Source organism: Melanotaenia boesemani, chromosome 24 (genome assembly GCF_017639745.1).
Source record: "Melanotaenia boesemani isolate fMelBoe1 chromosome 24, fMelBoe1.pri, whole genome shotgun sequence".
Lineage (NCBI taxonomy): Eukaryota > Metazoa > Chordata > Actinopteri > Atheriniformes > Melanotaeniidae > Melanotaenia > Melanotaenia boesemani.
This window is the reverse complement of record NC_055705.1, coordinates 20,294,435-20,536,511: the sequence shown is the minus strand read 5'-3', so window position 1 is coordinate 20,536,511 and position 242,077 is coordinate 20,294,435. Positions and strand designations below refer to the sequence as shown.

At 38.3% G+C, this 242,077-nt stretch overlaps 1 protein-coding gene across 1 annotated transcript; it reads right to left on the bottom strand.

Moving 5' to 3' along the window:
- Window positions 1-84,599: 84,599 nt before the first annotated feature.
- Window positions 84,600-240,910, bottom strand: LOC121635446 (gamma-aminobutyric acid receptor subunit gamma-3-like). Its single transcript, XM_041978582.1, has 10 exons — window positions 240,729-240,910; window positions 240,167-240,321; window positions 188,941-189,008; window positions 141,714-141,805; window positions 141,220-141,351; window positions 135,503-135,585; window positions 123,494-123,631; window positions 112,120-112,272; window positions 90,891-91,087; window positions 84,600-85,874 (listed from the first exon to the last, which is right to left on the bottom strand). Exons 1-10 carry the CDS (start codon window positions 240,782-240,784, stop codon window positions 85,593-85,595), a joined length of 1,356 nt encoding a protein of 451 aa, XP_041834516.1. The 5' UTR covers window positions 240,785-240,910; the 3' UTR covers window positions 84,600-85,592.
- Between the last annotated feature and the right edge of the window lie 1,167 nt (window positions 240,911-242,077).

Genomic DNA, 242,077 nt, shown 5'->3' with positions numbered 1-242,077 from the left:
CAGGACTGGATGTCCCAGCAAGTTCTTCAGACCATGTAAAGCTCACAAATACTGTAAAACACCCACAAGATCAATCTCAGACTTTTCAGGCTTCTGTTAGGATGTTAAATGTTAAAGTTCATGACAGTATAAGTAGAAAAAGACTGAACAAGCATAGCTTGTTTGGGAGGGTTTTAGGAGAAAGTCTCTTCTTTCTAAAAACAACATGGCAGCACAGTTTAGATTGGCAAAGTTTAATCTGAACAAACCACAAGACTTCTGGAACAGGGCCGTTAGGAGAGACCAGACCAAAGTGGAGATGTCTGGTCAGAATGTAAAGCACATTAGCACAAATACCAACTGTGAAGCACGGCGGTAGAGTTCAGGGGATTTGGGCTTGTTCTGTAGCTACAGGACCTGGACACCTTGCTGTTACTGAGTAGACAATGAAAGCCTCAGGATACTAAAATGTTCTCGGTCAAACTTGAGGTTTCTGACAGCTAAAACTTGGTTGAACCTGCAGAATAATGATCTCAAACACAACAGATCTATAACAGAAGGTGGTTCTACAAGCTTTTGAATCATTGCTCTAGTTACTTTTTTGCACACTGTTTCTGGGTTTTTGGCTCAGTTTTTGGTATGTAATGTGTTGTTATTCATCTACTGTTGGGGGTGTTTCCTCCATCACACCCTTCCAACAATCCTGTGCGGGTCAGGGCACAACTTTACAGTACATATCGGTATGCTTTTGTTAGGGAAATTTACATTTTGGTAATTTTTACATAAATTTATCATCATATTAATGCTAAGGTTAAGTTTAATCTAAAAGTAGTGCCAGACAGATCAAACTTATATGTTTATGAAGACTCTGCAGAACCCAGCCTGACTCCAGGTGAAAGTTAGGCTTTTGTCCATCTCCGGCTGCAGTCTTACTGAGGTAAAAGTTTGTTTTTGACTACTTCTAACTGTTTTCATGCATACACGTGCTCAGCACTAGCAGGTTTTGGCTGAGACCTTGAACAGAGTAAAAACTCTTGGAGGGCAAATAAAGGGAAAACAACTTCTGGTACTCTGTTGAAACAGTTTTTTCCTGCTGCAGCATAATAAATTACATAAAAGACAGCTGGGGTTTTATGGACTTACATCTCACTGATGGCTTTATGAAGAATTCCCTTAACACCTTTCTATAAGTTCATGAGCCTGAAGTAGAGCTGCATGCAAACTTGTCCACCAAGTGGCACTGCCGTCCCCAAAACTATCTCCATACATGAGAGGCCTGCGACCCTTTTCTTGGAAAACATAGATAAATAAATAAACTATTTTTCTCCTCATTGCTCTTCTTTGGTGGGTCTAAATCAGGGTGTGACAGACTGGAAATATAATTCAAATCAGAGTTGGCCCATCTAGGAATCTGAATTTGGTCTACTTATGCATTTGATAGGCAGGGGATATAACCGGATACATAAACAGGCATGCTTTCATTTCACGTTGTGAGGGTTGTGCAGTGTAGCATTAAATAGGCCACCGACACAAAACGGGGGCCAAATAAATCCCCCTGACATTTCCACAGACGGATACACAAATGTTTATTTTTTGATGGGCAAGGCGCGGAAACAAATGGTAAATAAAATCTTTTTTTTTTTTTTTTGTCAGGCAGAATGGGGAAAGACCTTACTTTAGCTTTAGTGTTTCTGGCACTGGGATTAAAAAAGAAAAAAGAATCAGGGACTGATAGATGCAAAAGATCCAGCAGCTTTCAGGCTGTATTACAGGATTTCACGGTTAGAAAATGATTTTTACTACTTCTTTCTGTTCAGTTAATATGTCTAACCATTTATTATTCTGTCCCTCATGGTCAGAGATAAGAAAAGCTCAATAAACCATCTGCACTTTATCATATCTGCTGTGCATCTTCATCAGAAATCATTTCACATAGGATTGTGGAGTTACTTTAAAGCTTTTCTTAAGCAGTAGCTTTACACGATGTTGGGGTTAAGACCCAAATCGCTGCTGCTTGGGGGCTCGTGTCGTAGTACCTTGCTAGAGCATTTTATACTCTCCTCACATCACGTTCATCTCCTTCATCATCTCCTTCATCATATTCTTGCAAAATGTGTGAGCACATTGAAAATTCCCTATTTACAAACCCTTACTCCTTCCTTCTCAGGCATTTGTAGCCATTTTCTCTACTCTTCTTTTACTTGGTGATCATTTCAGCTATGTTCGGGCTAGTGGCATAAAATGTTGGAATAACTCATATTTTTAGTCAAATTTTTTAAATCCAGTGTCGTCTTCTCTCAGGTCTTTTATTCTGTCTTCATGTGTTTTGCACCCTCTGGTGACTTTCATGTCCTGAAATGTCCAAGCACAAAAACTGCTCACTACCAACTGTGCTTTTAGCTCTTCAAATACCAGCTTGAGTATTTGACTTATTAATTACCAAAAACACAAAAATATCAGGGGGATGAGTCTTTGGTGTTGATTAGAGTCTTGGATATTTTAAAGATTGGCAAGAACATTTATTTGATTGCATTTATGTTTTTATGGAGTTTCAGATACTCCCTTTCTGGATCTTTGTGGCAAAAAATGTACATATGCAAAAAAACTGCTACAAAATTATCATACATCAATATTCTTTATTTTTTTTTACTTTTAGAAACCACTTGAACCCCTTCAGATCATTTTCATTATTTGAATAATTATTTATTAATTAAACAAATATACAAAACATGAATTATTTTTGATAAAATAAATATTACAGGGATGGGGCTTTGGTGGGAATTAGAGAGGTCGAATGTAGTTCTTTTGTCAGATGAAAGAGCTTTTTGCATAAATGCATAAATATTTTACATCTAGATGTGTAATATGCTTTATTTATGAGTGTCAAAATTCCTTCCTTCTAACTTCCTGCATGAGACACTTCTTTCCTCAGTTTCATTCTTGCTGTTTTGTTCAGTTCAGAGAAATATCAAAGAGAAGGTAAAGAACTGGGATCAGTCCAAGCTGAAATGTAAGATTCAGAACTGCAAAGTTTATTCTCAACCTTACAAACAGCAGAGTGGAAAAATTGAAGTCACCTGACCTGACGCACCTGTCTTTCAAACAAGGTGTCCGTAAAGGGTGGAGCTTGACATTGGTCGAAAGAATTATCACTTTCTGTGTGACTTGGATATAAAAACTAAGCAGGAACAGCTCCATGGATAAATACACAGTGGACAATTTGTTGTTTAAAGCCACATGCCAAGAAGAAAGACCAGAAACTGCTTGATGTCCATCATTCTCATCCTGTTTCTGTGTCGCGTTCTTGGTTATAATTCAAGGAAGGCATGATCTGATGATGCTCTCTATTCAGTTTAAACCCCTCCTACCAGATGAGAGTATTGTTGGCTGTGGAACCACGGCAGAGATCAGGGTTTACTGAACCAAACAATGCCATCATGAGCTGGACACCTTGGTGAAAAATGGCTTTAGGGACCAATTTGATTGGGAACCTCCTGATTTTTGTGTGCAAATAATATTTTATTAACAGGAAAAGATCCGGAGATGAGTGTGTGAGCAGGTCCATCTCTATAGACATTGGTACGACTCTTCAAAACCCAGGAGTGGCCAATTATCAAACATTTAAAGAAGAAAGAAAAACTGATTGATGATTTGTTGTAGTGCTAAATCTGTAGAGTAGGGATTGTATTTTCTCATTAGCATCACCTACTGCAGGAAGTCAAATGGGCTTAAAGCCGGTTAACGGTTACAGCAGGTGTCAAACCCTGGGATACGGTGTTGAGCTGATGTCACTTTGCTTTCTCAGCAGGTTGAACACAATAGTGACTTTATGTGAAAAGTAATTCCAAGATTTTACCAGACATGAGTGTCTGACTTATTATAAGCAACATGATTTTAGCTGAAGTGGAGATTTTTGCATTGTTGGCCTTAACGCAGAAGTAATCACCCTGTAGTATCTTACTACAAGGTTGCACATCCTCTTCTATCAAATCCTCTGTAGTAAATTTCTACAAATAGTTTTTTTTTTATAAAAATTTTGTTGAAACTTCTCAGATTGCTTAGTTTCTGCTTTTGTGCAGTTATGTTGACATGGAATCTATACAAGTTTTATTTTTCTGACACCCTGTCTGGCTTTTCTGCTCTATAAAAACTAATAAAACTTGAATTAGAAAACAGAGCAGGTACATATTTTTAGAGGAGCTAAGAGCCACTTTTGAAAGGATGCACATCTGTGAAGCACTGTTTGGAGGTCAGCATGGAAGCATCATGTAAACATGGTCAAGATGACTTGTTGAAGTTAAAACTGAGCATCAGGATGAGAAAGAAATTAGATATAAGTGATGCTGTATTTCAGAAACTGCTGATCTACTGGGTTTTTCACAACCAACCACCTCTAGGGTTTCCAGAGAATGGTCTGGAAAAGAGAAAATATCCAGTGAGCTGCAGTTGTCTGGACCAAATTGTATTGTTGACGTCAGAGGTCTGAGGAGGATGGACAGACTAGCTGGCAATGATGGCAACAGGAAGTCAAATCAGCACTGGTTACAGAACAGCATCTGAGCACACAACACGTCCAACCTTAAAGAGGATGGGCTACAGCAGCAGAAGACCACACCAGGTGCCTCCTGTCGGCTAAGAACAGGAAAGTGTTTCAATTAGAGTTATAACTGTAATTCCTGGAACAAAACCTGCATTACTGTCCAACTTAATCCTTTCAAAAGGACAGAGAAAAGAAATAATTCCCTCACTCACACTGTGTGAAAGCACTGCTTTCAGGGCCATTGTAGGATAATTAGAGACCTTAAGTGGTTCAAAAATCTTTTGAATTCTTCCAATTAAAGGCCACCTCCAGTAACTGAAGTCAAAGGCATACATTGTACCACATTCGACTTGAATAGTCAGTCATGTTCTCAATGACACCCAAGAGAGCTCAGAGGGGAAAATTGCTTTAAGCACTTACCGATGCCTGAAAACCGTGAGGAGAGCTCCTTTTTCTTTAAGACACAAAACAACCTGAAAGAGAATCCGAGCAGTGATTACCAGCTGCTTGTTTACCACTAATTAGCTTAGTAACCACAGCACAAACATACTGAGGTAAGCTTTACAGGCTCCAAGCTACTTGTCCAATTACTGAGCAAGAGAGCCCGTTGTAGCCAGGACTATTCTCAGTGAGCATCTGCAGCATTACTTACTGTTTTAAAGTACTCATTTTCATATTCATTTGATTTCCTCATGTGGAATGTTATTCTGTTGAAATTGGACTTCCTTTCAGGGACACCAGGCCAAGACAAGAAAACAGGAAAACTGTGTAGTTAATGTTTCAGATGTGTTGATGTTTCAGCTTCAAAGTCAGGTGTACAGCCAAAAAACACGCACATTTGTAAAATTAAGCTCAAAATAAACCAGCTTGCCCTGTGATGTCCCTCCAATTAGAGAATTCTCAACATCTATTTCAGTCTGTTTATTCTTCCTGGCCCTTTTATAATTCATTGCATGCAGTTAGAGAACACTATGTACCTAAATATTTATGCTGATCAGTGGAATCCTTTCAATTAAACTGTGTTCTCATGGTTTGTTTTTCACAATTGTTGCAGATGTGTGAGTACAGGTAGTATTCATATCGGCCATAATATTAAAACCAAGGACAACTTAGCGATAATCTCACAGAGTTGTTCCTGTCTCCAACTCCCCAAATCCCAACCCGACAGAGCATCAGCAGATCCTGCTACCCACAGGACCCAAAGGATCTTTCTGTTTCAGCACTGCCAAATTCAGGGATCCTTAATCCTGGTCCTCTGGGGTGGGTGTCCTGCAGGTTTTAGAAGTTTCCCTGCTGCAACACCGGACTCAAATCGATGAGTAATCAGCAGACTTGTGCAAAGGTTGACATCAAGCTCTGCATGAGTCTGAGTCTAAATGAGGTGTGTTGCAAATAGTGGCCAAGTCTACGCTAGTGGTTACAGAGGTGGGCTTGGGTCTGGAGAACCTGGATTCGACTCCCCGGTGTACCAACAGAGTTGAGCCATTGTGGACCCCTGTGCAAAGCAATTACCTCCTCCCACCTGCTCCCTGGGCACCAAAACATGGCAGCTCATTGCTCTCTAGTACATCTAGAGATGGGTTTAATGGAGAACTGAATTTCCCAATCTGGATTAATTAAGTAAAAATTATGATTAATAGTAGTAGATGTGCTCACCATAACTCATCCTTACCCCTCTCTCGCAGCATATGGAGCAGGATGGGTGCTGAGAAACACTGAGGGGTGGGGGGATTTGGTAATGTTTTTCTGGATCTGTTCACCTTCATTTTCAAGACCGAGCACAAGGAAAAGTCACCAGTCTGGGCTCTTTTTTGTGTGGCAGCCTAGACAGCCGCCTATATGACCAATGTCAAGGGTCAGCTCTGACCACTTTTATGCAAAAATATAGTGAATATTCATAAATTAAGACTTCACAATACGTTTTGTTCCATTATTGAAATGCTAATATGCTTGTCCAACATATGTAAAGCAGACACAAGTTATAATGCAGTTATTTGTTTGCTCATCATCATAATGAATACACAAGGCCAGTCCCTTGCAGCAGTGATGGTCATTGAACCTTGAAATTATATTAAAAATAAACTCTTGTTAGTTCAGGCATCTTGGTTAATCGCTTGGTGCTACACTGATCATTTGCCATCTGTACTTTTTTTCTCTGCATGGCATCATCCCTCTCTTCTTCATTTTTTTCTTTTTTTTTTTTTAGCAAAATGCCATCATTTAACTGCTTCCAAATCCGTGGATCCTGCCGTGCACTGGGTATTCTGCTGTGATCAGAGATCACAGCACATTTGGTGAACTTCAGTGTGTTTTCTAATAAGATCTTTTCCTGTGAGAAATATGTTTTGGCCATGGAAACTCATATTTATGGAATTCATTTTACAGTTAATAAAGCACTTTAATTAACATTCCTCATTTTATGTTTCAGCAGCAACATTTTCCAGCAATTAAAACTGCCACAAATCAGAGTTAATGGGAGCACAAATTGTCAGTATGGTCTGTCTCTTTAATTGTTTGACAGCCTGTCTTCACAAAATGAAAAGCACTTTAACACACTTAAAGAAAAATAAAAGTAATTTGGCTTTTAGTGTTATTACTGAAAAAAATAACCTGAATACAACAAATGAAACTCTGACTCTTTAGCCGATCACACAGCAGTTCACATGCTTACTTTTTAATCTTGACATGTAATCTTTAATCATAGACACAAGATTGTTATGATTGTTCCGATACTTGCTTTTCTACTACTTTTGTTACCAGAAAAAGTTGGCGCATTAGAGAACTCAGACTGGATATAGTTACTGAATTTGAAGAGTGTGAAGGAAATACTAAACTAACTAAACGACGGTGACAAGTTTGCTGTTTGTATCCCAAAAAGAGTCCAAGCACTACCTAAAGCTGGGTACACACACACACAAGGATTTATTTAAAAAAAAGAGATTTTTTATTTTTTAAAGCCCCCACACATGAAGATAAAAAATGTGACATTGAACATATTTGGTTGACTGTATGTGGTGTGTTTTCATAATCTCAACACAGAACATCACACACACAACAATTCTGTCCCACAGCTGGTCTAGAATCTAGTCGTCCAAGCTGGAAATCTCACACGATCAAACATGATCTAACAAAAACAAAAAAGAAGAACCATAGCAACAACTGGAAAATGCAACACGCAGCATGAAACAGGACATACATGATGAAGGAATGATGGTGGTCTTGAGACTATTGTTAACAAAAAAAATCCTGAACTCAAAGACTTTAGGAAAATGCCTAGAGACAGCGACTTTATATCCTTCCTTGCTCCCTAGTCAGCTCGCTCTCTGCTTGGCTACATTTCGTTCCACGTCACAATCCACAGGGTCACGACTTTCCCCACACATGACGATTTTTTGTCATAAATACAAAAAACCATTTTAATACCTGCGATTGTTGGGTATGGCTCGTTTCAGAGCCGATTAGCAGGACAATTCACTCTTAACACACCCCAGACCACATGATAATCTTATAAGACTTAAGATAATCAGACGTTTGCCGTCCTCGATCGGGAAAGAGAAAAATCAGGACAAAAACAACCCAGTAAACTTTATGTGTGTACCCTGCTTTAGTTTTTTTGACTTTTTTGGCACTTAGCAAAAAATTAATTGGCGTATTACCACCACCTTATATGAGGTGTGGACCAGAATGATGCAGTCTGAGTTACCAAAACATTAATTTTCTCTCCTACATCTTCCCAATCCCTGTCATGTTGCTATGCCCATTCCGCTCATCCACTGCCCCTACTGGTTGCCAGCATATTGCAGCTTGTGAACGTGTAGCATTAATTAGCAATGATAAACAAATATAATTAAAAGCAAGTATATTTTTGGCCTAAATGGATGTAATGCCTTAAAACCGTGCCAACGTAAATGACGCATGGTGATGTGGGCAATCCTTGAAATGGATATATCTATTGATGAAAGTAAAGTGCTTAAAGATGCTCTACAGCTGTTTCCTTATTACAATTATCAATACAACTTCAGGAAGAAATATTTAATCCCCCCCCCCCCCAAAAAAATTGTCTTTGGGGAAAAAATCCATCCCCATCATACAGATACTGTGGCACAGAGCTGCTGGTCCCAACCACGGTTTATTTAGGAATAGGCGGTTGTGTCTGTGAAATAGCATGTTAAGATATCATCAGGCAATCAGGTCTGCACATTGAAATGATGCCTGTCCTCTACGGTGCTGTGGCTTTTCACATATGCTACTGCAGCAGGCAAACACCATATGGTGATACTGCCCAGTATCCACTAGATTTTTGCAAATATTTGTGCTCTGCTATGCATTTATTGATGATAAATTAAAAATAATGACCCTAATTAGGGGCTGTCTAACAGAAAAATGAAAAAAAAAGAGTTCATAAACAAGAATGATAATAACAGACTGATAGGAGTTAGAATAAAAAGCAAGAGACTACTCCAAACTTTTCAGCAATTTCAGCCAGGAATCATTTCATGAAGAGAACAAAGGGATTAACCACAGAGAATAAAAGAGCTGCCAATGCAGAACTGCTGAAGGTTAAGGTGAATAAAGTAAAATACAGAAATTTATTTTCAAACTATATATAACACGAGCCTGAGGTTTTTGGGCAGTTTGGTAAGAACTGCAGCTTTGTGTCACCACACATCATAAAACATTGTAAATGAACTCAAACAAGGTTGAACACTGAGACTGTGATCCCTGAGACGAAATCTCTGCAACTGTAGATTTAAACCCAATACCTCAGATATCTTGTATAATGTTAGTGTGCAACCTTTGCTTTCATCAATTTACAATAACAGAATTTATTCATGTAGTTGTAGTTGTATTTTTTTATCCAAGCACAAGGTCGGTGCATAAATAGTAGTGAGCAGTTAAAAAAGTCGGCGAAAATGAGTAATCTTATGTGTAATGATTAATGTTTGCCTGATAAAATTACAATACTCATAGGGTGGTGTTGAGCCATTTTTTCATTAAAAGTAGTGTTTAAATGTTTCTTTTCTTTTTCTTTTCAGTGCAAATACACCTGCTAAGCTGTTGCCAGTCATAGACAATGGTTAAAACATACACAGAACTGGAGTCATACCACAAGAACAGGAGGCAACTACCACAATGTAAGAGAGGCCAAGCCAGTAGACTACAGTAACATGGAGCAATGGCATTACATTATTTCCTGCATCTTTTAAACTGATGTTAGCCCAGACAGTGGAACTAAACCTTCATTAATTCTCCCTTTCTGTATGTAAATATGAACATTCACGTCAAACGTTACTGCCCACCGGTGTTGTGCCTGAATGAGTTTATTCAGGAGGGAGAAATCTTGCTTTTTTGTGTAAACTTTGCCAGCCGGGTGTCAAGAAGCAGCTCCAGACATCAGCAACCTCAACAGTAAACCTGAAACAGCAGATTGAAATAAAGCACTCAGCTAGTCTTCCAAGGTATATGAACTAAATGTCACTAAAAACAATTTAAAGACTTGGCAATGGCAGGCGAAAGCAGATCCTCTACCAGCCAGAACTAAATAACAGCGTCCAGCAGCAGCAGCTCCGTTGTCTTCATCTCCAGCCGCAGCTGGAAAACCTTCTGCAGTTTTTTGTTGCAGACCTGCAGCTTTTAAGGAAAGAGGAGCCCTCAGCTTTCATAAACTTGACAAATGGTAAATGGCCTGTACTTATATAGCACTTTTATCCAAAGTGCTTTACATGTACGTCACATTCACACACTGATGGTGGAAGCTACTATGCAAGGCGCTCAACCATGACCCATCAGGAGCAATTAGGGGTTCGGTGTCTTGCTCAGGGACACCTTGGGCTGCAGGACAACCACTCTACCCACTGAGCCATGCCGCCCCCAAGACATCTGGGGTGTGTCCCAATCCGCGCACTTCTATACTTCGAACACTACATTTAAGTGCTTAGTGCGCTGACACAGAAACTTCAGTAAAAACTCAGTGCACTGAAAGTACCTGGATGCTGCCCTAAACTCGGCCAAAAATCTAGTGCGAAACGATGGACACTACACGCACTAAACGGATGCCATCTTGCTGACGTAGCGGAAGGGGAGGGACTTTCAACCAGTTTTCCAGAGCTGAATAATGGCAGCCACCGACTCAGCGGTACCGATGCAGGCGGAGGCTGTTTTCTACTGTTGTAAGTATGAAGTTATTTGATCATAATTCTAATATAAACTGCAGCATGTTTCTTATCTCGTCTATCCCTGATGACAGTTATGGATCTGATCATTTGTTGGAGGCTACAGTAGAGTTAGCAACGTGAATGTTAGCAGTTTAATAGCCGATTTCGTGGATGTAGATGGGTTGTAAGTGTTAAAAATGATTAATACTATAGGTTCTGTATGTTTATTCATGATTGTTGAACCTCCAGATTAAGCACTGCGGGGTCTCTGGCGTAAAAGAAATGGTCCTTGATCTGAAAACTGATTAGGAAACACCGCTGGCTTAGAGAACCGGCCCGTTTCCATGGTACTGCTGACTAAGTCGTAGCTGATTGTACATCACTTTAGATAAGCGTCTGCAAAGTACCCATAAAGTACATATATATATATAATAATGTTTGCTTTTATATAACATGCCATTGTGTGTTCACCGTAGGTCACTGTGGCATCAAACTACAGAGCCAGCAGTGGCACTGAGGCATTTACCACCTGCGGGCTAGGACGCTGCTGTGGAGAAGAGGAGGCAGCAAGAGAGAAATGTTTTAATAAAAAGTTTAAATAAAATGTTTTCTGCATCCCTGTTTTAGCGTCTTCATTACTGCATTTCATATTTTAAATGATTTCTAGCATAATCGGTTTCCTGTTCCCAGACATGAACGGTATCAGTGTAAACACCAATGAAAACACATGTATAATGTAACATACTTTAATTCAGTGAAGGTATCTTTGCATATTTAAAAGCTGTTTTATTAGTGTTTTAAATTGCACTTTATGCTAACAAGTATGGGGGAGACATGCAAAGACACATGAACGTGTGCTGATGGTTTCTATTGTTATCAACTGAGATAGATTAATACAGTGGAGGCCACGGTTTTTCGTTTCACAAATGAGGCCTTTTAAAAGGCATTTAATAGCATAAAAGCATGATGACATGCAAACACATATGTTAACGTGATTTTGGATTTCGGAAGAACTTGGATGGATTGTCCTAAAAAAGTATATTAACGGAGTGGCGCTACTATTAGGCAGCATGTAGGAGGGTCATATAAAATAAATAAACATACGTTCTAATTCATGTGCCGCCCAAGGAGGATCCTGCGCTGAATGCGACAAAGTTTACAGGTGGGGTTAAGTAAGGAGTAAACAAAGTAAAATCAAGAGTTGGAAATTCATTTTGTAAATTAAGGCAGCAGAAGTATCACCGTCAAAAGCTGGAACGTCTCTACCGGTAAGTGCAAAACGTTAGTGCTAAATTTGGATCAGCACTTACCCACGGTAGTGTGCACTACAGAAGATAGTGCTTCGTGCGCACTACACACTACCTTCCAGTGCACTCATGTAGGTGCGCAGTTTTAAACACACTACTGGTCTTGCATGTTTTTTTTTGTTGAGTTTTTTGCTTTTTCATTTGGGCTGAATTCTGCACTTTTTGGACCCAAGTTCTAAAACTTTTTATTGGACAAACAAGTCAGAAAAATACATTTACAAAAAATTGAAAAGTGACTTATTAAAAAGTTAAATAATGTTTAAATGTTTTGCACTTTGAGGTACATCCTTTGTTTCCTACCTCAGCCTGGTACCTCAGATCGTTTGATAATTCCTCATTCAAGCAAGTTTTTGCTGTTGTTTTTATACTGTAGGAGTGAAAGCTGCAGCTTGCTACAAGCGTGGACTGAATGGGTGGCAACAACAGGAAAATGCCAGTAATCTGAGGGTAATAACTCGCAGCAACATATTGGGAAAAAAGAACTATGAACTAGTTTATTTTTAGTAAAAAAAAAATGAATTATGAACTACAAACTGAACCAGTTCATTTTAAAATGTGTGAACTGAACTTTGAACTAGCTCATATACAAATTGCACTTTCCCAACACTGCTGCCCACCTACTATCATGTGCCCTTTATGTTGGCATGGTTGTTAGGCAATACATCCACTAGAGGGCCGTTCAGCGTTCTATTCTATTCTATTCTATTCTATTCTATTCTATTCTATTCTACAGTCATTTAGCAGACGCTTTTCTGCAAAGCAACTTACATCTGGGAGTAAGAACAAGAAGAGCGAATAACAGCGGAGTTACATGAGCTCTTTTCAGCTGGCTGAAGACCAGACGTGCTGCTGCGTTCTGGATCTGAAGATTTTACTGAGGCCAGCCAGTAAGGAGTTGCAGTAGTCAATGTGTGAAATGACCAGAGCCTGGACCAGGAGCTGTGCTGTGTGTTCTGTCAGGTAAGGTCTGATCCTCCTGATCCTCCTGAGAGCAAATCAGCAAGACTGGGCACCCAAGGTAAGATGGTCCTTAAAGGTCATGATATCAAGATTCCTGGTAGAAGAGGCACAAGCATGATAGAGTCAAGCTGCACGCTTATATGTGACGGTAAGGAAGTATTGGCTGGACAGACAATAAGCTCGGTCTTGGACAGATTTAGCTGAAGGTGACGATCCTTCATCCATGCGGACATATCAGCAAGGCATGCTGATATTCACATTGAGACGGTTGTGTCATCAGGTGGGATGAAAAGGAAAAGCTGAGTGTCATCTGCATAGCAGTGATAGGAGAAACCATGAGAGCTAATGACTGCACCGAGTGAGGAGGTGTATAGTGAAAAGAGAAGAGGGCCAAGTGAGTTTCCTCACCAAGAGAGTTTACTGCTCTGTTCTGACATCAGTTTCAAACAACAGCAAACGTGGTGACAGTGGAAAAGATCATGAATAAGTTCATTCTCAGAAAGAGAAAGAGAAACAAGTATATGGGATGCTACTGTCAATAAATGTCTTTCTGTAAAGAAAATGCAACCTGTGATCACTCTTGCAGCTCTGAGTGCAGCACCCACATTACTAATTACAGTGTATCTGGTGTTGTCTTCTCATCAATGTTAACCAAAACTAGAGCCAATAAATTCACTTCTACTGCAGAGCTTTTTCACATGGGACCGAATGCAAATTAAAGTATTTTTCCAATTAGTTTTCTCACTGGCCAAATGTTAGCTGGTGTTAGCAGGTATTTTTTAACCATTGTAAGGAGCATTATAATTATGCAACACTGAAAGAATAAGATTGCAGCCACTGCAGCTTCTTAAAGCTTCAAATTTCTTTCTTGAGTATTTGCAATGTTAAGTACTTTCTTTTACTGTTTATCCACCAAAGCATTGTTTGTGGTCATGGCTTTAAATAGCTTGCTACTTCAGTCTACTGCTAATTTCATTGCTGAAATAAGTGTGAAGGTTTGTGCTATCATTATTTTTGCACCTCTTTCTATGCTGCTAATTAGCGTACAAGCTTGTGTGAAACAGACACTTTTGCAACTCTGCTGTTTATTATAGAGTTGACATCCAGGTTGCATCCTGGCATTTAAAGCCTGCCTCTGCAGTATCCTCCCAACCTCTGTACACGAAGTCTCTACTTACAGCACTCCTTTGATTTATATTAAAGATACAGCGGGTGTTGCTCAAGAGATTTGGCTCTGTGGCCTCAGCAGATGTAGCCAAGCCCCAAATGAGCCAAACCAGCCTTAATCTTGATTTAACCCTGGCACTCAATTTCACTATCATCTGATTTTGGGAGCCAGGTGATGATGAGTAGCTCGGTCTTGTTGCTCTGTTGCAGGACAATGGCAGCAGCTGAGGTGACCTCGGGCATGGAAGAAAGTGTTTATAAAAAGTTCAAGAGATGGGAAATACATGCAGGAGCTAAAGTGTTTAAGTTACAAAGATGTGCATGCATGTCATGTAACATTACATTGTATCTCAGTGTGGGCTCCTGCTCTCTTTCTCATGCTATTAGATAAACCTCCACAACATTGAAAACACTGTTGCATCACAGAATGGAGGCTCTAGTACAAGATCCACTTTTTTAAATAAGTGGAATACTTTCAATTAAAGCATTAGAACTGCCTGAGTGGGATTTATGGTACCAAGCTTCATCAATGTGTGTGCAGATGTGTATACGCTTCAGGAAGGATTAAAGCCCTGTAGCACCGTTTTAATCTCAGATACAGATTATCATTTGGGTTTTCTATGAAAGGACTCACTATACTGTCTCACACAATGTCAGAATCAACAGCATCTTTCTTCTTTGCCCTTATCTTAAATTTGAGATGAAAGAAAACAATCCTTTTCAAATTTCTCAGATATTACCCCATGGATTATTTTTTTTTACCACACACCGACAGAGCAAAGATATCATCTACTTCAACTCTTCAACCCTTATTAACACGTTAATGTTCACACACTCTTGAAGTAACTCCAGGGGGAATTTTCACACGTTCACACGCTCACAGTGGGAAGCTTTACAGCATCACCAATGACGTGCTTGTTAAACCTTAAAGAGGTTTTGATTAATCTGTATTGTATTTAAATATAGTTGTGTAGTAATTGCTTTTTCTTTTTCTGTGTAACACTCATCCAACAATTTTACCGTTGCTAAAGGTATGCCAACCTTTCCAAAATATGCAGACATTTTTTTCCCTCTATTTTGACAGGAATCCGCCACCATTCCAGACCATTAATCTTCACAGAATCCTACATTTCAAGCCAGGGTTGCTGTCTATTTCCTGACCTCTTACAGAGATTTGCTGGTTGGATGGAAATGTACTCTACAGGCTTTCAGTGCTGGCTGGCTTGTTGGCTGTCATTGCATCTGAAGGAAGCTTAGCAAAACGATGTGTTTGCTGAGCTATATTTCCTGATTTTTTCTTTCTACTCTACATGCTATAAGCATTAACGTAATTCTACTGAAATAATTCTACTGGTTGGGTGGGTTTTATTTAATGTATATATTTAGTTGTAAATTAATGTGGGTGGCTTTTAGAATGAGAAATGACATAATGAATTATTGACCAGACGTGCTGCATGGCCAACATAATAAATTTTTGCTGTTCGTCACTCTGATCCAGAATTAAATATCTGCTTTTCCATTAGAGCTCCAGTGTGTAGGATTTATGGGGACCTGCTGGCAGAAATACAATATGATATTCATAATTATGAGAAAAGAAGTGGTCATTCCTGAGTGAGCCAGAACAAGTCAGAACAGACAGAACAAGTCATCTTTTATGGTGCCTGAAAAACGGTGTCACCATACTGGTGCAACTGAAAGAATTTGAACACACCAAAGCTGAAGTACAACAGAAAACGTATGCAAGTATTGCAGGGGGTTTGGGTACACTTTTGGGGTACTAGCCACATGTTTAGCTGTGTTGCTCATTTCACAAATACATGATATGTATCAGGCTTTCCAGATATGTTTCCATAATATGTTTACACTGCAACAAATAGCAAAATTTGACCTGCTCTCATTAATAAAGGCCTAATTATTGCATGCCAAGTCATATTGTGCTTTCAGTCCACATTTTTTTTGCAGTTTGTTGTTATTTTTTTTCCTTATTCCCCTGAGATCATGTTGAAAAATGAAGATAATGGGCTGAAAAATTAGCTTCTTGTGTTGTAGCTTCTATCATTAGCACATTTCGTTCATTTAGTACCATGTGTAGCGCTCTATATAATGAATAAAAGTTGTACTTCAATTATCAAACAGTACAAAATAGATATAATTACAGCCCAATTCAAAATCTTGAAGTTGCTAAGATTCCTGTTAAACAAAAACTTATGTATAACTGCTAGCATGCTAGTGTGTAAAAATAAGTTGCCAAATATTGCAAATGTTACACAGGCTAACAAGCAAGCTAGCATGAGTTTCATGATCATGTTAACCGTGTATTTTTAAAACCATAAAATCTAGGATTAATTGGGATATTGTACCAATGACTAATGTTTATTGCACTTTTATTAGTCTTTTACTGGGTTTTTTGGGAAATTCAACCTGTTCTCATTAAAAAAAAAGGCCAACATTATTGCATGCCAAGCTATATCGTGTTATTAGTTCACTGCAGTTTGTTGTTGTTTCTACTCATTTCCATGAGATCATGTTCAAAACATCAAACTAACAAACTGCAAAACAAGTTTTTTGTATGCTAGCTTCTTTTGAACCAAAATATTTATCTCTTTTATTTGGTTAATTGAATATTCAATGTGAATGTAAAAGGTGGTATTAATATGTTTATGCTAGCATCATGCCCTTAAGCACATTTGACTCGAATGCACTGGCCGCATGAGCAAATACTGCTTAATATTCCATCCAAGTTCCTTCAATCACTTTGTCATTCAAACAGGTTATTTATTACTGACTCAATGAGTCAGTTTTGACTCAGTCTTTTTTTAAAAGTCTTCTAAAGCATTTATCCATCAAAACCTACAGTTTAATCTGCTCACAAATCACTGAAAACTAATTTTAACCTTCTTAGGTAGTCTAGGGCATGCCTCCATACTGGGAGCGTAAATGCACTCAGTAGCTGTGTCCCAATTCAGGGTCTGCACACTTCGAAGTGCGCAGACTACGTAGGCTACAGAGTGTCCTCCGTAGTCTACACACTTCGAAGTCTGCTTAACGTTCGTGAAATGGGACAGCCTACCTAGTCTACAAGAATTTCCCATAGCAACAACACAGGACGTTTAATCACTTAAACCTCAGAAATTACTCGTAGGAAACGTCAGTAGACGCTGAACACGGAGCGGCAACACCGACAGTTAAAAAAAAAAAAACGGTTTGAGGCTCTGTTGTTTTCCAGCCGGTACACACTTAATTAACCCCTTAAAAGTATCTGAATATCAAATATTACCGAATTTTAATGTCACCATTTAACAAACATGCTTTAAATGTACTTTGTTTTGTAACGTTTATACTAAAGTGTAGTTAAAAAAACGAACTTTTTTTAAAATAAAACTTTATTTAAACTTAATAAGACTCTTGTGAGGTTGCTGATTCGCCACCGTCCTGTGCGCAATGAATTGTGGGAGAAAAGAGGCCGCGAAGGATGCATCACCAGCAGCCTTCGTTTGAGGCCAAACGAAGTGCGGATTCGAAGGGTGGATTCGGAGGGTCCTTCAAATTCTGTGAATTGGGACAGTACTTCGCGCACCGCGATGACGTATGTGGCCGACGAATCCGCACTTCGAAGTGTGCAGACCCTGAATTGGGACACAGCTAGTGGGTTGCTTTAGCCTTTATATGTGTCCATGAGTGCACATGGCAAGTAGTAATCTGTCAGTGATCATCACTGTCAGCTACGACACTTTTCAATCCCTCTGGGATCAGACATTCATGTATGCACACTCCCAAAAGCACAAAGGATGAGCGACACAGCTTATTGAGATGCAGAAACAACCAGGGGATTACCAAGGGTTACAATTATATCAGCCATGTTTATGTTTTTATATCTAAGTGGGGAGTTTAAGCTGACTGCAAACCCATCCATGGGATTTCTGTCAAAACTGAGCTTATAGTTTTAAGGTTATGGAGTAGGTTATGGCTTGGGTAGGGGTTAGACATTCAGTGGTGGTAGTTGAGGTGCAGGGGACAGAGGGATGCAAGGGAAGCAAATAGGTGTGTGTATGAATCAATCTTTGTCTTTATGAGATGAGCAATGAATGCATTGGCAAAAAATGTAAAAATATGGAGTTAATTTTGTTTACTCACTCCTTTTACTCCCATTGCATATGAGTGTGTAGGATAGTCTGACCTGTTAGTGTAATGTGTGTTCTCCTGACCCGCCTCTTACCATCCATCATGATATTTACTGCATGGCTCTACAGATAAACACCTGATGAGATGAAATATTGATTTTCCCTGCCATACTCTTTCTGCTTCTCACACACACATACACACATCTACTCTCACTCAATAAACTGTAACCTCACAGCCTCTGTGTCGTAGCCTCTGTGTACTTAAGAGTCATGAAGGATGCGGTTAAAATGATTTGTGCATGGAAGCTGCTTTAATCTATCACTGGTTTGTGCCTGTTCTCCATATTTCATGTAGAGCAAACCGGAAGAATTGGACTTTAGGTTTTTACTTAAAGATTGTACTGTAGTTGGGGAACAACAGAGTCTGTCTTGACCATGTGATTGTAGCCTTGTGTATCCTATGGGAGAATAGACAGCCAGCAGGGCTACTGCTGCAGGCCATTTGGTCTATCTAAGACCCAGCAAGCTTCACATTTCCTTTGTGTGCATGCAATTTACATGCTCCCGTCCCACTTTTCTGTCTGTGGCATTCAGAGCATAAGGCGGTGCAGCTGGAGTCTGGAGACAGTCCAGTTGACTGACATTCGGTTGATATCTGCTGTTTGCTGATGACACCTTCCTGGCTTTAGTGATCCGTAAATGCTGATGTGCATTGGAGCACTTTGCTGGCTGAACGTGATGTGGATCAGCACCTCTGAGGTCCCTGTTTAGTCTCTGAGAACTGTGCCAGTAGTTCAGCTGTCTGGGGGTGTAACTCATATTGGATCAGCTTAACTCTTCGGGGAAAACAATTCTGGCTTGTCCTACTAGCCTTCTGTTGCATTTACATATTTTCATAGTTGAATGGATTTTACAAACAGTGACTATTCCTGAAAGAAAAGCTTTTAGTTCCTTTTTTATTTTTAACATACCTTATAATTTGTATGTCATTATTTTACTGAAATATCTTGACACTTATTTAGAGGGTTAATACATTTATCTGACATTCTTGATCAGGACCTATGTATCAGTTTTCAACACAGTGAGTGGCCTGTTATTTTCTGACATATTGGAAACTGCTTCAGGTTTTCAGTGTCCTTCTGCATATCCTTGATTTTGCCTGTTAAAACAACTCTCCATTGGTCTATTATCTATACCTGCTTAGTCCAATGCAGGGTCGTGAGGGGGGCTGGAGCCTATCCCAGCGGCTACCAGGCGAGGGGCAGGGTCGTGCTTGGACAGCTGGAACTGCCTTCATCCCCGTCTCACATCCTTAACTGATCCAGAAGCAGCCAATCTGGTAACAAACATCTATCAGACAGTTCCACATCATCTATATTCTTGCCTCCGTTCATTTACATTTAATTAAAAGTACATTGTGCTTTAAATGCCAAACAGTTGTGGACGGTGGCCATGACTTACGAGCATAAACAACTTTCTGCCGCTCCACACACGTCGACACATCTCCAATTTTCATGAAGTTGTTTGAAAATCCGGCAGAAAGTTTATTGCAGATATTTGAGTGTATGGATTGCATGCTGTGAGCAACACTAATGAAAACGAATATGTTTATGAATGATGCATAACTGTTGGATTTACAGGTTGTTGTTCTCTCTGCTGTTGAAGCTAAACTATGTAGTGTTTACTTATTTAACCACTGCCAGCTCATTTCCAACTCCCAACTGAAAGCCTAAAAACCATGTAATAGCAAAGCACCATGGATATGAATTAGAGGAAACTGGATTCCACCTTAAACAAACTTTACAGAATTTAGCCAAGAATTCAATCTCAACTGGTAAAATGTGTTTCTGTGAAGCATATTTTAATTTAATGCTTTTGTTTGTGTCAATTTCAACAGATTTTTTTTAAAAAAAAAGATCAATCAAATAAAACAATCATATTTAAAACGTCTTTGGCCTTCCCTGTGACCACCCCATTTCTATTTATATAGCCTGTCAAGTTTATTAGCATGGGTACTGAGGTAAATCCCTTTCTTCTTGCTTTCTTCTTGTTTTATTTAAATTATTTTAATTGATGTGCCCTTTCATACTCGCTTTGCTCTGTAAAACACTTTGGGATGCTTTTATGTATTTCATAAAGTGCTATATAAATTAAATATATGGAAAACATTAAATATAAATCTATGTTTTCTGAATTCTGTATATGTGGATGACCAGTGTGTGAAATATGGACATACATGGAAAGAGTGGGGTTTGAGGGTTTGGTGGGTAACCCTACTTTCAGCCTGAAAAACAAATCATCACTTCAACTGCATTAACTGTATAACCAAAACAGAAATCCAGAACTTGGACTTTCAAAAGAAACTTAACCACCTTTGTAAGAAAACAAAGCAGACAATCATCAGGAGCACCTATAAGAAGACAAACTGGGAAAACTTGAACGTGAACAACACAGCATTCACAATAAGAGTGCAAAAACATAAATATGGTTATTTGTATTAAATCTACACAACAACACAGTGACTGTACAAGCATGCACATTAATGAGTGCAAATGCAGAATTAAGGGAAAAGGACTTGACAATAATTCAATTTCATATATATTACAATATACTTTAATTCAATAATGGTGATATGAGTTTTGAACACAATTCCGATATTTCGATATACATACAGTATATGATTACAGCAACCCTTGAATCTGTCATTGTGGGCTCTTAACCAACGCTCACAATGGACTCACCCCATCTCTGATCCAGATCCTTATCTCCATAACCGGCTCATTCAGGTCTGTCTTTCTACTGACCTTTGTATATATGTGTATTTCAATAAAGAGGGGTCACGCTGCCCACGTCTCAGCTGAGTCTCGAGTTACAGTGATACAAGTTTTGGCCATATCGCCCAGCCCTAAAAGGGAATGAGATATGTTAAGTAATAAGAATCATACAAATACAGAATCAGAAGAAGACAAAGAGGGGGCCCCAAGGCCCGCCCAACTAGCTGCCACCACAGAACATGAAACCCAACCGGTGCACCACATGGATGAAAATATGCCCACCCAGAGGACGGCAGAGGCAGAATATTATTAAATTTATTGCACAAGGTGGGGATACTGTCAGGATGAATGGCAGAAGCTTTCCATCACTGGAAACTAAGTTATAGGTTTTCATTTTATTTGATCAAATATCAACCAAAATTAAACATATTTCCCTTAGTTTAAGCTAAACTGCGGCATTACTGTACTGTTTCATACATCTACTATGTAAAGATAGTTTTCTAAGCTACTGAGGGATTTATTAAACCAGAGTGGAACATCTGTGTCATTGTAGGCTTTAAATACCATGACACTTTATGAGTTAACATGCTATGATGTAAACTGATACCAAACCTAGTGTGATGAGTCAAGAAATAGATATTTATGTTTCCATTATAGCAGATCAGTGGCCTGAGTAACCCTGCTCAAAATGATCCAAAGAGCTGCAGCAGACTGCAAAACATAACTGTTTCTCTCTAGAAAATATTATGTTTGTTTATCTTGTAGGGACAGAAAATGCAATCTTACTCAGATACACTTATGTCTCAGATGTGTGTGTGTCTGAGGAAGATATGTGTGTGCTATGACAGCCAAGATATATACTCATTTCTTACCACATGCTGCTTATATGACACATCTCACCCCTCATCTCATGCTGTGTCCTCAGATCGCAGAATTCTGGAAATGTGAGAATGACTAATTCAGCTGTCTAAATACTTTCATTCATAGCTCCTCACACACTTGGCAAACAAAAGGCTGCACACACCTACAGCTTTTTACTGCTGTTACCTTAACATTTAGTCAGAGCACCACAAATTGTCTTGCTCTTTAAAGACCCCATGAAATCAGCCTATTTTCTTCACTTTCTCACATTCTGTCACATGCTGACTGTAAAATGAGATGCTACAAATTCAATGCTTTTAGTTTGTGAAAGAATAGTAAAAGCTAGCCAAACTTTTATTGAAAAGAAATACTCTCTTGGATTCATGTTATTACATGAAGTTTTTCTGTAGTTATTACAACAAAGTGCAGCACGGAGGCGTCATTTTTATAGTGGATGGTTAGCAGGAGGCATGTGGTGCTCCTGGAAGGGTGCGGCTGGATAGCTTTTGGGCTCAAATGATCCTAGGTCCTACTCTCAACTTGTATTTGGGAGGCCAGTGACTGCTGTGGCTGGCAGGCCACTGTCCCTAGCTTCCTGGGGCTATCATTACGGTCTTCCTCCATCTCTTTCTAGATGGGCGCATGGTCGTCAATGTAGTTGGCTGCCTTGGTTCCATACTGCATGGTTGCTGTCCAGGGCTTGGGGCTCTTGGTCTGCTTCTGATCTTTGGAGGGGTTGTGGATGCATTTGCATGTTTCCTAAACACAACTCACTGCTTAAATCTTGGAGTGCATTCACACTGGGACTGTTTGGTCTACTTTAAACAAACCCTCGTCCGCTACCACAGTTAGTTTTGAGTAGTGTGAATGTTCATTTGTATGCTGATGAGGACAAACAAGGTGAACCACTTGACTGTTTGTTTAGGTGCAAATCCCAACCAGCCCACCACAAGGATGACCAAGCTTGCCATAAAACAGCAGAGGAAGGGCCCAGCCAGAGCACCCCATTGCCATGAAGCACAGACCCCAGTGGGCCAGGGACTGGCCACTCAAAGGCAGGCAGAGTGCAAGGCCCCACAAGCCCTTATTTACACTAGAGGTCCCATGTTCTTTTAACTTATTCATAAATAATTTCTGCCTGATCAACAATGGGATTTTGTTTGGGAGGAGGACAGTCTTTGGGGCAAAGCTGATTGCGTACATTGGTTATGCTTGGGTACAATGGTAGTGAAAGGACATGTACCCAGAATGAGCATCTTTTGATATTGGTCAGTTTGGGTCATATATTTTTGCAAACCCAAATGGGTTTCCTAATTGGGTCACCATCGAGGTAGGATATAGGAGCCTACTTCGTGTTAACAAATAGATGGGTAGTTGAAATCAGGCCCTTGTCGATCCAATGAACTAATGGACAAGATGAGGCCCAAAATTAAGAGCATTGGACCCCCGGAGGCAGAAATGGTCCTACATCACAGGAGGCCATAACAGTTCTGAAGTAGCTACCTGATTACTAATAGCACTCACTAATTAATGATTACTAATAGCACTCACAAGCCGGTGGTGGAACATGAGAAGGCTATGAGTATTCATTCTACCTGGGCAGTAATTTTGATCACCCACTGGTGCATGCTTCCTCTGCTAGCCATAAACATGTATATGCTAGCATCAGAATTGGAGAAGCTGTTGACTAGCATGTTAAAGCTTGTTACATACTCCGCATGAAGCAAGAAGTTTGTTCTTGTTCTCGAGGCCGCAAAAAGAAAAAAGGTCATATTGGTCTGATCAGTGCATACTCCACAAGAAGCTTCGCTTGTGACGGGGCGGGGATAACTGTTACGGCGAGATGTTTGTGTTTTTATGTGCAATGAACAGCTGACTGGGTTATTTCATCTTTAACGAGAACCTTGGCCCATGGGCGGGTGGGGTTGTGTACACGGTGGTGTCCGTGTCTTTAAGGCCCACGTGCGCTTTCTTACCACCTCGATCAGCTGTTCTTTAAAACTATCCGTTCAACCTCACATCAGGGGAAATGCAGAAGCCATAACTTTACTCTTCATTCCTTTCTGCGTAACCACGCCCACCTCAAATGTCCGACCAATCACACAATACTTCTCACAGCCCCATGATAAAAAAGTTCAGCTCTTGAGAACTGTCCCCATTCATGTCTGCAAGAGCAAAGTTATGTAAATTTATTCTCATGGCCTCAAGAACAAGATAAAAGTTCTAGCATCTCGTGGAGTATGTAACAGCCTTAAAGCTAGTGACCCACTGGATTGAATACTACCTCTGCTACCTTTAGCATTGGAAGAGCTAAAGACTAGCATGCCTAGTCTGGTGACCCATTACACAACCCTGGCTCCAACAAGGGTTAAAGCTGAATGTAATCTTTAAGTTTGTTATCATATCTTAAGCTTTCTTCAGTTTGAGAGAGATAAAGGGGAAAAGTTTGCTATACAACATTTGAAAAGAGTTCAAAATTTAGCAAACTTGGGGGTATAATATACTCGTGTGCAGAGATTCCTGCAAACATAAGGCCTTCATAGAAATCAACAGAAGAAAATATTTCTAGCTATGTGTGTCTTGTCTTTTTCACTTCCCCCCAATTGGTCTTCTACCTCTCTTGAAATTGTTTCATCTGAGTCATGGTGAGGTTTAAAAATGGACCCAAATATAGGCATATAGCAGACACTGGTAAATAAGTAAATTATGACTAGAGTACTGCCACATTAGGGACATGGAAAGACAGTTTATAAAGCTTTATTGATCGTGATGAAATGTATTGCATGAGTTGGAGAAAAATAACCATACACTTCATAGAGTAGGTATGTGTAGGAAAAGGTAGGCACATAGAAGAAGGATCCACTGGATGGCAGTAATGCTGGCATAAGCTGGTTGCCAGCCATTAAAAACTCCACAGAAGAAGAAGCTAAGCCCATGAAGGTGGTTTGACTGAGAAGAAAGAACAGGTGTAATGAGTTGCAAGATGATTACAAACAGGGGGATTTTGTGCACGTTGAAAAGGCTACCATGAAAAAAAAAAAACCCAAAAGCAAAGTCCTGAATGATGAAATAGGTAAAGTAACTAATGTGAAGGCTGTGATTTAAAATCATGAAACTTCTTATACACTCTGTTCCTGGGTAAATATATTGTTTAAATGGGTGTGTATAAGCTTGGAGAGGAGGATGTTTGGGTTGTGTGGCCTCTAAGGTCTTGCTTTGACACCAATATGGCAGACTGTTACTCTGTAATGAGCTGAGAAATGGCAGCTCACTTCGTGACTCCCTGGTTACTAAAGTATAACAGGCCTCATGCTATTTTTGACAAGAACTGACAATACATGTCCCTTATGTTCAGGCAGGAAAGGAGAGGACAACCGCATAACTGGATGGCAGCAGGTCAGTCCACATGCTCATAGCTCTGGTGAGTGTTTTCTCAGATGTTGCACCTGTAAATAGTTAATTTCCAAACAGATGTTTCAGGCAGTACAGTCGCCTGCTGTTTACTGACTTAATCAATTAGTATCGATATGACTTGTAAGCATGTTTCATGTTTATGGAACTATATGCACTTTACATTCATGCGAACATTTGTGATTATGTTTCTATCTGTTCATGACCAGTCTTAAACTTTATAAATAGAGCATCAGATTAGTAATAAATCATATATTTAACATTTATTTAACAAAAACAAGTCAAAGATTGAGAAGCATTGTGTGAAAAACTAAATGCACCCTATGATTCAGAAGCTTGTAGAACCACCTTTAGAAGTAACAGCTTTTGTAGGTTTGGTACTGTGTTGGGATCATTGCCATGTTGAATGACCCGGTTTTAGCCAAGTTTTTATTCTCTAGAATACTTTGGTAATATTTTTCAAGAAGTCTTATTTGATCAGATGCAGCATTGCAATTCTAAACTCGGTTGCTATGTTATTTTTGAAAAGAGGCGTACTTCTGCAACCTTTCCAAAAGAGATGTGCTTTTCCTGTGTCTTTCTAATTTGAACTGTCATGAACTTTAAAACTGAACATGCTAACTGAAGCCTTGATAGTCTTAGATGTATCTTTTGCATTTTTCAGTTTCTCTGAGCGCTGCACAGTCTGACCCTAGGGTGAACTTGAGAATGATCTTAATGTAGAGTGATGAAAATGGTCTTGTAACCCTTCTCAGATACATGAGCAGCAACAATTGCCTATAAGCATTGTTGATGTCTTTCCTCTTTGACATTGTGTTAACACACATTTGAGCCCTTCAAAACATAAGTAATGGGGTGTACTTTGTTTTTAATGACTGAATATGAACCCTGTTACTATTACTACCTATAAGGAGATCATATATAATTATTTCTTAACATATTCCAAACCCACTGAAAAATCTATGTAATACCTTTTTTAAACTGCACAAGTTTGAAGTAAAAGCTGATATCTGTTTAAATTCACCCATTTTTAACATTTACTTTCCATGGTTTGGCCTGTTTATTTATGAATGTGGAAAGAATTATTTCTACACAAAAAAAAAAAAAAAAAAAAAAACTTTCCCAGGGAAGTTGAAGCTGGCAGCAATGATTCTGCTTAGTGTTGCACACCGGCTATATTAGCAGCTCTTGGCGAATGGTGGGATCTGGTGGGCGAATGAAATGCAACAGCTGATGTTTTCATGATGCAATCCAAGCAGAAAGTGGGTAAGCACATCATCAGCAGCTCAACAGTCTCTTTTATTTAGCTGTTATTTACTCAGCAGTTGAGCCTTTGGGCACGCATGCATGACTTCACAGCACAGTCGGGGAGCGCAGTGCTGTACATGTGATCTGCATCGACGTAGGCAGCTCAAACCTGTCAACTCCTGTAGATGGTTGTTTCTACACTGAGTAAAATAACCCTGAACAAAAAACTTTAATTTAAAAAGTAGCACTGAAATTTGATTATTTGTAGTCAGTGCTAGCTGAACTCATTTTCATTCAGTTTTGTCTATTGCTAACAAACTAAAGATGCACCACTTCCTATGAAAGAAACGTTTTTTTTTTTTTTTTAACACCTACCAGTCCAATTGCAGAGTATTTAGAACTGGTTTTTATTAACCAGATATAGACAAAGATATAGTAAGATCAAGACAATGGCCTAAGAAGAATAAAAACATTTCTATAAGTATTCATTTTGCATAAGATGCATAACTACCTTGTTTGTATTTTTGGCTTCTGACCTAACTGATTTGGACTAATATAATCAGTGTTGCATTATTTTTATTTCTTCAATATGCTTTGTGGACTTGAAGACTTTCGCCTATGTCCCTTGGGGGATCCTGTGGGTAGTACTTCAGGAGTTTGGAGTTCTGGACCCTTTGATAATGGCCATTCAGTTTTTGTATGACCACAACACCAGCAATAAGTCGGATCCATTTCCAGTGACTCCACCAGGGCTGCCCTTTGACACCAACTCTGTTTAGAATTTTTGTGGACAAAATTTCTAGTTGTGGTTAGGGTGTTGAAGGGGCCCAATTTGATGGGCTCAGGATTGGGTCTCTGCTTTTTGCAGATGATGTGGTTCTGTTTGCTTCATCTGGCAGTGATCGCTCACTGGAGTAGTTCATCACAGTGTGTCCTCGGACATGGAGGATCAGCACCTTCAAATCCAAGACCATGGTCCTCAGCTGTCAAAGGGTGGTGAAAAAATTAGCTGGGAGATCAGCATGTGGATCGATGTGGGATCCACAGTGATTTCGTGGTGAAAGGTGATGCTCTTGGTTTACCGGTTGATCCACGTTCCCACCCTCACCAATGGTCATCAGCTGTGGATAGCGACAGAAAAAAATGCAATTGCAGATACAAGCGACTGAAATGAGTTCCCTCCACAGGGTATCTGAAGATAGGGTATGAAGCTCAGTCATCCAGGAGGGGATCAGGGTAGAGTTGTTCCTCCACATTGAGAAGAGTGAGATGAAATGGCTTGGTTAGGATGCCTCCTGGATGCCTCCTTGGTGAGGTGTTCAGGGAAGGTCCCACTGGGAGGAGGCACTGAGGACAATCCAGGACATGCTAGAGGGACTACTATGCCCCCGGACAAGCTAGAAGTGGCCAAGGAGAGGGAAGTCCCTGTCTAAGCTGCTGCTCTTGCACCCCAGCCTCAGATAAATGGTAGAAGATGAATGGATGAGGAAAAAAAAGTGACTCATCAATATAGTTTACACAAAATACAATATTGTCTATCCCAGGGGTGTCTGAAGTTGGTCCCTGAGGGTCACGGACCTGCAGGTTTTAGACATTTCCTGCTGCAAATGGGTAAAACATCTAAAACCTTGACTCTGAACCTCGAAGATAACAGGAAGTAAGTAGCATTTATTAGTTTGCTTCCTTCTGTGGAAGAAATGCTCATTTTACGCATGTTCGTTTTTTAGCTGTTTATTGGGTTAATGGTACTGATACTTGGGTAGAATGTAACATTCATTTTCATCGTTCACATATTTTTACTTGGATGACAAAAACTACCTAAGAAATCAAGAGAAAATGAGTCCAAAGAATGACAGTTTAAACCAGTAGGGCATTTAGCGAGTGCATTTACTGACTGCCAGGTCATTTAAAATCCTTTACCAGTCGATTAAATGTTGGATTTAGTTAATTATAGGATTTAATAAAATCCAATTATGCTTTTAGCTAAAAATACATAAATAAATGTATAACTACATAAATCCGAACTGGTGTTCTTTTGAAATATTCTGTGTCAGCACAGCAAAAAAGTACAAAAACCAGCTTTAGCTAAGTCAGCAGGCTTACACTGGAAACTAAATTAATTGGCAAGTGCACTCCCCATGCATCAAAGCAGCATATGACAAGAACATGGAGTGCACCCAGTCATTGTGCCATAGCCCAAATGTTTTCAAATGCCATTTTGATTTGCATACTTCCTCCTGCCAAAATGAATGAGCAATTAAAGCATGTTTCACTCAAGGAAGACGGGCAGCGCTTGGCAAAATTCTCTCATTGTGGCTCAGCCCTTAGAAAATAAGCAATTAACACCTGCTTTCCTGCCCTTGCTCATCACTGCTGGCTTAGTAATTATTTTCAAACCTAACACCGTTGTGTTAAATCCTAAAATACAAGCATGAATTTGCACATGTGCCTGCTACTCTAATTCCAATTTATTTATTTTTTGGTTATACATGCACCAAGAAGTTGGATAAAGAAGGGGAGCTTCTTTTCCCCCCTCATGCTCTGACACAGTTTAATAGGACAACACAAAATAGAGTTTAGTCTTTATAGTCTTGCACAACACACACACATGCACAGTGTTTGAAGGCCTTTCAGCTATTCTTGCTTCTTCCATTACTGAGAAACAACATGGTGCATTTCCTGATGGACTACACTTTTAGTGGCAAGAAGGTATGTGCCGGCTTAGTTTAAGAAGTTTAGGGAAGGATCACACAGAACTGCGAGTCTGGACTGTCTGGGTGTAGAAACTATTAGAATCAGAAATTACAGTGTCTGAATATAATGGATTCTTCTCCATAATACTCTCTGATGTAGACCCTTTTGTGTTGTCTTGTGGTAAGAAAAATACGGAAAATTGTTTAGGAAAATAAAGAGGGAGAATCATGCCATCTTCCAGAGGAGCTGCTGGATAGATGACACAGAGCAGCAGGAAATATGTTTAGTTGTAATTTGTGGATAGTTCTTATTTTCACCCCTGAAATGTCTGAGAAACTGGCTGTTATTCTGTCTTCCGTTTGTGTTATGAATTTTTCAGCTTGGAATTTGTTTTTCTCTACATCAGATAATAAAATGTGGTGTGAAGCCTGGAGAAATTGTCAGTTGTGAGCCTTGAGAGTTGGCAGCCTTGAAGTCATCATACTCTTACAGCAGAGTTTCCTCCCGGTAAATTAAAAATATTTAATGATGAATGTAGATCAGACAATTACAAAGACAACTCGAAGTGTAAGCAGTTAAAGATGGGGCCCACGCCACCAAGACACTGCTGCTTAGAAGCCGCTTTTTCAATGAACAATGAACTTGTGCTAGTTTGATGCTGACGCTAGAGTCAGGGCTTAGCTGGTTCTACTCTGATCCTTCCAAAGAACCTGTTCTGTTTTCCACAGATGGAGCCAAGTCGGTGCTGCATCATTACATCATCTAAAATGTCTAACCATAACACATCTAATGTCAAAGGTACGGGTAATTTCCCCAGTAGTAATGCCATAAAACCACTACGCTGACCAGGTTCAGTGGCATTCTGAGCTTCCATCATGGAATCATCCACCATGGGCAGGAGGATGGACTCAACTATGGTGGAGTTCAAGGTGCTGCTTGTTTGGTTGTTGGCTGGTCCTTTCAGCTTTAATTTGTTACCTGGTTGGAGCTACGTTTGTAGCCAGCTGCAGTTTTCTCCCTCTGTAGCTGCTCAAAGATGGCCTTTGTCCAATTGGCCCCGTCCAATTTATTTTGGATTTTAGCATACAACCATAATGCCAAGAAACTCTGGGTCTCCTCAATTTTATTTTATAATCCACTGCTTTGCTGCTTTAAAGATGTTGGTGTATGTTTCAACATTCTTATGTGGGCCAGGAAACCCATCCCCAACTGTTGATGCAAGCTACGTGAAGCAGTTCTTCCCTTGTAGTTTGGTGGTGGAAAGTCAAGAGCCGGTGCTTAGTCAAGCCCTGACTCCGAACCAGCACTGAAACAAGTTTGGTTGAAAAGGAGCAATAAAATTCTGGGACTTGGACTCAAGTCACACTTGAGTTGCATTTCCAGTAGTTTGAAACTTAACTCTGACTCACAGTTTGAGACTTGTTTTTTTAAGTTTTTTGTAATCTTTGTCGATCTCCTGTTGTCATTTCCCCAGACATGACACTGACGTAAAGTCAAACACAGTCCGCATGCATCAGTCAAAACAATTGCAGCAACGGTGAACACATCTGTGTAGCACTGTGTGACTTTTGACTATTAAAAACTTCATAAAAGGACAAAGAAAAAGGCAGCAAACTACAATATCTGTTGTATAAAAAATCCAGGACGCTGGGTCTACAACATCCATCTTTAAAATGCACCTGGAGAGGTTAGTCACTGTTGTGTTATTTTTAAGAGGTGGGTACATGCATTGTGTGTGTGTGTGTGAGAGAGAGAGATTATGATCAGGTGTGTTTCAAAATTGTTTTTATGCAGAGCAATTTGTGCTACTTTTTGTATGAAAAGTGCTTTATAAAGTTTGATTTAATATGAAAGCTTAATGTTAGCATCTGTAAGCACCAAGCTTAGTGCATAAATGTTACCTTCTTACTACCTTTGCACTAAACTGTTAACTCCATCAGTTTGGCTCCACTGGATGTGTTCAGAGGAGGAATTATACATTTACTGAACATTTTCTATAAACTGCTGACTTTGCCGTGGTGACATTAAACTGGGACCAAACTGGGATCAGACCTACTGTAAAAGACATACTATTATGGGATCAGTTTATGAGAAAGGTAGGGTACAGCTGTCACAGAAGACATTTAAAATAAGTTTGATGTCAAGCTTTGTGCAAGTCTAATTATCCATTGATTTGAGTCAGGTGTGTTGCAGCAGGAAAACCTCTAAAACCTGCAGGACACTGGCCCTTGATTACCAGGATTGAGGATTCCTGTTTTAGATGTTTCATTGCTGCAGCACACCTGAGTCAAATTGTCAATGAGGCATTAAAAGGCTTGTGCAGAACTTAATTACAAGCTGTTGGTGAAATGTTTTACTTAGCAGGGAAATGTCAAAAACCTGCTGGACAGTTTGTAATCCCTGCACCAGTTTGCCCCCCTCTACATTTAAAAAAAAAAAAAGCTATGAACTGCAGTATTTTTTTTTATTTGTTTGCTGCTCCAGATGGATTTTGTACACATCAAAACTCTTATGTTAAGAACATATTTACTAATCTAAGTAATTTTCTATGTTCATCTAGAACTTTTCCAAATTAAGTAAAGTGAATTTTCAGTAGGGGAGGGACAGAGTACTTGTCAGCTTAAGCTAAAGATCAGTGCTGTTTAGGTTTAGGAATGGGAACTGAAAGCCGGTTCTTGTAGAGTAGTAGTTCAATTTCTTGGAATTGCTAATCTGCCTGCCTAACGATTAAGCTTATTGGTTCTGATGCATTTGTGTGATGTCATGAACACGCTCCATATTTTGGCTCCTAACATAGCCAAGATGGTGTCGAGGCAGAAGCGCTCCAAAGTATGGCTGTATTTAACAAAAAGAGACAATACTAGAGCAAGTTACAACACGTTCAGAGCTTTGATCACAACAGAAGGGGGGACATGCCTCAGAAGCAGTGTTTGTGATACGCTGCTTAGTGATGGCAGTGCTTCTCCAGCGAGAGCTTACAGCATCTTCTGCCTTAAATGTCACAGGTAACGTAAATCTCCTATAGGTCCTGTTGGTTGTAATAATGTTAGAGCCATACTGTATGAATAATATCCATCTCGTATAACATTTAGTTGATGAGTACTGCCAGAGTAAGGCTGGTTCAGAGGCAGGTTCTCACATCTTTAGCTACCTCTTTTATCGAGGCAGGGAAGAGTAAAATGACAGAGGTGAAAATAAATATCACCAAGCAGTTACTAGAAATATGGTGGTAGGTTTGCACCCTTTTGCTACGGTGGAAGCCCTTGAAGTTTAGGATAATTTGCTGCATATTGTCTGCAATGGCTCAAATGAAAATTGGAATTGTAATCAAATTTTTTTAACCATTACAGCTCTGTTTTATTTATTCACATGACATTTTCTATGGGGACGTGACAAAGACTCAACTCAAAATACAACCCCATCCCTAGTGCTGTTACAAAATGCTGGTAGATAAAGGGTGAGTTTGGTTTTTAAATTCCTTGGCTATTATGATTCAGTCCTCTAAGCAGACCAGACAGCAGATGTCACATTTGAAATTACTCGTTACAACCAAAAGTGTAAAACTTGACTCGTGAACACAGGTGTGTTGCAGCAGGGAAACGTATAAAACCTGTAGGACATTGACCCAAGAGGTCTGGAGTGTGATCCCTGGTGGTCTTGTGAGATAATATCAGTGATAACCTTTCCAGTTCCAGCAAATCGGCACCAATTGTAGCTAAAAACGGTGTGCAGCCTATTGAAGATAGTCACAACACAAGCAAATTTCAATATTAATGGAACCTGCAAACTTTAGGTCTCAATACTGATGATAAATGTCATTAGAAGAACTACAATATGCATTCACAAATGTTATTACAAGAGTCTCCATCTTCAGTTTTCTGTAACATTTGCCTAAAGATATCCTGTATGTGCACATTACCTTACATTGCATGTATGGCGGGTGTTGAGGCACCTTGCTTAGGGGCCCAGAGTGGTTAATCTCCAGCACAATGAAGCTCTTGGCACACTTGGGAGTTCAACCCAGCACCCAAGCCCACCTCTGTAACTACAAGACCAGTGGTTTCCAACCTGTTTTCCCCGAGGACCGCTTCATGCACCTACCAAAAAGCTGTGGACCTTTTATCATTAAAAGGTCCACAGCTAATTTTTAATTAGAACTGAGCAAACGAGATGCAAGTTAAGTGGAGATGTAGAGTGTGGAAAGGTGCTGTGTACATTCAGATGGATGTTGGATGGCTGTTTTGTCCCCTGCTTCATGCTAAGCTAGCTTAGCTAAGCTCACCACCCACTGGCTATACATAAATTTCTGCTTTGCAAGTCTTTTAATTTAGAACCGTCCTATCACATTTTCTGTTAGGTCACATCAGGTGTGGACATTTTTTGACATTCCTTGATTTCTTTTATTCTGATCGCATGTTTTGCAGGTCTGGGTGAAGCATCTCTCCATCGCACACTACATCTCTCAGAACATGGGGTATTGTTGCTAGGTTCATTCTTTTTGAATAGCAGTATAGTAAGAATCACCAGCAATCATCTTCCAGTTAAGAAACACAGGATATGCTGGGGCTAGCTGTGTTGAAGGAAGTGAACTTCAGTCAAAAGCTGTCTTGTAACATTTAGTCTTTAGCTGTAGTTTAAATAAAACAAAATAAATAAATAAATAAAAAAAAAAAAAAAAACTTGTGCATACATGCAGCATCTGCAGTCTTTGGTGGATTACTGACACGAAAGTTGTTTTTTCAGTCGGTTAAACAACATTCTTTAACACAGCAGACTAATGTGAGGGAATGAAAGTTTCAACAGCAACATGGAAACTGGCTCAGCCATTAAGTGAACTCTGACTTCAGTGCACCACTTTTTTTTTTTTTTTTGTGGGTGTGTGATGTTTTGGGCAGCAAGCTCCAGTTTCTATATAAAAAGATTACCTCTCCTCTTTACTTTTCCTCCACAGGAGCGTAAACAGATGGTTAAAGGAGGGCGAAGGAAAGGAAAAAGAGGAAAGGGGAATTATCCTGGACTTTATTGCAAGACATTGTGTAGTTAAAATAGTTTGACACTGAATATTCAGTGAATATTCATATACAGGAAGATAGACAAAGAAAAAAAGAGAAGCCTTCCTTTTTGTACCCAAGTAAAGCTTAGGAAAATACCGCAAAGCCTTTCAGAGGAGACATGATTTATTTAAACCAGTTTACATGGGGGAGCAATGTCACGCAGTTCTCCACTCTTAAATTCTTCTTTTCCTTTTAAAAGTGGGGATACTCCCTCCATAAAATAAAGACTTAAAGGTACTACTTTTTATATCTGTCCTCCTCTGCTGCTGGAACGTCTCTGCCTGCCAGAGGATAAGTAATGTTTAACCAACATGCCAAGAGGGAGGAAAAGAACGGAGGAAGCCACACAAACGAACTGAATCTACATCAGTTTTAGCTTCACACCTGGTTATATTTTTCTCCAAGACCTTTTATTGATGATGGGGAAGTCCGACCACTGTGCAAAGCCGCCGTTAGCACATCCCAAAGATTCTCAGTGGGGTTTAGGTCTGGACTCTGTGGTGGCCAATCCATGTGTAGTAATGAGACGTAAATCTGACCAACTGCAGCAGCCCCAGATCATAGACTTGCCCCACAGGCTTGAACAGTAGGCACTGGGCATGATGGCTGTATCACTTCATCTATCTCTCTCTGGAACAAGGTAAATATGGACACATCAGACCACATGACCCTCTTCCATTGCTTCAGAGCCTTTTTCTCTGGCTAGCCTCACTGATAAGTGGTTTTCTTATAGCTACACAGCTGTTTAGTCTCAATCCCTTGAGTTCTCTTCACGTTGTTCATGTGAAATTGTTCTTTCTGTCTATTAAACACAGCCCTGAGTTTTTATTTATTTTTTTATTTTGATCACTGATCATTTAGGACAGGGGTGTCAAACTCCGGCCCTCGAGGACCGGTATCCTGCAGGTTTTTATCCTGTTAGATCAGGGAAACAATGAAAACCTGCAGGATACCGGCCCTTGAGGGCCGGAGTTTGACACCCCCGGTGTAAGTACTCTGTTAGCTTGAGGTAATCTTAGCTCATTCTTCTGTACTAAACCACATCAACTCTGGGATGTTTGCAATGTTTTCACTGGCATAATGTCAAAATATTGACTTGATCTTTACAAAAATGACCAACTTTAATTTTCTTGAGTTATTCCCTGAAGATCTATTTCTCTACAGGCGTGATATACCATATTATTCCTATCAATTATAATAGTTAATAGGCACAAACCATGATACTAACACTGTCATGTTTCACTAATATAATTTTTTTTATTTTTAACCTGGAACACAGTCTTTAAATAAACCAGTTGGTTACTGGCACAGAATCAGTCATTCTTATTTTGAGAGTATACAAGATCTTCCTTCTTGCAGCCCAAACATGTGCAGCATTGTTTTGCCAGTTTTTTCCTGATACTCGACTTATCATTATGCTGAGTCAAGATGAAAGAGGGTTACTTAAAAGTAAAGCCTGGGTTCCAGTGTGATCTTGCAGACTACTTACTTTGCTCTTGAAGTAATCAGGAGACTACGTCTGGTCCCAAAATTCTTTGATGGCGGTGGTCTGTGAGGCTGTTAAATGCATCACGGCTTTCTTCTTCTTTGTTCCCCTTTGCTCCCCGCACGTCAGCTATATTGTGTAAGACTGCCTCAGCAGTTTCCATGTGGTACTTGCATCTACAAGCTCTTTGAAAACAGACTGAAATTTGTGCATAAATGACACAGAAGACTAACAGATTTCTCTCCGTATGCGTTGGGTGTAGAGCATAAATGAGATGTCCATGAATTTCTGGTTTTAGTGTGTTTGATATTGTAATTCCCTGCACCACATCTGATTGTCATCACACTTTTTTTGCTGGTGAAATTAGGAGACTAAAATACGAATCAGTTCCTGTTTTTTGTAACTTCATGGGAGTACAGTTCTACATTCCTAGAATGTAGAAGAATTCCACTTCTTACCTGATGCCGATTTACTTGTCTCCCTTGGTGCCTTTTGTTCGCATGTTATGGAAGTTATTTCCCACATGGATAAAACATCTGCAGTGAAACCATTAGGGTTTGGTGTCAGTCCTTGGAGCAGGCAAAGGTACCAATTTCTCTCCTGTCAGCTTCAATTGAACAGATTGCACTGCGTGAAACTGCATAGGCACAGTGAAGATAGTTGTTTCCTTTAGGGGTTTGACTTTTACTGTTCAATACCACTTTCTATTCATGTTATTATTGTGTTTGCTATTGTAATCTCTAACTCCACATAAATGTAAAGTCTGTCATGACCTAAAAAAGCAGCTAAATTTAAGAAAGATTAGTCAAAGGAGAAATGACAAGAACAGTAAACAGGCAGGTAATGATACTTTCAGAGGAATAATGACCTACTGGTAATGCACAACATGCTGTGTTATAGGCAGATTTCCACGGCAGTATGCCCACAAAGAGCAAATAGACAAAAGCATAAACACAAACAATAAGCTTTCCCAGTGATTAGCTTTTTTCCTTTGTATCAGTGCCACTTTGAGGCTAAGCCTGATTGCACCTCTGCATGATAAATGCTTCTGTCTAAACTGTGCTTTCCTTTACTGCTCTGGCCGTGCTTACTGTTTTCCTGAATCAGCCAGCTGTGGCTGAAACTGCAGACAATATCCTCACCAAGCAGGTATTGTTTTGTTTTTAATGAAGCTCCTGTAACTGAAATGGTTATGTTACTTGTTTATATGATAGTCTGAAATGAGCTAATCTTGATTCCTGAAGCTGAAGCCACAGATGCATCACAACCATATGCTTGATGGGGCATTTTAGTATTTAATCCTAGTGTTTTTGGTTTCTGTTAGCCAGCTATTTATTTAGTATTGCTTCTCTGTAACATAGTATTCAGAAACGGCTACTATCAAATCTGGAGGCTATGCTTCCAGGATCAAGCAGTCCAAATAACAGTAACATGGGCTACAGTCTTCGGCTTGATCGTTTGATTAGGCTCAAATGCAACTCCAACTTCAGCCAGTCCAATTTATTAGGGCACATGGTTTCTACAATGACATAATCAGTGACTTGGATATGGTTGTTGGTGGTTCAACTCCATTTTCCCACAGGCCACAGCATGAGGCTAATTTAAGAGGAGGCTTGCAGTATCTAAGGCTAAACACAAAACCTCTGTCCACATAAGCGTTTATAAGAAAACCAGTGATGTTGGTGTGGAGTTGTGTGTTACTGGATTGTTTTATGCAGTGTAGTTTAACTGGTTCTCAAACTGGGGGGCACAAGAATTTCAGGGCATTGCCAGATAATTGTAAAAAATCTATAGCGTACGTTTATCAAATAAATTTAGGATTTATACCAGGGCTGTCACAATTAAGCCATTATTAGACATGTTTTAAATTGACACCTTAATTATTTAGCACAGTAACATATAAACAACAAAGTTAGTGGAAATGCTGCATTAAGAATCTAAATATGACAGTTTTGCCATGCGAGAAGGAGATTGTGGGCATGTAGGTGCGTTAAAGTGTTGAACCACCAGAAACCACTTTATCCCCATTTATGAAAATAAGTTTTCCAGCTTCACATTTGGAGGATGCTTCAAGATCACAGTTAATCACAAAGTCAGTGTGTAGGGGTTGCGGACACCATATGTTATATTGGGGGGTGAGGTTTAAAAAGTTTGAGAACCACTGCTGTATAAGTTGATCTGATGCCTCCATTCTTAAATGTAGTTGGAATGTAATGCTGAAAATATTTTTGCTTTTAAACCTTGTGTATGCAACCATTTGCGCTTTATACATAATCATTCACGTTTGCTTGTTACCCAAGGTTTCCACTTATTTTTGCATGTCTCCAGTTTAGCTTCTAAAGTAGTTCCCAGCTACTGTGACAAGGACTTTTGTTACTGTGCACCTTATGTCTGGTGAAATCGGTCCCAACATTGCCTCTAGTGGTTACTAATATTTTGCAGCTCACAAACATGTTAATTTCTGTGACAATGCACCAATGACACTTCAAACAGATGCTCAATCCATGAGACAGCTATGATAATTGCATGTATGTATAATTAACATGTACATGCAATATTTTAGGCCTAATTGTGGATGCAAACACAAGTCCTGTAAGCAAGGTTTTCCCCAGCACTCTTGGCTAAGTTTACTGTTGCCATAGAAACAAATAGTGACACAGTCTACCATTGCAATTCAAAACCCTAGTTTTCCAGTCCGTATAGTGAATAAAAATCTTCATTCACAGCATTTTCAGGTATTTGTAGTTTTAGTACCCAAAAAAGAACCAGATAAAAGTAAAACAATACATTGCATAGTTTAAGGTTATGACAAATTAAAATTAAATTATCACATCCATATCACACAGTGAAATACTTTGTACACCTGCTCCAGACGCTTAAACACAACAGAAGAAAAACAAAAACAGGATCAGATGTGCAAATTAAATCATAAATATGAATATAAATGTGTAAGTGCCAATTTGCTGTTGAGGATGTGAATGACCTGAGGAAAGAAGCTCTTCCTCATCTTCTCTGTATGAGCCTTCAGGCAACGGTAACATCTCCCTGAAGGCAGCAGGGTAAACAGTCTATGGCAGGGGTAACTGGGTTCTTTGAGGGTTATGGTGGCTCTAGTTCTGTAGTGTTAGTAAATGTCCTGCAGTAGGTGGAGGGTGGTTTTGATGATTCACTCAGCTGTGTGGACCACCCTCCTGATGTTATATGTTAATGTTTTACCTTGTTTCTGCTGTTCCAATGTGGCCAGATGACATACTGAAGGTTACTTTTTTTTAAAAAACAAAAACATAAAGCCACACGTCACAAGATTTTTATATATTAGAGCAACACTACTGAACTTTGGTCAGTTTCTCGTACTTTTTTACCCTGAACAAAGGCTAATCCAGCATCTGGCTTCCATCCTATCTCTTCAGTGGAAAAAAAAAAACCTATCTAAAAATGTTCTCTTTCCTTATATCGTCCTCTGTCACATTCTCTCTTTTTTTCCCTCACCTGTTTTTGGGTTTCTTTGCAGAGTCAGCCATGGTGCACGTAAAAAACAGTCTGTTGATATCCAGTTACTGGCATGTGACGCGATGTAGTGAAGCAAAGCACAAATGTCACATGATGCTCCTGCCTGGGAAAAAATAAGTTGTGAAGTGCGGTTCACACCTTATTTTACATTGCCCCAGGACACAGCAGGGCAATATCAACTCCAGGAATGTACATATTGAATATCAAGTGTACCATCAAAATGAGTCAGAAGCACAGTGTTTCTAGGTTGGAATCTTGTGTATTGCTGCTTTAAGAATGTCAAGTGTAGAATCTTGTCCATGACCCATCAGTGTGGTTTTGGGCTAGGAGTTTAGCACACTCCCATATAGTCTCTTCACAATAGGTAAAGCTGTATGACCTTAAGACTAACCAAGGATAAGACACTTGCTTTTGCTGCAGAAGGCTGGCATTGTTGGACACACAATGACGATCACATCTCAGACTCATGGAAACCGTCTTGTGCTGTTTTAAGAGTAGCATAGAACTTTAACTTAGTTTTTTGCCATTGTCACTTTTATTTTGGAGGACGGTGACATTTAAAGAATTAAGTTCAATCAAATTTCTTTGGGCCTAATTTTAAGATGACCTGTTGGTACCAGACGTCCCATGGTTGGGACATGAATATATATTTTACTCAGTCTTCCAAGTACCTAAACATTGTACACCATTGAAAAGCTAAGATTCTTGATTTGACTGATTTTATATAATTCCACGCTACAATCATGAATGTAAATTTTATAAACATGTATTTCAGACCAGTTGCAATTAAAATTTATCTTTAAAGCCATACTGTACTCCAGTAGCAGATGATACTGCAATAAAAATGGTTGTTACATCAGCAAGGTTCCAATAAAAGTAGCCTAGCAAAGTAGATGGTCTACAACATGGGTGCCCAAGTCCGGTCCTCGAGATCTACCATCCTGCAACTTTTAGATGCAACCCTTCTTCAACACACCTGAATCAAATGACTGGCTCGTTACCAGGCCTCTGCAGAGCTGAATGACATGCAGATGACATCTGATTCAAGTGTATTGGAGAATGGTTGCATCTAAAAGTTGCAGGATGGTAGATCTCGAGGACCGAACGTGGGCACCCCTGGTCTACAACAAGTCTTTTACCCATAAAAACCTGTTTTAGGTGAACATTGCAGGATTTTAATTGGTTAAAGCTCAGTCAGACTGTTTTACAACTTGGTTGACAGCATGTAGCTAAATCTTGTAGACAATTTGTGGATCTTTGATTGCTTTGTAACATATTCTGGAACACAATGTTGGGGATTTTTCTTCTCTTGCAGTGACAAGTAACAGAATTGGCACACTAAGTAGAAAATTGTCTCTTGATGGTCTAGCCTTATCAAGCCTCTCACAAAGCATTTCAGTGCTGTTTTATTATTCATTCCTTTTTTTTCAAGCAAGCCTGTGTGATTAAATTTTTTTGCTCTCACAACCTGCTGGTCTTACTAACCCATCAATAGCTGAAACAACTTGAGGTCTATTTTAATTTTATCTAAAGGTAGACAGTTGTCGTTTTTGGAAAGCAGTAAATACTTAATTTGTCTCAGTGACAACGATTTCCACATCTGTGGCCTATACCCACTTTATCCCTTTCCAGGTTTTAAGGGACTGGAGCCTATTCCAACTTTCATTATGCAGGATGTGGGATGGACAGATGGCTAGTCCATCACCTGGCTAACAAAGAGAAACGCTGAATTTAAAATCCCCAATTATCACCAGGCATGTATTTGGAAACTCTACACAAAATGACCCCAGCTGAGGTTCAGACCATTAATCCTTGCATTGTCAGGAGATGCTACTAATCCACAGCATCATCATGACACCACTGAATTATTTTATAAAGTATGTGTTAAAAATCATTAGATATTTGCTTGTTCCAGAAGTCAACTAATCTGCCCTCCAACACAAAACAGCAAAAGTCTGTACGAGACACAGTGCTGCTCCCAGAGGCAATGAGTCAAAGTGAGTTTGAAAAGCAATTATAAGCCATCAGCGGAAAACACTTTTTTACCTACTAAGTAGTTTAGTTCCTTGTCTTATTTATTCCCAGTTGTTTTTTGAATGTTTCTAACGAACACACAATTCCTGTTTTTAATTACTGGAAAAAGTTCTGACAGTGCCATTATCTTCCTGTTTTTTATTACATTTTTTCATGTTAGAAATTCACAATGGGAATAAAAAAATTACTTCTTTCTCTTTTTTTTGGGTCAATATTTCTGTGCTAAAGGGGTAATCAAGATGGCTGAAGCACATTTATCTGTCAACTTGTGATGAGCACTTCAGAAAGATAACACATTTTATCTGTCAGTGACTAGATTTGAAAGTGCAGGGGTGGAAGCTGAGCTGTGTGAGAGCTTTTTACTGCTTGCTGAAAAGCAGTGGAGGTGTTGAAAGTTGTATAAGGGGAAAAACAAAATGCTATATTATACCTTTTTTGTTTTCTTAACATGGTCACCATCGAAGGATTGATGAGGTTTTCAAAAATAATTCCCCCAAGCAGGGGAGTTGCTGTGTTTAGACATGCTTTCCCTCAGGCTATCTACATCAGCAGGCTGCCTCTGTTAGCTGTCAGTCCTTATCTCTGTCTTTCTTTCCTTCCTGTTCTCTCCATCTCAGCACAGCCTCCCTCTAATGTCTCTCTGTCCCTTATCTCCCGCTAAGACTTTTTCCCCCCTCTCTACCATCGCCCTCGCAATCCTTCCGTCTCCCTTGCTACTCTCTTCCGCTCTATTTCAGTCTAGTCTGTCTATCTCCTGTTTCTCAGCTTCCTACTTTAACCCCAATCTTCCCACATCCCCCCCCATTTCTTTCTGAAAGTCCTGCAAACACACATGTACAGTATGCGTCTCCAATATGTCATCTGTCAGGAAATTTCGATCCAGCTCCAAACCAGTTTCAGATCCAGATTTAAATCTTCCAGTTCTCGAGATATAATACAAAATCTTTCATTTCTATGTAAATGACTTGGCACTTGTAGGTAGGTAATGAAAAATCACGCTGCCACCGCCAATCAAATCTAAAAGTGGCTTCACTTGTATTTTTGATGTTTAAAGGAAATAATTTTAATTTAGAAATATCTTTTAGGTCTCTGTACACTTGGATATTTTCCATATTTTATTCCATAAAAGGGAAACCATTTCTCAGACATGAAAACGATAACTACTCATCTGAACTTAATGCATTTCATTGTCATGCTGATGTAATCTTGTGCTAATAGAAATCAAGACATGCAGATCAAACCTAATTAAATTTAATTTAAAACATAACTTTCATAAAGTAACACAAAGTGCTTCCCACCACTTTTTTGAAAGTTAACACATGCCATCACACACAAGTTTAATACAGAATCATTTGGGGAAACATACACTAAGCACACATAAAGCCCATCTCCATTCTAAACGGACTAAACAGATTGTCTTTAACACTGTCTATTAAAAAAAAACAAAAAAAACGACTAAATGTCTTGGCATTGATTAACCAGGTGAGGAAACAATATCCTAGGGATCCGTTCACACCAAGAGCATCCCCACCCATCAGCACAGAAACTGCCCAGATCAAAGCGGACAGGAGTCCAGACCACAACCGTAAGGCAGCAGTGCAGGGCTTTGGTGATCACCATGGCAACAACACCATAGTAAGAGCAGGCCTGGCTTCCAATGTGGAGGAACCCCGTAAGGAAACAAAAACAAATTACCTTACGTCAACAGCTGAAACAATGTATAAAAATACATGACTTTACATAGACCATCCACCTTATTTGGCTTTGCGCTGCCATGGAAAAGACAGAACAGAAAGTGGATGAACATGCAATTTGTGATGTAACAACGCTAAGGGTTGTACAGTGAAGGCTGTAGAACAGGTGCTGTATGGATTTGCTGTTGGGGGATTTACTGGATGTAAACAATGAAAATTGAGGCAGTAGGTAAGTTTTCAAAAAGGTCAAAAAGGTAGTCAGTTTTTGGTTTTTGTTAAAATTACAGCACAAATTCAATAACTCTGGTATTCAAAGCCCTTGAATCAGGGATGGTTAATATTTGGCCTCATCAGTAGATTAACACTGTAATCAATAAACTCTACATAATAATCACCCCGACAGCAAACCCACATGACCGTACAGCACAAAATAAAATAAAATTTTAAAAAATCACAATCAAAACCATCCAATGTGGAAAAACTCACAGGGTATCAAGAGAAGTCCTTTACCACAAAGCCATACTACAAAAAATACAAAGAAAAAAATCTTTAAAGGGATCCTGGAGGAGCCCCCAAATATGTTTCAGTCCCTGAACAAAGTAAGGCTCAAAATAAAGGAACGATAACACATGAGACCACCAGGCAGCAAAGTTCAAAAATAACTTTCATGTAACCAAAAATAAGGGAGAAGAGATCACCGGCCAAAAGAAACGAGACTGAAGCAGATCACAGACCAGCCAAGCTGGGCCATAGGATCTCGACCGCTTCCCTAACCTGAAGACCAAAACTAAGAAACCAAAACCAAAAGTAGGACTACTGGCAACACCCAACTCAAAACCAAACACAGCTGCAGCAGTGCTGGCATTTTTGGTGGCAGCCAGGACACTGCCCTCTCTTAGCTTAATACTCCCACTGGAGTTCCTCCAGCCAATCATTGAAGAGGAAAGAAAACAGGTTAATATTGCACACACAAAAAGAACACCCTGACTGACAGAGAAACATACATTTTAAGTGAACTTTTGATATTGAAACTGTTATACATTGTTAGGGGTTTTTGTTTACTTAGCCCCAATGTCCTGCTGCCTTACTGCTCGGCCCCTGACACTGACATAGAATTAACTTTATGGAACTCTTTTTTTTTTGTGACAAAAGGACCAACAAATGGGCATAAATTCTCACGGCTGGCAGTTCTAAAGTGTTGTGAGACCACATTTATAATAGATGACATGAATAGTAAACTGTGATATTGTTGAAAGAATCCTAAGGTACAGTTTTAATGCAGTGTTGCCCTGCTTTCTCACATGTGCTTCTGACTTTTTCATGTCCACAAAGCCAAAGCTGTGAACATCTGACAGGATGTAGCTTGAATATAAAGAGCCAACATTTTCTAAAAAATTAGTTCAATGCCTTGTGAAAATGTATTTTCTGAAAGACATTAAGTGATCTCTTCCCCTCTATTTTCAGAGGGTTGGGTAAAAATGTCAAACGGCTGAAGTCCTGCGATGTTAGAATTTACTATTTTATTCAAGTATTTAACACCATAGTACCAAAGTACTTGTAGATGGGTTGTATTGAACTAAGTGGGCCAGATCATCAGTGAGCTATATCAGTGGTGAGCATCATTTAACATTGATTCTAAAAAACATTGCAGGTTTTATTGGATTAACCCATTCACTATCTAGTGCATCCTCAGTTCAAAGATGGATTGTGAAGCTACAGTTTGCAATGCACTTTAGCTTTAATTCAAGGTTCATGGACTTTTTGAGGTTGAACCTGAGTGAAGAAAGTTGTATCCTCATGAGGATCCAAACTATCCATAAAGAAATGCCCTTAGTCAAATGCAATCTTTCTTATTCTCTCCCTGGGTGGTAGTCAATTCTATTATCAAACCAAGAAATACAAGATAATAATGATGAAAAGGGATGAGGTATACTTCAAATTAAGCTCCCAGGTCCTGTGAGAATCATCATCCTTTAGAGATGCTCAATCTTTTTAGCTCCCCTTGAGAGGTAAAACCACAGAGGCCTTGATTTAAGAGAAAATAGGGCCATTTTTGGCCTGAATATTATTCAGTGTAGTGATTAGAATAATCAGCACCTCTGAATTTGAACCCTTTGAGCCCTGTGCTTATTTTTTAGATCTTTGTTTGAAAATTGTATTAATATGTATGTCTTCAACCACAGTTTACTTTTGAATACTTTTGGAGTCAGTTTTTTTTTCATATGAATAAATATGTGTGTTGCAGGTGAAGATTAAATGCAGATGAAGCATGAAATTTTCTTTGCAAAGTTTGAGTTGTCTATAGAAAAAAACAAGGATGAAAATTAAAGTCCATTTGCAGCTGTAGCTTTTAAGATGTTGTAACATGGTTTATTGTAAAAAAAAAAATACGAAACCTGACACATTTTTATTGTAACTAAAACGTGACGTATGCAAAGTATATTGCTGCAACCTGTAAACATTGGGGCGTGATAGTTTATGAATTATGATTAGTTATTTTTAAGCAGAAATATTTATTTTAAAGGATTCATCGTTGTACTGATTTATTGTGGAACAGTTATGACTGAGACAGTGGCTGTGTCCGAACGTGCACCCTATTCCCTACATAGTGCCCTATATAGGGGTCACGCCATTTTGTAGGAATGTCTGAATGTCTAGAGAGAAAAAAGTAGGGCACTCAAAATTACCCACAATGCATCCTGAAAAGTAGTGAGCATTGGTGGTTACTAGAGGGTCAAAATAGACCACAATGCATATATTTCAATAATAGTTACATTTTTCAAGCATATTTACAGGGACAAACTTATTCTACTGAAACTATTTACACGTCTTCTTTGAAATGTTTTTTTTTTTTTTTTTTACATATTTGAATTGCTATTTGACTTCAGAATATAACAAGAAGGAATAAAACAAGAAAAAAAGTTTAATAATCATGATCCAAAAGAGCCTGATCTCTAAACATCCTTGATGACCCTTCTGCGCAGAGCCAGTATGGTCTCCACAACTCTGTGGACAAAGTCGCAGACCGTGGATCTGGGCATGTCAAAGGGCCCAGACCACAACACGGTATGATGTGTCACTTGCCAGCCAGAAGAGAAACACCAGTGTGTCCAGGTGTTTCCCTCAGCCATGGTGATCTGTGGCCCAAAGCTGCTCAATCAGGCCCGAGGTAGTATCGCGGTTCAGGCGGAAGTCAGGGCAGAGGTCAGTGATCATCAAAATACATTGTCAGGAGGGGGACGTTTTTGAGGGGGTCCCAAGTTGCGGGATCCCTTCAACCCCTGCGACTGCCTGCCCTACTAGATTTTAATCACAACCTAGACACCAATATACATTTAGGGCCTCGTGGGGATGGGCACACGGGCTGTGGGTGAGCAGACAGGAGCCACTGAGGTTGCCCTTCCCTCATCACCTCCCGTTGTGACCTCTCTCTCCCCGATTTTATTTACACTTTAGACACTACCGTGTTTAACGCCACTTCAAAAACTACACTACACAGATAGAACACAATCACACACACTGAGGGAGCCCTGAGGGGAATGGATGGGTTTTGGGTGAGTGAGTGGGTAAGGGTTGGGGCAGAGTGGGGTTTTGGGGGTAGTAAAGGGGGAGTGGGGCTGGTGGTTAGGAGGGTAGAGGGGGAGGGGGGGACCTACGTACATGTCCTTATCCCTTGGGTACCTAGCCTTGGTGTTGGGTTGCCGTGGCCCACAGTGGTTTTGTCTGGGGCGGTCAGGTTGCGTCTGGTTCCTGCGCGGGGCTCTGCCAGGGAGGGCCTTTGGATCTGTGGGGTGCCTGCCCTCCGTGTGGCCCACACCGCAGTGCCCAGTGCCTGCTGGTCCTGCTCACCATTGCCCTGGGCTGCTCGGTGCCCCTGCCCCGTTGTGCCGGGGGGGGTTCCGGTATGGGGTCCCCTCTGCTCTGGGCTGAGTGGGACAGCTGTTCTCTCTGCTTTGGCTGTCCTGGCATCTGTACTCTGTGGACCTGCCAGGCCTTTGGGGCCTCAGGCTCCCTCCGTCTCCCCCTGATGCTTTGGGGTGCGGCGTGGTCATGGCTCCCTTGCAAGCACACGTTTCAGCCTTGTTGCATGGTCACACATGGTTGTTCATGTTCACATGTGCATGCTCAGAAACGTGCTTGTCTCTCCATCCGCTTCCAGATAGATAGACACATCTCTCTGCGGGCATGTTTGATGACTGTTGACCTTTTTAAATCATCATTATCCTATTTATGTATCATGTAGTACTGTGGTAGTTTATATTTTTTTTCTGAATACTGATGTGATTTAGGCAGCCTAGACAACTTTTAGTTCCACATTTCAATTCTGTCCTTTTTTTCTTTTTCTCTCTTCCTCTTTCTTCCTGTCAGGTTCGGCACTGACATATTAAGACTAAAGAAAATAAGATTATAATAAAAATGATAAAAATATTCCAAACATCAAGGGCAGCCATTTATATAACATGTCTCCCTTGGTAGAGCAAATCTGTCCGGCAAAATGTGGCACACAGACCACTGGGCTGTATGTTAGGATGCTGGACAGGACAGGATAAGAAAAAAAAAAAAAGGGAATTTGCTCTGTTTTGGAGCCAGCCCCTAGCAGATGAGGGGTGAAGTGCAATTTTTTGCACTTCTGCAAAGGCTTCATATTTCACCACCGGAGGTTGCCGCTTGGGCTCAGTGCGCAAAATTGAGCCCGAGCGGCACCTCTTCCAGACCTGATGTGTAACCAGACGGTTACGCAGAGGTACTCCCCTGTGATTGGTCATTTTGGGATCATCACGAACATCAAGGTAGTTGAATGGCTTTCTCTAAATGTATTTTTTCATTGTGTCTGCTAAGGCCAATTTAAATTGGCTGATGTAAGTGGCTGAAAGGTAGATTTGCATGGATTCTGTGGCTTGCTCAGGTTTTCAGCTGCCATTGATGTTTGTAAATCAGATCACCCAATGGATTTGTGGACCAATAAAGCATTTATTGGCAGCTCTTTTTGTTATCAATCATTTAAAAGAGTTCTTTAGTCTAAGTAATTGATGCTCTTCTGTGATAACTTGTTATATTTTTTACATTGGTTGAATTGAAGAAAGCAATTCAGATCTCACCTCAAATTTTAGAAAAGGACGTGTTTTATAGATAAAACGATTGGTCATTTGATAAACTCTCATTGGTAATGATAATCAGTTTTTTCAGCCTCACATTAGAAAACCCTTATTCCACAGCTATCAACATTGTGCTTATCTAAGTTCTTTTGATATCCACTCATCTGCATATCATCTGGGCTTATCTTAGATTAACTCTATGGGTCTTTTGGTGTGTCTTTATAGATCTGCAGAGCTTTTGTTTCTGACAGAAACAAGCTGGCAAAAAGGCTCCAGAATTCCTGTTTGTAATAGGTAACAGGAAAGAAAATAAAAATGAAAAATAGTCGATAAGGCAATTAGGGAGTCTTCACCTATTTTTAAAGCTAGATGTGAAAACAGATTTGTTCCTGTATATTTAGGCCACTCTCCATCTTACATCCTGTCATACTTGTATATGAAAATAGGTTAATATTATCCTGAAACTTTTGCTTGGATATTGTTTATAATATTTCTCTCAGACCCTAAAGTTGGATAACTTTGTATGACATTATGAAGCCTTTCAGACCATACTGGCTCAGAGACTGTAACAGTGTTTAGCCTTAGTATTGTTAAAGCAGGCAAGCGGCAACTGGAATTATGGATTGCATGAATTATAAATCAAGGACTCTGATGGAAGCCTGTTCTTTGTTTGCCACAGCTTTGGGCAGGTTGTGTAAAGGTGAACAATTCAGAATCTCATATAAAGAAAGAATGTCACTAATAAAATTGATCAAAAATGTAGTTTTTCCTGTACATTAAGAAAATGCATTGTAGTAAATGTGCTTTTAAGTATACACACATACATATATACATACTACGCACTCAGAATTTGAGGTAATAGACAAGGATAAAATGAGGACTGATTGTGATGTAACATGAAAGAGACTTGAAATATTTTGATTTGCTTTTTTCCCATCATTGGAATGATTTCTTAAAGTACTAGTGATAAATCTTTTGGGAGAATATAAGGGTGTATTTACACCAGGATAGTCCACTAGACTCAGTCTGACTGGGGACTCATTTGGGGGATGTCTTGTTTTTCGGAACCAAGACTGCATTCATGCCATACTGCTGAAACGAATTGGACCTTTTAAAAACGTGTACTCTGCCAGAGTACTGGAGGACAAGACTAGACACACAGCAAAGAAGAAATCTCATTCTATTGGTTAATGCAGTGCATATTCAGTTTCTAGGACTAGGATTATAATCAAAAAGGCTGGTGTGAATGTGTCCTAAAAGATACGGCTAGCATCAGAGCTTTCTGTGCATCCCTATGTAAGTGTGTAACACTAGCTAACCTCCAGACATCAATTTTCTGTACCTTCTTATTCCAATGCAGGGTCACAGAGGTCTGGGTCCCAGCAGCTACTAGGCTACTAGGTAAAAGGCAAGGTACACCCTGGACAGGAAATCAGTCAGTCACAGTAGCGAATGTTAGCTCTGAATTGGAATCCAGTTACTTGCTTTAAATGCATCCTTTTCTAGCAAGAATGAAATGAGAAAGAAAGGAGACTTGGGTCAACATCAGTGAAATTTTGGATTTATTGACTTGAATTTATTTAAATTTTTTTCTTTAATACAATTCAACTCATTTTATTGTTGATATTTCTATTAGCCAACTTTCATGTACAACATATTTATATAGTGTATCAACTTTGACAGATATAGTAGTGTTTTATTTATTTAAATTAAAGTTTTTCAGTAATTTGTTGAAATATTTGAAGAACTAAGACAATTTCACACACAATCACCAAACATTGCAATAATAATAATAAGGAATTATTTGAAAATAATAGTGGGGGTGTGGTAGCCTAGTGGTTAACAGCAGTGAACTTGGGGCTGAATTACGTGGGTCTAAGACCCCTTAAACTTTTACCTAAGTACTGAAACATGGCAGCACACACTCAAGGGAATCTAGAGTTGGGTCAAATGCAGAGAAAAATCTGCTAGCTAGACAGACAGATAGCTGCTGAGCTAGCTATCATCATATCCTCTTACTAGCTTAAAGTAATATGGCCTGCACTGAGTTTGCCAAATTAAGTTAATAACTTGGACAGACCATTTTGTGGTAGATGCAGTTTCACATAGCAATTTCCTCAATGTTAAAAAAATACTTTACAAGAAGGGATAAGGTGAGTCGAGTCCTGTAAATGTTCACAAGACTGCAGTGATAAATTTTTTTTAGATCTTGTGGAGATAAAGTTCTGCTCGTGATTTTGATATCCAAATGTCCACCAGCGCCCTAAGTGCAGGTACAAATGGTCATTACTCCTTGATTTCAGGAAGAAAATGAGCAACTTACTTCTGCAAACAAAGAGGTAGTACCAAGGGGAAGAACTGAGAATGGGTCTGAATAATCTGTGTTTAAGAGCGAGCTAAAGACTCAGCTGTTTATGGAACATTTCCGCACTTAGCTTAACTCTTCTACTCATTGGAATGAGTTAGAAAGATTTGTCCAGCACTTTAGCACAACTCAGTACTGAATAAGCTGCTGCGTGCCCTTGCGCCCAGATGATACTGTATAATGAAATCGTGATCTTGTAATTTAGCAAAGGACTTTTGTAGGGAGAACAAAAAAATAATAAAGCACTGCCTCTAGCACTACATGACCTGTGTCCAACTAAACTCACAGCAGTCTGACTACCACTTAATTATGATGTCCCATCTTGTTTGATTTCTTGCTTGTGTTCTTACTCTCAGATGTAAGCCGCTTTGGAGAAAAAGGCCTGCTAAATGACTGTAGAATAGAATAACTGTGGCTTAGTTCAGTGGGCAGGGAGTTGCATTAAATGAAGTATTTAAAGAAAAAGCCTAGTGGGATCCAATGCAAGGAGGCAAGCATTGGGAAACTGTGTTGCAGCGTTTTCAGTCATTTGCAGATGGAGGGAAACCTGGCTATGAAATGATTTTAATGCATTAAATGTAAAAGTTAGAAGGCAAAATTATGCATACTTTAGCAAACTGATGTTACAGACAGTTGTATAAAACTTATAAACTTATAAAACTTGTCTATCATTTTATTAAGTTCTTTTAATTCATAAATCATAACTATGTACTGTGATCATCCAGACCCATACAGGTTTACCTCTATCATTAAGGAAAAGAAAGATGTGTCTACACCTTTTTATTTATTTTTTAACATCAGCTGGATACTGATGAGCTACACTTGTTTTCACTGTGAATTACCTAACAAGAGTAGGTAATGTCTGATTTGTAAGGATAGATTTATTTAACGTCATGTTTTTATTCTTTTTCTTTTTGATCCGGTTGTTAAAGAAAACCCATGAAGGTTTTCAACACAAGCATTTAACTTGAAAATTCTAAACATGGTGCCAACAGATCTGTGATTGAGTGCAGATTGTCACGGTAAGAAAAGTAATGACAGTTATGACTAGTGTCTCAGTCTGTCATTAATTACAAAGCACCTTTTCTGACAATAAATAACTAACCTACTAGAAATGGTATTTTTCTGCTGTCGAGAAATTGTGCAAGTCTTTGACAAATTTTCTAAGTACAGCAACACTTTCACCCTTTCCTCACTCATCACGTTGTGCAGAGAGTGTGAAGGTGGTAGTTAAGCTGTCATTGGCTAGAGAGCTATGCTAGCTGTAGCAACAGTTTCTCTGTCAACATCTAAAATGAATTAAACTAGAGAATATTTGTGCATTTGTTTTTATTCAAGCTGTCATTGTCAAAAAAATGAAAAATAAATACTACAAGCCCGTGCCAATGCTGGTAACTGCAGAAGAGCTGCTCTGTAAAGAAACAGATTTAACTATTTAAAAAGTGGTTTATAGTTTGAAGTCCACATTGTTGTCAGAAGATGAAATGGAGACTTTACTCTTGCTCGTGTTGCTGTCTCAGTATCGGCAGGTATCAGCTTCAAAATCAAATATGTAATGTCGGCCATTCCACCGATGTAATTAACCAATACAATAACAGGCGAACATAATCCAAGTCTGTTTGAAGTAAGATGGAAAGCACATATCTTGTTTTGTTTAAAAACAGCTGTCATATTTCAATTTGACATGTTACATATCGGATGTCGGCCAAAGATCCAATATCATGCATCCCCAATTTTTATATAAAAAGATGTTTGTGGTCATTGCTGGTGTTTTTGACTTTACACGAAATGTTCACTATTCAGGTATTATAACTGCTGTTTTTTTTTTTAACAAAAGAAAACCATGCTTGGCTTCTTCCTCTCTGCTTTCATTCCTCATTTACAGCGAAACATATAGATGCTACAATACATAGATATTACCAACACCTTCTGGACCTGGTAAAGAAATTAAGTTAGAAGGTGTACAATTCTAATGCCTTAGAAAATGTGGAACAGGTGCTTGTAATCTGCCATCAGAGCTATGGTTGTGCATAAATGCTTGGAATCTATAGCGCACCACCAACAGAGGACAGTCTGTAACATCGGAGGAGGCAATCTGTTTGCAAGGTAAAGCTTTACAGCAAACTATGTGTTTTGCCATAAAAATGAAAAGCTAAGTTGAGATATGACAAGTTTGTCAGCTGTTCATGTCAGTTGAAACATTAAAATAGAGATGTATTTACTTTTTGTATCCTTTAAGTATGTACAAAAAAATGGAAGTGCACTACTTACTAGCTGGTTTAAGGAGCACACAACTGTTTGCAGCCAAAGCTCTCGCTAGAAGCTAGCTCAAGCTAACTTAAGTGAGCAACTACTTAACATGCAGTAGAAAGATCTTGTAGGTAGGTACATAAGGCCCTAAACAAACACGCTGGGTCTTGGCCTTGAAACTCCAGTCTGTCTCTTTACAACCAGTGAAACTGGCTCCTATGCTGCCTCTACCAGGTGCCCTCATATTGCAGCTTGTAATACTTCATTAACACTACACTATGTGTAGTCCTAATTTCTGAGGAAGTGCTCAAATGACACTTTAAATACAAAATATACAGCCACAATAAACACATGTAGACATAATTAAAAGCAAGTACAATCTTAGCCTTAGGTGGCTGCTCCCTTGAATTAGGCTGCCTAGCATCCACAGCTAGGTGACCTAGCTGTTAGTTCCTGGGTCTCTTGGTAGCTTGAAAGTGGTGCATATCTAAAATTAAGGGATTTGAAGAAAATTAATTTATTGCTGTAGGGTAGCTGGAGCCTATTCCAGCAATTAGCAGACAAGAGGCAGGGTACACCCTGGACAGGTCGCCAGTCCATCGCAGGGCTAACACAGAGACAACAAACCACTCATGCTCACACTCACTCCACACGGGGAGAATATGCACAGGCTTGCACAATGGTGTGGTTAGCAACACAGCTTCACAGCATCAAGGTCACTGGTTCGAACCTCAGCTGGGGTAAAGTTTGAACAAGGGCCTTTGTGTTTGGATTGCATGTTCCCCTCATGTAAGGTGAGTTCTCCCTAGGTACTCTGGCTTCTTACCACCATCCAAAGACATGCATGTTAGGTTGATTGGTTACTTTAAATTCTCCCTTGGTGTTAGTGTGAGTGATTGTCTCTCTGTGTTGGCACTGGGATAGACTCAAACTACCCTGCAACTCTGAACTAGAATAAGCCAAATGAATGATTAAATAATTCATTACCATTATACTTTCACTTGCATGCAACTTTACATAACTTAGTTACTCTCTCTGGTTAAAATATGTTATATAAGTTACCATTACTTTAGCTGTTGTGGCAAAGTATTCCTTATTTACTAAAGAAGGACCACAGCAGATTAACTGCTTGCATGGGGTTTAAGAAACTGGAGTAGGTTTTCTGTTATAATAGATTATCACACTAAAAATAATAAAAAAAAAAACATGGAAAATGTGTGTCATGATCCCTTGCAGAGATAATTTTTCACCAAGATAGTCTAATTTGCAAGTATTCATTGAATTTTTGCAAACTGCAGTTGTAGCACTGGGAATGGAAGCCAAACACCCTTCCAGATCCCAGCAGAAAGTTTTGACCTTTGCCATATGTCATCTCTTTCATCTCCCATCGTGTCAGGCACCATCAGAATGCAATGAGTATTAAAATATTCAATATTCAAACAATCTCCTTCGAGTAATCATTCATCTGCTTTGGAATATAAAGTAGGTAAAAAGGAATTCCTTGCTGTTTAAATTTTCATTTTCATTATTTATTTCTTAAGTCACCACTGCACATTTTAATAGATTGCTGTTTGTCAAGTACAGTATAACCAATTTCAGCCTGTGCTCTTTTTTTCTACATGCCCTCGCCTCATTCAATTTTAATTACAGAATTTATAGTACACTCTGTCCCTCATCAGCCTGTTTACAGCTGCAGTTTTTCGATGTTGCACTGAAGACGTGTTGGAAATTACAGCACAGGGAATAAACGGTATTTGTCACGTAATTTGAAAGGTTTAACATCAGAATATAACACCAGGTGTGTTTCAGTCAGCCATGCAGTAAATATGCATGCAGCATCCACATTATGGGAAACTCTTAAATCAGTTGCATGATGGATGTGAAGCCTGTCTGTGCAGAAGCTAAAGCTTTTGATTGATGTAGCATGCCAGCGAGGTTAAAGCTGGATGTTGACGAGGTGTGTCAACAACACTGAGTTTTGTTGTCATTAAATAGAAAGGACGACTCTGCATCCCAGGCAGGAGTGACTGAGCAGTTTGTCATTTAAGGTGGAAAAAAACTGGAATTTGAAACACTTTTTCCCATCCCCTTACTTTCTCTTCAGAGTCCTTTTAACATGTAACAATGGGGTCATTAGCTGCTACTGATGACGGTGGTCAACCTTGAAGCATAGCATGCACAATGTAAGGCCCACCCTTCTCCCTAAATCACCCACTCATTTGCCTTTTTCCTGTTATCACAAGTCTTTGCAGAACAACTCTTCAGTCAAAGGATTTTCCCGTGATGCAGGTGCACACTTGGCCAGCAGTAGGTTTATGTCACTCCTGGACCACTGAACTGGATCTCATTATCATGGCTTTATGTAAATAAGAGGAAGTTTCTGCTTCTAATAGCTCTTCCAAATTTGCCAAAGGCAGATTTTTTTCCCCTCCTCTATTCAACTGAGAATATTTAAAATTGCCAGGTTGAACAGTACAAATAGCCACACGTATAAAATTAAACTTCCTGTCACTCTGGAAAATTCAGCCAGAAACACCAGTGTAAGGCCAAATTAAATTAAATTGAGAACTGTTCAACTGTCAGGTGTTAATTTTTTTTTTTCTACAAAAAGTCACACTTGCTACCGGAGCAAATGATCTATAAACACAAAAACCATGGTAACGCCTTACCCTAAAGCATTTTTTGTAAAATGCATAGCAATTGTGAGGGGGGATGCATGAATCAAAAAATCTGAATCACAATAGTATGCTCCATTTTTTTATTTTTTTTTAGTTTGTTTTTTCATAACTTTTTTGTCTCAAACTCTTTAGACCCATTTATGTTCTACGCAAAAGACTGATACAGATCATTTTGTTTATCTTTTGTGTCCTTTATGTGTGTAATTCAGTCAGTTTTGGAGACCTTGCAGGCATGTTTCAACAGGTAGTACAACCGGGAACCACGGGGGCATCGTTGAGCAGTATAGCCAACGAGCAACCTGCAAAAGGAACAAAGTAGAACAAGCCGTGACTTGTTTAATGGTGCTGCCTCTGTATGCCCCTTTCTAGAATGTACATTATTATCTCCTCAGTCGTTGCCATGTTTGTCTGAAACTGACATCACAACATGAAGGGAAACGCTGAACTCCTCACTCCCCTCTGGTGGATGCAATGTCTAATAACTATGTCAACGTAAGAGATACATGAAAGTATATGTGTAAGGATTGTCGCTCTGGCATTATTAGAAGACCTTTCAAATGAGCCAGAGGAGAAAGTAATTTATTTTCCTGGGAAAATAAACTCTGGATACGAAAAAAAAAAAATGAGAAAAACACAAAGGGTAATAAAATGACATGAGGGAAAGCAGCTTCTTATGTTTATTTGAGAAAAGGTGAGCAGCGCCTGAACTAACACACGGCTCGAGCTGATGTCGTCAGCATGTGTCTAAGAGTGAAGGTAATATGTTAGGATTCATTTAGGGTCAACACAGATTAATTACTATCAAAAATTTATCAAAGTTATTAATGACAATCATTTGATTTTTATGGACCTTGGGATTTAAAAAAGTTAAACTCTGTATTGATATTTTAGTCCTTTCCCAAAGACCAGTCATGACACATTTAGTATCAACAGCTTCTTTATAATTCAGAATAATGAAGATTCTGTCATTACATTACTTAAAATACTGAATGCACCAGTCCCTCCAAAACTGTGATGCTGATAACATTTGATCTACTATAAATTTACTCACATGAAACAGCAGTGAATACTCTAACATTTATGTAATACTGGATGAATAAGGCTGAGTCTCATTATTATTATTATAACCACTACTGTTGGTATATTTGAGTCCAATTTAATATCTTAAAAAAATATCTGACCTTGAAAAAGGGCTGCCTTATAACTATTACTGAATTATTTAGTTCAATTCATGAGAAACATTTATCAAGTCCACAGACGGGCCTACCAACATAGTTTTTACATAGAGCTCGAATTTATTGCTACACCTCTAAAACTGAGCCATTTCTTTGCTAATGCTTTCATTGCTACATCAGTTAGGTTGTGGTGCAGGTGCAAATTATATTTTTGCATGCAAATTAATAAACAGGGGATGTCCGCATCCAATCATGGCCCAAACTTAATGTTGGCTCCAAAATTAGCACATACTAGTGCACCCACCCCCATCACCACCCTTAGGACTTCGGTCTGAGATTGCAGGTTTACTTATGGTTCCTACAGTTTCCAAAAGTAGAAGGGGAATCAGAACCTTTATTTATTAACCCTCTGTCTTGTTTAGGAGACAGACACCCTCTCCCTTTATGAAACTATGCAAATTAGCTTTTCACCTTGATAAAGCTCAAAGTTTCAGGTAACTCCATCACCTTCATTTTAGTTATATTGCCGAAGACGTAGACTGGTGGGGGAGCATCCCACGTTGCACGTTACATCTATTTCTCTTTACCATTAGCTCTCTATGCAGCTTGACTCCTGTTGTTTCAAACAGATCTCCTCAGATCACCAGCTGCAATAAAGAGCTATAAATTCATGATAGAAAAAGGAGCTCTTGTATGGTTTTCACTTGTATTTTGACCAAATTTGTTCCATAAAGTTTGAGGCTTCAGAAAATGTTAAACTTGTGAAAAGGAGCAGAATTTGGTTTACAGTTACTATAACTTACAGTGGTGCTCTTAATAAAATATTGCAGCCTTCAGTGCAATCATTTTTATTTCATTATACCCAAAATGTTCATCTCTGGGCTGTGTGCTCCATTTCCCTTTTCTCATACCGTACCCCCCCCACCCCCTCCAAATCCTTCTCTTTCCAATTAACACTGGTTAGGAGTCTCAATTTAACACTGATATACTGTATGTACTTATACCCTTGGGATACAACCACCCACACAAGCCTGTGCCATCAGCCAATTTTCAGGAACACATAAATGCAATCTGAGAAAATTTATACCCTGCTGTCCTTGTGCGTTTATTTCCACTTCTAAGATCTGCTGCAGCTTAGAGAAATGACTTGTCATTTCTGGCAAGATTTCACTGAAGGTGTGATTCTTACATCTCTGATCAGACGCATACACTCCCTTGTTCCAGTCACCCAGCACTGACAAAATAAATAGCTGCACTGCAGTGCAGTTCTCCTGGAAATGACATGCAGCTAACAAGATTCCACCTCAAAGTGCGCCATCTGGAGCTCCGCAGCTTGACTTGACAACTGATTATCAGCTGAAAGAGCTCAAAAAGGGGCATGTGCCTGCATGCATGCACGCACGTTGGCTTTTTCACCTTTCATGCATGCACATATGTTTGCCTGCAGCTACCAAACGAAGTTGGTTTTGATATAAGTTATATTTTAATTAAATTTTCTTTAGAGGCTTACCACCTGCTGCAGCACCATATGCAGCATCCAAACACAAACACACAAGCTTGTTCAGAAGGTGGGTTAATGTGGATCTCATGGTGAGACGTATTTTGATTGAGAAGCTTTTAACATTCATACTGAAGCCAGGGCAGAAACAGTAGGAAGAGAAGAAAAGGGTGAATACCCATCTGATTGGGTTATAAATACTCTCAATGGGGTCTCTGCCTCATAAAGATTATCTGTAGCACGCAGAGCGCAGAAGCAAACACTGTATGTTTGTAGCACTGGAGCGGGGGTGTTGAGTACATGTGGATGTGTATGTGTGCAAAATGGTGATGGAGAGAAATACAGAACGGCTGATGTGCATTCAGAAAAATTCCATCCGGAGTGTCTTCTGTCTTCTGCTTGCAGGGCTGAAGCCTCAATATTTTATTTGACTGGAGCAAGCTCAAAAGAAGACATGCAAAAAAAAAAAAAAAAGGCTCCAGCTTCTAAACGAGTTGGTGTGTCTAAAGGTTCTCCACTTCACATGATTGCACCCTTCACACGTTTTTGTAAAATGTAAAATCCATATAATTTTGAATGGGTCCCTTTCATGTTAACATTAGGAGGGGATTCAGAAAAGGTTGCATATAGCATCTAGTTAGGATGCCTCGGGCTTCCTCCTGATTGGAGGTAGTTTTTCTTTAATGTTGGTAGAAACAAGTGCCATGATTTCTAAAATCCTACAACACCATTTGCATGCCTAGACGGATACCTTGGGATCCCCGGATAAGCTGGTCAGGAAAAGGGAAGTCTGGGCTTCCCTGCATAGGCTGCTGGCATTGTGATCTGAGCTTGGATTAGTGGTAGAAGCTGGATGGGTGGATAAAAGATATAACCTTGTCAGAAACGTGTCTGAAATTTGTATTGCATCACATCAGCAATGTCTACAAAACAATACACACATTAAAATTGCACACATTTACCACCAGAAACCTCACACATAATACACACACAAAATAACAGAACTATACAGGTATGCAATACACACAATCTGCAATGCACACGTGTTGCTCACAGTATCAGAAAAGCAAAATATGTGTAAAAGTTCGTTTTACTATGTTTAGTTTCAGTATCTTGATGTAAAAGAGTGTTTCTGTCTAACTTTATTGAATTTGGAACCTTGTATCTTTAGCTAGATGGTAAGAGTTTGTGTTTGGAGGCTTTGTTCTTGGCCAGTCTCGGCATATTTCGATGACTAGATATCTCAGAGTATGTTTAATGGTCGTCCTTTAAATGTGACCTTACCAAACAACGTGGGTTTCACATGGGAATTTCCTAGTTTCACATGTTTCACATTTGATTATGAGGGTTTCATGTGGGAATTTACATACAGTAGGTGTCATCTGATTGAGTTTCACATGGGAATTTTTTCTTAAAAGGAAATTTTCATGGATTTTTCATGTGATTATATGGGTTTCACATGGGATCTTTTTTTTTTATTGAAATTTACATGGATTTCACATGTGGTTACATGGGTTTCGCATGGGAATTTATTAGTTTCACATATGTTTTACATGTGATTATATGGGTTTCACATGGGATCTTTTTTTTTTATTGAAATTTACATGGATTTCACATGTGGTTACATGGGTTTCGCATGGGAATTTATTAGTTTCACATATGTTTTACATGTGATTATATGGGTTTCACATGGGATCTTTTTTTTTTATTGAAATTTACATGGATTACACATGTGGTTACATGGGTTTCGCATGGGAATTTACTAGTTTCACATATGTTTTACATGTGATTGTGTGGGTTTCATGTGGGAATTTACATAGAGGTCATATGTGATTATATATGTTTCACATGGGAACTTTTTCTTTTAATAGACATTTACATGTGTTTCACATGTCATTCCATGTTTTCTGTGGGAATTTGAATAGTTTTGTTTGTGATTTATATAGGTTTTGCACTGGAATTTACATGAACTTGGCACGTGATTATACAGGTTTCACGCTATTATGAAAATGTTCCAGAACCATGTTTTCATGTGCAAAATAGGTGTTTCACATATGTTTCACATGTGCAAAAGCACATGTGAAACATATGTGAACCCTAGCTTTTCTCTAAGCAATGTTGGTAGAAACAAGTACCATCATTCCTAAAATCCTACAACACCATTTGCAAAAGGTGGATAGTCTAATGTCCTCAATATGGAAGGCAATGATGTGTAGATTTTCAACATAACAAATTCAACATATTTCCAAATTTCTACTTAAATATACTGTTAAGTTGGCAGGCTAATGAAAGTTTGTTAATTAAGAGAGAAAAATATTAATTTAAAGGGCACAAGTTCAAAGAAATGTAAAATTAACAATGGACCGCGGGGCTGATTCAGGAGTCAGCTGTCTGAATGGCACGTACAAGGTGTATATGTAATGACGAGCCAAGGAAGTCTTTTAGCCACAATGGAAAGCCCTTCATGCCCTTTGAGAGGTCCATTTTCTTCTTCGTCGATTTTGTCTTCATCCCTGTGAGCAGTATCTTTTCAGAGCACATACCATTGAGAGACACAAGTTCAAAAGGTATACCTTGCTTCACATACACCTCTTCCTTCAATGAATGAGCTTTCTGCAGTGAGTGCGAGGGAAAGGGCTTATTCCCCTAAAGGCCCTGATAGTAATGGAGTATGAGGGTATTTCTTCAGTCTCTGGGCACTCTGTTAAATAAAAAACTGACCCCATTCCAAAGCTTCTTTCTTTCTAAATTTCAAAATGTGAGCGTACTTTAAAAGACATCTTATCACACAGGACTGAACATGGAGCACCAAATTTTAAAAAAGTGCCTTAACATAAAGTCAGTAGGTGAGAATCTAGACACATTTCACTTGAAGCCACCTTCAGTCAGAGCTGCTGCTTCTCCACTGATCATCGAGCCTCTGCAGTGTATTTTTCTGAGCTTTTTCCTCTGGCATTTGACCTCATCCTTGCCTGATTTCAGTTAGATCACTTTGAAAGGTAGCAGAGGAGTTTCAGTTTACTTTGTTACATGCAAATCAACCTCTTATCACTGCAGAATAAAATGGCCATTCCACCTGAATAGTTAATGTAAAATTTCTGTGAAAACATAGCAGAGACTGTAGATGATTCACAGCAGAGGTCAGGTAGAAAGACTTAAAACATTGTGGATTCTTTTTTCTTCTTTTTCTCTTTGCTGCCAACCTTTTTTTCATCCATTAAAACGCCCACTGGACCAACTTGTAATGTTTCTTCAAGGTCTGCTTTATCTGTCATATTAAACTAAATGTGGAACTGGGAGAGAGAAAGCTCAGAAGAAATGTTTTTTTTTCCTATAAAATGTATAAAAGGAGGGAACAGATGAAAGGTCAAACTAAAATGGACATAATCTTTTGGATTTATGACTGTGCTCATTTTTATCCTGCCTCACATGCCCAAATGCAAGTGTATGCAGCATGTAATGTACTTCTGTATGTTCTACCATGTTTTTGATCATAATGCATCCTTTATATGGCCTCATCAGCTGCCTGATTAGGTGATAGTATCTGTCTAAACTGTTAATATTTTATAAAAACATGTAAAAGTAATAAAACCACCAAATGTGCCTGCAAAGTTAAATGGCAAAAAGAAGAAAAAAAAAAACACTTATAAAACCTGATGTGGCTCATCCTTTAGTGAAGTATGTGTCTAAATAGCAGTGATTAATGCCAACACAGAAGAATCCTGAGTACAGAAATTATTTTAAAAAAAATCTGACTTTGCTTTTTACAAAATATGCATTTTTTTATTTTTTTTACTACTGATGGACAACAATTTTTAATTACTTTTTCTTTTCTTCTGATCATATATGCAAAATGATTCAAAAGTAGTGTTTTGCTAACTTAAATAAAAAATGTCTTTTATATCAAGGATCACCAAATCTTGACCATTTGGGCCAGTGTCCTGCAGGTTTTCAATGTGTCCTTACTCCAACACACCTGACTCAAATTAAATAGATAGTAACTTTTGTTATAAAAACGCATTTCTAAAAACAATTTAGTCGTTTTTTTTACCAGTAGTATTCTCTTTACATAGCAGTTAAAGTATTTCCTGTAAATCTCAACCTAAATATGATAAAATCAAATATAAATGACAATGATGAAAATTTCAGGATTTATTCGTTAAAGTAACAAGTCAGCAGAATTAATTTAAAGCTGTTTGAAGCTGCCTTCTAAACGCAGAAGGAACAAGTGTGGGAATGGAGGGACGGCCTGGGGGTCATGGGCCCCCCAAAAAATCTGAAAGCCGCCCCTGACAATAGCAAAGAAAAAATGATGCAATGGGGTAGATGGCTCACTGTATATTAAGCTCATGTTTTTACATGATATATTATCAGTTATAAAGACAATAATAAAAGAAAACAAATGGCTATAAAATATCATTTTGCTTGTCACTAATAACAGCTCCAGTACTCCCAGTATTCAGCCTCTGGAGTGTGCACGCCTGGTGGTGGCAGCTGGTGTGCATGATGACTTTGACTCATGTTCCCCTTCACCAGATCCAGAAAGGCTAACAGAGCTGTCACAGATGTTTAGATAACACCTGCTCATTTTTCTTCATTGCCCACCTGTAATAACTCTGCTGGTCAGCAGATTTCCCCAGAGCTGTGGTGACGTGCAAATAATGAAGCAGGAGATCTGAGGATATGCTATCATAATGGAGAGAATACAAGCATTTGTGAATAGTCGCACATTCCGTCTTCCAGCATATTGGACTTCTTTGTGAAATGTAGTAGCACTTGTAACACTGTTGACATGCTAGCACACAATGCTAACCAGAAAGAAAACAGGACTAATCGTTTTTAATCCAAGGCAAGGCAAATTTATTTGTATAGCACATTTCATCTAGAAGGCAGTTCAAAGTGCTTTATATAAAACGTTAAAAGCTTTACAGCGGGGTGCAAGAAGCAATAACAAGTGCATTAAAAACAAAATAAAATTAAATTAAAAATAACAAAGGGCCTAGCACAAAATATAGTTCCAGTGTGGGGACTTTAACAGTTGTTCTGATAAAAAAAAGTTAATAGAAAAGTTTTTAACCCTCATTTAAAACTGCTGAGAGTTTCAGCAGACTTGCAGTTTTATGGGAGTTTGTTCCACATGTGAGGAGAATAAAAGCTCAATGGTGCTCTTCCATGTTTAGTTTGGACTCTGGGAACAGAAAGTAGACCAGACCCTGATGACCTGAGGGATCTGGTTGGTTCATGACGAACCAGAAGATCCTGAATGCATTTTGACTATCTTGCTCTTTTGTTTAGGGGGGGTGGGGGTGGGTCCAAAGTTTCAACGACAGGAAGTTTGAGATTCAGAGGGCTACTTAAACGCTTGATTAGACAAGTGTCTTCAGGGACAAATGTCAGTTCAGTTACAAAATACTTTTGGGAAAGACCACCATGATGCCAGCCAATGACACAATGACCCCTTTCCACTGTTTGATGTTCAGCTGGGGACAGTCTGCATTGTTTCATTTCCACAGGCAAAATTTGAGAAGGGTGTCCGAATATTGGATTGAACACACTTTTTGATATTTTTGCTATAATTCAAGGAAGGGGTCACGTTGCTATGACATAACACTATTACATAGCTGATTCATCTATACCTGCTTGCTTATATCCCACCAACCACATAAAGGTAGAGGTAGAGTTCAGGGTTTATGGAACCAAACCATCCCATCCCAAGCCAGACGCATTGGTGGAAACGGGGCTGGAACTGATTTCTGGGGAAGATGTATGAAATTAGCATTTCATGAAATAGAAGTCTACTGGAGCCAGAGATGTTTTGGAGCTTATATTAAGCTGGTGTTGACAGTGTTTCTATGTCAAGGCACTTTCACCTCGGCTTCACACCTGACATTCAGTAACTTCACCCACATTTTTTTCTATAGTTTGATTTTATTACAACACATATCTACAATAATTCTTGCTAGACCAGGTCTCGAATTACACCAGGCCTTTTTGGGGGAGCCTTATTTTCGTGAATGCTCTTTAACTTTGCACATCATGTGCATGCACATATTTTTTAGTTCACATAGTGCAGTCAAAAATTTGGTTGCTATAAAAAAAAAAAAAAAACTGCTAGTACTGTATGCAGCTTTTTTTCAACTGGGAAACGGGAATGGAGAGTTCTTTAAGAACCACAGAAAGAAGCATAACAAGTGTTGTATGGATGCTCACACAACAAAAAGACAATGTTGCTGTCCATGGTGATGAAGGAAACAGCACCGATCACCATTTAAATTAAAGAAACATTCAAAGTTAATAAATGAATGCTATTCTTTTTACGAAACATCAGGGACCTTATTGAAAATTTAAGTCTAACCTAAGCTAAACTAGAGCCGACATACATGCAGGGGATTTGACGGATGCACTCGCACACTTTAGTTAAGAATTGGGAAAATTTATGCTACAATTAGTCTGGGCGCATGTCTTCCAACCAGAATGTAGGTGGATTGAGTCCAGGCTTCCACTGACTACATGTCAAAGTGTCCTTGGGCAAGACACTGTGAATGGGTGATTGTGACAGGTAGTGTAAAGCGCAGTGGTTAAACTGATTGGAAAAGTGCTATATAAGTAGAAACCCTTATACCATTTACCATTACCAGAGTTAGACTCAAATGTAGTGCCATGAATTTTGGGAAAACGCATTTCTGGTTTACCTTCATCCCCCATAGGGGCTGAACCCTTTTGGCTAGCTGAGCAATGGTTATGTAAGACCATGTGAGGCTATTGCAGTTAAATTCCTCAGTGATGTGACTTTCTTTAGCTTTTTGGCTCAAGGTGTTAAATGCAGAAGCTACATTAATAAATGAATGCACTAAAATCCTATGTATGCTACCTTTTCAGCTTGCCTATGCAGATATAAAGCAACCAGTGAACATTGCCAAGCATTTAGCAGTTGGGGAGTCAGACATTTTACCAGGAGTTGGTAGAGACCAAAACAGAGCTAACAGCACTGTGAATATTAAACAATACCATGAATTCTCACATTGGTCTGTTCTTCCTGAAGTTGTAAATTGGCAACTTTTTCAACAAATTTCTGTTCGGATTATCTGCATAGAGAAGCACAGATATATTTTTAATGAATCATAAAAACTGTTTTGGTCAGATTTCCCTTTAAGTGCCATTTGTTACTGTGGGCACTGTGGCAATGGCAGGTTGCAGCTATAATGAAGTCATCAGATGTAGGCATGGGGAGATGAAGCCCCCCCCCCCCCCAACCCAGTCATGTGTTATTTCACTGCTAAGTTGTAAACATTTCTGCAAACGGTTGAATTTCAGACAAACCTGGCCAACAAACATATTTCCCTTGAGTTTCCATTAATAAAAACTACATATGAGGCCCAAATGTTTGGTGGGTTGTGATTTACCAGGGATATGTGAATGCAGAAGCTTTCACTTCACTGTTGAGTTTGCAATTATAATAAAACTGACACACTCAGCTCTCATTTTTAAACTCTAGCAAATGTCATATTGCTTTATTTAGATACATAAGGCTTACTGATCCCAGAATCACAAACACAAGAACTCTCCATGTGATAGATGTATTGAACTGCCTCTTAATTAAACTCACATTAAAGTGACGTCTTTCTCGTTGACCTTCACATTTACCTTCAAATAACAATTAAATATTCTCTGCCCGCTATAACCAGTTTGAGTCTTTGAAAGAACAATTTTCTGCATATGTAACCCTCAGGCTTTTGCCACCCAACAATCCAGCTTTGATGTATTTTTCTCTTTTCTTTCCCCTTCAAGACTATTTTAGTACCAGCCAGTGTAAATGATTCATGATAAATAGAGCAAGAACCTGTACCCATACAGAGCAGTTAAATAATGACAGTATTTCTGATACTACCATTTAAATCAATTCCTCAAAACCATCTAATTTTCTGACCACCATTCATTCATCAGCTGGTTGTAGACAAGATTTTTAGCACCTATTATTGCTATAAATGAGTTTATTGACAAAATGTTTTAAGTCAATTAAATGGTTGGGTGTTTCATTAACAGTTGGAGATGCTCCTCTTTGTGATTTTGTGTCCAAATGATGCCAACAGCATGTTTGCAGTACCAGTACAATTAAAGGAATAATTGTGCAAACAGTAAAAGTTTTATTGTTAATATTACAGACCGTTTGCAGGGCAGAAGCTATGATTTCAGCCCCACCTCCACCAAGGGATCCAACTTGGACCAGGTGGTTTCCACAGGCAAAAACTGGATAGGATGCCAGATTTGTCCAAGTATTTTGGGACCCTTTGGGGATCTTACCAATCCGAACCTAAAGGGTGGAGCTTTACACCTTGCAATCCCATCGATTTGTTGAAAGAATAATCACTTTCTGTGTTAGTGGGCAATAAGAGAGAAGTGAGGCTTCCACTGTGCTTTTAAAAGCCACATTCCAAAAAAAAACAAAACAAAAAAAACACTGCTGAATGTCCACCATTATCCTCTTTTTTCTGTTTTTTTTTTTTTCATAGCAGCACCTTCCTTGAATTCTAAGATGTCAAGCTATCACACAGCTGAAGCTTCTGTTGCTATCAGCTTATATGGGCCTACCAGGTAAGGGTACAGTTGTCTATAGAAACACAACAAAGATCAGGGTTTACTGTACCAAACCACACTAAACTATCCCGTCTTGGTTCAGACCTCTTGGTGTAAATAAGGCTTTAAGGCCCATTGATGCTTTATGCTAAAGATGAAGAAGTGAATTCTGAACTTCCCTCTAGTGCAGAGGTCATTAACAAGCGGACCGCGGTAAGTGTAGTTGCTTATTTGGGCTTGTCCTGCTATGAAACCCCTCTGATTCTCTGACAGCTGTCCACAATATTGGATATTATGTTAGACTATAAGAGGGGTGATCCAGCTCAACTGGTCAACAACAGGATAAGATGGCTTACATTTTGTCTAATTTATTACTATTTTTTGTTTTGGTTGTTGCACTGACTATTGTTGATTTACTGAAATGCAAAAACTACATTTTACTAGGCCTAGCTGGACCCCCATTGTCATAATTCTGGCTCCCCAGGTTGGGAAGCACTGCTTCAGTGGATAAACTACCTTACAACCACACCAACGATAAAGATGTGAAAGTATGAGGACAAGCGATGATGTTTGAAATGGACACATCGTTTTTACATACAGTATGTAAAGGGAGCATGAAATAGCCTTTAGAGGTAGTACACCTAAAACTCTTCTGAACTTGCACTGCTACAGGCAGCGGGACATATTTGACATCACTGAACAAAATCTTACTTATATTTATGTGACGTCACATTGGCTGCATTAGTTGTGTATAACTTGTTTGCAGTGGGGAATTTATGCATTACCTGAGGCTGCACTCTCAGGACCGCAGTATGAAGGCCCTTAATGTTTAATGAAATGACATGGAAAAAGCTGAAAATGTGAATATGTGACACTCAAAGTTCCAAAGTGATGTTGAAAATTGTTGAGGTGTCTTGAGGCTCGTATCCTTTGAAAAGGTTTTTCTGAGCTTAGTAAATTTTTCAAATGATGCTGTTTTTGTTAGACTTGCTTTTTCAGCTCTGTTCAGTTTTAGATTTTTCTAGGTCCATTAAATGTTTTAAGCAGCCTCAGTACATCTAATTCAGATAAACCTAAGTAATTTTGGAATAGTTTTGTTTTCTTTAGCTCAAGACTACATAGTCAGTTTTTAATATCTACTTAGTTTATGTCTCAAAAATTCTTCTTTCAAGCCATGATTGAGTAATAGTAACAACCCTACCCTGAACATTTACACTTTTTTTTTTTTTTTTTTCTTTTGCAGAAACCGCATATTGGTGTGTGAAGTGAACTGACTCTTGATATTTGAAAAAGACTTTTACTTGTGTTGTTTTTGGCTGAACCTGTTGTCCAAATTGTGAAACTGTTTGAAGTTAGCTCAGGTTTTTTTTCTATGAAGACATAAATAAAGGTAGAGCAAGCTGAAATATTAAAAATAAATAAATAAATAAATAAATAAAAGGCTAAGAAAAGTGGTTTGCGTACTTTTTTTTTTGGAAAAAATCATGCTGAATCAAAACATAGCAGTGATCACTCCATTAAAAACATCCCAATGGCTTTACTTCTATTGGTTAGGGTTGTAGTCTGTTATCTTCTGCTTGATTGCAACTAAATTAAAGCTTGTGGAAGATAAATGTTTCTTCTTTAATTTAAGATTGCAGTATTCAAGCAAGAAGCTGACAAAGAGCTAATTAAACTAATTTAAAGTGACACTATGTGTTCCTGGAATTGTTGTTTCCCAGGCTGAGAAACCAGCATTTCGTTCCACATGCCTGCAACTCAACAAACTGGCTGCTTTGAAGGCACACTCTGGTTGATTTATCGAAGAAATGCAAAAGGACATGATTGGAGGAAGTTAGGTAAGTGACAGTAAGAAAGAACACCAGACTGACTTTTGCTGGCTGGAGAGAGCTCAGAGAAGAGATGGGATGTAAGATGGATGCTTAGCCTTTGTTAGGGGTCCCTCTCTGGAAAGCTAATGTTTTTGCTTCATTCACAGGATGACAAGCAATCTTTTTGATGAAGAAGACAGATAAGCTTGCTGCTAATAATTTAGGCCAGTGGTTTTCAAACTTTTTAATCCACGACCCCAAGAAAGGATGCACTGGTGTTTGCAACTCCCACGAGACGACATAATTGTGATTGTGTGATGTATCAACTAGGCCATGTTGCAGCCATCCTCTGAATGTAAGCGTGGAAAACTGTCAGAATCATCATAAATCAGGAGGATAAAGTGTTTTTTGTTGGTTTACTGCTCTGATAAACACCTACATGCCCAACATCAGTTTCTGTCACGGAGATTATGTCATATTCAGATTTTTAATGTGGCATGTTTATGAGTTAACGTGTTAAAAATTTAAGATGCTAATTTCAAAGATTTGTCTCTTCATAATGATTTATTTTGACAGCCCTGGTAAAAATCCAAAAGTCAATAGATAAATTGAAGCTATTTATTTTTCAAAATTATCTGGTGACTCCCTGAAATGATCTCATAACCCCATTTGACCTCTAGTTTGAAAACCACTGATCTAGGCCATGATTGTTTAAAACAGCCGGTTGCAGCTTCACATCAAATACACGCAGCACTGACGCTATAAAAACACAAAAAAATGAGTACTTGCAGGAACAGAAACAATGCAGGATACCTTATGAAAGGTCTGAATCCTAACAGCTGTCACCGATACAAACACAAAGAAGTTTCAAGCTTCCAATCTTTTACACGCTTTCTTTAGCGTCGCTGTATAGAAGGTAATCTGAAGCAGTTTGAAATATCGGGTGAGCTGATGGGTTTTTCTCTCCAATTTAAAGCTCAAGACGCCGGATAACAGATAAGACTTTGCAATCACACAGCTCAACTTTTTATTTCATATGTAAAGCATGAATTTTCATTTGAACTTACAAATACTAGCAAAAATATCTCAGGTTGTTTAACCACAATTTCATGTACTGAAGTATGTAAGTGGCAGCATTAGGATATTTGTTACTCTCTGAAATAGGACTCGTATGAGTGTAGCTGTTTTTATTTTTATTCTTTTCTATCTGGGTTACATTTGCACAATAACAACACTATGTCGTAACACTTTTGTTTAGAGAATAATCATGGCTTGCCTACAATTATTTCATTTCACAAATGCACCGTTGCCTTAATGCATACCATGTTATTGGTTGCCTTGGTGACCCATCAACGAGAATACATTTCAGATAATGCTTTGATTTTTAGTCTTGCAATGCACAAAGGAATACAGAACCTTCAAATCACAGCTTATTGAAACTTGGCTGTTCCATATATAATGGTCTAAAAAGGCAGATCACAGCTTGTTATGCAGAGTACACTAAAGCTAAGCAGGTCTTAATACAGAAATCTGTACAGCTTCTTCCTCATTGCAGCTGATGAGTGCATGTTTGAGCTCTGCTTTTACCACTGATTAAGATGCAATCACAATCCAGCATTGAGTGAATGTAAGGATATTTTCCCTCAACGTAACGGCAAAACAAATTTATAATTGACCTCATGTTCATCATAAATCATCTGCAAAAGCACAAATTTAAAATCATTGATCATGCTTTTAAAGAACAGCAGAAACCTTGTACTGATCAAATAAACATTACTCAACTTTCTTGAGTTGCCTGTTCTTGGGGGTTAAGTTGACTGAGCAAACAGGAGATTTGGCTTTGATTTCGCTGCACATCCTTACCTAAACCATTGAGTCTTGTGACTATTTTTAGGCATCTGCTTGAAAATTGCATTTGAAAGGATTTGAATAGTTTGTTTTACTGAGGATACGCTTGATCCATTGCAGATCACAAAGGCGTAAAGTATGCAAAGCTGTTTATTGCATCTAGAAAACCCCAGGGTTCATGCCAGGCTTTTATTTGCAGACTATTCATTGGCTTTTATTAAAATGCAGCCCTTTATCATAAAGAAGAGACTCTTTTCATTTTACACTCCCAGATCAGCTTTTAATGTTGACCTTAAACTTTCTCAGGTCCTTCTTAATGGTCTAATGTACAGTGAATCTGGGTCAAACTCTAGGTCCGCTCCTTTTTAGTCACATGGGTGATGACCCGGAGAGAAGTGATGATGAGAGGGGGAGAAGGAGTTTGCTGCTTAAATTGAGAGCAAAGTGTTTTTGTTGGTGGAAAGAGGGTTTTACCAAAACAAAAGGGCATGGATCCTTTGGAGCAAAGCTGATAATAAAATAATAAAGTTAATAATAATCATTATTTAACATGCATTTGTTTCAGGCAGTAGTCTGTAAAGTGCAACAGGGTTCATCGGAGGTCTCTTAAACGAGGACGATGCAGTATAAAGAAGCTGGATTGGAACATTAGCTAATGCTTAGAGCAGCTGAATAGAATGATAACATAGGCATAAGTTGTTTGAGTAATCATTTTAATGCACGGCTACCTACTGAACTTAAATTTAGGCTACACATCTACATGATCACTTTCTAAGTTTATCTGCAAACACACACTGATTTGTTGAATGTATATGAATGTTTGTGTTTATAAGGGTATAAATGTGTACATTATTATTATTATTATGACTATTGGTACCCCCATCCCTTGGGGGTGTGGTGCTTTGGAGCTATTTGGGATGTGCTGTGAGTCCCTGGCTGCTGTCATTTTGGGCTCTTGGCTTGGAGGGGCCTGGATTGTCCTGCCATGGGAGGAGTCCTGGGAAACGGGATGTTTCCTTTTTACTGGCGGTGCAACTCTTTACACCCCCCCTCCCCTGCACATGCATTTACATCCACACACTTAGAGGTTTGGGGAGCATGCACATTGCACGGGGTGTGGCGGCAGGGGCCTCTGGCTGCAGCCTTCCTTTGCCTCCTTCATCTGGACTCATTGCTGTTCCTACGGTGGGGTGTCTCAGTTCGGTTCTCTGTGGTGGCTGCTGGTTGCCCAGGGCTTGGAGCCCTCTAGGTCTGCCTCTGATCCTGGAAGGTGGTGCGGTTGAATTTGCATGATCAATCAACACAACTCACCCCTAATGTTCAATACACACACCTATGTACACACCCCTACACACAGACACATACAAACCTGCAGAAACACACACATGTTGCTGTTCATGGTTTTTACAGTTTTTCTTGCCCTTATAGATCATCTGTGACTTTAGGATGTTAACTGCTTCTTTCCAGGTGGAGCAGCTGTTCGGTTTCTTTGTTTAGGTTGAATTTGCACTTGTTGTGGTTTGTTTTTTATGTTTTTCTGATGATTCCTGGTTTATTTTCCTTGCTTTACTATTATACTGTTTCATGTTTTTTGTGTTTGGTGTTTACGGTCATGTTTAGTCCTGTGTTACTTTTTGGTTTCTGCTCATTAGTTCACCTGGTCTGATTAGTTCATTCACCTCACCTGTGCCTCATTAATCCTTCAGTGTATTTAAACCATTTGTTTAAGTTCCTCCCTGGCCAGTCCATTGTTTGTTGCTTCTGTTCCCACAGATGTTTCATACATGTCACTTTTTTTTGCCTCCATAGTCTTTTGAGTTTAGTTTATTAAAACCTTTTACTTACACCAGTCTGCCTCCTGCCTCTTCAAGGCTGCGCATGGGTCCTCATGCCCACCACATCTTGACACTTTTGTTATGTTTTTCTATCTTTTCTCTTCCCATTTCTTCTCTATCCACCATTTTCCTTCTGTTTCTCTAGTCTGGTCCAGCATTTCTAAGCAAGAACATTTTAAAATAATTATAAAGAATAACATTTAAGATTCAAGGCCCGTATCCAAAAGGGTACTCTTGGCAGAGTAAATTTGTTCAGCACAATAAAGCCTGGTGCACATAACGATTTTTTTAATCTTATGAGATTTTTTATTGGTTCAAGACCTCACACGTGAAGATAAAAAAATCAGGCATTTAACAGTTTGATCATAATGTGTGTTGTATGCTCCGATAATCTAATCACAGAACAACACACACATAATGATGCTGTCCTGCAACTGATCGACAATCTAGTCCTCGGAGCAGAAGAACCATAGCAACAACTGGAAAACACAGCAGCCAGCATGGAAGAGGTATGGTGGTGCTAACAGAAAAAGCCAGAACTGAAAAAAATAACAGACTGGAAACAGCGTGAACATGGACTTTTTTTACTTCCTTGTTCCCCAGCCAGCTCGCTCTCTGATTCGCTACATTCCGTGCCACATCACCATCCACACAGTGGCAATTCAAGAGTCTTCCGCTTTCCTCACACACATGAAGATATCGGGTCGTAAATATTGAACATGTTTAATATTTCCAATTCTCGGTCACACTCATTTCGGAGTGGATTATTGGGACAAATCTGATCATAACACACCTCAGACCAAATGATAATTGTATAGAATTATCTTATAAGACTCAAGATAATCAGGTTTGCCGTCCTTGGTTGGGAAGAGGTAAAATCGGGACAAAAACAGCCTGATAATTTTTGTGTGCACCCAGACCATCTGCTGTCATGAAGATGAACAGGACCTATTCTTCGGTTTTGAGTCTGATCATGGTCCTGCTTTGAATGAATTTTCTGGGCTCTTTCAATGTTTCTAAGTCTATTTTATGCACTTTTTTATTGTTTATTTATTGAAAGTCTCCTAATTCTGACCTGAAAAATATTGTTAGGATCTGCTCAAAGATCATTGTAGTCAAACAGAGATTTGAGTTAACTCTGGGGATCTCAGGTAAAAGGGGTCAGCACTATTAACCAACCCCATCACTGCGGATAAGTTTGTACTAATGCTTTCTATTCCCTGCTCCCTTTAAGGTGTCATCACCTGGTCTTTTCAGGCATCCACTGTCCTCTAAGTGTCTTTAAATATTTTTTTTGAAAACTTATTAAATAAAAAAAAATTAAACATTAAGCTTATTCTGATCCTTCGCTCATACCACAACTTTGTCTTGTGAAAGTTCATGCAAGCTTCATGCAAGCATTTATGCACTGATTGGCTGCAGGGAGGACAGGGTTAGAAGGGGGGCTGGCCCAGTGCATGCTCAGTGCGTTCGACAAAACATCAACAGCAGACTGAGCAGCAGCTTACAGAGTTCAGCCATTTATGTTTGAACCAGACTCCGAGCCTGAGAGAGAAGATACCAAGATGGTGGAAGAAGCATGTTTACAACAAAAATGTTTCCAAAAGTTTATGTGGCAGAGCACTTCACCCCACTTATAAAATAGAAAACACAAGGCTCATTTGTACATTGCAGGGGGTTAAACATTTAGGCTCATCCCTTAGCATTAACATTAGCATTAGCTTAGCATTAGCTGCATCAGCAGTAAAGCATGATTTTATAATTTTATATCATTCCATGACTAAACCATGACTTTAGGCGTGGAAGAGGGGCTGGGTTATTCAAATAGCCTCCTGCGATGATGGAATCCCAGGAGCAAATTAAAATCATGCGTTTGCGAGAGTTGTGAGAGTTGTTGGGGGTTCTGCTGTGAACAAAGGGCCCAGATGGAAAAACTCGACCGTCTTCAAAAGAGAGGCTTTCGGGGAAGTTACAGTCCAACACCAATATGCATGTTTTACCTTGAAAAAGTGCAACGTCCAGGTGATGACTCTTTTAAGTCTCTTTTTCCTTTAACCTCAAGGCTAATGAATTCTAACAGCAGTAATTTAATTAAGGGATATTTAACGGTAACTTTTATCCATTTTCTTTATAATTTTATTAATGGTTTTTAGATTTTTTTTTTTTTTTTTGAATTCTGGTCTTTTGAACCTTTACTGTCAGGACTGATATTTGTATATCATAGAATAATGCAGCTTTAGCTCTAAACCTCTATTAAATAATGTTACAATATGTGAAGATTATCTCTGCAAAGGCCAAGTCTGATTGAGTGAAGCTAAACTAAATTAGAGGTTTAGTGCTAGCAGTTCTGTCAAAGATGCATTAAAATAGTATGTTAGGAATACATGGTGTAAGGTTTGAATGTTCTTCTAAGAACAAATATTAGTTTTACTTTGGATGGAAAATTCGGTACAACTCTACAAAGCGTCTTGGAAGATTAATAAGACCTTTGTTTGCTATTGTAAATCCTGTTAAACTCTCAGAAAATTAAAGCCTGTAGTTGAGAAAAGAATGAACAATTAAGACAAAATGAGATTAAAAGACAACGTAGATTTATTATAGCACAATCATCTCAAATTAAAGGGTATTTATTTTTTTAAGTTGAGCTGTGTGATGTACCAAAGCAGTCAAGACAAGCACTTTGAAGCAGTTATAACATCTCAGCTGAAAGTGGTACTCTAAAATCATAGACACCTTTTAGAATTTTGTTTTTACAAAGGTAATTCAAAGGCTTCAGTTAAATGTCAAATGTTCTAAAAATGTGACCATTACAGTGGGAGAAACTGATTAAAACCCTTTAAAGACATCTTTCTCAACAACCACAGGATACCGAATTTTGTGATGCCTTAAAGATTTTAAAGCTTAGGGCCCCAAGATCACTGTATCCAGTTTTGACCTTAAACCTTGTCCTTAAGATCTTAAGATTCCTCCTGATTCTCAGGTTTTTTTTATTTTTTTATATTCTACGCTATAGATGGTGAACTTTAAAGTCTTTAATTTTAAGCTGATAAACCTTTTATTCCACAATTTTTGACTTGTCTCGGATTGGTGAATCTTTTTCCATCTGAGACTCTGCCTCTCTGAAACGTTCCTTTTATACCCAGTCATGTTACTGATCTGTTGCCAATTAACACAATTAGTTGTCAAAAGCTCCTCTAGTTGTTTTTATTTATTTTCTTATTAATACCAATCATAGACTGTATATAAAAGATGGACGGAGCCTCTGTGACGTCACTCATAGGTTGCTGAAAAGCAAAAGTTGGCTGGTTTCTACTATCGCCATCTTGGCAGAGTCACACCTGCCGAAAATACAAAAATGGGCAAAGTGGCGGACCTGAGAGAGGGACTGTGAAGGTAGGGGTGGATGATTGACATCTATCAAACTCCAAGCTGCCTGTGGCTAAGAGCTAACTGAGTCAACTCTGATCTAACATGAGCTAAGGTAGGTGGGCTAAAGCTAAGGTGCGCCGTTAGCCGGCTAAAAACTACATTTGTGCTACACTCTCACTTCTTGCTGCAGATATTGGATACATGTCATTTAAAAGGACACGCCCCTGGGGTTGCACATGGATCACTAGAACAATCTGATCATGGAAACAAACATGATGACATGTTTCCTGATAAATCTAGGTTCTAAAACAACCAAATGTTTAAGCAAATAAAAAAGGGTATATAAAATACTATTTTCACAATCTATTAGGTGGTGCAGTGATGCAGTACTTTTAAATATTTATATTTCTGCAATGCACAGAAAGTTTCCCATAAAAGTTTTAAAGAATTTTAAATGATCCCTACTAGCAAAACATGGATAAAATGGATAGAATTTTAAAATGGAAAAGGAGAGTTTTAACTCTGCAGCTCCATGCAGTAGTATTGCAGTTCCAAAAATTCCAAGGAATTAACAGATGGAACTGTTGGAAGTAGCAGAGCTTATTTCATTTTAAATTTAAACATTTTGTTCTCATAAATGATTTATTACTTCACCACTGTAAAATATTGAGCAGCTATTATTTATCTCCAAATAACTTCAGGTTTTAATAAATCTTCTGTACAAATTACAACCCAGTCTAGTGAAAAATGAGCAATTAGTGAGGCTTAGAAAGAGATGCATAAATTATTGAATTCAACACCATGAGCCATACTTAAAAAAATAAGACACCCAAAAGAGAAAAAAGTCTGATTTTCTTTTTGCCTAAACTGCATAGACACACCATTAAAATTCCACATACACATTCAGCGAAGTGCATACAACTTTGCAGGTTCAATTCTAACATAAATATATACACTCAGCAATGAGGCAGAAATGCATGCTTTGCTGTACGTTTATGCACACACACGTATGCACTGAAACACTATAGGTTTTCTCAAAGAGGATGTCAGCTCTAATTTCATGCATAGCCGTCGCTCAATAGCATGAGCAAGTTCATCAAATAGACCGGTTTTCTGCTGCATAAGGGTTTCCCCCCCACATCTGATGCCATCTTAGCCCCCCACCCTGCTTTTTCCCTTGCGTAGGTGGCAAGCGATTCTTCCTGTGTGAGGGCGGCAAAGCTTCACACCGTAACATCTACCCTGCCGACTCCTCTTGTTTGTCTCTCACACTCTCTCGCTTGAACTCTCTTCATGCGCTTGCTTTAAACTAGGTCACCATAGTGAGGAGAAAAGCAATGATGTGCTCATGCATCTGTCACTGGATATTAGCCGCATCATGGTTATTAGGCAGGCAGACTGCTGGGGGACATCTGTAAATCATCCTATTGTGTATGAATAGCTTAATTTCTTAACTTTTCTAGGAGAACATTGAATTACAGGTCGTTTGGACTAATGAAACCAATGAATTTGAAATGGAATAATATTTTTTTGCTTGTAAATTCTGAACTAAGTCATTTTAAGGTTAAATGTTACTTTCTTTGCTTATATTAAATGAAGCAGTTTTGGATAATTTACACACTTAATTATCTCTTTATACTTCTAAATGCTCCTTTATTATGATAAAATGTCTTATTCTGCTAGAAATCATTGGAAAATGGCCAATTGTAGCCATAAAGGTATGTACCTATTCTAATCATTTCTAAATGGTGTGTTAAAACAAGGCATGATGGAAAGGTATCCTCTCAAGGAGTATCTGTGGTTTTTATGGACCCCTTTGAATCAGATTAAGAGGGGTGGTTTAACACTTTTAATAATCTGATCATGAGGAAAAGTTTTACCATATACTTAAATCTGACTGTGCATCTTGATATGAAATCCGTCCGTCCATCCAGCTGGTCCACCTAGGTTTGATCGCAGTGTCCGCAGGAAAGCCCAGACTTTTCCTTCGTTACTTCTTCCAACTCGTCCAGGAAAATCCTAAGGTATTCCGAGGCCAGCCAAAATACATAATCTTGGTTCTTCCCTGGCACCTCCTCGCAGTGAGATATGCTAGAACTCCTCACCAGGAAGGTGTCCAGGAATCTCCCTAAAACTCAATATTTTTCAGGCTTCAAATGTAGAATGTGAAAATCTTGATCCTCCCTCCATTTCGTTAGGTTTCTTTCAAGAAGCAAATTTCTTATTTTACAGTGGCCCAAGGAATGGTTTGTTAGACTTTCTAAAGGTCTTTCACTGTTTCTCTTTAGAAATGAGCTTTTTTTTTTTTTTCTCTCATTTTCAAATCCAGACCTGGCCTTTTCAGGGGAGTGTGATTTTTGTTTGTTAAACCTCTTAACTTTTACCTGTGAAGAATTCCAATAAAAAAATGCCCCCAACTCCAAGGATGAACCAGCATTGTATTGCCACATAAGACAACACCTTGTTAAAAAGTCACATTCATTCGCATTTCTTCATTTTTATCTATGAAAAACACCAAAGATAACACAGTTTAACTGACATAAAATAGTATTTTTTTCCCCAACAAGTTGATTTTAAAAGAACTGTTAGCTTAAAAATGTGGAATATATCAACATGGTGTGCAGAGCATCCTTGAAGATGATGCCTCATTTTGCTCCTCTTGGATCACCAAGCTTCCCACCCCATCTCTACAGGAGAGCACAGACACTCCATGAAATAAATTTATTGTATCTGCTTCTATCCACAATCTTGTGCTTTTGGTCACTACCTACAGCTTGTGAACATAATTGAGGGTAGGATAGTAGATCAATCAGTAAATCAAGTCCTTCCTCTAACAGCTCAGCTCCTTTTTCACCACAACAGAATGACACAGAGTGCTCGTCACTGCCGATGCTGCACCAATCCGCCTGTTGACTTATCTTTCCTTTACTTGTGAACAAAACCTTGAAATACCTTTTTGTGAGATACTTATTTTCCATTTGGGACAGGATTTCATTCTTGACTCGGAGAGGACACCCTTTGTGTGAGAATAATCAGAATGAGTCCATTTAAACATAGCTAGCACCCTCATCATCAAGACAGTGACCACTTTGCTTTTAAAACATCCAATGAGATTATGAGTGCTTAATACTATGACACAAGTTTTTCAAGCTGGCTCGTTGGAGGGCAGTGTCCAATGACTCCTCTCCTCTGAATGATTGATCTGCTGTCCAGTTAAATGGTACAGAACATCAGGTGTGCTGGGTTGTATGGTAAAATATATAAAGTATAGTAAAAGATGAATGTGCTTATCTTAGGCCAGTGGTTCCCAACCTTTTTTCCTTGGGGACCCCCTTCATGCCATGGACCCTTTGCTCCTACCTGTGCTGAAACAATGTTTGGTTTTAGGCTTTTAAACGTGAGATTCTCATCATTTATAAGGTGTTCTGGTTGAGTCCTGTTCTTTGATAAAGCCAAAGTTAAATGAACCATACACAGCCTTACTTGTATACATATAGACGAGGACAGTTTGTGGACATTAATCAGAACGGCTCTAATGTTCAAAGCCTCGGGGACCCCCTGTGCTCAGGTTGGGAACCACTGTAGGCAATAACATAAACAGTGATCATGTATAGCAGTTTCAGTTTTGATTGTAATGTAGCGGTTACTTTTGGTTTAAAAAAAATCCCATTTTGATGTGGTTTAGTGGAAATATAATTTCAACATGGACGAAAAACTAACAAAAACATACACGAATTAATACCTTCATTATGAGCTTGCTTACTTCTTCCAAGCACAGAAACTATGTTCATGATTCAAGTTCATTTGAGTTTCCATGTCGATCAGGGTTGTCAAAGTCCGGTCCTCGAGGGCCGGTATCCTGCAGGTTTTCATTGTTTCCCTGATCTATTACACCTGACTAAAATTAATTGGTTATTATGAAGACGTTGACAAGAAGCTGTTGGATCCACTGGATTTTTGGGTGTGTTGGAGCAAAGAAATGACTAAAACCTGCAAGTTGACGGCCCTTGAGGACCGGAGTTTGACACCGCTGATGTAGATCTTCATTTGTGTGGGTAGTATAAGATGTCTAGTGCTGTTTTGACTTTTTTAAGGTTCTGTGTGAAATCTAATGAACAAATTGGGGAAAAGAAAATCTCATAGCAAACTTGTCGCCTTAAAGCGTCCAACAAGGGGATGTCTTTGGCCATTTTCACATCTAATCATTCACTAGACTATTGTAAAAACTGTAAAAGACCTTTAGAAAAGAAGAAACTCTTCTTGGCTTTTTGAAAGAAACTTCAAGTAATAGAGGACCAAGCCTTTCATTGAGTCAAGACTTAATGAAATTTGGAGTTACTAAAATAAATTGAATTTAAGATGTTTTGAATTTAAGTGTCAAACCCAAAGTTAATTGCACTTGTAGCATAAATTTGCAATTAGTTTGAGCTCATTAATTTATTTATTCATAATCTTAATTGTATTGTAGCCCCTTAACTTATAGTAAAACACAGAATATCACAATAACCTGTAGGATAATGGTGTTCTTTTCTTTCTGGATTGCTAAAAAAGTCAATTACTTGGTAGTCTCATTTCAACACAATGGAGGTGTTCTGTTAGCATGAGTCAGCAGAAAATGAGCTTCACAGTAGCACTTGACCAAAACGTTATTTATTTATATAAGCAGTATACCACACACTATAAAACTGATGCCTATTTTCACTCCAGATCCTGTTTTCATAAAAGATTTCCCCTCGGAGGGCTGATCCAAGATCAGAGCGGCTTGTTTTTATTTTTAGTCTTATTTCTTTACAGCCCCACCCTACAGAGATTCCTCTCAATTATAGCAAAATTGCTTTGCGGAGGGAAAAAAAAGAGTAATGTGTGACACCCCTGTGTGACCGGTTCTTTGCCTTTCACTCGAGTTGTTTTAATGGGGGCAGTAAGGTTGCCGGCGGAGCTTCTTATATGACTTTATTAAGCTCTCTGGTTCTGATCTTGGATTAGGACTCCGATTCCAAAGAGGCTTTACAAATACAGGTCCCAGTCAACTGAAACACACAGGTGATTTTCATCAAGACGTAGAAAATAGTGATTTTTGTTTTATTGAAGTATCTCAACAGACTAAGACACTTATAAAGTGTAGTAGAAATATCAGAGGTGAGGAGAGTTTACTGCGGTGTTGGCCAAGCTCTGATCAATTCAGTCAGTTGTAAATGGATAAATTCATAGATATACACACTGAAAACTAGTCTCACTGTCTAATGAGCTAATCTGTAAATCAGCAGAATAAGTAACAGCCGTTCTGCTGTTCCTCTAGCATCACTCCAGGCCATTTTAAATGTAATTACAAACTTCTGGACAGGACACAAATGGGTCTGGAGGCTTTATGAATATGTAAGACCCCTAAATATAAACTCATTTAAGCTGCTTGAACTGACTGAACTGGAACCAGATTGACTCCGGGCTTGCTACTGGCCTAACATACATTCCATAACTGTATGAAAATAGAAACATTAATTAGATACATCTTACATAAAAGCTTTTCTCTGAACATACAAATACCAGGGAAAAAGTGTAGATCTGTGTGTGCATGTTTGCATGCGTCTGTTTGAGGGCAGAAAAAAGGGGGCTGATTGTTCTACAAAGCCGAACGACTGCAAAGAACACCATAGAACAGTAAACAAAACCCAAATGCTTCAAATACAGTCCTTTCCCCTCCATTTTTTTCTCTTTTTGTTATTTTTTCCTCGACATGTGTCTGCACGCCTCCACATATGGCATCAATTTTACATGTTTGAGGAGGGGATGGGGGACTCCATCAAGAGTCATCAACAAGAATCCTGTTTCATTCATTTTTTAACACTGCTCTGCACGCTGTGTGTGGAATATCACAATATACAGGACCTATTTCACAGCACCTGTGATCATTGCCAGTTGGGTGCAGCACTATGTGCCTTAAGGTCCTGCATATATGACAATGCATCTGCAATTCCTTTCATTTTTCATAAAGAAAAAAAATGACTAAACAGAGGCTTTCATGAAGGGTCTAATTTTAAAAACTGTATGACATGACTAATGCAAAGAACATGGGACACAAACAGAATATGGATGTTTTTATGTGCTTTAGGATTCAAGCAGCTATTTTTATTTCTGCAGCTCATTTAGTCCTTCCACTCCAATTTCCATCAGACTTGTATTCCAATGTGTTCTTGCCACGACACAATTTAGTGTTTAACCTTCATGATCTGATGTGTAATGATGGTATTAATTTATTTGGGGTTATTCAAAGTTTGACATTTTGGGGAAATACTTTCTCTTAAGAGTTCCATGAGAAAGCATCAAGCTTTGTGCTAAATGTTAAACTATATAAACTTCTTCTCCAAAACGGATGTTTTGTCAAAGCTGCCGACGTCTCTAAGGTGCTCATGAGGGTGTTGGTGCTTATGGGCGCCAAGAGCAAATACTCGGATGAAAAGCTCCTGTTTTTCTGTTTGGAAGTGTAAAATAGTCCTCATAGGGACACAGGAAGTGTTGCGGTGGTTTAAGTTACAGGACTTCTGCCCTGGAGACCAGGAAATGAGTCCCTGGCGAGTCCCACATGAGACCTTTTGTTCTTTTAATTGGTTTTGTACTAAATATTCTTTCCATTTTTATTCTGAACAGGGTTTCCATTTACTAGCAAAGCACATCTGAAGCAAACTTAGCCAGACTGGTGCCATTGGCTTCTCTGCTTATTATTGCTTTCGGCACTTTTTTTATCCACATGAATAAAACTGAGAAATCACTTTGGGAATTACTTTTGTCTTTGGGAATACATTGGATATTCTATTTGGGAAGATGCTGGTCAGTCATATGAGTTTGTTTGCTGACTCAGACCAGGAATGACTGGAAAGTCATGTTAATGGTTACCAGATTTGACATGATTTCAAAGGATTGTCAAAATGGCTAAAAAAAACATCTCAAATGTGAAGTTTTTAACGAATTTGTAGGAACGTTTTGAATTTAAACTATTCTTATTTACATACTTTAAATTGGCATCTTTTAAAAATATAAATGGAAAAATCCCAATGGATATCCATCCATCTTCTCTGACTTATGAGGTCTGGTTGTGGAGGCAGCTTAAGCAGGGAAGCCTAGTCTTCCCTCTCTCCAACCACTTCTTCCAGCTCATCCCACGATGTTCTGAGGCCAGCCAAGGAATGTAGTCCCTCCAGCATTTCCTGCATCGTATCTGGGGCCTTATCCTGGTGAGATGTGTCCGAAACACCTTAACAAGGAGGCTTCAAGGACTCATCCTAACTAGATGCCCAAACCACTTCATCTGGCTCCTCTCATTGTGGAGGAGCAGCAGCTCTACTCTGAGCCTCTTCTCAAACTCATTTTGAAGGGTTTTACCTGCTGTCTTGTACTTTCAGTCAGTCCCCCACAGCTCATGCCCATAGGGGAGGGTAGGAACGTAGATCGACGGGTAAATCGAGAGCTTTGCCTTTTGGCTCAGCTTCACAACAGACCGATGCAGTCTGCTTCACTGCAGTCACCGCACTGATTGGCTTGTCGATTTAAATCCACACTCGTTAACAAGATACCAAGAAACTTGAACTCTTCCACTTGGTGCAGGAGCTCATTCCCAACCCAAAGAGGACATTCCACCCTTTCCCGGCTGGAGTCCATGGCCTCAGATTGGGAAGTGATGATCCTCATCCCAGCCACTTCGCACTCAGTGGTGAACTGTTCCATCGATGGTAGTAGATCATAACCTGATGAAGCAAATGGCACCACATCATCTCCAAAAAGCAGAGATGCAATCCCGAGTCCACCAAAACTGGAAGCGTAAGGATTTTTTCCTTTGTCCTGGATCTTTTGCTTTTTCTCTGAGGTCTAATTAATTGGATAGATTAAGGAAATTAAGTCACTCCTTCCTTACAGTCCATGACAGGGTGGTCACTGTGTTCAGGGCCGTTTGCAGAGAGGTCAAACCAGGAGGTACACTTCACAATCGTAGCAATTTTCATCAATACTGGGGCTACTTATACACTGCAACTCCTGTATGAGAAACAACTATTTCTGCATTATGACTTAAAGGTAAGAGATTTGCAAGTTACAGTGGAGATTAAAAGACTGAAATTGAAAGGTTTAAATAAAATGGCTGAAATATTTAGCACTGCAAACTCTATACTAAAGGTTTTGTTGTTTCCAAGTTGCCAAAAATGTACTGTGGCTTGGTACATAACCATTATAAAGCAGGGAAACTTTGAAGTCCTAGCAGATAGATGTTTTTTTTTCTGTTTGTAGCTTCCACTTTTAGAGATCAAAGTAGCATCAATCTTCTCAACCAATTCTTCAGAAAGCAGTACTATAAATTCTTGTGAGGCGGATTGCTTAAAATAATGTAGCATGAATTATTTGTATTTGCTTTTTTTATCAATGTGTTCACATCAAAAAGAGTAAAACTCACTTATTCAGGATTTATTTATCTTTACACAGCAGAGGGGATTTATTGGAATGAGACTTCTTGCTTGCTTTTGTTATATTATTTTGTTGCAATCAAAAGATAAAACTAAATAAAACTTAAAGACCTAGAAAGAATGTTCATGTGGTTTTAAACGTGTGTAGTGTTGGGAGATGAATCAAAATGCAGAATAGTGGTAATCCTCATTATTTTGACAAGAAAATTTATAATCGTGACATCCTGATTTACAAGCTACCTGGCAAATTCTCGGATGACAATTTCCCGTTTAGTCATGCTGGATGTGACTGAGTCACTTAAGCTGTGAAGGAGAGGAAATTTATGGGATTACCTGTCAGTCATAACCAAAAAGCTGCATCCACAATGTTTGCATTTTTTTTATAACCACATTAGTCTAGTTTTGTTAACATATTGGCTATTCATTAATATTGCACACAATCTCTAAATCTCTGGGAAGAAAAGTTTTTTTCCTTTGAAAAAGCAAAAGGCAAAAGTGAGGGAAGCAATGAAAAATAGATAAGCCCCAAATAAAGTCCTGTGTCTCTGAAGATAAGGAATCTGGAGACCACTTGAGAATTTAAGGTAGATAAATTTCCCAGAATTTTAAGAATTTAACATTGGTGAAAGCCTGGGTTAACCCATAAAAGATAATATATATATTTAAATATTCTCTTTTAAAAATTATTTGAATGGATAAAACTATGTAAAATGAGATGTTCTCAGGGAGAAACAGGCACTATTCTAAAAGTTCTTATTCATGTCCTGAAACATACACAATTTTCCTGGTGATGATTTGCATGTTTAGTATGCAGATTAATATTTATTCAGTTGTAGATTTGTTATGTAAGAATGTGACCTGGCATTCTTTAAAAAAAAAAAAAAATCTTGGCTCTTACTGTGAACTTCATTGTCTGGTCATAAAGCATAATGAACAAAACCTCACTGACTCAAACAAGATTTTAGCAGACAACCACTGTTCCTGACTCTAACCCATAATAAACAATTAACAACTGATGTGTGTGTGGTTGACTAGCTCTGAAAGCACAATTCTAATAAGAACAAGAAAACATTACTATTTAGAAAAGAAAACTAATCCTAGGGTACAACTAAAACTAATGTGCTAGAAAATTAATAGTGAGTGTTAGTTTTAAACATCTCAAGTTGTGAGAACTGTGATCCGGGTTTGTTTCACCAAAGAATAAACAGCTCGGCATGCTGCGTTGTGATGGGTGAGGTAATAAAGATAATGGAGGGAACTCAGAAGCTGCGTCCTTTGATGCCGCACCCTTTCTGAAGAAGGCACTGTGGGTGCTTCGCTATCTCGATGACCAAGATTCAGCTTTGCAACCCTGTCCCTGAATGTCTCTGAAGTCAGTTTGGCATTGAGTCATAAAAGGGACCTATCCACTTAAGTTAACGCTGGCGGCTTTTTATTCCACTACTGGGTGTTTTAGTCTCTGTGAAGGACCACTTCTCAAAATGCTGTGGCCTTCACATTCACTCCAGAAGTGGCATGTCCATGAATATTCCCACAAACCTGATCCATCTCATTTCCTCCACTATGCTTAGTTGAGACCTCAAGTCACCAGCCGCAATGCAAAATGGTGAGAGCTGTTTTGACGGGGCCCACAGATCACAGTCCGGGTGGACTAGAGGTAGAGGTAGCTGACCCAGTAGACGATGTTGAAGAGCAAAAAGGATGTGGGGAAGAATACCCGAGAGTAGGAATCCAACTCGCGGATATTGACGTGGATCCGTCCTTTCCTCCAACCGCCGTCTTTACACTCCTCAAAGCAGCAGAAGAAACTCTTGCAGTCTTTCCCGTCCAAGCACTCATACAGGCAGTTGTCATCATAGTCATGCCAAAACAGGGAGTTACCAATTGGCATCATGGGCCGAGGGGTGCGGCTCATATTGAACGATGAATAGGCCTGAAAGATGGAGAAAGACAGATTTGTTTAGTTTATAACAATGCCTTTATTGAATGGTAATTATCCAATTACAACTTTCCAGTCATAGCTGTTAATGGAAAGTCTGGATTTCTCTATCATCTTTGAACATTTTTCTGAATTTAATGATTGATCAAACTATAAATGTGTTGATATACTTTCCTACAAACCATTTGAGTTTATTCCTACATGAGAATGCTAACTTTGTTTTATCAGTTTATATAGTTTAATCCTGAATTAGGTAATGTAAGTATGTATTTGTTGCATTTCACAACTTTAAACTTGAAAATACTAAATTCTGCAGCATATTAATTGAATCTGCACATGTGCCGGTTGTTTGACCTTTATTTTTCCAGGTAAAATATTTAGAACTATTTCTCCTTTGCAAACATGACCAGACTCAGAGGTCCAAAAAAAAAAATTAACAGAGTGATAGTGTCTAGTTAGAGAGCAGTGTTTGATGCCATTTTGTAGACAATTTCACCATACTGTAGTTCAGAATTGGAAGTATTCTCATCCTCACGAGGGTGTGTTTGGCAGAGCGAATAAATGAAGCTTTATTGTGGAACAGCAAAGCTAATCTAGCTTTGACTTTTGTCTGAAGGTTGTTGTGTGTTGAAAATGAGTTTAATCAAACAAGATACTGGGATATTTGTAAATTTTAACATAATCCAAGGCAAACCCATCAACGCATAAGATTGTGGCCATACTGCAGGCCTCATTCGTCGAATTAAAGGGTTGCGCATTTGGTCGTTTTAGTTCTAAGGGAAAGATGGAGATTGTGAAAACACAGAAAATACCGAGGTAAGGTTGCAAAATGTAATAAAAAATAACCTAGTTAATATAAGATTGTATCATCAGCGTAGAGATGCCAGCACCTTTGGCAACATCAATAAAGAAGTTGGAAAAAAAATATGTGGGATCAGGATAGGGCCCTTTGGAGATGATGAGTGGTTTAGACAAGAGAATTCTAGTCTTCAGCTGTTGGACAAGGTTACCAAGATGGCTGGCTAACCAATAGAAGCAGATGGTAGACTGATGCTAGAGCAAGGGTGCCCAAGCCCAGTCCTCAAAAGCCACTGTTCTGCAACTTTTAAATGCATTCCTTCTCCAATCCACCTGAATAAAATGAATGGCTCATTATCAGGACTATGTAGAGCTGAATGACATGGTAATGAAGGAATTGCGCCATTTGATTCAGGTGTGTTGAAGGGATACATCTAAAAGTTGCAGGATAGTAGGACTGAACTTGGGCATCCCTGTGCTAGAGTCTACATAGATGATCATTATCAACTAAGTTGAGGCTTTAGCAAGGTCAATACAGGCAGCTATGCAGATCTGTTGTCTGTACATCGTTGTGATAATGTCATCAAGGACATTCATGGTGGCTGTGATACACCTATGTCCAGCCTGGAAAGCAGATTGCAAGTCAAACAAAATGTAATTTGAAGAAAAAAAGGAATGGCATAGTTGCTTGTGCAGGAAAAGAAATTCTAAGCAACAGTACCTAAAGAGTTGGGGGTCAATTACATGGCAGAAGCAAATGGAACAAATTCTGAAAGCAAGTAAACTCAACCAGTTGTGTTGCATTATGTTCAGTTGAAGGATAAAAGCAAAACAAGTTACATTTGGTTTTGCTTTATTTACATAAGATATAAAATATGAATATGAAGCTTTCACGGTGTTGCATGCTAGGATTTAGGGATTTAGGGGCACTATAATGTAAGAAATGCTTTTCCATGACTTCTGCCTCCTGCCAGATTAGTTATAGTTTGGTTCGGCTAAAAACAAACAATTTTAATAAAGAATGGATAAGATGAAAAAGTTGTGCAATGGATTGAGTGGTAGCGCAGATTGTCCAATTGACCATGGAGTCCAATCTCACTCCTCCAATCATCGTTGTGTTGTTGTGTCTTTGGGTAAGATGCTTCACCTTCCAGTGTCGGCATCGCTAGTGTATGAATGTGTATTGATGTTTATGTGGTGGTTGGAGAGGCCATGTCAGCCTGCCCCAGGGGCTACACATGTAGCTTACCCTCACCAAGTATGGGTGAGGAGTGGATAAATGATCGATCTAATGTAAGCACTTCATATTCTGTTAGCAGTAAAAGCACATTATTATTATTACTACTACTACATGTGATGCTTCTGAGGGAGGCTACAGGAAGCAGACATATGGGGACATTTTTTCTGAACAGCCTCACCAAAAGAAACTAAGTTTAATAGATCGGCACATCTATTGCATGTATTTTTCAATGCTTTCAATTCCTGGAAAAACTCCATCAGATTTGACTATTAATGTGCACAACAAAAAGAACCTCACATATTATAAGATGCCTACAACTGCTACTTTTTCCACTGGAAAAATATGGGTTCTGTGATGATAATAAAATTTATACCGAATGAATAACATGCAAACTTAAGTGGCAAAGTTAGTGAAACACAAGATTAAAGTTGCTGCCAAAACCATGGACAGGACTGTAAAACAACTGCCCACTAAATGTATAGATATACATATTTTTGTCTCAATTTTGTAGGTAATGTGGATTGGCTGAATGGACACACAGCCATCTTCATTTGTCCGGTTCTAGGTTGGAAAATGAAGCAAAAAAAAAAAAAAAAAAGTGAAACAAACCTTAATGAAGCAATATGATTTTAAAACCTAAGTGTAAAATAATTTTTGGAGAAAGTTAATTGAAGGTCAGACTTGCTAAATCTAAATTCAGAAAGCTTAAAAGCTCCTGGCCAAGTTAATCATGTGACTTTCTCCCTGATGTTTATAAAACATGTGAGACAACCTAATTGGTGTGTATTTCCCAGTCGCCCTCTCTTCTGTCGTCGGTAGTGAGAATTGACTCAGTAGGCGTTATAGAGGAGCTGCAAGGATGCCTGCAAGGATGGACACAAAGCTTCTTCTGACAAACAAACTTGGCCAAAATACAGCCTGGAACGCAGAGGAGGGCACAGAATATAGCACAGTTTAATTGTTGAACCATAGCTGTAAGTCTCTCTGGCCCTAGGACACTGTCAGCAGAACTCCCCTACACGTAGAGGAAGTAATGAATAGAAAGGAAATGTGAACAAAGGGAAATGACAGCAGCAGTGACTGACTCGGTTTTAGTGGATGTGTGCCGCTGCCATTACAGCACTCGCAGCAGCATTAGGCTCTTGCAGAAGGGCAATGGCATGAAAAATGTTTTTAGCTGCATGTATGTGCCTATTGACATGGTAGGCTACTGTGAAGACATTTTGTGCTGTACATATAAGGTAACTGTTGGTATCATATGGATAAAATCAATATTGAATGATGTCTTTTACTAGCTTGTTCAGACATCTTAAGTGATAAAAGGTCAGAAAACAGTCAACAGAGTTAGCTGCTCTCGACACTCACACCCTCTTCCCACAACTTTATTCTTTGTTTTTCCAAAATACAAATACAAATTTATGCCATATGTTTTTCCAGTTCAATGGGACCAATCATCTGGATGCCCAGGAGTCTTGATGACCCCTCTGAGGTTGCGAAGGCATCCATCAATGTAGTCTGAGATAGTTGTTGTTCAGATCATTAAATACGTGCTAACCAGTTGTCTGATGCACATGGACAAAACCATTTAAAGTAAGATTAAGGTCGCACAGTCTCTGCGTAACCACCCTAGCCTCGGCTTTGCAGAGGCTCGACAAACACCTCTTCCAGACCTGATGTGCACCCACGCTACGCAGACGGTTATGCAGAGGCACTCCCCTGTGATTGGTTGGTTTGGGATCACGTCTTGCCAGATATCTGGATCTCCTTGCTGAATTTGTGTGGTAACCACAGTTTTTAAAAACAATAACCAGTGGATCAAGTTGATGAGAGGCTGATCGAATTATTTTGTCGTTTTCTTCCACAAGCTAATAAAGACACTGAACCATACTGGACACCATTGTTGTTTTAAAACAGACAATACCTACCGAATTGAAGTAACTATTAAAAGAACTCTGACCTGGTGAGTTTACCGGCCAATACCATCCCTGCTGCCACCTTCGGATTAGAAGGAGAAACTGCAACACAACACCAAAATGACGCGTGCCCTCTACCCTCAAGTGCGAGAGCAAACTCGCCAACATCAGCTACGCCGAGGCCGACCACACTCCGCAAGCATAAATCCACCTTAACAGCACATGAGAGATTTTGAGATTCGGTTGCGACGGTTTTGGGATAGTTCCACAAATACATAGTGTGTTTAAATGCTGGTGGAAAGCTGGGTCATCTCAATTTTAGCCCTTAAAGCTCAACTAAATTGCCAGCCTCTCTTCATGCTATCTTTTATATTGACAAAAGTTTCTCAGGAACAGTAGTGTGCAACTCTGTGCGGTAAATAGTGAAAAATATCTAACTCTTTAAATCTCTCGATCTGTGGAAGTTTTCCAGACATTTATAGCCTGTTCAGGAGGTTTACAATCCAGCTGCAAAATGTCGTGTTAATTCAGATAACACACGATAATTATCACTACTAGGTTGCTAAGAGACCTCTATTCTGACATAAAATTTAAAACGGAACTGCTTCCTTTCAAACTTAAAGAGTAATCAGAGAGCTTCAGTTGATGGAAATGTTAAATCAGAAGCAGCCAAAGATCAACGCGTGAGCAGAAAGTTCTTTGTGTGTCTAAAAAAAATAATGCTTCTCTATGGCTGGAATAAGGCCCAGAAGTTGTTTTTGATACACAGTGGTGCTAAAAACCAGGTAAAAAGCATAAGTAACAATAAAAGAAGAAAAAAGTGTAAATATGTAAATAGTTTCTGAGATCACCTCAAGCAGATGCTAGTTCCGTAACCTGACCATGGAGATGCATTGCTGCATTGCATTGAATGAAAGGCTCTAATGAGACATGCTTTACAAGCTGTTTTTAGGCTTCTTTGCACAAAGACTCTTGATTTGAGAAGAAGTGGATAAAGTGCAAATGCAGAGCTAATATACAGTTTAAACCCTACTAAATACACAATTTCCACAGGCTTACCATTCTGTGCATCTTGGGTGGAGGTCTGCGTATACTATAGGAGTAGTAGTTGAGCATGGCATATTCAATCATGGCAGCAAAGACGAACAGGAAGCAGACGGTGACAAACAGGTCCATGGCCGTCACGTAGGACACCCTTGGTAGTGAGTTTCTGGCCACTGTACTCAGGGTGGTCATGGTCAACACTGTGGTGATACCTGGAAGGAATAGGAATAGAAGGAAAAGAGTGACAGTTTACAAAAAGAAAATAAAAATAAATAAAATAATTAAAAAAAAAACAAGTCATAGCACGACCTCTGGCTTGATTGATCCTACCCCAGTGGCTCATTTTCAAATTTTTGTCCTTAATGGCGATGACAGTGGGAATGGAGACTGGGATGTTGATGATGATGACTTTTTTTTTTTTTTTTTTTTTTGTATTGTTAATATTGCATACTATTAGTATGATTTCACTGATTTAATTATGAGGTAAATGAGTTTATTGTTATTATTTGTGTTATTTAGGCTATTGACAAGCTGACAAATCAGGACTAGAGCTGCTTCTGTGTAAGAAAATCGTTTAGTTAATAAAACTGATAAAGCTGTACAATGTTTGAGCCTTTCTAGTGAAAGTGCAGCATTTCGTGCTTTGAACCTCAACATCTGTCATGAGATTATGTTAAATGAATTCATCCGTACAGTTTTCCTTCCAGCATCGGCTGTAAATGGACTCTGCATCAACCCTACAATTATGTGAAAATGAGAAATATTGCTCTCCTTTTTGTGGATACACAAATTGAACCAAGTCCTACCTTGTTCAGTGATTACTGGAAATGCACAAAATTTAAAATGTTTTTACCTCATTGAAATGGTATAATTACAACTATCTTAATCTGAACTAATTGTCATTTAATTATATAATATAACATTACGCTGCATGAAAACAAAACAAAATAATTACTGTCATCAGAGCTGTTGTGGAGAAAAACAAATGCTTGGGGTGTAATGCAAACTAAAAAGAAAATGTCAGGTAACTTTTTTAAAGACCTTATCAGGTGTAGGAATTTATCATTTTTATTTCTTGAATCTTGGATTAAAAAAGAAAAAAAGAAAAACCTTTTATTTTCATCTGAAGAATTAAGATAAAAATTGTGATCAAAAAGTTTTTTTCTTGTATGAATAAATGTGTGTGTATATATATATATATATATATATATATATATATATATATCCAACTCAAACCTTTAGAAATAATCCTGCCAGTTTTTCTTTTCTTCCTTATAGACTCATTCTTCACTCTTCTGCTTGATCCCCAGCAGTTTAGTCCCTATAATGGTTGTTTTCTTCTCTCCCTCCAGCATCAGGGAGACCTTTTTCCTACTCTGAGCAAGTAAAACCAAGCACTCTAGATTTTTAAAGTGTTTCTAAATTCCTTTTTGGCTCCTTTTTTTGCTTGAAATTCTTCACTTGCACAACTGTTCATTTTGTACCAGAAACTCTTTCTCTTTATAGCTGAATTTCCTCCTGCTGTGTTGTACTCTCTGAATTAACTGTCACTTGTTCTGCAGGCTTCTGGTTTTTAGGTCATCACACTGTTTCTGCTTCACTATCTTGTTGGCCTCCTTCAGTTGCATACCTAGAAACCTGTTGGCACCAGCAAAAGCTTGACAAAGCTGACGTTTGAGCTCATGAGTGTTGTTTAAGATTTGATCTCATTACTGTGACCATTACGTAGCTGTTCTCTGAGAACTTCAGTTGCTTGCTCAGCATTATGTTACATTCACTGACCCGTTAATTTGCGTGCTCCAAGGTTTTATTGGTAGTGGTTTTGCAAATACTGCAATAAGTCTTTTTCAATCTTTTGCAAAGTACTACATGTGGTTGTTTAAAGGCAAAAGAAAGGGAAAGGTGGGAACTACAGGAGAGACACCACCTCCTCGTGCTCACAGGCAGGTCGTAGAGTATGGCTTACAGCTGACTGCCGCATTTGCAGCTCCAGGATTCATTTCCTCACTTCACTGGGGTGTTTGATAGTTTTACATATGAATTCAGATGTTTGTTCCATGAAAAGACTGAAGACTGTCAGCAATTACTCTCCAATATTTAACCCTTTGAGCTCTATGCCTATTTTTTAAGCCTATATTTCAAAAACCCATAATGAAATGTGTATTTCCATCAAATGGTAGAACAATATTTTAACGTTGTGTCTGCAAATGTCAGCTGAGTAAAAAAGAAGCAGAACAAAATGATTTGCTTTGAGTTTGGTGCCATCTCAACATAGAAAGTTTTTAAAGATTAAAATTTGAAGTAATTTTCAGCTTTGTCTCCACAGAGCTGAGGTCTTGTGGTCAAAATTAGTTCATAATGATTCCTTAATTCACCAAATTTTAACACTGCCATTAAAACCTTTTGAGAGATTTTTCCTATTTATAGTATATCTAAAGTTATTGGTGAACTGGTAAAGAATTTAAGATGCACATTCTGCTATAATACATCATATGTGTTTTATGACAATTATACTTTAAGATATGTTTCGCAAGTTTAAATTTACATTAAAGATTTACCTTGCATTTTTTTTTATGTCTTTAAAGATAATTAAGTGAACTGAGAAACACTTTTTCTTTAAAGGGAATACTAATTTTTCTGGAGGATAGTGGCTGCTGGCAGTAATGATCTCGTTAGAGCAGTACTACTGAACTTGGACAGGTTTTTACATTGAGGCGACCCTAACGACTAATCCAGCATCCTGTCTCTTCTCTGAGCTCTTTCCAGCCAGTAAAAGTCAGTCCAATGTTGACTCATGTCTCATCTCTTGCTCTGTCGTGTTCTTTATTTTCCTCTTTCTTCCCAGTAATGTCCTCTTGTTTTTTTGGTTTTTTTTTTTAAGGATGAATCAGCCATAGTGCATGTTCAAATTAGACAGCGTGTTGGTATCCAGTCGTTAGTGTGTAACCTGGTGCCGTAATGCAAAGTGCTGCTGTAAAGCTATGCATCGTCCAGGAAAAAAAGTTGTGAAGTACAGTTTATCAGCCTCTGGATGCTCCATGCCAACAGAGGCTCCAGGAATGTACATCATAAATGTCAGTATGCCATCAAGAGTCACAAACATATGTTTAGGGTAAGAAAGTTACACAAGTGTTGGGAATCTGGTACCATCCCGGAATTCTGGTGTGTGGCAATTGGTGCTGGGAGGGAATTAAAAAAAAAAAAAAAAAAAAAAAAAGGAAAAGTAGAATACATGCGCGCAAATAAAATAGCTAACTGCTGAATGGATACCTGTTGCTCTCAACCAGCCATCATTTAAGAGCCCACTCCTAATTGGTTTACTAGTGACATTTATGGCAAGCCTTATGGGAGCTGGTGCAAAGAATTTAAAGAACCGGATTCCTGTTTCTGCACATCATGCTTTTGAAAACTGGTATTCACTACAAAATGTTTTGTCATGCCATGAGTTGGACACAGTTCATAAAACAGCTGTACGAGCTTTACATATGACTGTTTGCTAGAGGCCACAGTCACTTCGGACATACCATCATCCATGGGCGTCGCACACATTTCCATGGTGGGAGGCCTCTAGACCCACCCTTATTTTGCTGTTTTTATTTTTTTTAAACGTCTGCACAAATGTTGCTGCTCCAGTTGCAACCTCCTCTCCTCCTCCTCCCTTTCCTGATGCTCCTTGACTCATGACAGGACTGTCAGTGATCAGCTGATTGGCTTTTCTTTCCCTGTGGGTCTCTCTTGTTGTTGATTGTTCAGCTCATGCTAAGGAGGAGGAAACTAGCAGGATGTTGATGCAAAACAGTTTCAATTAGATGGCCTTTTATTTGCATTTGTTTTTTTTTATTTTTTTATTATTAGCTGAGGTTTGCTGGTGACACAGCTATAAAATCTGCTGGTCATAATACAGCAGATGGATCAGGTTCAGATATCTAGTGAGTGTCAAGAGGATGTCTTCTCCAAATCAGTGGTGCTGTGCAGATGTTGGATAGGCAGGTTTACCTTTTAGGAGCCATGAATGTGGTGAAGGGAATCAATATCTAAATCCAAATTTTTATTTATTGTGTTACTGCTGCCATGTTAACCAGGCCAAGCTCCTACAAAAGTCATTGTGGTCATTAGTCAATCTTTCTATTGGTGGTTGGCCTCAGAAACTGCTCTATAGCCAGCATTTTTGGCCATGCTTGGCCCTGGACCACAACATGCCCAAGGTATGCAACAGTGGCATGAGCAAGCTCAGACTTTACCAAGTTTAATGTCAGCTGCGCCACAGCCTAATGTTGTTTGCATATCTTTAACCAGAACTCCCATGTAAAAGAGATTTATAATCTCAATGGGATTTTTTCTGGTTAAAAAAAAAAAAAAAGAGAAAAATTAAACAAGTCTTGATGAGATGAAAAAATGTATCACTTTATTAGAAGATGATAGGAAAGGTTGGACCTTCGAAGGGATTCTTGGCAGAAAGAAAATGGATCTGATAAGTGCATTTATTTGTTTATCAAATGAAACTTTATCAAAAATTACTCAAGTTTTTTACAGATGGTGTTTTGTTGGTTTCCGCAGGTTCCATGTTGATACTTTAATTTGCACAGAGGTTTGGGAGCCAAAAAAACATTACTTTTACAGTTTTATCCTGGTTTAACTTTATGAAATATTATACCAGTGATTTAACCTCCTTTTAATAGTCCAATAAAACTTTCAAAGGAGCTGAGGTGTTGTGCTTGAGGGGAACATAAATTTGAGAATAATCTGCATAACCGTGAAAAGAGACTACATAGTTTTTAAAAGTAACAGCCTAGAGGAAGCATAACAAGAAGAGGACAAGTGAGCTCCACTCATGATAGAAGAATTCCCTTATCCTGATTAAAAAAAAAAAAAAATACCTCTGTCATTTAAGTAAGATTTAAACTGTTATAAAGCAGCTGGATAGCACAGTTGGAAGGGCATCTGTTTCCAGACCTGAGTCTGGGATGAATATTAACACCTTCCAGTTCGGTCATTAGGCTAGAGCCTTAATGCCTACTGCCTAACCACCTTCATATGTAAGTTGCTTTGGAGAAACGTGTCTGCGAAATGACTGCACTAAATGGCTTTCTTTGAGCTGAGTGTAGTATTCTGATGCAGATATAAGGATTCTATGGTCAACTGTATCAAAGGAAGCACTGAGATCTAAAAGAACTAAAATGGAATTAAACCTCAGCGTCCGTAAAGAAAAGATCATGAAAGTGTTGCTAGGTTCAAATTTCGCATTTAACCAATTTACATATTTTGAAAATCAGGCAGAAAAACCGACCTGAGAAATTTTCTCTCTCCCACCATAAGTCCAAGTAAGAAAAGGCCAGACCCGTTCATTATTTAGTTTACTTTTATTTTACAAGATCAATTATAAAGAATAAACATTAAGTGCAGAAACATATACGCTCACGTTTGTTGTAAGATAAAAGACACGTCTTCCCTCTTACTTGTTCTAGGGTCCTTATATTTCACAAATTCTCTCCTTGTTCATGCTCTGTGACTGACCCTTTCTAACAGTCATAAAATCTCTACATACAAATCCAGGCATCAATCTGCTCACGCACTCAAGAAACTTTAACCTCTCCTAAACTCGACTCATGTTGTCAGCTTTCGTTAGGGGCACCACAGTGTGAAAACCTGCCAAAGTTCAATAGCTGGGCTTTAAAAGCCATTAAAAGTGTAACTTCAGTTCAGTGAACCACTTGACTGAAAAACTGCAGTAAGATCACTGTTACTGTTGCAGTTTGCAAATTGTGCCACTAGGTGGCACTGCAGCACACTCTGCACCTTTAACTTATCAGACATGACTGATAAGACAGGTAGTTTGAGAGGTAACGGCTTGAATGAAATATGTGACAGTGACTAATTTCAATGCAAGTAACTGCATGTAACAGTGGCACATGTGTTAAAATAAATTATTTTAAATTTTGTTTCACTGTATCATCAGTGTCATTGTTGGAAAAAAATTACTTCCCATTGTTTCTTAAAAAAAAACAGTGTGCTCACTTGGTGAAATGAAATCAATTCTTTCAAAGAAGGATGAACCCAGTGACAGTAATGCCCAACGGGGGCATTGATATTTACTGCTGACATGCACATCATTTTCTTGAGTTTACCATGTTTTTCCTTGCATCCTCCCTTCTTTCTCTTCATGCAGTATCTCTCCCTTTGTCTCCCCTCCATCCCTTTCTCGTGCTCCATCTTTCTTCTTGGTCTCTTTTATCCTCATCCCCTACATGTCTTTCATGGCAGTGTGTGCCTCTGTTTTCGCCTGTGGTTTCCATAGAGACGCTCCCTTCTATTTCAAGCCACCTCTTTTTGTCTAGTGCTTGTCTAGACTTTCTCATTTTTCCTCACTCATTAGATTTAAGCACCCGACCAGGTAAATGAGCAACACTCTGCTTCTAATATGTCATCATTGTCTCTGGTACGAGTCAAGTGTATTTCAAACAGTGTGTTTAATAAATGTCATCATTTTGTTTAATTTTCTTTCTTTTTTTAGGTAATTTTTGCTTCTTTTACTTTATATTTCTCGATGGCAAGCTGTTCATGGCTTCTTTTGCAAATCAAGGTCACAATATTTTTTTCTTTGCTCAGTTTGAATCATTCTGTGGAAATTGTCGCTACATGATGCCATAGCAACTGAGTGATTCCTGTGTGTGCAGGCGATCCAAACCACACAGTCTCACATCTACAGGCAAAAACAAGTGCCACCACACAGAAGTGAGAAAAGCTCCATAACATATGCCTGCAAAACACAAACCGCAAACATCCTCACAGTGCAAATTTCCTCAGTAGTACGATCAAAACAACAAGAACATGGTTTTCTGTTTTGTAAAGGAGATTTGAAGAAAGCGAGAGCCATTATGTCCAGGGGTTAAGTCCCCATATGATATTTTACATGTGAAATGTCCATAGGCAAAGCACTGAAGCTGATCCTGATGCCAGGTGAGCTTATTGCATGGAAAATCCTCCATGAATTAAAAGTCCAAAGTTCTAGAGCAGGATACAAATTTCTTTTATTAAAAAGGTACAACACAAATGCAACAGATTTACTAGTTATTAATGACACTGACTTTTATGTATCCAGGTGCGCAGCTGGTAGAATAGACCACGATGTATGTTCATGGAGTGTCTATAAATAATACCAAGGAGTTCCAGTTAAAGATTAGGAACCAGGTCACAAGACTGCATTTATTTCATTGTAACACAGTGGATCCTATTTAAACCCAAACACACCTGCCCTGAGAAGGGAGTCGCCATAGGGTGCAGCCAAGGAAGCCACCTGGCCACTCATCTTAGCACATGCATATGCACACACACACATACACCCACACTCACACCCATACACACATCATCCACAGCATAAACACACATCATACAAATGTCCCTGTCTTACACCCCAGCACTTCCCCCTACAATCCCCCAAACCCTACTCAGCCCCCCCTTCTAACCCCTACACCCCTCCTGCCCCCGGGCCATACCCTGGGTCCCAGAGCAGCAACCAGACACCAGGGCATGCCCCAACCCACACCATTGTAGCACATCCGGGCAGGCCCAGACCCCGGGCACATACGGACCCCACCACCTCGGAGGGAGACGGGGCCACCCCAGGAACCAGAGCCCAGAACCCCCACCCAGCCCGCCCCAGAATAGCCCGGCCATCTCGACTAGAGCCGACGCCCACTGACCCAGGCACCACCAGTGGCCTCACCCCCTGCTTTGAGACAACCCCAACCACTGGCCCCCACAGCGCCAAACAGAGCCAGACCCAGAGCCGCCCCCACCGCAGAGCAGCCAGGTCCCGCACAACGGGAAACCACCAAGAACCCGCAACCACCAGTCACTCCAGGCCATTTTCCAGCCCCCAAAGTGACAAGGTCACAGTCCTCCACCTACACTAAGTGATGGAGCTAATCAAAGGGGACCAGAGTAATCTCAAATTTCAGTCAGTAAGGGTTTTATGTCCCTTTGGATAGAAAAAATGCCACTGAATGCCCACCTTTAGTGAAAGTAGTTCTACTCAAAACCAGTAGAAACATGTTAGTTCTCTGGAGAGAGCCAGTTCAAAAACCACAGCTAATGTGGTTTAAAAAGGCAAAGATGTGTCAAGCCTCCTTCACATACGTTTTCATTTAAGTTTTCAGAAAATATTATGAGAAATAAACGCGTTGCAACAAATCTAAGCGATCCTTTGAAAAGTCTCTCCTCAGTCATGTTATTTTAGTCTTTTCCAGATCAAATGCAATTCACAGATGTGTTGCCATGCTGCTCTTTAATGTTTATTACATGGTCTTCAAAACAAGCAAAATCCCCTCAAGCATGCACATATAGGTTGTAGTGAAAGTAGTTTTTTTTTTCTTTTACAACACTACTGTGTTTTCGACATCTAGAGCTAAATATACATATTTGATGTATGACTGCCTGTTTTAGCTTTACATGGCAGTGCTCAAAAAAATTGTTTTTGCTTTGAAGAGAGCGTTCATTAGCTTTGTAGAGACAGTTCAACTTTTTACAAAAAAGTACCTCAGAAACACTGAATGGCTGGTGTATTTCTGTCCAGTTGCTAGTGTGTCCAACTGTAAAATGACACAACATACTTGGAGATAGATTGTAAAGTAGTTTCTCAGCCCCGGGAAGCTGCAAGCCAGTGACGGCTCTAGAAAAGTACATCGTGAATGTCACTGTGCCATAAAAACAAGTCAAACATATATTTTAAAGGTCATAAACGTACATAAGGCTACTTTAAAAGAATGGATCGCTGTCAGAGAATGTTGTTGCAGGTGATGTGTTTGTGTTTCTGGTGCTTCATTCAGTTAATAAAATTAGTTGCTGTTGTCTGAAGATAGCCTTCTTGGCTTGAATTAACTTTCAGCCAATCAACATTTGATCTACCTATAATGTTAGTTCCACTGGCTTTGCATTGTTGGCTTTTTATTAGAGGACAGCATGTCTTTCTCTTTCATTGGAAAAATGAACCAGACTTTAAAAATCTGTAAGCAACGAGAGCTACATGAATGGATATGTATACAAAAGTTCAAATCAAGCTTAATTACGAACCATAACGATTGTGTTTGTCGTCTTTGCATTAACTGCTGGAACCACAAAATTGCATCCGTGCAGGTTTTGGAGCACAGGTTCTCAACCTTTATGCTGTTGGGGCCCAACCTCTGGAGTACAAAGTGGTCCGAGATCCCTTCAAATATAATTTTTTCCCTTCAAATATTAACTCACTCACTCACTCTTGGTTTAATTTGCATTCAAGAACTAAACCAGATCCACTTACAATTTAACAAGACATTTATTTTGTATATGTGAACTTTCACATACAAGAAGATGCAGAACAGGCTAACAATTCATGGAATAAAATCAGGCTGCTCCAATAACAAATCTCAAATTAGGCTTATTAACACAAAAAGTCCTAATGATTGAATTTTCCAACAGCCAAAACATAGAGGGAAAATAACAGCTAAAACTTTTAAACAATTTATATATATATATATATATATATATATATATATATATATATAAACTTCTAAGAATTTTTCCAGAGTTGTCGGTCAGTGACACGACAGACATTTTCTGCATCTGTAGCTAATTTTCTTTTCAGTTTCTATTTGTCTTTTGAAAAATTCTACCAATGTTCCAACAAGCGTTGGATGTTTGGTTTCTAGATGCCTTGTTAGTGTTAAAGGCTTCAGTGATATAAAGCATTAGCTAACACTGGGCTCACGAGGCTACTTTGTTACCTCTGTAACCATGCGTAAACATACAAAACCATTCATAATGAGCTGGATTGTAGCCTTTTTTGCCCTTTGGAGGAGGTGGGTTGGTTCCACTTTCTTTTTTTTTTCTTTTCCTTTATTTTGTTATTTTTTTTTTGTTTCAAATACTTCTCTATAACCTTTGCTCTGGACTAGCAGCTAGCTGAGTGTCTTCTGCGTATATAACAAACTGGTGCATTACTGCCACCAAGTGGTGGGAAGCTGCATTGCAACTGAGCGTGTTGTTTATAACGATAATAACGTATCTCTAGTGTCTTCAGTTGATAATTTATCCAGTACTGCAGCCCTTAAGTGCAAAGCTGAAAGGTTTTTGAAGTCCTTCAAGTGGTGCTCAAGGCCTAAGCATGGGCCACAGTCCTATTGTTAAGAATCACTGTTTTTTTGGAGTAATACCAAACATCACAATGATCCTTAATGTGAGAATAAAAGTCAAATGTAACATAATTAGTTGGAATATGTCTGATTAAAAAAAAAACAAGAAACAGACAAAAATGTATGTCATTTCCAGAATTTCAGTTTTCTTTTGAGCTGGAAAGCTCTCGAACAGATTTCCCTCTACATCGACTGACGCGGGGTAGGAGGCAGTGCACATGGAGGCTGACACACTCTCTAGTGAGAGCCTTGTTTGTTTATGGCAATTATGCTGATGTTTTTAGATTAATGTGCCAGTGATTGAGGTTAAAATGAAACCAGTGGCAACTTCAATTTAATCTAAGTGTGTGTCCACACACTCTTCAGAGGCTATGACTTTGAGCCACAATCCCATGTAATCAGTCAAATAGCCCTCCAGCAGTCCCTTCTGACAAGAGACACTCTGGACTAAACAGACTGAAGAGAGCAATTTGTTTACTCAGTCATGTCTAATCTATTGGTCAGATGGACAGAACACTAGCTTGAATTTTGTTTTTGATTACATTACACAAACTTCCTTTTGCTTTGAGACATCTCAGCACAGCCGTGTAACCTCGACGTTAACTTAATTTTATTTTGTGAAATGCCTATCAGGCATAAGACTGCTGTGGTGGAGAAAGAGTGCAAATTTGTTTCTCTTGGAGCAAAGCATGTAATTCAGATTCCCCCATCTCAGTCTGAGGGACTGATGTCTGTGAACCACCTATCTTTAACTTCCTGGCCTCTTGGTAGAGCCCCCATGAGGCACATTGTCAGCTTTTATATCCGAGCACACATATCACCATTGACAAGTGTTTGTGGGAATGATGGCTCACACAGTTTTTAAATGTTTTTAAATGTCATTTTTTATCCTGCCACACCCATATCATGAAAACTAAGCTTTTTTTCTCGTTGCACATGGGTTCTGCTTAGTGAGAAATCATTTTCAAGACAAAAACAAAACCAGAGTTTTGCTTGTTTAAAAGGATTTTATCTGTGGTTAATAATGAAACTGGTCACAATGGGTGTGGGTATAATTGGGGCCTTTCTGATCAAAACACCACAATCAGCTGCTTTAGGAAATACCCAAAGTGAGAAATGTTTGGGCAGTGGTGACAGATTCTCAGTGGCTGTATAAATTCTGACTCATTTCCAACGGGAGCAAAGCAGAAAATAGTATGACACTGACACGGAGCCACAGTGTCTGCTGAGGGAATAAGCTCTGATGGATGAATGGGACAACAAAACATTGAGTACAAGGGAAATGTGTCCTGCTGACAGCCAGTGCTGGTTGCTTATACCCATGTCCTTATTATGCCCCTTTATAGGGAATAAATCCAAAGAGGAGTAGTCTGGTCCCAGTAGGTTTTATTCCAGTAAGGCTGGAAATACAACAGTCCTGTGTGATAACCATGAAGAGATAGAGAGCAAGTTTAATACTGCTATGTTAATGTTCTGCCTTGCTTAGATCAAGTTTCCCATTAAGAAGCTACACTTTTTCACAAAGATTATAACCATTGTACTTTGTGCTACAATTCATTATCTCCTATACAAGACTGTCCTCCCAAAAAACAACCAGTTAGACATTTGTTTACTCAGCCAATAACATATAATTATGTTCGATGAATATGGGACTTCTAGTGGTAGTGAGAGCAACTGCGTGTTGGGATTTCCTCCTTTTAGTACCACCGCTCACTTTTTCAGTCACAGGAACCAGGAACAAAACAGAGTTCGATGTGGGGGGATTTCAGCCCCAAAAGGGCCCCAGGTAGGGGAAAGTACTTTTGACACCACCCTGAAGTGTTGGGGTGGGGTTGGTCGAGTTGAAAACTTTTGATAGGTCCAGTATTCCCAACCCTTTTATTTCCTAATCTGTTAAATTGCATCTACACAAAGATGGAACAGATTTTGTAATAATTATTAAGCTCCTTTTTTTTTTTTTTCTTTTAGTCCTAACCTTGATTATTTATTTAACTCAAGTTCTAAAGAATGTTGGTTTCCTAAAACAAACAATAAGGTGACAAGTGTATAACGTAGTTTGTTAGACAAAATTAAAAAATAAAAAATAAAAAAAAGGAAATTCTTTGGTCAAGCCCACATGGCATGGTTGGAAGCCTCATGTGTGTTTAAGCCATCATGTCATCCAAGCTTTTTCCTTCCTTCTGAAGACAGAACATTCTATTCGTCTTCAGCATCCTTCACATGCATATTTCAGTCTGTTATTAGAGAGCTTCCACATGCGTAGCCATACGGCGGAGCAGTACCACTAGAAACACCTGGGGGAAGTGTTGCGCAATATAGCCAAAATGAAGAAACCATATTGCACTTGATGACCGCACAGACCCCCGCTGTCCACAAGGCTGCCTCGTTTGTATGTCCTTGTGAGAATGTACATTATCATGATCTTCTCCATCGTTACCATTCGGAAGTGAACTCTGAATTCTGCACTGCCCTTTAGTGAACATTTCCTAACAATGATGCCAACGTAAAGGGCGCATGGGAGTATGTGGGCAGTGGCGTTTAGCATTTAAAATGGACAGACTGATGTACGTTAAGGTAGCATAAATGAGCTCTTAGGAGGAATAAGTTCATTCTTGAATTAAATACTTGAAAATTAGATGCGTTGAAATGCTCAAGCAAATTGTATTTGCCTCCTGTGGTCTCTAGGCATGGTAGATCAAAATGGTTCATATTCAAGGGTTTAAAACATGTGGTGCTTCATGCTTATTTCAGCTGGAGGACCTGCTGATTTAGCACAAATTATGTGGCGCTTCATCAGTCTAGTATATCGTCCAAGACTGTTCTTTTGAATGGATAAAAATATATATTTTTATCCTTATCAAAACCTTAAATGTGAGCAATTTCTACATCCAACAGTTCAGACAGCGATTCAAAGACTCCATGGTAGCAGCAGTTATAGCCTCAAGCTGCTAGCTTCAAGCCAATATGAGTGAGCCACAGAGTTCTGCACTGCTCATTTCTTCTAAACTCCTCAGTTTTTATTTCTTCCCGTCCCCCCCACCCTCAAAGTTGAATTCTTTAGTCACAAAGGATGCTTAAGGCACTTTCTCAGATGAAAAACCTTTTTTTCTACATAGGACATGGCAACACCTGTAAAGGCTTAGTTTCTCTTAAAGATGTTGCTATTGGGATTACACTTTGTGATGCTTTCAGCAGTTAACATGATTCAAACATATAGGCTTTGCTGCCTCATATTTGGTGTTATCATTGACACCAGTAGTCTTTAAATCTGATGATCAACTTGTCTGATTGTGGACGGGACTACGTACCATCCTACCTCATTTAATGGATTGTCATTCTCCTCCCTTCCTGCGCCTTTGGTATTTTGGATGGCATGGGAATTCTGTTTGCTTCTCTGTATGCAGACCACCATTTTCATCCTTCTCTATTTAATAGCTTCTTTCAGTTATAGACTAGTAATGATATGATAAAAATGAAATATCTTTCAAATTAAAGACTTTTTGCTGCACTGAGTCTAGCAGGGCTATCTTTTCTAGAGATACCCAAATGGAATATCTGTTGTTTATCATTTGGGGGAAATGTTATTTACCTGTGTGCACAGCAAACGTGTAATCTGATATACTCCCAGATTTTCTGAAAATCTATTTGATAGTAGGACTTAGCTGAATGGAAGTACAACATTTAAGGACCAAGAAGGCTGAGCCTCTTTATGTACCGCACATTTTCTTACACAGCTCAGGGATCATCGGTAAACTTTAAAGGTCATGCTTTCTAAAATGTATCCAAATATAGATCTTTATGTGACCGCTGTGGGGTGTTTTCTGCCTTGTGCACATGCTCCAGCTCTGTCCAAGTAATTTTCAGAATCTACAGTACTGCAGAGTAACCCCTCTACTTCATGAGTGCCCCCTAAACAGGGGCAGCTTGAGAAATGTGCAGTACAGAAGATCTGTGCACACTAGGAAGTAGCAATTCTAACATATAGCATACCTAAATTAAGGGAAGAAAGTCAGCTAAAAGACTACCCAGCATTTGTATCCAAACAAAACACTCAAACCCCAAGCAATTGTATGGGAATGTAACAAAAAGACAACAGTACGGTCTACTTAAGAGCTTCTGCTAATTTTTTCACTTCAAGCAAACCACACAAACAAGGTCACATATGAAAGCAGTAACCCTGCTGATTACATCACTGTGTGAAAAAAACTGTGGGAGCTAGTAGCCAAAATCATAAAGTAGATCTAACTTTTGCTCCTGTCGACTAAGAACAGGAAATTGAGGTTGCAATCCACACAGACTCATCAAAATTGAACAACAGAAGATGGAAAAAGATGCCTGGTCTTGAGAGTTACCATTTCAGCTCCACATTCAGATTGTCGGGTCATAATTTGGTTGAAACATCATGAAATAATGGATCCATCCTGCCTTGGATAAACACTTCAGGCTGCTGGTGGTATATTGGTGTGGGGGATGTTTTCTTTGTACACTTCAGGCCCCTTAATACCAACGTGGCCTGGTTTAACCACCACAGAACCTGGGCATTGTTCCCCCTTATTACCAGTGTAGCATCTTCTAATGGCTACTTCCAGCAGGATAATGCACCATGTCACAAAGCTCAAATCATCTCCAGCTGCTTTCTAGAACATGACAATAAGTTCACTGTACTCCAATGGCCTCCACAGTCACCTGGAGCCTTATTTAAAAAACTGGCATAGGTACAAAAGCTGGCAGAGGTACAAAAACCGGCGTATGCCAAATGTAGTCAACTTTTGGGATTTATAACCAAACTTGACGGGAAAATGTTCCTACCTCCATGGCAACTCTGATTCAGGCGTACGCACAAAATCTGGTGGATTTCCTTTAAGTTATTTATTCTTAAACAATGCTTTTTTTTAAATTGTTGTCCCAATTTCTGTCCAGACGGTCTTTATTTCCTGCAGCTCCTTGTCCACCTGGTTAATAGCGGTGATTGTGTCCCTCTGCACCGCCCACCCAGCTGGAGCACCCAGCGAGAAAGAAATATTTAACACCAAATAAACTGCTAGCAATCTCAGATGTATCGTACATATTTATTTTATAAATTAAAACAAATCAATGTTATCATTACTGTAATTTAGCAGACGGTTTTCACCTCTCTGGGAAGTGAACTTTGGCCTATCGCATGGGAGACGGATGCTCTACCGGCTGAGATATCCAGCCATGTGTTTTGACTCCTCTGGAATGTCTTGTATTCGGGATCAGCCACCCGCTGCCACTATTCTGTCTTTCTGACACCAGTAATGCGCACGCCGTGCCCACCAATAAAACATTTTTACGTTTGTCAACATGGTCCATCAGGACCTCTGTCTCACACCGTGAAAAATTACACTTCTTAACTCCTTTTCCCTCCCAAGCAATCATGCAAATGATGTGATGAATATGTCTCATAGGCGTCCATTTGACCATTTATAGCCACCATGTGGGCGTGGGAAGGCGTTCCCTCACAGGCGCCTGCTTAAGAGTAGATTCTGATTGATGAATGGAAACAGGTGTAGGACATGCGTGCATGTGCTTTTATAAATCTGAAAGTAGAAGTGCACAGCATTTGCTTTTTGTGCAGCAGACGCCACCTGTAGTTTGCTTTGCTAAGCACAGTTTTATAAATAAGGCCACAGATCTCAGTCCAGTAGAGCAGCTTTGGAATGTGGTAGAATGGGAGATTCTCATCATGGATGTACGGCAACTGTGTGATGCTGTCATGTCAAAATGGAACAAAATATCTAAAGGAATGTTTCCAACACCTTGTTGAATCTATGCCACTGAGACTTAAGGCAGTTTTGCAGGGAAAAGGTGATCCAATTCCATACCAGTAAGATGGACCTTATAACGTTCATGTGAGCAGTGTCACAGCTATGACAATCTCTGGACTCTTTTATAAACATCGGTTTACAAGCTCAAATATAAACATTCTATAACATGAGCACACAACTCTAAACCCAAAACCTGAACATTGTTATTGTAGGTCTTGAGGACATGTTATTTCTGAGTAGCATTGCTGAACTCATTTGACACTGATTTTCTACATTAGCCCAGATAATGAGCATATTGTGGTGATGGATGCTACCTGCAGTATCTATTAATTCCAGTGCTATTCCAGTGCCTCACTCTATTGTACACTCTAAACGCTGCATCCACAAAATCTGCCTGGAGGTGGTTTTATTTCCCATCAACAACAGTCTCTGTCGGGGATCCATCTGAGCTGCAAAGATTGAGGTCTAATAGGAATCAAGCACAGCTCGGCTCTCTTACATCTATCCTGCTGTTGTTCAAATGTCCTGCTGCTGAAGGAGTATCGGGAGAGTGACAGCTCTTTAGAAATACCACCTGGAACATGTTAGCAGCTTGTCAAGACAGGTTACCTTCAGCGGTTGGGTGGAGGGTTTCGAGAGCAATGACATCACCTGGCTTTACCTCGGACTTCAACCTTTCTAATCCGCCTCCTTTGTTCTAACATTTCTCCTCGCCGCTATGTGCCAGAGGCCTGCACTTGGCTTTACACCCTTGTTTTTGTCCCGGCTTTTCTTCGACTTGCCTGTCTTCTCCACTTTCAGCCCTGGGATAAGGTCTCAAGCCGACAAACGGGGGTGGTGTGCGAGAGAAGAAAGGCAAAATGACTGTGTTGTTGAGCTGGATGTGGATGTTTATCAGGACAGGGGCAGCTCGCTTCTGTTGTAAGAGAAGGATTGCAAGCTTTTAACTGCCTTTGGTCACGTATCACACCGCCCACGTTACTGTAAACATCAACAACTGGCTGTCCTCTAAAATGGCAAACAGATTAATGCAGTGATGGAGAGACAGGCTGGCAAACATATGGGGTGAAGAGTGTGATTCACAGCAAAAGATGAAGGAAAATTCAACATTTTCTTACTCTGATTAAAGAAAACTGGTATTATGTCAGGCTTTTTCAATAGGATACATTGGATACACTTTTTCAGGACATAACTGGAACTCTCACAAACTCAAGCTGAAAATAAGCCTCTGTGATGTTGCTTCTGTCTTGATCTAATCTGCTTCTCGCTGTTTTGATGTTCACCTGTCATCACGTCAGCCTTCATCATCAGGCTCTGAGTCGAAAACAAGCCAGACCAAACGCACACCGAACACAATCTCTGATTCTCATCAGCTTTTATTAACAGTACAAGAGGAAGGGGCTCCTTTGGCCTGGCGCATGCTTGAGTAATAACCCTTATTATTGAATTCAATACAACATGAGGCGGCTTGATTGCTCAGCTGTGAAGGTTTTCTTCTGGTTTTGATAACGAATAGTGATGGACAGAACTCCAATATGAGTTCTTTATTACTGCAGGGATGTTCCAGATGACCCTTGATGATACTGGCTGACTGGCAGGCTGATGAAGGGCAGCAGGAACTCAGGGGAATTAAAGTACTCTGGCGTCGTGTGCGATGTCTCGTTGGCGGTAATGGCTGAGATGAAGGTGGCTGGAGGTCAGAGTTAAGTTAGTTTGAGTTGAGCTTGAGGCCCAAGTGAGGAAATTTGGGTGGTGGAGGTTAATGAATAAGAGTCTAACCTCCATCAATAAATATTACCCCTATGGCAAAGAGTAACTCAATAAAGCAGTTAGCTGTGAGACCCCATGGTATGTCTGAGGTATTGGGGATTCCTGGGATAATTGCATGACTGTGAAAAGTAAGGAAATTTGTAAATGAAGAACCTTGGTGATGGGTGAGTCAGACTGGTTAAAACTAGGTTACAAATAGATTTAAATTATTCTGTTGGTTTTTAAAAGAAGGGCAAACTAGGATTATTTCCTTACAGTAAACTCAACTACTTCATAAGCAGAAACAAATAGTTTCTCATATCTTTAACCCTTTAAAGCCTGACCTATGTTCCCTACGGTGAATGAGCCTTGTTTAGTCCTAGCCAGTTGAGCCAGATTTTCATTTTTTTTTTTTTTTGTACTCATTCAGTGGTCTTTTCATGGAATATCACCCTCTAGAGAGCAGTTGTTGTAACTTTGACATTATCCAGGCAGTTTGGTCTTCTTCAGCAACGTGCACTGTGAAACCAACCCAATGGAAGGTGTGAAATTTTACGAAATTCCCCACCCAGTAAAGCAAAAGTCCCCTAGATTATCTTGGTGTGAATGCGGCCTAAGTGAACCGAGAGCCCTGGTTTTCAAGCTGATCGGAGTTTAAATGTCTGGTCCACATCAATGTGCAAATGAGTGTTCACAATACTCCAAATGATGTGTACTGTCCGTGGAAGTCTACCAGGGTTAACTTAAAGCTGACCAAGCAGCACTCATGAACTTACCTGAACACATTGGTTCCATTGTCCACATTTTAATGTGGTCAAAAGCCAACTGCCATGACTTTAACCCAAAATCATTAATAAAATGGGAAACCCTTTATAATGTACTATAAAAATAAATAGTTAAATTTTAAGTCTTAACCCAACTACATATTTGTTCAATTGTTCGATTTTCATAGATTAACAACACCCATCTGCCTCTCCTACCTCCTTATATCTGATCTGACATGTCTACATGCACGTCTGAAATGCGATACTTAAAACATCCAGGTTGACATTTTCCAGTTTATCAGATTTCTTTTGGAGAACATACAGTATGTAATGACGTAACTTCCTGTTATTTTCAAACTATTTGGTGTTTGTTGAACATGGTAGCACCCGTGGTCTTAACATTAGTTGCTAATAAGCTACACAATAGACTAAATATAAATGTTTTGCTGTTTTTATCCTCCGGCATGCATGTAAACAGACTCAGTGTGTATCAAGACTTTGAATTCTTCATCAAGTAGGAATACACCAACCTCAGCGGCCAGCTCAACAAATACATTTTCTAATTCTAGATTGGACTTAAGTGCAATATTTGTAATGGCTGCTCTCTATTGATTACAAAAAGCAAAAATAAATGAATTCCCATCTAAAAATCTTCAACTGTCTTATGAATAAGCTGATAATTTTTTTCAGAGGTGGTTAAAGAGTGATTATGGTGGTATTGGCTTGTAGTGGTGCTTATTTCTTGCAACTTGTCTGAATGTTATTCATCAAATTCCTGTAAAATCCAACAGCTTTTTCAGCTCTAGATGTTTTGTGCAATGCTGTTAAAAGTACGCGGCTTAACATGTGAATTTCACAAATGATTATGTTCAACTTGCAGCTGAGTTTGAATGAAATTCCTGGTCACATATCATGCGTGTAAGAAAATAGGATAAAAGAAAATGAAGATTCAAACTAATAGCGATGAAATTCTGAAACTAGTGATGGGATAAAAAGGTCATGAAGTCAATAAAAACTCGTCTTGAGCTCCATCCCAAACCACCTTGAACAACAACATCATACACAGGAGAGTAAACAAACTAATGGCTGGCATGCAGTGGATGGAAAAATAATTTGAAACAGTTGTCAACTCAAGAGAAAGCACTAAAAGTGGGTGACATGCAGCACTGATGGGATATTAATTGTGTGAGGGCCTAATGCACATCTAAAGCTCAGGTGAAGTAAGTTTGTGAATTGTCGTTTTGCCACATGCACTCTCATCTTTCTTTCCTCATCAGTGTCAAGGGGTATGCAGCTGTGCCCTCAATGTGAAGGCTTTTCTCAGTCATGACAACAGCACCAAAGATGGAGAAAACATCACTTCAATGAAAGAAAGTATTGCAGCAAATTACAGGTACTGTCGTGGGCTCAGTGTATGAGGCCATAGGCCCGTCATGCTCATCATACACTACCATTACACTCAGCCCACATTTCTACATAGTTTACATCCATGGAGCCAGTTCATTTCCTGTAATAAATGGTCTTTTAGACTCCTTACAGGTCTTTCAAAGTTTGTCTTTAGCCATTGGCTGCTTTTCACCATTTATGTCAGCCACGTAACACTGAAGTCTGAATCATGAGCACTGAAGGGGATGTATCAGTGTTTTTTTGCACATTACAACTTTGCAAGGAACCTATTTTAAATGGGCATATTGATACTAGCCTGTCACAAAAACATATAATTTGTTCCCATTTCTTAAGTTGCGTCTATGGGGGAAAAAAAAACAAAAAACAACACAGTTCAGTAGATATAAAATAGTATTTTGCACAAACAAGGTGTTTTAAGAGCTGTTAGCTGAAAACCTGCCATATTACAGCATGGTGAGCAGTGGGAAAACTGAGCAAATAGAAGTTATAAGAAGTGTGATGCCTTAAAAAAATGCTATCTGTTGATTCATCCATCGTTTGCAGCAATTTGTCATAAAAGTAGCATTTAATTTTGATCCGTCCTCTAATATCATCTAGATAGTGCCAGATAGTGTCCATTTTCAGCTTGAAAATGACACCAAATACTAATACCAGTCATGTAAAGGCAGACCTCGGTGTGGAAATGCACCATTAATTATCTGTGACCTCCTTAGAGTCCAAACCTCAACATTATTGAAGCAGTTATCGATTATTTGACAGAAAACAGAACAAAAGGCAACCAATACCCCCCCCCTTCCCCATAGAAAAAAGGAGAAAACCTAAAGAACTATTGACTACTTAAATAAGTTGCAACAAACCGTGTCTAAGAGGCTTAATTGGAGAACCTAAACTTTAAAGCTTGTTAGAGATGTATAAACCCCCCAAGTCACAACTTTGCATTAATTTTGGCAGCCCAAATAAAAATCCTCAGTTTATTTGATAAAGGTATATTTTTTCACACCTCAAGTTTGTGAAGCTGGCCTACACTGCTGTAGTACCAAGCTCACTGCTAACATGGATGCTAACATTAAGCTTTCATATTATAGTGACTAACCTCTGGATGTGTTTTTAAGGTTGCTGATGAGGTTGGGTGGGGTGGAACCAACACCCTATATTTCTATTTCATACAGACATTACATTTTCCTGCTATTAGTTCCTTGAATTTTTTATACCTTAAAGTTGCAAAAGGTGTGCTTGCCAGGTGTGCTATTGCTTTTATTGTTTATCTGTGTTTGTGTAATGTTAGCTAAAGTTGCATATGCGATCTAAGTCCTCATCTGTGTCTCAAGATGTTAGCATTGTACTTTGGTTTCCACACACAGCTGCATACCTAGGGCCGTCCTTGCAGGCGTGGCATCACTTTTGATCCAAAATGAAACCCAGGAGAGGACTACAGTCAGGATACAGGGGATGTAGGTCTGAATGGTGAAGTAGCCCATCCTTCTGCTGAGGTCAAAGTAAACTGTCATCAACACATAGTCACCTGTTGAGAGAGAGAGAGAAAATGCAAGTATAACTGTAGCTCAGGATGTAAAGGGATTGTCCTTTATTGGAAGGTTGACAGTTGAAGTATCCTTGGGCAAGATACTAAACCTCACATTTTCCCATGTGTCCTCAATTCTGAGTCACTTTGGTTAAAAACACCTATTAAATGAGTGTGATGTAATATAGCACCATTTCAGACCGTTTCAGCGAATGATATCACTGTGGTGCTCTGAGATCATTAGAAGCTATAGAAAGTCCTAATGTCTGAGGTACCTTGAGTCTCTCTCTGTGGAGAGAAGATTAAATGCACTGTAACCTGCCAAAGCAGATAAAATGGTCATGCAAGACATCAGAAAAGAGTTTAGCTGCTTCTCTCGTGGTTCAGAAATGAATATAATTCCTCATAATCTGCATCACATAGAATGGCAGGCAGATGAAGTGGAAAAGACAAGAACAGGAGTAGATGGTAGGGAGGGAAGATGTAGAAGCTTCAGGGGAGAAAAAAATAGTTGAATCTGATTAACAAGAGTGAAGGACAGTATGATGAGCAGGAAAGAGATGTATACTTTGCAGGGTTAGTTAGGTAAGAAACCTTCAGTATGAGTAAGTGTACCTTATTATGCTAAAACATTAATGGTCCCAGAACAGCAGGATTGTTTGTTTGCAGGGGCTAACTGACAAGAGCAGGGAGGTATTGAGCTACATTTGGCCAAGAAAAAACATTATTTTCTGTAACCTCTACAAAGCTCTATAGATTCGAAGGGCTTGACTTAAAAAAATAAATGCATTTTGACCATCTGTTGATGCTCATGATGGAGCAGAGAAGCACCTTTTTGTCTTATTTCTAACTGTGTTTCACCTTTTACTCAACCTTCCTATTATATTTGGGGTCAATTTAACCCCATTTAATATTTCATTCAAGAACTAGTAGTTGACTTTGTTCACATTTCATGACTTATTGTCCTATTTTGATGGGTACAATGATGATGCATGACATGGTGGAAGGGAAGCAATATTCCTGCCTAAGTAGAACTGATATTTCTCTCACTGTAGAGGGCGGGGTATTCTCAAAAGGACATTAGTTCATGCAAAATAAGGGAGGACCAAACATCAGTTTGATCAGTTTGCACGGCAGCATCCAAATCATTCCTCATTGTGCTCTGTGTATACTGCAATCTGCTCTCTCTCACACTCTCTCTCTTTTGAAAATGTCCTCTGGGAAAAGATTTACTGTCTGATATTTTGGAACAGTTTTTTTTGACAGCAAAATTGATATAGAGGAGAATGTGTCTGAGACAGATTTTTGTTGAGAAGGACCCCTCATTTTGAGACATTCTCATCTCATGAGATTGAGAGTTTGTCCTTCCCGTTGTCACTCAACCACCAACAAACACAATCCCTTCCAAAAATGGGAAGATGTTAGGTCCCTTTCCAAATTCTTCTGCAGGGTAGACTTAGGCCCGATCCACACAGGAAAATTATTGGGCTGCTTTAATCCTGATTTTGCTCCTTTCTGACCAAGGATAGCAAATACCTAATTATCTTGAGTCTTATAAGATTTTCCTATAAAATTATCATTTGGTCTGAGGTGCGTTAAGAGTGAATTTGTCCCGATAATCTGTTCTGAAACTTGTCCTGGCCGACAATCGTAGTATTAAACATGCTGGGTGTTGTGGTTTCCGGTTGTTGCTATGTTTCTTCTTATTTGTTTTTGTTAGGTTACGTTTGGTCACGCAAAATTTCTGGCTCGAGGATTAAATTCTAGATCGGTTGTGGGTCAGCATAATTATGTGTGTGTTGTTCTGTGATTAGATTGTCAGAGCCACCACACACAGTATGATAAACTGTTAAATGCCTGAATTTTTATCTTCATGTGTGAGGTCTCGGACAGATAAAAAAAAAAAAAAAAAAGAAAATAATCAGATTAAAAAAAAAGCTTGTGTGTACCAGGCCTTAGAGCAGGGGTGCCCAAGTTCGGTCCTCGAGATCTACCATCCTGCAACTTTTAGATGCAACCCTTCTCCAACACACTTGAATCAGATGTCATCTGCATGTCATTCAGCGCTGCAGAGGCCTGGTAACGAGCCAGTCATTTGATTCAGGTGTGTTGGAGAAGGGTTGCATCTAAAAGTTGCAGGATGGTAGATCTTGAGGACCGGACTTGGGCACCCCTGCCTTAGAGCTTCTAATCCTGTATTATCAAAATGGTTCCAGTCCCCACCAGATATGCAGTCAGCCATGTTGGAAAAAAATCTTGTTTGACCTGATGGTGGTGCAGCAGGAAAGGTCATATCATCACCAAAACCAATAGAGTTCATACTCTTGTGGTCATTAATGTTGTCAGTAAACTTTAGAAGGCAAGGCAAGTTTATTTATATAGAACATTTCATGCACAAGACAATTTAAAGTGCTTTACTTAAAACATTAAAAGCATTACAGTGGGGTGAAGGAAGCAATAGCAAGTGCATTAAAACAAACTTTAAAATAAATTAAATAAAAACAGGAAGAAAAAGCTAAAATAAAGTGGATAAAATGCAATAAATAAAATTCTTGTGAGGAATTACCAGCTGAGATGGACTGGCGACCTGTTCCGGGTGTACTTTGCCTCTCGCCTGCTTATTGCTGGAATAGGCTCCAGCTTTCTTCAATTGGAATAAGCGGTATAGAGGATGGATGGATGGATGGAGTTAACAGTTGTTTTGATAATTGGCAACAAATAGAATAGTTTTTAACCCTGATGTAAAACTGCTGAGTCAGCTGACCTGCATTTTTCTGGGAGTTGGTTGAACACGTGAGGAGCATAAAAGCTGAACTCTCTAGATTTAGTTCTGATTCTGGGAACAGAAAGTAGACCTGACCCTGATGACCTGAGGGATGTATTTTGGTCCTAAACCATTCAGGTCTTTGTAAACTAACAGCAAGATTTTGAAGTCAGTTCTTTGACAGACAGGAAGTCAGTGTAAAGATCTACTTTCCTGGTCTTAGTGAGGACTCAAGCAGCATCATTCTGGACTAACTGCAGCTGTCTGCTGGACTTTTTAGGGATACCTGTGAGGACGGCATTACAGTAGTCCAGTCTACTAAAGATAAATGCATTAACAAGTTTTTCTAAATCGTGCTGAATCATCAGTCCTTTAATCCTGGATATGTTCTTTAAGTGATAATAGGCCAACTCCACAACTGTCTTAATATCACTGCCAAAATTCAGGTCTCAGTCCATGACTACTCCCAGATTTCTGATTTGGTTGCTGGTTTTGAACATAGCTGTTTGAAGCTGAGCACTGACTTTTAATCTTTCTTTCCTGGTTCCAAAAACTATTGTTTTGGTTTTCTCTTCATTTAACTGAAGAAAGTTCTGGCACATCCAATCTTTAATTTGATCAGTGCAGTTGATGAGCAAGTGGCAGCTTGTAGATGTTGAACAGCAGTGGCCCCATGATGGAGCCTTGGGGAACTCCAAAGATTATTTTGGTTCAGTCAGATTTATAGTTACCCATAGGTCCAAAGTAGTCAGTCTCTTTTAAATAGGATTCAAACCAAATGCATCCTGAAACATTTTTAAAAAACCCGGTTGACAGGGTGTCAAGGCAGCAAGTGGTGGTTTTCAGATGGCCAATGATCTCATCCAGGTTTTAAGGACTGATTTGGAGAAAAGTGTATCATGGTGTTCGTGTCTCTGAGTGGACACAGGGACATATGTCCTCCCCCTGGCATGGAAGCACTGACTGCCTGATTGTCTGAACCTGAGTTCAGCTTTTCAACATTCACGTATTTCAGCTGTTACCAGCATGGCATTTTTCCATGGAGCTCTCTTTTTGGCCACGATCACTTCCACCTTGATGGGAGTAATAATATCAATAATGGTTGTAATTTTACCATTGAAATCACCACAAGCTCATCAACTGAAGGCCAGATGAGCGGCAGTGAGGGAGAGAAAGCTTGTATAAACAATTCAGTGGTAATTTCATCAATGTACAATTTCTTGATAACCTCTGTTTGGGCTTTTTTGTTGACAGTAACGGCATCTCAAAGAAAACACAGGAATGATCAGACAGAGCAACATTCATCACCACAACCTTGGAAATATTCAGACCTTTAGAGATGACTAGAACCAGACAGTGTCCTCTGCTTCACATGCTGAGTTAGAACACAACACAATTCTTTAGTTTCTATTGGTCATTTTCTTTCAATATCCCTGGGGTCAGACTGACACCAAGAGTGAAATGTGTTGGTAATATTTAAGGATAATAGGAGAATTAAGCTTTGTTTTGGCTTTAAAATTGCCCAAAATGATGTTTAAAAGAGTTGAAAATGTAATAGTTTTTTCTTTAAACACAATGGCTGCAACTCCAGACAATGCAGTAAAACAGGTTGTGGTTAATTTCCTCCATCACCACACAGCAGACCCAACATGCAGTCAGCATTTTTCCTGTTTAACCTAAATAAAGCTGTCTCATTAGATTTTATGTTCCCATTATGTCGGAGATGCGGTTCTGCAACAGCAGCCCAAAGGCTTGTTAGAACTGTAACCACGGAGGTAAATACAATAACACTTCATTGTAAATTGAATTATTTCTCAATTTCCAGCCAGCATGCTGGTCGTACCCACTCTCATCTGTTAACAAAATGCTTAATTTGACAGTTAATGCATGCATCAAATTATTCTTGCAGCTATAATATTAATAAATATCATGTAACATGGATGGAGGCAGAAGAAATGTATTCCCATTTGCAGATGTTGGACTATTTGGAGCAGCATCATGATGACTACTGTGTTCAAAGTGCAGATTGTAGCAAACAATCCCTCGGTTTACATTTTGTTTGGATGGTAGCAGCAGCCGCCACCCCTCTGTTTACACACTACTGCAGAACACTTATTAGTCCAAGTTGCTCGCTACGCACTTGTCTAGCAACTCTACTGTGGCATACGGTCGGCTCGTCCTGCTGTTTGAAGGCTGTGAGGGAAATTCAAAGGAAACAGTTTCATTAATGAGCTCTGGATAAGCTGAAAAGTTTCCATGCCTGTTTTCAGCTTGTGCATGAGTGCATCTCTTTTCTGCAATTAAAGTGTAATTTCTGTAAACTGAGGTATCACAGTGGAAAGGTCTTTAATAATTTAGTTAGGAATAATTTTAAAAAAGAAAGAAGAAAAAAAGAAAAACTTTATTTGTGAAACTGCTCAGTCCCAAAATAATCTATCCTGTGGTCTAGTTTAGGCAGCAAGCAAAGCAAACAAATGCTAGAACAGTTTCTATGTCAATCCATAGAAACCTCTAGATTTGAGTTTTCCGTTCCATTTGTGAGGTTGGGTACAGAGAAGGTCGGGACACCAAAGAGGGTGATAATCTATCTACAAGGTAAGGTTTTCTACTCCTAATCCATTTGTCTCAATTCATTATAGTCCAATTATAATCAATTTAATACAAATCCATTATGTGATTAGTTCAATTAATAACTCTGCATATAAGCCAATTCATGAAAAATAATTGCCTAGCTATGGAAGCCAGAGGAGTGCATTAGCTCTTCTTTTTGATTCAGTATCCTGAGCATGTACGGAAAGACAGGCGACAGTGGAGAGAAAAAAAAAAACATAAAAAATAAACAAACTCCATTTTAACAGACAGGAAAGCCTCCACCGGAACCAGAACCAGGAAAGGCAGCCACCTACTTCTTCATAAAAATAAATAAGATCAGTATTACCTTTGCCATAAAAAAGGTCAAAGTACTCAAACAGAACTAAATAGGTCTGAAAGCAGTATTTATCTGTTAAGTGAAGTTATCATGAAATAGTTTATTACAGCAACGTGCAAAAGAAACATTAAAAGGAGAATTAAAACAAACTATAAGGAATAAAAGATATTAAATAATTTAAATAAACTAAAAAAAAATACGTAGAAACAGCCAATAAATACATAGAGGTTTATAAGATACAGGCAGACATCAACGAAATCATTAAATTAATCCAAGAGTGAAACGAATTTAACTAATACAGTGTTAATGTTAGAATGGGACCCCAGACCACTTTTCACTGGAAAAATTGGCCCCGACATCAAGGTTACGAACCCTGTCCTAGTGAAAACCCAGTAGAGTAAACACTATGGTGGCGTGTTCAATCGAAACACAGCCAGGCTCTTTGGCCTTTTACTCTCCCTACCAAGGTTTATCCCAACCTGTAGCTCGCCAGTTTGATTCCTTGGTTGGTATCTGCCCTTTTAAATGCCAACTTGAGAAATGGATATTTAAATGCAATGCAGTTAATGTTAAATTTATTTATTTTCTTTTAGCATAATTAGCTGGTGACCCTTTTCTTTTTGGGGGGACTGAGATGCCAGATCTTGTTAGTGAACTTTTAGCCACTGCAGCTAACAAGATAATTAGGCCAGACCCTGTGGGGTAAACAAATTTGTGGTCAGGCATTTATTTTTCTTGTAGGGGCATGTTGATGTCTTATAACAGATGAGGATAGTATAGTGCTCTCAAGACTCAGTGATTTCGCCATTATAGAAAAAAAGGGGTGATAACCACACCGGTGGTGATATCCACTTATAAGACTTTCAAGTGGTCCTGGTGCCTGCAGGCTGTGGCGTACTGCGGAAACTGCAAACTGGTTCTTTAAAATTTCATCCACATCAAACCAGAACAAAGCATAAAGAAAATTAAAAAGCCCATTTTAAAAAGAAAAAAAGGCAGTGTAACTTCGTGTTAATTAGGCTTCAGAGTCGCCTGACAACTACATGATTACAGTATAGATTAGCTAAAATACTTTCAGTCTGGCACAAAATTGTTCCCACTGTCCTCTTAACATCTCTCTTGACAATACATCAGCAGTCTTTTAAAGAAACAACTAACGTCTGTAATCTAAAGTCCAAATACAATTTCTCAGGCTATTCACGTAGTCTGAGGATTATTGAGTATTAGATTTGAGGATGGGGTGGAGCTGCAGCTCCCTCCAACCCCTAGAATTGATCTGCTTGAATGGAAATGTAAATTAATGGAAGAAAAAGGAGCTTTTGCAGCATCTGTTGACCAAAGGATGTTGCCAGGATTTCATTATGACTTCAATAAATTGTGTCATCTCATTAAAAAAGAAGGGGGGACTGTAAGTCTTCTTTAAAATTTCACTTGCTTCTCATTCCAGTTTATTCATATAGTAGCACCTTATAATAAAGGTTTTCCCAAGGTACTATGCAGAGACAGCAAATTAGTTCAGTAAAAGGCAAATTAAATACAATCCAATTCAGCCCAGTTGAAGCTCTTGGGTTTTAGGTAGTAGCTCAGGAGGAAGAGCAGTCGTCTTTCGACCGGGAGGTAGGCGGATTGATTCCAGGCTTCCACTGACTATGTGCCGAAGTGTCCTTGGGCAAGACACTTAACCCCACGTTGCCTCCCGATGTGCCTATCGGGGTGTGAATGTGTGTGTGAATGGGTGAATGTGATAAGTTGTGTAAAGCGCTTTGAGTGGTCAAACTGGCTGGAAAAGCGCTATATAAGTACAAGCCCATTTACCATTTAGCTCAACAAGCCTGCTATGCCTGCTTCTCATCAGAAAGTCCCTGCTCATGGGTGTGGAGGACAAAGTGACCAGACGAGCCTTCCACATGCAACCTTCTGTCAGTTTCCTGATTGGCAGCTGAGATTTCCGGCTTTCATGTCTATGAATAATCACCAAACATCAAACTGAAATCTGTATTAAAAGGCTTTGGATGGAAAGCACTGAATTTTCAGCTCGTTCATAAAGGAATAAAGATTTTTTTTTTACAAACTACCAGCGTGGACACGTTAAGGAAGAAAAGCCTGAACATTGGCATTTCTCACATGTAGCTGCGGAAAAGGACGTCGCAGAAGCTTTGGAGGGAATTTGCAATGGTATGGTAAAACAAAGCACTGTTTGGATTTTACTTTTGGGCTTTTTGAAGAGGATGCGGCTGAACTGATAATGACGATGGATTTGTGAAAGGGGTCCCCAGTGGCTCTGTGGCTGGGGATCTGTCCACTCTGTCCTCATTAAAACAGTCCCGCACCTCACATAATGTGTTGATGAGGAACGAAAGAAAAAGAAATTGGAGGGAGATGAGGAGAGAAGGATAAGAGACAAATGAGCAAAAACCCAACAATTTTAAAGTTTCTCATGATGTATATCATTTCTTGCTCATTTGAGCCAATAATGAAATCTGCACAGTAACTTTTTAACTTATCTTGCTTTTAATCATTTTAATATAATTTATGATTTTTACTGCTTCTTAATATCTGTAATTCTTTTAATGTTTTTTTAATGTAAAGCAATTTGAATTGTCCTGTACATGAAATTTGTTATAAAAATAAACTGCCTTGCCTTATATTATTGATCGGTATTTTTAACCAGGGATCTAATCACCACGTGTGGAGAAGGAGCTCTGCCAAGTGAAACAGGAAGAAAAGAAACCGGGTAATAAATGAGAAAGTGCCCAATTTTCTTGAACAGCATGGGGTAGATGTGTGGGTTTATCTTTACTTTGAGCATCTCAGCAGAAAATGAGTTTGGCTGCATTTTGACGATACAGCGGGAGTTCAGGAAAACGTATAATTTATGAGATGGCCGATGTGCCTCAGGTTGAGAGCTTGCATCAGTCACTTCTTCCTTTCTTTTGGGGGGGATCAGAGACCCAAAGATGCAATGACAGTTTCTCATTACACATAAAACCGGCTGTCTGCTCAGAGTTCCTTCAGTGTGATGTGAGAACAAGGAAATGTTTGTTTGTTTTTTAATGTGTTGAGCTGTTTAAATGAGATATAAACCGTCTCACATCAATACAACTAATTTTCTCTGAACTCCTTAATAATCTGAAGGCACTTTCTGATATCCCTCCCCTAATCACACTCCTGTTCCTCGAATATTCATGAAAGGGGCTGTTGGAAAGCTGAATCAGGTCACATTATGCAGATCTGAGCACGTCTCTCCAAAGACAAAAGACTGTGTGGCTTAAAATTAGAGGAAAATGCAACTCATAAACAATGTTAAGAAGGGTTACAGCTGCTGTGCCTTCATCTGTATTTATCCTTAATTATTTTTACCTTCTAAACTTGTCTTGACAGGGTCTATTTTTTCCGCCTGTCTGAAATTACATACTAAAAATTAAAAGGGCTATGCATAATTTTGGTCTCAAAAGGAAGCTGAGGGTGCATCCACATTAACGTTTTGTGTGAGCTTTTATTTCCACTCTGGTGCAGACCACAGAAGCAAACTCTGGTCTCTTTGAAAACTGAGGGTCTCAGTTCACGTGCAAGTGAACCTTAATGCGGTTCGCTTGTAGTGTGAATGCAAACAGATCATCCTATGAACCAAAAAGTGGAAGTGATCCAGAATGCAATGTAGCACAACATGATGGATAACGCTCCTGCTGGTCAATCTGGACCTAAGTAAAAACAAATGTATCGTTGCCTCATTGTATAATTGTGGTGAATGAACTGTTTTCAGTCCTTCCAATTTAATGAGCCTGATTTTCATTTTATTTCTTCTTGGTCCATGGTTGTTTCAGGGGATACCGCCCCCTAGCGAGCAGTTGTAGCAGTGTGGCGTCTATGCGTTTTTGGCGGTTTAGTCTGCTTGTGAAAGCAAATGTGAAACCAAACAAAAGGAAGGTGTATTTCAGAAGAATCAGAATATATTTCAGAAGAAAAACAAGTGAACCCAGGCTGTTTTATAGATGATTTAAGGGGGGCATTAGGCAGGTAAATAACTCAGCAATGTATTGGTCAATGTTGATTATCAATGGTCAGAGTCAGGAGAATGGAGAGATAGTCCACAAATTCACCTGTGAAACATCATGAGGTCCAGAAGGAAGTGAACCCCAAGATAGGATATAGGATATATAAGAATCTGTCTACTAGTTTCCAGAGTTTTGATCCCACAGTGATGACAGAGATCTTTGTAATCAGCAGAGTCTCTGCTTTCATATGTTACATTGCTTGTTTAGTTTTGCTTAAAGGTTCCATATTCTTCAAAATTCACTTTCTAAAGGTTTTCTAACAGTCATATGTGTCCTCATAGCCTGTTTATAAGGCCCAAAAATGAAAAAATTCTGTCTCCTCTATCACTTGCTTGCTCCACCTTTTAGCGAATGTGTGTTTAAATGGGTGAGTCTGAGATCTTTGTCTTTGTGAGGTCACAAAGGGAAATAACCACTCGCCCTGATAATGGATACTGCCATTGATCCTCCACCCCGGCTAGCTAAGTCTGCCCTTTAAAATCACTGAGTGGGTGCCAGCGAAAGCCAGATCTTCTCCCAGAGAGGGGCGTGGACAGGCACCACTCATGATCATTTAAAGGTTCAGACACAGAAACAGCCTGTTCTCAGTAGAGCTCACGAGAGCTACTTTTGGAATGGCTGAAATTAAGAACCAAGGCTGAATTTGGGGTAATACACTTTGAAAACAATGTTGTTGGACCTCTGATACCCATATGAAATTGTTGAAAAAAAAATGTTTAATATGGGCCCTTTAAAGTGGAAAAATTAGCAGAAGCTCTAAAGTGGACAGTCCTGTTCTCCTGTTTTTCTTACTTTGCCACATATATTTGCTTGGGGTTTGAACTGTGTTTGGTTTGGAAACCAATGCTTTGTAGTCTTTTAGCTGAGTTTCTCCCCATTATTCTCATATGTAATGGGACTGTTGCTTCAGGTATGCACAAGATCTCCTGTACTGCATGCATCTCTTGCTGATCCCTGTACAGGAGGCTTTAGTCCAGAAGAGGTTAAGCCATCAGAAATTGTTTTAATAACACACACTTGTATGCGCAACAACATGTTTACTGTGGCTCTAACCTCCCAAATTGCTTGCATTAAAACGTCAAATTGCACATGGCCTAACAACGGCACTGACAGCATGGGAAGAGAAAGGAAGAAGTGAATAATTAAACTTCCTTTTTAATCTTTAATCCTGGTGATTAATGTCAGTAGGAAAACCTATTTGCACTTACACCCGAGGGGAATACTTATGAGCTTTGAGATTGTAGTGATATGATTACATTTATGGGCACGGTGCTAATGTTAACCTGGACAGCTTGAGGTTGCTAAATGGTTCAAAACCCTGAACCCCGACTAGCTCCACCTGACCTAATTGCAGGCAAGCATATTCATGGAGGAATCAATATTATTCTCAATGATACCATAAAATCTAGAGGTTTAACCTGTTTTTACAGGCAGGGTGCCATCATTGGTGACCTTTCTTAGTTTTTTTCTTACCTGCTGTGGTCGTGAGCACATCTGTTGTGTTTCGGAGCCCCATGAAGTCAAACTGGTAAAGCCTCCAATATTTCTGGTCCGAAGTTTCCACTGAGTTTCGCTTCCACTTGTACACAATCTCGTCTCGTGGGTAGCCATCTAGAAACCACAGCAAAATGGCAGTAATAAAAGTTGAAGGCAGGAAGGATTTATGCAGCAATGCAGTTTTTGTTGTATGCATGATTTATACCTGAGTTATGCATGATTAATACTAATTTATACAGTAAGGTTTTATTGGAAATTCAGCATACTGCAAACCAAGAGAGCAATCACTCTTAACGTCTTTGCTTGGAATCTGCTGAGGTGCACCAACAGAAATTACTCACTGTATCATTTATTTCATTTGAGTGGAATAAATTCAACTGTTCCCACTTCAAATCGGACAAATCAAATGGTACTTTAATGGCGAAACCTGAGCTTGAGATCCTTGACGGAAAAATTCAAGCCTGCTTTCAAGAAAAATAACTGGGAATGTGCTTGACTTTCATTCCTTGAAATGGATTTTTTTTGTAGTTTAAATTGATCGTTTTTTAAGCAATGAACCTGTAGTTGAACTTCTCAGCAGGAAAAAAAAAAAAAAAAAAAAAAACTGTTCTGAGTTCATTTATGTGAATTTTGGACATTAACCCTTTGGTGCATATTTAAAGGCTGTTTTTAAATGTATGCATGGGTGTGAATCGTACATTAGCAACTTCATTGGACATTAGTGAGTTACCAGTACTCTGCCACATATAAAGAATAACTACATTTGTTATAGTATACATACATACATTGTAATTACCAAGTTTGCCTCAGTGATAAACAGGACAAGAAAACGATTCAGGTGTTTTTATAGAAAATTTATAGTATATTAATATGTCAAGATATTATTTTATAAATATTTTCTAGATAAAGTAGAAACATCAATACACTGAGTAAAAGTTAAAATAAGATTAAAAAACAGAAAACCATCAATGTGCATGTCTGTAAAAGTAAAATATTTTATTTTAAAAAATGTGGTACTGTTTTGTAATAATTCATGCACCAGAGGGTTAAAACCATTTAATTAACTTGCAGATTCTCCCTGTGGACAGCACTTTGACATGAGCTCAGCAAAGCACGTTGAAAATTAAATTGCAGCTCATGTAACAACCAACAGCACCATCTCCATGTGAAACACAGAACTGAGGTCATTTGACAAGTTGAAGCAATTTTACATGTAAAAAAAAGTGAGTGACAGCAATAATGAGCAAGTGGCAGGCACAGTGGTGCCCCGTAGTCGCAACCAGACTAATTATGCAAATGTTCTCATGTAGACGATAGCCATCTAAAACCAAGCGAGGCAATTACAATGATGCAAAAGAGATTCTTTTTTTCTTTCTTTTAAACGCTAATACAGTTAGCAAACATTATTGCTGCCATATTTCTTTCTGAGTGTTTGTACAATTATCTTTGCTCCAGACAGCATTACAATTGTTGCCAGTGTATCTTCAGAGCTGCAAAATATTTCCTACCTATAAAGAAAACAAAAAAAAAACAAAACTGAAACACGTTCTTTCATGATGTTAAGAATGACGCCCTTCTGAGGCCTTGACTCTAATATTTATCCTTTCTATTTTAACAAAAAATACTAAAGGTCTTCCTCTAACTGTAAACAACTTCTGCTGCATATGAAATTTTGTTTAAATGTGTATTTTATGTATTCTCAACACTATCAAGAAATTACTAACTTTCAATAAGCCCATAAAGCAATTATCATGCACCTGTGGCTATTAAAAACAAACAAACAAAAAAAACATTTCTACAATATTCATATGACAGAAGTAAAGTATTCCATAGGCTGTTGGATCCATTTAATTTGAATCAGTTGAATCAGTTGTGTAGGAGCAGGGACACACTGAAAACTGGCAGGACTGTAGTCCTCATAAAATCGAACTGAGTAGCCCAAATGGACAGCACCACCTGAAAGAATGCAGTAACTATTGGATGTCTTAAGGTGGAACTTGATTTAGATGTGTTTAATGTCAATTTTTGGCCCTTTCATTCCTGTTCTGCCATTGTAAATGTAATATCTGAGCCACTTGCCCATATATTTAACCTATCTTGGAAACAGTGGACTGGTGGAATATTTGGAAAAACACAATATACTGGTATGTTCACAATATGCCTTTAAGACACACATGAGCATGTGTATGGCCATTTTATATCTGGTTGAGGAAATAAATTATGCTTTTGATAGAGGAGAATTTGGTATTGGTGTCTTTGCTGACATCTGATGGAAAAATCTCATATTGATGATATTGTGATCGATATGTGAGAGACACAGCTAGTCATTAAAGATTGTGATCAGAACTGTTTTTAGAGGACACTGTTATCTTTAGTGTCCCCCGGGAGTGAATACAGTTGTAAAAACACATCCAAGGACTTGCTTGCCTTCTTCTGTGGTAGGTCAACACGGACCTCACTCCAGCGGTCCAGCACCAGTGGAAAAGAGACCATTGTACCCAGGGGATGGGCTATATAAGAATGTGTCCTGAGACTGGACTTCAGTGCTAACAATGTCGGCTGACCTGTGTTTTAACTTGCCTTTTGGTTGTGTTGTGAACTCCTTTGATGTGTCTTTTCACTGATCTGAGTGCCTGTCATTCATGTGAGGAATTTTCCTAAGAATGTCACAAAGGCATTGGGTACAATTTTATTTCAAAAGCTGTGTCATTACAGTGTCAAGGTCATAGCACTCCAGTGGTTCAGGGACTAAGTTTATGAAAGACAGGAATATGTGGACAAAAATGGGGTAAATTCAGGAATTAAAAACATGGACTTTGGGGTCCCCCAGGGATTCATTCTGGGCCTCCTTTTGTTTATTATTACAGATTTTGTGACTTGTTTAATCAGTATTCATAAAATACTTTTTGCAGATTACACAAATTTGTTTGTGTCACATAAACAAATAAATCAGTTTGAAATAACTGTTGAGTTAGCAATTAGCTAAAGTAAATTTAAATGCAAGAAAACATCTTTAAATGTTAGCAAAACCTATTACTGTATTTATCCAAACAGGACAACCCTGATTAAAAGATCACCCCCCTGTTCCCAAGACCAATCTTTAGAAAAAGATTGTGATAATCAAAATTTACTTTGTTTAAAGAAACTTTTTTTTTTTTTTTTTTTTTTTTAATTCTGAGGAAAAATCATTGAAATAATGATTACAGATTGTTTTCATTTCTGGCTATTTTTGGCACAGAACCACAAGCTCACTCTCCATCCAACACCTTTTCTGGGCACGTACAACAATCCCAGCTGGAATTACTTCTTTCGGCACTATTTTGCATTTTAAAATTACATATGGGGGTAACATTGTCCCGACTGCCAGGCACGCCAACATAACAGTGACCCAACTATTTTCATTTCCAGTTGACTTCAAAATAACAGACTTCTCCTCTTTTTTTGTTTGGGTCAGTAGATTTTCCAAAATCACCAAAATAGTAATAATGATGATAATAAAAATTATAATTATATTAATATAGATTAATACTTCTACTACTACTACTACTAAAGAAATAATAACAATAACAATAATAATAATAATATTCTAACCCATGGAAACCTTCAGTTGGAGCCATACTAGACTAATGTCAGTGCTATGTTGTTATATGTAATATGACTAAATGTCAGGTAGTGGTGTGCTGGAACCCTGTTTTATGAGCTTGAAGCTTCTGAGGGACCCCTTTTTCACAATGTAACATGAAAGAAGAGTATCCAGTTTGTTTGTGTGAAATTGTGGAAATAAATAAAATAAAAATAAATGGTCAAAGTCCTATTTGTCCGAGAGAAGCCTCCTGTGAGTCTTGGAGACTGTCTTCATGCCCCCCAGGGCTCAATTCCCGGCACTCTTCTTTTTGTTTTGTATTTACTTCTCTTAGGGTGTTACAAAAAAATTATAAAATCTCCTTTAATTTCTCTGCAAATGATTACTAGATAATGTATATGCCCCTTAAAAAAATGAAGGTGAAGGACACTCTGGTGTTCCAATAAGACTGAAGTCATTTTGTTTGATTGCCTGCAGGCCTGTCAACTTTTGTTCAGCCCTTAGTTTTGAGCCTGGGTGTAAAGACTAAGTGGAAATTAGACACATTATTAATGTAGTTAAGTCCAGTTTCTATCAGTGGAGGCAGCTAGCAAAAATAAAACCCATTTCATTGACTTTCTGAGACTAACTCTTTTATAACCAAGCTTGGACTACTGCAACGTACTGTATGTTTGAGTTAACCTGCCTGCAGATGTTCAAACATTTTCTTCTTAAAACCCACTTTTTTTTTCATTTTGTTTTTTCTTAACTGAAGATGTGCATTTGTTTTGTCTTTGGCTTTTTTTTTTTTTTTTTTTACACTGTGTTGTTTTGCTGTACAAGTCTTTGGTCAGCATTATTGTGTTTAAAGTGCCTTATAAATATAATTAAACTGGATTGGAAGCTTTGGAGCTTTTGGAGGAACTTCATCAAATTTTAAAACCTGAGGTTCTCCAATTGGAAGACACTAACAACAAATAGCCAAACTGTTCCAAGCTATGCCACAATGTCCATTTTTGGAGACCTCGTCTTAACTGTCTGTACTAAAACCGCTCTAATTCTGTTCTGCCTTGGGCATGGTGGAGATCATGTTCACATTTAGAGCTACAGCAGCATCGTTCCAAAGGCATATCCATCTTCAACTTGACAGTTTGGGGGTTTGTTTTAGGCAAGCGTGAAACTTTTTTTTTTTCTTCCATTTGTGCCATCTTCATTTATTCTTCATCTGTAACACATATTGCTTCAATTACTAAGACTCTGGTTGTAAAGATTTACTTATTTCATTATAGCTCTACAGTTTTTGAGCAGAGGCCTAAAAAATAGGCAAAGGGCTCAATGGGTTAAACTACAGTAAACAATAGAATTTCATGTTATTCGCATATGTGTAATATCAGTGGTTTCCTGACATGTTGTCTTGTAAAGTCAATGGGTTAGAAATCAATATTGTACAAGAGAAGGGTTCATCATTGATTACAAACTCTTAATTAATTACAACTCTCTCAGCCATAGTCTGTTTAGTTACGGTAAGTAGCAGCATTTAGTTCAAGGGTACTGAGCTGAAAATTTAATCTATTTTGTAATTTATTTATGAAACCCAGAAAGAACAATATATGTAACAGTCTTATGGCACATATTTTTAAGAATCATTGTCCTGGTGGAAAGTCCAAAGAAATATTGAAGATGTTTTTATCAAGATGTCTTTGCAGTTTGCTCCTTTTCCTCAAACCTGACTAGCCCTCCTGCTTCAGCCCAACAGCATGAGAGATGGGTGTTGCCTGGTTTTCTTTGGGCATCACAATTCTACTGAAACCAAACACTTCAGCCATGGCTCATCAAACCAGGAATATTTCTTATTGTCTGAGAGTCTATTTTTTTTTTTTTTTTGGTCAGCTTTTAAGTGGGCTTTGATGTCTAACACTGAGAAGCTTCTGTCTGGCTACTGTGTCTCAAAGATTAGCAGAGGTGCTGCCATGATGGAAGTCCCTCAAAGTCATTGCTTTACAGAGGATTTCTGGAGCTTGCCAAGATTTACTGTTGGGTTCTTTTTCACCTCTCCTACCAAAATACTTTCCCCCTAGAGCATTGTTTTTTTTTTTTTTGTTATTTTTTTTATAAAGTTCTTTCTATTAATAATGACACCACCCCCTCTGCTCTTGGGAACCTTTATTGCTGCAGGAAGGATTTTGTAGCCTTTATGTATATAGATGAGTTTGTCTCTGAAATGGGCATGACTTCCTCTGACATTCCTGATGATGGCACACCACTAATTGTCATGGGAGACATGAACATTCATATTGGCAAACCACAGGCAACTGACTTTCTGGCTCTTATCTACTCTTTCAATCTCAAACTGGTGCAACAAGGCCGCTCTACTGAAACTGCTCTCCTGTCAGTTATTGATTCCCTACGGCTTGCCAGATCCACTGGTCAATCCTCAGTCCTTATACTGCTGGACCTGTCTGCTGCCTTTGACACGGTCAATCATCATATACTGTTCTCCACACTCTCGGAGCTTGGCATCTCAAGATCTGTCCTCTTGTGGTTTATGTCCTACTTCACAGGAAGATCCTTCAACAGATCTTGGCAAGGGGGAATGTCCAGATCACATAGGCTGACAACAAGGGCGCCTCAGGGCTCGGTGCTTGGCCCTCTTCTCTTTTCACTATACACCTCGTCACTCGGTGCATCATTAACTCTCATGGTTTCTCCTGTCACTGCTATGCAGATGACACAATGCGAATATCAGCATGCCTTGCTGATATCTCTGCATGGATGAAGGATCGCCACCTTCAGCTAAATCTGTCCAAGACCGAGCTTATTGTCTTTCCAGCCAATCCTTCCTTACCGTCACAGGTAAGCGTGCAGCTTGACTCTATCACACTTGTGCCTACGTCTTCTACCAGGAATCTTGGTGTCATGGTAGACAACCAGCTGACCTTTAAGGACAATGTTGCCTCAGTGGCTCGATCTTGCTGATTTGCTCTCTACAGCATCAGGAGGATCAGACCCTACCTGACTGAACACACGGCACAGGTCCTGGTCCAGGCTCTGGTCATTTCACACATTGACTACTGCAACTCCTTACTGGCTGGCCTGCCTCAATGGACAGTTAAACCTCTGCAGATGATCCAGAACGCAGCAGCACGTCTGGTCTTCAACCAGCCCAAAAGAGCTCATGTCACTCTGCTGCTAATCACTCTCCACTGGCTTTCTGTTGCAGCGCATCAGATTCAAAGCTCTGCTTCTGGCTTACAAAACCGTAACCCAAACTGCTCCTGTCTACCTCCACTCCTTAATTCAGAACTACACTCCCTCTCGACAGCTACGCTCTGCCAGCGAAAACGCCTAGTGCTCCCGCCACAACGTGGCGCAAAATCAGTAGCTAGACTCTTCTCCTCTGTTGTCCCCCAGTGGTGGAACAATCTACATAACTCAGTCCGGTCTGCAGAGTCCTTATCCACTTTTAAAAGCAAGCTAAAGACTCAGTCGTTAAAGGAGCATTTCCACACTTAGCTTAACTCTTCTACTCAACAGAATGAGTTAGAAAGATTTGTCCAGCTCTTTGGCTCAACCAAGTACTGAATAAGCTGTGTGCACTTATGCCCAAGTTATTGTTTGATGAAATTGTGATCTTGTGTTTAAACAAAATGACTTACAAAAAACTATAAAAAACTTAAAAAAAAAAAAAAAAATTCTATGCACTGCCTCTAGCGCTACATGACAGCGCCTGGGTCCAACTGGGACTCAAAGCAGTCTGACTACCGCTTAATTATGACATCCTGTCTTGTTTGAATTCCTGCTTGTGTTGTTTTTACTCTCAAATGTAAGTCGCTTTGGATAAAAGCGTCTGCTAAATTACTGTAGAATAGAATAAAACATACACATGCCCAAAATATGAGCAAAGGATGAGGAACACATGCTCAACTTGACCTAGTATGCCAGTGAAATTATGATGGATTTTAGTTATTATGCCCATATATCATTTCATCGCTTCCACCAAACCCCTTCGACACTGCTGCCATGATTTATCTATGAATAAATAAACTGCTTGTCAGTGTGTTCGCTGCATGTCTGGTGATGGGCGTGGCCAAGATGCAGCAGCATTGCTGACTGACAGATTGTGCTCACAATAGGCAGAAATGTCATGCATTTTTAAAGTCGGACAATCAGCCCTTGAAAATTTTCGTCTCCTCTCGTCAACGAAATATCACAAACATCTTGTCATGTTTTCGTCATCCGAGAGACTTTTATAGCACGTCATTGTCTCGTTATCATCAAGAAAAAAAGATTTGTCAACGAAATAAATTAGTCATCATGATTGTTGACGAAAACAACACTGATATATGTATATAGTGTGTGTGTGTATATATATATATATATATATATATATATATATATATATATATAAATAAAGAAAAGCTTCTCATTGAGTATGAATTTACCAAAACAAGCTTTTCTGTTCTTGCGGCCTCAAGAACAAAGTTATCGTGGAGAATATAACAAGCTTTAGTGGTTTCTGCTTTTATTCCAATCTCCAAATTGTTTCTATTCAACTAAACTCTGACATTTAAAAGTGTCATTGCAAATGTATGGAGACGTAGGACGTTGACTTCTATCACGAGTCAATGTGGTAACAAACTGTACAACACTTGGGACTTTATTACAATGTTTTGCACCATTGACTAGCAACTATTTCATGATTTTTCATGAGATGACGTGTGACACAGATATTTAGGTAGCAGTTGTCAAAATGTCGTTCATATGAATGCATAAGGGATGCAAGTCTTTGCTGTGTTTTTCAACCCTGAATCAGTTTTATTCTATGCACCTGTGATTGATGCATTCATTTTTCCATTTTATTATTTCAATAGATTTTGGTTTAACTTTATCATTAGAGCAATTGCATGTTGACTCACAAGAGTAAAGCATTTCTGAAATGCACGAGGTTGTAACACGACAAAAACGGAAATAGTCTAAATGCTTACTGAATGAATGCACTGTACCTTAGTTATTAAGGCTTTCTAGTTTGATAATTTCTTCAGGGAAAATAGAAATATATTGTCTTTTCTAAAGAGAATATGCCAATGTTCAGAGTAAAGGCTTCAATTGAAATTGTCAGATTGCTCATATAAAGTCTGTTAGGGAATTCATCGTTTTACAAAAACAAGAAAAAAACTGAATTGATAGGAGCGATAGGCCATCAACACATCCATGAGGTTCATAATTTTCCGTCTCAATACATGAAATAGAATTACAACATAATGGGAGAGGATGTGATTTCCTTCATGATGAAGAACACTTTATAAACCTTGCACATTATGCTTTTAACACCATAACAGCTACGCGCTTTGAGTGATGGGAGTGATCTAGAGGTGGATATTACAGCACATAAGAAAGAATTATATGTTTAAACCGAGGGGATAAGTGAGGGCTAATTGTAGCTTTATTGTCAGATGTCATTGAAGCATACTCAACTGATTCCCACTGTCTCCCTCTCGCCTCCTCCACAGCAGATCTTCATCTCCCAAACCATCTGCTGTGGAAAACAAGTATGCCATTTTGTAGGCTGGCAGAACGTTGATGCATAAATGACAGCGACGACCTGAGAGAAACACTAGCTGCTCAGTAAGCTGATATCATGCTCTGCTGTTTCAGATTGATGAAAATCGCGATTTGGAGGATCTTAATAGACAAACAGCTGAACAGAAACTAATGGAAATCATGAGAGCAGCTTTATGTTTTCTAAGAGTTGACTCGTGTGCAGAAATACACGTCTCGGCTGCTGTCTCAGACATAACACGTCTGCACATAGACAAATGAAAAAGCTCTAGACATAAAACGGATGATGTTCTACTCTGAGGCATCATTAAACCTTGTTGACTTCCTGAATCACAAGAGAAAAGGCCAAATCTAATTGAAACACCAATCATTTTGCTCTGATTTCTTTCTTTTTGTTAAGAATAGATTTTTTAATTTTTAGCCCAATCGAGGCCTTCAGCTTCAGAAAATAGAAAACTTTAAAGGTTTTAATTCAGTGCCACTGAAGTGACTATTTGCTCATTTGTTGCATCTACAGATATAAATAGTACAGCCGTGGAAGAATGACGTTCTCTTTTTTTATTTTTAGTTTTTTTACTAGTTCCATTCAGCATTGTAGCTAACAGAATAATGGTCTGGCTGCTGTTATGTGGAACAAATTCGCTCTACCAAGAGGAGCTTTATAGGTATAAGGCTCCTCTTGATAATAATTTTTTTTTATTTCTTGTATAAATGTATTGTTTTGCCTCATTTATTTAATATTATGGAATTTGTGGAATCTAACTGGACCTGACCGGAGAAAAAGAAAACACAACACAATGCTACACCTGTACAGAAACACAACAGAGAATTTCTTAGAGCTTTTGCAAGTAAACTAAGCAAACAGTTATTAGGAGCTCCTATAAAAACAACAGACAACAACAACGTATCAAAACAACAAGCAAAGTACCAAAGACACCCATGAAAAAAAAAGATAAATAAAATAAATAAAAACACCTTAAACAAAAATAGCTTGTGTATAAATCCAGTGGACAACTCGGTGACTGTCAGCATGCAGAGTATGTGGAGTCAGGATTGAGCAGAGATGAGTGTGATCGTGTAATATGACCATGCCTCCATGGAGGCCAGAGGCAGACCCGAGCGATCAGTGGCAATCCCAGAGCACGAACCCAAGCCACCATACCACTAAGTCTACCCCAGACCCACCCCGAGGGCGGCAGAGGAAGGTCCCAAGCCCCAAGAGCTCCAGAGGCAATTTAAGCTGACCTGCCCAGTGTTGGTTGGGCTGACTGCTACACATGGATGAAAATAATAAAGACCCTGTAGGCTCGGGGAGTTCAGTGCTGGTTTTAGATGTTCCCCTGCTCCAACACATGAGATTCAAATTTATTGAAAACTAGAACTGGAAAACATTGTGTTTTTAGTAAACATTTTGGCAGGGATGAAAATTATCCAGAGGGAATTAAATCCCACAACAGGGAGTAGTTCTAGCAAATGTTCATTTCAGTTTATCCACAGAGCACCAGTTTGCAAAAAGCCTTCTCAATGCACTTTAAAGAGGGTGTAAATGAGTTTAACTCAATGCAAATTAGATAGCTGATTCAACCCAATTAATTTTAATCGCATTTAAATAATGCTATGGCAGAATGTTGTACCGTTGATAAAGTTAACAACCATTGGCACCAGACTAAAATGGCTGATGCATCTGTTATTGGAAGAAGCTGGTTTAAGATTTTTTTTGAAGAGATCTTATATTTACAGTGACAGTTCAAGCATGCCGGTTGCAAATACAAGAACTTTTACATCCCCACAAATGATCAGCTCATTATATTAGCTGTTTAGTAATAGCCAATAAATGAACTGATCATGAATGATTAATTCTTTTTGGTATAACTTGTTTTTCATTATGTCCGTCATTACTTGTGAGTGTAACTCGCTTAAAGGTTGAGCATCGTTTTTAATTCAAGACCTCCAGATATTTGACTGCATAGAGATTTTCTGCCAGTAAGACAGATGAAAATCCGCATGCTGATGGTAATACATGACAGCCTTATTAAATATCTCACTCCATATGCAGCTGATCTCCAATCCCCTGATTGACTGAGTGATTCCCTCTGAAGCTGGGAATTCCCTACTACTGTACGCCATGCTGTTTCTCCAAGATCTACAACTCCCAGCATGTGGAAAGGAGATTAAGACTTGTGGAACCTGCTGGTTGATCATCAGTTTGGACATAATTATATATATATATATATATATATATATATATATATATATATTAATTGATCACAACAATTCTAAACAAAGCGGAACATTTATCAGTGCACGGTTTCCAGTACACCGATTAAATTGATGGGCACCTCAGAGCTCAGCTAAATCAGTGTTACCTATTTACCTACTTTGGTGCTATATTTAGCAAGTTTTCAGACCCATCTAGTGACTCTATTTTAAAGAAGCGAGTGGTGTCAAATCTACCAACTTTTTCTGGTGTCTGGTGTCTTTTGGAAACTGACGTGAAAGCATGTTCACTTCTTCTCAATCAGCAGCACTTTCACCCCTCCCCCGTCCATTAACGCTCACAGCTACAGTCAGCTCCACGACCAGACTGAAAATGAAACGTGCAAAACTGCTGCTGGCTGATTTTAAATAAGATGTGCTATCTATCCTGATGATGGAAGTAGATGGTGTTATTAGCATGAAGTATACATAATAGTGTTTGCATGGGATTGGGCTGTTTGGCTTTTTGGGGTTTTTCTCAGGTGAGTGACCCTATGGCTTGGCAGAGGTCTGAGCTCTCTGAGTGATTTAATTTTATTTTCAGGTTGCATACTCATTTATATGCATAAATATTAGAATTTTTTGTGCATGTTATTGGGAAAACTCACAGCTGGAGAAGACTAGAGGACAGGAGTGTTCGTCCATTGGGAAATTATGGAGCTGCAGCTGGCATTCTGCATTGATGGTCATCCTGAAGAGAGACAGAGATATAGATTTAGACAAAGACATTCAAGGTGTTCAAAGTGCTTTGGATCCTCTATTTTCTTTCAGACCGTGAAGCACAATTTCAGTGTGCATGATTCGTCACTACTTTTATGCATGATGTCCTTTGAAATACTGTGATATATGAAGCATATGGAGTACTGGCTTCGAACCATCTGGTACGGGATCACACTGGATTGCATGGTTGATGTGTGAAATTCTTCAGAACGACAGAAACGTTTCATCATCAGCGTTGGCTCTGATTTTTCAGCCAGGTCAGGGCCCCGAAGGCCTGTTTGCTTCTAAAATCAGGGTTACTTAGCTATGATCACTGAACAAGTCAATACACCAGATGTTTTGGAGAAGCTGCAGTGATCACAAAGACACAGGGGATTAGATTTATTTGCAAAATCTAAATTTAGGACAAAGAGGAATAAGGATCTGTCTCTGGTACACTTTATGAGGCACTACTTGGTTTAATATTTATCCTACCTTCTCAGAGAAGTAGTGAATCTAACTCTCTCAGATCACATGATTGGTTGTTGCTTTCTGTTCCACACACTCGTTCTGAATTGGGTAAAAGGGCTTTTGTTTGCTTTGCACCTTCTGCTTGGAATATCTTGTAGAAGAACTGGAAACTAACAGAGTTAATTGCAAAGAGCACTTTTAAATCCAAACAGAGAATTCTTAAAACCAACTCCACAATATGCACTTGTCTTTGAGAATGCGATTGTAAATGAATGTTTTCTCTTTTTAATAGTCTTTTGTGCGTTTTAACTGGGCAACTTATGTAACAGTGTTTTTGTATATGCTGCTGCCTATTTTGGACTAGAACTTTCTGGTAAAAGATTCTTAAGCTTAATTGGATTTTTTTTTTTTTTTCATGGTAAAATAAAGGTTAAAAAAAATTAAAATGATGTCACCACAAACGGTAAAAAAAAAAGATAAAAATTGTCAGTTCAGTCTCACCAAAAGTATAATAATAATAATAATAATATTTAGATATATTATTCATCCACTCCTCATTCATGCTTGGTGATGGTAAGCTACACGCATAGCCACGGCTGCCCTGGAGCAGACTGACAGAATTAGAAATGCCTTATATACCCAGTCATTGTTCTTACATGTTGCCAGTTAACCATATTAGTTGTCTAATGTTCCTTGAGTTGTTTTGTATTTGTACCAATTCCAGCCTTTCATTGCCCGTTTTCCAAATTATTTTAGCTGTGTTGCTGCCATAAAATTGAAAATGAGCTAATATTTCCCATGAAATCATAAAATGTCTGTTTCACCACCTGCCATCTTGTTTGTGTTCCATTGGGGACAAAATATGACATTTGCAAACCATTGCGTTACATTTTTATTTTCATTTTACACCATATTAAATTTTATTTCAGAAAAGGGATTTTATTTTTTCCTAATGGTATTTGGCTTTATAAGTCCTATTACTCCATAGCAGTCTGCTCATTTGGTGTCGGGCAGGTTGATTAGTTCAAGCTAGCAGACAGGTAAGCTGCTTTGTGAAGCTGAAGGGAGAATCTGTGTTGGTAATAATGCTATCACTCTGGGTGACCCCTTTTACATATCACATTATCATTGGGTGTATTGTTCAAAAGAAGGAAAAGATTAGTGCAGCTTTAAACTTGTTGCTGTTTTAAAGCAGAACATTTCAGTCTTGAACCATTGAACCCTGGTGATAACCAGCATATTTATAGCACAATTTAAAGCCCCTAATCACAGTGTGATTAACCCCTACAACACCCCATATTATTCTGTACAATTATGGGTTAGATTTTAGAAAATTATCCGATTTTAAGTAAGCCCTTTCCTCTCCTAAATTTAGCAGTGGTTGCTGGTATTTTAAAAAGCTGCATAACTCCCTATTTTTAGTATTTTAACAGGAATAAAGGAAAAGCTCAGAGATACAAGTCAAACAATAAAACATCTCAAATCTTAAAAAACAGCCTTACAAGTAAAACAAGTAGTAAATTTTTATTCAGAACAGCACCAGAAGTGTCTTGAGAGCAGAAGCTGCTTATCTTTTCCTTTAAACAGGCTTACAAATGAACACTCATGGTGGCTTTTCATATTAGGACAAGCTTTAGTTTGAGATATTAGACATGCAGGTGAAATGAACCCTTAAGACAAATCAAAAGACTCAAAATCCAATCAAATTCAAAATGAGCCTGTTCACTCAGATCCTTTCCGCTTTAACTCTAATGGTTATTTGTTCTAAGGCTGTGTCAACAAGGCCTCTGAGAAGCTGCCAGACAGAAATGAACAGAATATTGTTATATGTTCTAACTTTTTGCTCCAAAGGAAAACAAAAAGTTTTGGAACAAAAGACATTAAAGTTTCAGCGCAGAATACAACTTGTATTATATTCTGCTGTGAATATGATTCAAGATTTAAAACTTTCTTCCTATTTCAACAGACTTTCATGGAATTTTAAGGAGAGCTTACCCATTAAGAAGAAAAAGGGAACTCACTCACTTGCAGCAACCCATAGAGGTCAATGTATATGATGGATGGAAACCACAAATTTGTGCATGTAAATACATGCACAGTTGGGTCAATCTATAGTTTAAGTTAAACCAGACTATTTAATTGGACCACCGTCCTAACTTTCCGTCTGGGAGATGTACGATAACTGATGTTGTTTTTGAATTTTACTGCATCACAGCTCTTTATTTGTTTAGCAATCTGATAAGTAAAAGAATACATGAATGAGAGCAGCCTTACATACAATACAATTAGCTGTTTTAATAAAAAATTTACCTTCTGAGCATGTGCAGCATGCCTCTACCCATTTAAATCTAAACTTAGCACAAAAATTAAGGAAATTTGTGTGTTTTTAAAATGATCATTTCTCTCTAAATTGAACATGTAAAAATAACAAGCCATCTTAACCCCAGCTAGTATTAGCATAGCATGTTAGCTCAATTTAGTACATGTTTAGTGTTTTTCAATGAGCTGGAGGCAATGTTTTTATCAAAGTTAGTTTGATATTCTTACTGCTGGACTATGAAGTAAACACATCACGACTCCACCATCCTTTTTTTTTTTGTTCGTGTAGAGGACTTTCTTGGAGTACTGACTAGCAAACATAAGTTTGGTGTCAGGCGCTAATTGGGGAGTGACTGCAAAACAAATTCTTACCATGTATAAAGTGTTTCCCTGTTCCACATATGCAGCAACAAATGACAACCCTGTCCTAAACTAAACTAAACTAACATCTGAAGATGACAAAAACATTGTATTTCCAAAGTTTCTTGTAATTCTGATAGCTGGATTTGATAGCTGTAGCTGTCTCAGAAAATGTTTAATATTTTCTGAATTAATATTATTGAAAACTGATTGTCAAAACTAATGTAATCCTGCACAGTCTGCCTTCCACCAGCTGCCAGTCCTTTTAGATGCTCTGCTGACATCACGGGTGCCAGAGTCCGGTCCTCGAGAGCTACTATCCTGCAACTTTTAGATGCATCCTTCTTCAACAGATCTGAATCAAATGGCTGATTTCCCTCATCCGTGTGTCATTCAGCTGTACAGGCGTCTGGGAATGAGCCAGTAGCTCTTGAGGACTGGGGTTGGGCACCGCTGTATTACATCCTTTGCTTTTCTTGTGCTTTTCACTGTTAAAACAACAATAGCCCTGCACAATGTTGATATAAATGCTAACTATATTGGACTTGATTACTTGAAAACCAAGACCTCAACCTAATTAAAATGCTGCAATGGGACCTTAACAGAGCTGTGCATAAACAAAAACAAACCTAAAGGCTGGATCATACTGATGTCACTTTGGCTGTGGTTTTTAACCTTACCAGGATAGCAAATGCAGCAGTTTTAATTTGCACGTTTTAGTATGCAGATGTATGTATGTGTGTGGCATATTAAATTTGTCTTTGTAAGTAAGGGAACACATCAGTAGACAAGATTTAGAGTAAACAAACTAACCAGTTTAATTACTTCTCAAAATTTTGGAACAGAGGTACAAAATAGCTTAAATCTGTAGCCAGCCACGTGTAAACCTGGGGTCCACTTGTTGGGAGACTGAGAGCACATGGTGCCAAACTTGGCCAAAGGGCAGTTTTAGAGACCTTGTCTGAACTGTCTGTACTAAAATCTCCTACTTCACATTTTCAGAGTTGGCCTTTGTAGCAATAATTTCCACATCTTGTACCATGCTTTGATAGAGGTATGTAGTATGACTATTATAAATCATAATACTTACACAAGCTTATTTAGTACTATCCCTTTTCCTCCTAAAATACTAAAGAACCAATTAAACTTTTTAAATATAGACATAATAACAAAGGCAGATTTATAGAATTGTTTTTTTTTTTTTTTGCGTTGAGTAATTGCATTGAATTATATATATGTAGATAGATAGATAGATAATCTACTTGTCTTTAGGTTTAGGTTTTACATAATTTTTCACAAATAACTACTCAGATTAAAGTCTATCTTTTTTTTTTTTCAAAAGTTTTAAGTTTTTATTTATTTTAAAGTAAAATTTGTAGTAAAAATGTGGTTCTTCAAAAAAATGACAAATTTCCTGCAGTAGACATTTATCAAAATTCACAAGTTGTCTTTTTTTCTAAAGGTCGCGTAACTCGTAAGCGCCTCTAAACGGGTTTTATTTAGCTGGGCTGAAGATTTAGCAGCAGTTTTTTATTTAACCAGCAACAGTTAAAATCTTTCTTTTATATTTCTAGGATCAAATATTCATGACAAAGAAGCTTATTTATTTATTTATTGCACCAATCAAAGTTCCTTCTCTTTGCTGTATCTTGCAAAATTTTTAAATTTTGATCATGCTTGGACATTGTTTTAGATGCTCACTTAGTTTAAATCCAACTTGAATAATAACCTAAAAAAAAGGGGGGGGGGGAGGGTCCAGGATGTTGTCTGGGAGTGACTTGATGTTGCCTTATACAAAACTTGTGCAGTGTGAAATTTAAGGAGACACATAAATTTGATAGTTGAATTTTTTTTTTAAGTGGATTGTACGATCTGGTAGTTATGGAAAATCTGTATGGCCCGTTTATGATGATAATAAACGTTAATATGTTTTCTGCAAAGTAAACACTTATTTCTGTCCAACCAGTGTTTCATTTTCCATAATTCCACAGTCACCATTTCCATTCATTCATTGTGGTTGCTGGCCTGTTGCTATCGTAAGTTGATGCATTCCTTAGAGCAGTTCGCACTGACCTGTGTGACTTATCTGGATACTAGCCAGACTACCTTCAGGATGACCCAGCAGGGCATCCTGCCTTTGTGCCACTGGGGTTGTTTATGTGCTCAATAAATGCAAAAGCTCATTAGGTTTGCTGAAGTGTCTAATCCTGTGTGAGGAACAGACAGTCTCTTTGTTTTTATCTTACAAGATATATGATGTGCTGTGACGTGATCATTCTGCTTAAAAGATGCTGCATGTGTGTCTCTTATCAGATTCTCTTCAGATCTCTGTGCTGTCAGACCTCTGAACAGTATAGACTTACTTCATTACAAGTATGAAATTTGGGTAAAGCAATTATCTTAAGATGTCGTCATATGTCAAACCTAAAATTGAAGATGTGTAAACTGTGTTTCACTGTGTTCTGGAGACGTTTACCTCAGTGTGTAAAGTATTTTTCCATTGTTCCAGATGCGGAGCAGCTGATTGGGCGTTGTTATCCAGTGCGAATCTGCATTCTTGGAATTCCTAAAAATTGTGTCAGGCAGCCAGATCAGGCCGACCATATTGCTGGTCGATCGAGAAGCAGACAAAAAAAGAAGAGAGCAGACGGTAAGAAAATCACTGCTGCGGTCTTTTCTGCATTATGATTTCCTGAAATGCATAATTTGGCTCCTCTTACCAATAAAAAGATAAGAAAATACCCAGGCAACTTAGAGAAAACAAAGCATATCAATCAATTTGCTCCATTAATTACAGGCCTCTTCTTGAGAGAGGGCATAATATTGTTCTCAAATGAGATGAGTATGAAAATGTTAAACAATAGTGGCTGCAGTGGAAAGACAAAGACTTACAGAAGAGTCTTAGGGTTGTAATTAATTTTAAAAGCAAATATGGAATGTTGAAATGATCAGTATGGTTGTCCACTGTACCTGTTGAGGGTTAGAATCCGCATGCTGCTGCTGTTATACCGCAGACGGGTGTCCACCCAACTCTGGGCAAAGATGATATCGATCTGGTACTCCTGGGAAAAGAAAACTAAAGTCAATATACTGATCCAATAAGCCTTTTTAGACAAATATGCAGACATGTTTTCAGGAGGAAGTCGGTGTGCTGGGCAGTGTAATCCTTCTGGAGAAGTTGATGATGTTTGTTCAAGCGCAAATGTGTCCACATCAAAGAAAATACTAAAGCAGTGCAGCACTCACTGGAAATACATATTATGCTTTTGATATGGAAATTAAATAAGAACATCTCCCTAATGTTTACATCAGCACATTTTCTTCACCTCCGAAATGACCCTTTTCTAATTGTGAGATGCTTTACTGTGAGAATATTGAATCTGAGCTTTCTCATTTAGCAAATATTCAATAAAACTTTACATGTCCAGTAGAGAAAAGTACATTGTATTTTCATTGTATTTTTCAACAGGCAGCAAATGAGATCCTTGAGAAAATTTATATAATTATTAAATATAGAAATATAGCATCCATTAACCTTGGCATACCAGTGAAAATATGCCTGAAATTATTATTTAGTTTTTTTTTTTTTTTTATCTCTTTAATAGTTGCTGCTTATCCTGCAGCTGCTGCTGTTACTCAAAATGTTATTAATACAAAATCAAAGTTATAAATGGAAGAAGAAGAAGCATTTTTAAAAAATGGCCAGTCTTTTAATGTAGTGTAGAAAGGCCCAGTCAGGGACGGGAGTAAAGAATTAGCTCTGGCTACAAACTCTGTTTGCATGGCATCATCTACTGTGTACAAATGCAATGTCCCTGTCAAATAATTAAAATAAAGAAAATATGAATACTTTGATCTCACAAGGAAATCTGCAATGTGTCCATTTGTCCAAAACCAAATTAATGAGTGGAGTAACACATAATCCCAAAATAACTGAAGAGGAAACAAAGCGGATGCAGGGCAGGAGCAAATCAGAGAGAAAAGAGGAAATTTAAAACATTTCCTGATGAGAAATGTAACGTTACCTAACAAAATGGATGAGCATAGAGCGCTAACAAGGGCACAGATGGAATACAGAGATTGTGCTTTACGAGACATTGGAACATATTCCAAACTGTTATGTGTTCATATATTGGTTTAAGGCTGTATGAGCAGATCAAGACAACAAAGTTGGAGTTTGTTGGTTCTGGAGTGCTTCAAACTAAGACATGTCATGGCACAGGAAGAGATTTTCACACGGGCTGTTAAATAAGAGTTTTTGTCCATATTATCTTTGGAGAATCAATACCAACAAGGCTAGCTCTCTGCTTGGGACTGATCTGGAGCTGATTGTCCAGAAAAAAGGACAATTCTTCACATCCTGTAAATCAGGGATCTGCAACTCCGGTCCTCGTGAGCTACTGTCCTGCAGGTTTTGGATTCTACCCTGATGCAACACACCTGACTCAAATCACTGGGTCAATAACAGGTTTGTGCAGAGGTGTGTAGTAGTAGGAGACATTTGAAACCAGCAGGACAGTAGCTCACGAAGACCGGAGTTGGAGACCCCTGCTCTAAACACAGTGAGAAAAAAAATGTGTTCAGTCGGAGGCTTAGTAGTTAGCCACCAAGAATGCCAAAATTTCCATCTGTTTTCTTTTGCTTAATTGAAATCAGCTCTTTGAGAGAACAGGTTCAGGAGGGGAAGTCAAACATCCTTATCCCCAGTGACACTCAATTCCTTTGGGGGGATCTTGAGATACTTCCATGCCAATAAGAAAATATAATCCCTCCAGCATATCCTCTCCTTCAAAGTTTTTTTTTTTTTTTTCTTCAGTTAGCCATGCTCAAAGATATGGAAGCGTATTGCATTCACTTGAAGAAAAAAAGAAAAAAAAAGCTTTGTTTTTCTGAATTAACGAGAAGTTTGTTTTTTTTTAAAGCTCTTTTTCTGAACAAGATAATAAAAAATGAGAAGAATCTAGAAAGGAAACCTTCCATGCCATGAGCAGAGCCATGAGTGGTGCCCAGCCAGTCACGTGTAGGAAGTGCCAAGTCGACAAACAAGTCCAAGGTATGTGAATAACACTTTGTCCCTTTATTGTAGAGTTAGAACTCATCTGTAAAGTTAGCAGAGCTGGCTACCCAAGTTTTGAGCATGGTTTTGTTGCTAAGCGAATGCTTGTTAGCCAGCATAGTGATGGTGGTCATTTATACGCATTTTCCGTTTTTGTCGTATCATGCCAAGTTGCTACAGTCACGCTAAAATAGTACGAATGAATTTCCAGTAGTACTGTAATAGGGGTGTAATTATAGACATATTGTCTATGGGTGTAACGGTACATGCCTCTGTATTTGGATTTGTCTGTACGGAACCTCGGTTCAGAACGGAGGCGTACAGCGTTCCCACACGGAACAGTAACAGCCTTGCACATACTGGCTGTGTCCTCATATTGGTGTTGTTCCCAACATGTAGTGGTCACTCCATTTTCCAGGGTTGTCCGAATGTCCATAGAGAAAAAAGTAGTGCACTCAAAATTACTTGGAAAAGTAGTGAGCATCGATGATCACTAGACGGGTCAAAATAGACCACAATGCATTGCGGGCAGGAAACAGCGCAAGATTAAAATAAAATTGAATAAACAACAAAGAATGAAACAACATGAAGAAATCTTTTCACACAGGGGGCTGGATTGGATTTGAAACGATATCTTGGTATGAGTTGCGGTTGCCGTGGTGACAGCTGGTGGTCACGTGATCTACGACAAGGGAAAAAATAGCCAGCTTCGTGTCTGAATCGCAAACAGAACGAGGGAACTATATAGTCTACTACTAATGCAGCATTATGTAGTGAATGAGAGGAGTAGTCTGGACATTCGGACACAGCAATTGAGTGCAGCCCTGCCTCTGGCTAGCAGACCTTATGGTTAGTCCTGCAACTGCAAAGAATATATTGAACTGCAATCACATGCAAATACCTGAAGATGTTTTTGTAACACTGCAGTTTGATTGCTGACAACTTTTTGAACAGTTCATGCAAATTTAACAGAACTTAGAAAAATTAAGCCATTTTCAAATCAACTTTATTTGAAAATCATTTGTTTCAGTTTAAAACTGATACATTTTGGACATAAAAAGAAATGTTCCAACAGAAATATATTTAATGTAATATTTTGACGACTTCATCCTCGTCTTTCATGTTAGTGTTGGTTGAATCAGCTCTGACAGAAGCTACTTATAACATTTATAATTATAATTTTAAGGAGTCTGCTTATTTTTCTCCTGAACAATAAAAGTCACTGTTCAAACTTAAGTGTGCATTTATTTGAGATAACACCACAGAGGGAGCTGACTTCTTAATAACTAAATACATTTATATGGATATATGCTGCCAGTTAATTTCACAAAGGAAATGAGGAAGATTTGCCTCATTTAGTCACATATAGATTGAGCAACGTCACATGTCCAAGGAATGAGATCAGTTGCCTTTTTGAATACAATTAATGACCAGGTTTTTTAATAATTTCTTTTCCTTGTTGCATGGACATATTCCAAGATAACAGAGCCATTATTTACCTGACTCAAGTGATGAAATAGTTAAGGGAGCACAAACTAGGGCATACTTGACTCATAGATAAGCACAGGCAGGATGGAATATTAGAACACTGGCCTTTGACAACCAGAGTTGCTAATCCCTGCCAGTCAGCTGGTTTTTACAGGATCAATAAAAGTCTGGGTGAAAAATTGAATGAATATCTGGACCAATTTGAACATGTATTGTGCTTAACCAAAATCTGTAATGGTGAATATGTACGATACTCAAAACTCAATATATAATTGGTATGCATGTACTGTTGCTGTTTGTATTGATTAAAGTTCACATATGTGTGCACATTTAAAATGATGTAAGCACAAATTGCACCTGAACATAATTTCTTTTAATATATCTACTGACAGACCACCATCATTTAGCAGTATGACAGATGTATTTAGGCCCCAACGACATTATGCTTATTTATAATTTACATTTATTGTAATGTACTGCATGTATTTAGCTACTGCTGCTGTTTAAAATGGGATCAAATTATTTTTGTCCATCCAGATATACTGTACATGACCATATGCTGAAACTATTTATCTCGTTTTCAGTTTCTAAACATGAAATATTGCAACACTCAAAATCTCATTTACATACAAGAGAAACCCAACTACAGGCAAATTAAGGAAATTCACAACTAAATTTTATGAGTTATACCTTCAAGCCCTTATTCTGGACCGATGCACTTTGTGCTGTTAATGATTTCATCCTGTAGAACAGCTTGTGACAATTAAATATGGGCTTGTATATAAGCGCGCAAGAATTTGTAAAGTTCAATGGCCTCCTCAGGTGAGGTGGGTGGATGGAGGCTGTTTTCTGCCATTGCCATACAGCAGATGTCAAAAATGGTATCATCACAGGGATATGGTCCCCTCTGGCATTCTTCTCTGCAAGCCTGTATCTTTTCATGGGATACTTCTTTGATGTATTCCCTGGCACCAAATAGTGGACATCATCATTGGACGTCCCCATGGAGACACTGCATTTCTGCACGGGCGAATCCTGTGAGTGTTCCAAACTTGAACAACGTCCTGCAGTTCTTTCTGGATATTAAGACCATGTTAACAATAATGTTAGTTCACACATTTGCATTGCCAGCTTATCATGTAGCCTATATGATGCAACAAACAAAACATAGAGCTATTCAACCAATCTCAACTTTAAAACACCTAACAATTCAACTGTACCATGCCACAAATTAATAGTTAAAAGGTAAGTTTTGATGACATTGCTTTCTTTTTCATCATCATTCTTCAAGGATTCATACACAGTTAATGTGTATTACTAAATATATTATTCAATTCTACTCCACAAGCTTAAGTGCATTCCTGTAGGACAGGGTGGGAAAACTTGAAAATATTACAATTTAGTTACACATTATAAAAAACACATTTCTTTCTTACCTCTGTCATTTCAAGACATGTAAACCATATGAGATTTTTGTCAAGGAAGTCACCAGAGAAGTAGTCAGTCTTTTAGATCTTGAAACATATTCATCTAAAACTGCGCATGTTGCTTCCTTAAAAAGCCCCACCAGTTCTCGATCCATTGGTTGTGATTGCTTGAGCCATACAGATAGCATCGTTTTGAAAATTCATCCAAATGATCATGTCTCATGAACTTCTGCATCTGCTCCACATAACAGTTCTCTGTCCCCAGGTCGGACTGGGTCCGGGTGGCAGTCCCATTCCTTGACAGCAGCCCATCAGTAAAGTAACCAGGAATTACCCTGGGAGCGCTGTTGGTGCTATATGCATGTAGCCAAATCACCATTCGTGAAAATCCGTCTATTGCACCATTGATGCAGATTCCATATGGTTTGAGTTTGTCGTAAGAATCCACATGCCAAAAAAAGTTCGGGCCTGGGTTCTGGTCCATACGTCGCCGAAGACGGTCCCGGTGTCTCAGCTGCACTCCACAGGGATCCAGTATTTTTAGCAATCTCCTGATTGTCTCCTGTGTCACCACGTAGCCTGCCTGAATGCATTTCATATGCATCAACTTATATCCGTGGGGCATTCCATATCTAACCAACTGATCTTGAAGAAACATGGCCACGTCCAGAATATCCGATGGGGCTTTACGTCTGAACAAGCGCAAAGTCCTCAAGTATCTTCGCGAAGTAGTAAAACTAATAATGATCCCATCTACATAACTTAGAGACAAAAGTATTTACCAATGTCTCAATTCCAAAGCAAAGTAAAAGTGAATTAAACTCAACAAATGGGACATGTTGACTCCACTCTGTGAGAAACAAAACCAGGTCAAGCCTGTTAATAATGCCAACACATAACATCTGGTTGAAATAAAAGTTTTTTTGTTTTTGTTTGTTTTTCTCGTTAATTCAGAAAAAGTTTTTCTTTTTTTACTCATCTTGTTAATTCAGAAAAACAAAGCTTTTTTTTTTTTCTTTTTTTTTTCAAGTGTATGCAATATGCTTCCATTTTTGTTAGTTTTCAAGCTTTTCCTAAGTAGATGTGGCAAATATTTGCTTTTTCGTTGTCTTAGGAATATACAACTCAATGGCTTCTTTTGTTGTTATACTTTTATAGTAAAATGTGCTATCTGACAAATATTGTAGCTGTGCAATTAAAGAAAGAAACCCTGCATAAAAAACTCTGACAGCCTCTTTAGCTATTAAACTGTCCAATTGGATCTTATGAGTGCTATGATGGCTCACAGTGTAAAATTACGCAGCTTTACGGAAATACTAAAATGTTTTACAATTACTATATTTTGCTCCCCCTGTTTCATGTTAGACAGAAAAAGCTCCAAACTTAAGTTTGTCCACTTCTCTAATAAGGAGGATGGCCACATTCATTGGTTATAAACTGGGACAATTCTCTGTTTTTCGCTCAAAGTGGATTCCCAAGTTACAACTAGAAATGTGAATTTTTGTGAAAATAAACCATATACACTAAATGTTAGCTAAACCATATCTTTATTTCAACCTTTTAAAGCCTGACCCAAGAAATAATAGGCACAAGAAGTCTAACAAAATAAAAGAAATTTACATACTATGTTTGGTTTATTACTGTGTAAAATATCATTTTTATAGTGCAAGAGGTATCCACCAGGGGGCAGAAGACAAGTTTTAACATTGTGTACAACAAGGTTTTGATGTGCATGGCCTTAAAAGGCAAACCCTATCATTAGAGGTTGAGAGCACAGGAATTAAAGAGCAGTTGAAAATCGTTGAAAGTCAGCTAATTTGAGACTTCTCATGCACATTTTTCAGATCTTGTACTGCTTATTTCCATTTCACTTGGGATTCCTTATTTCTCATACAATCTCACATGCAAATCAAAACAGTCGGATGGTAAAAGAAAAAACAAGGTTTGAGAATTACAAAACATAAAATCTACTTATTGTGATTTACACACTTTTCATGGTTTGCAGTTTGCGTCAGTACTGATACAGAAACAGCAGATTAGGCAGATGCTGCTAATTCACTACTTATGATGGATTGTGATGTTTCTATGTTTTGTTGTGGACAAAACTAAGAAAATTGCCTGTTTTCTGAGTTGTGGATTGCCATTTCACAACACCCATCTCTTTCAAAGAATCTTCCTGTAGGCTTCGAGTCAATTTTGTTCCTGTTGGTTATTATTGTCATTGTCACTCCCCACTTATTTTACCCACATCATTTAGGAGAGGGTGTGGGGGACTATTGGGGCATAACTGCTATCTGACCTTGCCATACTCAATGAGAAATATCAAAATAGGGTGTTGGGATCATACTGTATGCAATTTAAGTCTAAACATCAAAAATATTTTATTTAAAATGAGTGATGTTGCTTTAAGAAGAAATAGCCAAGAGATTTAACACATCAGTTAAACCCCACAGGCTGATCGCAGCCTCCCGTTGCTCAGGTGTTGGGGGTTTCCAGTGTGGCCAACAGAAGGTCAGTGCATCAGCTGGAAGTCTTTCATAGAATGTAAACAAGGCGTATATTTCAGAGTTTATATCACACACTGAAAACTATGTGAAAGCAATTCACAACGCTTGGCTGATATGAAATTTTCATTCCAGGGTCTGTTGTGTGAAACTGTGTCTAAGTCATTCTTTTTGATGACAAGCTGGTGAAGGTTTCGACACAAAATGGGCAATTATAGTAGGATTTTCGTTGCACGAACATTCTGTCATTGCCAAAGTTATAAAACTGAACAAAAGCTGTGCTGTACTTTAATTTATTGCATGTTTAAAGGTCTTTACTAGAGGTACACATGGACACACAGACCAAACATCAGTTTTCTGCACAGCATCACTCACTTTTTTTGGCTTTTCTGACCTTTTTTAAAAACAGAAAAAAAAGCTGACCTGACCTTATTAGCACATTTTCAGCCAGAATCCCTATTGTTACTGTTGCCCGGTGTGACATTTGGAAGATAATGATAGTAAGACACCACGCTGATGATGACGTGCCCATAATTTACCACCAAATGGTGACAGCAAAACAGTGACTGTTGTGCCTGGTGGAAATCAATTCTCATGGCAGTCCTCATTGGTTTTTCTATTTTGACTGGGTCTTTTTAGGGAAAACAAGACAAGGCATTGGAACAGGGCTATTATTTACAGATGTTATGCAGAACAGTACAGAGGAAGGTGGTTAGATATCTAACTGAAATTACCAAGGAGCATTTCTACTACTACTTTCCAGGGTTTTGTTATCTCTTTCTGTCAGTTTGTCTTGTTCTTTTCCTCGCTTCCTCTAATAACGCCCTCTCTCCATTCTTTCCTAAATTAGCCATTTCACACAATCAATATGGCCAGTGTGCCGATACCCAGTTTCTGGCGTGTTACGAGGTGTCATAAAGCGAAACGCAGCTGTTGCGTAATGCTCTGGGCTGGAAAAAATAGTTGTAAGAGGTGGTTTCTCAGCTTCGGGACACTGCAGGGCTATGGCGGCTCCAGGAAATTGCATTATAAATGTCAGTGTGCTATCAAAATAAGTCTCTATAATTTAGTGTCACCAATAAGAAATGAATGAAGCAAAGAGCCATTGACGAACTACAGTTCTGTTTAAAAAGTTCTAGATTTTACCCAAAATATGCATGCCATGCAGAGATGGGACAATTTGAGGAAACATCTACAGCCTTAAAGAAGAGGAAATCATTCTCAGTACATACTGAAGGGAAACTTGTTTTTTTATCCATCACAAGTTACAATAACTGGAAACACTGGGAACCCAAGAGGGATTAAGGACCTTGTTCAGGGGCCTGATGCTCTTAAGTAATATGTAAAAATGTGGACTTTCAGTTGATCCATCTACTGTAGGCTGAATCCTCATCAGAACTTGTTTCCGTGGAAGGGTGGTTGTCATAAAACCAATCTTAAGGAGAGGAAGGTGGAGGGGAAAAAAGGCAAATGACGCAAGAGTTGAACTAAAGGTCAGTGCTGACAGGTTTGATGGAGGGATGAATCCTCCTCAGGTCCCAGACCTCAATAAAGCAGTGTGGGATAGTCTGGATGGAAAACAGAACAAAAGGCTGAAACATCCAAAGAACTTTGGAAAGTCCTTCAAGAAGTCTGGACAGCTATTCCGGGGGCGACTACCAGACGTGACTTAAATATTTACTCTTTAAGAATAAAGTATTAGGATAATCTAAATTGTATCGAATAAGCTTCACACAGCAACCAGTAGGTCCAAAAAGTGTTTGTAATCTACTCGCATCATTAAAAATTAATCATCATATGAACATCTTCCATAAACTATATATTCTATGATACTCAATCATTCACTTGCTGTATGAAATTAAAGCAACAAACTGACCGATCTCCTTTACTTTTCACTCTGAATAACAGTGGTAAAGATCAATAAATTTAGCTCCTTCAAGAATGAAAACACCAAGTCAGAATCTGATAATGTGAAATTCATTATTAAAGCCAAAGGATGCAGACAACAAAGCACATCTGACTGAAATTAATTAGCTTGACTTTAGCGTTGGTGTCAGAACAAATAGCTCTCTCCTTATCCAGCCTCATCATTTTTGCATTGGAGGAAGCTCACTCCTCATCAATTACAGAAGCCTTTTATCCACATTTTTCACATTCATGTACCAAAACTCGTTTCCTGAGAGTCCCTTTTTCTATCATTGTGTGTTCACTGGTGATCGAAGCCTCCTTAAACTGCCTTTGTCTTCAGGTTTTAGACCACTGCAAGGAAAGTATCAGAAATGTCATTGCATTGACATGGCAATCATGATTAAAATTTTTCAGTCATTCACGCATTGTTTACCTCTTGTTCATGCAAGACTTAATGCTGTTGCAGCCTAAAGCCAAAAAGTATATACAAGTTTCTTCATAACAAGTTGTTTACAGCCTGCAAAATTAAATCTGTGATGATTGCACAGAGTAAAAAAAGGATATTTTTTATTTGTTATTGTGCATCACAACATCATTACAAAATATAAAATTCCTATGTTCGTCCGTGTTATTGATGTCAACAGTTGTCACTCTTGACTAGGAAAGAAAATGTTTTATGGAAAATTGGTTGACACTCAACTTTCAAAGAGATTGCTTTTATGGTTTTGCTTGTTCACAAGTCATTCCTGTTGGTCATTTACATAAGCTGCATTTTCATTACAGTTTTTTGCAAAATAAAAGTGATTTTTCTTTTTATAAAATTTCAATAATTGTGATTTGCAGGTGTTTCCACTTAATTGTGTTTAGCGCATTAGCCGTTATTCTCATAAAATCTCGTCCTGCAAGACTTCCCTTTGTAGAGGATGGAGATTTCTAATTCTTTGTAAAAATATGATCAAGAATGGCAGTTATGTTTTTCTTTACTTATTTAAAGAAATGAAGAAAACAAAGAAATAAAAAAACATTTCTCCTCCTACTCATACCATGCCATTTTCACTTGAAATGAACTGGTCACGTGATCCCCTTCGTCATGTCCGGGGATGTGTAAATGTGAAAAAGTGTTTTCATTACACTTATTAGATTTAGTTCTATACTGACATGTCTGAAAAACCATCTCGTGAGAGAGTAAAAAAAATTTTGTAATATTTGAGGTTTTTTTTTTTTTTAATTTAGGTGTTTCCTTTTTTATTGCTATGTTTAGGCTTTGCACAATTATTCTAGGGGTAATGGAAACACAGCTATGGTTCAATTTAGATGTTAAAAAATATTTTAAATATTTCACCAATGGATCTCATTCATAACAGACTATGCTTCCTTGCTAATCAAATGTAATCCAGAAGGTGCCAAAATACAGATTTGCACTTGACAATATCATGCTTTGTAGCGAAGGGAATCTCAAACTTATCAGAGATCACTGACTAATGTATTTCTCCAGGCAAAACCAATGCTGCATAGTTGGTATAAATATTTATAAGTGAAATATTTATATCTCCCAGACCTTAGAAAATTAGTCGATGGTCTACATTTTAATCCCTGCTAGGGAAAGGGGAAGATAAACATGGGAACCTTTGATTTCTTCTACTCGTGTGTACTTCCACACTAGCTGTGAGGATACCTTATCAACATGAATGATGTTTGAATATGCAGTTTTATTCTTAGAGCTTCCTCATCCTCACCACCTGTCACCAAATACATGCAAATACTCAGAATGCATGACGGTAGCTTTGTCCCACCAGCAGCCTTGCAGTGATGCTCCATGAGTGTGATGGGCAGAAATAAAGGTAAACACAGCCATTCAACCACTGCTTAAGGGTGATGATGAACTTCTGTCACATGTGTAATAAACAAAACTCTGTGGCGCCTACAGGTATGAGTGGCATTTTGAAGACTGCATGTGTGTTGAGCTAATTTCTTAAGCATGTTTGGTTCATTCCTAAGAATCAAACAAAAAGACATTTGAAAGGAACAAAGGGAAGCCATTTGCATACCTGGCTGTTTACTCGGCGTCTGTTTGTGGGGATAAAAGACAAAATGAAAAATTATGCTGACTGCTGGTTTTGCTTCACTGAACATCAAGCCTCAGGTACAGCCATCAAGTGTGTGTCTTTGTGAAAGACAAAGGATTTTCTTGTGTTTAACCTTTTGATAGTTGTAGCACAAGGACAAGTACTAGATATAATAGAATAGTAAATTTAATTTATGCAGTTTAGCCCATATGGTTAACATAATATTTAATGAATAATCTTTCTTACGTGGAAATGAAATACTTATCTGTATAAAGTACCTGATGAATGGATAGATGAAGTGCAAGGGTGTTATGAAAAAGCTCTACAACCACAATTCAAAGCAAGTTATCGGACCCTGCAACGCTGCCTGTGTCCCTAAATATCATGTTGCTTGAAAAGTGTCTATATTGTGGTCTTGGTTGTTTTCAGCCCTCTACTAAGTATGTTGGAAAAGGATGTTGGAAAATAATGCCTTTTAAGTCAAGAGCTAAAAGAAAAATTTGTTTGCTACCCTGAACCCTTTGACTGATAGCTATCACTGACAGTTACCTCACTTGATGATTATTCTGGCTGCTGAAACCATCTGATCTCACACTTTCGGAGCCTGTGGTTGAAAAATAAAATTGAGATGCTTTTGTCACACATGATTTTCTTATTTAAATACCTGTTCTGTTATCACAGTGTACCTACACATGGAGATTATCAGGCTATTTTTGTCCCAATTTTGCCCCCTCCCGACCAAGGATGGCAAATGTCCGATTAGCCTAAGTCCATCCATCCATCCATTCCATCCATTTTCTGCCACTTATCCAAACTCGGGTCGTAGGGGCAGCTGCCTGAGCAGGGAAACCCAGACTTCCCTCTCCCCTGCCACATTCACCTGGGAGGGATCCCGAGGTGTTCCCCGGCCAGCCAAGAGATGTAGTCCATCCAACGTGTCCTGGGTCTTCTTCGGGCCTCTTCCCGGTGGGACGTGCCCAGAATACCTCACCAGGGAGGCGTCAGGGAGGGATCCTGACTAGTTGCCTGAGCGACCTCATCTGGCACCTCTCAATTTGGAGGAGCAGCAGCTCTCTTCTGAGCCCCTCCCAGATCACCGAGCTCCTCACCCTTTCTTTAAGGGAGAGCCCTTAGAAATAGGATAACCCTGTGGAGAAAACTCATTTCAGCCGCTTTTAGTCCCGATCACGTTCTTTCCCACAGGTCGTGACCATAGGGTAAGTGTAGGAATGTAGATCGACTGGTAAATTGATAACCTCAGCTTCTTCTTCACCATGGCAGACCTCAAGTCTTTTAAGATTTTCCTATAAAATTATCATTTGGTCTGCGGTGTGTTAAGAGGGGATTTGTCCTGACAATCGCCTCGAAAATGTGTCGTGGCCGACAATCGGAAGTATTAAACATGTTGAATACTTACAACCAAAAGTCTTCATGTGTGTGAGGAAAGCCGAAGACTCCTGAGTTGTGATTGTGTGGATTGTGACATGGTACGGAATGTAGCCAATCAGAGAGCGAGCTGGCTGGGGCACAAGGAAGGATATAAAGTCTGTGTTCACGCTGTCTCCAGTCTTTTTTTTTCAGTTCTGGATTTTTCTGTTAACAATAGTCACAAGACCGCCATCATTCACTCATCCTAAATATCCTCTTCCATGCTGGATGTTGTGTTTTCCGGTTGTGATGTTTCTTCGTTTTTTTTGTTAAATCATGTTTGGTCATGTGAGATTTCTGGCTAAGAGGACTAGATTGTAGATCAGTTGTGGGACAGCTTAATTATGTGTTTGTTGCTCTGTGATTAGATTATCGGAGCACACCACACACATTATGATCAACACTGTTAAATAAAACTGCCTTATTTTTTTTCTTCACGTGAGGTCTCGAACAGACAAAAAATTCTTATCAGATTAACAAAATCTTTTTGTTTACCTAACCAGAAGCATTTAAAAGTGGCCTGTGTGTATTGGTTGATGTCAGTATGCTAAAGTTTGCTGTGGTTGAAGTTAAACATTTTTATTATGGTGGTCTTCTCAATTTTCGTTCTTCATGTCTCTGAGACAGAAGCTGTTATTTGTTGTCTTCATGATGCATTAGGCCCAGTAATACTGTAATCAAATGCTGCCTTATAAACTCAGAAAGTCCACTTTAAGAGGTAGGAGAGGTGGTGGTGGAATAAGTTGCAGGACTTTGGGTGAATATCTTTTTTTCTTTTCATTTAACTAAGGGACAATTCACATGACTGTATCTCTAGATATGTAGTGGTAAAGTGCCAGTTTTCTTTTCAGATCAAAGTAATCATCTTGCCCTTCAGCTAGGGTGTTGGGGGCAGTTTGGATTGATAGATGACCACTACTTCTTGATTTCCAAAAGAAGAGGGGTTCCTACCATGGCCAGAACAATGAAGAACAGGGGTAAGGCTAACAAGCACTGGGGTTCAACAGGTGCATTCACACTGGCACTCCTGAATCCAATTCTAGTTCATTTGCTCTGAAAGTCTGGTTCATTTGGGGAGGTGTGAATGAGAAACTAAGCTTTTATACACATCAAATATGCAAACTCTGTTCCACCTAAAAAAAAAAAAGAAAAAAAAAAAAAGTTTCGATACACTAAAAGTGAACCAAATGCAGGAAGTGGACTATGAATTATGTGGCGGAAAGTGACGTTGCCTTGCATTGACCAATAGAACAGTTTTTTTCTTGTTCATTGTCTTGTTTTCTCCTACACTAAGTGTTTATGTACCTCAGGCAAGGAAGGTAATTTGTTGATTTAAAAAGTTTGGTTCATTTGACAGTGTGACAACAAATACAGACCAATTAAATGTTAGCAAGTCTATTGGACTAGTAGGTGTGAAAATGACCTCATAAATACAACAATGTCCACATCAGAAAGGTAGGAGGGCTGTTAGTGGATTTTCAGTTGAGGGACTTTCTGTTTTAGATAAGAATGCATTTTTTATTTTTTTATTATTAAATTTTTAATCCCCATTTTTAACAAGGCCAAATTCTAATTCCCACTTCTCGCTCTCCAACTTGACCATATCCCTAGATTTGCAGTGGTAAGTCTCCATTTCTTTCGGTGGTCATTTTCCCCTTCAAACATGGTGTTGGGGACAGTTTAGAGTGACGAATGCCACTACTCCTTGATTTCTAAAAGAAAAGGGGTACCTACCATAACCAGAACAGTAAAACTGAGGGGTAACATCAAATGGTCTGTACTTATATAGCGCTTTTATCCAAAGAAGAAGAATTGGGATTGGGCTTTAGTGTCACCTTTAAAGTCACTGCACATGACCTGGGTAAGATCATTATTTTTCAATAGTTTTGATTTCCAGGCTTTAGGAATAGGGCTTTATTCACAAACAACATAATTAATTTATATGCTGATTAAAAAGTCTTGCCTCAAACACTGAATTTCTTTATATATTCAATCCAAGGACAAACTCAAACAGAAAGGGGTAAAAAATCTAATTAGAGAGGAACCAGTAGGAGGAATGGAACTCGTATAAGGTGCAGAAAAGTAATGAGAGGAATTAATGTGATTTGAAAGACTTAGGATTAATAAAAAACATGTTTGAGGAGAACAAAACTACAAATAGAAGACAATTTAGTGATCCTAGACTAATTGCTTTGTCAGCAAATCGATATCTGCTGACCTTCTTAATCACCACTCATATTTAAAGAAGTCACGCCAATCTCATCTAATCAAGACACTGCATTAATTCTCAGAATTTATTGCTCAGATAATAATGAAGCCACTGCACACCTACATACAGCTATTTTATCCCACATAAGACCATACCGTTGGTGAGCATTGCCTTTTTGTATTTTTTGTCCCCTCTTTAAAGGCTTTTTTTTCTCCTTCATTGCTCTGTACTTTTTGTATTCATTGGTTTGGATCCTCAAGAGTACACACAGCCAATTCTACTGCTTTATTTCTTCTCAAGAATGCATAACCCTGGACTACACCAAAAGCTATTGAATGTATAACAAAGCATTACAACCGAATACACCGTACAAGTCTTCTCTTTTCCCAGTGTGGGAGGGAATATTTTATGAAGGCCTCATTGTTTTGGTTCACAGTTGTAAAATATTAGACATAGCGAGACAGTTTTACAATGATGAATTGTCTCTCAGATTTGTGACTCTTTTGCATATAAATATGACACATTTAGCAGCAATGGCAGACTGGGGAGGTAGTTTGTAGCTCTGTGGTTATTGGTTGTGAAATCTAAAACATTTCCCTTTTTTACTCCACATATATTCCTTCTTTGTGAAATAAAAATATTCTATGGCATCAGTGCATTCAGCAAATCCCACCAAACAACACCATTTCTTAATATTCAAGTGACAAAGCCCATAGTGGCTGCTGTGAAGTGAAGCATCCTATCATCTTGTCACATTAGTGCACATTCTTCCCATACAAATGGGAGAGAATATACACTCTGTTAGCAGGCTTTTCAAGCCAGCAAATGTTATCTACAACAAGCCACAGTTATTAATTTGAGGGGCCATTATTTGCAAAGGCACATCTTTTTCCCATCCACATTCTGGTTCTAGACCGCAATACAAGAAACATTTCAGATTCACTCATTCGCCCATTAGATCTAAATGGTTTGGGTCAGGGATCAAAGAAAACTTGGGTTAGGAAAAATGATAATTTGGGCTTCAATATATCTTTTAAAATGTGATGGTGTAGTACACAATTTTGTCAGATCCCTTAGTCACACATCAGCATCATCATTGGAGTATGGAGTAATACAACAAGTACAGTACTGGCTTGTATTTGTGGCAAGAATTTGCACTGACTGCATCTACAGAAACAACATTGTTAGGCTTAGCATAATTGCTCAAGTCATATTTTAGCAAAATTTTTATGTCTTAACTGTACTCTCCCAATATTATTGATTGACTGTGCATCATTGCCTACACAACTTTTAGATACTATGCTATTAGGCTAACATTATAACAATTAGATCATATTTTAGGATAAGGAGGAGGGGGAATTTTCTTTACTCATGATGATTATACAACTTGAAATGGTCTTTATTATTGTAAACAAGTTGGGAAAAGTCCTCTAGCCTTTGCAAAGATTGTCTAGCATTAGCAGTCTTCCAGCCCGAGCAAATATTGCCATAGCAAAAGTCCTCGAGCTTTTACAAAAATTCTATTGCCTTAATCAAAATCTTATAGCCTTAACAAATGTTCTCTAGTATTAGCAGAAGTCTTCTAGCCTTAATAAAAATAAAGTTCTAGCCTTAAGAATGAATTGCTGTTATGAAATGCATGTTTCACTCAGTGTCTGTATTATTAGTTTATTTAATGTTCAATTCCAAATTTAAAGTATAAATATAATCAGCTTGTTTTTCATTATTCTTTTATGAGTCTGAAACAAAAAACTAAAATCAGGCTGTTTTTGCACTTTTGTTTTAAAGTCAAGGTTAGAAGAAATTAAAATAGAAAAATTACCCACTGGCAGAAATTAATTTGAATTAATTTGTCAGATATTTGTAACCTGGAAGGTGCTGCAGATACTTTTTCTGCAAACCAGAACTGTCACTTTTGTTGTTGGGGTTGCTCGTTGACCTCCGTGTGCCGCAGTCACTAAATCAATGAGCTTGGATTTTATCACTGCTGCAGCATTAGCAGAGTCACCATGGTAGATCCAACCACCTGTCATGTTTTGAGAGGAACTGGAGAGAGCCATATAACTACATCTGAAACTGGGATCCCAAGATGATTTAAAAGGGTCACCTGATCGTTGTAAAAAAATAAATAAATATAGGCTACATTTAAATTGGGACTTTTTGGCTACGGCTATAAAAATTGCAAAGAAATTAATCTGCTAAATTAATGCATTAATTTATTTTAACTAATAAACAACAAAGTTGTTACTAATGCCAAGTCTGAATTTGGCATGATCTCAGCAAAAAAAGTTGATTTTGGGCATTTAGGTGCTTATGAACTATGTCACAGCAGTGAATCTACAGAAAGCCACTTCTTTTTCCCCCTCCTGGGGATCCTTCACACCAGTAGCTCTGCCTGCTCTGTCTGCAGGGTTGTTGCCATGGTGACTGCCCTTGTCTGGGTGGCTAGGGGTCCTGCACTGCAGCCTTGTGGCTGCACTGCAGGCATGACCCCGGCCTGCCCTCACCATGGTGGTTCATGTGGTGGCGCCCTATGTGGTCAAGGGTGGGCTGGCGTCCGGTGTGACTGGATCCCGTTTCCTCAAAGCAGTGTCAAGCCAGATGTTTTCATTTTATTATTTTTATTATATAATTTTATTATTTTATCCTTTCAGTTTAGAGATATGTGATGGGAGTTCATGTTTGTACAGCATGGGGTATGGGTGGGTGGGGGGTGTAGTGTGAGATCGTGCCTTTTTATTTTTTGTCCTACTGTTTGATGTGTGAAGGCTTTGAATTTTTTTTTTTTTAATATGCATAATTTGTTTTTATTATGTACAGCATTTTGTGTTGCTTTGGTCATGAAAAGTGCTCTATAAATACAGTTTGATTTCATTGATTTTATCCTCCTTATTTATGAAGCTTCTGTTAGCTTTCAAGCCTTACATTTAGAGGATGGTCGCATGGATGACCCATCAGATATATCACACAATTAACCACTCAGTGGTCACATCTGTCTTTCTGGTCCAAACTCCTTAATATTTGGTGGCGGTAATGCTCCACAATACTGCATGCACTCCACCAAGAAAACAACAAGAAGAAATAGTCATTTAATCTATAATCTACAAAATGGCTGATTGTGACCAGAGCGAAATGGAAGAATCCGAAAAACCTATTGAACACCATTGTATGTTATCTCGGGGGTCGTGGCTCAAAAAGTTTTGGAACCACTGCACTACCACACTGCGCATTCAATATTATATCACCACTTGGTCAACCCGCAAAGCAGAAAACGGCTACTGCTGGGTCACAGAATTAACAAATTTAAATATATATATAAAAAAAAATCTATTACTGTCTGTCATTTTTCTAGTTTAATTTATGTATAATATTAACTTCAAATCAAGACCCTGTGATGGACTGGCGACCTCTCCAGGGTGTACCAGCCTCTCGCCTGCTAGTTGCGAGGCTCCAGCTTCCCGTAATTGAACTAAGCAGTATGACGAGTGAATGAACTTCAAATCATAAGTGCAAAAACAGTCTGATTTAAATTTTAAATCATTTTGCACATTTTTTTTTACCAAATTATACTCAATTGATTTATGTGTATTAAATGTTAAAGTTTATTTCACCTGGGTTAATTAGACAAGTTTCCCACCATTAACTAGCAGTTTCTGAGATGCTCAGACATGATGTCCACCTTCTGCACTTTTAATATTTAGTTTTACTTTTTGAGTTTTTGCAATTCAGGTTAAGATGGAGATTTAATAAAGTAATAAGCAAAACATTACTGTGACAAGAGGAGAGAAGACACAAGACACCTTCAATGGCAGTCACATATTGCCACAATGTCACGAGATTATGTTAGGCAACGTAAGGTAAGAGAATGTCATGTTTTAATATGTGTTGCCTGATATGACTTTCTTATCCAACTTAAACTGTTGTCAAAGACTCAACAAATTTAATTTTTCTGTTAGTTTGTGACGCTGTCTTAGTGCAAAAGCCAATGATAATAACCTTCTGTACTGCAATCAGATGACCTGTCCTCCATTACCTAAATGAGTCACATCACTGAAGGTCAAAGATGGAAGAGCAACAAAAAATATATACCCACACAAAGACCAAATTTCACATGTGCACCCACTCACTAAGACTACATTAAAAGACAGTTCAAAGTGACTTTTGACATCTGAGAAACTCTGGCACTCTCGATAACAAAGACTTCTGTCTGAGCTGTCATTGGATGGGAATTATGAATTTTTAAGAATCCTCATGAAGATCTCTAGACTGTTAAATCAAGTCAAAGATGAGTTTTAACACTATCCACTGTTGCTCATATGTAGTTTATTTTACATAACATTGGCTTTGTAAATCTTGGGGAAAACAAGGACCTGAGAGGCTCTCAAGTAGCTTCCAAGAGCCTTTCATGTGATAGTTCCTGTGGGTGAGAAGTGTCATCAACGAAATGCAAGGACCTTGCTCTCATCTTGAAACCCCCTTGAAATTGTGTCTTGAATTGATTAGCTCTCTTAAAGATGTTAAAATTATTACACTGTTGGAAATCTTGTGGAATAGTTTCAACTATCACATCCTGAGAAAGTTTCCAGACCTCTTACTGTTGCATTGCCTTCCTCATCTCTGTTTATTTTTGTCATTTGACTCTGTCTTTTGCCACCCTCGCTGTCCCTGGACTCATCACACCCACACACAGGTGTATACCTATGCCACAACCCCTAATCACCCAAACCTGACTCCCATAGCACCACACCTGGTCCCTTTTCTCTAATGAGGTGACAGTACACTGTCGTGCTCGAAATGTTTTCTTTTCCCCGCATTATGTTTCAGTGAGCTAGTTCGCTGTCAACTAGCAACAGCAATATGGATAAGCTAAACAGAGGAGACATCTTTTACAAATCACTAGGAAGAAAACTGAATTTCTTGGTTCAAGTGAGAAGTGAAATGCATTGAAAAGAAAAGCATTTTGTTTGGGCATAAGAATCTTATCCCACTGGTGAAACATACAGTAGTTATGGCAGTGTTGTAGTTTGATCCTTTTTTGCTGTGTTTGGGCTAGAGCAGCTTGCCTTCATTAATGGAATAGTGAATTCTGAACTTTTCAGTTAAAATTATAATTCCATCTTAGGTTCAATAAACTCATAGATTCATAATTGATTGATGAGTTTTTTCAGGTCGAACATTAGGAACGTTTGGCCGCATTCACCGTTACCTTGTTCTTAAGTTGTACTTAAGAAGTTTTTTACAAAACCCTCCTTCAGATTCACAAACATGTGTTTAGACTGCAAAATTGTTTGTATCTTTGATGTCTGCCAATGTCCTGTAAGTTAAAAGAATATGCTAAGCTGACCTCATTTAGCATAGATAAATGCCCATAAAAGATCACTTATGGGGCATGTGCAAATGGACAAAGACACAGGTGAGACAGATGAGGAGGAAAAAAGATAATTAAGATGTGCTCTGAAACCTGTCATAATTTTTGACATTATAACTTGGTTAAATGACCAAACAGTGATATTTAAATTATATAAATACTGGCTTCATGTACAAATAGGTCATTAATTACTCCTGACCTTGGACATCAACCTGCAGTCTGGTCCCATGAGTGCATCAGGAAGCATACTCATAGTTGTACACTGTAGGATAAATTTTCATTGCATAGCCTACTCAACCTTCTAGAGTTTGTAATACAAATTTCCACCTGTGTCATCCTTTAAAGAAAAAGTGCACAGATGGAGTGAATTTGATGATTTTATTGGAGATATCAAGTGGTGGAAATGGGCAGAGAAAGATCTGAAACTGTAGCTCCCCCATCCGGCACTGGAATAAGTGGGTAGCTTATAGATGACTGATGGGTGGATGTTGCCCTTTGTGACTTACGATAACTCTCTAAACTAACTCCTGATGTTTACCTTTCTTTTTCTGACATTCTGACTGAAGACACTACCACTATTAATACTGCTCTTTTAGCAGAAGCAGTAATGAAATTAATAAAGTCAAGTCTAAGTCTAACAGGAACACCCAACCACATCAGCAAGAAACATAGGAGCAGAGCCAATCGTGTCTCTCTGCAACAGCCATGCTGCTGGTAGAGAAAGCACTGCTCTCTATGCTGTTAACATGGTAAAAATGGCAGGGACAACCCATGACCTGCTGGACATTGGCAGGGACATATTCTTACCTTCCTCACCCAATGAGATAAGAAGCCTTTATTGTCATTGTATAAGAGTACGCAAAGAACTTTAGGGAGAAGTATACTCTATCAAACACTGAGCCAAAAACTTGAAATGGACAAACTTAAAATTCATTTAGTATTTATAAAAGTAAGTAAAATTAAGGTAAGAATATAAAATACACAGTCACTACAGTGACATTCAAAGTTCCAGAGGGTAAATATTACCCTTGTAAGAGAATAAATTACTGAAGTTCAGAAGCCTGATGGCCCACGGATAAAAACTGCCCCTGAGTCATTCATCCTGATTTTCTGTACCTTTTAGCATGATGACAAGAGGGAGCTGTCCTTTATGATTTTCTCAGCTCTAGAAAGACACAGAGAGCTGGAGATTTCTTCCAGGGAGGACAGAGGACAGTCAATGATCCTCTTAACCAATCCTATGACCCTCCATAGGGATTTTTTTTTCAGCTACTCAGCAGCTGGCCTACCATCCTGAGGTAGGCCTATAATACACCAGCACATTTTCAGTAGTGGCTTGGTAAAAGGGAAACACAGGCTGCTGCTTCAGGCCATTTCCCGAGAAAGTGATGCCACTGCTGGTCCTTCTTAACTACTGCAGAGTTGTGACTAGTGCAACAAGTCAATTCTACACCCATGCAATGCTCTCATTGAAGCAGATAAAACTAGCAAAATCAATCCAGGTGCTTACCAGAACAAGACGGTGCAGATTTAAGTAGGGCTGCACAAATATCGATTGCAGTATTGGGTATTTATTTATTTATTGGTCTATTTGACAGAGACTATGTAGATTATAAGACATTCCTATAAAATGTATCAGTTAGCCAAATGGCTATTTTTTAATCTGTATGCCCTAGAAGAGATTTTTAAAATGAAAAAAAAAAAGAAAACTACCAACAAAATAGCAAAACCACATCTCACACATATACAAACAACGATGAAGATATAGTACATACAAAATACTAATGACAAACAGTCTAAGGTACAATAAACCATCGGCCCATAATACAAACCCATGAGAAAAAACTAGGGCTTTCAAAACGAATTAATGCAGTGAGATTAATCTGTGGAATTAACGCGTAATTTATTTTAATGCATACACAAAGTTATTTCTCATGCTTTATTAAATGTCAGAAATTTACATTATCTTGGCAAAAGAAGCTGATTTGGGGCATGTGGTGCTTTGTAATAGCTGTTAAAAGAATCCACCTCATCAATGCAGAATCTGGCAGTTTTTAAGCCTTATGTATAGAGGATGGACAGCACTCCTTACCACTAAACTGTAATGGGATTTATTAGTATTCATTTCGGTACACGGCATTGGCAAGTACTTAATATAAGCACTTGTAATTGATTTAAACAAATTTGCTATCGGTGGTTTCAGGAAAGTGGAACCAATAACAAGAAGATTCTAGTAGAATATCAGAGAAAGTTTAAGTAAAAAGCAAAACAGATTCAAGGCAAAAAGTTTTTTAAAGTCCTGGCAATCTTCTAGCTCAAGCCTAAAATCAATATTTAGGTCATTCAGTGCTGGCATGATGCACTCCTACTCTAACAGTGTAACTCTAGCAATGGTGTTGTCTACCATTAGTTTGGAACATCAATTTCTAATAGTTGGCATGCTGATACGATTTAAGTTAATATTATACATGCAAAATGAATATGAGAATAGTTTAAGCATGCGTGACATTTTAAATACTGCTGTAATTATGCACCTATTAGCCACTGTAAGCCCCAATAAGAGCTTATGAATTCAAATCATGTGAACAAGAACAAGGGAGCATCAGCCATTGGAGTAACTTAAATCAAGGAATGCAAAGTCATTTATGAAAGCTGGAGATTTCATTATTGTGCCAGCCAAATGAGACCCTACTATTAAGTGACAACCCTGACTTTCTCTCTGATAAATTACAGTCTATTTTTAACATTGTGAGTATATTTCATGTGCATTACATCTCCTTAAAAATAGGGGGGTAAAAGGCCTTTAAGAAAAAAAAAACATAAGGATTAAATCAAGTGTATTGACAGTGAAGCTGAATAGTTATTTGCTCTAAAATTGTATTCTTTTTTTAATGTGTTAAGTAACTAGGCAAGCGATTTCAGGCATCATCAATGCGCCACAGAAATGAGCAGGAGATATTGACGGAAAAGCAGAGAGGGAGTGAAACACAATGTTCCTTTTAGCTCTAAGAGTCTCATTTGAAGGAGGTTGGAGCCTTTGATGTGTGTGTTTATCATAGATGGGTAGCTGCATTCAAATGTGTGTGTGCAAGTGGTTGTTTGCATCTCTGGTAAGTGAGTGTCCCTGCTACAAAAATAGCTAGTTCTGTCTTTTTGGAGGGTCAGGAAGTCTTTCAATCTCTATGGACTCAATTATTCAGTGAGTCCTGCCTGGTCGCTGTTGTACCAAGGATGTGCTCTTTCTTCCATTCAGAAAAAAGGTTTAAGTGCAAACGCAGGTTTGTTGGGGAACCTAAGTTATGGGAGATGAATCAAAGGAATATGAGAATCCCTGTGTCAAGGGTCCAGCATGCACCTATTCTTTTTCCTTGTTCTTCCATTCGTCATTTCCATCCATAATTCAAAAGGGACATTCAGGTTTCTCGGCTGATTTGCCATTTGCATGCACGAAGCAAGCTTTTATGCAAAAACACACCTGTTTTTACCAGCCTTGATCACCTAAGTGGAGCAGCAGGATATAAAGCATACCTCTGATTGAGATATAAGGAGCTCAAACTATGTGCTGAAATTATATGCTGGAAATATATGCTTTTGGAGGGGAAATAATATAAGAAAAAACTTTGTTCTTGACTCAGGAATGATTCATTCAAATGAATTCTAGTATAGTAGACTATGAATTTCACAAAGGAATTTTATTGTCCTTAAGTTATATATTCTCCTGCCTATTTATTTTTTATTTATTACATATAATTTACTCGAGAGATTCTCTTTTGAGCAGATAATCATGTAATATTTTGCTGAAATGATGAAATCTTGGTTTTTGCCTAAATTTGCCAAAAAAAATGCTAATATAATTTCAAACAAGAAGCTTTGAAATTTACGTAAAAAAGGCAGCACCTTCTGCAAAAGGGTGGGGTGTTATAAACATGCAAGTAACGGCTTTATAAAAGATTTTACAATCAGCAGATTAGTTGGTGAGGGAGCCAGGATTGGGTATAAAAGGAGCATCGAACAAAGGCCTAAACTTTCCAAAGAAGAAAGGGTCATGGTTCACCCATTTGTGCTAAACCTGGTCAGCAATCAATAAGTAATGAAAATGTATCTCTCATTGCTAAATTAGCTTAAAACCTTTAGTCTTTTAACTTCTACACTGTAAAATATTGTGGAAAGATTCTGGGAGTCTGAGGTCAGAAATCCTGTTGGATGTCATGACTTTTGAGGTATGTGGTTATTCCCGCTGCTTCTATGATGCAGAGTATGTTTGACTCACCTGACTGCAGTCCAGATGTCTCCTATTGAGAATGTATAGACCATCATGAATCAAACACCCAGATGAAAACAACCATGGAGCGTTGAAACTCTTGTATTGAGCCAAATTGCATTTTAGGAAGTTTAACAACTTTTTTTGGACATGAGGCTTATAGATCTATGAGTGAAATAAATATTTAGAACCTGAATTATTTCATTAGCTCAGTCTGAACTGTATTACAATCATCTAAAAAAGCTGGCAGCATTATTTAGCAAAATGCTTAATTAAAAACCAAACACAACCAGCTTCCATGGTCTCCTGGCCCCCAACTCATACTGGTAAAATAATTAGTGAGCTGATTGCAGCCTCACTGTTTGCAGAGATCTGTAAACCAAATGAAAATGCATCTGATCACAACAAATTAAAACCCTGACTGCTCTGCATTGCCGTGACCTGCTTTCTGTTTTGGGTCAGTAATAACATCTTGGTTACGCTCGTGCTGACTAATGGATGCAGGATCCGTGTGCCAAGATGACTGAGAGCTGCGCTAGATTGATGGCGTGCCAGTGAGAATAATAATCTGTCCTCTCTGTCTGAGTCACTGTACCTCTTCTTTGTCTTTCTTTTTCTCTTAATTATGAAATGATAGATGTGTTCATCGTCGATAATGTCAAGGACTCAAATGTCAGCTAATTTGGTTGGCTCATTCTTGCAAAGGAAAAAGCTTGATCTTAAACCTGGACGGGTGGGGATTTGTGAGAGCGGAGATGAAAATGAGGCTCCGAATCCTCCACCGACAGCACGGAAGGGAAGTGGAACAAAAAGCGAAGGAGCTCGATAAGCAGATGTGATCAAAGCGGGGGGAAAGGAAGCAGAAAACGTCTGAAATCGCTCAAAAACAACTAGTACTTCGATGGGTTTATCAATTCATGCAGTGAAGCATAAAAGGAAGATGTTCATACGCACATGCAGAGGATACACATTGTTTTTTTGTTTCTGATAGTAAAATCACACAGTCCAAACACACACATAAACACGCTTATTTGAAATATTGCATCTGTCAAACAGGGACATTTTCCCCTGACTAGGAATGACAGCTCTTCAGAGATTATTCATGTAAACAGATTTACCCCGACTACAGTAGATAACTGTCTAGTCGGTGTATCAGTGTCTTTCCACTCACTGGGGACAAATTTGAAATGACAAAGAGAACATTTTGTGATAATGAGAAGCCATGAATGTATGAGAAACCTGTTTGATAGAATTTAATGGAAATTGATCTGTAACACAGTAGAAGTTTAATTATCTCAAACTGGTGTGATCTTATAGGTAAACTCCTTGCAAAGTCATAAACATGGACAAAAATACAGATTTTTATATTGGTAATTTAATCAACATAAGACAGCTTCACCTGTTGGACTGTTAGAGGAAATCTACAGCTCCTCGTGTAATCAGAATTAATTACCAGGACTGTTCTGGCCTTAATCCCAGCCCGAGTCTTTTATTATTGAGTATCTGCCAATATGGAGGAGCCTGATCCAATATTCTGAGACGTTTCAATGCTTCTTTAAATATGTACATGACACTGTTATCTAAGAACAGCCACAGCATGTTAAACTGTGCTATTACTGAAGCTAATTAACTTAAATTATAATGTGCAGCTTCTTCACCCTATAGAATGTAGTCAATAATATTCACTTGAGCATAATATTGAGCTGTCAAATAGGTTTCCTTTTGCTAAAATTTTTAGAAATGACGCTTTCTGAGTTCATAACTGTTTCTTGACCGTTACATTCATTGCCATGTATGTTTTGTTGGGTATGGGCTCAAATTAAAATATTTTAAGAAAGAAATTAAAATTTTACTAATACTTTGTAGGTGTAAATGAAGTTTTGAAGTTTAATATTTTGTTGGCCCACCTTTTGCTTGGATTATAGCAGCATTTGCTGTGGCATTTTTCAATAAGCTTCTGCAATGTTTAAAAAGATTTATTTCCATCCGTTGTTGCATTAATTTCCCATCAGATGAATCCTGGCATTGTCATCTTGGAACATTGCTGTGCCATCAGGTAGATAGAATAACCTACTCATCCACTATATTGAGGTATCAGCCGACCTAATTTTTTGCACACATTACATTACTGAACTAGACCTAACCAAATGCAGCAGCCCCAGATTATAGCCTTCCCCCACTGGCTTGTGCAGTTGGAACTGGGCATCACTTCATTTACCTCCCTCTGGAACAGATCTGGACTCATCAGACCACATGACCTTCTTTCATTGCTCCAGAGTCCAGTCTTTATGCTCCTTAGCAAATTGAAGCCTTTTTCTCTGGTTAGCCTCACTGATTAGTGGTTTTCTTATGGCTACGCAGCTGTTAAGTCTCAATCCCTTGTGCTTGTGGAAAGGCTCTTACTTTCTTTATTAAACATAGCCTTGAGTTCTACTGTTGTTTTTCTTTCACCTAATTTCACCAAATGTTTAAGTGATCACCAATCACCATCATTCAGGATTTTTTTTTAAGATCACATTTTCTACTTAAAGATGATGGTTCCCCGCTATCCTATCAGTTTTTAAAAATGACAGTTCTTGACCCAATTGTCGTAATTTCTAAAATATCCTTAGATGTTTTCTCTGCTTGATGCCAATGATCTGACCCTTCTTAAAAATCTAACATCTTTTCCACAACAACAGGATGTGTTTTTCAACATTGCATCTGTTTGGGTTAAATAACTTGTTGCCCACTGAATGTTAATTTTCCATGCAGTAATTGTCCAATAGGAGGCTCGTACCTACTGGTTTAGGTAAATCCAGCTGGCAACTTTTTTTTTTTGGCCAGGCAGTGTACAATCCCACTAATTGGACAGTTTGCCTTATTACTGTCCAGCTTGTGACATTAACAGGGTCAAAATCCATACTTGTAAATTTGTCACATTCATTTTTCATTTTTTTATGCACATGAATAATTGCGCCTGTTTCAAACATTGTCATATCTCACTGCCCACATGTTCCCCGTGTGTGCTTTACTTTATCTTGGTATGGTTGATGGGCAATACATCTGTTACTATTAAAGTATAAATTCAATACTTGTTTTTACTTTATTACCATCCGCTAATGCTCAACAGCTATTAAGGGTTTTCCAACTGCCCAACATGCCCTAAACACTTGCATATAGTCTTTCCTCAAAACTTGCATAATTTCTACAGTTGTTGTGCTTGTCTTCCTTCTTATTCTGCTTTTTTGTTCCCTTCCTGATCCTCTTCTTCTCTGGTTTTGTTTCTTGGTTTCTTTCTTTCGAATGTCAGCTATTCTGCTCAGCACTGCGATTTCTGGTGGTATTGTTCTGTCTTTTGCGTCAAGTGACGGATAGCAGAGTTTCCTGAAAAAGGACCAAATTACAAGGACAAAACTGTCCATCCAGCTGTCTTCTATGTTGAGCATAAATGGGCCTTTAGCTGTCAAGCTAACATTAACGCAGACCTTGTTAGCCTCAAAGATTGGCAAGTGTTTGCAGCTAACCAATGCATATAGCAAAACTTCCACTGGCTAAATAACAACAATAAAACATCTTGCTTTATTTTATTTATTTATTTTTTTGTAATTTGTTTCACAAATACATACTTTAGTTTTCAGTCACTGAAAAAATTTGCACCGGCTGTGAAGGAGAGATGAGCTTCAGCACAAAAGCCAAAACATTTTGAACATAAAAGCACAGCTACCGAGACCTTTTAGAAAATATCCATCTGTATTTTAAGTCCTCCAACTGCCTCTCTGTTAATTTATCCATTAAACTGGATATTACTAACTTTCACTGGCTATTGAAAATGGTGACTTACTCTGCAATTTTCTGCTTTTGAATGTGTCTCAATAAGTGTGGCCTTACGTTGCAATAAATTTCACCACTGAAAAAGGGTCATTGCACAGCTTTATATCTCTAAACTCCTAATTTGCTGTTGGAGTAGAGCAATGAATTAAGATCTATATCACAAGATCTTATTGCTATATAGCAAGAAGTATTTGAGGAATCTTGAGCAATTTCTTGCATTAACATGAAGAGGTGATTGAGATACGTTTGTTTCCACCAAATTTAGACAAAAGCTAAGCTGTGACCCATGTATTAGTTTTAATGGCAGTCCATCCTTTACAAGCAGGAAAATTATCTTTGACATTTCACTGCTGTTTAAGGGAAGTAGTCCCTTCCTGGCTGATGGCCAACAGCTGTAGCACAAGCATTACAAACTGATATCGTATTTCCATCACATTTTCTATCACTTAGGATTTGAGCTGAAATTATTAAACTATCTTACTGTACTTTAATAGCGTCTTGCTGGAAAAAAAATCGACAGAAACTCAAGGAACAATTTGCATGTTGTGTTTGAATCATTTCTTTTGGAAATGTGTTTGAAAAGTTGTCTATTTTAAGGCATTTGTGAGAGGTAATGTGCAGAAAGGAATTCAAATTACTCTGAAAGCATCTTTTTTATTTGTCTCAGTGTGTCACTTTGCATCACACTGCCGAGTTTCTGTGCTTCAGCACTATAAAGCATATTGTATTTGCAGATTTTCCATAATGGACAAATATTTTGTTAAAACAGATTGAACAATTTTCAGGTTTTCTTGGCTTTCCTGCCTTTGTGTATTCTGTGCAGGTGATGAGATGTGATGCTACCATCCTACCTAATAAAAAGTCATGTGTAAGGCTTATTTTAGAACGCATGATTATGCATCTATTGATTAGATTTCCAGGTTAGGGTCCAAATCAGATAACTGAGGCCAAAACTGCATGTTTGATAGCTGATGCTTTCCCCTGATGCAGCCACCAAGAGCCTCTGATCATGATACATCTCGTCAGGGCATTGTTGTTAGCAACACTCATTGCTAAGCGTGGTATATCAATAAATTATGAATATATCAATCTTGGTAAACAAATCAATGATAAATCAAATAGATCAGTGAAGTTATAAAGCTCCATGTTTATTTATTTTTGGGAGATATGTAAAAATGCTCCCAAACTGCAGATGAACTTCACTTTGTGTGGTGACTCCCTGGTGTTGTCAGTAGATCTACAAATATTGATCCTCGACATCATCTCAGATCATGCAGAAGACTTTCTGTATTTTATACAGTTTTTCTCTCACGTGATTTTAGTGAAACGGGACCTTGTTTGTCTTTGGTCTCGTGCTATTCAGAAAAAGGCTTTGATTGGTCATGCACCCTTTCCTCAAAAAGTCACAAATGTTTACTGGATTTTTTTTTCTCTTTTTCAGACCACTCTCTGTAAACCCTAGAGATGGTTGTGTGTGAAAATCCCAGTAGATCAGCAGTTTCTGAAATACTCACACCAACATCCATGCCATGTTCAATACCACTTAAATCCCACTTTTTCCTCATTCCAAAGCTTAGTTTGAACTTCAGTAAGTTGTCTTGAACATATCTACATGAGTAAATGCATTGAGTTGCTACCATGTGATTGGCTGGTTAGATATGTGTTAACAAGTAATTAAAGTGTAACTACACCTCTGGCATTTTGAAAAGGCGGGTCGTGAATACACAAGCAGAAAATATTGAGTGACAGACAGCAGCTTACAGATGGAAAGCAATACAGTTTCACAAAGCACCTACGCCACAGAGCGATGTTTGAGGTGGAGGACTGTTCCCCATCCCCTAAGCTACAGCGGTGGAAGAACAAGGTGGTCCTAAACTGAATCGTTTTGAGCCGTCCGGCAGGCTCTTGGAAGCCGTGGCAACTTCTTGGCAGGCTGTGGCAGCGACCAGAAGTACCGCTGCTACAATTTAAGCTGTATCTCTTCAGATGAGGATCAGCAGGTAAAGAATAGATCAGTGTTAATTTTACATCCCTCAAAACAAGAACAAATCTGTCCCACTGCAGGATTATTTTCGTAAAAGCTCTGTGAAAGTCTAAAACTCTGAAACTAGTCAGACAACAAGTTCACATCTGTACATATGCATTGATGGGTGCGGTTTCTTTGCTTGCAAGGCGAGGACCCACCTTTTTTTTTCACGGTGCACTTGTTTTACTTGACACAGTGAGTCCACACTCTTGGCCCAGATTTAGTTTGAACATAAAGTTTTTAGTAGTGACTAATTATCATTTTATGTTTTGTATAAACAGTTTCTCATTAATAAAACAAATGTTGTTTCTAATAGTTTTCTGCACTGTGCAGTGTAATAATAATGATTAGCCAAGAAAACTTAACATGTTACGTTTCTGTCAGAGGGGGCGGGGCTATTTTCAAAACTCAACATATCTGGACTGCAAAGGCTCATGGGAGATGCAGATTCAGCTGAAATTTAACCTTTTTTTTATTGCTGTGCTATAAATTTGAATTGTTTGCTTTAATTCCTGTGTTATGTCCAACTTACGAGCCTTCATTCACCAACCGTAAGGTAAAGGGCGCATCGAGCTTATTCATACCTGAGTAAAGCATCTCAGTGGCTTCAAGCACTGGCTTAGCCTCTACAAAATAGGTGGTTTTTATCACAATAAAGTAATTCTGTTTGTCCACTGTAACAGGTGGGCCTAATAAAGAGAGTAAATGAATGTATATGCTTGTTTTTTAAAGCTACCCCCTGGAGTTATAGCGAGGGAACACATTTCTGACATATTTTTGACATAATAAATTATCAGTAAAAATAATGCTTGTTGCCACTTTATCCCATTACTTGTCTCTATATCTTTACATTTGACAAGTAACAAATTATGCTATGGTACTAGTAATATGCCAACGCTTTGCTCCTTTGTGGTTTCATGGACAGAATGGGTAACGATTTCTGCACTTTGCGGATGCATTCTGACTTCACTCAGCTGCGTATTGAAGATGCCACCCACTCACTGGCGTAAGCACAGATGAGAAGAACATAGTGTTGATGTCAGTGTGTCCATCTTTATCAGTTAATTCTCCAACTGTTATCGGACTCTCCCAGCACCAGCTTAAAAAAAAAAAACAGCCCTTTTGCTCAACTCTGATGCTGCTAATGCTGATTAATCAGTCAAGCATTCATCTCTGTATGTCCTAAATTACTATTGGCTTCATTTTGCATCGCGGCATCCCAGCCAGTGCCCATTACCACCACTGCAAATGAGGAAAGATAATGTGTTTTGTTCCAAAGCAGATGAGAAGCTTCCTGGAGTTTGGCCGTGGACAATTTTAAATACACAGCTGTCTCTAGTGCTGTTTAACTAGAGATAGCCGTGTGTTTGTGTTATCAGTATGGATCATGAATCTAATACACCCTGTGGATTTGACCTGGTTTTTTATGTGGAAGTCGAGGAGTGAGTGAACATAATAAATGGAGATCTCAGAACTCAGGATAGAATGAAAGAGAAAACAAGGCCGGATGTTTTTTTCTCTTTGTTCGGGATTATGATGTTGTCAGAGTGAAACTAATGCTAATGAAACAGTAGATGACACACAGAGACAGACAAAGGGGGATAAAACAGTTGTGACTTTGCACTAATTCCAGTCTCGCCAACCCTGAGGGCAATCGGGTAATCGCATCTCACTGACTGTCATCCATTGGCTCTGACATACTAAAGTCAATCAGCCCTTACACAGATGAAAATCACTGGAAAGTCTCAGTGGATACCTGCCATCCTCTGAAGCAAAGTTTAGCCTCCTGCATTGAGCTGAACTCAGTAATGACCCAGTGACCCACTACAGACCGCATGAGTCTTTAATACACAACATTACCCTTGAATGAATGACTGAATGTGTCTAGCAGAGCTTAAAGGTAGAGTTGATCATTCTGGTTAGGCCTGTAACACATTCCCCCAAATGTTAAGTTGGTAAAGTTGCTTATTCTTCTACACTTACAAAACTTATGTTCTGCACTAAATAAAGCAAGAGTGTTTTATTTACTTTTATTTTGCCCCATGTTCCTGAAACCTGAATGTGTGAAATCATACAGGGTTGTCATTGCATGGTTTCTTTAAAGTTTCTCCAAACATTCACCGTTAGGGACAAATTGGGACTGAAAGGAGGACAGTGTGCAGAATGTGGCATACTGTCTGTTTTAGATGTTTCCACACTTTAATACACCTCTCTGCAATGAGAGGCTCATTAACGGACTTGTAAAGAAAGGGATTAGAGATGGGATTTATGGCTCTTTGAAGGGAGCCGGATCTTAAGGAGCCATTCCTTTTAAAGAGCCATTCAAAAGACTGTCTCGTTCTTACAATATCTTACTGATATCTTATTCTTGTATAAAAATGACAAACAATCAAAATATGTACCCATATAAAATCTACTATACAAGAATAAAAGAATTATAGGAAAAATATAGATAAAAAAGGATCAGCCTGAGTAGTCAGTCCAAATTCTAGTAAATGTTTTGAATAGAACTCACAGTATTTGTTTCTGAACAATACTCTCTGCCGGTAGATGCTTCACATGAATGGTGTGTGTTGGACATCAGAAGTCCCCCATTCCTTTTTTTAATAACTTAGTCCAGTTCATGGTTGTGGGATCTTGAGCCTATCCCAGCAATGTTACCAATTGAAAGGCAGGGTACACCCTGGACGTTCACGCTCACTCCTAAGGGGGAATTTAGAGTGACCAATAAACCTAACATGCATGTCTTTAGACAGTGAGAGGAAGCCGGAGTACTTGGAGAGAACCCATGCATACATGGGGAGGACATGCTAACCCCACACAGAAAGGCCACTGTTTGAACCTCCCCCAGCTGAGGCTCAAACCAGTAACCTTGCTGTGAGGCCACAGTGCTAACCACTGTGCAACCCTGAGATAATTAATAATTAATGACACTCCATGTCTTGTTCCAGAGGGCAATGGCTGCTGGCAGGAAGGACCATCTGTATTTTTTTTGTCTTGCAGTGTACTTGATGAAGCCTCTGACTGAACACATTCTGTTTCCTCAGTGTTGTTTACAGGATGTGAATCCTGTAAACCATCACGTTTAGCAACTTGTGCAGCATTCTTCTCTGGCCAGTCATCTCCAGGAGCTCTAGATCAGTCCCTAAAACAGAACCAGAACTTCTGGATCAGTTTCCAGTTTCTTTTGGCTCTGATGCTATTGACCCAACAAATGGCCGCAAAGTTGATTCCGCAACAAACTTAGGACCTCTTCTTCCAAGATCTAAACAGTATTTTGTTTACTCCCATTCCTCCTAATACACAATAATATATTTAGTTTGTGTTCAATATAAAGTCAGAGAACTGACTGACCAGTTTCCTGTACTCAGCTTCTTGGCCATCACTGATACTCCCCACACTGCAGAGTAATTAGAGTATTTCTGCAGATAGCAGGACTTGGGGGTGAATTGTACGTCTGAGGTGTCCAGTGTGAAGAAAAGTGGTGAGAGTACAGTCCTTTGTGGTGCTCCAGTGCTGCCGAACACCATCTCAGACACATGACCTTACAGCCTCACAAACCATGTTGACATAAATCTAAGCATTTGTAAAGAATTCACTTAAAAGTGAAGGTGAAAGTGAAAATGGTTTCTACTTTACATTGTTAGTAGCCTTAAATTGCCCCCTTTCTGACTTTTTTTAGAAGGTGTTGCGGTGTTGACTTAGTTTGTCTATACTGAAAGAAAAGTCAAAGATAATGTAGTAGCAACTACATGATGAGATACTCTTTAATGTAAATTTTTATAGGTTAACAAGACAAGTTAAAAAAAAAAATGTCTTAATTTGGTCAGGTTTAACCCAAGGATAGCGACTGTTTTTAGATTGAAATCAATAGCTGTAAATACTATTTCACTTGTTTATTTTAAAACCTTCTACGAACCATTGATGGGAGTAAATAGCAGCGTCAAATGACTCAGTGCACTGAATAATTGTTTGTTTTTTTCAGTGTAAATTGCTTCTGTTCCTGCCAAATAAACATGAAATGAAACAGCCAAAACCATATTAGTGAGCTGTGGAATCGGGTTCATAAGTTGAAGCTCACAGCAGCATAACATTGGAAAACATGTTCGTTTTTTAGCTCTGCATTTAGGCATACTAAAGAATGCAGTCAAAGCCATTTGAAGCATCTAAAGCCGCATCATTTCCGGTAGAATGAGCATATATGGTGTTTTCCAGAAATCAAGGTAAAGTTTTATTAGTATGCAGAAGTCATATCGTCTTCTTTAGCTTAGTCTCTCTAATGCGCCCGTCTTTTCTAAGTGATCTGAAATGCACAAAACTATTTCCTCAGTAGGAACCTCAGGAGCTTATTTAACCTGTAAGCCACAGAGCTGTGCAACCGTAATGTTACATATAAATCACATTAATGAGCATCTTCATCCATGTGGCGGTTTTATATGAGAAAACAACACAGTCATGAGCTCAAACAAGAAAATAAGAGTGGTATCAAGGACACAGAAAACATACAATTATTTTAAATATTTTTTATATTGACACCTTTGAAGATGCATGGCTACCTTAAAGCTGAGTTCATAATTGACTAAAGTAACAGATGAAACCCTGAGTACCAAGCCTCTGGGAGCAATGGGTGGCTGTTAACATGTACTATATGTTCTTTTGTGTAATACTCTATGCTTGTTATTTTGCCTTGCTCTTCAAGGATGTGCTCAAATTACCACAGCAACAAAGGATCCAGAGTCCTGCTGCTCTCATTGTATGCCATATAAAATAGTCTTATAAAACAGAAACGAGTCAGACAAGGACAACTTTAATTAAAGCTGCAAGCAGCGATGAAGGCCCTCGCACCTATGACGCCGCTCCAGCCTATTGCACTGCAGCATCAGGCAGCAACCCTCCCTCCTGTAGCACGCTCGCTCTCACCCGCAGCTGTATGCTCACTCGTCCCTGCGCTTTCTGCCTTGTCTTCCACTGAAGTTCACCTGGCATGTCACTGGGCCCAGTAATGACATCAGAAGTGTTCATGACGATGTTTCTGACAAATCATGTCAAATAAATACAAACGCAAGCATAGTTTTAAGATGTGCAGAAATCATGGCCAGTATTTGACTCTATAGTGTTTCTTTATTTACTAACATTTTCAGGTGAGGACTACCAAATATCATATCCTTTGGTCAACTGAGTCAAGAGTTACAGCCACTTCCTGTTTCCAGAGGGCGGGGCTATGGCATTGACAACATCAGGACATGTAGACGGGCTCGGCATTATGGGGGGGCATTCGCGGGCCATGCCCCCCCATATGAGCCACTGTGCCCCTCCTCCACTTGCCTAACCACTATCAAGCATTTGTGCCAAACTTTGAAATTTTTAGATTTAAATAAATCTTATAGAATGCAAAATCACACTTGGTATATATAGTATATAACACACAAAAAACTATATAAAAAATTAAATTAACAATAAAATACATTTGATGTGAGTTTTTTGTGTTACGTGAAGATGCGTGGTTTCTTATTGGTCCAAGGATTGACCTGAACCCTAATTGGATGTCGTTTGAAAAAAGAGCGCGGTCAGACAACACCGGCATTTCGTCTACAGAAAATGGACATAAGAAAGTGGCTTCACGGTGCTCCATCTTCTAAGCCTCCGCCAATTCCATCAACAAAAGAAGATGCAAATAGACCTGGCTCCAGCACTGCTGTTTCTGAAGGACAGACAGCAGAGCCTCCGTGTCTCAGCAGCAGCCATGGCGCAACTGCTAGCATAAGTGCTACTACGTGTGTAAAAACACTCGTTGATCTCGGGACTGACCAGCCCAACCAAGTTGTTTTACATCAGTACCCTGCAAGTATTTTCAACGGAAGAAAACGTTCATTTGTTGCTGCTTGGTATCACAACAGAGAATGGCTTGAATACAGCGTTAAAGAAAATGCAGCATTCTGTTATTGTTGCCAGAAGTTCAGCGGCCATCGCAGGTGTCAGACACTGGATGCTTTTGTCAGTGTGGGATTCCGAAACTGGAAAAATGCAACTGAGAGAGATCGAGGATTTCATAAACACGAATCTTCAAAGGAGCACATCTCTTGTTACACCCTTTGGAAGGAGCGAGAGAGGCGCATCGATACTGGCAAGGAGATTTCAACACTCGTGAACGCAGATCAGCTACGAAAGAACAGGTATTATGTCTCCTCTCTTATCGATATCATCGGGTTTCTGACAGAAAATCAACTGCCTTTACGAGGGAAGATTGACGCTTTTGACAACATGTCAGAGGGAGGGAGTGGCCTTTTTCTCTCTTTATTGGACTACACAATTAAAAAAGATCCCGATTTGGCAGCAGTTGTGAAAACAATCCCACGCAACGCCACATACACCTGTCACGACATGCAAAATGAAATAATAAGTACACTAAGCAGTGTGGTGACTGAGGCTATTGTAAATGAGGTGGGGGATTCCTTCTACACTTTGAAAGTCGATGGAACCCGTGACCCCACAGGATGTGAGAATATTTCTATTGTAATCAGATATGTAAACGAGTCGCATGAGGTCACAGAGCGTCTTCTCACCATAGCAACTGCTGATAAGGGTGATGCGCAGACATTAACAGACACTGTTTTGGCAGAGCTAAGTGGAGCTGGACTTGACACATCAAAGATTCTTAGCCAGGTGTTTGATGGAGCCGCGCTGATGTCAGGGAAACATGGTGGCGTCCAGAAGCTACTGCAAGAGAAGCTCGGTCGGGATATACCTTATGTACACTGTCTGAACCACCAGCTACACTTGGTGATAGTACACGCAATGTCAGCAGAGACAGCTATAGTGGATTTTTTTCATGCGTGTAATGCCCTTTACAAATTCTGCAAAAAGCCGACAATTGCTCTGCACTATAAAGGGGCGCACCTTAAACGTCTTCTGGAACAAAGATGGACAGGACATCTTGCCACAGTGTCAGTCATCTTAAAATCATTTGATGACCTGACATGTCTTCTGACTGAGATTGACACATCTTCGGCCTTTGGCGCAGAGGCACGAATGGAGGCTGTGGGCTTGCTGCGCGCAATGACCGAGCTCAGCTTCCCGTTCATTGCAAACATGGTGCACACAGTTCTTGCACTGCTGGATCCACCAAATAAACTTCTTCAAAGTGAGGACACCGATTTGATGACAGGATTAAGTGTAGTTGCAAGTGCAACAGCTTGTGTGCGGAAACTCCGCTGTGATGAGGAGTTTATTAAGGTGTGGGATGCGGCTGCGGGCGCTCCACTGACACCCTTAATCCCAAAACGGAAACGCAAAGCGGGCACTAATATGGATGAATACGTCCTCGTGGGAACGACAGGAAACAGGGATAACCAGAACAAAACAGAAATGAAAAGACTGTACTATAGTACCATTGATGCAGTTCTTGGAGAAATGGACCACAGATTCAGCGAGCGCAACACGGAGCTGGCCCATGCGCTTGCTGCACTGAACCCACAAAGTGACATGTTTCTGGAAGTAAAGGCGGTGAAGCCCATTATGGATTTGACAGGTTCGCCTGTTATTGAAACTGAGTACAGTGTTGCTAAGGCCTTTTTCAGCTCTCAACAGCAATCACATCAAATGGAGGGGGACTGGACTGTGCAGTGCATCCTCTCCAAATACCAGGCGCACCTCACCGCAATGCCAAGTGTCTTGACTGCGTTCAAGCATGCGCTAACATTTGGAGCTTCCACAGCAATGTGTGAGAACTCATTCTCCACCCTGAGAAACGTATTTTCAGACCACAGACGTGCAATGCTTCATAAAAGAAAGGCCCAGTTGGTTCAGCTGGCGTTTGAAAGAGACTTGACCAAAAAGTGCACAACTGAGTGGAAGGACATCGTTCTCAGGAGGTTCAGCATCAACACTCGCCTGCAACTCTTTTAAGGTGAGACATGCATTTAATGTATCCGTGGTGAACACCTTGGCTTTCATTTGCACACGAAATACAGTGTTTGTGTTTGGTTTGTATGGATTTTTCAAATTGGAGAACTACTGTTCGCGTTCTAATGCATGCGTTGCATGATGAATGAGAGAAAATCGAGGGAGAGAGAGACGTGGCCTGCGTCGCCGCGTCACACACTACTTTGGCTGCACAGCGCACTTGTGCTTAAAGGAGAGATTTTTCAGATTTGTTATTTGGTGTGGTTTGCTTTGTCGACCAGTGTCAGTAATATATATTAAAACATCTACATATATAACTCTTGAACGGGAATTTGTGCCCCCCTATACTTATTATATGCCCCCTGGTGAGACGAGTGCTGGCGCCGACACTGCATGTAGATGTAGTTGGCATGGATCTGAAGTGAAACATGTTGAGTACAGCAGATTCAATGCTGTATGTCTGAAATGGTGGATTTTCTCCTGGATGGCGAAACATCAAAACTTGATCAGGCGCCACCACTGAACACGAACTCCTTTGAGAAAGTTTTTGATAACTTTTCAGCACACATGCCTCTGGAGTGTTCAGGGCAATTTTGAGGCCAGCACGATGAAATCTCTAGAAGCAAATAGTTTAAATGCAAGGCAAAGAAACATGCAAAAGTGACCCCAAAAATGTTACTGTTTTCTAAATGGCCGACTTCCAGTTGGTTATATAAGTCCAAGAGGCTTTTTTGTATGTCCTTCCAAGTTCTATCAATATGCCAGATTTCAGCCATGTCAGTCAATGTAGTGGGAGGGTTTGAACAATTAAATATTTATAGGGGGGGCTAAAGAGCCATATTGCAATTTGTCCAGCATATGCATTTATTTGGAAGAAAAGTAGGGATATTTAACCATTTTACCTTATTCCATCAGATTCAGCTGGTTTCCCATTGTAGGCAGATGCAGGAAGTCCTTGTAACTGACTCATGGTAATGCTGATCTCCACCAAACTCACCAGGGAGGAGCGCGGTCAGGCAGAGAACTCAGCCAAATTGACATTAAAGATAAAACAGAATCAAACTGTAATAACAGAGATATTAAAGTGTGTAGTTTTAATGGAAGTCAATTGGACACTTTTGGCCACGAGGGTCACCAGAGAAATTATCTGATCACAGCCAAAACCTCATCCCTATAATCTTTTTCTAGAAATATAATGTTTTGTCTGGTTTTTAAATTAATAATTAATAATCCAAACAATTAAATTTTTGCCACAAGAGTCTCTGACAAAACAATTTTGTTGTTACTCTGACATATTCAAGTGTCAAATAACCACCAAAGACTCATCTTTCTAAAATTTATTTAATAATAAATGAGGCAGTAATTCAAATAGTCAACTGGCATTTAAAGGGTTAAAATCCTATAAATGATAAATTGTTTGGTAGTTTTGAACAGGACATGAGTTGTTTAAATAATTTTTGTAAAAGAAAAAAAGTTAAAAATAATAATGATGTATGACGATAGCAAAAGGTCCAGTATCAGGTCTTTGCTGCTTTTTTTTTGTTTTGTTTTTTTTTTAACTCTTAAGGATATGACTTGCCTTGTTGATCTTCTATAGATAGTTTTTTTTGTCTTCCACCTGTCCAGTTAAAGGACACACTGCACAATGCAAACATATGCCACATTTTCATTTAACAGCTCTTGGGAATCCCTTTGTTACAATAAGAATCCTGTTTTATGTTATGTCATGTCTGGCATTTCTCTCAGACACACACACACACAAAAAAAAAAAAAAAAAAAGGAAAAAATTGATGTCTTCGTGACAGACTGCTGGTAAATTGGTTCTTTGCCAGGATGATATGTCCATTGAGTTGTGCACCCTTTTTATGTTTCATAAACCTACCAGAAACTGTCAGGTGCAAAGACTGGGCTGAAAGTAAGTAACAAAAGCGGCTAATGTCTAAAAAGAAAGATTGAAAGACCTTTAGAAAACCTGAAGAGTTATTGATTAAGATGGCTTTATAAGATTATAAAGCCTGACTGCTTAGGGGAGTATGTGAACAAACAAGGGGTAGGTCAAGACTTTTTCTCAGAGCTGCATAATTTTAGTTTTATGATCTGGTTTTATTGAAAAGACTGACAACATATTTTGCTCCAGCATGTTCTTGTTGAGCATTGAGTAGCTAAACAGTTGAAGGTCACCTGAATCGTGTTCAGACTTCACATTTAGCCAGAAGCTAAATGTACAGCTCATTCACCTCAACAAAAAGATGCCGCTCACCCATGCAGAAAGCATTTAAGTAGCAATTGTCAGTAGTGTCACTTGATTGATGTCTTTTTGTTAGCAGCCATGCAGTAATAAGCAGGTACCTGTGGGAAAAGGACATCATGGTAAAATAAGCCCTTTCACTGTTGTCAAGAACTTCTGATTTAACAGCTGAATCCCTCTGCAGAGGCTTCTGCCTGAGTAATAATCAGGTTGCTATACATTATCCTTTTACCGTGAAAATCACAGCATTATGGCCGAGTGGACATGATTAAAGTGACAGGGTAGAACAGTCAAAGAGAAGAGCTCTCCAACAGATTTGATGCACTGGAGGTTAGAGACTGTCTCTGATGTCTCCTCTACTCTGACTGCCCCTGGATGAGTTCATTTTAAGGATCATTAAGGGAATCCGTAGTAAAAGACCTGGCAGTGAGGCTACACATCATACTTTTTGATTTAGTTATGCAGTTGGCTTGCTGGTGGCTACAAATGTAAGATTTACAACCACAATTAAATTTAAAATGTAAGTAAAACAGAATGAAACAATTTACAAATTTCATGAATCCATATTTTATTCCCAAAAGAACAAACCATGACATGATGCTTTCAGACCATTTAAATGAACTTTGGTCCAGAGAAGATGGCACTGTTTGGAGATTTTGTTCATTTCTGGCTTCTTCTTTGCATGATGGAGCTATTTTACCTGAATATGTAGATTTCAGCGTAAACTGTGTTCACAAACAGTGATTTCTGGAAGAGTTTATGTTGTGATTTCCAGTAAAGAATCTTAGTGCTGCCTAAGGACCCCAAGATCACAGCATACAGAGATTCCTTCTGATTTTCTGAATATTTTGAAGATATTATAAGATGGTGGGATCTCCAAAGCCTTAATTTTATGTTAATGAATATTTTTATTAAAATGTTCCCCAATTTTTAGAATCAGCTTGTCTGAGATCGGTGAATCTCTGTCCATCTTTCCATCTGAGAGACTTTGCCTCTCTGAAATGCTCCTTTTATATCCAATAATGTTACTGACTTTTTGTCAATTAACCTAAGAGAGAATGTGCATGTGACATCGCTGTGGCTTTCTTCGGCATTTTTCGGGGCACCCGGCTAGTGTTTCCATTGACAATTTCTGTTTTCTCACTAGCAAACTGTGTAAAAAAAACACTGAAAAGAAACATCCTCACGGCGATAAGCTCACAGAGGGAAAGAGTTGTTGCAAAACTGGGTCGATATTAACAGCCAATATTTATTTTCTTATAATTGCTGATTGTGTACGTGTGTCGGAAGGTTTGGCCATGCAGCCATGTTTGGACATGTGACAGCGATGCAGCACTACATTGTGGGATGTAACTGAAGCAAGAAGCAATTTCAGCTGTGTGGTAATTTTTCATGGTGTAAAAAGAAGGTACTCGAAAAGCAGTATGCATTATCTGCAAAGTTGAAGTAATGCGAGGAGGATGCCGTGTCAACTCGTTCAGCACCACAAATTTGATGTCATCTGAAAAACTGCTATCCAGAACTTCACAAACAATGGTGGGAAGCTAACACCCCGAATGTTTGCTTTATTTTCACTTTGTACAGAATTTGATAATCTTAAACCTTTTAAAACAAAATATATATATCGACATCGGTAAATATCGGTTATCGGTCATAAAAACAATATTAATATCGGATATCGGTATCGGCCAAAATTTTCATATCAGTGCATCCCTAATATTTACCTAAATACAAGATCATCCCGTTCATAACTGACTCCTTGCAAATGCAGCCACATAAAACCTAAACCAGAAGAACACCACCTGGAAAGGTTTTTTGGAAGTCTGCTGTTTTGTGGAACGTGTTTATCAAATGTATTCACTGCTGTGAAAGAAAATTTTGCTGCATATGGTAATCACTCATATATATTCAGTTTTCTTTATTCATTTATTATTGTTAATCCGTTCACTGTTACATTTTCATATTGTATGTTCTCATTTTACAGAATATTGAAGTCACTGTTTTTCCTGCAGGTTTATTGTGCATGCTTGTGTGAGGTCAGACTGACCACTCTCTTCCACACCTTGGATATGGGAAAGTTAAGACTGGTTGACGCACCTGCTAGATAGCAATAGCGTTTTAGAATAACAGCCTGTTTTCGGTCCTTGGGTGCGTGAATCGCCTCTGGAAACTGGAAGAAAGTGGAGCCATTCAGTCTTCTTTCACTCACTTTATCAGTTTTGTTATTGACTTCAGCTGGAGATGGACTGAATAAAACTGTTTTTCTCTGATGAATCGGGGAGTCCTCTCCTGACTCTTTGTGGGTCAGAAGACTGCTCTCAACAATAATTCTCCTGTAATAAACTTTATATACTTTTACTCATTCCAGACTCTTGGTAATTTTTCTACAACACTGCCCTGCACCACAACGGAAATGCACGATAAAAATCCGCCGGTTAATTTCCTTTTTGTGCTGTGGATGACTATTCGACTCAAGGAAAAGAATATAAGATGAAATTCTTGTCGCCGCGAGTCACTGCTGAACCCATGTAAACGGAAAGCAGGTTCCCCTAAAATAGTGAATCACCGTTCTGTATGTGGTGATGATCTCTAATACTCGTCAAGTGTTCCTTCAGTTGTTTCTGATCAGTTACTTTTCCAGCCTTTGACTTTTTAAACATGTGAAATTGCTATCAAATTCAAAATAAGCTGTTTTCCATAAAAGGGGAAAATGTTTATTTCAACATCTGATTTTTATTTTGTTTTTTTTTTTTTTATTGTAAATAAAATGAGCTGAATAGATTTGCATATCATTGCATTCTGTTTTCATTTACGTTTTATACAGTGTCCCAACTTTTATTTTTGCAATTAGGGTTGTGCAAGAAAAGATTCATCTTAAGGTCTTTGCTTTTCCATGTCTTTAGAAAGTCTTCAATCTTCAAGGGCTGAAAACTAAAAGCCAATTTGGAAGTGCCAAAAGTTGCAGTTTCACAAATAGTCACATGAGGAATATTTAAACCACTGACTGCATAAAAGATTGCAATGTTGCACAATGTTTTATAAGACCTTATTTTGGGAGGTCTATGTTTTTTACTGTTCCCGTCATGGAGCCAGAAGTTGAGGCCTAACATCTGTTAAACTATGGAAATATTGTCACTGCATGTTGATGAGCTTTAAGAAACATTATCTCCATTACTACCTTCAGCACATGTATGCTATTTTTTCTGATTTTATAACATTCACGTGCCTCACATTCAGGGTTACATTAAATTGAATGCAAACCTACAATAATGTGTGCTAAAAAGGTGCAACATGATTTTTTTAAATGTGATTTTTTTTAATCCAGCCTAGTGACTATTAATGGTATTACACCTTAGAGACTACAGTCTTCCCAAAACATCAGAGCAAAATTCCTGTGAATATTTCCTAATAGTGCAGCTTTACATTAACATCTTTCCATCCATCTGCAGAGAGGTGAGGCAGGTCTTATTTTGAATAGGCTGCAAGAAAAAAAGTGCAATTTATTTTTAATCATGAAATACATCAGGAAATGAGATTGCAGCAGCTTCTTGGATGATTGGAAAGGTTACCATAATCCTACACATTATGGGTTTGGCTACACAGGAACGTGATGCACCGATTGCGCCTCTGTAAGGTTTTTGACAAAGTTTGCAATTGAATTTGCTGCCTCTTTAGTTCTGGGTTCTTTTTTTTTTTTTTTGTGGCACTTAACACAGAAACCACAAGTATTGCCTAATCAGCCTAGAAAGTAAAATGCACAGTGGGAATATTCATATGTGGGTTAGTCATTTTTTTATATTTGCTGAGAAAGAGAGAGAGAAAATATTTCAACTGAAAGCTGTCCATCTAATTGACCCGGTGGTTATGTGAATGAACAGTTGGTTTTGCATCTCAGATTTATTAAATGTTAGGTAGAATTTTAAAAGTCTCTTTGCAGAAGACTGCACTGTAAAGGTTTGCATGTTTAATAAGGACAGCTTCAGCAATTAACATTAATAAGAATATGACATAGTAAAGTTGTGTGCAATAATAATAATAATGTGGTGGAATGATATACAGTTCGGTTTATAATAGTATGAGTACAGTTGTAATAAAAAACAGTAAATGTTCTATAAAATCTAAGGTATAATATGTAAAGACATGACACAAACGTCTGCCCTTCGCATGTTTAAAATGAGAAAAATTCCTCCTCAGATTAAGAACACATATTTTTCTGTGTGACTGAAAATAACAGACAAGGACTACAACTGGTGATTCAACAGCTTTTAGAATTATTGAGCAATAATCTAATTTCCATTTATTCTGGAGGAATTTTGGTCCACACTTTACATTTTCTCTAGAATGTCTACTTAATGATTGCAAGAAGTCCATATCCTGTGGTTGCTTAACAAGGCCAGATCATCAGTCCTTTAACACTGTGCTATACAGTTGACATGTGCTGTTTGTTCTGATATTTGTGTGGTTTTCTCCAACCATGCTGCTGTAAATTACAACCAAACATCTCTACTTTGGTTTGGTCTGTCCAAAGGACATTGTTCCAAAGGTCTTGTGGTTTGTTCAGATGCAATTATATCTCAGATAGCAGACACATTTGAGCCTAATCTGGGTATATTTGGCACTTATGGCTTAGTTACGACTCTAGCGCTGTCAGTAGTCAGCCTGGACAAGAGTTAAAGGAACTGTCTTGTGGGCCACATGTGGTCCAGATGTTTTCTTTGACCTGGATTAAGTCAAGTGTTGCGTGGGCCAGAAGCGGTCTGAATATGAGCAGCTGGCCTTGACAAGGACTCTAGCACGTTCCTTCATATCAGGTGGTAATGTGGCTAAGTTTTGGCAGCTACACTGACAGTCAGTGCAAGTCGAAAGGCCAAACATGGGCCAGAACTGCAGATGTGGGCCATATTTGGGCCAAACATTTCTTACTATCTGGGATAAACCAAAGCTGTGCTGTCATGTTGTTTTTAGAGAGGAGGCTTTCTCCTGCAACCATTTCAAACAACCCATACTTGTTAAGTCTTTCTGTAACTGAACAATCATTAACTTTACCATTTTACATGCAAACTGAGGCTTGGAGAGTCTGAGATGTATCTGACCAATGCTGACCTTGCTGAGACATCAACTCCATGGAAGATTGGCTGCTGTCTCTGATGTTTGCAGAATGATGGACTCCAGATTGCTTGGAAATGTCCATATATAACCCTTTTCCAGATTGATGGGCAGAGTTGGGTACTTCTCTACCATCTTTCCTCCTTGGCATTGTGTTAACACACATCTGCATCCTCCAAACCAGCACAAACCTCTGCTTTTATAGAGGTGCTCACACTGGTGATGTTAAAATAATCAAATTTATTTGATTAGCAGCACCTGGCTGCTACTTACACTGCTAATTCCTATTAAGACGGTAATTTTAGACCTTAACCTGATTGAAATGCTTTGATGAGACCCTCAAAAAGCGGTGCATAATCTAATACCTGCAAACCTCAACATAATGAAGCAACATTTTAAGATTCATCCACATTATAGATATGAGAAATAACATAAAAAATCTTTTATCTGAAATTATACAAGCTAGTTTTGAAAGATTTTCTTGCTGAAGATGAACTCGTGTCTGTATATGTGTAAATATTTGTGGAATTTAAATCAAAAGTGCATATTATATCTTAAATAATACAAGCTGTGAACCATGCAGTGCTGACAGTAAGACAGAAAAATGCAAAGTTATTGTTTCATCTTGGAGTTTTTAATGCTTCCAAGCAACAGCGGCGGCTCAACATCTGGTGATCTGCTTAGTTCAAAGATAAAATCCTTTCATTATCATGTCTGTGGCAGCTAATATTTGCTAAGCATTACATTTAGTTTTTTGAGGAAGTAGAATATTTATGAGGAGAAATTAATATCTGATTTGACTGTTTTGACAGCAACTGAACAGACCCCCTGAATTATAAATAATGAAAGTCTGCATTAATTTAGTCTACTGCACTTCACCAAAAGCCAGACTGACTAGCTGTTATTTATCATTTGCCATTTATTTGGCTTTTGCTTTACAAATGTGTTAAATTCAATCTGACCCGGCTCTTCGTGATAAAATATGCATTTATACACACCTTGGTCTTTTTCGCCATTTTTGTGCAGAAGATTCAGTTACTAAAAAAAAAAGTGGAAGAAAATAATGGCTGCCCCCCACTAGAGACACAAACTTCTGTCTAATATAATAGTAGAGTTTTTATAACTTACTTATCTGGCTGTTTTGTTGTTTTCTCAAACTCGCTGGCTGGCTTAATCCTAGCTAATCACAGGGCATAAACAAAAAACAGTGCCCACACCTGTCTTTTTTGGCACCCTCTGCAACAAAAACAGCTGTGGCGGCCCAAATGACCTCCAAATACAGCATGAAAAATGACGACGCTCATGTTTGATGATGCCCATGTCAGTTAATGTGTAAATGCGTGAGGATGGAGGAGATCATAGAAAGGGAGGTAATTCCCTAACTCACCATATCGATGGATGACACAGGCCCAATGCTGTTGACATATATGCCCACATCAATGATGGTTGGTTTCTCTGCAAGAGCCAGAGGGGAAGAAAGGTAAGAACACAGCGCACATGTGGGTTGAACACAAGAGATTTAGTCATTTGTCAAAATTTTCATCCTGCAGCCCCCCAAAAAATCAAATGAATAAGTTAAAAACAATGCACATCATCATTCACAATGTCACCTTGGTCAATAAAATGGATTTATTTCCTTTTGGATGAAGGCAGAGCCATCGATTGAGTCCAAGAGGAAAGATTTACACTTCTGAGGTGCTTCCTGGAGCAGCTCCAGAGTTACCACGGCATGTAATGGCATTTCCAGTCAGTACGTCTTTAGGCTAAATTTGCTTGGCAACAGCTTATCTATTAAGTAAAACTTTATAAATATGAAAAATGGGGCACAACATCTACGTGCCGCAGAAAATAAGTGTTTTAGTAAGTTTAAAGATGCTTATGGGAAAACATGAAAATGCCTCATGTCTGCACACAGACAGTTCATGAAAAATTCACCACCTTTCCTGCATTATTTTCAGTGTATGTGCTTAACTCATACTGAAAGTGCTGACCTGGTTTAAACTTGCAATGAAAAAGAAAACCCATCTTTGCAAGTCTATGACAGGGAATGGTTTTTATAACAAATGCATATATATTCTGGGGGCACACCTGTTGCAGGGATCAACCAGCTCTGGACCTCTTGGGCCAGTGTCCGGCAGGTTTTAGATGCTTCCCTGCTGTAACACGCCTGATTCAAATGATATGTTTCTCCACCAGCTTTATGTAAAGTTCTACACAAGCCTCTTAATGTACCATTAATTTGAGTCAGGTGTGTGGCAGCACAGATGGATGATATGCATGTTCAGTAATGTTGATCTGACTATAAAAGGCCTACAAGAGGGATAAGCAGTAGTTCATTGACTCCAATGCTGGATAGAACAATCAAGATTCATCTTTTGCAACATTTTCTGTGGTCCTTCCTGGTTGCTAAGAACTAGCGCCGTTTTGCTTGCTGGGCCAACCAATGGCTTGCTTGTGACTAACTTCTTATAGCTCATGCTATCTTAGTTTTTTGTTTCTCTCAGCAAATGCAAATTAGCTGTCCTTCTCAACCCTGCACTGTAATGACAGGAAACTTTATATACCTCCATCCACTAGAGGGCAGGTAATACTGTGGTAATACTGTAAGGGAGATTTAAGATCTGTGTCATACAGCAAGAAAGTTTGATACTAACGTGAGTGTGTATTGCTACTTCTGCTCCTGTTAGTAGATAAAGTTAGTTAAACTGACCACAAGTTTCTTTAATAGTATAAGAAACATTAGTTAGGATTGGTCCTTCAAAATTACTACATGGGGCAGCTGTAGCTCAGAAAAAAGAGTAGTCTTCTGCCAACCACAGCCAATGGTGGATCAACATTTAGTATGTAACAATAGATGTACTGTATGAGTGTGTATGTTTTTGAGTGAATGCAACATGTAGTATAAAAGCATTCTGAGTGGTCAACATATTAGAAAAATGCTATAAGTTCAGTCCATTTACATGAAACATATAAGCTGTCTGACCTTGAAACACTGGTGGCTCAGCCCATCCCAGAAAATTTGGGATATTTATCCAACAGTTGCATCATTTTCAAATGATCTAAGAATGAAAACAATACAAGATATGTTTCACCCATCAGTCACAAAGGTCAATGTCAGTTTATGATTTCAGATAATGTGAAATAGATGCTGCTTGTTTAAGTTAAAGATAAATCTAAACATATAGCATACTTGAATTATTAGGAAACACATCCCATTCATATCATTAGTTTGTGGTTTAACACCCCATTTGTGCATAACTTTTCCTTTTTCTCTTTTGGTTTCTTTCTAATATTTCTTTTGTTTCCAACAATGTTTGGGACTGCAGGGCTAAACGTCCAGGGCCAATGACATTTATGCTCTGCAGATTTAAACCTCAACTACAGCACACATTGGTGATATAGCTCATAATCAAAACATTTTATAGCCATAATAAAGCTAAAAAAGTTGAATTTAAGCTGAGAAAAAACTTTAACACAATGTAAAAAGCAAGAAAGGATGAAGATTTTAAGGTCTTATAATTGGATTAAAATGAATTAGAAATATGTTAGTGCGTGACAGTAAATAGTAATTAATCAATGTACTTTTTAGGCTCAAAGGGCTTGTGTTCAAAAGAAAAAAAAAATCAACCTTTAAATTTCCTCAAGGATGATGACTTAAACACACAAATTACAGATAAAATAAGAATTGTTTTGCATTTTCTGAAATCTTATTTTTATATAATGTTTGAAATAGCTTTAAAAATGGTGCTAAGTGGCCGTAACAAGATGACATCCTTGCCCAGATTTGTAAAAACTATTTTGTTTATGGTAGACCTGGAAGGAAAAAGGAAAAATTGGGCCTGTAATGGGTTCACCAGAGTCATGTCAATTATGTGTTCTTTTTCAGACCAGTGAAAAAAAGCTTGTATATATATCAAAATAGGCACTTCCCGCTTTTCACTTCTATAATGGTGCATTGATGAGACTATGCTACAGAGTGCAATGCCTGGACATCTTCTTTAGATGTAAATGCAGTTAGAGCTGCTTTGGTCCCAACGCACGCTGTGAGGTTGAGCACAGAGCACCCTGTGAGAGCTCTTTTTAAATGCTGTAATGGCTGGTTTTAATTCATTGGCAGACTCTGACCAACACATCTAATAAATGTGGAACCTGTGGGCTAAAATCAATTCCTCACTTTGTGTGCCAAAGGTAGCCAAATGGAGGCTTCTCAACAAATGACGTTTACTCTCTATACAGCATCCCTTTTATCCTGACATTTTGGTGTATGTGTTTCTTAAGGGTTTTTATTTAGGTTAATTGCAGATTATTTGGGAATCTACACCATTGAAGCAAAATATCATCTAAGACTCTGTGCATGTTTATGCTTGTACTCATATTAAGCACTTGTAGAATTATCTTTAAAGAAGCTGCTCTAATCTTCTAATTAAGCAACACAGAAAAAATTTATTTTTATTGTCATTACACCTACTAAATAACTATGTAAAATACGCCCTGAAGGCTAAAGATAAAAATTGAATTTATAATAACAGTAAACTGGAGAACATTTGGGAACCAAATATGTACAGAATTGACTTTCTGTCAAGGCATTGATCGATCAAATCCCTCAGGTCATTAGACCCGTTAGTCTTTGTGTGTATGTGTGTGTATGGACACACAAACAGAAACACTGTCTTGCAGCATTTTATGCAACTATCAGAAATGAAAGAATACCAGTTAAAATAGTAAAAATGATCCATTCAAAGAAGGCTTTAGGGGTTTGGTGGTGGTACGTAGACAAGCATCTTCGAGTATTTCTTACACTTTTACATGTATTTTTCGCTGGCTGTTTGTTTAGGTTTAGGCATTAATCCTAATTTGCTTTATTTAGGAAAACACCATGGCTTAGATTGATCACCATCTAGTCTAAAATGGTCTTGCTGCATCTACCAAATAAAACATGGCTACTTTGAACACTTTTTTTTAGGGAGGGGGGCATTTATACTTATCTACATGTGAATACAATTTTGGGCACCAATTGAAACTTTAGGACAAAATGTAAAGATATTCACTTATGCCAAATGCAATGTTGACAAATAAACTGGAAAACCATGTTTTTTAGCTAGTTATGCCGGATTAAGCACCGCCATCTTCTTGGTGTAAAATCAAAATAAGTTATAATCTCCCCTTGGCTTGCAGCAGCAGACCAAGCTAAGGTAGTGCCTTTTCTACAAACAGAAATTTTTATAGACATTGCCACTCAAACTTTTTGGCACACTTTCCCATTAAGTCTAATAGTATGTCCAAATTTTTGACTGGTATTGTTTGTGGACATACATTTACAGTACAACAGAACTACATGACGATATTAGTGAATTTATTATTTATTAATAATCGTTGTGCTTAACCTTAATAAATAATCACCTTCACGTGTTAATCACCATTAATATATTGTGCTTTCTAGGGTTAAGGTCCTTACTCAAGGGCCCAGAGTGATTAATCTTCACAGCCAGTCTAAGGACTTAAACATGGGTCCCAGCAGCGGTGGGCTGATCAGTCCAAATGTTGATAATATCAATATCAACGTTGGTATCGATATCCATTCATATCAGTGTAATTACATCAGTTTGTCTCATCGGTGAAGGATGTGTATTCATCAAAGAAGCAACCTACTGTCTGAACTGCCTCTCCCTCACATGCCCCTCCTCCCCTGTCTTGAGTTTTGATGCTGTATCGTCACATGGTTCAACTGCACAGGTAAACAAGCAAGCAAACGGGCACCAGCCAGCAGCACACACACACACACACTACCAGCTAGTAAGAAAGAATGTCTAAATGTAAGGTATGAAATGGTCAGGGACTTCATAAATAGGGAGGATAAAGTGGGTGTTGGGGGATTATGTTCACAGCTGTGACTAAGCACCTATATTCCCAAAATCTGCTTCTCTTGTCAAGTCAAATGCCAAATTTGTATTTGTAAAATAAGCACCTGTAATAACTTTGCTTGTGGTCACATGATGATCAAAATTCTTAAAAATAAGGCTTGACATCTGTCAGGAAAGGAATAAATAATGAGGATAAAGTAGTGCCGGTCAGATGACCAGGCATCTGTATGCCTAAGATCAGCTTCTCTCGACAAGATAATACAGATTTATAATATAACATTAGTAATAACTTTGTTGTTTATGCCTTAAAAATCTTAACATTAATTGCACAGAGTATCCTTTTTGCATTTTGACAGTCCTATTCTCTGTATTGATGATACTAGCCCTTTATGTACTTATGGCACACCTCTACCTACCACTCCTCATATTGTGCTATTTTAAAGGAGAATTTGTGATTATTGTGTATGTGTATTGTGATAACTGCTATTAGCAAAGGTTGAAGCTCAGATTCATAACCTTTATTGTCCCTTCTGTGTGTGTCAGACCTGTCCCAGATTAACAGGTAGATGTACAAACCCCCAAGACTGTTATTAACATTTAGTTACCAGTTCCAGGAATTTCTTCGGTGGTACCCCATAATTAAAGTTTTTGATTAAAAATTTAGTTGAATATTAATAACTGTCTATAAATACTTATTAATAATGGGTAATAATTAAGGCTGTCAAAAATAACGCGTTGACGGCTGTAGCTCTAATTAAACGCGTTAATATTCTTGATGCACTTAACGCGTAGGTCATGGAGGTGTCTCGGCCGACTCTATGGATGGATTTGAGTATAAAATGATCATTGATGGAACATTCCATGGGCATCACACCTGTGTCAAAACTGCAAATGCTGATTGATCATGATTAGTTCATTTGTAAGCTGTGATTAATTTAACTAAACATTTTAATCATTTGACAGTCCTAGTAAAACAATAAACTAGGTCCTGCCGCTCCCACATGATCAGATTCATGATTCATGGGAAAATCTTCGTATGTTTAGAAAACTAACATTAGACTGAGTTTTGTTACCTATAAATTGATAGTCAAACTGTTAATAGATCACCTGTCAATCATGGAAAAAAAGTTGCATGTACACTATTACTCAGTTGAACCTGAGTCTGTGCATCATTATGTGGATGGGGAATTTATTTATGATTGATTTTAATGGCTGCTGTGCAGTGCTATATGATTTTCTTTGGGGAATGGAGGAGGGGTTTTTAAAATGCTTGTGTTTAAGAGCACTTTTCTAAAGGTGGCTCTGGTTTCCATGAATAAAACTATTCATTTCCATCAATATGAGCTAAGATTAGCAGTGCCTCAGCTTGCATAAAGTAGTTTCATCCACTTTAATTACTGATTTAATGAGCTCGCTAAGTGACCCAAATCAAAGACATGATGTCAACAGGTCTGTTTTAGATGCTAAACACTCACAGCTGTGACTTTAGCATTCACCTGTGACTTTTAACTCTTAATATTACTAATATTATGACTACAGCTCACGTATCAGCTTGACATTTTGGTTTGAATCTTGGCTAAAGGAACTGGATAAATTAAGCTTAGCAGATTGTGGTGTGTTTTCTTAGTTTAATGCTTTCAGAATTAAGTGAGAAGAACAACAAAGTCCTGGTCTGCTGGTGCTCTGTCACAAAGCCGCAGAGATTTCTTCCAGAATCCACAAAGTAAACATTTCCAGTCAAAACTGAACAGCTTATGAAGGGCAAGGGTTAAAGTTTCATCTCATGTGCAGATGGTTTCATTCTGTCACCATCTGGGAAAATGTCTTTGAAAAGCTTTTGCTAAGTGGTGGCTGCTTTACTTGGCAGGTAGCCGGATAAATCATCTATCGCCTTCCATTAGAGGTTAGCTTCAAGACAATCAACAGAATACAACCAGCTGGTACAGTCAAACTCTTAGCAGAGCCAGAATGTTCCACTTATGGGCATTTTATTTAACTTTATTCCCCCCATAATTCAATAAAGAAATGCTCTCTTGTTGTAATACACTGTAATAGTATGCTAACCTCTTGTAGAGCCACTATTTCTGACAGGAACCTGCTTCTGGCTGCAGGCTGATCACTTTGAAGCCTGGCAAGATGGAATCTCCTGTGATTTTCAAAGTTGTGACTTTTGCAAGAATCTAGCATCCTGGCAAAGTCAGGTAAAAGTCTCCTGTGATTCACCAGACTGAACTAAATAAGCTCTCTGCATAGAAAATAGAAAACATGCTCCACTTAAAGCATTAATGTATCATTGAAATAAAATGCAATCTGCTGGAATCAGCTCTTTGAAGTTTGTTGCATGACATTGATTTTGTTTGTACTTCTGTTTTTTTACTGGTGAGGTATTTTAAAGTTATATGCTTACTAACAAATGACTTTGTAGCCTGTGGGTCAGGAGTGTTGCTAGACGGAGGGCTCTACTGTTGGGCACAGCCCACCCACCCCATTACTCAGATCACATTTGTCATCGTAACGGCCTGCTGTGTTTATAAAATGAGCAAAGTTATGTTGCATCTACTTTGTTTTGCTACCCCGACTGTTACAGCTGCTAAAAACTGAAACACAAGATACTATAAATAATAATAATATGGCTGTAATAGACTTTGTGAAAAAAAATCTTTCTTTTTGTACGTTGTGAACCAAAAGTGAAGAATAGATGTATAAATTAATATCATCCTAATAAATATCAGATTATTGTGGTAAACACATTCAGATAATGTCATGTTGATCTTGCACATGTTTAGAGGTTTGCTTTTAAAAAAACTAGCATAAAGAAAGTCAAATGTCTAGACTTCACACATATTTATTTACATTTGTGGAGAAAAAGATATCATTAGTGATGGTTGGGAAGGTTAAAACAAATATGTTAAAAGAAAAATGTCTGCATTTATTTTCCAGTAAATGTCCACGGAGTCATGTTTTGTATTGAACCAGTGTTGTTTTCGTCAACGATGACAAATTTATTTTGTTGACAAACCTTTTTTTCATGACAATAACGAGACGATGGCGAGTTAAAAATCACTCTCTGATGACAAAAACATGACGAGACGTTTTCGACTGAAACTATCAAACTTAGAAATGAATAAAACGAGACAAAAACTAATAAGCATTTTCGTCAAGAAGACTCAAACTAAGACTAAAACTGAAATGCCTGCCAAAAAACAACACTGTATAGAACCTGCTGTTTTATTGTGAAACTCTACACCAATGTCGGTCCTCGAGATCAACAATCCTGCAGGTTTTCCAAGTTTTCCTGCTCCAGCACACCTGACTCAAATTAAATGGATCCAACAGCCTATAAGGATCTGCACAATGACTCATTAGTTTAAGTCGGATGTGTTGGAGCAGGGAAATTTGGAAAACCTGATGGAGTGTGGCTCCTGAGGACAGACGTTGGTCACCCCTGCTCTACACTGTCTCTTATAACATGCAGACTGAACACGTTTGACATTGTATTGTCACATTCTGCCCAGCCTTTCCCCAGTAACCACTCCCTGATCATCCACACCTGTCCCTGATCATTTCACCCTGCCACATTCACTCCAGCCCTGCACTACAGCCAATCACTCTCCAGGTCCATTATCAGTCACACCTGTCCCCAATCTCTTCACCAGTCCACGTTCACTCCCTGTCGGACCTTATCGTTGCTTCATTCATGGAATACTTCACTTCCCCTTCACTGCTCTGTGGATCCTGGATAATCTGTCTACTCTACTGTACCTGCCATTCAGAAGACAATTTCTTCAATTCATCAGTATCCTAATAAAGTCTGAATAATCCTTCTTCTGTCTCCTTGAGATCCAAGCATAACAGGTATGACCTGAAAACTTTATTTTCTATTATCTAGTTGATGACTTAAATTAAGTAATTAATTAATTAATTATTATTATTACATTATCATTTTTATAAAATTGTCTTCTTCAAGATAACTGTAAATTATTATAAGACATTAAATAGGACACATGCACCAACAGTATATCATATAATCAGATTCTGCCTTGTTCATCATTCATGATGACTTAAAAGTTTCATCTGTTTTTTTTTTGGGGGGGGGGGGGGGACTGTTGACTCAAGTTTTTTAGATGGAGCAATGACAGTGGCATTTGCAATATCAGCATTATAAAGAATCCACTTATACTAAATATGTCCTGATTGTTTTTACGGCAACCTCTCAGAATTAGTGGTAATAATTTCTGATAGATAATAATCTTTTTGTCCTGGTATCAGCTGGTATCAGCTTAAATTCTGCTGGTTCAGGTGTGCTGCTCACCTCTCTTAAAGAAATCAGGAAGCAGTTGCTTCTCTTCATTTTCTCTCCTTTTTTGCTTTCATTTTTGGTAGCCTGAGTTAACTTTCTTGGCGAAAGACATGACTTTTCCCGCCTCCTGTGGCGATCGCTGATTGTAGGCTTCCAGCAGGATACGTAACTCAGTTGAAACAGAGAGTGCAAGTTTGGACTAAACCATTGGCACCTTTTAAAGGGGTGTCAGAGACCATCTATAATTATTATAAATGGCAAATTCTTCTGTTCTTGTTACTGTCCATCCATCTTATTCCTCACTGCTAGATGGTTAACTCCTGATATTAAACCGGGGCACAGACCTCTTTTACCAGGCAGCTGTAAAGAGGTTTGGCAACGCCCATGCTGTGGGTGTTAATTTAATCTGACATTTAGTTGAGCAAATTTCAATCCATTACTTTTATATTTGCATATTTCTTTATGAGTAATTTTAATTTCCGGTGACGAGTCTTAGCCTAAGTGTAGCCGTAGGCCAACGAAATGTTTATCTTCATGTATTTACACTTCAAGGAAGCACTTAACACCCTTAATCTTCTGCTCACATGCCACCCAAAGAAGAATCTCTTGAATCAAACTACCTTTAGTTGTGAACAAATGAGGTACACTTTATATCAATCAGGTTGATGTCAAGAAAGATTAAATACAGGTTACTAAAGTTTTTGAGCCACAACCCACAAGATAACATACGCTGGTTTCCCCAACAACCAAAGAGCCAAATTCGGATTTTAAAATAGTACCCGTAACATTTTTGTTTCTGGACACTCAATGATTGAGGACTCCCAGTTTGGAAAAGGCTGCTGCTGATTAAAATGGGAAAACAGATGATTTCAGTTCAAGAAGTAAACTTTAATTGTTGGCTTTCAGATTCATTGTTTGCATATCCATAAATATGGCCATGCTATCAGCATTTTGACATGCATTTTGACTTTGCATCTACTAAGTCTATGGTTATATAGTTTTTTTTTGGTCTACTCTCTCCTGCCCTCATAGATCTTCCTGTTAAGGATGCTCCGCAGGTTCTTTTAGGCTTGTCAGAGGATGATGGTGGTCTCACAAGGATTTAAAGGAGGCTGATCATCTCACTCCTCATTACTCCAAACCAAAACATCACCCAAACTTTGTCGTGTTGGGACATGGTGTCCATCCAACAACAATCCAGACCTCCATCCATCTGGACCATCCAGTGCAGCATGACATTAATCAGAGAATGAAACGGGTTGAAAAAGAGGCTTCATGTATTTTTGGGCCCACTGCAAACATTTCTCCTATGAGTATTGGTTGAGGGTGCCCAAAATACAGATTAAGAATTTGTTTGCTCCATTATCACTTTTTTCTTTTAAACGCGTCAATGATCTTGCTTAAGTTTTCTTGATGTCCAGCATCTTCATTCCTTCCACTCTTTATTTGCAGAAAAATCCTTCTTCTCCCCCCAGACTGCATGGAAACTGGGACTTGCTTAATAATATGGAACAGCAAACCTGTCTGAGATTATCTACGATCCAAATCAGAAGAAGCAGCACAAGCCAAGTCTTCCTTAACTAAAAACTTACATGCATATTATTTTGAAACACACTATATCCTGTCAATTGTGTGAAAACCTTTTTGAGTGGATTGAATTTTAATGCAGAGATTCATGGTTCCTAGAAAAAGCTTCTAAAATAATTCAATAATATCCTGAGAATTTCCCCAGTGCAACTAACTATCTGTCTCTTGGATATATTTCCATTAAAATGGTGGACACCCATCTCACATGCCATCAATCAGACAATTTTAATTTGCTTTAATTATCTGCAAATCTTATGCAAAATAGATAAATATGTTAAAATTGTAAGAAAGAAATGGAATGGCAAAACAGCAAACATAGAAGTAATTTTTTTTTTTTTTTTTCCCCGATTGTCTTCTGTTTGTGGATTGTGCTGATGCTTTTCTTGCCAGGACTCCCTGTGATCTCAGTGAGACTTTCTTGGTTAAACATTTTGCTAAATAAAGTTGAAAGTATAAAGTATAAACGTAGGGTTGTTTACACCAAAGTTTAATTATTACAGCAGGAAATTTAAGCAGAAATATTTGTTGTTGGCAAACGCCAACATATGTTATCTAGGGGGTTGAGGCTCTACAAGTTTTGCTATGTTTTTATTGCATTTATTACTTTATAAATTCATTTATCAAGCCATTTACATAATTTTGTAGTTGTTTTGGATTGCATAGCCATCCCCCACTGGATTCCCATTCACAAAAACCTGTTGCTGAATTCAGTCAATCAAAAGTAAGGCCAGCAGGAAGCACTGCTGCAACTCAAACCTGGTCCGTTTTGAAAGATATGCCTCACAGAGCGAGGAGGAGGAAGCATATCTGCTGATTTCTGCTTTCAAGTCCTTACAGTTCCTGCTGGCATCCACCCGTTTGCTGGCTAGCCTCTCTAACCTTCTTCTGAGGCCTATCTGGCACCATTACTGGGCATCAAGCCTAAGTTCAGACTCCGAATCAAATCTCTATTGTCCATTTGCAGAAACCTGGCACTGGGAAGCATACAGGACAATGCATAATTACAATGTACAAATTATGGAGAAATTCATAGCTTGCATTCATTGTTCCTTTAGGGTAACCCCAATGTGTTTAAACATGCTCTGGGAAATCCCAGGACATGCTGCCCATCAGCAGCTTCCAGACAAAAACAGACGGGATAAAGAAAATTCACACATTTGGGAAGTAAACACTGAGGCCCAACTGAGATATATATATATATATATATATATATATATATATATATATATATATAATTTCTTTTTTTCTTTTTTTTTTTTTTTCTTGTACTGAGAAGCAGAAATACCTGGAGAAAACCTGGGTGATAGCAAGCACCACTGGCCTCCTGTGAGACCCATTTACAATGGAAAAAAACCCATATAAAACTGCAGAAGTGAAACCATGTGGTGCAAGGCTGGTTTGTTATAGCAAAACATGTCTGCAGCACATCAAAACCAGGACAACCTAAAGACAATTGTTCTTAATTTACACCACAGTGGCTCATCTGTATCAGTGATGATAATATTAACCCCCAAATCTCCAAGCCAAATATACCAAGTGTAAAAATGCATGTGGAAGCTAAACCCTTTTAATCCCTATCACCATCCTCACATGTTTTCAGAAAAGCCTCAGTTGTCAGATTATGAAGCTAAAATGATGTAAAATGAATGTATTAACAGATATAGCAGCATAAAGGCCGACCAGAAGAAGAAAACAGAATTTATTACTAACAGTACTTTGTAAAAAAAAATACCAGATCAACAGTGACCAAACCTTTTCTTATCAAGTCTTGACTTTAAGGAGAAAAAAATTTTGGCTTTGAAACAAACATACAACAGAAACTATGTACATATTTACACTTGTTCCTTATTTACATTATCTATGCTATTATTTTATCCTCACAAAACTAACTCCAACCCAGCTGGTTTTTGGTGCCATAAGCATAAAAACATCTTCTTGGCTTTATTCCAGCCATAGAGGAGCATTATTCTTCTTCTCTTCAGACAAACATAGAACTTTCTGCTCACTTGTTGATCATTTGCTGTACCTGATTGGAGATTACCGTCAATTTAAGCTCTTTAATTGGTGGAAGGTTTGACAGGAAATGGTTTCATCATAATTATCAGGTGAAAATGCAAGTCTCTTAACAACATAGTAGTGATAGTAATAGTTTTTATTACAGAAAATGTGATCAATAATGGCGTTATCATGGATAACTCATTATAGATTTACCATATAGTTTCTAAATAAACGCTACATTTTGTGGCTGGATTGGAAACCTCTTGGACGGAATATAAATAGCTGGAAAACTTCTGTAGATCACTTAAAGGGTAAGCTATCATCACGATTTACCCCACAGAGTTGCACACTACTGTTCTTGAGAAACTGTTGACTATCTAAGCAAAAGCACTTAGGACACTGGCAGTCTAGTGGAGTTTTACAGGCTTATCGGCAGGTGTTTTACAAATTTGTAAGAAAGCAAGAGGAAAGTCAAGTGTGTACAGCTTCTCTTCACTCATTCTTTCATTCATCCGTTTTAAAAGTGAGGTTTAATCAGTACTTCAGTTGGTATCTTTGAGACATTGTTGGTTCACAATGCATAGTGGATTCATGTGTGGTACTGTATAGGTGATCATGAAAATATTATTGTCTGCGAGCGTCTGTTTTCCACCTCTTAAAGACAAAAATTAAAGTCAGAGGAAATCAACATCTTATCTTTATGACAAGACAATAAAGCTTCCACTTATCTTTTTCTGTTGTCCTCAAATTTACACTCTTAATGGAGAAACCATGATCCATAGAGGCCAGAAGATTTCTTCTTCATCCTCTCTGTGTTTCTTATCCTCCTCCTCCCTGTCTTGTTTTTCAGAAAAAGCATGACAGCTCCCATCTGTATTATCGAATTACCCTGTGGGGCTCGATTAAGAACAAAGGGCTTTTATGCCTGCTTGGCCTGGCTGACATGACGAATGCATTACGCATTTTCAGCCCCAGCCAAAACTCATGTGTACATGAAGATGCACATATCCCAGATGACTGTTCAACTCCCATATGTTCAGCTTCCAAAGAGCGCAGCACTGGGAATATAGAGGCCTCAGAAGGCTGTCAAATGCACCTCCGAGGAGAGGCCTCATGTATTAAGCTTGAATGTGCTAGAAGATAATTCATTGCACTTTAACTAAAAGTCTTCTACAGCTGTTTGCTTCTGGTAAATCCATTAGGTTTAATTAAGCTTTGTAATTGTGCGTACTCAAGTGGGGACTTCATTGACTGCGCCCTCTGGTGGCCATGGTAATTATTGAGGGAGGGAATTAGGGAGGGGGATGTACCTCGAAAGGCTTTTTTCCGCTAGTGACATAAAATCCAGCTGGTGTTTGAAAGATGAGTTAAAATTGTGCTTTGATGTCAGTGCATCCCTCTTCCGTTTCATTTTCCATGAATGAATATATGGTCGACATTTTACAGATGTTTACAAGGTTAAATTTTTGGGATAGTACCTACATGTTTCCCAGAGGAGGTAGTGTACAAGCATGAGAGGAACGTCTGGTGACATAATTGTGCAGTAAATGGTCCAGACAAAGTAAGTGTAAAATATACTCTGTGCTCAAACCTGCCATTGGGGGTAAACAACAGCAGGTTTTCATATAAAAAATATCTAACAAAAATGGACTGACAGTGAACACTGGGATTTATTTTGTCTATGGATCTAAGAAGAGTTATGACTTTTTTTTTTTTTTTACTCATCTACCAGCTGCCTGCAAACTGATCTAACCTTAGTATTTCTATCTGCAGCGTGTATGAAGCCACAAAGACAGGTGTTGATGCTGGAAGAAATGTGTTGGAAACATTTCTCAGAGATTTTAGTCCATACTGAAAATATAGCACCATTTCCACCAAGGGGTTCAGCTCGGGACTGGATGGTGTGGTGCAATAAATCCTGATCGCTGCTGCATTTCCACAGCCAATCGTACCCTTTCTTGGTCGGTGGGGTATGACGTGGATAGCAATACCTTGTAGTATCAGCTAGTAATATGACACAATAGCACTGTGATGCCTTCTTTGAATTATAATGAGGAGGAACGCAACACAGAAGCAAAGGTGGACAATGGCTGACATCCTTATTCTTAGCGTATTCTTAGCAACAAATCCACATACATTTTGCATATCACGCTTCCTGCTTTGTTCATGTCGCACAGGAGGTGAGGATTCTTTCCATTACTAAGTGCATCATAGCCTGTCAAGATCCACCCTTCACTGTCAGAACAGTGAGAATGAGATCCTGCAAAAAACAAGGATGGGTTGGATCAGATAATCAGGCACCCTTCCCAGTTTTTGCCTGAGGAAATAATGGGTACTATCATGTCCTGTTTCATCCTGAGTCTGACCCCTTGAAGGAAACGGGGCTTATCCCCACACCAGAACACCACCAGCAGCCTGAACTGTTGATCCAAGGCAGGATGGATCCACGCTTTCAAGATGTTTCTAATTCTTTAACTACCTTCTAAATGTGAAGCTGAAATGGAGACTCATAAGACCAGGCGATGTTTTTTCTATCTTCTGTTGTCCAGTGTTGGTGAGTGTGTGTGAATTGTAGCCTCAGTTTCCTGTTCTTAGCTGACAGGAGGCCCCCGGTGTGGTCTTCTGCTGCTCTAGCCCATCTGCTTCGAGGCTGGACGTGTTGTATGTTCAGACATGCTGTTCTGCAGACCTTGGTTGGAACCAGCACTTATTTGACTTTTTGTTGTCTTTCTACCATCTCCAACCAGTCTGTCCATTTTCTTCTGACAGCAACGTAACAGTTTCATCCAGAGAACTGCTGCTCACTGGATATTTTTTCATTTTGAGACCACTCTCTGTAAACCCTAGAGATAGTTGTGTGTGACAATCCCAGCAGCTCAGCAGTTTCTGAAATACCAACAACCATGCCACGTCCAAAATCACTTAAATCCTCTTTTTTCCTCAATCTGCTGCTCAGTTGAAAATACAATAAGTAATCTTGACCATGTCTACATGACTACATGACCTAATAAAGTGGAAACTTTGAAAAACCAGCACATTCATTCATTCTAGGGACAACAGTCCGAGAGAAAATCCCAACACTTTCCTTTAAGCAATCACCTGACAAAAACCTTCCTTTGTTTTAAGTCTGTCATTTTTGTGTGAATCCAGTTCAGGTTGTTTGTCATATTATCTAATCAAATTTTATTTCATGAAACATTTAAACTTTCCACATAAAAAGAAATGGTTTAGAAACCTTCCAAGTCAACAGTTAATTAAAATTATTCAAGTAGCGTCTTGTCTGTACTTTGACTACAGCCTCTGTTAATTAGACTCTTCATACAGATGAAGTCCATCACAGAGTCTAAAGAGTGTAGTCTGTTCATACTCTAATCTGCTACTCCATACTCTGGTTTAGCCCATGTCATCCATAGTGATGATGCATCATGTCATGCATGACCTCTTTGTTCCCTTGTTTAGTATGTGTAAAACCTCATGCGCTACATTGGCTTTAGAGTGGGTTAGCATGGGGAAGCTGTGTCCACTGCGATTACAACTATCCTGTGAAGTTCTGAATATACTATGAGCAAATTCCTGCAATTTTTTATTCAAGTTTCTTTTTCTAAATAGTAAATATAGATTGTGTGTAAGTGTGTGTGTGTATGGGGTGGTATTGAATAAACAAATCAGCTTCATAAATTGACAATGGAGATATTACAAAGAAATAATAATAAAAATAAACTCTTATTTTTCCAATACAGTCATAAATAAAAAGAACTGACTTTACTCAAATCTTTTCTCATTTCCTAGTTGGTTTGAGCTAAAATTTGCAGTTCAACAATCCCCATCATATTTTACATGTTGCTATGGTGAAACTCATGTCACAATGAAACATTCTCACTTCCCGATTCAATTCAGGTTGTGACATCACATTAGGAGCATGAATAAATGTAAGCAATGCATGAATATGAAAAATGTTAGTTATGAGAGCCCTGTCATCAGTACCAATTCAGACTTTTTTTTCTTAGCCATCTTTGCCATGAAACTTAAGACTAAAGCAAATCCGGGTGAAGGACCGCCACTATTATAAATGCTATTTTACAAGTTGTCATAAACATTTAAATGTAATTATCAATCATATGGGCCTGCATGCATATAAACCAAGCCACATGGGTACATTTTGGGATACTATATTTATACTAGTATAAATACAGCTAAATAAAGCTGAATAAATTCAGCGACTCCAGTAGTTAAAGATTATGGTCACATTCACACCTAATGGTTTGCTAGACTTGGGGTTCATTTTGTGTTCAATTAAGAGTTGCAACATTCAACTACAGGACTGATTTTAAGATTATTTTGTTTCTTTTTAAATGTTTGAATGAGCTAGCCCTGGAATACCAGTTTCATTGTACTGCATTGGCCCTCCAGAGCGCTCTGTTCTGATCAGATGGTCTTGGAGGTTCCTCGATCTCACTGAAAAACTAGAGGAGACTGAGCCTTTTCAGTTGTGTCTCCCACTCTGTGGAACACTTCACCTTTAATTATGCAGTTTCTTTAAATCTGTGCTTAAGATGCACTTGTTTACCATGGCCTTTGGCTGAGTACAGGCACCCTATTGGGCTTTTTATACTGTATCTTTGTTTGTTGTCCCTGTGTTTTCCCACTGTATTGGTTTGTGTAGAGCACTCTGGAGGCCTTGGTTGAGTAAATGTTCTATATAAATAAATTTTGACATAGTCTGCTTCCTGCATTCGGTTAAATGAAGCAAACTGAGACCTCTGTTTGTTGGCTTCTTTGACGTAGCTAAGAGTTGTTGCACATTCACACCTTCCCCAAACAAACCAGACTTTCTGAGCAAACAAACTCGTGTTCGATTGAGAAGAACTGGTGTGAATGCAAGCATAAAATGGAAAGCTTCAGTTTTAGGTTCCAAGTTTCTGCTAACCCATACAAATAAAATCTAGTTAAGCTAAGCTAACCATATTTAAGCTACAGTCTTATCTTTAATGTACAAACATGAAAATTGTATGTTTGTTCCCATCTGAATTGAGGTAACTGACACACTGAAAATATATTAAGTAATCCCTAGAATTTGGTTTTACCCTGCAGGATAAGGGCTCTTGCTGATATTTTTGCTGTAAATGACTTTGAAAAGTGTGCCTATAAAAGCTCACATGTACATTTCAGCTTTGAGCGCTGCAGTCATCCATTGGCTGAAGTTACTGCCAAATTTGTCATGAGTGATACTGTGTAAATAAGAGCTGACAACAGGAATATATATGTCAGCCCTCTGGTGTCAGCCCCTTGGTGGTTTTCACAACTAGGCCACATAGTCCTTTTTCAAGGGTCCCAAGTCCCTTTTGGCATTACAGATTGAAGCATGAAAACACAAGTGCACACTTAACAGTGTGGCGTCAGCTGTTGGTTTCATTTCCTGCTACCAAAATGTCATGCTCATTATGAAATACAATACACTAGGGAGAAGAATCCAGTATGACGCTGTCTCACTCTAAAAATAAAGCAAATATCCAAGACATATACATACTTACATACATACATACATACATACAGAAAATGTTGCTTTCAGGACATGTTAAAATTGTAAAGATGAGGTAGAAAAGGAAAATAGGAATGTTACAATGAGGATGATTTGTGTTTTACAGTGAGAGATAAATTGCAAAGATTTGAAAATGTTTTTTGGAGATAGCTCTAAATTTCACTTGCCAAGTTTCCCACCTATTGTTAGGAAAAAAAGAGAAGTTTGACTTAAATCCTGAGTTAAATGTAACATTTGTGAACACCAGCCATTTATTTCTCCACTCACTGCATGACCGGAAGAGGAAAACTGATCATTTACTGCACCTTATTGCTTTAGTTTGCCTTCTCATTTTGGCAAATCTACATTGTGATGTTGCCTGTACTAGCTGTCCTGCTCAAAGTGTAACCATGGAAACAGACAGCAGCCACCTGGGTTACTATGATACTGAAGGAATAAGTGAGACTTATAACATTAGGAGCAGATTTTTTTAAAGTTAAACAAGGTTTTTTTCTGACTGGATTATCTTTGCAACCACAAAGTCCACAGTTTTAGCTAAATAATATGAAGGCAGATATATTCTAATGAGTGTATCTCAGCCAGTCAAAGTCAGTGAGACTGTGTCTGCCTCCAACAAAATGACTAAAACAGAATTATGTATTTCATGAGCAGCATCCATCTGGTTGTGCTAAAGCATGAAGCAGAGCTAAGAGTTATTTTCAAACACTGTTTTTGCCCACATGTGTAACGTTTCAGAAGCTCCTGACTTGAAGGACACACTGCAGCCAGGCATCTGCACTGCTGGGAGGAACATTAGCTGCAATCACCCAACTGCTGGGAAACTGTTCATGTGCAGGCTACAGCACTGAACTCTACCACCCAATGAAAGCTATATTATTTGACAGCCTTGGTTCTGGCTATGCTGTGGGTTCACTATGAGATTCTGAGAAGCTACAGTAAGGTGTTCAAGAATAACGTGTTTCAGAAAGTAAAAGATAAACTACTTAAGCCTAATTTGACTTGTTGAAAAGCATCTTTATTTCCTTTCCAGTTGACAATTGGGTGAGAATATTGAATATGCCAATGTTTGCAAGCTAATAAGAAGCCAGAGCAGACAGCTTGTTGGTTTAGCTTAGCACAAACACTGGAAGCAGAATGTAATGTCCAGTCTGGCGGGATTGTCCGCTCCAAAACATGACCATGTGTTATCTATGCTGGCCAATGCAGACTATTCCATGATGACAACTGTTGCACAAAAAATTATTTTTAGCTAACACAAACCAGATTGTTTTGATTTCTTTTCACGTTTCTCAATTCAGGTCCTCAAGTACCACAGCTCTGCATGTTTTAGATGTTTTCTTACTCCAACACACCTCATTCAGATTATGTTAAAGAGCTATTTATTTGCAGCCGGGTATGTTAAAGTTTGGGAACATCTAAAACATACAGGCCAGTGGCTCTTCAGGACCAAAACTGAGAAGCACTGCCTTAACCTATTTATATTACCGCAAAAGGCCAACAAGAAATGACAGTTTTCCAATAATTTGTTGTCTTTAGATTTTACTGTGACCATCTGTGATTTAGGGTTGCTGGTTTGAGCCTCGGCTGGGGAGGGGTTCAAACAGCGATCTGTAGAGTTTGTATGTTCTCTTTGTGTATGCATGAGTTTTCTGCAGGTACTCTGGCTTCCTCCCGCCATCCAAACATATGCATGTTTAGTTAATTGCTTACTCTAAATTCTCCCTAGGAGTGAGCGTGAGTGGTTATTTGTCTGTGTGTTGCCCCTTTGATAGACTGGCATCCTGTCCAGGGTGTACCCTCCTTCTCACCTGCTAATTGCTACGGTACACTTCAGTTCCCATGACCCTGAATTGGAATAAGTGGTATATAAAATGGATAAATGAAGGATCTGTGATTTGGCATCCATGAATTTCATTGTAAAAAAGTATATATTTTAGCTTTTGTTTTTTGTTGTTGTAAAATGGTGTTAACGATACATATCTGGTTAAAAATCTCACAAATATCTGAAGTGCAGCTCACTGCTGCTATGTCCAATAACCTTCATCCATATGATGATTTTTACAGACTCGAGAATGATGTCTGCACCAAAGTGAAAATACTTATGAGGTGTAAATCCTTCAGGTGTTTTACAGGATGGCACAGAGGCATGCTGAAGGTTATGAACAACTGTTTCATAGGACTAGACTTCAGTAGTGAAAAGTTGGAACTTTTCTCTTTTTAGCCTTGTTTTCATAAGAGGTGGAAAGAAATGTGGTGGTGTCTGTGTTTGTTTTGTTGCCTTGTACAAACAAAGACGTAGCAGCATGTAGCTGACTTAAACATGGACACACCTTAAAAAAAATCTCTAAAAAAGTAAACTATATCTGAAAAAACTAACTAGCTGCTTTAACGTGTGCTAAGCTAGCCATAGCTGCAACTATTAGCTTGACATTTTCTAAAATAGATGAGCAGTTTCACTTTTCCTTGTGAGAAATAAAACAGTATGGAATCCAAAGTGATCTGTTTTTTCTTAACCAACTTCATATAGCACAAATCTAAGACAACCGCAACACTCGGCCTACTTGAAACGTTAGCTAACAATAGTTTACTTCATCATAAAGCTAGGCTATGTTAGCATTCACTAGTTTGTATTTGTTTCAAATCTGAGAGCAGATCTTTCTTAGCTCCATTTTTTTTTTTATACAGCTATTCGTTGTTTTAAAGAACTACAACAACAAAAATTTCTTTCACTTAATGTAAATCCTAAAAGATTTTTGCTAGCTGGCAAAAGTTAACATAAAGATAGTTTATATTACAATTTAATTGCAGCAAATTTTGTTTAAAATCTAGGAGTAGATGCACTATTTAATCTTTTTTAAGCCCCATTTTTGCTGCTTTGAGAAAGATAGCCTACTTCAAAAATGTAAATATCTATTGCTAAATAATCTAATTGTTAATTGTTATAGCTGTGAATGTTTGGTGAATGGATGGTTCTGTGAAGTTTGTATAGTTCAAATTTCTGTCACGATACAACCATATACTCTTAAGACTCTTATCCATTTAAAAAACAACCATCATATACACTTTAAATTTAAGCAAAACTGCTTGTATTTTATTTTCCTTTTTAACTACTGAGCTATTGCCTTTGAGCAAGGACGCCCAGCATCCAAATACATTGAGGGCTGCTTGCTGTGTACGTACCAGTGTGACTTTGGAGAAGTACATTATTGACATGATTCCTCCTGGTATAACCACTGATAATTTGAAATGAAAAGTGCAGCTTCACTGCATGATCCTCCAGGCTGTGTTTTATGAGACTCAGCCAGCAAATTTGTTACAGAAACACTTGTTCGTGTTACTGAACACAGATACAGGATGACATCAGGAGTTGGTAAAAACTCTTATATTCTAGTTATAAACACAGAAAATGAGAAAAGTCATTTAAATCTTCCTGAGAAGACTTTTCTGACTGACAGCTCTTGAGTGGCTGTGTAGGTGTGTGTACAGTAGTTTTGTATTTCTGGTTTGTGCATGTAGGTGTGTGGGGGAAAGGGAGAGTACATAGTGTACCAGACTGGTTTAGGGAGGTGAACACAATGTAACAGTTCTGGGAAAGGAAAAAGTATTTCTCCTTCTCTAAATATATTGCACTCTCTAATAATAACTACAAAAGTAAACGCAAGGGATTCTTATTTAACACACAGCATGGACAGTGTTTCTGTATTATCATAGTATCATGATTTGTTTACAGCCCCAACAATCTAAAATGTCCATGCTAATTGGGCTTAGATGTGAGGCACATTAGATGCTTTAGTCCCAAAAGCTTCACCACAGTTTGTTGGATAACTGACCTAATATTGGTAAAACGGCTAAGTCTTTGTGAGCAGCATTAGGACTTTACTGCATATTTTTGTTACGATTATACAAAGAAGCAAAACCCTGACAGTCCCGTCACAGCTGGAGATACTGTGCAGATTTAATTAGACTTTGTGTCCATCAGGTAAACAATGAATTATGCATTATTTTGCTCTCCTGGTGCAGTAACAACAGTGGAAACTGTCTGATCCCAAACAAGTGAGGGCTCGAGATAAGATTTCAGTTACTGCAGAATTTAAGAAGAGGTACATGTTGACAAGATTCCTGTAGCAAAGATTCCTGTTTTTCTGTGTGATGTTGACTCAAGTTTAACTCTATTAGCAGCACTTATGGCAACCATGACAGGCAACTTATAATAAGCGTTAGACAATTACAGTAGCTGGAGAACCAGACAAATCTAAGAGTTATAGACTGTGGCAGAATTTGTCTGCTCTTGCTTCGTGTCCAAACTGATTTTTTCCAAGCTAAGCCAGTCACATCAAATAGGCTAATGTAGAGCAGGGGTGGCCAACATTGGTCCTCTAGAGCCACAATCCTGCAAGTTTTCCATGCATCACTGCACCGACACACCTGACTTAAACTAATGAGTCATTGTGCAAATCCTTATAGGCTGTTGGATCCATTTAATTTGAGTCAGGTGTGTTGGTGCAGGGATGCATGGAAAACCTGCAGGATCGTGGCTCTCGAGGGCCGACGTTGGCCACCCCTGATGTAGAGCATGTTTGGAATGACAAGACTGTACAGGCCAGACTGGTGGAGGCATGTCCAAAGCAACTTGTTTAATTACTGTGATTTGTTGTAAGGACTTTGGCCAGCTCCTGTTAACTAGAGCCACGAGAGAATAAAATCTCTGTAAGATACTTTTGTGTGTTTGTTTGCTGATGTCAAGCATGAATATGCAGCTGAAGTTTATAAAGTGCAGAATCAACCCGAACCAAATGTGCAATCTGCATCAGAATCCTGCATCAGCATTGATTCAAACCACCAACTGCATCTTAAAAGCTCTTTGTTGAAGTGCAGTAACGTAAATACCCTCTCTTATAGAGTTGTGATTTAAGTTTTTGTACACTGTAAAAACTACAACCTTAAATCCGGCCAAAATGTCTTTTGAGAGGAGCAAACAAGGCAGGAGCAGATTATGTCAAATTATTAATTGGGTCTTTTATTTCTGACTTAGTTAATACATCTTAAAATTAGTCATCTTACACAATCGTCACTGAGAAACCATTTGAGATCACACTGGATCTTTTTTACTTAGTTTTAGTGGTGAAAACATGCACTGCAAAAACAAGCTTTCTATACAAAAGGGAGAAAAATTGTTTAACTTTAGAAGATTTAGTCTATAATCAAGTGAAATCTCTAATTCATAATAATCGTGTTTAGTTGCTCTTGTTTTAAGCTCTTTCCTCTCAAAGTGAGAAAGAAACATTGAAGGAAGCATTGAAAGGCTGGTTTTGAGAGTTTTTATTTATTTTTTATTTATAAATTATTGTGAATGAGTTTTTCAAAACTTGTTTTAAGAAATTTAGTTGTCTAAAGCTGAGAATTCTGTTTTTATTTCAGGAAACGTTACCTACTGCACAGCCAGATTATTCCACTTTTGTTATAGTCTAGCTTTAATCAAGTGAATCATTTTAAGAATAATTCTATATTTAAGAATAATTCAATCATTCTAAGTTCTTCCTTCAACATTGGGTGCTTTTTTAATTTATGTATTTCAGTCTTATACGGCGAGGCCTCTTTCCATTGTTATGGCCCTTGTCTGTGGAACAGACTGCCGGAGGGCCTCAGGGCTGCTGAGAACGTTGATGTTTTTAAAAAGAGGCTTAAGACCTACCTTTTTAGCTTAGCTTTTAATTAAATTTTATTTTATATTAATTTATTTTACATAATTTTATTTCATGTTATTTTATTTTCATTTTACTCAACTGTACTACTTCTTATTTATTTATTCATTTACTTATTTATTTGTTCATTCATAACTGTTCTTAGTGTTTCTTAAGGTTGTTTCATTTTAATCGTAACTCCTCGTGGGGACCCTCCACACCAGGGGTTTTGCCTGCTTGGTCTGGGGGCTGTTATCACAGTGATTACACTTATTGGGGTGGCTGGGGCCCTGCACTGCTGCCTTTTGGCTGTGGTGTGGGCCCAGGTCTGTCCTGATGGGGGTGGTTGCCACTGTTGGACTAAGGGTGGACTGGCTCCCGGTGTGGATGGATCCCCATGACACTGATATTGTTTCCTCAAAGCAGCATCAGGCCAGATGCTTATCACTTTTCGTTTTTTTATAATAACATTCAGTTCGAGAGAGAACTAAGAGAATCATGTTTGTATAGCATGGGGGAGGGGCTGCTTGGTGTGTGTGTGTGCATGTGTGTGAATTAATTGGTTTTAATTGAATTATTTACAAGCAGCCTGTAAGAAAAACAAATAATTTGTTCCCATTTCTTTAGTTGCATCTATCAAACATGGCAATTTCCTGGACAGGTCAGTAGTATTTTTTACCAACAAAGGATTCCTGTTAGCTGAGAAGTTAATATTGCATACCCATAATGAAACAAGTATCTCTCTGCAACAACAAGGGCTGCTGTGTACTGGACTCATAGTAAAGGGAACACTTGTTAAGAAGTGTAAATATTGGTATGTGTGTTACTTGTGAAGATTAAATAAAAATGGCACATAGCAAAAATAAAGAATTTTCAGGCATGCCTGGAGAAAAAAAAAAAAAAAAGCAATATGTGAACATTATCTCTGCAAAAGACCAACTATGATAAATTGAAGCAGAACAAAATTAGAGAAGTTTTAGTGTGGATAGTTTAGGAAAGGCCTCTAAAATGACCATTTTGGCCCAGTTTGGCTGTTGTTGATGTCCCCTAACTGGGGTACCTCAGGTTTTAAAAAGTCAAAACTTTTGAGAACCATCTACAGGTACAACACAAGAACAGGATCCTAAAGTAGTACCCTAATAAATAGGATAAAACTCCAGAGAGATGCATCTAGACCCTCAGCTGATCCATTTACTTCTGGCCTAAGCCTCATGAGAAATAGTTTCAATGGAAGAAGTCATTCTTAAGGAAGAGAAACAGGGAGAGGAAGCTACAGTATGCCAAACAACAAAAGAAATGGACTGAAAATCAGTGTCAGCTGGTGTGTTGGAGGGATGAATCTTACCCAGAACCCAAACCTCAACATTATTGTAGCAGTGTGGGATCCTCTGGACAGAGAACACAACAAAAGGCAAGAAAACATTGAAAGAAGAGCCTAAGAAAGCCCTTCAAGAAGTCTGAATAGCTATTCCTGAAGACCACTGAAAAAAATAAATAGAAAGTTTGTCTCTGAGGATTCAGGCTGTGTTGAAGAACAAAGCTGCTCAGACCAGATATCGACTTTCTAGCTTATAGGAATTCTGTTTTTTGTCTTGTATATTTTTTTTTAAGTATCAAGTAACCAGGTGCAAATACTTTATTTCCTTAAGTAGATATTTTGGGTACCTACACTTTACTGGAGTAATTATTTTTCAGCCACCTTTTTACTTCTACTCGTTATACTTTCACATAATTTATCTGTACTACTCCCTACATTTTAAAAAAATAGCCCCATAACTCCTATTTCAATTCGGCTTGTTTTCATTTCTACTTGTCATCGTTTAAAATAAAAAAGAAAACATATACAAACAAAAAACCTATCCAGATAAAATCACACCATTCAGATAGTGAATTTGATTGCAGTTGGGTGAGAAGTATAAACATAAACTATTCTTACAGCCTTTTGGCTTGTACATGATCCATAACCTGCTTATGATACAAATCATATAACAGTCCAGCAAGAACATAACAGACATGTGGCCTACTACAAAGATGTCTGTGACAGGGACTAAAGAGAACAGGTCATTTTTCAACATTAGCATTTTAATATAAAATTTTAGTCGTCATTACAGAAGCGTAGAGCTTTCATCCAAACATAAAAAGGGACCTTATAGACTTATGTGAGCTTTATGTATTTGTATTTGTTTTGATGTGTAAAGGCTTGTTTTGTTATTTCACATGCAAGAATTGACATATGCTTAAATTTCTTAATCATGTAAAGCACTTTGTGTTGCCTTTGGCATGAAAAAGGATTTATAAATAAAGTTTGATTTGATTATTGTAAGATATTTTAATATAAGATACGTAAGAGACGTATCACACTATATTGTGATAAGTTTTATTGTAAAAATATAAAAAGCATCACATTATGACGTTTGGGTAGAAATGTGTATCACGTTACCTTAAATGTATCATGTTGCAACGTTTTATTGTAAAAACTAAAAAATTATCACATTATAATGTGATAATTTTTTTTGTAAAGACATGAAATGTGTCACATTTACCATCGTTGGGCTGAAAACGTGCCCTTTTTATCAGAATTATTTTTTTATCTACTGTATGTGGCTCACTATGTTGACGCGATCGAACACCCGTTACACACAGGTGCACACGTCCGTTTCCTTTCCCATCATTTCTTCGGCAATGTGATCACGCAAAGCAGGCGCCAACGAGGCACAATGTAAGCATGTGCATTGTGCATTGCAGCAGATGGACCGTCCGCAAAGTTACCTCCCACCGCTCCACCTGCCATGACTCAGGTAACACTGAATTATTTCGAAGGCACCTTTTGCTCCTAAACTCAGACGCCACTGACTATAAATCCGCCTTAAGCAGTCTTACGCAAAGATGCATCACTCTATTTTCTCTCACAGTAGACCATCCACCAGCATGGAAGATGAGGAAGATAGGGAGAGCAATGTCAGATCAGTACCAGTTTCATGTACAGTAACATATTTCAATAAATTTGGAAGTACATAAAAGCCTTTTTTTCACACTATAATTAAACATAGGTGGCAGTTCCACGTCTTCTGCAAAGTGCCCTTTTTTTTAAAAAAATTGAGCACCTGTCCCTCCAAATGTGTGTGCACGCCACTGCTTCTACCAGAGTTATAAATGTGAATACTTTTGACCACTCTGCTGTTTTTCTACCCATCACCTGTTAATATATAAAGAAATGAGAAGTGATTTCAGAAATGTTTTGTTCTAGCAGATGAGAATATTATTGAAAGCTGTAACCTCTTTAGCTTCATTTTAAGGTTATTTTACCTGCCGTTTAGTACTGGCTAAGTCATTGTGAGCTCTAGACAAACATGGTTCCTAACTGTCTACTTTAACAAAAAAAAAAAAAAGAAAATTATCTATTTTTACTCATAAGATTAATTTTTAGACAGAAAATTCCCGTGGTTGATGGTTGCACGCCACTGAGCTCCTGTGGACAAAGAGAAATACTATTTTGTTAGAGTTTTTGAAAGCAAAGGTCATGTTTTAAAAAGGGTGGGTCTTAAGGTCTGTTAATTTAATTCTTAGGTAGGCACTGTAATCCATAAAAGTACAATCTGGGAATTTAATCACAAGAGAGGAAACAACCTTTTTTTTTCTTTCTTTTATTGTCAACAGCAGTAGAGCTTGATAACCAGGCTTAAATGGAAATACAATCTACACAGGTGCGTGTCAGCCCCCCTATCTTTTTCTACATCTTTAACTTCCATCCACGTCTCCCAAATCCCGGGCTAACCAGCAGTACTTCGGTCAGAGTGAAGCAAACATGGGAGTCACAGATAGAAATCGATTTGATGGTTGGAGCTCACAAGGATGGGAATGTGTCAGCCATGACCCGAGTCCAGCTTGGTCTTATTACCCCCTAATGCACTTCTGTTTAGTATCAGCCCACAGCTTTAAAGAGCTACATGATTGCCTGGCCATTCCTTTGTGGTTTCTGATTAACGCATACGCTAAGGGAATGAAAGGCGAGGGTTTACCACGCTTAACAACCTCTCTTTGGAGAGGATTTAAGGATAAATTCCTGGTCAAGGCTTCCTGCTCGTCTCCTCAGACACAGTGTTTTTAAAAAATAGCACAAGAAGCTGCATTAATTTGCAAATATTTCTGTCTGTACATTTGTGATCATTTGGCAGGTAGCTCCCTATTTTTAAGCTTAAGAGGTATAAAAGTTTTTTGAAAAAGAATCTCATTACATTTGCTAATTTATGCCGTGAGATGCTCTAAAATATAATTAGATCATCTTATCTGTAAGTATGAGTTATTATGATCACAATGCCTGCCAACACACAGGAAGATATCACCATGGTAACATAATGTCCCGCATGCAGTGTACCATACAGATGACAATGCATAACATGATATGGGTATGAACATGAAAAATGTATCCAGTACTAACATAATTACCAGTTATTGTATATTTGATATATTTTTACATATGTATATTTATTTAATATAATTTTTATTTGTTTATATTTATTGTTAAATTATTCAATATTTTTTAATTTCAATTCTTTGCTTTTTTTCTTGCATGTTTTACTATATTTATTTTGTTCTAATATAATTGAATGAATGCTTTATTTTGACATATTTAGACACAAGTAAATAAATAAACCAGTAAAGTAAGAAAAACAAAAGACACAAACAAAAGCAGGACAAAAATTGTCCTGTTTAAATTTGCCCCATATCTTAGTAAAAATGTTCCATATATTTGCATTTTAATAAAAATGTAAATAAATTAATGTGTTAAGCGGTTAAATCCAGGCTAAAAGAAGAAAGCCACAAAGCCAATAAATAAGTAAATTAAAATATAATACATAATATTAAATAATAGAATAATTATGTAATAATATATAAATCATAATCAATTTAAATAAATAAAATACTACATTTGTGGTTATTCATAAAAAGTAAAGCTTCAATTTACAGCAAATATCCAGCTTTTGAGGTGGTTTTTATGTTTGGTTCAGAGCCTTAAAAAGTAAATAAATAAAAATTCTGAATAGTCGATAACTTGAGTACCAGAAGACTTATTTCCATCTTTCCACCAGTTTTGCATCTAAAATCCTAAATCAGCGGCGTACTCTTTCAGGATGCATTCAAATTAAGCCCCTGCACTAAATATATAATAGATGAATAAATATTAGAAGAACTGCTGAAGACACATTTGCATCATAGAACCCATGAAAGGTTACAGTTTCCAGCTTGTGTGTGTTGCTTCACGTGTGTTTCATCCATGCATGTGCACCCTTGTATGCACGTTACTGCATGTGAAGTTCCTGCCTGTGGGTGACTGTCACCTCGGCTAACCTGGCCACCTAAGATGTGAGGAGGAGCATTTGCCAGGACTCTAAACTGCTCTTCATCTAATAAAATGTCACAGGACTTGAATTATGGAGGAGGCTCATGCGGGTGTCGTCCTTTGAGTTGGTGAGGTGTCACTGCTGTGCCAAATGTCAGCTCTGTGAAGTCCAAGGAGAAGAGGCCTGCTGGGCCAATCATCTTTCTAAAAACGCCTGAGATCTAAGTTAGAGGTGAAAATAAAAGTGATAGAAGTCAGACGGAAATGCTGCAAATTTCATTTTATTTTCCGTTAATTTTCTGTGATTGAGTTTATTTAAATATAGATCAGCTTCAGTTCAGGTCCATTTAAAAACAATCCAATTCAAATTACAATCTATTTCATTATAATGCAGTTTAATCCAGTTCAATCCATTCAATCATAATCCAATTCAATTGAATTTATCATCTAATTCATTATAATTCAGCCCAGTTAAATCCAATACATTTTCAGTTAATTAAGTGTAATTCGGTATGTTCCACTTCACTCAAATTGAATCCATTATCATCCAAATTAATCCTATTCATTATAATTCTGTTCATGCAAATATGGTTATACCTTTCAAATTCATAATCAGCCAATTTAATTCAGTTTATTCCAAAAGATAACAGTTTGGGGCTCGAACCGGCAACCGGCCTACGACAAGACCACTCTACCCACTGACCCATGCCGGGCCCAGTTTAATCCAGTTCATTCTAATTTAATTTCTTAAGAGCTCATTTATTTTAATTCAATCCAAAATTATTTTAATTCTCTTTAATCAAATTTCTTTTAATGCAATTTATTCAAATTTACTTTAATACATTGTCTTCCAATTTAATCCGCTTTATCCAATTCAGTATCTGCCATTTTAATTAAATTCAATCAAAATATTTACCATAGTTAATTTCATTGCCTATGATCCAGTTTAGTCTGATTTAATCCAATTTATTGTTTTCAGTTCTTTCGAATCCCATTCATTTTCAACCAGTTTAACCCAGTTCAGTCCAGATATCTGATACAGTTGAATCTAACTCCCTGTTATTCACTTTTGTTAAATTTAATCCAATTCATTGTCTTCCAAATTAATTATTTTCTTACTTATCCAATAATTAAAAAGCAACTTAACCCAGTTAAATTTAATTAATTACAACACAGTGGAATCCAATTCACTAGAATTCAGTTTAATCAAATCTGATCCAATTCTTTGTCTACAATGAAATCCAGCTCATTTGATTCCAATTCATTATCAACCAACTAAATCAGTTTATTCCCAATAATTACAGTACAGCTTATTTCAATTCCTCATAATCCAAGTTTGACTAATTTAATCCAGTTCATTCTAATTCAACCTAATTCAGTCCAGTTCAGTCTAAATCTTTATAATACTCTTTAGTCTATGACTAATTTATTTTCATACAGATTAGCATAATGGTATTTTAAAGCGATAGTTTAGTAGACGTTGTCACACTAAGGAATCCAGTGGATCACATCCAATCTTTAATACAATTCAATTCCTCATCATGTGCATGCATAATGCAACATGTGACTTTCTTTTAAGAGGGAGCAACTTCCAGCAGAACTAGACTCAGGAAGGGTGGCCATCTGCCTCAAACAGTTGGGGGGTAATACAACAGAACAGGGGGAAAAAAAACAAGGACATGACGGAACCACCAACACAAAAATCTAGGCCAGGGATACCTTCAGAGGAAGGAAGAAAAAATAAAGTCTGTTTTCTTGCCGACACAACAGGATCAAACCATGTCTAATAAGGTCCTGTTTCTCCAAAACACAAAGACGAAAAGTCCAAAGTAAAACCAATGTTCTCATGTCTTCTGGTAATTTATTATCAATTTATTCAGCACATCTTCCATAACAATGCTGTTTTATGCTACACTTGCTTAACTTTTTACTCATTTGCATACACCTGTTGATTGACTGAAGTAAAATATGAAGCATACAGGATGCTAATTTTAAAATTATGTTTAAATCTTGCTGGTCATGATCATGATTAATTAAACTGATTAGATCCTAGTTAGGGTTAATAAACTGGTAGCTCAGTTTTATTAATGATACAAGTTTCTTTTTTTATTCCTCTCCACATCTCTTGCTGACATTAATCCAGTTGGATAGTCACAATTATCAAAATGAAACACAGTTAGGAAAATATAGAGTCAGTTCATTACCTCCGTGTTATCATTTGAATTCATTGCGGCTAAAAGGTATTTCAATCAGAAAATTGGTAATTATTAGACGCTTGCATGCATGCTTTTACATCTCCAGTGAGGTTTAGCACCACTTCTTGTTTCTAATTTAATATGACTTTGGTACTTTGCTGATCATATCGCTGTTAAATTAAATCCAAAAATGAAAAACCAAATAAAAACCGCACAGATGCCTTGCATCCTAAAGAGACTGGTGAAGGGCAACCCAATTAAAATATTCATCTGTGTTTGTAATTGGATTTGTCACCTTCTCACGCAGAAATACATAGCTTAAATTAAAGCAGTTATGATACAAGCTACTTGAAGGTATGAGTGATAAAGAACATGATAAACCAAATGTTTACATGGATTATATGAAATTATAACTTATGAGGCTCAGAGTGGTGCTGATTCAATCTTTGCAGAGTTGAACACATAGTGAGGAGTTTAAAATTTCCACACAGAGCCAAAAATTACAGAAACACAATGATGACAAACATGATACATCACCTTCAATATTATTTAATATTTCATAATATCACCTAAATGACTGTAGTTTTACTCTTGTTGACCAAAATGAACAGTTCTGTTCAATCACGGTCCTCCTATCCCATATCTTTACAGATTCCTGCTGCCATCTTTTAATGTTGTCATGCTGAGTGCAAAAAACGAACCTTCCAGTAGCTTCAAGTGGTTGAGCAGCTGTGTTGAAGAGCATGTTGTAAAGGCTCTTCCATGTGCTACACAAAAGACAGATACAGAGTATTTCGTCCATCTTCTGCGTCATTTGTGTGTGTAATTTGATCTGTTTTTGAGGCCCTTGTGGATGAGTACCAAACGGAGTAGTACCACCAGAAACCATTGTGGCAGTGTTGAGCAGCATAAAGTGGGACTCATGAAACGAACAAAGACGTAGTTACAATGCCGTTTTATGACGCCACAGGCCGCCACCATCTACTGCGCTGCCTCTTATTATCGCTTTCTGAGAACGTGCATTATCTCATCCATTGTTGCCATGATGTCGAAACTCTGCACTGCCCTCTGGTGGACGTATTTGCTAACAACCATGCTAACATAAGTGATGCATTGAAGTATTAAAGCAGTGAAATTTGAAATTGACGTACTCATTAGCAAATAAAAAATAAATTAATTAAATTATTAAAATTAAAAATTAAAAACTAAAAACAATAAAATGAAATGTAAAAAATAAAAAGTATTTTAAAAAAATTATTTTAAGAAAAGGAAAGAAATTAACATACTCTTTTTGAAGTACTGTAACAATCATAATTGTGGAATGGCCCTTTAAGAATACTTTAGTTTTCCACTTATAATGATGTCATCAGATTAGGATGACATCAGGATGACGATGGACGAACATTTTATGAACATGCTCTGCACCTGCCTTCCCAACCTGCTTGTGACACGTCCAGTCTGAGTTCTCTAGTACGCCCCCTAGTGGAATTCTCTAGCAACAAACAAAGTATACAAACATTATGCTAATGGTGGTTGTCTTCAGTTAGAACTTCAGGAGCAATGAAAAGAGAGGAAGAAATCAGGAGTTCTTTTAGAGTGACTCAATGTAAAATTGACTCAGATCCTGAGGCAGGTGGAGAGGAAGGTGAGCTTTAATTCTCAGAGATTTGACTTGATCTACATATTTGATATTTAATTAAAATCATAATACTACATACTGATGTGTTTATCTGACCTTCACATAATGTTGTACAGACCAAAAAAAAATGTTTGATACGGACCCCTGCCAAAAGTGGACTATAATAATTTTAACATGGGTTGCTATTTAAATCAGAATAAATAATAATGAACATCACATGAACATCACAAACTCTATGCAGTAGCAATTAGTCAAAGTAATTACATAAAATGTTCTTATTCAAAATTAGTAGAGCTCTAAGGATGATAATGTGTTGTGTAACAATGGTTTATCACTTTATAATCATGTTAATGTTCACATTTTCCTTCAAGGTTTCATTAAGTTGAATAATGTAAGTAGATTTCTTGTACTGCGCGATCAAAGAGCATTTGTTTATGAAAGTAGATTGCACCGCGCTGTAAATCTGCCAACAGACATCTTCATCTCATTAAATCCCAGAAATCATTAAGTAAAATAGACCTGTTTGCAGTTTAGCAAAAATACCTGATCTTAATATTAGTTACTGAATAAAAAATATTTTGTATTATAAACTTCTGCTTGTTCAAATTTTCTATCTGCTAATAAATTATTATATTATTATATATGCAATGAAATAATTGTCTTCCAGGAGCTCTGTGGACCAATTTTTTGTCCCTACTAATGTCAAAATCAAACTTACACCTTGACATGGAGAGAGCCTTCTATACGTACTCAGTATTTATCTCATGCATATTTTGTTATGTTTTTAGGGAGCTTGCCAATGAATATCTGAATATTCTGAACTCTGCACTTCAACTGGATGCATTGACTAAAAAAAATGCTAATGTAAAAGAAGCATCTCTCTCTTCCTTTTCACCCTTTACATCAGTGACTTCATCTACAGCTCAGAGACCTGCCACCTTCAGTTATTTCTAAGGACCAAATGAAGGAAAAAGAGGAGTTTAGAACTTTTGTGGGCAACTTTGTCACATAGTGCAAGCAGAACGTAGTGCAGCTCAACGTGGCAAAATCCAAAGAAATGGTTGTGGACATGCGGAGATCAAGACCACCAATGACCCCTGTTTCCATCTGTGGACTGAATGTGGACACTTTGGAGGGCTATAAATACCTAAGAGTGGTCACTGACAAAAAAACACAAATGCCACATACAGGAAGGGCTGCTTCTATTTTCTAAGGTGGCTGAGGTCCTTCGACATCTGCCAGTCGATGCTAAGGATATTTAATGAGTCTGTGGTGGCCAGTGCTCGGTATAAAGGTGGCTAACACCAACAGACTCAATAAAATTATTTGTAAAGCCAGTCATGTTTGAGTTGAGCTGGACTCCCTGAGAGTAGTGTCAGAGATGAGGATGCTGTCCAAGCTAAAAACTATACTAAACAGCCTTCTTCGCTAGACAATGGACAACCTCAGGAACAGGTTCAGACTTATTCCATCTCGCTGCAATACGGAACGCCACAAAATATCATTCAAACTCCAAAACTCCATAAGTCTGACCTGTAACCCCTAGTAAATACTGTAAATGTTAATTACTTGTTAATTTCTTTTTTGCACAGGGGAAGCATGTTTAGAACCCTCTCTTTAATATTTCTGGACTTGAAAGTCTTTCATCTCAGAGTACAGTAGCATTGCAATGCATCCTTTTTTCATTCAAAGCTGCACATCTAAGTGAAATCGTATTTGAGAGCAAGACAACTCCTTGCTAGTGGAGGATCTAAAATAGGGAAAAGTATATAAATTTAATATGAACTTCACAGGAAATAATACAATTTTCTAATCTGATTTCTACTGGTTTTATAGAAAATTTACATTAAACAGAGACTGCCTCCATACCATATAATGCATAGCAACATGAGCTGGATCAAAACCTTGCACCCTTGCCCCTGCTCTTGTATTCTGCCCCAGAAGTATTGACTCAGATATAACTTCTCAATTGGATATGAGATTTTAAGATGTGATCAAAAAGTGGGTCAAACTTGCACTCGCATTCTGAAAACTGTAAAATCGCAAACGTTAAGATGTACATAAATTATGTGGCAGCATACAGAAATTGATGGCAAGCAGGAGGAACCTGAAGGGACAGAGGAAGGGAGGATCATGGTGGAAAGGAGGAAGAGAAAGATGGGCCAAAAGAGGGAGGTAATTGAATGAGAGGCAGGGAGAGAAACAGATGGAAATGGAGCGAAAGAGGCAGGAAACAGCTGCAAACCAACAATGTCTGAGCAGATTCAGTTTCTATTTCTGACATACACCTGGCTTTCATCTGAAATCTTCTGAAGTCCTCCTCTTTAGTAACACACACACACTCGTTCCACTCATGCACATATCATGCGTGTGTAAAAGTGTGCAAGGAAAACCACGTCTATGACCACAAATGAATGTACGTAGATGAACAAAAGCATAGCTCAATTTAAAAACTGGTACTAATTAACTTCCTATTTGTGTGCACACACAGTCTTTGTTTCTCCACTCCCTCCCACCGACCTCATTGTTAATGCCAGATATATTTGTGGAGGTAATAATGGCAGATATGATGGTCAGTGACTGTAGATCAATAGCTTGTTGGCCATGAACAATTACAGCATTTAGTCACAGTCCCTGCCTGCAATGGATTAGGTTAGTGGCCGTATCGAGGAGCTGTCAGGTTGCCTGTATTTGCATTGCCGATTAAGGGCTGTATTATACTTTCTGTGTACGTAAACGTACATGTCAACATTCTGCACTGTCTGTGTATATACTTGCTGCAGCATAACGCAGCCAAAACGCTTGATACCGCAGGCCACCACTACAGGAGTACACAGCACATGGACTGATGATGAAAAGGCCAATCTGTCGGTCACATTGTACTGCCGAAGCATTTCTGTAAACAAGTTAACCAGTCTTTTGCCAACTGTTAAGGCACGAGTGTTTGTCACTGTGCAAAAGAGAGGAAAAATCATGATGATACCGGTAGTTGCGATCAAGGTCTGAGAGGCGCTCTTCAAAACTATCCACCATTGTGTTTACCTTTGACCTCGTATTCTTGCTCTTGTACGTATGAGTGGCTCTAGCGTTCAAGTCAATATTGCAACTCTTACAAGCAACACGTCAACGCAAGTGGCCTCACGTTCCTAGAGTGCCAAATGTACACTAGGAAAGCATAGCAGCCAGGATGTGGACATGTTGCTAACAGCAAGTATATCTTAGCCCTAACACTGAAACAAGTGAAAAAAATGCAGCAGAAATATTTGTTTAAGAGACACTTTTCTATGAGAAATCACTTCACACAAGTTTAATCTATTTTGTTACACTGTGTTTTGGCAGTATTTATTATCTTTTTTAACTGAGTATCACTACGTTGACTTCTTTTGTTGGCTAGTTGAGTATTATGAGCCATCAAGTCTATGGTCATACAGTTGCAATCGTCTTTGAATTTCCCAAAGAGATGCAATATCAAAGTTCTGAAGGGTCATAAGGACTATTTGGTCCACATATCAATATTATCACGCACGAGGCAATAATTGTTCTTTAAACCCCTTTCAAATAGCATTTCTCAATGGCAGCTGTATCCTGCTGTTGGCAATCCATTGTTCACTTTGATGACTGACACCTCCATCAACCAATTAGTCAGGAAAAACAACCGTTAGCACCCAAATTCGCCCTAAAAACACCAATGAGGATCCAGAAGAAGGTGAACCCAAAAGTATTATATTATAGAATGAGGTATTATCAAACGCGTTTTTTTCTCAACCTTTGAAAGTCATTTTATATAAACACAGAGCTAAATGAGTAGACGCTAGCATATATTTATATATATCAATAAAAAACATATATAAGTCATACTGGACTATAAGTCCCATTTATTTAGAAATTTATTTCACAAAATCCAAGACCAACAACAAACATTTAATCTGTAAAGGCAAGTTATTCAACTACACAATAGCACACGGAATAAAAGCTGAGCAGCTGAGTATGTGTGCAGTATGTTAACGTAACACAGAGTTTCCTCTGGGATTTTTTTACCCTTAACTATTCACTTTATTACACTAAATAAACAGCTGATTAAGGTGCTGAGAAAGTACAAAAATATAAACATCACATTTTCATTTAAAGACATGGACACCGCTGCATGCACACCCCCGCCCTGCCACCGACGACGTTTCATGTTAAATAAGAAATAAATGGGTCAGTTGTTCATTGCACATATAGAGACAGCTGTGTATTTTATTACCTGCAGTTAGTAATCTGCAGAATATGATTTTCTCCTTGGGGGGCATTTTGTTTGTGTTCAATCTTTCTCAGTTGTCTTTAAGTCAATTTTTCAGTTGATTTTTTTCAGTGTTACAAGAGCAGCAAATGCAGGCATTCATCAAACGTGGGGGGGGGGATCTTAATCTTAATAAAACAATAAAGGGGGCTCAGACTAACATAGTGCGATGTCGTGTAGTAGCATCACTGTTTTTTATTGGATGCTTCCTGATTTTGTTTGTAAATAAGACCTATTTAAAGTTTGATTGTCATATCCGTAAGCATTGCATGTGTAATTTCTATCTACGTAGTTTTAGTTTAACTACGGGATTTTGTGATACAACAAAATAATCAACATTAAACCTGATTCAGGGAAGACATTTAAGCTATGTTCACACTGCAGGCAAATCTGACTTTTTTGCCCATATGTGGCCCATATAATATTTTTTATGATGGTCACAACAGCATCAATCCAATTTAGACCCAGTCCACTTTCACATGTTATGCTAAATTAGATCCATCTGCTGTTTTTTCAAAGTGACTTCAGTCTGAAGGATCATGTCACATTTCATCCCACATTTATGTCACTGAAGTGAGCCAGACATCACAATTTGCACCCGAAGAGGCAGGGTGCATTCAGATTAAATTTAAACAATAGACAAAATAATATTATATCATAATTTTGTTAGCTCTGAGTCCACAATAACTTCAAAACTAATCCACACGCTGACACATCCATATTTATTTCTGTAAACATATATAAAGTGTGCTTTATATTATAACTGAAAATGCATGCCTAATCTAGACCTTAGTTGCCTCTCATGCATGACTTTCAGTAAGGCTGGTGATATATTACCTCTGTTTTGTGTTATACTCTGTTTGAACAATATAAGCAGCCAAAGGAAACAATTGCCATTTATCCACCAGTGAATTGTATTAATTATCATGCTTTACTTAAATAAAAAGGTAATGATATACATTGTTAGTCTACTATGTCCCAACTGTGTTAATGCAAGCTGCAGTGTGATTGCAACCAACAGGCACAGTGTGGGGACCAGTTTGACTGGATGTAATGTTAACTGTGATAAAATTGACAAAATTTTGAAGACAAGGTTATTGACAAAAAAGTCCAAAAATTCTATGCATCTTTGCAATGTACCATTGCCACTGCATGGTGACATATATGCTCATTGCAACAGATGGTGAGAGATCAGTACTGTGTTAGAAGTTGATGTGGAGATGTGCAAAAGTAAGTGGGAGCAAGTCTTAAAATGTTACATTCATGCATGGAGAAAGATGATAGAGAAACAGATTGGAGACGATAATGCGGGTGTTTCATCCACTAGTTGTCAGATGCCTGAGTTGGCTCAGCAATTTTTCAATCACTGGTCTACCTAAACAAATTTTTCACAAAATAGTACATAGTTTAATTTACTGCATACAAAATCGGCAACTGTTATCTGGTCTGAGTTCTCTAATGGAGAGAACCCTAGTGCAGGGCTACTCAATTCGGTCCTACGAGGGCCACAATCCAGCAGGTTTTCTATGTATCCCTGCACCAACACACCTGAGTCAAATTAGGTGGCTCTAACAGCCAATCAGGTTCTACACAATAACTCATTAATTTGACTCAGGTGTGTTGGTACAGGAATACATGGAAAACCTGCTGGATTGTGGCCCTCATAGGACCGAATTGAGTAGCCCTGCCCTAGTGGAATCCTCTGGTAACAAGCATAGCACAAAGCAAGTATATGAACAATAGCACTCCTGGTGGAGCCAGTCACCGATGTGAACACCAGGTTAAAAGCAATATTCTTGACCTAAAGATGGTTACGCTTAAAAATGGCTCAAGTCGTTAGCCCCATAGCATAATTGCCTAAGTCATATTTTGGCTAAATTGTGATATCTGTCTGACTGCTATCTTAATATTGCTGATTGTGCATCGGTGCATGTAAAATCTTAAAATATAACTTGGGCAATTATGTTTTGAGGCTAATGAAGTGTGAAGTAGAACTTTTTAAACATATATACCTAAGCTTAGCTATGCTGTTGTTTGCCAATGTTGGTTAAACATCATGAAGTGGTTCATTTGTTATGGTTTGTTTTCATTTGATTCTTACACATGTGCTGCTCTGGTGACTATTAATGCCAGCAGAGTGTTTGTTGGAATAAAAACGTCTCCCTATTTAAGTGTTTCTTACTCACTGACCACATGCTTTAAAAACAACTTTCTTTCTTTTTCTTTGGACTCAGTTCTAATGGGTAAGGAAGACTTAAATCTGTCCTACATGTAAATCATAATTGGTTAGAGGACTGGTGTATTTACAGTGCTGCTGCAAACCAGCTTTAATTAAACTCTTTGACTCATCCTGCCTCCCAAACTCTGAATGTGTGCGTGTACACAGCGCTCACTGTATACAAAGCCTTCCACTCCAGCCCGCTTTGCCCTCTATTTTCTGGTGAGTGCATACAAACACTGACACATATACCCATGTGCATCTTACCATAGTACTCAAGGATCACCCAGATCTTGCTCAGTGATCACACTCTGAACCCAAAAGGAAAGTGACACAATAGGGACACAAAAGCATCTCATCTTCTTCTAAGGCACATTGCTTCTTATCGTCTAAGGTGAGGCTCAACACTTGTTCTACTGGGGAAAATGTGGGGCGGGTTTTCTCCTTTTTTTTCCACAAGTGGACCAGTTACCCACTTTATAAAAAGATTAGGCTCACAGCTGACTTCAGGATACTGGAGGAGACAGGAGAAAAACAAACCAGAGCTCAGAGTTAATAATCCTGCTATCCTATGGTGTCTTGGAGTTCTCAAGTTTTGCCTCAGTGCTGTGGAACTGATATGTGATTTTTAGACATTTAAATATTGGCTTTGAGACCTAAGCGGGTGGTGAAAAAGACCAAGGTGCCTCGTTTTCCAATTGCCAGTCAGGAAATTATTACAAATCTTACAAAATAGAAGATTTTGACAACACTTAAAATCGAGACATGTTTAATGGATCCAGAATATGACGAACCACAAGAAAGATGGCAGGTCATCTCTCTTTGTGAAAAGAATCTTCATTAGCTTCAGTTGTGCAGCATGACAGATTATGTAATGTATTTCCTGTTCATTATCTTATATTTCTCAACTCTTGTCAACTGGTGCAGATGTTGGAAATGAGGTAAAATGCCAACAACCACATTGTTACCCGAGGCTAAGTTGTTAATGACCTTTCCTTCTACACAATGTGTGATGTGTACTGGAGTTTGCAAATGCAAAATACGGTTGCTTATGTGGTTAAATTATTGTAGAAGCAACAAATTCCTCACCACCGAAAACATATTGTCTTGCAGACACTGGTTGGTTCTTTGGTCCATGTAGCACAAAAAACACCATGAAAAATCCCAGAACAATGACACGATAATGACCTGGTTCCTGAAAAACGGTATCAAAACCAGGAATTTGAGATAACTACCTACAATAACTTCCCCCTAGATAAGAATACTGATGTATTCTTACGATAGTATTACTAACATGTGTTTGCCTGTTTATTTGAGCTTTGCATGATATTTAAATTAATTATAGATGTTTTAACTTGGCAGAAAAGCCACAAAACACAAAAAGACATGTTATTGGCTCCAAATTAGACTTTTTGTTTGGGACTGGTTTATGTTTAATATGTTTGAATGCTTGCTTGTTAGCCGTAATTTTGAATTGCCGTAAAGCTCCTTAGCTGATGTGAAAAATGGTGTCGTTAAGGCTGTAAAACGTAACAAGGGCTTCTTTCTTTGCTTTTTAATTTAAACTATATATCTATCCCGTCCCAAAACTGTATAAATGCCAGTTTTGCTTCTTAGTAAGGTAGAAAAAATGGGATCACAGGCATGTTAACCCTGACTTTGAATTGTTCTGTACCAACCAGAGTCCAGACTAAACATAGAGAAGCAGCATTTAGCTGTTATACTGCAAACAAGTGGAACAAACAGTGGAGATAAAACTTTCACCAAATGTAGACATTTTTAAATCCGTGTTAAAATCATTTTTCTCATGCGCCTATGCATGAAATCTGTACTGTAACATTTTTTTTAACTTATCTTGCTTTTAATCATTTTAATGTAATTTATTATTTTATTGTGATTCTTGCTATTTGTTGTTGCATTTTACTATTTCTTAATATCTGTAATGCTTTTGTTTTAAGTAAAGCACTTTGAATTGTCCTGTACATGAAATGTGCTATAGGTATAAACTGCCTTGTCTTGCCTTAAGACAGGGAAAACTTGTAACAGTTTCCTCTAGGAAACTTTTATTAAAGTTAATTTAAATTATGTTTTGTGTAATTTATAAAGAGGTTCAGGGTGTTTTGTTATCTACAGAGAAATATTTCTCATGTCTTCTGGTGGCAGAGAAATCTGCCCCAATACTTTGTTTCTCCTCTACTGTTTGTCCCTGGAGGATTACACATAGCATAGCAGCATTCAGTTTTCTTCTAACAGCTAGCTACCATGCTAACAGCTAGCTACCATGCTAACAGCTAGCCACCAGCTTGTTAGGGCAAGATGGTTTTTGATTTATTTATACAGTATTATCGGGATCGGACTTTCACTGTGGCAGCACTGTGGAACCAGCTGCCTTCAAATATAAAACAGGCCTTAAAAACTCTTCTTAAACCCATTTATTTTCTTTGGCTTTTAACACCAATTGAGGTAATGCTTTTATGTTTTTCAAGGTTTTATTGTTTTTGGTCATTTTAAAGTTTCTTGAGGATGTTTTTGGCCTGTGTTTTAGTGTATTTAGACGTATAAATGTTTTGTAAATGATTTGCTGTGTTTTATTGTTCAGAACTTTGGCCATATTGTGTTAAAGTGCTCAAAGTTGGGCCAGAACCATACCAGATCTGGTCTGCAACTGGGGCGAAATCACAACTTAAGATTCCACATCTGGCCCAGGTTCAGTTCTAGCCCGGATTTGGAAAAACAGATCTGCACCGGTACTGGCTATTTCTGCTAAAGGACACTTGCCCGAATCCATAATGCGGATCTGGGCCAAATGATTTTTTTCTGGACTAAACATGAAGTTACTAGTTTTTTTTATCATCATAGGAGCACATAATATAGTAAATATGACATGGAGAATCCAATCATGAGGTGGAGAATTATTTAGATGATGTGTAGTAAATTATAAAATCTTTTAACCCCCTGAGTTGTTTAACTAAGATCCACACATTTACACCATTGGGCTATTTCTGATAAAGGACTGAGCGGTGACAGGATCTATTAACACGGTTAAAACTTGGTTTATTTCCACTCTCCCAACAGGAAGTAACCTCTCACCTTACCACAGGGGTGTGGTGCCTACAGGCTGTCATAAACACTGATGATGTTTTCCTCAATCAGCTGAACTTTTCCTAATGTTAAATTAATTTTAGCCCAGCCATCTTCAGCCTCCCCTTGTCCATTTTAGCCCAAAATGATATACTTCATAGAAATTAGCCTCACTAAAACACAGCTAATGATATGCTTAAGATAACAGGACGTAGACTACTCTGCCTGAACAGCCAGAAACTCCCAAACAAGCAAAAGAAGTTTCTTAGATTCAAAAAAGGGGCAAAAATAAAAGCATGGTCGGATTTATGTCTAAATCGATGTGTTTGTGTGTGTCTGGATAGAGAATGACTTTGATTTAGACCAAATCCAGGTGCATCTGGGAAGAGAGCCACACTGTAGTGACTTCTTGCCTCTCTATGTGAGTGTGTTACTGAATGTGTGTGTGTGTTTCTCAGCTGAACTCAGTCATTTTTTCCCCCCAATGACTTTAACGTCCCAGATCTGTCTTTGACTCAGCGTCATTTCCAACTCTGTTTGTCTGTGCATGTTACTTTTCCCCATTCCCGCTCTTGTTTCCATTGGCTTACATTGTCCGCCTCATACAAACAACTCATGGATTAGGTTTGTTAACTGGATCAACTTTATATTTTACCCTCAATTATGGAAGCAGAGCTAAAGGGACACATCCCCCACTGAACCCAAGCTGAGAGGGCAGTCATTGGAGGTGAGAATAAAAAGTCATGTTACCTTCAGGTGAAAACAGCTACTTGGTAATTTTAATAGTCCAAGAAACACCATCATCCAGAGATGTATGTATGCTTTTTACTTTTTTTCTCTGTACTTTGTGCTGAGTTTGTTTTTGTTATCTAAACTGTACTCAAGTACAGCATAAATTATATAGCTATATATAATAGTACAATATGGATAGCTTAAGAAACACACACACACACACACACAAAACAATACAAATCAAGAAAGTTGGGACAAGAATGCTTTTTAAAGATACAAAGAGGGGAAAAGATCCTCTGGTGCAGTGTTCTCCAACTCCAGTCCTGAGGGGCCTGCTCCTCTGCATGTTTAAGATGTTTCCCTGCTTCAGCTCACTTGGCTCAAATTAATGGGTCATTAACAGGCTTGTGCAGAACTCGAGGAGATCAATTTCATTGAATTGGATGTGTTGTAACAGGCAAACACTGAAAACCTGCAGGGCAGTGGCCACTGAGGGCAGGAGTTGAAGAACATTAATAATTTATGTTAACTCCTAACTGGTTGGTGACATAATTAAAAGTAAAGAATGAGAGGTCCTCAAGCCTGGTCTGACCAAAAACGGTGAAATGTAAATATTTTTTTCACAGGCTTTAAACCTCTGAAATGACATATTTGAGGAAGGTTTTCTATGCCACAACCATGACCGTGTTTAATTTTCCTAATCCTAACCATGATTTTTTTAATACTTAAACCTTCTCCTTAAAATCATAATCTAACTATATCTTTAATTTTTTTTACAATTATTCATGAGATGACAATGACTTTGAAAGACTGTGCTGGTAATTGGTTCACTAGTTTTAAAATAATGTTTCTCAGCATAAAATTGCAATGATTTTATAGATTTCTTAATCTGCTACTCATAATGAGTCAGAGTCTGAAGAAATCAATATGTTGGATGCTGGTTTTGCATAACATCAATCTACAGGCCTTCAAGAAACTCTTTATTACACTTTATTATTTAATACTATTATTAATATTATTTATTTTTATATTTTGGCCAAAGCTCAGTTGATATATTAATACTGAAAGCAGTGGACCATGTTTTCCTTCAGGCTAAAAAGAGACTGCCCATCCAGCTTGATATCAGCACACACAAAAACAAGAATCCTATGAAATATGAGTGTTGGTGCTATGGCACTGGGAACTTGCACATCTCTAAGGATCTCTTCATGCTGAATAATATGTACAGGTTTGATTGCAAGAGGGTTTTTTCAGTTAAGAATGTGAACTTGTTCAAAAAAGGTCTTGCTTATTTCAGCAACACAATCCTAAACCTAATTTTTTAATGGCACTGTCCAAGTGTTTTAGGAAAATATTGTTGGCATCAAATTGAAAAATAAACATCTTATGTCCAGGAAAGATTTTTCTTTTATTCCTAATACAACATAAACAACATATCCAAAGTTGAAACTGAGACAATTTATAATTTTTGTGGAAAATATTAGCTCAGTTTAAATTTGATAGCAGCAACACATCTCTAAAAAGTTGGAACTGAGGCAACAGAACGCTGGAAAAGTATTTGGCACTAATCAAAAACAACTGGAAGAACATTTGGCAACTAATTTGGTTACTTAGCAACAGGTTAGCAACATCACTAGAGTAATTCAGAGAGGAAGAAACATTCAGATGTAAAGATGGACAGAGGTCCATTATCTGAGACAAGTTGGAAAATTGTGGATTGATTTCAGAAAAATGTTTCTCGATATGAATTTGTAAAAAAAAAAAAAAAAAAAAACTGGCGTGAGCAGCTTCCACATCTGTGAAGCTCCATCAATGCTGAAAAGTACATGGAGGTTTTAGAGCAACATCTGCTCCCATCCAGACAACGTCTCTTTCAGGGAAGACCTTGCAGATTTCAGCAAGATGAGGCTGAACCACATCCTGTATCCATCACAGCAGCATGGCTTCACAGGAGAAGAGTCCAGCTGCTGAACTGGCCTGCCTGCAGTCCAGACCTTTCACCAATACACAACATCTGGAGCATCATGAAAGCAGAAATCCAGCAACCAAGGTCCAGGACTGTAGAGCAGCTAGAATCAGAATGGATTATTTGAGTGTATCTAAGATCTAGTGAAGCTGATGTTTTAGCTACAGACCTATGAGTGAAAGGTAAGTAAAACATAGACTTGTTGTTCTGTTCTGATGCAGTTACATTCACAAGTTTGTTTTAAAACTTGGTTCATTAGTTGTGCTCTTTTTAGCATGCTGACACAATCTTCCAGTGTCTTCATGAGATGTCAGACATTTAGTCAAAATACCACAGAGAAACAGTACAACAGCTCATTTTCCAGCCATGTCATACAGCTCTTTTCACAGTAGCCCAATTTCAATTCATTGCAATTCAGCTTGGTTTAGATTGTGCCCATTCAAAAGAAAACTGAATCAAAACTGTAGGAGATAGAGAGAAAATTCAGTCCATTCCACCTCATTCTCCACAGTTTTTGTTGAGATTGAATGTACAGCTTTGCACAACCTAGCAAAACACATGGACACAAATTCTACTTAAAGACCCTTGAAGCATGTAAAACATAAATAACAACATACATTTCCAAGCATGATGACTTACACTAGCACACACCGAACTGAAAAAGAAAAGCTTGACCAGTAATTTGATTACCCAACATTGTTCATCCCTGTTTCATGGACATGCTAGCTGCTAGTCATACCTGAGCCTGGTCCAGGTTGTTAAAACACAGCACCACAAAAACGGACTCTAAGCTAACGTAGCATCCAGCAGACTGTCAGCAGTTTATCAAAATAACTCCATTACATACAAGCGCCATGATTTTTTCAGTTAAAAAAAATATAATAATAATCACTTCAAGAAATCAGATATATGCACTGAATAATAATAATAACAATAATAAAAGATAGTTTGTGTTTATATTTGCTTAACCTTAGAAAAAACAAACTGGCCGTCTGTGAGTCGAACATGTAGCATTTACTTTTTAAAGCCTGACCCAAGAAAAAGGGGAAGAAAAGTAATATTTTTAAAATCTGAAGTCTTCATTTGGCCCTTTATCTAAATGCATAAATATAATTAGCATAAATATTTTTTGGATATTTCCCATCTACTGTGTGATATGTTAATGTTACTATAGTATAGTTTTGTGGCTCCTGATATCTACTAAGGGGCAGAAGACAGGTATCACCTTGTGTACAACAGGGTTGAAAACAAAGTTACCACAAAGTAATGGAAAAGGTTTCAGAAATTGAATATCAAATGTTACACATATGGCTTCATAGGGTCAAATAAAAGCACATTTTGTAGTTGAACTGTTTTAAATCTTCTCAAGAAAACCACATCCACTTCTTGGTAAATATGTTATATTTACACCATATCTTATAAAAAAAGAATAGCATATATTTATATGTAATTTTTTAGACCATAAAAAATCTATTTAGACTGAACCATGGTAATTAACAGTAACCCAAATACATTAAGCTGACCCAAATTATTTACATTTAGTTCAGTCAACAAAATTCTTTTTACCTACATTAAATAATTTGATTTAATTGGAAATTATTTCCATAATTTCACCTGTGTATATACTTACACATAGCAGCATCAGCAATCTATTTCAAAACATACACTCTGTGTTTCGATACTATAAGAACATTCTAGTGGTATTTATCATTTTAAATGTAGGATGTGTTGGTTCTCAATTTCTTTTGTTCTTAAAGGAAAATGTGGGATATTTTGAGGAGAAAGGCTTGTTTATTCAACTGCAACATCATCACAGCAAGCAACCACAAAGCCGCAGCTTAAGCAGCTCCCAAATGGTTTCCACATATTAGATAGTACTGCTGATTGCAAACAGGAAATAATGAGGGTAAAAGAAATACAGGAAAAGTGTTGCTGTGTTGGGTCAAATTGGAATAAAAGGAAGATAAAAATAGGATTGCAGCAGAGACTAGTGTAAATGTCAGCCTTCACGTTTAGGGAAAGGCAGCTAAAACCCAAAATATAATCATCTCACCAGGCAGTTTTCTACAAAGACAAACTTCTTTGTCTTTATTTCTCAAAGATGAAGCGGCAGCAAAAAGCAGGACACATGCACATCACAAAGAGGAGCTTTACCAGTCTGCAGCCCACCAACAAGAACACTCCAGGTATCAAACCAGCAAGCATTTGATTAGAGGTCTCTCAGAGGAATTTTACCCTCCAAGAAGCTCAAAAGCAATGATTGTAGCGTAAGCATAGCAGCAATGATGTGGGTGCAATCAGAGGGAGGATTTGAGTTAAAGCTTCCACCCTGCACCCAGAAAAAACAGTGTTTCAGCTGTGATGGGAGAAAGCAACTCGGCTGTTATTTGTTATTAGATGTAATGCTAAATCATTTTTATTAGCTTTTCTAATTGAATAAAAATTTCATAAATTCAAATTTGGAGTAAGATGCCGCCCAGTGGTTAATATCATCAAATGAATGTGATCAATTTGCAGATTATCTAACAGTTTTTATATTGTTTAGTTAAAGATATGCAAATATTCTCAGTGCGTAAAAGAAAACTTAAACACATAATGCTGAAACAGTCGGCAACACAGAAAAGCAGAAACATCTCCGCCCAAGGAGGAAGTAAACAGACCAAACCGTGCTGCTGATGCTGGTTTAACCGTGACTGAATCACACACAGTGTAATTAGCTGGCACCTGTTTCTGCTGCCTGAGCCTCAGACACCCACCGGAGCTCTTACAGTCGCTTATCCAGTGTGTATGGCCACAAATATCAAAATGGCTGAGGATAAAATGCTGATTTCAGGTTTAAAAAAAATTAGAAAAATGCTAAATCTGTTATATTCTATACATGCTTCTTTAACCCTTTAAGGGGCAAATTTGTTTGTAACTTTTATAAATTTAATTTTGAAATTTGTTAAAGTAAACCTGAGTAAACATTTATCCCATTACTGTTCCAAGTTTTGTCCATTTAACTAATGTTACTAAACTATTAACTGTTATATCAACCATTTGTTAACCCTTTAGACTCCAAGCCAATATTCTTCTATATATTTTGGTCCACTAGTGTGTTTTTTGTCTGTAAAACTGCATGTAGAAGCTCAACTTTTTAATCCCAGTCAGGATGCAGACATGATGTTTCCAGCATCAGCTGTCAGATTATGAGGCTAAAATAATGTAAAATGAATATATCAATAGACGTAGCAGCATAAAGGCGACCAGAAGAAGAAAAAGAATTTATTACAGAACTGACACACAGATCAACAAAGCCTCTTCTCATTTGCACTTCATTCTCTCAAGTCTTGGCTTTCAGGAGATAAAACATTGACATTGAAAACAAACACACAACAGAAACTATTTCCATATTTACATTTGTTCCCTATTTACAGTTATTTATGATACTATTTACCTGCTATCTTCACTAAACCAACTCCAACCCAGCTACTTTATGGCACCATCGTGCATCAGAAACATCATGGCTTTATTCCAGCCATAGAGGAGCATTATCTTTCTTCTTTTCAAACACACATAGAACTTTCTGCAAACTTGGCCGCTCCTGATTGGACATTCCTGTCAATTTAAGCTCTCGAGTCAAAAGTTTGACAAGAAGAGGGTTCACTATTATTTACAGGACTATTAGATGTCTCTTACAAACATAGTAATGATAGTGATTAAAATGGGATAATTAATGCTGTTATCATGGATCATTGTGGATTTATCATATAGAGTCTCTTAATAAATTTTGTGGCTGGATTGTAAACCTCCTGGATGGGATATAAATACCTGGAAAACTTCTTTAGGTCACTTAAAGGGTAAACTATGTATCACAATTTACCCCACAGAGCTACACACTACTGTTCCCTAGACACTGTTGATGATACAATAAATAGCACTCGGAGGCGCTGGCGAACTCGTGGATTTTTAAGGTTTAAAAAATAATGATTCATATCATCATTGTCCAAAAACAAGAGAAAGAGTAATTCATTTAATGCTTTATGTTTTTTTTCTAAGATTGTTAAAAGGATTCAGTCCTATTTACTCTTCAAATTTTTTAAATTAGCATCTTATCCAGCTGCAAAAATGTGCCCATATCAGTTGGAAACGGTGATATTTTGTCTTATTTTCGCTTCTGGATTTACCATTTCGACCTGTACCCTGAGAAGCTTCTCAAGACAAGAAGACCTATTTAAACTCCTAAAAGGAATACAACCCTAATATAGAGTTTGAATACAAGTAGATGATGTGTTGTCTCTGTAGATGTCTGATTCCAGCCCTTACCCCTGAAACAAGATGCTAAGCTAATTAGCAGAATATTCATGTAGAACTGTTCTGGTTCTTGTCATCTTTGAGGATTTGCTGCTATCTTTTATGATTTAAGTGAAGTCAAACTCATTTTAGTTCAGGAACCACGTGTTGATCTCAAATGGGCTGGACCAGTTAAATAACATCTGAATAACCCAAAAATAACAAAAACTCCACATTTTTCCCTTTGAGTGCAAAGAAGTGCAGTAGCATCATCATGATGTTTACATTTAACAACCTGGAACTTCTTTAGAAAAGTAAGTGCAGTTTGAACATTTTTTTTTCCTGTAGTTTATCATTTACACCAGCAAATTATGAAATCACAGCATATTTAATCCCAGGTATGTGGTACTTAAATTATACTGTTTTCCACATTTTATGTCTTTGCAGTAGCCCTGAACACCTGAACAGAAGTCAAAACTATTAAATAAGATATGAAATGTATAACAACTTAATATGTTGAGCTATCCAATAATAATAAATTAGGAATCATTTATTTTATCACATTTATCCTGTGGGCCAGGTTGGGTTGTATGTTTGATGAGCTTGATTTATAATTTTACCTGGGATTGTGTTGGAAATAAAGTCTAAGTTCTTTGTCACGTGGCTTCATGTAATGTGGTTGGTTAATAAGTGATGGCATTAAGAACCATTAATTTCAGCCTTGGTTAACCCTTAAAACTACTAGATCGCCAGCACCCCCAGTATTATTGCTTATGTTTTCTTATATTTCTTAGGACCGGAAGTGCGTAGCTCTGCCGGGTGAATTGTGATGGATGGCTTACCCTTCAGATGATGTATCGACATTTTCCAGTCATTTATTTCCTGCCCAAGAGGTTCACAATCCAGCCACAAAATGTAGTGTTTATTCAGAGACGGCGCATGGTAAATCCACATATGAGTGATCCACAATAGCACTATTATTTATCACTTTTTCTGTAATAAAAAAGATCAATATTACTACTATGTTGCTAAGAAACCTCTTTTTAGACCTGGAAATGATGGTGAAGCCACTTCTTGTCACACTTTTACCAATCAGAGAGCTTAAATTGACAGTAATGTCCAATCAGGAGCAGCCAAAGATCAACAAGTGAACAGAAATGTCTGAACAGAAGAAAAATAATGCTCCTCTGTGGCTGGTATAAAGCCAAGGAGATGCTTTTGATGCCTAGTGGAGCCAAAAAGTAGCTGTGCCGGAGTTGTTTTGTGAGGATAGCAGGTAAATTGTAGCATGAATCACTGGAAATGAGGTAAAAGTGTAAATATGTAGATACTTTCTATTGTGTTTTTTTTCCAATATTTTTCTCCTGATGGCTAAAACTTGAGAGAATGATGTGAAGATGAGAAAAGACTTGGTCACTGTGTGTTATTTTTACAAAGTTCTGTTAGTAATAAATTATTTTATGGTGCTATGTCTGTTGATACTTTCATTTTACACCATTTTAGCCTTAAAATCTGACAACTGATGCTGTTCTAAAAAATATTTGGATGTCACTGTCATTAAAGGGGATGAGCTTCCCTGTGTATGTTTAACATTAAAGAAAAAAAAAGCAGGTGGACCAAAAATAGCAAGGAAATTCTTGGAATTTTAAGGGTTAATAACTTATCAGGATGTCGATACTACAACTGTGACCAGATTCTCTGGTTTTTTGTCTTTTAAAAAAAATGAAAAAGCTTCAGTAAAAGTCTGAACCATTAAAGAGTGGCAGTGCTAAAGGGCTGAGGGGAAGTGTGAGATTTCCAGCACCACGGACAGCTCCATCAGCACCATGGACAGCACCAGCGACTCCTACTTCCACTAAAGTTTCCCTCCTGTTTTATAAAATGCTCCCAAAGAAGCCAATTCTAATCCCTCTAATCTCACCTCCGATGTCTGGTCGCAGCGTCTTGTCGTATTCCTTCAGTAAATTGTTCAGTATCAGTGTGGCATCCTCCTGGTGCGACCGGGGGACCAGCATTTGATTGACAGTGGTATCATGAAGATCTTCATCGTCGTCGCCATATTCCAGTAGATCAGACCTGAAATGGGGGGATAAAATCTATTAAAATGGTCATTAAAAAAATAAAGAGGGGGTAGGGGGGTATCATGATAATACGAAAGACTAGCTTTTATAAAACATAAAATAAAATTTAAAAAAAAAGAAGAAAAAAACTTTGTCGCAGCAGCAAAACATGCTTATTTGTCTATCAGAGCCCAGACTCTAGGTTTTTTTTTTTTTAAATAGGAGTATGTTTGTATGGGGAAAGCCCTTAGAAAGAAAGGGGGAAAAAGGGAAGAAGGAGGTAACAACATGCATTATTAGCTAGCAATTTCAAATAAAATGCAATATTTAAATAAATTTTCCAACTTTTTTTTACTTCAGAGAAGCACACCCCAGCTGTTGAGCGTCTAAATAAAGAGATAAAAAGGTGATAATTGGACTCACCGAGCACCTTGAGCGAGCAGAAGTGTGAAGAGGATGACCACAAACTTGATTGTCATTTTCCCATGTGTGGATCACCCCTCTGATCACAGGAACTGGTGCACGGAGACCCCCGCGTGTGCTGCTGCCGCTGCTGCGATCAAGTACCAGTACAGTAGGTGTGTACCCATCAATCCCCAGATCTGAACTTCCTCATCCGCCCACGCACTTTCTACTGCGCGTCATGTGCGGCCACAAAACAGCGGTCTCTCTCCCACCAACCCCCCCACCCCCTCTTTCCCTCCTGTTTGGTCCTCCTCGCTCCTCGCAGGAGGGCTTCCTCCGGGAAGGCACCCGACGATCAATCAGGGTGATGAGTCCAAGCAGATGGGGTGGGAAGAAGGGTGTGTGTGTGTGGAAAGAGGAGGGGGAGTTGGAATCGACGGGATCCAGCGGCGCCTCCTTCCCTCCGTCCCCCCTCCTCCTCTTGTGTGGGCAACAGCTTGGTTGGGTGACGCTGTCTGCTGCTGCTGGTGAAGGTGAAGGTGGTGAACCTCAAAATCAGTGTCTTGCGTGACTCATGCACCGTGCATGCTACCTGGATCGAAACTGTGCCATAATTCAGCTGGGAGCGCACACACACACACATACCTTTCTGTGTGTAAAAATCTTTACATGCAAAGATTTTATTAAGTATTAATCCTCAAATCTACATTTTTAAATAAGGGATAAAATTGTTGAAAAAAAACAAACTAAACTTTACTGCTGTGTTTTTACAGTATAATCACCAGGATGTCAGATATAAGCCACTCGTGATGATTTGAGGAGCAGTTCACACAGAATCTGTGATTATTCATGTATTGATGTATGCAGTTTGTTTGATGATGAGCTCAACTGGAAGTCAGATTTAGACTTTACACAGCCGTTTATGTGCCACAGAGTCGCAGCAAGCACTCAAAATAAGTCATTTCTGAAGAGGCGCACGTCTCAGTAGGTGCAGCCCCGGCGTTCAGCCTACAGACCTGCCAGGATTCTTTTTCACACAGCAGCAGCTTCCCCGCGTGACAGCTGAGAAACATTGCTGCCCTCTGCTGGAAGGATGATGACAAACTCAACAAGGTGCAGTAATAAGGATTCTTCAATGTCTTGCTGCTGCCAGATGATTGACTATGATCTGCAGGAGTAATTTAGATGAAATTTAAACTTAAAGTGCTTCAATTCAGTTGCTTAACACAAATATCTAACCAGCCAGTCACATGGCAGCAGTTAGTTATGTAGGCATGGTCAAAACCAGCCTTTCTCAAACTGGGGATCCCAAGATAATTTCAGGTAATTGCCAGATCATTGTATGAAAATGCAGCCTACATTTATCA

Bases quoted from the DNA above. Each gene is read 5' to 3' on its own strand.
- LOC121635446 (XM_041978582.1), bottom strand. From the start codon at position 240,784: ATGACAATCAAGTTTGTGGTCATCCTCTTCACACTTCTGCTCGCTCAA. The intron at 141,806-188,940 runs GTGAGTTAGGGA...TTCTTTTCCCAG, and splicing joins CTGTGTCATCCATCGATATG to GAGTACCAGATCGATATCAT. The intron at 141,352-141,713 runs GTACAGTGGACA...TCGATCGACCAG, and splicing joins CGGATTCTAACCCTCAACAG to CAATATGGTCGGCCTGATCT.